This window comes from Mytilus galloprovincialis, chromosome 2, assembly GCF_965363235.1.
Source record: "Mytilus galloprovincialis chromosome 2, xbMytGall1.hap1.1, whole genome shotgun sequence".
In the NCBI taxonomy this organism is placed as follows: Eukaryota; Metazoa; Mollusca; class Bivalvia; order Mytilida; family Mytilidae; genus Mytilus; species Mytilus galloprovincialis.
In genome coordinates this window covers 98,096,715-98,344,311 of record NC_134839.1, presented here as the reverse complement: position 1 = coordinate 98,344,311, position 247,597 = coordinate 98,096,715, and the positions used below count along the sequence as shown (strand labels likewise).

The following is a 247,597-nucleotide window of genomic DNA, read 5'->3' as shown; positions in this document are numbered from 1 at the left end:
CACTATGAAACTAATATATTAAGAGATAAATGTTGGAGAGTGTGCTTAAGGTTTGATTTTCAAAAAGACCGAGGTGAGCAACACAGGCTTTTTAAAGCCTCTAGTTTGTAAACCCCAATTGAAGTGTTAAATGTTTGAACTTCTGAGTTAGAGATGGCAGTATGAAACATTCAAAAATTGTTGATACAACTGGAGTTGTGGAAATTCCTCCATAGTTTTAGGTTACCATTGCATTAAAAGTATTACAGGTATTACACTGCCATACATGTGGAATGTGTTTATCTTTCAAGGGAGAAGTAAAATAGTCTGTTGGAAACTGTGTGACAATGCTAGAGAAATGTTCAGCAGCTAGACCTTATTCAACTGTTGCCTTAAGCCAGAATGAAACTGCTAGATGGCATCCTAGATATTTAAAGTAATGAAGTAGGGTTGTCAGATCAATACTACTTTAATCGAAGATAATTGTAAAGGCCAATTTCGTGTTTAGAATTGTAATAAATTTCGTTTTGCAAATTTATTGATTTTTGATGAAACTAACCTAGGTACATTGGTTACTTTCCCCTACTCATATATATTCCCTGAAAATTGAGAAATGGGTCACGACAATTTTGAGCCCTTTAATTTTGAATAATATAGAAATATCAGAGTCTAACAAATAAGGTATGTTGATTTTTACATTTATTCAATGCATTTTGTGATAATATGAAAGTAAATTTAACTATTTCAATGCCGTTAATGTGAACTTGAGACAATGATAAATATTGCCAATCTGATAATTGTTTATTTTCGGAAATACGAACTTTATTCATTACTTGTGTAAATCCTAGATGTTACAATAACTGTTTACTATATTTTCACACCTATGTTTATATTTTGTGAATGTTTGAACATTGTTTTTGGTACAAAATCTTATGATGATTGCATTTTCTTTGTAGTCTATCTTATCTTACTGTTTACAGGGGCGTAGCTGCCGTTAGGCACTTTAGGCACGTGCCTACACATAATTTTTTCACAAATATTTTTTTTTTTTTTTTTTTTAAATAATAAACAACGTTATCTGTGTAAATGAACGCCAGTGAAGTTGTCAAAACTCGTTGATTATCGAATGTCATCTGTACACTAGTCTCTCGGTCTTAGTGAATAGAATATTGGATAGAATTGAATGTTTTTATGATTTTACCTCATATAGAAACTGTAAACTAGAACTTTGGTTCAGATCATTTCACTTCTATCAACAGAAACTTGAATAAACCTCAACTTAGACACATGAGTTTTTAATTAGTTGTTGTTAGTTTTCAACTAGCTTTCCACTTTGTCTTCACCCGACTTGCCAATGTTGGTCGTTCATTTGGCTGTCCAGGATGTATAAATACGCTGTCACGTCTGGTTAGAACGGGGACATTAAAGCCGATGCCTAGTAGTAGAGAGAATGCCAGTCTTTGAGGAGTTTGTAGCTGGTTTACTGAAAGGCAAAATTTCTGCTCCTATCCAATAATCCCTCATTTTCCAATGCATGGCATTTTCAAATTTCTAGACCTTCGTCCTGGACAGGACCTAGCTCCCTGTTGTATTTATTGTAAATTTTGGGGTTTTTTTTTTATCCTTAACTTGCATAAATATTTGACACTGGTCAGTGGATGTTTAAAAATCAATCAACTAGCTTCTAGTAATTTTGAGTACTCAGATCTGCGTGTAATGACCACAATTGTTCAAATATCTAAGCAGGTAGGGATTTTACAGTAGAGGATAAAAAAAATTATAAAGAAACACGAATTTCTTGAATTTTGATACGATAGTATGAACAGAACAGAACTTTTGCATTAGGCATGGACTATGTGTGTATGTGTTTGTGTGGCTAGGGTGAAGGTTTAAGAATCAAAAGATTGATGTTTTTTGCCAAAAGGATAGTTTTATTTTATAGTAATATCAGTGTTTATGTGCCTATTTTTTTTTTAAATAAATGATTGTCACAAAATGTACTGTTAAATAAGTTAAACGTATATATCAATCAGAACGGAATAAGTATGAAAAGACCAAACAGAGTGTACTGCTTAATTGAAGAGATACGCTGATCAGGAACATATATATTGTTAGGTATACTGTTCCCAGCACTGATCTACGCTGGGCAATGCATATTGTAAATATATTTTTTTTCATATTTCCGATTGTACTGACGCAACGTTAGATATTGCTACTACCACGAAAAATAGCGCTAAATAAATATTTGATAAGGAAATTTTCTTAGAAATGCTGAAATGAAAATTTCAAATTATATATGAAGATAAAGATTGTTTCTTAAATTTTCACATTATGATAGAGAAAGAATAAAAATATTATATTCGTAGGCTTCGGAAGGCACAGATTATCAGAAAAAACGTTCACTTGGCGTTGTCCCATGTAACAAACTCGAAACATTAAACTCGAACAATTCGCGAAATGTTCACGCAACTCTTCGAAATTTTGCAGGAATGTTCTATATATATGACGTGATATATTTCAGTACTGGTTTACATGGCCATCTCATTATAAAATTAGCATAGATACTTTGAAAGGAATATGTATAAATGACTGTCCCAGGGAAAATTTAGTTTGAAAACTTGAAACATTTCAGTTAAAAGAATAAAATTTAGACATATAATTTATTAAATTGTAAGCACGATCGTTTTGTACTAAGTGTAAGCTACAAAAGTTCAAATTTATGAATGAATTGAGCTACATATTCAATTCAAAACAATAGGTTTGCAATGTCTTGCGGTAATGTCCGAGTTAAACTTTCTTGCCTTCACAAAACTTTTACTGCAGTTGCGTTATATAATTCACCAGTCAGATGTTATGGTGAATTATTCATAATTCGTCGAACTTTTCATCATGTTTATTATAATTACCATGATTAAATAACCAGTAAATTTAATATTTTTGTACATTAAATTTTGCAGCTAAAATGCTGAAAACCATTTTCCGTCGGGGGGGGGGGGGGGGGGGGCTTCGCCCCAGAACCCCCTATCAGGGCTCTGCCCTGGACCTACTGGGGTCCTTGAGCGCCCCCAGACCCCCTGCAGTTGACTACAGCCCTACAGACCTGGTGCCTACAGTTGACTGAATACCTAGCTACGCCCCTGGTTTATACTTTGGATCCAGTCACTTCACTGCACGTGCTTCACTGTAACTTGGAATATTTTGGAATAAACTTGAGGTGTGAATTGTGTTTAAATTCATTACGACTGATATTAGTGGGAAATATTCATTGACTTATTTGACGAATATGAGCACGTCACAGAAGGAAGAACCCAGTCTATTAATAGATTTCGATTCGACTTTGAAAAGTGAGGACACAGATAAGGTTGTCAGCAAAATAGATCAAAATATAATTTTGAAAAGTGTGGACACAGAGTTGGGAGAATTTGTACAACCAGAATCAAATATGGATAAGAACTTTGAAACAAATAAAACGGATGAACAGGAAGAACAGAAGACCTCAAAGGCGATAGGCGGAGCTAGGCCAAGAAAGTATACCGATAAAGGTAAAGAATTTAGTGAAGAACAAATAACCAAATCCTATGATGGATTGAAAAGATTAAGTGAAAAAATAATAAGACTGATTTCTGATAACGAAACATTCGAGACAATAAGATTGCGCTATGGAAATTGGATGCAGGAATATGAACAATTTCATATCCAACATAGAATTCATTTTGATAAACTTAATGCCCTTGAGCAGGAAGATTATATGAAAATTCATACTACAAGAGATACTTTTCTAATGAACAGTCAATTCAAGATACAAGAATATCTCAATGCAAATCCAGTGAAAGTGCAGGCAAGTGTTCATGGGAGATCAGTAAGAAGCGCGGGCAGCTCGTCAGTATCTTCAAAACGACTAGAAGTTGAGGAAAAAAGGATTGAGCTTGAGGCTAAAAGACAAGCAATGAAACGTAAGCGAGAACTTGAAATGGCAAAAATGGCATTACAGTTAGATGAAGATGAACTTCAAATGCAAACTGAAATAGCTGTAGCTGATGCAAAAGCTAGGATATACGACAAGTTTGAAAAAGGTGAAATTGACCATGTTGAAACTCCGAAAGTAAAACTTGAAAATGTGGAATTGAAATCAAAACCTTTGCAAAGTACAGTACAGCCAGCTATCGAAACAGCAATTTTAGATCCGATGGCAAAAATATTTCAACCAGTTAAAAAGAAATCAGATATTTTAAAGGAAACAAGTAACTTAGATTTTGTGAATCTACCGTCCGTCAACATGATCAAAAACACTTCTAAACCTCCGAAACAAAATGTTCATGAATCTTATGGACCAACCCATATCGACAATACAACATCTATGCCGATTCAAAGTTTGACGATAAATCCGAACATTTCTGCAGAAACAGCCTTTCAAAGTATGGTGCAGCATTTGAGAAAACCGACACCGGAAATAAGGAAATTTAGTGGAAACCCATTGGAATATAGGAAGTTTTTAAGACAATTTGAATCAAAGGTTGTTTTAAACTGTGAACAAGATGACGAGAAGATGAATTACCTCGAGCAGCTAACATTTGGAGAAGCGCATAAGGTAGTATCTAGTTACAGTCATCTGCCAGGCGATAGAGCATATAAGGCATCAATGCGTCATCTTGAAGAGCGATATGGTGATACAGACGTGATGGCCTCAGCCTTTATTAAAAAAGCATTGGATTGGCCAAATATTAAATCAGGAGATATTCAATCTTTGGACGAATTTGCATTGTTTTTGGTTGAATGTCAGTATGGCACGGAAAGTATGGAAGCCGGAAGCGTTTTAGAGTATTCTGAAAATATCAAACGTCTAATGTCAAAATTGCCCTTCCATATGCATGATCGATGGAGAAATGTTGTTTTTCGTGTAAAGGATTCACATAGAACAGTTAAATTTAATGACTTTGTGAACTTTGTAAAAGCAGAAGCCAAGAAAGCTACAGATCCGACATATGGCAACATCGCCATGAATTATTCAAATTCTAGAAGTACGAATCAACAGCGACAACATGGACAAAAGGTTTCAAATGTATGTGATGTGGCAAAAAATGCACATACTGAGATGCGCTGTTCCTATTGTGAAGGTACACATGCTTTAGACAAATGTAAACGACTTACAGCTCGTCCACGTGAAGACCGAATCGCTTACTTGAAGTCTAAGGGATATTGTTTTGGTTGTCTTAAAAAAGGCCATATGAGTAATAAATGCAATAGGAGACTCAAATGCTCAATCTGTGCGCGACTTCATCCAAGTATACTTCATATTGACAATCAAATTAACAAACAATCATCGTCACAGCAAGAGCCATCTGTTAAAAAGGATGATCCTCAAATATCCACAAATCAGGAAGGCACAGAGCCAGTTGTTAATAGCTCCACTAGTAGTGATAAAGGGGCTGGTGATGTGACTTGTGCTATGGCAATAATCCCTGTGCGAGTTAAATTGAACAATAGATCTCAGAGTGTCGAGACTTGTGCTTTCTTTGACTCAGGCAGTAGCATAACATTTTGTAGCCAGAAATTAATGCGTCAACTTGGAGCTAATGGTAAGAAAACTCAGATAACTATAAATACAATGGGAAACACACAAACTATTAATACATGTGCAATTAATGGCCTTCAAGTGTCTAGTCTGTCAATGGAACACATGGTGGATTTGCCTAAAGTATATACTAAGGACAACCTGCCCGTATCAAAGGAACATATTCCTACTCAACGAGAAATCAAGAAATGGACTCATTTAGAATCAGTGGATATCCCAGAGATTGATGCGGACATAGGAATAATGATAGGTAATAATGTACCTGATGCTTATTCACCGTTTAAAGTATGCACGGGACCGAGCGGCTCCCCACATGCCACAAAAACTAGACTTGGGTGGATATTATGGAATGTTATAAGAGACAGTTCAAGCTTTGAAGTTAATAGAGTTCATATGCAAAATGAAGGATGTGATGAAACACAGTTGAACTTATTAATGCAGAGCATTAACTTAGACTTCCCAGAACGAATGACAGAAGACAAAAGAGAGAATTCTATTGATGATAAAATATTCATGCAGCAAGTTGAGAGCTCTATACATCTAGAAAATCAGCACTACTGCATAGCTCTTCCATTTCGAGACCAGGATGTTGTTTTCCGAATAATTCAGTACAAGGCATGAAAAGGCTAAATGGACTCCGACACAAGTTTGCCAAGAACGATAACTTCAAACAACAATATTGTGATTTCATGTCAAAGATAATTGAGAAAGGTTATGCAGAACCTGTACCTACCGAAGATGTAGATAGAAATGTCAGATGGCAGAGTCTGGTACCTACCGCACCATGGAGTTTACCATGCGAAAAAACAGGACAAAATACGAGTCGTTTTCGATTGTTCTGTCAAATACATGGGCATTTCTTTGAACAGCCAGCTTTTACAGGGTCCAAACCTTGCTAACAATCTTTTAGGCGTACTGATCAGATTCCGACAGGATAAAATAGCAGTCTTAGGTGACATCGAATCAATGTTTTACCAGGTGCAAGTTCCAGTCGAAGACAGAGACTTTTTACGTTTCTTCTGGTGGGAAAACGGAAATGTTGATACTGAACCTAAAAAATACAGGATGACAGTACATTTGTTTGGGGCTACTTCTTCACCGAGTTGTAGTAATTACGCTCTACAAAATACGGCAAAAGAAAACAAGGATAGATTTGATTCTTTAGTGATTGAAACACTGACAAGGAACATGTATGTAGATGATTGTTTGAGTTCTACCGATACAGAAGAAGGTGCTATATCGCTTATTAAGAACGTAACTGAATTGTGCAAAGAGGGCGGATTCAATATGACTAAATGGACAAGTAACAGTCAAAATGTTGTTCAATCCATACCAGAAAAGGATTGCGCAAGGAATGTAGAGGAATGGAATTGTGGAGATGATAGTCTTACTGACCGTGCACTTGGAGTGTATTGGTATATAAAAGATGACAAACTTGGATTTCACATAAACATTAAAGAAAAACCGTCAACCAGACGCGGAATTCTCAGCATAGTCAGCTCAATCTATGACCCTATTGGTATCGTTTCTCCGTTTGTATTGACAGCCAAATCTATACTGCAAGGATTATGTAAGAAAGAAATTGGATGGGATGAAGAAATTCCCAACAGAGAACTTTCGTCATGGAACAAATGGCTCAGTCAGCTTAAGGGATTGGAAAACATTAAAATAGATAGATGCTACAAGCCTCAACACTTCAAGGCTATTGTTTCATGCCAACTACATTGTTTTGCAGACGCAAGTGACAAAGGTTATGGTTGTGTATTTTACATACGGTTAGTCGATGAAGAAGGTAGTATACAGTGTTCCTTTTTGTTAGGAAAATCGAGAGTAGCACCGCTTAAATCGATGACTATTCCGAGAATGGAACTGACAGCTGCTACTAGTGCCGTTAGGCTTGGAAACATGATTATAAGAGAGATAGAATACTCATTTGATGACATTTATTACTATACAGACAGTATGTCAGTACTTCGATATATAGCAAACTCAAAGACACGTTTTCACACTTTTGTAGCCAATCGTTTGGCTGTTATTCATGAAGCAACTAAAGTAAATCAATGGCACTACGTAGGCACAAAAGAGAACCCGGCTGATTTAGCTTCCAGAGGAGCGACTATTGAACAATTTAACAGAAATCCACAATGGCTTCGTGGGCCAGATTTCTTATGGGATAAAGACATTAAATTCCCACAGTGTACAGAGGACAATAGTTTTATCGGCAATGATCCAGAAGTTAAGAAACCAGTGGCTGTTTGCACTGTAGAATCATTTGAAGGAATGGAACGTCTTATTTCTTACTTTTCGAATTGGGAACGCTTAGTCACCATAACAGCACGGTTCGTACTTGCGGCCAACCACTTTAGAAATGCTAGAGACAGTATTGAAATCGAAGGAAGCGGGAAAATGAGTATGAAGATGTCAGATACGCTTACAACAAGTATAGTTGAGTGTGCAGAGAGGTCATTGATTAGTTATGTGCAACATAAACACTTAAGTGAGGATATACAGACTCTTGAAAAGAAGTGTCCTCTCAAGATTTCTTCAAAACTAAGCAAACTGGATCCATTCGTCGACAAAGATGGATTGCTTAGAGTTGGTGGACGATTGGAGCGATCGGATATTTCGTACGAATCAAAACACCCTATCATCTTGCCTAAGGACTCACAGATCTCAAGACTTATTATTGAGAACATTCATCGTTCAATTGGACATTTAGGAAAGAATTCAATCTTAGCCGTTCTTAGACAAAAATACTGGATATTAGGAGCTAATTCTATTATTAAAGGCTTAGTGTCTAGATACGTCAGATGTAAGAAATATCAAGGAACATGCGCAAAACAGAAAATGGCAAATCTTCCGAAAGAAAGACTTCAGGCTGATGATCCGCCTTTCACAAGAATTGGAATAGATTTCTTTGGACCCTTTGAGGTAAAGCAAGGAAGGAGTGTAGTTAAAAGATATGGTGTGATTTTCACATGCCTGACTATTAGGGCAATACACCTCGAATTGGCATATTCATTAGACACTGACTCTTGCATAAATGCTATAAGGAGATTTATTTCGAGAAGAGGAGTGCCAGTCTTTATAAGGACAGACAATGGAACAAACTTTGTTGGTTCAGAAAGGGAACTAGGAGAAGAAATAAAAAGATGGAACTTTAATCAAATACAGGAATTCATGATTCAGAAACGCATTCAGTGGGAGTTTAATCCGCCGTCTGCGTCACACTTTGGAGGAGTATGGGAACGCCTTATTAGATCAGTGCGTAAGGTATTCTATTCAGTCATGCATGAACAGAACATTCGCCTAACTGATGAAGGACTTATGACTCTATTCTGTGAAGTAGAAAGTATTCTTAATGGACGTCCGATCACAGAAGCGTCAGATAGTATTACAGACTTAAATGTATTGACTCCGAATCACTTGATACCTCAACGTCCGGGTGAAAGCTTTCCACCTGGTGTGTTCTCTAAGACCGACAGCTATGTTAGAAGGCGATGGAGACAAATTCAGTATCTCGCTGATCTATTTTGGACTAGATGGCGAAAGGAATACTTACCTCTATTGCAGCGCAGAACAAAATGGACAAAACCGACAAGAAATATGCAAGTAGGAGACATAGTTCTCATTTCCGACAATGCACCGAGAAATTCGTGGAACATTGCTCGAGTGATTGAACTAATCAAAGACAAGGACAATGTTGTTAGAATTGTCAAAGTGAAAACCGCAAATTCTGTGTTAATGAGACCAATTGCGAAACTGTGTCTTCTTGTAGAAGTTGACTAAAAAACCCACAGCTGCCACCAAACTTGTGTTGATATGATAGACATTTGTTGAATATTTATGATATAATTGACCTTTGATTTTTGTTTGAGTAATTACGTTCTAGTAAAGAACCCAATTTAGGGGCTGGTATGTAAAGGCCAATTTCGTGTTTAGAATTGTAATAAATTTCGTTTTGCAAATTTATTGATTTTTGATGAAACTAACCTAGGTACATTGGTTACTTTCCCCTACTCATATATATTCCCTGAAAATTGAGAAATGGGTCACGACAATTTTGAGCCCTTTAATTTTGAATAATATAGAAATATCAGAGTCTAACAAATAAGGTATGTTGATTTTTACATTTATTCAATGCATTTTGTGATAATATGAAAGTAAATTTAACTATTTCAATGCCGTTAATGTGAACTTGAGACAATGATAAATATTGCCAATCTGATAATTGTTTATTTTCGGAAATACGAACTTTATTCATTACTTGTGTAAATCCTAGATGTTACAATAACTGTTTACTATATTTTCACACCTATGTTTATATTTTGTGAATGTTTGAACATTGTTTTGGTACAAAATCTTATGATGATTGCATTTTCTTTGTAGTCAATCTCATCTTACTGTTTATACTTTGGATCCAGTCACTTCACTGTAACTTGGAATATTTTGGAATAAACTTGAGGTGTGAATTGTGTTTAAATTCATTACGACTGATATTAGTGGGAAATAATAATGTCAACGGATGCAAAAGTCTTTATCAATCTAAACAATAAGGGTGCGTGATCTTTACTTTTAAGTTTGGAGAGGTTACAAGATGATAATATTGTAGCGTAACTAGCCTCTTTTACAAATAAAGTAAACTATATATTGTCGGCGAGGGAAGGGCTCAAGGACTCCAGAAGAACTGGAAAAAATGATACAAAATCTTTCAAACCCTTTCTTAATCTAAAGCGCAAGTTTTAATTTATCTATTTTATTATGTTCTGGTCTCGGAGCAAAATATATAGATACAGTGTAAGACTTTTAGTATTTACATGTATGAACAATATCAAAAGACATATGTAGTATGATGAAAAAAATAATGTAATCCACAAAGTCAAGTGTGTGGCTATTGTTAGTTTAAACATATTTATTAATAGTGGATTGGAAATTTTCTCACCGGAACGGTGATCGAACCAGGAACTTATGTTTTTGTATTGTCCGATGCACTAACCTATGTTACTTTTGTATAATGAGGATCAATGGTCTAGTTCCTCGTTGAAGACCCTCCAGCTCCTTTCAAGATGAAGAACAGGCATAAAAGCCCTGTTCATTAATAATTTGTATTTTTTCTATATATTGTTTGCGATTTTGTCCCGTGTACATTTACTCCACATCTCTTTATTTTCTATTTCGGACCTGGACACGGCTCAATGCTAGTTTAGACCTCCAATGTTAAAGGTCATATGTTTTTTTTTAAATTATTTGATGCCGTGGGATTGGGATTTTTAGCTTTAATGTAAACCATGTCAGGTTTTTAACTTGTATTTACAGCAAAGATAGCCAGTTTTGTGTTCTGTAATATACTGTAACAGTTTAATTTTACTTGTCCGGTCGCATCGGAACTTCTCAAAACATCTTCCGAACAATATCTGGACGTTCTTTAGTCTTCGTAGATATATTCCAACTTGAAGTCTTTTTGAGTCTACGACAAGCAGAATATGATATTTTATACCATTAAATATTGAAGCCATAGTCATGAAGATCGATTACTTGATTGATGTTCCGTTAACGTAGCCGCAGAACAAAAACGCGAGAGCTACTTTTGAATATTTCCACAATTTTAAGTAGTTTTCCACTCACAAACACAATAATATTTTCAACATTTATTAAAATATTTTTTTTTTTACACTTTTTAACTTTTATGTTGTTTTATAATATCAATTTGACTTGAATTTGGGATCCCGCTAACATGTTTAACCCCGCCACATTCAAAATGTATGTACCTGTCCCAAGTCAGGAGCCTGTAATTCAGTGGTTGTCGTTTGTTTATGTGTTAACATTTTTGTTTTTCGTTCAATTTTTGTGCATAAATTAGGCCGTTAGTTTTCTTGTTTGAATTGTTTTACATTGTCATTTCGGGGCCTTTTTTATCTGACTATGCGGTATGGGCTTTGCTCATTGTTGAAGGCCGTACGATGACCTATAGTTGATAATTTCTGTGTTATGTTGGTCTCTTGTGGAGAGTTGTCTCATTGACAATCATACCACATCTTCTTTTTTATATTTATATGAGTATATTAAATAAACATGTATATACCAAGCTAAGTCAGTTTGATATCTTGTTTTTCGTCTGACTATACAAAAGGCGAGGAGAGCTACTTTGATAGGTCAGGTTGACTGATAAGCTGTCTATATAAAGTAATGGGACAATGCATGGCATGAAGACATCACCAAATCACCGTATGCAATACTCAAAAAGACATCCAGAGCTTACCATATAGTCATCAACTACCCACCAACAGGCCGTGAGCTTTGGTTGGCTCTTAACTCAAATCCAAGAGCACAGCAAAATGTCAAAATATTCTATTCAAACTGGGTGACCTGGGAGAAAACCATTGAAATTTTCCAAAAACACACACACACCCCTCAACTTTTAATAAGGAGATTTGGTATTAATGCAAATGAGTCAACTATCCAACAAAGTTCAAATGTAGTGGATGTAAGCAATTATATATAGGCAACCATATAATCTTCAACAATGAGAAAAAAACATACGGTATTGTATTCTTAACAGCATAAGAACAAACTATACAAATCAGTGGAAAAGGGCTTAACGTATGGGATCGATACAAAACAGAAGGAAAAAAAAGGTCTAACAAAAACACATACCGAATGTGGCAGGGTATTTTTACCTCGTTTTCAAACAATCAAAGTACTGAAGTACTGAACATCGAATGACTGCAAGTTCTTTTGGATTGTCACAAGCACTTGTCTCAGAAAAAAAATCACATCTCTATACTTGAAAGTGAAGTTAATGTACAGATATATTTTTTTTGAAACTCAGTACACATATTCTATATCATATGATCTTTTTAATTTCAATGCCAAATATAGAGTTCTGACCCTCAATTCCACGGTCCACTAGACATGGAAAATGATAGTGCGAGTGGGGCATTTATGTGGTATGGACACATTCTTATTCAAATCCTTTATTAAAGAAGTCAGTAAATTTACTACAGATAACACTACATTTGTAAATTAGACGAACTAATCTAATCAAAATGTATATCTCTGATTTCGTAATACTTATGTGTATGAGAAAATTAATATATATATTAATTTTAATAAGACTGTTGAACGAACGCGTTCAATCTTAGGATTTTATTCTTGTCAATTTTTCCGACCGAGCAGAGCGAGTCGAAAACAATTAAATAGACGTCTTTCAAGCCAAAGTTAATATGTTTGCTATACACACATATGATTTTATTAAACTTGGTTATCAATTGTTAATCAAAAATACAGTCCTAGATAATAAAAAATCATGAAATATTTGGTCTAGTAATAAAAAAAATCACACAAAAAACAGTAGTTGTCGTTTGTTGATGTCGTTCTTGCTTCTCGTTTTTTAGCTCACCTGGCCCGAAGTGTCAAGTGAGCTTTTCTTATATCTTGGCGTCCGTCGTCCGTCGTCGTAACTTTTACAAAAATCTTCTCATCTGAAACTACTGAGCCAAATTCAACCAAACTTAGCCACCATCATCATTGGGATATCTAGTATAACAAATGTGTCCGGTGACCTTGCCAACTAACCAAGATGGTCGCCACGGATAAAAATAGAACAAAGGAGTAAAATGAAGATTTTGGCTTATATCTCAGAAATCAAAGCATTAAGAGCAAATCTGACATGGGGTAACATTGTTTATTAGGTCATTATCTATCTGTCCTGAAATTTTCAGATGAATCAGACAACCTGTTGTTATGTTGCTGCCCCTGAATTGGTAATTTTAAGAAAATTTTGCAGCTTTTGGTTATTTTCTTGAATATTATTATAGATAGAGATAAACTGTAAACATCAATAATGTACAGCAAAGTAAGACCTACAAATAAGTCAACATGACGAAAATGGTCAATTGACCCCTTAAGGAGTAATTGACCTTTATAGTAAATTTTTAACAATTTTCATAAGTTTGTACATTTTTACAAAATATTTTCCACTGAAACTACTAGGCTAAGTTCATTATAGATAGAGATAATTGTAAGCATCAACAATGTTTTGTAGAGTAAGATCTACGAATACATCACCATCACCAAAAACACATAGACCAAGGTGAGCGACACAGGCTCTTTAGAGCCTCTAGTTATATATAGAGTTTAGACCTTTGGTTTTCCCGTTTGAATGGTTTTACACTGGTCATTTTGGAGGATCCTTATAACTTGCTATTCGGTGTGAGCCAAGGATTCGTGTTGAAGAGGGTTCTTTAACCTATAATAGTTTCCTTCTACACACTGTGACTTGGATGGAGAGTTGTCTCATTGGCACTCATACCATGCACATCTTCTTATATCTATATATTCTTTCGATATGTTTGATTGGGGTCTGGAGCTGGCATTTCAGTTACTGCTAGTAGTTCTTTGTTTTAAAATTTATGAATCATATTCGTTTTGTGTAGTTTCTTTTGTTTACTATTTTGTCATCGGACTCGGATTTCTTTTAAACTGAGTTTCTCTGTGCATATTGTTGTGTGTTTGTTTATTATACATGAACTAGATATAATTGTATAGCGGGAGGGTTGAGATCTAACAAAGCATGTTTAGCCCCGCCGTATGTTTGCGCCTGTCCCAAGACAGTAGACTCTGATCTTTGTTAGTTTTTTTATGTTTTTTTTTTGTCTAAGTTAAGTGTGACGTCCATTTTCACATTACTAGTATATATTTTTATTTAGAGACCAGCTGAAGCCCGCCTCTGGTTGCGGGATTTTCTCGTTGTGTTGAAGACTCATTGGTGGCCTTCAGCTGTGCTCTTTGGTTAGGCTGACTGTTGTTTCATTGACACATTTTTTATTTCCATTCTCAATTTTATTGATTGATCAATTGATTGATTGATTGATTGATTGATTCATTGATTGATTCATTGATTCATTGATCATTTTACTACAAGCAAAAATTTGTATTGTAGTGTTAATTTCACCAATGAAACTCGTTATTAATGTTTGTCTTAATATTAAATTTCTTTGTAAACTCTAAAATTACCGTCTGATTATAATAAGACACGCAAGAATAAAAAAAAATATTTGGCCTTCAATGTCTCAACCTTTTTTAATGTGAGTAACTTCATCGTTCACTTAGATTTCGATTTTGATATTGTTTTTGCAAGTTTCCATAATAGATAATTGTTCTGCATAAAACCCTATGGGAAAGCACATTAACAAAATTTTCCAAACGTTTATTGGAACCTAATGATTTGGCAAGGTGTTGCAACCTGTAATGTAAAAAAGTTACAGCCGATTGCACTGAGTGTGTAGGCAAAGGTAGCATATCCTTGGTTAGCTTGCTTGTATTATTAGGTTAGGTAAACTACCCTCCTTTAAGAGTAGACTAGTTCGACAAATAACCAATCAATCTGTCTGTAGGACTAGGCTCCTTCTACAGGAGGGTGGTATACCTTACCTAGTTACTTCATAGTTCAGCTAACAAACAAGCGATCCAAAGATATTACCTTTGTCTACACACTCAATGTAATCGGCTGTAATGAAAATGCGGAGTTTGTGAGACCAGGCTCAAGCAACCAGTCGGTAGCAGTCAGTTTTCAAATATATAAAAACAAATATTGCATAAGACTCAAACGTACTTAAAATGTTTTTATTAATATATAACCACTATATCATCAGTTTTTAAAATATAATTAAGCAGTCAAAGACACTCTTAAATGAATTTTAAAATTTCATTTCTGGTTTATTTAAGAATTGAATGCTTTTTTTTTTGTTACTTCATTGAGGTGTAAAGCGATGACCGAAATACATTTTGTATGAAAAGCGGAAGCGCTTCATTCTGAAAATGTACGCACGGTCAACGCTTTTACAACCCTATGAAGTTACAAAAAGAAGCATTCAATATTTATAATTACATGTTTTAGCTAGGATCATGAAAACACGATTTTTATCAAGTTTTTATTAAATTCACTTTTGCACCTTATTGTGGGACCTCGTGTCATCATGAATAATGATTTTCGTTGTGTAAAGTAACATGAGATGTGCAGTTAGCCAATCAGAATAACGAATTATAATGAAACATACATCTTATGTTATTATTAGTTATATAAAGCCAAAATCAATCGCTTTCGATATATTACACAGCGTACTGCCCGCTTTACATTTTAATAGTGGAGCGGCGAAAGTTAAAAAAGTCGCTTAGTTAACGAGTTTAAATTACCTAAATACCTCATGGGATTTTAATGGCTTAAAATGTCTATCGATTATTCAACTTCTGAAAAATGTTTGTCGTCAAAATAAAATGTGGTACAAATGACGTTAAAAATAGCCTTAAGGGCATATACAGTTACATGGAAGGTAATGACGTTGCTAACGTAAAATGTTATTTTTGCGACGTCAAACTATGACATATCGGGAAAAGATGCATTTTTCGACTGATTTTTATCATTCAAACTGATTTAATTTGAAAACGAATGCATGGACCAATATTTTTTAAAACAGCAATTTGTTTCATTTTGCAAGGAGATTATGTGACCCAAATTTTATAAAACTGTAAATAGCGCAATTTTTTTAATTTTGATATAAAACATGCAGCAAAAAAATGACGTTTTTTCCTCTATTCTTGAACATTTGATAAATATAGAGTTATTTCGGATAAAAATTGAATACTTTTTAATGATACTTATAAAATACAGAAAATACCGATTATTTAACAAAAAACAATTTGTGTTTATCTTTTAAAACAAAAAAGTTATGTCTTTCTTTCGAAAAAGAAAATACGGACACAAATCTGAATTTTGAGCAAATATACAAAATTTCGACCTCATTTTACTCAAAAAGTAGCACATGAAGGTATATTTTTTATTACATATTTGATTTGATCAGGTAAAAAATAGCCTATATGCAAATTTTCATCAACTTGTAAATACAGGTTCAAAACTGTATCGTATGCCCTTAACTGACGTTACCCAACTTGCATCGTATACCCCACTGCTGATTCGGTACTCATATTTCATATCAAACACGTTCTAAAAAATAATTTGTGAACGAAATTGGTAAATATAGTTATTCTTGAACTTCATACAATTTAAGAGCATTTTTAAAAAGTCCTATATGGAGAGCACAATGCATCTGAAAATGGTTGAAAATAACAGTGAAAAATCATCGTTTTTCACCTAGCATTATTTGCACGTGCAGTATAGTTGTATTTTAAAGGCACAACAATAAAGCCGTCGTATAATACTTCAATCGACTCGATTTACTTTTTGCAGTAAATTCTTTATAAGATAAATATTTGGCTAAATATCGGCTTTTTATTGAGATTTGAAGTCCGAATATTTGTCACAAATTTACCGATATTGTTGTGGTTTCTATTTATAGTCCAACATTCAGCAATTTTTCGAAGGTTGATTGTAGTCGTTTTCAAACATATTTCTTGTTCATTTTGTAATTTCCGAAGCTTTGTGATTAATTTATATTGTTTGGTATTGTTGTGTATTAGATTTTGTTGATTTCAACGGGAAAAGTGAATATCATTGTAGGGTTTGTTTGGTTTTCAGGTGTGTTTGATTTGTTTCTTATTTCATCAAATGGACAATTTATCAGTCTCATTAAAACTAGTCCCTCCGAATGCCAAAAAAAAGGAGAGTGGAAGTTGGTGTTGACAATTGCATTATCTGCAATTCTGTTGATGATGAAAATTTGATAACATCAACGGAATCTGGAAGAAAAAGCCTGATAAATGCTGCAGCAAAGAGACGTGATGATTTGTTCAGTTTTTTTGATGAGTTCTGCAATGAAATATCTAGTAAATTACCCGTATTTAGGTACCATAGATCATGTTTTAAAAGCTACACAAGTAAACATAATTTAAAAGCAGTAGCATGTTCTTCAGCTGAAAAAGAAACACCAGATATAAATTACGATTTCTCTAATTCTTTGGTGCCTGGAAATTATGATCACCCTCTCGATACATCAAAGTGTATTATTTGCCGCAAAATGTCACATAAAAGGGTGAAAACATTACATACCATTTCATCCGCTGAACGGTTAGCCAATCTTAAAGATGCTTATTAGAGCATGAGACGCTGAAATGATTGATCGAATAGAGAAAGAGAATTTGCTCAATAAAGCAGTGTATCATGCAGCATGTCTGACTACATACTTGGCATATAGACCAAAATCAAATGATAAATCAGCGTATGATTTGGCATTTGAAAGAGTGGTTGAAATAATAGACAGAGACCTCATTTGTGACAAAAAGTCTCTTCTATTGTCATCACTCTTGACAATGTACCAGTCTTTTTTACCTAATAAAATAAGTAAGACCTACTGTAATTCCTCCAAGCTTAAGGCTAAACTTGAGAAGCACTACAAGGATGCAATTGTATTTTTTGCTCAACAAGGACAAGGTAAATCTAGTATTGTATTTGCTAGCGACATTTCCATTGGCGACGCTGTTAAGGCAGCTAATAGCATCAAAGCAGAATTAGAATTGCTTGAGATAAAAGCCGACTTGAGTACATGTAGCTCCACCAAAACCAATGAACAAACCGATATGCATGTACTCTATGTAGCCGCCTCAATATTAAGACAAAAAATGGAAAATGTATACATTTCTGGAGATTATTATCCTGCAAATGACGAAGCATCATTGGAAATGTCAGAAGCAATGTTGCCAACTAGTTTGATAAGTTTTATCACTTGGCTTCTTGACAAAAAGTCTTTTGAAACATTTTCTTCAGTATCAATGGATATTTCGCATGATATTCGAAGAAAATGTGCTGCTCTCGCAGAGTGCCTGGTGTCAAATTGTAGTAACATAATTACTCCATTTAGTCTTGGTCTTGCAGTACAGTTATATCATGAGTTTGGATCAAAGTCTTTGATTGAAAATTTAAATGCACATGGTTTCTGTGTCAAGTATGACGAGGTTCGGAGGTTTTTGACTAGTGTATTCAACCTCCTGAGATTAAAACCAAGCCGTTTCAGTAATCTTGTAGCCTTAACACAAGATTAGTTGATAGTGCGGTAGTTGCTGCTAGGGAGTTTGTTGCTGCTTTATACGACTCAAAGTACAAATTTAAGAAATGTCACAACGATTTAAATTTGCTGAGACATCAGTTGGCTATCAATAAAGATAAAAGTCTTATAAAGCTTCCGCCATGTGAATCTGTATTTAAACAACACGTACTGCGTGCAATCTGGCAAAGCAAAGTTTGGGTGTCGGCAAATTTGGCCAACCCAAATAATGGCTCCCCATGTGCTTTTGGTTAGAAAACTGCACAAAATGACAAGTTAGAGCCAGTTTCCTTCGAAGGACAAATGGCATCAGACTTTCTACAAGATCTTATTTGTTCGTGTAAGGGGAAAAAAGCATGCCAGGAAGCATGTGTTTGCAAGGAGCAGGGTCTTCCCTGCACTGATTTATGTTTTTGCCAAAATGTAGGAAATTGTAATAATGTCCAGTCAGTATCCGCTGACATAGCTGATGACACAGATGAAATATCATGAAAATAGTTTTTGTTACAATATTTGATAGTTTTATTTTGGTTTATTATGGGTTTTTTGTCCCACGTTTCAATTTTATGAAATTAAACTCATCATAGATACTAGTACCAAAATTAACGTTCACGTCTTAATGTTTGAATAATTTCTACAAAATGCTTGCTCTCATTGTGTAGTTTACCACTCCAATATCTATATTATATCAAAAGGTATCTTGTATTGAGAAAGTTCATTTAAGGAAAACTCAGTGACATGTCTTATCCTTCAAAACTGAAAGGAAATTTAGCACGGCTGCACATTTTTATTGTTTTATTTATAAACTATGCATTTCGGATACTCTTTTAAACACTTTTTTCCTGAAGTATTTAAGAAATGCTATTTGTCGAGGTGAAATATCAAGGTTATTTTGCTACTGGTTTTTATTAGGCTTTAAAATTTGTATACCACGGACTACCTTCAAAAAAGTTAAATATAACGTTCTTTTGACGTCAAGTCCAAATAAAAAAACAAAGTTGTATGAACTAACACATTGATACATAGTAATACTCATTTAATTTATTGAATAGATTATTAATTTTGAAAAATATCAATGGTATTGTTTCTCGAGATGAAAATAGGATTTTTTAAGTGATGACCTTTGACCTTGATTTTCGGCATAATGGTACCAGCTTTCATATTGACGACACATATTTTCAAAAAGTACACGATTTCAGCTTTCCAACGAGCTATTAAAAGTCCATGAGGTATTTCGGTAATTTAAATTTCTGAAATTGTCTGCTCCGCCGCTCCACTATAAATAGTCAACACTTGGAGTGTTTATAGAATCGTAAATAATTATGATTTTTTTTAATGATGGCAAAATTGCACTATTGGGTGAAATAGCTTTCCTTATTATCGGCATCCTGTCAAATAGTTCATGAAAAGTAATAATAATTCTGCATTAAAAGAAAAGAAAGTTGCACTCGTGCTTTAACTTTTTTTTGCCACACAAAACTGTTTTTACAAAACATTCTACCTCTGAACTAGTGGATTTCGCTTAAATATGACTGGACAAAAGGTTTATTTTTTGTATTCAAAGTATGGTAGGCAAGTAAAATATTTATTAGCTTAAAAAAGATTGATCCGTGCTATAAATTAACTTGTAATTTTGATCAAGTAGGCCCTAGATCTCTAGCTTACGTTCTCACCTAGAGCAGATAAAAGTATTGCCGCAGAATTTTTTTATTAACTGTCTGGTAAGGGTTTTTGTAGGGTATACGACCTCAACTTTAGACCTACTTTAGAAAAAAAAACTAAGCAGAACAACACCCTGGATTTTTCTACTGTAGACCCCAGCTACCCAGCTTCCCTTTGCACCTAGTGAGGGCAATTTTTATTACATTTTCGGTAAGGATGGGGTTCGGTGTTCGACCCCAACTTTGGACCTATCTTTGAAAAAAAATAAGCTAAACAGCAACCTTGATTTTTTTCTCCAGCAGACATCAGCTACCAAGCTCCCCTTTTCACATTGTTCGGACAGAAGTATTTCCGTAGACATTTGTTTATTAACTTTTATGTAATGATGGGGTAGGGTGGGTAACTGAGGTCCACTTGAAAATTTTTTACAGGGACTCCAATGTGGTGTGGTCTATGCAGAACAATTACCGGAAATCTATGGTAGTTTGCAAAATAATAGTCTTTTTTTATAATGTGATATGTAAAATTTTGGTAAATAATGAAAGCATGCTTCTTAATTAATAGACATAGAAATAAAGAGAAACCGTATGATAACCAATAGCAATCTCCCAGAGACAAACTAACGTTCATTAAGGCAACTAGTATGATGGTCTGGATTCGGGGTTCTTAATTTCTGTATTCTTTGTTATTTTAGGCCATATTTCTCTATTCTTTATACTTTTGACAATTATTCTCTTATCATTACATTTTAACACCATTATTCTAGCTATTTTATTTATGTCTTGGTCCATTGTCTCTATTATTTATATTTTTTGTCCACTATCCTCAATTCCATAACCCCCCATCAACGACCTCTAGTTAATGTCACCTTATAGTCTTCACAAATAAGCAAAATTAATACCTTATAGGCTCCTAATGACAAACCAATTTAATATCCCAGTTTGAATTGTGAAATTGCGGAAATTTTGAAAATTTGATCAAGCAAAATACATTATCGTCCTCGTAGTTCGTAAAATACTGGCAGATGGATCTTGGTCATCAATTCAAATAATCTTGGATCGACCTTTCTAAACTAAAAAGTAATAAAGTTCACGCACCCATATTGTTCCGATTGCTAAAGACTTTTGCATCCGTCGATATTATCTTCGATTAAAGTAGTATTGATCTGACAACCGCTGTGCATGTATACTTTAACGACCTTTAAATGAATGACAAATGACAACATTGTCATTTTTTGAATGACAATTAAACTGTGTTGGAAAGATAACATAAATACACTTTCGTTTTTCGTTTTTTGTTTTTGTGAAATCAAAAATGAAAAATGAAAACACTTTCATTTTTCGATTTTAGTTTTTGAGAAATCAAAATTGAAAAATGAAAATACTTTTGTTTTTCGTTTTTTGTTTGTGAAATCAAAAACGAAAAACGAAAACACTTTTGTTTTTCATTTTGGTTTATAAGAAATCAAAAACGAAAAATGAAAACACTTTCGTTTTTCGTTTTGGTTTTTAAGAAATCAAAAACGAAAAATGAAAACACTTTCGTTTTTCATTTTGGTTTTTATGAAATCAAAAACGAAAAATGAAAACACTTTCGTTTTTTGTTTTTTGTTTTTGATATTTCAAAACGAAAAACGAATGGACGCATATATACACGGACCCACCTTCCAGTATCAGCTATTTTGTAGATGCTTAATTTAAATTATTGATTATAATTTTTGTGTTTTAAATAAGTACAATATAAGATATTAAAATCTTAAATGATACATCTACAATTAAAAATACCAAAGAAACAGATGTAAACAAGTCAAACATGACAACTTTCTCACATTTTCGTCCTAAGATAAAGTTCCATTTCTATTTTTTTTTTTATTTCATCCGAATGTCTCCCTGAAAGTAAGGTATGCAAACTAGTTTAACCAAGCAACATTCTGTATGTACCTGTTCCAAGTCAGGAACCTGTTATTCAGTTGTCATCTTTTGTTGCAGTATATCATATTTGTTTTCTGTTCATATTAATCCGTTTGTTACTTTTCTTGATGAAAATGTTTTACATTTGTCATTTTGAGCTTACTACGCTGTACTACTTATTGTTGAAGGGGTGTCTTCCTCGAATGCCAACATTTTATATGTGACCTATTCCTTGAATGCCAACAAAAAAAAATCAATAGATGTTTATATAATAACAATAGGTGTTTTTAGAACTATCTAAATGTTTTAAAAAGTATAAAATAATTAGTGAACTTGATAAAATTGCAACATTTTATTACTTTTTGATAAGAAAAATGGTAGATTTTAAGGTTAAAATTATTATGAATTTTAAAGAAATAAATAAAATTAAAATGTTTTTAAAATTCCTTGCTTTCTATTTAAAAAAAGATAATTTGGGAATGGAAGTGTTTATTTACATAAGACTTATTAGATATATCAAAGAAATTTTAGTTGAATACAGATATTTCTAAAAAAAAAAAAAAAAAAAAAGAATATTAAAGATTTATTCAATTCCATTTCATTTTAAATATTTTATAAGTTAATATAAACTATACGAAGATTTCAATTTAACAATTTAAAAGTCATCAGAATTAATTAATATAAAAGTACATCTGATAACTTCCAAGCTGGAAACGTTACAAGGTTTTAAGAAAATCCATAAAATAGGGTAACAAGAATTCTGATGATTTGTGACCATAACAATCACCTTTACAATGTTATTCTATGAAACCCTACTACAGAAAATTCTAAAAGGTTCCACGGAACTAGATACTAGCTTTTGATCATAAACAAGGTTCTATCCAAGTTTGGCAGAAATCAATGACAATTTGAGAAAGTTATTATAATTTTTAAACATTTTACCACAGAATGAATATTTGTGGAGGCCGCCACCAACTACAACGGAATGTAGGATGGTTATGTATCGCTTTTGCGACAAAATTCGCAGGCTTGACAAAAAGGGAGAAATATTAAAAACAAAAAGAAATATCTGAACAAACTGAACAAAAAAAAAATAGTAATCTAACATGATATACAAAATTTCAAGAAATTCCATCAAGTAATATGGGAGAATATTACAGCACACACAACTATATAAATGTTGAACAAAAACTTTGAAGTCCAAAGAAAATTTGAGCAAACTGGATTTCATGACAATATGCACATGTTAACTTCGTTTCATTTAAAGATAATCCATATTTATTTAAGTACAAATGCAGTAACAGCAACACATGATTTTCAAAAACTTGAAAAACATGAACTTGTTTAAGCTACCTGTATTTACCTATCCGATTACTTAGTATGGTTGTTTTGATAAGCATTCATTTTTGTTGTGATAACTACTTGCACCTATTCCTTGAACGCCAACATAATTTTACAGGTAAATTGTCGGTAGATCAAAGGATGTTGGCATTCAAGGAATAAACCGTTGAAGGCCATATAGTGACCTATAGTTATTAAATTTTGTGTTCTTTGGATTCTTGTGGAGAGTTGTCTTATTGCCAATCATACCACATCTTCTAAATTCTTATTTTTATATATACAAATATAAACGTCAAACATTTTTTTAACATATAGGAATACATATGAGAAAAAAGAAAATTTTTGGTCCCTATATTTAATAAGACAATCTACTGGTCAAAATAAAAAAGAATAATTGCCCACATATATCTAGTTGATAATTGCACACATAATTAGCTAGTGAATAAAATGATAAAAGATATACTTCATAACTGTTCACTACATGCACTATCATGCACTATTAACAACAATTAAAATATAAATGACTTCTTGGTAATATCAAATCTTTTTGGTTTAACGAAAACATTTGTTGTAAGTATAATATCATGAAAATGCTTCACATCAACTTGTTCCATTTGGTACTAGCTTTTGGTGGCATATTTCACTTTTCCAGCTTCATTTATTTCACAAATATGCTGAAAATAGATAGAGAGAAAAAAAACAGTAAAGTGAAAAAGAATGAATACCTGCATATGAAAATAATTGTATAAATTTGTGTAAAACTACTTTATTTAACTGATGTTGGTTATATGGCTAAAAAACAATTAAAACAATTAACATAATAAGAAAAATTATGGAGTACACTATTGAAATTCCTGTTTCTGATGAAAAGTCTACTAAAATTTCTTTCCAAAATGAAAACAAATTGAAATTAAATCATTGCACAATAACTATATAAAGAGTCAAAAATAAAATATTGTTTGTTTCCACTCCCCCGACATACCCGGTAAAATCGCCGCGACTCGAAAAATTTTATTGGCCATTCTTGTCCAAAATTTTTTTTTTGCTATGTTAGTTCTTGGTGATACCTTTCCGATGCTGTAATCAACAAGCATTTTTAATCAAGGCATTTTTGCATTGAAGCGTCTATATGATTAGGCATCAAGGAAAACAAACATAATGCCTTGCCAAACGATTCGTGTTGTGTGCAAGGGGTGATCTTTGAAAATAAAAAATCTGAAGCATCTTTCAACCCACTGAGTGAACCTTGATTGGCTTTGTCTTTTACCTCTGTTCCTGTTTAAAGGATAAAATCTTTGAGTAAAAATGGTCTGAATCGTGCTTTGAAATCAATCTACTTTGTCATTGACTTCGAGCAGGTTGGGCACAAGTCAGAAAATGGATACTTGAATTCCCTGCTTTCTGGTGTAAACAAGACCAGTTTAAATGTGTTTTTATTTTTCCATTTATGGTATGAAATTTACAAAAGGGCACGTTTTACGTTATAAGACCCTTATAACTGCATCAGTTGAATTTGTAAATACTCAAAGTATTCTAGGAACAACAAAACATGAATAAGTGAAGCCTTGTTTTTCTAGAACTCTAAATAAACAGCTGCGCCATGAGCGCATGATACACCCGACGTCTTGTGTGGAAGTTTTATGCAATAATCATCAATAGTTTCTGAGAAAGTTTTAAGCAATAGCCGTTTATTGTTTTTGAGACACCGTGGGACATGTGAAACACCCCCCCCCCCACCTTTTTTTTTTTTTTTTTTACAAAATACTCAATAACTCAAAAATAAAATTTTGAGTCATCACCAAAAAGTATACAGATCTTTAGATTAATATAACAAAGAAGTGTGTGAAGTTTTAAGCAATAATCATAAATCGTTTTTGAGATACGGCACGACATGTAAAAAAAAAACCCTCCCCCTTTTTTACAAAATATTCAATAACTCAAAAATGAAATTTTGAATCATCACCAAAAAGTATACAGATCTTTAGATTAATATAACAAAGAAGTGTGTAAAGTTTTAAGCAATAATCATAAATCGTTTTTGAGATACAGCGCGACATGTAAAAACTAGAGGGTCCAAGGACCCTGTGTCGCTCACCTGATATTTTTATTTACAATTGATGCATGATAAATGCAACTGTTGTACTGTCGTTTAATTTCAGAGATATAATACTAAAAAGTGCGTTTGAAACCTATGTTTTATTTCAGCCATGTGGGCAGGCAAGGTCATCATACACAGTGGTCCCTGGATATCCTAGTGGTGATTTAAACCAAGTTTGTTTAAATTTGACAGTTGTTTCAGGGAAGAATTTTGTAAAATTTATCTAACGAGAAATGCAAAGTAATGAGAAAGTTGTGAAGTTGTTTTGTTGTTGCTCAACCCCCCCCCGCTCCCCCTTTGCCAAAAAAACAAAAAGGTAATAAAAAATTATCATATAAGGGCAATCTATCCTATTAATGATTTCTGCAAAATTCAGTTGATTGTGCAAGGGTTGTATAGCCAGCTGAGGTCGTTAAAAACTCTCTTTTGTTGTTGCAGATAGATCTTGACCTGATAAACAATTTTACCACATGTCAGATTTGCTCTAAATGCTTTGGTTTTTGAGTGATAAACCAAAAACTGCATTTTACCCCTATGTTCTATTTTTAGCCGTGGCGGCCATCTTGGTTGGTTGGCCAGGTCACTGGACACAATTTTTAAACTAGATACCCGAATGATGATTGTGGCCAAGTTTGGTTTAATTTGGCCCATTAGTTTCAGAGGAGAAGATTTTTGTAAAAGATAACTAAGATTTACGAAAAATGGTAAAAAATTGACTATAAAGGGCAATAACTCCTAAAGGGGTCAACAGACCATTTTGGTCATGTTGACTTATTTGTAGATCTTACTTTGCTGAACATTTTTGCTGTTAACAGTTTATCTCTATCTATAATAATATTCAAGATAATAACCAAAAACAGCAAAATTTCCTTAAAATTACCAATTCAGGGACAGCAACCTATCAACGGGTTGTCCGATTCATCTCAAAATTTCAGGGCAGATAGATCTTCACCTGATAAACAATTTTACCACATGTCAGATTTGCTCTAAATGCTTTCGGCCTAGCCACAATCAGATGTTCATTTTGTGTTTCACATGAAGTCAAAATTGAGTGTCACCTCAGGAAAAAACTCTTTTGATATTTTGGTACAGAAATGGTTTAAATTATGAAAAATTGCCATCATTAGGCTAACACTGGAAGCATTTATATAATTACATGCAGATTTTGAAAGAAATATTTTAAATTTTTATTAAATAAATGGTTTTTAAAAACTGTATGATTTTCTTTAATGGTTGCCTTCAAGACATGGTCACCAGTGTTAGATTTTTGGTCGATGACAAAGACAACAAAATATGTTTAGAATTATTGAATGTCAAATATTTTAATTGAAAAAAAAATGAGAAGAACATGTTTAACTCACAGTTATTTCAAACAACAGTAGCTGTCTTTGATCATTAATCTTATCTGATCAAACTATACTTAAACTAATCTATAAATAACAAAACTTCCAAAAAATCCCTTTCTTTTGGTGTATAGAACATTAAAATAACTTGATGCATATTCTTACAATAAACAATCAAACTTAGCAATACAATTGATATGTTTTGTCTACGGACAAGACATTGCATTCATATTTAATGAAATGCATTATTAAAACCTAATTTTGACATAGTTGAAAGTGTTCTCTTGAAAAAAAAAAACATACATTTTATCAGGTTTATCTATCAAATGATGCTTAACTTTGAAGAAAATGGAAACAAATACCTTGTGATAATGTCTACGGACAAGACATTTTATTGAGAATCAATTAAATGCTTTCAAAGATGATTGTTAAAGTTAAGAATAAAAGTTACCAAATAAATTTTAAGCTGTGTTTTTTAAATTTTGGAAAATATAAAAATGTACCCATAATTCTTTACATATCTACATAATTTATTGATTAAGCCAAAATGAAGACACATTCTTTTTACTGAAATCCATATATCTGACTGTTTTAAACAATCAAACTATTATTGAAACTCAATTTTAACATAGTTGGATGTGTTCTCTTCAAAAAATGACATACATTTTATCTATCAAATTAGGCTGAACTCAAGGAAATTGGATACAAATGTATTGTGGTAATGTCTACGGACAAGACAATTCCAGTTAAAAAAAAAATCTGTTAGACTTAATTGTGACTATATTTATCTTGAAAATACTGAGTTTTAATTTGAATAGATAACTTTCATCATCTATAAATAAGATTTAAGTTCCAAAGCAGACAAATAATTGAATTTAATACTTGTTATGTACAAGTGTCTTGTCCGTAGACACTTCCTCATCTACTGGTAATACTGAAATGCGAAAAATAAAGTCAGATAGGGAGAAATACTTTTGCTTCATTTGATTTAGTTAGTCTTTTAAGGTAAGCAGCAACTGGAATAAAGATATTGAAGTAAAGTAAGTTATGCTTTTTATGACTGATAATATGTCACTTTTTAAAATCCACTCCTGTAAATTAATTTTACAAAAAATTAGAACACTTAAATTGCCATTAATTAATTAAAAATAAGATATTTCTAAGTTTAAACAACACATAGGACTAATTAAGACCCATAAAGCCAAGCAATATTGATAAAAAGCCATGTCTACGGACAAGACACGTGTCTACGGACAAGACATTCTGACATATTTTTCAAATTCTTCCTCTATTAATAGATGGTAGAAAAAAATGTAAGTAGTGTTTTCATATCTACAAAAGGACAGGAACTTAGCAATGCAACATTAATGCTGTTATACTTCCAGTTTACTAGGGAATGCATGTCTACGGACAAGACATTTTTTTCACTTTTTTTGTATATCCAACTTTGATGGCATATATCTCCAGCTAGGGTACTGCAATATTGATATATGAGGTAGATTTTGATAATGTATATACTAGAAGAGAAAACAAAACACATAACAGCATAAATTTGATTTATTTTTCTCTTTTATCACTACACTGAGCAAGCTAAAAACAAAAGTACAAAATTGCATAACGAACGCATAGTATTCCACTTTTTATCATAACTTTGTAACCACTGAAGATTTTTTGTTGCAACAAGCAGTAAAAGAAAGATGAATAAATTGTCTATAACAGTGAACCAATAATGTAGTTCAAATGAAATGCACTTATTAACTATCAATTGATAAAAACAGCTTAATTTTAAATGAAACAACATAACGTGAAATTTTGCCCATTTTCAGCGGGTATTTTAGTGTTTTTTTTTTCAAAACGGTAACACCTATACATGATATTTGATATTCATTGTGAAACCCTACATTCTCTTCTTCAGTTCAAAGATGTATTACTTGTGTTAAGTTTATCTTCTTGTCTTTACAAGCCTATAACATAGACCCATTATGAAATGAACATCTGATCTTGGCTAGGCCGTTTGGTTTTTGAGTGATAAGCCAAAAACTGCATTTTACCCCTATGTTCTATTTTTAGCCAAGGCGGCCATCTTGGTTGGTTGGCTGGGTCACCGGACACAATTTTTAAACTAGATACCTGAATGAAGATTGTGGCCAAGTTTGGTTTAATTTGGTCCAGTAGTTTCAGAGGAGAAGATTTTTGTAAAAGATTACTTAGATTTATGAAAAATGGTTAAAAATTGACTATAAAGGGCAATAACTCCTAAAGAGGTAAACTGACCATTTCGGTCTTGTTGACTTATTTGTAAATCTAACTTTGCCGAACATTATTGCTGTTTACAGTTTATCTCTATCTATAATAATATTCAAGATAATAACCAGAAACAGCAACATTTCCTTAAAATTACCAATTCAGGGGCAGCAACCTATCAACGGGTTGTCCGATTCATCTCAAAATTTCAGGGCAGATAGATCTTGACCTGATAAACAATTTTACCCCTGTCAGATTTGCTCTAAATGCTTTGGTTTTTGAGTTATAAGTCAAAAACTGCATTTTACCCCTATGTTCTATTTTTAGCCATGGCGGCCATCTTGGTTGGTTGGGCGGGTCACCGGACACAATTTTTAAACTAGATACCCTAATAATGATTTTGGCCATGTTTGGTTTAATTTGGCCTAGCAGTTTCAGAGGAGAAGATTTTTGTAAAAGTTAACAACGACGGACGCCAAGTGATGAGAAAAGCTCACTTGGCCCATCGGGCCAGGTGAGCTAAAAACCTCTCCCTTATTTACAAAATACTCAATAACTCAAAAATGAAATTTTGAATCATCACCAAAAAGTATACAGATATTAAGATTAATATAACTAAGAAGTGTGTAAAGTTTTAAGCAATAATCAAGAATTGTTTTTGAGATACGGTGCGACATGTGAAAAAAAACACACCCCTGTTTTAGTAACAAAGCCCAGTAACTCAAAAAGTTTAAATCTTATTTTCACCAAAAATTATACAGATCATTTGACCATCATAAGAAACAACTATATTAAGTTTCATGTAATTTGGATAAATCGTTCTCAAGTTACGGTGTGACATGTTTACACCAGACAGACAGAGGGACAGACGGACAAACGGACAGACGGACGTACAGACGGACAGACACCTGACATTTGTATACTAAAATACGTCCTGTCAAAATTTTGCCGGGCGTATAAAAACATACAAATCTTTTGTTTTGGAATTAATTGACCAAGATGCATGATCCAGGTGTAACTGAACATAACTAAATTATGTTCACTTCTATTGAAAATTTTTATTCATTGAATTTTAATTCCCAAGTCTTAACATGCATCAAATTAGACTTGAAATATGCTTGATTTTTAACTAATTGAACACTTGCTTTCATTAAACATTGTTATCACATGAAGAATGTGTGCTTTTGTAGATTTCATACCATAAAATGAATAGGAAAAAAGGAGGTCCCTGTATACCATGGTATACTGTTTTTAACACCAGAAAACTGTGGTGTACACTGAATACAGGGAATACCCCCACTTTTTTTTTCTTATCTTACCTGTTAAATTTTGTAAAAATTAAAAATAGAAAAATTATATATAGAAATAAAATAAAATAATTTGCCTACCTACCTACCCATACCCTGATAACCTCAGTCGGGGAGGGGAAACAAAGATATTTTTAATGTTGGCCCAACTGATGATTTCAATCATGTGAGCTAAAAAAGGTTATTACACATACATTGCTTAGTGACAGAAAAAGTCAGTGAAAAAGGACTAACACAAAGGTTTCTGGTTTGATTCCTGTTCTGGGATGAAAATTTCAGGGACTGAATTTTCAGCTCTCCCTTGACATCATTTGCGAGTATGGTCTTGAGGAAACGATGATAGTCTGTCAGAAGGGGACAATAAATGGCTGACTAATGTTAAGTGAGAGCCACATCTCTTGTACGTAAAAGACACCCTTGTGGATTTTGAAAAAAGAGCAGGTTAATGCCGCTACAGGGCAGCACTCGCACTCGCAAAGTGGAAAGGGATTAATTTAAGTTGCAAAACTTGTTTCCCAATCCACTATAAATAAATATGTTTAAAATAAGGACAAAATACTCACATTAAGATCCCTGAAGTACTCATTGTAATCTAATGCGTAGCCAACTATGAAAATATCTGGTATTTCAAAGCCAGTGTCTGAAAACATAAAAATAGAAGGTTGATTTAGCAATTGAATTTTATCATCTCTTTGATCATGGTAATCTGCATATTTACAATTAGATTAAGAAACCTTTCATTCATATTTACAAATTGATCTCAAAACAAGATTAATCATCAGTTCCTTCATGTTTACATTCTGATCTATGACCAGTATTTACCATACCTACCTTCTGTTTTACAATTGCATTTAAAGACTACACTTGCAACCCTTCTGTTGTTATTTATAATAAGATTTAGAGACATTATTATAAAACGAAATCAATAAACAAAAAAACATAACTTACAGTCAGGCCTGTAGCCAACACTTTTTGGTGTTCTTTTTACCAGTAAGCTAAAATAAAAACAAACAAACCATGAAATATTTTACACAATGAAAATTATATTGACATGAACTCTCACTTCATATTAATGTATGGAAAGAAGCTCCTATCAACTATTTTACGAAAACTGATTTACTTTTGGTAGTCTGTCTGAAATGCATTAATATATGAAAGCCATTTATAAATTAAAGTCTGGAGATGAAGTTTTACCATTCCAAGGATTATAATATAATGTTAAAACAAAAGGGCTATAAAAGATGAAGTATTATACATCCCATGGGAAAGGAAAGATGATACACATGAGTAAGACACAGCACTTGGCTTCAAACCGTACTGTACTGGACATAATTGTGAAGGACAATACATTATGACCACTTCATTCTAATTATGTTAAATAGAATCTTTTACCTGGCAACTTTAATTGTTTTAGGTTCCACAGCTTTTAGAAGAGACAGTAATTTCATCATTGTGTTCCCTGTGTCAATTATATCCTCCACAACTAATACATTCTATAAAGTTAAACAAAATAACATACACAGTTTATACTAAAGAAATCTTAAAATCACTTTTAACAATATTGTCTTGGTCATCGTCCATCTATATTTTTGGGGCATTTCTTATATGTTATGTTTCTCTGCCAAAATCATTTACTGACATTAAATATGTTTAAGCAAAAGTACATCAATCAAAATTGAGAACGAAAATGGGGAATGTGTCAAAGAGACAACAACCCAACCAAAGAGCAAAAAACAACTCTTTTCTAATAAAATTATCATTTATTGGAGAATATTGTTTTAAATACCATTTGTCTGCCTATAAACTGAAGTAATAGCTAAATATATCGTCTAACATCATGATCATAAATAAGTATAAAAATGCATGATAAAGTCTTTCTTGAAATTATAATGTTGTGGAAATCATTGAACCAAGTATGCATGCATATATACTAAAGTAAGTACTCTATGTACGATTTGTAAAAACATTTATTATGAATCCAACAAACAAGGTGTTGATTAGGTGTAGCCTCATTCCAAGTGATACAGTTTTATGCATGTATATGAAAAAGAAATAATAATGATCAATAATGATATCATTCTGCTTTGTTTGTTCTCATTTCTTTCAGTATATTTGTTCCGCCTAACAAAAGTTCCACTGGAAACTTTGTTATAAACAATGTCATAATATCTGTTCCTGTTGGAACAAATATTCTATACCATTTATTCTGTTAGGAACATTTACTGTAATATCTATTCCAGTGGAAATAATATTCCAGAATACTTTTTTCCATTTGAACTTATATTATGAAGGAACTTCTATTCCGTGACACATGTATTACTAGTTATACTTTTTTTTGTATTGCTTAAGTGGTCTCCACTGATTTGACATCATTTACATTTCCGTTGAGATAATCTAAGATATCTACATTGATAATTTCTATCCAACTGAACTTACTTTCCCCTTTAGATTTTCTAAGCTATCTCCACCAATAACTTCTATCTGACCTGAAGATTTATCATCCTAAAAGACAAAGTTCATTTGATAAATTGCTCTATATATTAATATATTTTATTTGTCTCAAGAAAAAAAACTTAGTTGTCCAATAAATAATGACGGAGATAAATATTTTCTCAAAGAAAAGATGTGGATATTATATTTAAAAACTGTTAACACAAAAATGTACTTTGTAATAAGTGCAGAGTGACTTAATCAGAATAAAGATTTAATAACTTGATTAATATAAAAAAGAAGATGTGGTATGATTGCCAATGAGACATCTATCCACAAAAGACCAAAATGACACAGACATTAACAACTCTAGGTCGCTGTACAGCCTTCAACAATGAGCAAAGCCCATACCGCATAGTCAGCTATAAAAGGCCCCGATAAGACAATGTAAAACAATTCAAACGAGAAAACTAACGGCCTTACTTATGTTAAAAAATGAACGAAAAACAAATATGTAACACATAAACAAACGACAACCACTGAATTACAGGCTCCTGACTTGGGACAGGCACATACATAAATAATGTGGCGGGGTTAAACATATTAGCCGGATCTCAACCCTCCCCTAACCTGGGACAGTGGTATAACAGTACAACATAAGAACGAACTATAAAAATCAGTTGAAAAAGGCTTAACTCATCAGATGGACAAAAATACAAGTGGACGTGGCCCGGTACTTATACATCCCGACACAAAAAGACACAATGAACAGATCTGAGAGTACTCGCAGTTATCTGACAGCTAGTTCAAAGCTACTAACAACTAATAAAAAAATCATGCAACTTAGACTAAACTATCAATCCGTACACATCCAACATCCAATGGATTTAGTGTAAAGACATCATAAACAGCCAGAGAAAAACATGACCTTGTGCAATGCCAAGTTACAGGTATAGACATATTGTAGATCCATGAATATGTATATGCATATAACATACTAGTAATATTTAGTTAGCTTTTAATTTACTGCTAACAAAATCAATATTTATACCAATAAAAACAATATTCAATGATCTTATTACAGTGTTGAATAGGTAACCTTTTAGAATAAGTTTATTTAAAGGAGTGAGAAGTTTACATGGATCACTTCTAAATTTCCGGGCACAGTTAACAACATTTCCGTAAAAATGAGGATGTGCTATCCCGTTTGAAATAAGTTTTCTACAGGTACAACCAAACTTCAAAACCAAATCTTTATATCTATGGAAAAACTTAGTAAAGGTTTATAAGTAATTTATGGTAACGATATCTCTGGTTTAATAATTTACCAGTAATACATAGGTTGCGTTCGTTAAAATCAAAAATGTCACAACAGACACGGGCATAGCGAACAAGTTGTGAAATATAAACACCATAAGAAGGTGCCAAAGGAACATCACCATCTAAAAATGGAAAATTAACAATAGGGAACGAAAAGTCGTCTCTTTTGTCGTAAATTTTAGTGTGGAGTTTCCTGTTTAAAACCGATATATCTAAATCCAGGAAAGGACAGTTATTACCGAATAATTTTGATTTATTTAAAGTAAGTTCCTTGGGGTAAATTTCCGCAGTATATTGAGAAAATTCTTGATTATTTAACGAAAAAATATCATCAATACAACGGTAAGTGTTGCTGAATTTATCAATTAAATACAATTTCGACGGGTCTTTACTGAGTTTAGTCATGAACTGTGATTCGTAACAGTAAAAAAACAAGTCTGCTATTAAAGGGGCACAATTAGTGCCCATGGGGATACCTACAACCTGTCGATAAACTTTGTTGCCGAAATGTACATAAATATTATCAAGGAGAAAATTAACAGCTTCAATCATCTCATCACACCTCCAGTAAGTATATCTAGCATATTTATCTTTCTCATTAGAGAAGAAGGTTAAGTTAACTTTATTAGCTAGCAAAATTTTCTACATTAGAAAATGCCAATACCAAGTCAGGAATATGACAGTTGTTTTCCATTAATTTTTATGTGATTGAGCTTTTGATTTTGCCATTTGATATCAAACTTCCCATTTTGAATTTCCTCGGAGTTCGGTTTTTGTGCTAGTTTACTTAATACTGAATCATTGTTCAATGCATGTCCATGATTTAACAACAGAATAATGTAATCTGGGTAAAATGTAAATCAACAGTTGTGCAAAAAAGGTGTCATTTGGTAGATTTGTATAATACTTTTTGATTTTGAAGCCTCTTCATGGGGTTTTAGATTATTGATTACTTGGCTGTTTTATAGTTTTTTGGTTAACAGACTTAACATTTCATGATATTTTTTATTATTGATAATCTAGGACTGGTTTTTTTGATTATTTAATTACCATGTTTAAAAAAATAATTAATGATTTAATGGCCAAAAAATTGTGATTATTTGAAAACTTAGACACTCCCATGAGCGGCCTTATTTTCATATTCATTAGGTCAAAAAGTGGATTTATAGAATACATGTAAATATCTAAATAAGTTCAGAAATTTTTATTAAAAATAGTTATTTCACATATAATCTTATCCCACTAATATTCTTTTAAAATGATGATATGTCATTGCCATTGAAATTTCTTTGTAATTGATAAAACCTTGAAAGGGGTCACCAATTTTGTAGCATATAAATAGTTGAATTTCTGAACACCTTGAAAATATCTTATAGATAGTATGATGTCATGACTGCATTGTAGTTTGAACATTATAATCTTATTCTGTAATGGTTGTAGATGTGAAAGCTATATACTTGAATTATTTATACAACAAAAATGACTTCAATGATCAACTTTACATTTTTACATCAATAAAGTGAAAATCATAGTGCCAGATAACATTTTGTAGGACAGATCTTTGAGAACAGGCATTTCAAACTCAAGTTATTAAAAGTTTGTGCAATATTTACATGCATTCTATGCACATTATTTCTATCTGTAAGACATTAAGATTTTTATTGAAAATTATTCAAATAAATTCGTATTTTACACTCAGCCATAAAATATGAAGATAAATTACAATTTTTTTCTCCAAATTCATGAGATTGTCTATTTATCGTGTTGTAATGTACCTGTTACCTCAAACTGACACAATCACAATATTTAACAATTGTTGATGACACCATCAACGCTAAATTAAAAAATATTATTAAAAAAAAAAACAATTTAGCTTCATTATAGATTTTTAAAAATTGATGAAGTTTATACGCAATCATTGAACCATTAAAAAGTGGTCCAGGTTAAAGGACAAATGCAAGACAGATTCGTCAAAGTCAAGACCATAAGGCATCAGTATTCAATATAAGGATTTCTCAGCCTCTCTACAATAGAAAGCTTTAAGTTTATAGTTCTGAATTGCATTCTTGTGACTGACATTATGCAGTCATGGTCATAGTTGAGACAGAAATATAATAGCATACTTACAACATAACTCTTTAGTCTAATAAAATCTACAGCCAGTGGAACAGATTTGTTACGATGACTATTCAACTGTTTTATCCTGTCAAGAAGATCAGTGAAGAATTTATATCCACCTTTAAGTACACATAGGGCAACAATTGGCTCCTCCTGGAAATCTTGCACTATGTCCAGAGCTACTCTCTCCACTCTAAAAAAAAAAAAGTATTATATAATGTTCAAGAATTTCGATTTATAGTATAATGGTGTGGCAAACTCTGATAATCTTTTTATCTCATCAGTGTTCAAACACATTATTGTGCCTAGTTCCTTGTCAACTTTAATTGAAAACATTATACACAAGGAAAACAAACATATATTTTTAAATCTATTCAAAATCATGCTAAATTTATTTTTCTTAAAAACAAGCTGATTAAAAATTGTGAAAATAAGACTGCCATCCTATTATTTTTATTGTACATTGTACAAAATGACAATAAAGAAGTGTGCATAATTATTTTATATCAATATATAAATGCATGTACAATGTATTCCAAACTGTTTACAAACCTATCGGCTACAAGACCTGCTGGAACTAAAACTCTCTTTAGATCCTCTTCATAATGTTTAGGTATACAGAAGTTATCCAATTTATAGCCAGGATTGTTATCCTCTACCTAAAATTATAGAAATTACTGTTATATCCATCTTTAAATTTCTTATAAATGTTCTCCTCTGAAATATACACAAACAATTTGTTGTTTCCTATTTAAAATTAATTGACACAATTTGAGTAAGAATTAATTCCTATTTGTGGCCATGTCAAAACACTCATGTGCACAAATTTTTTTCAAGTATCATCTATTAACTTCAACTTGTTATTTTATACTATCCACAAGACTTCAGAAAAAAACATTCTGAACAATTTTAATTTCTTTTAGCCTTGCTTGTTTCATCAATAAGATCTAGAAATGATCTCTATCCCACTTAGTTAAGTTACTTAATTATTCACCTCTCCAAATTGGTGGCCAAGGGAAATAACTATGTCATATCAAAATTTAAAAAAGAAGATGTGGTATGATTTCCAATGAGACAACTCTCCACAAGAGACCAATTCAATTGACACAGAAATTAACAACAATCGGTCACTGTACTGCCTTCAACAATGAGCAAAGTTCCATACTTTTTTAAACCTTGATCTATCTCCATCACCCATTGCTGATGGAAATATGCTAATAACTTGTTTATAAGCTCATTTTTTCTTTGTTTATTTTAGCAGTAGTATTTTGTAAATGTCAGCTGGTATCATTTAGGTATTGGAATAAACACCAATAAAATTAGTTGATATTTTTTAATTTTATTTATACGGATTAACTTCAAATTTGGAATACATGAAGAGTTATCATTTAGGTATTGGAATAAACACCAATAAAATTAGTTGATATTTTTTAATTTTATTTATACGGATTAACTTCAAATTTGGAATACATGAAGAGTTATCATTCATGTAATGAACCATAAGGATAATACTAAATTTCTATTTCTATTAACAATTAACTAAATTTGGTCAAATGCAAATGTATTCAATTTCAGGGGTCAAATAATGGATGTTATCATATGATATATCATTAACCCCTATAAAAAAAAATACTGAATTAGTAAAGATACTTGCACTATCAAGGAGATTATACAATAATTGTTATACATTTAATACTGATGGGTTCTATCCGAAATGCACTAATGGCACAGCAGAAATATTTATTATTTTTTGCTGCGTAAAAGATAAAAAGTTTTTGTTTAATCATAATGAAAGACGATAGAAAATAAATATTACTGAACCAGAAAAATCTAGAACATATATATCTTTTAAATACAGCCAATCTAACAAGACCTTAATAAAATTTCCTTTTGTACTAGATTCCTGCATAATAATGACTTAATGTCGTGATTCCCGATAATCAGCGTGGCCGGCAATGATCCAAATATTAACCTTTAGTTATAAAGCACAAATCTGTTATCGGTGACGTAACCGAAAACAAAAACGGTTGAAAAGAAGAGACCGTATTGAGTGTCCTACAGATTCAATAGAGACCAATAGAGAAATGTCGAAGAATACGAAAAACAAATGTATTATATTCTTGCGAAGAAATTCCAACAGGAATGATGTAAATCATTTTATTGATTTCTAAATGCAGGGAATGTTGACCGTTGTCTTTCCTCATGTTTAGAACTGAAAAAGAGAAAGTTGACTGGTCTATTCTCATAGTGTAAATAGAGACTGTGACACAAAAACAGGAGAATCTAACGGTGGCAGAAATGATCCTGAATGTAAATTTGGTTCATATTCTGTGTCCCCTTTGCTTGGACTTTTTTTTTTGTAAACTGATTAATCAGACTAGCCTTCGAGAACTTTGACATTTCCCGTGTATTTAATTTTATGGTGTATTTATTTTTACTTTTTATGGTGTATTTTTTATTTTTTATGCGACAATTCTTTACTTAATATAATGATATTTTTTGCTGGTCAAAGTCATGTGATTCGCTATGGTGGAGTTGACCACTGAGTTCGCCGTAAAAAAGTCACTCAGTTACTTTGAAATTCAAATTACAGTAACACATGGATAGACTGAGGATGACAATCATGACATCTTCAAAGCGACAAAAGATTGAGCAAGAACGTATTGACTTCTATTTCACAATTTCACGAGACAGAAAGTTATACTCTTACTCTATTACATTTTCATGAAAAAAAGTTCCACAGCAATATTATTTACCTACGAAAACATGTGTAACCCCAAACGCCCCAGCCTATTTTAACTAGAAATAACATAGCTGAATGATGATCCCCAGTCAGTATATATTAAGCTCTAGATAGATTTAAAGTCTAAGGAACGAAACATTTGTTTGAGACGTCAGTCTGAGATATATATTTGAAAGAAAAAAATCTGACACTGGTTTTTGCTTTTTACAAACAAAAATTCTGGCCGTATCTGGATTGAAAATAATCTTGTCCACTTTTTTGCTATTAGAAATGAAAATTTCCAAAAGAATTATTTAGCATTTAATAAACATGATGAATAACAAAACGGGCGTATTTTTTGGGGCGGGGTTTGCATGTGTGACTGGAATGTCTGTTTCACCGAACTGATGTATTTAATACTTGTTTTCAAGTCCAAACTGCAACCCACTGCTGGGTGTGGCCTTTATGTCTTCATTTGTCGACCGTCATTCATAAACTCGTTGTCATTTTAGACTCAGTAGTAGCCTTTGGTTAATTTGGAACCCCTCACTTCCCTTAATTTTGTTGGGTGAAACATATCAACCAAACATTTAGATAAAAAAATTGCTTGGTTGTCTTTCTTAAATCGTGTCGGTCGTATTGTATCGTATTATTTGACTATGAAAATTATTAAGATTTTAATCACCCACAAAAACACTTGTTAACAAAATATAGACTCAGCAATCACTGTTTAAGAATAGAAACTGGCATGCAGACATGAACGAATTACTAATGTATGCGGTAAATATGAAATATTACCTCGACATGAGAGGATATGTTTATATTGTAATTCAAATTGTATTAAAAATGAAGTGCACTTTTTTCTGGAATGCCCTCTTTACGATAACCTCAGAAGAGATATGACTGATTATAGAATCATATTCAAAACAGTGTGGCTGTGGCCATTGATTGACGACCTAAATTATTCCATTGACTGGGACAGATTAAAAATACCCTAGTTTATATAATTTAAACAGAAAAAAATCTTTTTTTCATGGATCATGATTAATGAAGATAGCAGGGTTTTTTTAATCTGTTTTATGTGCATACCTCGATAAACGCCTGAAACTTTAGAAAATCAGAAAATTAGTTAACTTAAATACACTAATAGATATCAAAATTATCTCCCCTTGACCACTGATCCTTTCCTCATGCATTTGAATTATTATTTTATGTTTCTCACTCTGTAATGTTTGTTGTAATTAATGTTATGCTCTTAATGGGCCCTTTAATTTGGAAAATAAATATATTGTATTGTATTGTATGTATTGTAAATTTCATTGAATAGCCTGGCGTATATCTGGTTTACAACAAGAAATCTGTGAGGTTATTCTAACTTAAAATACAACAAACGAGAATTTCCCATGTCTATTTTTACTGACAAATCCCACATGTTATATATCAATACATAGCTTTGGGTCCATACTATCATTTTATGATAGACAGTTAATAGGGAGAATCAGCATAAAAAGGGCCATCCTTACACTTTACAGCAACTTTAAAATATACATACCCAAATTTGGAATCGTTTAAAATGTGCATTTTACACTTATTTTATGTTTTTTAGCCTAAAAAAGGTCCCCAATTTTTCAAAAAACTTCGCCCCTTTCTAAAATCCTGGATCCGCCCCTGATGTGTTTAAACCACTGACAAGTTCTTGGTAAGAGGGTTCTTTTCTAGATACATATAACTCATCGTCTGTGCAACCAACTTAGAAGAATAAGTATTGTTTACATTAGAACACAACTTAAAACAAACCCAAAGGATTCTTTTCTTTTCTCGAAACTGCATGAGAAAAGAAACATCAACTGAGATGAAGTACCACCTGCACATGAAATATGAAAAATTAAATTAAGAGGACACATAAGCAAACACATGGAAGTTTCCGAACCATAAGTGATCATAAGTTCCAATCGGTGTTCATCGAATATAATAACAAATAAAATGACGGATATTGAAAATGAAAACTACAACACCAAGACTGATATCAATATCACTGAAAATAGAGTAGAAAAGCTGCTTTTAGAACTCATCCCTAACAAAGCAAGTGGACAGACCAACTCACCACAAGAATAAATGAAGAACTTTGTTACGAAATAACTCCAACAGACACTTTTCTGTTTAATAATTCGATTTTTAAATGCCAAATACCGAATACTGTATACACGCATTTGTCTGTCCAATCTATAAGAAAGGATCATATCAAACTATAGCAGCCATCACACAAGCCATGAACCAGCAAACTGCTGGCTTTCACTAACCTGCATCATCTGCAAACTAATTAAACATATTGTAATATCCGACCTAATGAAACTTCTAGAAATAAATAAAATACAATCCGAATTCCAACATGCCGCCTGAGATCCCGTAGACGTTTTTAATCAATATGACACAGGCAGTTATAATTAAAAACAAGCATTCAGTGGATAAAGTGAATGTTATATCTAGATCTAGAGTACATCAAGGCAGTGTATTTGGTCCTATCCCTTATCCAATTGTCTTCAACAACATCACTGAAAACATACAACCAACAATTCGTATTCCGCTGGTGATTGACCATCTACGACCTATGAGGACCAGTACAAATGAAGAAATCCTACAACATCTGACAATACTTACAAAATGGGAACTGAAATGAAAAATGGAATTTACCATTAGGAAGTGTAACATGATAAGATAAGATAAGATAAGATAAGATAAGAGAATTCATTTAAAGTCGGGTTACATGAAATCAGAGACATTGAATATGTCTCTGATGAAATACTACAAACATAAGCTTCGCAGAGCTTTTTGCCGACATGACTGAATAACAATAACAACACTTACAATATTAAGACATATAGGACATACATACACAATAGACAATTTAGAGGCATCCGTGTACTGTGGACATATTCTTGTCTTTCTATATACATATCTCGTTGCTAGTGTTCCTTTAACAGATCAAAATAATTTGTGTCTGTTTTAATGCAAAATCTTCTAAGGTCTGCTCGTAGTCACATCCAACAAAACCTGAAAATAAGTGTTGTAGTATATAAGGCATGTAAAGGTGCTTGGTTTGAATATATCATGAGGTATAAGGCATGTAAAGGTGCTTGGTTTGAATATATCATGAGGTATAGGGCATGTAAAGGTGCTTGGTTTGAATATATCATGAGGTGTAACTTGGGTTAAAATCTGTAAAACACGATAACATAATCCATTTTTTTCTTATGAGAATAAACTTTGTTTTTTAAGCGACATTAATAATAAAAGAAAGTTTTAAAAAACTATTTAAACCAATAACTTACAGAAAGTTTTGGTTTTTAATTCGAAGTTAAATTTATGTTGCTTTTTGTTGCTGTTAATGCTAATCTAATTAGTTTGCTTTGATTTTCAAGATAATTTATCTGTTTGAACATGCAGTATTATTTTATTTTGCTTAAATTTCATGTGCTTGAACCTCGGCTTTACTGCTTGCTGTCTCATGTCTTATTATATGTATGTTTGTGTTGATATGTATGTTTGTGTTGATATGTATGTTTGTCTTGATATGTATGTTTGTCTTGATATGTAATATGTATGTTTGTCTTGATATGTATGTTTGTCTTGATATGTATGTTTGTCTTGATATGTATGTTTGTGTTGATATGTATGTTTGTCTTGATATGTATGTTTGTGTTGATATGTATGTTTGTCTTGATATGTATGTTTGTGTTGATATGTATGTTTGTGTTGATATGTATGTTTGTCTTGATATGTATGTTTGTGTTGATATGTATGTTTGTGTTGATATGTATGTTTGTCTTGATATGTATGTTTGTCTTGATATGTATGTTTGTCTTGATATGTCATTTTGTTTGTGAGTAATGTATTATAATCTCGATTAAGTAGAGATTGTGTTACTTTAAAATTGAGAATAGAAATGCGGAATATGTCAAAGAGACAACAACCCGACCAAAGAGCAGACAACAGCCAAAGGTCACCAATGGGTCTTCAATGCAGCGAAAAAATCCCGCACCCGGAGGTGGTCATCAGATGGCCCCTAAACAAAACTGTGTACTAGTTCAGTGAAAATGGACGTTACACTAAACTCCAAAAACATATAAATGAACTAAAAATATATAAAAAAACGTACAAGACTAACAAATATAAGAGTTTCCTAACTACGGCGGGGTTAAACATGTTTTGTGAAATCTCAACCCTCTCCCTATACATCTAGTCAATGTAGATAAAGAAACACATAGCAATACGCACAGTAAAACTCACGGTTAAAAAGAAGTCCGAGTCCGATGTCAGAATAGATAAAAAAAAAAAAAAAAAAGGTAAGCAAAATGACAATGATACATAAACTACTAGCAGTCACTGACATGACAGCTCCAGGCCTCAATTAAACTGATTGAAAGATTATGTCTTCGTCATCATATGACAATCAAGTACAGTCCCTCCCGTTAAGGGTTTAGTATCATACCACAAGAAGAACATAACTCGTAGCATGCAAACAACAGCTTTTAAAATAAACGTGTTTACTTCCGATGCAAACTGAACCCTACGAGTGAATCAATATTGATACCAAAATATGCAATCCTTAATGATCTGACAACAGTATAGTAACTATATCATTACCGAATAAGTCTGTTTAAAGGATTAGTTAGCTTTTGAGGTCAAGGATGCCGACATTTTTGTGCTTTGTAAAAAAATATCATAATAAAACATTGGATGCGAAATACCTGAACGTAGTATAAGATGTCTGCATGTTTATTTATATTTATGAATGATGTGTTTGAACCGATGATAAAATGTAGTAAATGTTTTGACTAGTTTGTGATATTGAAAACCCTGGTGTTATAAGTTTTCAGTAATACAGAGATTTCTCTCGTTGAAATCAAATACGTTGTTACATACACGAGCGAATCGAAAAAGTTGAGATATATAAACACTGTAAGATGGTGACCAGTCTCAATGTTGCATCCACAAAAGCAAGATGGATCAGCAATTATATTGACTCTAAACAAGTCATAGTTCAAGAAAGATGACTTGCATCTGAATTGTGTTAGAATCATATTTAGTTTCCTCGGTCCATATAGATAGTGCTAAGGTACATCTTTTTGTTGTGGTATTTAACCTTTTTAATTGGATTTTAAACTTTGATAAAGACTCCCCCAATGTTAGGGACGACATCAAAAGTTCAATGTAGGATAAAAAAAACTTAATTCATATAGTTTTTTCACTGACACCCTACCCCTTCTTAACTTAATTTGGGAAAAATTGATTGACTAATAAGGATATATATATAAAATCGATGTCAATTAAACAAAACTTGCAACAATTTTGACCCCTACCCCCTAACTAATTGAATTAAGTTTTTTTTTTTATCCTTCATTTTTTTTTATGTCGTCCCTTACCAAGTAGAAATTCAAGGACAGTTATAATATCAAAGCAGGTCCAATTGACATAGTTCTTTTGTATGTTGTTTCTAAAAAAAATACCTAAAAGAGTTTGAACATATATATATTCGCATTTCGACTTTTTAGATGCCTATTTAATCAGGTCTGTGATTTTTTCTTTATAAGACTATGAGGCAAAGTGATATGATATAGGGTAGAAAAATCAAAACTTTGAACAGATTCGAAATTACCAATATAAGCATGTAATTTATCAAGTACTTGCAACGAATTATTGGCACTCCAAAAGTAATTAATACCAATATTTTCAAAGGCCTCAATTGACCAATTTATTACCAGGTTTTTAATTGTACCAAGTGTATTAGTAAGTAGAGAATAGATAGTTTAGTAGTGGAACAATGGCTTGAAGACGAAATTACTTCATTGTAAGGAGTTTTGTGCATCTTCGGAAGCCAGTACATAGTTGGAACTTTCATTGTATTTGGTCTGCTAAGGTAGCCAAAAGTTTGTTACAGATGTCATTTTCAGTTTGCAATTATGATGTATCGACAATGAAAACAATTTTGATTTGAAGTGAATCAGTAAATTACCAGAAAACAACCAAAACATATATATCTTTATTTCTCAACAAACCAAGTTACATTGCCGGTATAGAGATACACACAATAAATATTACATAATGTATATGTACAGACAAACAAATGTAACACGAAAGAGAGAAGCACATATCATAAAATACAGTCATGATACATGATTAAACTAAATGATATCAAGTTCATGAGCTACACAGTAGAGACTACATGCATATTGACTAGTCTGATAAACTTGTCCAAGTTGTTAAGATAAAAAGATTTTTACTTTTCATCAGTTCATTAAATTTCAACGAATTTGGTTGATTTGTATATCTTTTTCTCAATAACTGTTTACGACTATCATTATGATTACAGAGCATATACAAATATAATGAAATTCATCTCCGATATCACCAGAGTTACAAATTAAGCATTTTCTATTTTCTCGTGCAACATTTTGCCATCTACCAGTCTCAATAGGAAATTTATGATTTCCTGTTCGCAATCTACATAATGTAGTTATATTTCTATCATCTAAATTTTTAAATAATTATATTCAAATTCATAGTTTTCTGTTAATATTCAGACGATAGTTTAAAGCTTTTGGCGATTCTAGAACGTCAGTATGCCATTTCTTTTTAAATTGACCAACCGTGAAGGTTTTGTCACAGTTTAACAATAGTATATATAGCCATGTATCACTTATTAATATTAGGCGTCAGGCCCACACTAATGATAAAGCAGATCATTCATCAAGAATGGATTTAACATTTGTTAACCGTTAAGTAATATCATTTTTATATTTATACAATGAGTACTTATATATAGAATTGCAGGATGTTTTCTTGTTTTCCAGACAACAATTTTGCCCAGTAATTAATTTTACGGAGTTTGATATCAATTTCCAAAGGATATCTGCCCAATTTCCCATATATTATAAAATTAGGTGTAGAATTTTTAACCTTAAGCAAAAATTTGCAGAATTTCATTTGAACCCTTTTTATATTCGAATTATTGCAACCAGAGACATAAAATAAATTGATTCAATCAAGGCCGTATAAGATTATGTAGATTAATCGTGTTTGATTCAATATAGCCAAACAATATCAATATCTAAGGACGTATATCAGTTGCAATATCAAAATGTTTTTGATTTTGAACCCATCACAGATGCATTCACAGTTAAACATTTGTTTAATTTAACTTCAAGCGGACGGGGTTTATCTTTATATATATATATATATATATATATAAAAAAAAAAAAAAAAAAAAAAAAAATGTAAAAAAAATAAAAGTTCAATAAAAATTGTAAAGTTTGATAAATAAAAGAAAAATTGAAATTAACTTCAAAAGCAACCTCAATTAGGCATGCGACGGAAAGTAATCTTCAAAATGTTGATGGTTTTCTGTACCATAGATAAAATTGGCTATTAGATCTATGTCTGTACCTAAAGAAGAGAAGAAGAAAGGTATTGGGTAAATCTGGATTACTAACAATATTTTTTTTTGTCATCTGCTTGACCAGAATATTTTTAATTGGGATTAGAATATATTTTTTAGGAAAACCAGAAACCGTTCCCTAACAACACGAAAGATTAAAAGTACAGAACTGAAGCGTGGATGGAGTCGGATGCTGTTTTGGTTCTTATAATTTCTCCAAGAGCGCCATCTATTGACCAAAATAAGAATGAGCGCCATTGGATTGAAGAAATATTCCCAGACACGTAATAAAAAGTTTTGAAATGGACGAAGAAGAACGAAACAAAAAGCTTCGAGCTGGAAAGGAAAAGGTTATTTATTTTGAAATGATGTCATTAAACAAAAGACCCGAAAAGCTATGAACTTTGAGTCATGTTGTTATAGTTGTAAAAAAGGGGGAATGAACTTATTTCGGACAACTTGCCCAAAACACCATATGAGCTAGAATGAATTAAAATTAATATAGAGATATTGGAAACATTTCACAGTATAGACTGTTTACAACATTTACCAGGTTTGCCACTTTGAACTGCAGCAGCAGCCATACATATGTCAATACATGATCTTCAATATTACACCAAGTTGATTTTAATGAATGAGTTGCACCAGTTACCACTCACCAGTTGACCTGAGGTCAATATGTGTAAACAAAATCATCAATCAGTCAGTTTTTAATGTGATGTATTATCTTAAGCATTGCTCATAAGCAACATGCCAACAAAGTCAGTGCATCAAAAATAAGTTCACAGTAAAACACTATAGACGAATCCGGGTCCGTTCGTGCCCAACCACATTTGCCCCCTTTCACTTTCGCACCATAAATGTTTGCGCCCAATTTTTATTGGTTTTGTGTTTAATAACTTTGTAATCATGTTTTGGCAAGTGTATCCTATAAGTATATTTGTTGTCATTGTCTTAAATTAAAGTGAGACAACGTTTTTTTTTTGTGTTGAATAAATCTTAATCTTGTTTTGGTTAGTGTAGTGCTATAATTTTTTGTTTCATTGTTTCAGATCAAAGGGGACTAGCTGTTAAAATCTTTTGTGTTTTTCATTTTAAATCTTCAATCTAATCTTCAATGTTTTACTCATACCAAGCTAGATACATGCAATATTTACATCAAATCCATAAAAACAACAATCCTGATTTTCTAATTCAACAGGAATTTTATTTAAAATTGGGTGCTAATGGACCTTGGGTGCGAAAGTGTGAGGTGCGAATGTGTAGGGTGCAAAAGTGTATTGAGCACGAAGGACCTGATACCAAACTCAGTGATAGTGTTGTCTTTTTTCAAAACTACATCTACTGTTTTTTATTGGGAAAAATGCATATTTTTTATTGAAATTGGGAAATTTGTATATTTTATTTTAAACACATCTCTGATTTTTATACGACCGCAAATTTTGAAAAAATTTTCGTCGTATATTGCTATCACGTTGGCGTCGGCGTCGTCGTCGTCGTCTTCGTCGTCCGGCGTCCGAATACTTTTAGTTTTCGCACTCTAACTTTAGTAAAAGTGAATGGAAATCTATGAAATTTTAACACAAGGTTTATGACCACAAAAGGAAGGTTGGTATTGATTTTGGGAGTTTTGGTCCCAACATTTTAGGAATTAGGGGCCAAAAAGGGCCCAAATAAGCATTTTCTTGGTTTTCGCACTATAACTTTAGTTTAAGTTAATAGAAATCTATGAAATTTTGACACAAGGTTTATGACCACAAAAGAACGGTTGGGATTGATTTTGGGAGTTTTGGTCTCAACAGTTTAGGAATTAGGGGCCAAAAAAGGGCCCAAATAAGCATTATTCTTGGTTTTCGCACAATAACATTAGTTTAAGTAAATAGAAATCAATGAAATTTAAACACAATGTTAATGACTACAAAAGGAAGGTTGGTATTGATTTTGGGAGTTTAGGTCCCAACAGTTTAGGAATTAGGGGCCAAAAAGGGACCCAAACAAGCATTTTTCTTGGTTTTCGCACCATAACGTTAGTATAAGTAAATAGAAATCTATGAAATTTAAACACAAGGTTTATGACCATAAAAGAAAGGTTGGGTTTGATTTTGGGAGTTTTGGTCCCAACATAATAAGGGGCCCAAAGGGTCCAAAATTAAACTTCTGTTTGATTTCATCAAAATTGAATAATTGGGGTTCTTTGATATGCTGAATCTAACTGTCATGACTGTGTATGTAGATTCTTAACTTTTGGTCCCGTTTTCAAATTGGTCTACATTAAGGTCCAAAGGGTCCAAAATTAAACTTAGTTTGATTTTGACAAAAAATGAATCAGTTAGGTTCTTTGATATGCTGAATCTAAAAATGTACTTAGATTCTTGATTATTGGCCCAGTTTTCAAGTTGGTCCAAATCGGGGTCCAAAATTAAACTTTGTTTGATTTCATCAAAAATTGAATAAATGGGGTTCTTTGATATACCAAATCTAACTGTGTATGTAGATTCTTCATTTTTGGTCCTGTTTTCAAATTGGTCTACACTAAAGTCCAAAGGGTCCAAAATTAAACTTAGTCTGATTTTAACAAAAATTGAAATCTTGAAGTTCTTTGATATGCTGAATCCAAAAATGTACTTAGATTTTTTATTATGGGCCCAGTTTTCAAGTTGGTCCAAATCAGGATCTAAAATTATTATATTAAGTATTGTGCAATAGCAAGTCTTTTCAATTGCACAGTATTGCGCAATGGCAAGAAATATCTAATTGCACAATATTGTGAAATATCAATTTTTTTTTAATTAGAGTTATCTTTCTTTGTCCAGAATCAACTTAAATCTTTGTTATATACAATATACAATGTATATTCACTTTTTACTACCAACTGATAAATTAAAATAATCTTTACCATTCAGTGATAACAAGCAGTTTTTTTACATCTTAATATTTTATGATGTATTTAAATGAGTAGTTATTGTTGCAAACTCCATTAGAAATTTTAATTGAGATTAGTTTTGGAATAAGGGAAAGGGGGATGTGATTAAAAAAATTGGGTTCAATTTTTCTCATTTGAAATTTCATAAATAAAAAAGAAAATTTCTTCAAACATTTTTTTGAGAGGATTAATATTCAACAGCATAGTGAATTGCTCTAAGAGAAACAAAAATTTTAAGTTCATTAGAACACATTCATTCTGTGTCAGAAACCTATGCTGTGTCAACTATTTAATCACAATCCAAATTTAGAGCTGAATCCAGCTTGAATGTTGTGTCCATACTTGCCCTAACCGTTCAGGGTTCAACCTCTGCGGTCGTATAAAGCTACGCCCTGCGGAGCATCTGGTTTTGCTGGCTTTACTGTCTTTTTTGCACTGTTTCATGTATATTTTGGTTATCAAACATTTTCAATCTGAAAGGTACTTTCAGAGAGGGGAAAGAAACAGAAGCAATGATGGTACTTAATGCATTGAAAACTACATGTGTTACAAACACTATGATGATTCTGGTTAGAAAACCGGATCTCAAAAGTGGTTTCTAATATCAAAATAATAACATGAATACGATATTTACAAAATTTCTGCCAATACCATCACTGTATTGGGAAAATGTAAAACTTTTTGGGAGGAATTTTAAGCCATTTTTTTTAGCAATTGGGAATTTTCTCTAGGGGAAAAGGCTTAATTTCGGCTGTAATTTGAGGCAAACAATATCACTGCAAACTAGACATATTCCGTCAGTCAATATCATGCAACCAGAGTACAACACTTCTGTATAAAAAAACGACCTTCTATCCAAGAATAATCTAAGTCCAACATGACATTTCAAATCAAAACGAATTACACGAAATTTAGATTTTGGCATTTATTTTTTTAAAATTGTCATTAAATGATGATATACATGTATATGCTGGTTTGATATGACAACATCTTATAGTGGCCGTCACGTAAAATTGGCACAATGATTTTTTTCAAAATTTTGTTAAATATCAGCCGCGTTCACTCGAGATGATGTTTTTCGATAAGCGAAATAAAAATCCAGTCCAAATATCAACTACTGTCCTACCTTTTATTGTGTTTGCACTGTATAATCCTGACCTTCGAATTTTTCAAAATTATTTACATTGTAAAACCGCCATCTTGGTTTCTATGAGGATCCCTGATTTACATAACATTCGTTACTCTCCGGTAATAACATTGTCATTGATGATACAATTTCCCATGCTTTTTGCATAAAGATGATGAAAAGCTCTGAGAGACACAAGAAAATAGACAGCACGTGGAACCCCACGTCAACACTTCCAGTATTAACAATGTCGGATTCCACCATACAAAATAATCTTGGATTATGTTAAGGTCAGGATTATACAGTGCAAATACAATAAAAGGTAGGACAGTAGTTGATTTTTGGAATGATATTTGATTCTGCGAAATGAAAAACGTCATCTTGAATGAATGCAGTTGTTAGTTTAAAAATTTTCAACCAAAAACATTGTGCCAATTTTATGTGACGTGACTATAGTTACAATTAAGGAAAACCTTTGATTACATTTCCATCATGAGACCATGGACATAGTGATGCTGTTGATTATGTTTTTATCTTGGACAGTGGAAGCACATTTTAACTTGAAGTTGTACATAGAATTTTTCATTTCCCATTGATCACATTTTGTAGACCACCTGCACTATGTTGCAAAAGATATATCTTCCTGTTACTGTTCAGTGTTGGGCTCACCATGGCCTAAAATGACTAGTCACTGGACTCACCTTCAGTATCATTTGTCATAACCCTGCTTGATGACACATCATCAACAGGATGAAATCTCTTTGCTGATTAACAAAAGAAGAAAAAGTCAGCTACAACATTTTGACATTGGAATGGAAATATACAGGAAAATTCTTGAATGTGAAATTCATTTAAGACATCTTTCAAATTCATGCACTACCTTTCTGATACATTTCTTAAGTCACAAAATTTATGTTACATGATTCACGTCACAGTCATGACAGTAAGAACTGATTGTTAAATGATGTCATATACATGTACACAGATTGACCTCAGGTCAACCATCAACCTTTGAAACTCATTCATAACAAACAACTCACATTTGGAGTATAAGGGGAAGATAAACAAGTGCCAGTTACCATCACACTATAATCAGAGAAAAATGAAACTATTTGGATCCATTAAAGCATCAAATAACTTATCTCTTATGAGATTCTGATAACTGCCAACTTGCATGCTCTTGAATTTTCAACTGTACACACTATTCACCCTTCAGATGTAAATACACTTGTACATGTATGTCATTTCATGACGAAGTTAAGCTTAATACCCAAATGTGTAAATATGTTTATTCTCATGACATGGCGTGTACACCAATTCTTTTTCTTTACATGCAATCACATTAGTGTTTCCTGCAGCTTTTAAAAAGGGCAGGGTAATTGTTAGCTCAGAGGGCACATTAAGCGCGATGGACAACAATTTTAGGGCACTTACTTAACATAAACAGGCAATTTCTATAAAATTGATTCATTTAAAACATACTAGTTTAATACTATAAAAAGGACATATACATCTGTTATCAATCATTAAAACAAATTGTTAAACAAGAAAAAGTGTTTAAAACATATATATATGAAATATTTAAAACATATATATATGAAATATTTAAAACAATAAAAACAATTAAAAACAAAATCAGTTCTTTAAAAACAAGAAAGCACTATGTCATATTGCTTTGGTCATATCAATTGTCATTGACAAATCCTCCTTTTTTTCCCTAAAAACAGGTTGACACATTCCCTGATATCCAGGGTCATTTTTAGTAACCAAAATTTATTAAATTACAAAAAAAAATAACTTTACAAATTAACCCCTTCCCCTCTACACCCTTTTCCAAATTAAATTAATATAGATACAACAAGTTTTACTACTTTCATGGCACTACCATATCAGCTGTTTATTTTAAATGTCTATAAATAGCCAGACATAGTTGTCTGTTACTTAGGTGTTTTCCCAAGTATTTTTCCCGCCTAAAATGATCATGTGACATGTTTGTAATCAAAAGAAAACATTTGATCAAGGAATTCATTTATTTTCTGGATTATTCTGCTTTTAATTTGGATTTTTATTCATTTCATTTAAGGTACAGTCAAGCATTTGTATTTAAAAAATAGCTTGCAAAGAATTTTTACTTTTCAATTTGACAAATGTCTCATGATCGCCGTTCATTGGCTTGTTCAACCATGCAAACAATGTAAATTATGTAAATTAAAAATCTATCATCTGTAAAAAAAAAATATCTAAGCATCACATCGATGTTTTTTCATTAATCTTCTAGGCAAAACGATGTTTCTGGGACTTGGGGGATACAATCAGGACCTGTGATTAGTATCTGTATTCACTATTAAATCTATTGCAGTTTGCTAATCAGCTGATTACGAAATCGATTACAAAATGGCGACCTAGTGAACTTTTGTTTTGAAGGGAAATAACTCGAGCGGTATTCATAAAATATGTCTTTCAGTACCGGTTGTTAATTACGACGATAAAGGCATGGCGTCAGGAATTTCGACAAAATTAGGGCAGGGCGCCAATTTTTTTTCCCAAAAAGGGCAGGGCGTCGAGAAATCGCGGCAGGGCGCCATTACACGCCAAAACCACCTGTAGGAAACACTACACATGCATTCTTGTATGCTATTCAATAATCTGTTGTTTTCTCCAGGGACTCAGGTTTCCGCCACCAATAAAAACTGACTCTCAGGAAATAGCACAATAGTATACATTGTAAATGAAAGTGGCGTTAAACACCAATCAATCAAACTTGTATGCTATTGACTATTGTAATGAAGATTTTCAGTTTAATCAATGATATTTGAAATATTATCATAATCAACAGCAAAAGAAAATAATAATGTCTTGTTTTCAGTTAGCAGCATTTCAGAAAAAGAAGAGTAAAAAGAAACACAGTCATCATCATCATCACCATGGAGATGAAACAGTAGCAGGGGGAGATTCATCCATCAGCTCCATTGATCAGTCAAGTTCTAGTGATGTCCCTTTGTTTGAAGATGTAAGTAGCTGAGAAGATGTGGTTTTCTTCATCTGTATCTGTTTATAAGTACACTGATATAATAGCAAAGATCTGTTAAGGATCATACAATATGTGTACACTATAGATGTAGAAAGATAGAACATGTACAAAATGTAGAAATGGTTTTGTTGTATCAACACAGAGTCTGACATATTTAAAAAAAAATATTAAAACAATTTTTGTTTGTTCTTAAACTCAGGAAAATAAGCAAACAAAACACTGCATTAATGAAAGGAGACATCTAGTGAAAGGAACTTCATATTCAGTATGGAGATGTATATGTATCTATTTTTCATCAATCATTAATAAAAAAATCATTATAATATAAGCATGTCTTCCTTGCATGTATATGTATTTTATTAGAACTGTACATGTAAAAAGCACTGATTCATTCTATTTATGTTGCAAAAAAGATGCTTCAAGATTTTATATTGTCCTAAAGCTTGTGTTATTTCCTGTGTTCCAATTAATTGCTAGTCCACAAGAGTCCTTATTAGTTTTGTTAGTGTCTGACCAGTTATTACTTTTTTCTGCAGTAAATTGTTTTGTATGACAATATAGAATTTTTTTGTAAACCATGAAATATTTTACAATTAATACTGTATTACTAATTCTGGTTAAGCAGTTTTCATAGAGACCTTAAAAAAAATTAAGTGGAATGTATAGCTACTGTATTTTAGGTTTTCAAAAAAACTAAACAAGGATTTAAAAATTTTAATCGTCACAAATTCTTATGTAGATGATGTAGGTGTTATTAATATGCCTCCCAATTAAAGAATTTCTATTTGCATATACATTTAGAATTTAGAAGTTATGCATATTATTGTATCCAAACTAGACCATATGTTACCTACCATCATGCCCATCATAACCTACAGATTATCATTATGTTTTTAGTTGAAGATTGCATGAAATGCAATCAAAACCTTATACTACTAACTTGATATCTAAAGGATATCCAAGGCTGATCACTACCTTTTTGATACACAAAATATAGTGCATTGATCATTCTATACATCCTATCCATGAACATTTTCAGACATTTATCAATGTTATATATATGCTCAGATATTCAAGTAAAAAAATAATGCTACACCTGTCAAGAAAATTACATAACTTTTGCAAGGTGCAGGAATGTAATATCCGTTCTAAAACTATAAATGATGTCATTATTAAAGCCATCTTTAAAAATTGGAGTTATCTCCCATTGTCAAGAATTAAGTTGAATCAACTAAAACCAATGCTGTATACAATGCAATATGTATTAATGTTACTTCCCACTGATAAATTAAAGCAATCTTTACCTTTACAAGCACTTCGATTAAAGATTAAAGATTCAAGATCATAAATATTAATGTATTCATGTATTAAATGATACAAAATCTTTAAAGCATAGTTTATGAAGCCAGAACTATTTTTATTTAATGTGAATATATATATAAACTACAACATAAGTTATAAAAAAAACATATTTTTTTTCTAAATCTTTACTTCTATAATACAAAACAATGAAAATTTGTGTGTTCCTTAGTTTTTGTTTAAGTTTCCTATTTTTGTATTGGATGTGCATGCATCAATATTTAGTTTACTGCATGTTTTATTTCTACAGAGTGACCACAACATGACATCAGAAGATGAAACCATGTGTACACAAGTTAGTATCATCTAAACATTATTACATATCTCTACATTAGTTCGAAGTTCAAAAAAGTGTTTGTTCTGAAAATTATACATTCTGTTTGTTTTTGTTCAAAGGTCGAGGTAGATATCCTGTAAACACAAACACAAATAGAATTTTTTTTCTTCAGGTAAACACTTTTTTGGAGCTGTAATTTGAGTAAAAAATCAAATCTTTATATATTTTGATGGATAATATGAGTTGGGATGTAAAATACCTCTATTGATTTTGAATTCATCTGGTCAAAAGGTCAAGTTCACAGCAGCCTTTAATTAACCAAAATTGGGATTTTTTTTTTGTTTTCCATCATTTGACATAAATTGTCAGCAAACTTTTTAGTCTGTATCAACAAGACTTCGTCCAAATTTGTTTTATAGATCCTGATAAAAAAATATCTGTTTTCCTACTAAGCCAAAATATCACAGCTGATGCACCCATGATTTTTCTGTATTTTTGATTTGTTTATTGCAATTGTCATCTGTGCTTATTTGTAAGCTTTTTGCATTTAGTCCCAAATGTTTCATATGCTGTATATGTTTATATTTTTTGATTGTCCAAAATTATTTCCAGATTAATTACCAAAACACAATTTGCAACATTAGAATAGCCAAGCACTTACTACTGATCTATAACCTGCATGATTCACAGTTTTTATACGATTGTATATATTTGGTCGTATATTGGTATCACGCTGGCGTTGTCGTCGTCGTCCGAATACTTTTATTTTTCGCACTCTAACTTTAGTAAAAGTGAATAGAAATCTATGACATTTTAACACGAGGTTTATGACCACAAAAGGGAGGTTGGGATTGATTTTGGGAGTTTTGGTCCCAACATTTTAGGAATTAGGAGCCAAAAAGGCCCCAAATAAGCATTTTCTTAGTTTTCGCACTCTTAACTGTAGTAAAAGTAAATAGAAATCTATGAAATTTTGACACAAGGTTCATGACCACAAAAAGGAGGTTGGGATTGATTTTGGGAGTTTTGGTCCCAACAATTTAGGAATTAGGGGCCAAAGAAGGGCCCAAATAAGCATTATTCTTGGTTTTCGCACAATAACTTTAGTATAAGTTAATAGAAATCAATGAAATTTAATCACAAGGTTTATGACCACAAAAGGAAGGTAAGGATTGATTTTGGGAGTTGAAGTCCCAACAGTTTAGGAATTGGGGCCCAAAAAGGGCCCAAATAAGCATTATTCTTGGTTTTCGCACCATAACTTTAGTATAAGTAAATAGAAATCTATGAAATTTAAACACAAGGTTTATGACCATAAAAGGAAGGTTGGGTTTGATTTTGGGAGTTTTGGTCCAAACAGTTTAGGAATAAGGGGCCCAAAGGGTCCAAAATTGAACTTTGTTTGATTTCATTAAAAATTGAATAATTGGGGTTCTTTGATATGCCAAATCTAACTGTGTATGTAGATTCTTAATTTTTGGTCCCGTTTTCAAATTGGTCTACATTAAAGTCTAAAGGGTCCAATATTAAACTAAGTTTGATTTTAACAAAAATTGAATTCTTGGGCTTTTTTGATATGCTGAATCTAAACATGTACTTAGATTTTTGATTATGGGCCCAGTTTTCAAGTTGGTTCAAATCAGGATCCAAAATTATTATATAAAGCATTGTGCAATAGCAAGAAATTTTCAATTGCACAGTATTCAGCAATAGCAAGAAATCTTCAATTGCACAGTGTTGTGCAATAGCAAGAAATTTTCAATTGCCACTATTGCACAATAGCAAGAAATCTTCAATTGCACAGTATTGTGCAATAGCAAATATTTTCAATTGCACAGTATTGTGCAATAGCATGAAATATCTAATTGCACAATATTGTTCAATAGCAAGAAATTTTCAATTGGAGTTATCTTTCTTTGTCCAGAATAGTAGTTGAATCAACTTAAATCATTGTTTTATACAATATACAATGTATATTCACTTTTACTACCAATTGATAAATTAAAACAATCTTTACCATTCAGTGATAACAAGCACTTTATTTTACATTTTAATATTTTATGATGTATTTAAATGAGTAGTTATTGTTGCAAACTCCATTAGAAATTTGAATTGAGATCAGTTTTAGAAAAAGGGAAAGGGGTATGTGAAAAAAAAAATGGGGGGGGGGGGGGGGGGGTTTAAATTTTTCTTATTTCAGATTTCATAAATAAAAAGAAAATTTCTTCAAACATTTTTTCAACAGCATAGTGAATTACTCAAAGGCAAAAAAGTTCATTAGACCACATTCATTCTGTGTCAGAAACCTATGCTGTGTCAACTATTTAATCACAATCCAAATTTAGATCTGAATCCAGCTTGAATGTTGTGTCCATACTTGCCCCAACCGTTCAGGGTTCAACCTCTGCAGTCGTATAAAACTGCGCCCTGCGGAGCATCTGGTATAATTTATAGTGACTGACCTTTGTAAATATTTGTGTAGACTATTGATTTTATTTGTGAATGATTTGTATCTGTACTTTTTACGAAGGACCAAAACTGGAGATTGAATACACAATCATACAGTGTCTTATCGAGAATACACAATCATACAGTGTCTTATCGAGAATAAAAAAAGGCACACTGTTCATTGTATCTAGTTTACACAAATATCATATCGTACATGCATTCAAAATTTATGACGACACGCTCGACCTCGGATGAGTCGAACCTCGGATGAGTCGAACCTCGGATGAGTCGAATACTTTGGTCCAGTCCCTTCGACTTCGACACAACGAGGTTCAACTGTCTTGTTATTTTGTGAAAAATAATGAAAGAAAAACAAATATGTAACACAGCAACAAACGACTATCACTGAATTACAGGCTTCTGACTTGGGACTTGCAGCTGCAGTTATAAAACTCATGAATCTTTACATAAACTTTCCAAATGGTCTAACTAGCAACAGCGGAGACATTTCAACAACGAGATTTTAAATGAAGAAATAATTCCCTCATGTCATGGTCAATGCTCATTTTAATATTTTACACTGAGCGTTAGCGATGTGTAAAATATGGTAAAAAATAATGCCTGCTCATGTTTAAATGAGCAAAGAACATGACATGAAGGAATTATTTCGATTCTAATAGGACAAATACAGTATTTTTATAAGTAGAAGCGTACGAAAATAACTTAAAAATTATTGGCTGTTCCTGTTTCCTTCCAGTGGATTATGTACATAAGATTTTCATATTTGATCATTTTAAAAAACTAACAGCAGAGTAAATATATATTGTTTGATATTAAACACTATATAATAAAGTTTATGTAAGCTGCTAAAATGTGTATATGTTATAAGGATAACAATGAAAATAACAAGAATATGAACAGTAAGTTCGTGTGCAAAAATCAAACATATTTGACAACTGCTTAGTTTTCAAAGTGTAATAAGGACATCATATTAAAATTTGTGTCTTTATCTGTAAAGTTAACTATCGGTACACTACTATTTGTTATTACCTAGAATGATGATTTGTTTTGCCAGGATTCCAAGTCCTTGTTTAAGGTACAGACCAAATTAAAGCATGCTACAGAGAGAATAGCTGAATTAGAGGAATGTTTAGAAGGAAAGCAGCTTGCATTAGACAGGGTGATCAGTGAAAACACCAAGTTCAAAGAATCTGACTCTGCACAGAAGGTATTTAGATAACTCACACCAATAGTATTGTATGTTGAAGATTACACTTATATCATGTATATGATAGATAACAAATCTTAAATTGTTCAGCACATCTGTGTATTGCTTAATAATGCTTTTGTTATTGTAAAAGTGTAGTTTTTGAGTGGCAGAGAATAAGTTCATTTATCAGTAAAATATGGCATGTATTCAAAATATTCAAACTTCTCTTCAGATGCTATTTCTTAATCTTGAAGACACTTCTGTTCTAGTTTCATAACATTCCATGAGGGTGTATGAAAAACAATAACCCAGTCTGTATTTCTGAAAACAAATATTTCAAAAATTTTGCTCTTTAAACTATTTTTTAAACTTTTCTTCAGTGAATTTTATGTGACTTGGGACCGAAATTTCTAAATTTCTAAGTAGCTATCAACTATGAGACTCCATATAAAACTAATGTCAAATCCAGAAACAAACCTAAACCACACTATACAGAAATTTTATGAATTTTATCCGATTGATACATAGCTACTTGTTGAAAACTTATTCAACAATAGATATCAACATTGTTCCAGAATTTCAGAACTTGTACCAGACAATCCCAACATGACATACTTTATTACAAATTCATCTGTATTAAATGATATTCGTAAAAAAAAGTGGCATTATACATTTATAATGACAAAGAATGACATGTTTTTACTGATATATATGTTGCATATAGATGAACTCATTGTCATTTTGTTAAAAACTCACTGAGCTGGTGCACTTAATAGTGGGAGAAAAATCATTCCGATGTAATTTTAAATTACATTGGTCCAAGTAATGAACCAGGCACAAGCTCTCATTTAGTAATCTATGGCCGAACCAAATATTTACAGATTGATAAAGTGATGAAAAGTCAACTACCCTATATATAAATTTTTGATATTTTGTACCAATAAATTCAACAGGATATGCCATAAACTATTTTCTCGCTTATCCATTTGAATTAGATATGATGGTTTACAATATAAAAAAGAAGATGTGGTATGATTGCCAGCGAGACAACTGTCCTCAAGAGACCAAAATGACACAGAAAATAACAACTATAGGTCACTGTACGGCCTTCAAAAATGAGCAAAGCCTAAACCACATAGTCAGCTATAAAAGGCCCCGAAGTGACAATGTAAAACAATTCAAACGAGAAAAATAATGGTCTCATTTATATAGAAAAATGAACGAAAACAGATATGTAACACATAAACAAAAGACAACCACTGAATTACAGACTCCTGACTTGGGACAGGCACATACATACATAATGTGGCGGGGTTTAACATGTTAGTGGGATCCCAACCCTCCCCCTAAACTGGGACAGTACAACATAAGAACGAACTATAAAAATCAGTTGAAAAAGGCTTAACTCATCAGAAAAAATACAAGTGAACGTGGCCGGATACTTGTACATCCCAACAACAAAAAGACACTAGGAACAGATCTGAGAATACTCACAGTTATCTGACAGCTAGTTCAAAGCCACTAACAACTAATAAAAAAATCATGCATCTAAGACTAAATTATTAATCAGTACACATCCAACATCCAATGGATTTAGTGTAAAGACGTCTTAAACAGTCAGAGAAAAACATGACCTTGTGCAATGCCAAGATACAGGTTTCGACAGATTGTAGATCCATGAATGTTTTTATGTATATAACATACTAGTTATATTTAGTTTGCTCTTAATTTACTGATAACAAAATCAATATTTATACCAATAAAAACAATATTCAATGATCTTATTACAGTGTTGAATTAGTAACCTTTTAGAATAAGTTTATTTAAAGGTGCGATAAGTTTATAAGGATCATTTCTAAATTTCTGTTCACGGTTAACAACATTTCCGTAAAAATTAGGATGTGCTATCCTGTTTGAAATAAGTTTTCTACAGGTACAACCAAACTTCAAAACCAAATCTTTATTTCTATTGAAAAATTTAGTAAAGGTTTTAAGTAATTTATGGTAACAATATCCCTGGTTTAATAATTTACCAGTAATACATAGAATACATTTGTTAAAATCAAAAACGTCAAAACAGACACGGGCATAGCAAACGAGCTGTTAAATATAACCACCGTAAGGTGGAGCTAAAGGAACATCACCATCTAAAAATGGAAAATTAACAATAGGGAACGAAAAATCATCCCTTTTGTCGTAAATTTTAGTGTGGAGTTTCCTGTTTAAAACTGAAATATCTAAAATTATGAAAGGACAGTTATTACAGTTAAAATTGATTTATTACAAGGCTATAAACAGTTCACCCAGGGAGAGAAGATTCATGAAATTTTACTACTGATTTGGGAGTATAGCAGTGTATTTCCACGAATCACAGATTTTACTCTGAAATGATTGTAACATGTATTTTTTTTCAAGGAATATGTTATGTTCAAAATTATGAAAGACAGTGAGGTCATGATGTTTACATAAACAGTTTAAAGAAAATTAAATATAGAATCCAGTTGTGATGTATTTATCTTTTTAATTCCAGATTGCTGAAATGGAAGTAGCTATGAGTAAGAGGGATGAAATAATAAGACAGTTGACAACACGATTACAGTCTACAGCCAGTTTACAAACTGATGCAGAACAACTAACACATCATGTACAACAACTTCAGGCACAATTAATTAATGTATGTCATGATTTGTGGCTCACTTATAAGTCTTTATCACTATCATATCTTTAGATTATAAAAAAAAAATATGCCAGATGGTAATATATATCTGAAAACTACAAATGAAAAGAGACACTCCCATGCAAAAGGCACAAGGAGCATTTTTCTTCATTTTTTGTGATCAATAGGAACATGTAATTCATCATAGCCCTTTTAAGCAATATAATATATATTGTTGCCCCCTATGTAACATGTTGCTGGGGACATGGAAATACTGGGCGTCTGTCCAACCGATCTCAGGTGTATAATTCTTGCCAAAATTTTATAATATTTATATTTATTATCAACCACATGATTTCCACCACACTAACCTGAGTGACACTATTTCTAAAAACTGATGAATGTACAATATGAAGAGGACTGAAGAGGTTCAATTCGTAATACAATGTAGCCAGAGTCTTATACAATCTTGGTTATGTGAACTGTAAAGGGGCCTTCATGGTTAAGTCTTGGTAGTCACAACTTTTGTTTAAAACGATAAATAAAAAGAACCCCCAAAAAATCATGAACATATTTTTTTTGAAAATCTATGAGGGACCAGTTATAATAGGAACTTCTAAAAAAAATAATACCATTTGACACATGAGTAACTACTGGGAAAGTATAGTTATTTGTTGGATACCAATTTTTCTTGCAAGATAAAAGCATGAAAGCCTATATCATTGATGCAAGATTTCCATTTAGTTGTTGTATTTTCCAAGTTTTAAAACCATAAATCTAAATATAAGAAACCGTGCAGAATCCAGATTTAGTATGCAAATTGGTATCCAAAATAAGATTCTTTTTATGCCCCACCTAGGATAGTAGAGGGGCATTATGTTTTCTGGTCTGTGCGTCCATTCGTTTGTCTGTGTGTCAGTTCGGCTGTGCGTCCTTTCGTCTGCATCCTTTCGTCTGTGAGTCCGTTCTTCCTGTTTCAGGTTAAATTTTTTGGTCAAGGTAGTTTTGGATGAAGTTGAAGTCCAATCAAGTTCAAACTTAGTACACATATTCCCTATGATATGATCTTTCTTATTTTCATGCCAAATTAAACTTTTGACCCGCATTTCACAGTCCACTGAACATAAAAAATGATAGTGCAAGTTTCGGTTAAAGTTTTTGGTCAAAGTAGTTTTTGATGAAGTTGAAGTCCAATCAACTTGAAACTTAGTACACATATTCCCTATGATATGATCTTTCTTATTTTCATGCCAAATTAAACTTTTGACCCGCATTTCACAGTCCACTGAACATAAAAAATGATAGTGCAAGTTTCGGTTAAAGTTTTTGGTCAAAGTAGTTTTTGATGAAGTTGAAGTCCAATCAACTTGAAACTTATTACACATGTTCCCTATGATATGATCCTTCTAAATTTAAATGCCAAATTGGATTTTTACCCAATTTCACGGTCCACTGAACATAAAAAATGATAGTGTGAGTGGGGCATCTGTGTACTGTGGACACGTTCTTGTTATTTATATATTAGTTAAAAATGTCCTTTTAACAATTTCCTCATGAAACTGTTCTTTTCACATTTCAGGCTGGCAAATTAATGGAATCTCAGAACAGCAAACAGTTGATGTCCTCTCAAGCCTTACTGGAAGCCAAACATGAAATTGAAGCTTTGCAAAAATGTATTGAAGCCAAAGATACGCTTGTTAGTCAGCTATCAGACAAAGTTGGTGCCATTTCTGATGAATATGTTAATCTGAAAACTTCATATGAAGCCTCGAGACAAAAAGAAGCAGAAAGTTCTAAAGTTGTGAAAAGTCTGATGTCTGATGCAGAGGATATTCGAAGACAAGGAAGTGTAAATGGTTCAGTCACAGTATCTAATGAATATTCAGATGTCGATGACAGAGTTCAAAAGGTCAGACTTGAACTGGAAGAAACATATGGAAATCAGATAGCCTTGATGAAAGATCAATTGTCAAAACATTATAATGTGGAGGTTGAAAAATTGACTAGGGAATTAAATAATTTTAAGGAGATTTGTGCAAAACTTGAAAGTGATGATAATTCTCTTGAAGAAGAAAAACTGAAATTAACTGAAAGAAATACTTCTAATGATTTATTGATTTCTGAACTTCAATCAAAATTAACTGAAATTCATTCAAAATGTGTTCAAATTCAAAGTGAAAAAGATGAACTTACAAAAGAAAATTTGACTTTAAGTAAACAGATTGATTTATTGAGTTCTCAGTTAGAATCCACACATCATGATCATCCAGTCAGTAATGGAGGTGAACCTGTTCAGGAGGATGATAACTCTGATTCATACAATAAACTCAAAGAATTAAATGAGAAAAACTTAAATTTGACTTCTGAATTAGACACGATTAAAAAAGACTATGCTAATGCACAGAAAAATGTAGAGGAGTTAGAAAAGAAAGTAAAGGGAGGTAATAGACCTGCCAGATTCCAGGTCGACTCCCAAGAGATAGTGATGGAATTAAAACAAGTGACTGAACAGTATGAAGAAGCTTTAGTAAACATTGCAATGATGCAGGGAAGGATTGAAGACTATGATATTAAGTGTGAAATTCTAAATGAAGACTTGAATAAGATAAAAGAACAATTGAAAACATCAGAAGATGCAGTGAAAAATTATGAAAAACAGACAAAAGAATTTGATAAAATAAAGGATAAATTGGGAAAATCAGAGCAGGAAATCAAAAGTTTTGAAGATCGTGTAAAGGAGTATGAATCAAAACATGAAACAGTGTTATCAGAACTAAGTGATATGACAGAACAGTGTACAAATGCTCAAAGACAGTGTGAAGAATACAGAGATAAATTTGTTGAATATGAACAGCAACTTACTGATTATGAAGGGTTAACCACTCAGTACAATGAATTACAACATGAATGTAATGTGTATCAAACACAAAATGATGAACTCAATAATAAAATGAATATTCAGCAAGATGTTGTCATGGAGTTGAAGGCGGAGCTAGAGATATTGTCTAATCAAAACCAAGCATTCCAAGAACAGTCTCCCATACAGACACAGCAAATAGAGGACTTAACCAAAGAAAACAAATGTTTGCTAGAAAGTATTGACTTACATAAAGATGAAGTTACAAAACTAACTAATAGTCTTAATCAGGCTACAGCAGAGGTAGATACTTATAAGGAGAAAACTCAATCACTTGAAAGTTTAGTGGAAACTCTGGAGGTTGAACTAAAATCAAAATGTGACACTGAATTAATTCTTAAACAAAAAGACGATTCAATAAAGAAATTAACCAATGACATTAATGACTTAACATTACAGCTTCACATGCAAGAACCTGTTAAAGAAAGTTTCCAGAGGGAAACAATAACACATGAAGAGGCATCATTGTCTAATCAGGTTGTCTCTCAGAATGAAACAAAAGACATTGAGAATGCCCAGGTTGTTCAGTCAGAAGCACGATCAGCTCTGTCATTTGATAGTTTTGTGCAGGAAGAATTAGAACATCAGTCAGAACTTGCATTACACGTGGTTAGTGATATGGAAGCTGATTCTCTTGATGGTGATACCGTTTCTATTGAAGACTCAAAACAAAGTGATCTTATAGCTGAAATAAGTAAACTTCAGCATGAGAATCATGAACTTAAACTGACTATCCAGAACATAAAAGTTACTTATGAAAATGATTTGGAGCAAGCATTACAGTCATGTCGTTCTGAAATTGTCAATGTATCGGCTGAAAAATCAAACATAGAGACCTCTTATTTAGAACTAGAGGAAAATATTGTTAACATTAATGAAAAAGTTAAGTTAGCTGAATCAGCATTGGCTACTGTGAAGGAAGAAAAGCTTGCACTCCAGAATGATTTAACATTTGTTAACAGTATGTTAGATGAAATGACTCAGAACGAGGGACTGTCTCAAAGTGATTCAAATATATCAATCACAGTGTGTAATAAATTGAAAACACTGCAAGAAAAATTAGAAATTGCTGAATCAAATATTGAAAATCTAAGTTCTCAAAGTGAAAAATTAAAAACTGAAAAATTAGAAAATATAGAAATACATAAGAATATAATTTTACACAAACAGGAGGAAAATGATAATTTATGTAAAGAACTTGAGTGTCTTCAAATTCAGCTAAAAAATATGGAAACTGAAGTTGAAAAAAGTAAACAGCTATTGAAAGAAAATGACAGTTTGAATAAGTCTTTGCAAGAAATGAATGAAAGGGAACAAACTCTACGAATTCAATGTGAACGGTTATCTCAGCAAGTATTCGAACTCTCCGTCATAAATCAGACAGTTAGTGGTGACAAAGAAAACCTTGAGAACAGGTTTGTGGAAGTGTCAGCAATGGAAAATAATGAGATCTCTGACTCAGTAGTGAACAGTCATGTAAATGAAGTAATGTCAAGTAAAAAGTCACATGATTTATTATTAACCAATCAGCAATTACTTCCAATTTCAGAATATGACAATGATGTAAAATGTAAAGTTACAGCAGATGATGAAACTTTGGTGAGAGATGATGGACCTCAGAAAACAACAGATGTTCTAGTCCATGAAGGTGAAATAACACAGCAGAGTGCAGCCAACCAGTCAACCACGGTAAGATCAACCTGCATGCCGACCAACCATGGTCAAGTTATGAATGTTTGTTCGTCTGTTTGTGTTAATTCAGTTATTCAGTTACCGCAAAATTCTGTTCATGATTTAGTTGCTTCTAATTTTAATACTTTCGATTTTCAAATGACTGCCAGTCAAAATGATGATAAATGTTGCAAACAAGCTGAAAATTTGGATCAAAGTGAATATGATGACCCTCAGAATCTTACAAGTGTTAATAAATCATCTGATCAAACATTACACCAATCATGTGAGAACACAAATAATCTATCACAAAATCATGATAGAGATCTAAATAAACATCAAGATACAAATTCCAGTTCTAAAAATGATGACAATTTTCAGGATGCAGATGCAAGCTCAAATGAGTATACAGATCATGCAGATGTTGGTGAAAATGAGAATGAGAATAATGAACAATCAGAACATTTGAGAAATGAGAATACAATACTGAAGGTCAAATTAGAGGACACACAAAATGATATGTCAGCTATACTGCATGATCGTGTTGAATTGGTAGGATCCATGGAAAATTTTTCTGACAAAATAAACTATTTGCGTGACCACAATGAACGATTACAGAAAGAATTGAAACGATCAGTTGAAGACAATAAAGTGTTGCTTTTGAAAGTTGAAGAAAGCAATGAAAGTTCTGAAATAAGATGCAAGTTAGAAGATAAAATTATTGAACTTGTATCAGAAAACCAAAAGTTAAAATCAGAATATGGAGAAAGTAGAAAAGCATTAAAGGATGAACATGAATCTTTGAAATCTGCATTGAACTCTTGGCAAGAGGCATCTAGTTCTAGTCAACAGTTGAAGGCAGAAGTAACAGGTTTGTTTAATGAAATGGAAAGATTATCTGAACAAAAGCAGGACATGGAATCGTCACTACAGGCTATGGAGGAAGCGTTTGTCACCAGTCAGTCATTAAATGAGGAACTGCAAAGGCAAGCACTTGAAAACTGTAAAAATCTCAATGATATGGAAAAGTGGAAAATTCATGCTCAGGATTTGGAAGGACAATTAAGAGAAAGTGAAGAAAAGTTGGAAACTAAAACACGTACATGGAAAATGTATGTGGGAGAAATTGAAAATAAACAGAAAGAAAAGATAAATGATTTAGAATATCAAGTGGAACAGAAAGCAGCCGAGGTTAATGAACTTAGAAATATCAATAGTGAGCTAGAAAGTAAATATCAGGAATTGCATGAAGATAAGGAGCAATTACAAGAGGAATGTAAAGCATGCCAAACTGAAATCAGCCATTTGTATTTGGTTAACACGGAATTGGTTCAGGAACGAGATGTATCATTAATTCAATGGGAACATTTCAGACCGGAACTAAATAAGTTGACTGAGAAATGTACAATGCAGGAAAGTTTTATTTTAGAGTTGAAAAGCGAACAATTGCAATTGATTACCGATATCAAACTGAAACAAGAAAAGTGTGACAGTATAGAAATAATCATGGCCAAAGAAAAAGTAGAGTTGCAAGGAAAGTGCTCTAATTATGAAAATCAACTGATTCAAATGAAAGAATGTTGTTTTAACCTTGAAAAACAAGTTGAAACGATTACTGAAAAGTGTGCAATGTTTGAAAAACAAAAAGAAGAAATGATGGTTCAGCAAAATGATTTAATCAAAGACCGGGAAAGTGTACAATCAGAAAATAAATTATTGAAGGAAAAATGTGACAAATTCTCACAAGAAGTTGAAAATATGAATATCTTATTGAAAAATAAATATCAAGAGTATGAAAGTTCTTTAGGAGAACTTGAAAAGAAAAATATGAAATTAAAAGAAATTTGTGAGAAATCTGATATTGAAGCTGTAAATTTGAACAAGAATCATTCTGAGGTTCTGAAACAAAAAGAAAAGCAAATAGAGAAATTAGAGCAAAAAGTGATAACATGTTCTTTACAAATAAATGAATTACATGTTAGATGTAATCAAACCGATAATGCCTTAAAAGATGTTGAATTCAAATACTCTGACTTGAAACAAATCAAAGAAAAGGCTGAGAATGAGGAATTATCTGGTCTATCTTCACAAAACCATGAACTCAGGACCAAACTGGAATCTCTAGAAAATATAATTAAAGATAAGGATTTAGATTGTGAAAATTTGACTCAGAAGTGTAAAGAATTAGAGAAATCATTTGTTAGTGTACAAACTGAAAACAAAGAATTAGAGAAATCATTTGTTAGTGTACAAACTGAAAACAAAGAATTGTGGCAAAATTGTAAAAATATAGAACTTAAGAAAAAGGCTATAAAAACAAAATATTCTCAGCTAGTTCAAACAAGTAATGAGACTGAAGAAAAACTGCAGAAAACAATATCAAATCTTACTTCAATGAATAATGATTTAAATGAGAAATGTGAGGCACATGAAGAGCATATTCAGAACTTGAATATTGATATTGAAAAGATTGATCAAGTTAAAGCTAATGTACAGCAAACATTAAAAGAGACATCAGAAAGGAATAATAAGGTTGAAAGTTTATTGAAAGAAGTTCAGGATGAAAATAAGGTATTGTCAAAAAAAATTGAAACAAACAAATGTCAATCAGATCAAGTTTGCAGTGAACTGGAAAAGTTAAAACAAGTTCACAAAGACAGTGAAGGCTTAATAGTAAAACTTGAAAGAGAGAATGGAAGTCTAATGCACCAGCTTAGCGAAGAAACTAAACAGTTGGAAAAATTACAACAAAGTCATCAGGATTTCATGGAAGAACTTGAGCAAACACAAAAATCACTATTAAAGCTTCAGGAGGATCATTTTGAGCTGAAAAATAAGAAAGAGATGTTGGAAAAAGAAAATGATCAGATGAAGCAGCAGAGAGAAAGACTGTCGCAGGAGATAAACAATTTGTCTGATGAGTTAGCAAGTGTTGAACAGGAAAGAAACAGCTATTTTGCCGAACAAGAACTTAGAAAACAAAGTGTTAAGAACAGTGAAGAATCACCTGTTACATCAGACATTAAGGAGAAAGGAGATGCTGATGATGTCCATGTACAGGAGATTTATGAAGCTGTTGATGCTCAACTAACAGAAAGACCAGTGCATGATGCAGAGGAAATAAAGGAAAGTAAGAAAAAAGATGATAATAAAAAGAACGAGGAGGAAGACAATGAACTTATTTCTGAGGAAGAGTTAGAGGTCTTAATTCAACAAAGAATTGATCATGAAAAGAAGCAAATTGAATATGATCTGGAGGAAAAATACGAACTTCAATTCCGTAAACGTCAAGTTGAATTGATGCATACATTTGAAAAGAAACAAAAAGATTTGCAGAAGGACTTTGAACAACATGTTAATCACAGGGTTGAATCTTTACGAGCTGAGAAGGATCAATCTTTCGTGAAAGCATTGCAGAAAGTGAAAAAAGATTTTGAGAAAAAACTTAAAAAGGAGAAGGAGAAACAAAGGTTGGCACATTTACAGGAGTTGGCAACAATGGAAGACGAAAGGAAAGGAGGTGGACATATCAGTGGTGTTGTTAAGAATTTACTTCAGGAAAATCAGGTATGTATAATTATTATGTTTTTGTGTCCAAATTTTGATGTACACTTAAAAAAAATATTTGAAAGAAGTTTTAGAAGCAAAATATTGACATTATAGAAAAGTGTATTTTAATTGAAAATGTGCATTTATTAAATATTGTACAAAGTAAATAACATCATATTATGATTATTATATGCGAGGTCAGTTATTCAAGTTAGTAAAAAGACTTCATATCAGTAAACGGGTTCGTTACATCACAATATTTAATGGCACATATGGAAGAGAAGAAAAAATTTCATCAGGAAATAAAAAATAATATGACACAAAAATATCTAAATTTGCTTTTATTCGTCTTAAGTAATTTCTGTAAATAAAAAGAGTTGTGGAATATATGTCAATGAACATGATGAAAAAAACCCACAAAAACGGAGAAAAAACATCTAAAGATAACCATTAATATAATAACTGACGACAAAAATTAAATGTATCATTAATTATTATCTCTCTCCAAAATTAACAAAGATGATTTTCTATTTGTCCATTATATATGGACCATTAAATATACTGTTTTAATGATTTCTTGATAGGAGTTGGCAGAAGCCCGAGATGCTTTGTTACAACAAGTGGAACTTTCCCACCACCAACAAGACAAGTTAGAGGATGAACTTAGGAGTATGATGGAAGAAAACATTGAGGGAGAGGGAGAATTCCTTCAGGAACCTATTAAACTAAACACTGAAAAACCAAGACATTCATATCGTAGTCAGTCACTCCTTCTTGATTGGGAATTCTCTCCCTCATCATCATTTGACCAAGACAAAGATCCACCCGGTCTGAGTGGACAGTTCGAATATGATTGTCAGAACTTACAATGTCTACTGTTAAGAAGGAAATATCAAGAACTCAGGAATACTGTTCAATTATCTGGTTTTCAACCAGAATTAAACATTGCAGAAGATTTTCACTCTGTTGGTCCAGGCTTTAAACCAGAAATAGTGGATTACATCCACAATGAACCTGAAACAGATTTGTCGACACCCACTACAGAACTTGAGGCTTCATTTGTAAAGGAAGCTTTAAGAAAGGCAGCTGAATCTTTCTCAGAAGACAAACAAACTACTAATTCTACTCCCACTGTTGACGCTTTCATTGAAAATGTTGGTGCTAAGGATGATATATTTAAGTCTAGAGAATCTGTTGCAACAACGGAGGAATTCTTGCCTCTAAGGGTTAGATCACTTAGTTTGAATCTACCCCAAGAGACTGATTTAATGGATTGTGATGAAATAAGTGAAGTAGATAAAAAACATCCTTCTTTTATTAGGCATGTAAGACATCGGTCATTGGATAGATTTATTGGGCAAAACATAGAAACTGAAGGAAAATTTGTTGCAGAATTTTTCCATGATCAAACACCCTTGTCACAGCTTAACAAATCACAAGATAGAATATCACAATCATCAGATGGGAAATTAAAAGTAAATAGCATAAGCAAAAGAAACTCATGGAATTCATCTAGAAGTAGTCAAACAAGCTTGTCTCAGAGTGATCTTCAACTCAGTATAGACCATGTGACTGAATCTAAATCGGAAAAATCAGAACATAATTCACAAGGGGAATTCTTTGTCGAATATATTAGTGGCGATTTAGAAACCTTAGATCAAAACACTCTTAATGAAATTGCTGTTATCCAATCTAATTCTCCTCATTTAGGGGAGGTAACTCCACATTTCGATTTTGCATTAGAACTTACAAAGGATGAGAAATTGGATAACGATAAATTATTGAAGAAACTGGATAGTTTGAAAAACATTTATTGTAAAGAAAAACAAGATCTTATGAGCAAGTGTGAAAATCTGACAATTCAGCTCGAAAATGAGTCTCTTTCAAGGAGACAACTTGAACAGGAACTCATTAATATTAGTGAAGATTTTGGGGAAACTTTTATGAAACCAGAAACTGAGGTTTCAATTGTTAGTCAAAGGGAAAATAATGCAAAGCAACCACCTAAGAAAGCTTTGACAGACAATAATACACTGCTAAAAGAAAATATTCCCAAATCTTGTCATTTTGAATCAATGATTAAAAGTCTGGAGTGTGAGTTACAGGAGAAAGAAGACAGCCTCAAGCAACAAAATATAGAAATTGGCATGGGTGAAGCTTTACAAGAGCAAAGACTGAATGAAATGAATGTGCTTTATAAATCGGAATTAAGAAAATTAGAAGTAGAAAATAGTTCTTTATTGGAACAAAAATATCAACTTGAAAATCAAAACTGTGAACTAAACCGAAAATCAGAATCTAAAGAATCAAGGGGAGATAACTGTAAAAGTTTTATTTCTGTAGAATTACAGACTGATGAATTAGAACTAAATAACGAAAAGAATTTACTGGAAAAACAACAGCTTATAGATCAGTTGGAAACACATAACTCAAAAATAGAATCAGACTTAAAAGTATTGTTTGTAAAAGAAAAGGAAAAGGAAATTACCATAAAAGAATTGACAGAAAAATGTCAAAATCTTGAAATGAAAACACAGGAAAAAGTTCAATTAGTGGAACAGCTAGATCAACAGTGTGCTTCCTACAAGTTGAAGTTACAAACAACTGGACAAGATTCCACTGAAATGAAACCGTTTGAATCTTTCATTGAGCTCCAAGAGAAATGCAAAAATTTAGAACTAGAACTTGAAAGTGCAAAACAGAATGAAACTTTTGCTTGTATTTATGAGGAAAAGTGCAACCAATTGGAATCTAATCTAGAAAACCAACAAGATTTTGAACAAGATCTGATAGAAATGACTGAAAAATTTGAAAGGTTAGAAAAAGAATATAAAGAACAGAATATGAACCATTTACAGGAACTGAATTCTTGTACTTCTGTTATTGAAAAACTGAGGCAAAAATGTGAGAATATAGACGGTTTATTGGCAAACGAGAAAAAAGTATCACAGGAAACATATGAAAAGTGCGAGCACTATCTTAGAGAGCTAACATTGAAGCAATCTTTATTGAAAGACCTTGAAGAAAAGTCAAGAAAAAATGATATACAGCTTGAGGAATTGAGTATTAAATGTGCTAACCTCACAGATAGTCTACAAATTCAAAAACACAAGAATAATCGTCTGAAAAAAGAAAATGAGGAAAACAGTAAAAAATATGAAGCAGAAATAAGTCACAAGGAAAGAGCTTTAGATGAAATTAATGATACATGTTCAAAATTTGAAATAGCAGAATATGAAAATGAACATGTTATTCAAGAACTGACAACTCAATGCCAAAAATACCAGTCAGAAATTCAAGCTTTGAGAGCAAAGGAACTGCTGAAAATAAAGAAAACATTGTCTTGCTCTGTTGATGAAATTGAGAGTACTGACTATCAGGAATTCATAGTAGATAGTAGTTCATGCATATTTGATGATGAAGAAGAAAAGATTCCTGGTGAAAATAAAGAAAACGAGAGTGAGTTTGATAATAAAATAGAGGAGGACATTCTTGTACAGAAAACAGCTAGTTATGTTGAGACTGGCATTCATGATGATAAGTCAGGTGTATATCAGAGGGTTACTGAATTGGAAACTTTGTTAAAAGACAAGGATGCTTTAATAAGAAAGTATGAGACTGAATTAGATCAAAGGAATGATGAATTAGATAGAATGGATGATCTTCGTCAGTATCAGGAACATTTGGAGATGTCAGTCAGAGAAAAAGATTCCTATATTAAACAATTAGAGGAACATTTCTTACAGCAGAGGACACCCGTCTCCGTTAGATCGCCTGTCAAACCTGGCAAATTTGGAAATGTTGGTCAATCAAGAAAGGATGAGCCTGCAGCAATAACTTGTAGTACACCCACTTTGAACTTGCCTGAAAATATTCATTCCTCAGAAATGGAATTACAAGATAATTTATCTGATCAGTCGACAATAAGTGGGGATAACTCTTTTACAAAACAGAAGTCACATGACAGTCTACTTTCAGACAAAACAGATAATGATGGGAATTTTGTTACACATTCCAAATTTAATGATAGTTTTATCTCAGACAGTAAAAATGACAATACTCAGACCACATCAGCTTTAAGTGAATCAGGCAGTAGAAAGTCTGAGGAAGGTAGCATCTCACAAATGGATATGAAACATTTTGCTATTGTGGAAGAAATATCCAAACTAAGACAGGATCTAAGAGAAACCAAATCTGTATATACTCAGGAAAATGCACTGTTGAGAGAAGCTCTTGATAAAGAAAAATGGAATAGAGATTCTAAACTAGAGTCACAAGATGTGGAACATCATTTCTCATCTGAAGTTGGAAAACTTCAGCAGAAAGTTTCTTTATTAAAGGAAACCAATGAAATATTAAGAAATGAAAATGATAAATGGTTAAAGAAAGTTCAAGAACAAGAAACAATAGTTCTCCAACTCAGAGAACAGCTTGGTTGTGATGTTAATAAAGATGAAAACAAACTTGATCAGTCATTTAATCAGCAGCTTAAACTTTTACAGCAACAGAGAAATGAATTGGTAGAAAGACTGAGTGAAAGTGAAAATAAGATAGGAAATCTGTCTCAAAGTCTTATTGAAAAATCTACTTCGGAAGAAAACTTACGCTCTGAAAAAGCTAAGCTACAGACAAAACTGTATGAGATGGAAGAAGTTGAAAAAGAATTGACGGAAAAGAAAATTGAATTAGAAAAACAGAAGGCAACACAAAGTCGGTTAGAGGAAGTTATCTATCATAGAGATCTGATTGAAAGGGAGTTGATGAAGCAAAAAAGATTGTTAGAAGTAGAGCTGGCTGAAATTGAATGCAAGTTGCATGAAAAAGAGGAGTTATTAGAGATACAGAAAAATCAGTTGTTGGAAGAAATCAAACAGAATTACAGTTCTGACCGAATCTCTGACACGTCAAAACATTTATCTTCCTCTTTTGAAAGCTCTGATTTCTCATTTGAAGGAGCTAGATCAAAAGCTTCAAGCAGACCTCCTCACCTACATACGTCTTCACATTCAGGTTCAAAATCGAAGACAACAACACCTCGGTCACGGTATAGACAGCAGGGAAATGTCAACAGATTAGAAATAATGCTTAGTGATGTGGAAAAAGAACATGCCGAAGCAATCAGTTATTTGAAAGAAAAATTGCATCCTTCAGAACAAATGTTAGAGAGTCATCAGGGCTATAAGCCAAAAAAGCTTTGATCCAAATTTATCATCTTGTTTGCCTTATATTCAGAATATCAATGAATTTAAATTTTGCTTTTGTTTGCTTTACCAAACAGCCAAAATACTAGAAATTTTTTTTTTTTTGTAAAATTGTGAGCTGTATCTTGTTATACTTTTGTACAATTTATGAAACTTTCAAAATTATAAAACTTTGATCTTCTTGGAAGAAATAAAATTAGAAAAATTACAGTAATTGCCTATTAGATCTATGCTTGTATAATTATCCAATGTACACAATTTTGTTTTTTGGCTGTTTAAACTTAGGTTGAGATATTTATTCTATTATGCTATGACCATGCATGTAATTTTACCTCCCTATGGTGTCAGTATTAAGGCAGTTTCATTCAAATCATACACAAAGATAAAAAATAAAGCAATATTTTAATTATAAATACAATTTCCAAGACAAATATCATAGAATTATTGACAACATTTTATATTTATTATTGATTTTTTTATTGTATTTTTTTGACTGAAATTGCCATGCTCCGTTTGTTATTACCATGAACAAAATGTACTCATTATTAAACAGTTTTTAGAAGAATCAAATTTAATACATGTATATTGTTAAGTTGACCAATAAGAATCATGTTTTGTATGTTTAGTTTCTGTTTTTTTTTTTATATTCACACATATTCTGAAGCATCTAAATTTTGGGAGCACAAAAACTTGAATATTTGTTATAATATTTCTTTGAAAACATTGGCTTTATGCAATGTTGCATGTAGCATTTCACAGTTTACATAGCACTATGATAATTTTATGGTTTCATTGATTTTGAAGATATTTAAAAGAAAATATAAAATTCATTCTGTGGCAAAGGTTGTCATGCAAATATTCCACTGAAAGAATAAAATTGTTTGGGGAGTTCAAAGATCTCAATTAGTAGATGTTACAGCTACTGGTGACTTCTCAATAAGTCTTATTGTCATGTACAAGAAATACACAGATTTTTTTGGGTATGATGTTTGTCAGCATTTTAAAGTTTCACGTTGGAAGATATAGATATATATTTCCATAGAAGACAGGATTTCTTTATTTTATACTGTTGAGATTGTCCTTTTTTTGATTAATTTCCTTTGACTAATCCTGATGAAATTTTAATATGTAATTCTAAATTTTGTCATTATTGTTTTTTTCAAAACTTAAAGTGTAAAAGATTTTTTTTTGAAGTGTCTGATAAAATGTAATCTTCAGTTTGCTTTAGACCAAATTACTGACTTTGTTCCTCGACAACAAATCCCTATTAAAGTTAAGGATTTTGTCTTCTGCAATTTTGTAGTTACCTTGATGACTAGCTAGTTCAGGTATTCAATTGGATGCCTTAAAGTTGATCATTTTTATTAGGTTTGGATTTTCAAATAATTTAGACCTCAAGCATCACTGAACAGTCATTAATTGTCAAAATGAAGTCCAATTTTACATGTTAAAAAAAATTTCATTACAGGGTTAAGGAATTAAGTTATCAAACATTTGACTTTTCCCATGATATTTTGACCAATTGTAAGAATTTTGCATGATGTGGTGTTTGATGAAGGAAAGTAGGGACCTGTGTTTCCTCGACTGTCTGAAATTTAAATATATAATGATATGAATGGTTAGTGTTTGAGTTGATATTTTAATTGGTTAGTGTTTAAGTTTGGGATATTTAGTTAGTTTCTGAATGGAATCAAAGACATTTTCATAATGTCTGAGTTGCGGATATCTTATATTTAAACTGTTTATAATATCTGTGTGCCATATTAATGCCTCTCATCTGTTCTCAGGTTGCTTGATCTGTTTTTGGTTTGTAGTTACTTCTGTCAAACATTGATTGATGAAATATTTAAAATATTACCACCATGCTGTTCAAATCTTTGACATTTATTTGATATTACTGGTGACTAAGCTTCCATTAACAGAATACCTGTTTTGTTTTCCACTGATTGAATGATGTCAATTTTGTCTGGGAAAATCAGATGCATGCTATAAGGAAGTAGCCAAAAAGGTGTAACATAACACTACAGGGAGATAACTCTTTAAAATCAGCTTAACGTTTTAATAATGTTCTACTGTTAAGGAAATATGAAGCTTCTCAATTATTGAAATAAGTTTTTGTCAAACTGCTTTATTTCCAATGATATTTTTTTGATAAAATGTGTGGTTCAAGTTTTTTTTAAATCTTCATATTTTTATACGACCGCAAAATTTGAAAAATTTTTCGTCCTATATTGCTATCACGTTGGAGTCGTCGTCTGCGTCGTCGTCGTCGTCGTCGTCGGCGTCGTCGTCGTCCGAATACTTTTAGTTTTCGCACTCTAACTTTAGTAAAAGTGAATAGAAATCTATGAAATTTTAACACAAGGTTTATGACCACAAAAGGAAGGTTGGGATTGATTTTGGGAGTTTTAGTCCCAACATTTTAGGAATTAGGGGCCAAAAAGGGCCCAAATAAGCATTTTCTTGGTTTTCGCACTATAACTTTAGTTTAAGTAAATAGAAATCTATGAAATTTTGACATAAGGTTTATGACCACAAAAGAAAGGTTGGGATTGATTTTGGGAGTTTTGGTTCCAACAGTTTAGGAATTAGGGGCCAAAAAAGGGCCCAAATAAGCATTATTCTTGGTTTTCGCACAATAACTTTAGTTTAAGTAAATAGAAATCAATGAAATTCAAACACAATGTTTATGACCACAAAAGGAAGGTTGGTATTGATTTTGGGAGTTAAGGTCCCAACAGTTTAGGAATTAGGGGCCAAAAAGGGACCCAAATAAGCATTTTTTTTGGTTTTCGCACCATAACTTTAGTATAAGTAAATAGAAATCTATGAAATTTAAACACAAGGTTTATGACCATAAAAGGAAGGTTGGTATTGATTTTGGGAGTTTTGGTCCCAACAGTTTAGGAATAAAGGGCCCGTTTTAAAATTGGTTTACATTAACGTCCAAAGGGTCCAAAATTAAACTAAGTTTGATTTTAACAAAAATTGAATTATTGGGCCTCTGTGATATGCTGAATCTAAACATGTACTTAGATTTTTGATTATGGGCCCAGTTTTCAAGTTGGTCCAAATCAGGATCCAAAATTATTATATTAAGTATTGTGCAATAGCAAGAAATTTTCAATTGCACAGTATTCAGCAATAGCAAGAAATCTTCAATTGCACAGTATTGTGCAATAGCAAGAAATCTTCAATTGCACAGTATTGTGCAAGAGCAAATATTTTCAATTGCACAGTATTCCACAATAGCAAGAAATATCTAATTGCACAATATTGTGCAATAGCAAGAAATTCCAATTGGATTTCAATTGGAGTTATCTTTCTTTGTCCAGAATAGTAGTTGAATCAACTTAAATCATTGTTTTATACAATATAAAATGTATATTCACTTTTACTACCAACTGATAGATTAAAACAATCTTTACCATTCAGTGATAACAAGCACTTTTTTTACATTTTAATATTTTATGATGTATTTAAATGAGTAGTTATTGTTGCAAACTTCATTAGAAATTTGAATTGAGATCAGTTTTGAAATAAGGGAAAGGGGGATGTGAAAAAAAAATTGGAGGGTCAATTTTTTTCATTTCAGATTTCATAAATAAAAAGAAAATTTCTTCAAACATTTTTTTGAGAGGATTAATATTCAACAGCATAGTGAATTGCTCAAAGGCAAACATTTTTTTTTAAGTTCATTAGACCACATTCATTCTGTGTCAGAAACCTATGCTGTGTCAACTATTTAATCACAATCCAAATTTAGAGCTGAATCCAGCTTGAATGTTGTGTCCATACTTGCCCCAACCGTTCAGGGTTCAACCTCTGCGGTCGTATAAAGCTGCGCCCTGCGGAGCATCTGGTTGTCAAATGGTCAAAGATAATATTTTGTCAAAATTTTATTAAAATAAAACGAGACAAAATTAATTTTTGTCAAAATGTTTGGTACCACCTTTAATTAGGATGAGTTATTATCTGTCCCTGGTAGTGTTAGATATGCCCTCACGGCCCTTCATCTTAATACATAAGTGTATATATACATTCTGAAAAAGCTATTCCTACAAACAAACAAAAACTTGTACAAAATATAAAACCAAGAAATCCATAAGAATTATAGTATAATAGAGGTCTCAATAAAGTTTTTATGATCAGGGTAGAAATTATAAACGTGAACATTATATAGTCAAGGGTTAGTGGTAACAATTTGACTGTCATCTGTTAACTAATATGAAAGTCATTATGAAGGTATAAAGTTGATTATAAGAGGGATTAAGTATTTGGATAGGCTTTTTAGTATTTTATTAACATATTATATAAATGGCTTTGTTTATATACATTACTAGTCTAGGATTTTGATGTATTTTAATTGATGCAATTCTACAAAATATGCAGAGCAGTTGTTATGTTTTATGATAATGTGATATATATTTATTTTTTTTAATTAAAACTTTTTAAACAACTATATGTCTTACATAATTTTGCATTAAATCCATCATCATTTATCATTTTCATTATTAGACATTTTCAGACATCTTTACATTTAGGTCAGCATTTTTATACCTAACAGAAAACACAATGCATTTATATGTATCAAAAATACAAATGATATTGCTTTATTCAGATTTTACACTGCTATCTTGTGATTTGATAATGATCAGATCAATCTAACTTGCAGAAACCTTTTGATAGTGATGACTATATTTATCCACCTTCAGATATGCATTTCCTCAAGATTATGTTATAACAAAAACAAAATAGAAAAGTGTCTGAGAAGGCTAGGTCATACAGGCTTGATCTTTTACATTTTCTTCTGATTTTGCTATAAATAAGTATGAAAAGAAAAAAAAAGCAGTTATAAATATCAAGATCATAGGGTGAAATAATGATTTTTTAAGCCATTTCATTATCATAAAACTTTACAATTCTAATTGAGGGTTAGTAAAAGCTGCATCAGAAAGTTGTTCCTTTTCTAGTTTCTGTTTTCCTGAGAATTCTTTGGGTTTAATGTGATACAATGTACAGATATGCGAATGGATAGAATGTTCCAGTTTCCTAAAGTTTATATGTAGTTATTTTCAAGGTATATTTAAGATTGACACATGTTCATCTTACTTTGACCTTATTTTCATTGTTCAACAATCATTAAGAATTTTTCTAAGATAGAGAAAGCACAGTTTGCCATTCATTTGACAGCTCTTTCCTTGTTTTATGGTAATGTTTGATCATCAGTTGAAATAAGATATATATGTTCTCAATACAATATTTAAAAGGTGTAAATATCAATATGAAATGATGTAGGTTATATGTCAATGAGGCAGCAACCCAATGACAAATATACTATAAATATTATTATAAAGCTCAAGCTATCAAGGGATGAAAGACCTGTATACTTCATACCATATACAAAGAGAGGTTATGTTAGAGTTTCTGTCTACCATATGACCATTGTTCTTTGTCCTTAACCTCACCATTAGTTTTCTTGTCATATGAATTTCTCACTTATTATGACTAATGGGATAATTATATTTAGTATATGGGATCCTTACAATGAAATGTTTTTGTGGTCAAGTATATATCTTGGATTCTATCAACAGTAGTTTAACTATATTTGGTGTATGAAATGATTGTAAGGTGTTAATGTCCGGCTGACAGGTTTCATCTGTCCTTGACCTCATTTTCAATGGTTTATTGGTCAATGTTTTCATGGATAAGTCCTTTTCTCCTATTCTCCTACTAATAGGTTAACTATATTTGGTGTGCATGCCTGTATGCAAGGTTCATCTGACCTTGTCCTCATTTTCATGGTTCAAAAGTCAGCTTACGTTTTCCTGATTCTACATGTATAATCAAGGAGTTAACTATAAAATGAAGTAAAGAGAATGATTTTTTGAATGTCTGTCTATCCTCATTTTCACAGTTTATCAGTGAGTAAAGAAAAAGTCATTTTTTGTCTTGTCTGCAACGAAAGTCACATAATGCGAAAAGAAAAAGTCATTTTTTGTCTTGTCTGCAACGAAAGTCACATAATGCGAAAAGAAAAAGTTATTTTTTGTCTTGTCTGCAACGAAAGTCACATAATGCGAAACAAAGGGATTACAATTCAGCTACAGCAGCCGCAAAGTTCGTGTTAATTATTTGTATTAATTTTATAGGTTATAATATTTGTATTTTGTCCTTGACCATAATTTTCATGGTTCAGCTACTGGTGAAATATGTATTTCTCTCTCATAAGCATAGGATAACTATATTTGGTTTCTTAGTTCCTTGCAATGTCTACATGTCTGTCATTTGATCTTTAAATGATTTCAGAGGTCATTTGAACATGTTGCTTATTAGCTCAGTTTCTATTCCTATTAGTAGCACCTAGCTATACTATTTCACAGAAATTAGCATCTTATTGGTTCTTTGATTCACCCTTGGATAAAGATTGCATCAGTATGTCTGATGGATATATGTACTTTAGCAATATATTACACACAAATTTTCAAAATCAATTATGCAAGCCAGACATTTTTACATGTCCACTCTCGTAATTGTTACAGGGTTCAGTCTGACATTAAATCATAATTCTTTCTTTAAACTACCTAAGAAAAATAATAATTACATGTCCTAGTAAAATCAACTTAACTAGTAAAGGACAAGCAGATTAATATTTGAAAGCATTTTGTGTATTACAAATTAATATTTTCTGGATCAATGGTTAAAGCACCTTTATAATGGTTATTTAACAAGTTTACTTATTTTGATTATAAGTGAGTTTAAACACATGAATAAGTAAAGTAAATAAACAAAGTTATAGTCCATTTCAAACAAATAAAATTTAAAGTACTTGCAGAAAAGTATTCATAACTGAGCAGTATTTGGTAAAAGAATGTATGGAACTTTGTATGAACATTATATTTAGAATGCTGAATAAAAAATTTTGGCAAAATGAAATTTAAATTTTGTGACGTTTATAATTTTAGAGATTCAAGCATGAAAAAATATATAAAATATTATAAAGTTTGTAAATGCCACATGTATAATGTTTTAGATCACCTGCCCACATTAAACCAAACTTGGCCTAAATCATCCTTAGGGTATCTAGTTTGAAAAATATATATGATGACCCCTCCAAACAACCAAGATGGCCACCATGGCTAAAAATAGAAAATGGGGGAGGGGCTGAAAAAATGCAGTGAAGTTTAGCTTTTATCCCTGAATGGAAAGCATTCAAAACAAATCTGACATGGTGTTAAAACATTCATGAGGTCATTACGGGTCAAGATCTATCTGCCCTGAAATGCTTTCTATAATGCACCAGACAACCAGTTATGTGATTGCTACCCCTGAATTGCATGTTAAAGTATTGGTTTATTATTTGAAACCCAATATTTGCATTATACTATAAAAATTACACTTACAGTAGAGACATATCTTTGTGTCAATATTTTAATGCCCGCCATAATGGAGGGGCATTAAATTTTACTCTTGTCCGTTTCTTCATACGTACCTATATATCTATATATGTATGTACATCCCGTGCGTCCCAAAGTTGGTTTCCATTGTCTAACTTTAGTTTGCCTCAACCAAATGTTATGAAACTTATACATAATGCTTTTCATCACAAAAACACATATCAATTTTAGTTTTGGTGGCATCAATTTAACTGAGAGTTATGCCCCTTTTCAAATGGAAAAATTGTTGAATTTTTGGTTTCCATTTCTTTACTTTAGTTTGCCTCAACCAAATATTATAAAACTGATATTTATTGTTTATTACCATATAATACAGATTAAGTTTGAATTTTGGTGGTGTGACTTCAACGGTTCTAGAGTTATGCCCTTTTACAAATTACTGAAGTTTTCGTTTCTGTTCTATTAACTTTAATTTGCCTCAACCAAATGTTATGAAACTCATACACAATGTTGATTACCACATAATACAGATGAAGATTGAATTTTGGTGCTGTTACTTTAACTGTTTTAGAGTTATGCCCTTTTACAAATGGAAAAATTGCTGAATTTTTTGTTTCCGTTCTCTAAATATAGTTTTGCTTCAACTTATGTTATGAATACTTATTACCATAAAACTCAAATCATGTGCAGGTTTGGGTTACATCACTCTGATTGTTCTAGAGTTTTGCCCCTTATAACTTTATATGATATACAAGTGGGGGCATCACCTCACATTGTCCCATGGACACATTCCCCATTTATTTTGTTATACAATGTAATGTGTATCCTTTGTTGTTTAAATGATGAATATACCCAAAAACCTCTTCTTCTAATCTTCTTTTATTAAGTGCCAGGCAATTAATAAAAATTTGAAAATGTGGCAGAAAAAAAACACAGACCAAACCACTGTACTTCAAAGTTACCCTCATCCTGAGTAAGAAATGGTAGGTCTTTCATTTCTGCAGGTCTGGTTATTAGAGAAATATCCATAAAAATTTTGGTAAGAAAGATAGGAATAACAGAGTTATCTCCCCTTAACTATGAATTTTTAGTGCATTTCAACCAAGTAATATCTTGAATTACCAGAAAGGTGAAAGGAAGTGAATGTTATATTAATGCACCATTATACATTCTAAACTGAAAATTGATGTAAAGCTGAGTGGGTTTTTGTTTGTCATGTTTTTCATTTTTAGTTTGAACTGCAATTTCTTGTGCGCAGTATATGTAATATTTAGCATTATACATAAATTTCCTATAACTAGAAAATCCCAATGCTGTCTTTGAAATTATGAGAAATACTATTAGATATTGTATGTAAATAAAAGATGTCATTAACTGGCTTATTTAGCGTCTGGTTTTGTGGTAACCAATTATTGGGTAATATTAGGAATAAAAATGTTAAAAGATTATATACAATTACCATGTAGGTTAGTTGTATACTATTTAAATGGTACCCTTTAAGGTTGAGTTGGTGTAATTGATTATAAATAATCTTTTAGAATTAATTAAATTCCGGCAATGCTAAACTAGAAAGATTTGAAATCAGATTATGATTTATACAACAGTCAAACCAGGGGCGTAGCTAGGTATTCAGTCAACTGTAGGCACCAATCGGCAGGGGGTGCAGGTCCAGGACTCTGGTAGGGGGTTCAGGGGGCCAAAGCCCCCGACGGAAAACGGTTTTCAGCGTTTTACTGCAAAATTTTATGTACAAAAATATTAAATTAAATTTACTAATTATTTAATCATGATAATTATAATATACATGATGAAAAGTTCGAAGAGTTATGAATAATGTACCATAACATCTGACTGGTGAATTAAATAACGCAGTACAATCCGTAACATAAAAAAAAAATTACAATTATATGCATTGCCCAGCGTAGATCAGAGTATTCCTTTAATTAAGCATTACACCCTGTTTGGTATTATCATATCTATTCCGTTCTGATTGATATATACGTTTAAATTAATTAATAGTACAGCATTGACGATTCTTCATTTAAAAAAAAATAGGCACGTAAACACTGATACTATTATATAATAGAACTATCCTTTTGGCTAGACATCAACCATCAATCTTTTGAATCTTAAACCTTCACCCTAGCCACACAAACACATATACAGACAAAGTTGATGCCTAACAAAATTCAAGAAATTCGTATGTCTTTATATCCTCTACTGTAAATAAAAATTCCTACCTGCTTAGGAATTTTGAATAATTGTGACCATTACACGCAGATTTGAGAGAACTCAAAATTACTGGAAGCCAGTTGATTGATTGATTTTTTTACATCCAGTGTCAAATATTTATGCAAGTTCAGGACCGTTGAAAAAATTTACAATAAAAACAACTTGGAGCTAGGTCCTGTAATAGATGTTGTTCAGGACGAAGGTCTGGAAATTTAAAAATGCCATGCATTGGAATAGGAGCAGAAATTTTGCCTTTCAGTAGACCAACTACTAACTTCTCAAAAAGTTACATTCTCTCTACAACTATACATGTGACTGCGTATTTATACACCATGCACAGCCAAACCAGAGACATATATGTCTCTATATGTCTCTGGCTAAACTGACGACCAACATTGTTAAGTCGGGTGAAGACAAAGTGGAAAGCTAGTTGAAAACTTACAACAACTAATTAAAAAACGCATTTCTCTAAGTTGAGGTTCATTCAAGTTTTTGCTGATAGAAGTGAAATGATCTGAACCAAAGTATAGTTTATAGTTTCTATAATATAAGGTAAAATCGTAAAAACATTCACTTCTATCCAATATTCCATTCACTAAGGACGAGAGACTAGTGTACACATGACATTCGATAATTAGAGAGTTTTGACAACTTCCCCGGCTTTCATCTACAGATAACGTTGTTTGTTATTTTTTTTCAATAAAAAAAATATTTGTGAAAAAATTATGTGTAGGCACGTGCCTAAAGTGCCTAACGGCAGCTACGCCCCTGCAAACCTTAAAATATTGGTGGACTTATATATTAATATTCATTTTTCCTTAAAGTAGATAATTTGTGCAGAAGTTCTTGTAGATTTTTATTTTTAGAATTTCCATATCAGGCTGATTAAAAAATTTCAATTATAGATAAAGTCTGTCAACCAACAGATCATTAATCTTCTGTTTTCGCGGTGACCTTCATTTCTTTAGTCAATATGTTCACATTGAGGAGTATTGAATTTGTTGTCTGTGTTTTTGTATATTGTGGAGTTTGGCTCTAAAAAAAGAAAAAAAGATTTCCACCAATATAATTTCATTGAAACGAAATAAAAGTACTTTTGCTTATCTTTGTCAAAAAAAAGTATTTATCCCAAAAAAGTTGACTATATGAAATATAAAAGACTTTCACTTTTGTTTCATCATCTTACCATTTCAGCTTTAAAACTTTAGAAATTTAGAGACATCTATTTAATTATTTAACCCTTGTAGATGTTTCACTGAAAGACCTTTGAAAATATATGATGTATAAGATATTAAAAAAGATACAAGATTTGACATAACTAATACTTTTGATATACCAATTCCTAAATGAACCACTGGAAATCATTCAGAATTCTTAAAATATAGATCAATGAAGATGATTTTCCTGTACTAATTGTCTGATTCAGCATGACAAGTTTACCTGTTCACTTACCTGTAAACTATTGATTTCACTGTAAACAAACTAATGAGAAATAAACTATAGACATTTATGGAGGGAATCAGTTCCTGTCAACACATGCTTGCCATGTATCAAAAATCATTGCTTCTTTATACTTTTTTATTCCTGTCCCTTTAAACTCAGGTCCTTTTAGAGATGTATTGTCTTGAAAAGGATTTTGTAAAATTTCTGGCCTTTTAATTTTGCTTTTTCGCTTGATTGACATATTTTGTATAACGATAGAGTTAACAATGTGACAATACCATATAATTGGTTTTGGTGTTTACATATATAAATATGATATAGGTATTCCTTTTACCATGTGTATTGTCCCATAGAGTTAAATAGTGTCAGATGTCAGAGAGACCAGAGATTCCAAAAATGGTCTTCACAATTACTGCTGTATAACTTCACAATTGAAATTTTTCGGATTATTTTTCGCTAATTAAATATTTGATTAGGAATAGACATTTGTGAGAGTCAATAATGGACAGGTGCATATAGGAAGGAAAATGAAATAAGTGGATAAAAATAGGAATGGTAATATTCTGTCCTGGAAAATGGAGAATAATGGAGAGGAAAATGTTTACCCTGGTAACCATGGTGATCTTAGGGAACAGGTAAGACCAGAAAGAACACCTGAATTATTAATCTTATTAGCAGTTAATCAGCAAATACAATGCAAATAGTATATTCTGTGTACTGTGAATTATATATTGGTCAATAAGTGTTTAAAAGGATTGCCCTACTGTTAATGTGAAAGTACAAAATTGTGTAAGGGGGATTCCAGAGTTTTACTTTTATGTCTGTTAGGGTATATACCAGCAAGGAGTAGAATAGAGGTGTTGATATGCTCTGCTCTTGAAGCAAAACAAAAATCAATCTACAAAATATAGTTCAAGTTTTGTTGACAGACTTTATATATAATTGCATTTTTATCATTTAATAAATGCATACATGTAGGTGTATGTTTTATGATAAGGACCATATATCTTAAATCTACTTGTGGGTTAATATTAAAACAAACAATATAGTTGTAGAAGTGAAGTGTGTCCCTTCCTCTTCTGTGAATAGAATATAGGAGGTAGATATGGAATGTAGACAAAATGATGGAAACAAGATAATCTAAACATAGTGTTTGTTTAATTTTATGAATTTTGAATTTAGATATCTACCTAGTATTGAAAGGAGTTTGTGCTTATGATTGAATGTTATCTTTTATAGTTCTTGTAAAATATTTTATGTGATTTAAGGTGTACCCAATGTGTTATGAGTAAGCAGTTTTTTGGACATGTGTAGCTTTCTTTAAAAATATTTTTCTCAAACTTGCTGTAATACAATGTCAATGGTTCGAGTCTATCATTGAAGCATTTTACTTGAGGTCTATATACAGTTTAGAACTTAATATTGAAAACAGTTTTACCTGTCTTAAAGATCAAAGTTATACTAGGTATAATTTTGCAAATTGTTCCTTTTTGCAATACGGTGTATTAGCAAAAGTATTATATATGTCATCAAAATTTCCTACTATACAGCAAAGGCAGAAATACATTCAAAGCACTTGCCTTACAGTTAAATATTTATAGTTGTTTTGGAATAATTGAAATTTAACTAGAAATTAATAACCCTGGTTATGCTGTTTGAAACATTAAGAATGAGTAAAGTGCGTTCAAAACCTAAATAATACTAGTAAGTTTAAATAGATAAATTCTTGATATTGAGTTAATGCCAAAAGAGGGATGGGATTAATATTTAATTCTAGTGGTCTTACTTATACCTTATGTTTCAATTTATCTAAATCAGGTTTCATTCAAGATGAAATATGTAAAAACCTCATTGAGAAAATTGTGAATAAGCTGTCAAAATCATCTTTACCAATTAAAACCAAATCACATATTTGATGTTTGAAACAATAATAATTGTGGTCTAATTTATAGTTGATGTCCTTTGTTCTTTGAATTGGTTAGTAAGAAAATATGTAAATCCCCATGTAGATTAAACATGTTTTGTGAGATCTCAACCCTCCACCTATACCTCTAGCCAATGCAGAATAAAGAAACACATAGCAATATGTACAGTAAAACTCAGTTAAAGAGAAGTCTGAGTCCTATGTTAGAATAGGAAACAAAAGAAACTAAGCAAAATGACTGATATATGAATTAACAAAGGACTACTAGCAGTGGCTGACATGCCAGCTTTAGACCTCAATTAAACTGATTGAAAGATTATATCTTCATCATATGAAAATCAAGTACAACCTCTTGGGTTAGGGGTTAGGTATCTTACCATTATAAAAAGAATTAATTTTAGATGAAATTCATGACAGAAAAAGCTATGCAAATTGATGCTGTGCTATATGTTTCTATTCAATTGAACATAAACTTTCTATTTTACTTGTGTCAACAAGTTCAATATGTATTTCAAAATATTTTATGCAAATAATTATGCAAAATTGTATATTTGAGCTTTAATATTAAGAGGCCAAAGTTTATTAAATTTATGAAGGCATGCTTGATTTAAATGCTTTTACAAAAAAACTTTCATTATTTGAAATTTTGAACAATAAACAGATTTTAATTTATCTTTGTATATTTTTTCAAAGTGTTATTTGTAAACCATCAATAGTAAAAGTTTTATTCTAAACATTCAGTGGAAATAAGATGAGCCGCTTTAGATAGCATTTAAGCAAATATTCTTTTATATTATTTAATCTTAAGGAATTCATAAATAAGACTACTCAATTGCTGGATGCTTGATATCCAGTGATATGTTTTACTAATATGCAGGACAAAGTAGGAAAAAGGAAGAAGTTAAAAGGAATGTGTTCAGTATTTTTGTGATTTTACTTTTTAATGCTGGCCACTGAGAGCCTTATGAGTTGCATATATAAAAAAAAATAATGTCAATATTGTTAATTTTGCCCTTATTAAAATTTGCAAATGAAAAGTATTGAGCACATGCAAAACCTTACAAATATTGAAGATGGATGAAAAGAAAAGTACTATGTTTAAAAGTAAAAAGACCATGGGAAATGGACCAAACTGTAATGTATGTTTTTAGGGATACAAACTTTAAAGCTATTAGAGCAACACATGAATTGCTAGTTGTTTTTATATAATAAAATTTAAACGGTTAAAAGGTGCAGAAATATTTATTGTTTAGATATTGCATGCTTTTTTTTATCCTTAACAAATTGAAACAGTATTATCAGTCAAATTTAAATATTTGTATACTATCACATAATTGTAGGAGAACATATATCAGCTTAAATCAAATATGTACAAACCTACAAAGTTGTGGAATTTTAACTTGGAAGGTGTGTACATAGTATTTATAGTATTACCGTTGATTATTGAATTAAATCTAGGTGTAAAATCTACCCAAATTCTGCTATATTGGAAAATGGCCCACTCTAGTAGTCATTGATTAATATTGAAATGGTCAATTAATCCTTGTTTGTGATCTTGTCAACCTAATTAGAAAAAGACCTAGGCATTAAACCCTGACTGAATTACTTGGATGAAGCATCAAAGGATCTCTGGAACGGTTCAACATTTGTTCAATCCTAAAAAGATTATCTTGTTTACTTGTATAAAACATTATAAGAATAACTAGAGGCTCTAAAGAGCCTGTGTCATTCATCTTGGTCTATGTGCATATTAAACAAAGGACACGGATGGATTCATGACAAAATTGTGTTTTGGTGATGGTGATGTGTTTGTAGATATTACTTTACTGAACACTCTTGCTGTTAACAATATATCTATCTGTAATGCACTTTTCCCAGTAGTTAGAGAGAAAAACATTTTGGTAAAAATTTACCAAAATTTATGAAAATTGTTAAAATTGACTATAAAGGGCAATAACTCCTTTAGAGGTCAATTGACCATTTTGCTCATGTTGTCTTATTTGTAGATCTTACTTTGCTGAACATAATTGCTGTTTTAAGTTTATCTCTATCTATAATAATATTCAAGATAATAACCAAAAACGGCAAAATTTCTCCTTAAAATTACCAATTCAGGGGCGGCAACCCAATAACCGTTTGTCTTATTCATCTGAAAATGTCAGGGCAGATAGATTTTGACTTGATTAAGGATATTAACCATGTCAGATTTGCTCTAAATGCTTTGGTTTCAGAGTTATAAGCCAAAATCTACATTTTACCCCTATGTTCTATTTTTAGTCATGGCGGCCATCTTGGTTGGCTGGTCGGGTCATCGGACACATTTTTTGAACTAGATACCCCAATGATGATTATGACCAAGTTTGGTTAAATTTGGCCCAGTAGTTTTAGAGGAGAAGATTTTTGTGAAAGTTAACAGACGACGAAGGACGACGACGGACGCCAAGTGATGAGAAAAGCTCACTTGGCCCTTCGGGCCAGGTGAGCTAAAAAATGGAGTAATTTTGAAACATATTTTTAAGGTTTTACTGTGTGCTTTGTTGTGAGTTTGTTTTTTCTACATCTGCTTGAGGTATAGGGGAGGGTTGAAACATGTTTAACAAAGCAACATTTTTATGCCTGTCCAAATTCATTAAGCCTCTGGCCTTTGTTAGTCTTGTATGATTTTTAATTTTATTTCATTTATATATTTTGAAGTTTACTATGATGTCCATGTGGGATTTTCTCGCTGAATTGAAGATCCATTGGTGGCCTTCCCCTGTTTTCTGCTTTTTGGTCAGGTTGTTGTCTCTTTGACACATTCCCTATTTCCATTCTCAATTTTATATGTCATTTGGATAACAAACCAAGAAATGATGAAACAACAGTAAAATGATCTTGATGATTTAATAATGAGTGTATCTGTACATCCAACCATCTCCTCACCTTTATATGTTCTCCTCAATGTTAAGGTATTGTGAATACTACTAAATATGTCATGAAACCAGTTAACTGTAAATTAGGATTTATAACTTGATAAACTTAACAACAAATTAAAATAAGATTTAAAGCTCTTTGCTCAATATTAGATTGAATGTTATCATACTGCTTATATTCTAAATATGGTTAAAATGAATGTACTGTCTATGTGAGTATGTAAATGAATGAAGGAACTTTTTACCAATAGTGTGACAGGTTGTGTGTATAAATTTAATTAACACTTGATTTTTTATGAGTTGTTTGATGTGTAGATAAATCTGACAATTAGACCAGGTCTTCATTAAATATTAACCCCTATTACACCTTGGTGTATTGAAAACTCAGGCAAATATGGTCACTTCTTGATTCATTAAACCATAGATTCCTTTTACAGTCAGTTTTCTTTTGTTTATTATTTCTCTTTTCTTAGTTCTTTGTTGCTGGTTCTTTTTGGATGCTTAGCTAAATTTTTTAGTTTCACCTCATTTTTCTGCAAATGCATATTGTTTTTTGGATATACTGAATTTTAAGCATAGAAAACATACAGTTCTTGCTTCATAATATTAAATCGACAAAAATGTGTACTTATTTTGAAATGGAGAGTCAGACACTGGAAAATACTTACCTTGAATGTGGAATTAATGTTAAAGAATAAGCAATGTGTTTAGGAATATCTTCCACATAATGTGCGTTTCCCTTTAATTGATGAGGATATTTAATGTCAAACTGAGAAGCATCATACCAGTATGTTCAGGATAGATTCTATGCAGTTAGTAGGTGTTGAGAATCAGGATGGATTAGTCCTGAGTTGGCTCCCCGATGGGCTTCAACTTCAGAGTATAAATACTAAGGTACAAACTAATGTTATAAATAAGACAGTTAGAATGTGCAGGTTATATTAAGTTGTAATAGTTGATTTTGCTATTAGAGGAATTTGAGCAGATACTTGATAATTTCTATGAAATTCCTCCACATTTTATTTATTATGAAATTTACCCACATTTTGTATTACTTATAATGGAATAAATGGAATTTACCCACCTTTATTTTTACATGTCATTTGGATAAATTATGTTAAGACTTTAAACCTGTATATTGTTGAAGACAGTATGCCTCTATAGATGTACTTATTTTTTGGTATTTGATTTATCTTTCAAATTGTTTCATAGTTTTTCTTGTCTGGTGTCTTTTAAAGTTGACTATAGTATAGTGCTTTTCTCATTGCTGAGGGGTGTACATACAAACAAGAAAATTTCTATAGCATTTGTATTAAAAAAACGTTTTTTTTGTACCTTGGTTGTTCAGTAATGGTTCTGTGATATATTTGTTATTGCTAAAAAGGGGGAGTGTGGGAATTGTTTTGAAATATTGATTTCCATGTTTCAAGCTACACTACTGATAAATATGTATTATGTACGGTTCAGTTTCCATTTAATAAATGCAGGCTAGCAAATAAATTTAGATTGCTTTTATTTTGACACTCTTTTTCCACCACATTAATACTTGCTTTTACTTGCATTTATCGAAGTTTAAAAGATTATAAGGCTTTTATTTTTCATAACTTGGTTGAATGATCTTCATGGATTGAATTAACTTTTATAGTAATTAAAGAGTAAATTTACTAGCATTGAATTTCTAACAATTTTGGTTTCATATCGGTACCAAGATCATTACGTTTTAAAATGCCTTTAAAGCACGCATTCATTATACCTGTTGATCACTTTAAGTAGTGTCATTGGATAGAGTTATTGATAGTTGCTGATTAATTTGTTAATTACAAAATATTGAACGACTCATGTTAAAGTCCTTACAATTTATTAAGTACAATGTATCATAAAACATTGAAGATGACATTTAGAAGACATACAGCTCCATTTTCTAAACTCATTGGTTCATGGTAAAATGAAGGAAGTATAATAATTAATTTTTTGTTTAAGGTATATGATAGCTGCCTTTTCTGCATGTAAAAACAAGATAGATTGTTGTCTGTCTAATTTCCTGTGGAAATTAATTCCTGCCTTTTGAGGACAAGGTTCTTATTTGAATTGAAAAAAAAATATATATATAAAAAACTATGTGGAAAACACACAGTCAGCTAATTGGTTTGCTTCAATTAACAAAGCCTTTTTAGCTCACCTGGCCTAAAAGGCCATGTGAGCTTTTCTCATCACTTGGCGTCCGTCGTCGTCGTTGTCGTCTGTCGTCTTTAACAATTTTTCAAACATCTTCTCCTCTGAAACTACTGAATAGATTTGAATGAAACTTAAAATGATTGTTCCTTAGATTATCCTGCACAAAGTGTGTGCTTCGATTTTTGATCCGTCAAAAAACATGGCCGCCATTACTTAAAATAGAACATAGGGGTCAAATGCAGTTTTTGGCTTATATCTCAAAAACGAAAGCATTTAGAGCAAATCTGACGTGGGGTAAAAATGTTCATTAGGTCAAGATCTATCAGCCCTGAAATTTTCAGATGAATCAAACAAACCATTGTTGGGTTGCTGCCACTTAATTGGTAATTTTAAGGAAATTTTGCAGTTTTTGGTCATTATCTTGAATATTATTATAGATAAAGATAAACTGTAAACAGCAAAAATGATCAGCAAAGTAAGATCTACAAATAAGTTAATATGACCAAAATTGTCAATTGACCCCTTAAGGGGTTATTGTCCTTTAATGACAATTTTTCACAATTTGTTCATCATATTTGCTAACTTTAAAAAATCTTCTCCTCTAAAACTACTAAACCAAATTCAACCAAACTTCAACTGAATGATCAGTAGGGTGTATAAAATAAAGTTTGTGCTTTATTTTTTATTTCGTCAAAAAACATGGCCGTCATGGCTAAAAATAGAACACAGGGTAAAATGCAGTTTTTGGCTTATATCTCAAAAACTCCAACATTTAGAGCAAATAAGACAAGAAGTTAAAGTATTTATTAGGTCAAGGTCTACCTGTCCTGAAATTTTCAGCCGAATTGGGTAACTGGTTTTTCAGGTATAATGCCCCTGAATTGATGATTTTAAAGAAATTTTGCAGTTTTTGGTTATTATCTTGAATATTATTATAGATACAGATAAACTGTTAATAGCAAAAATGTTAAGCAAAGTAAGATCTACAAATAAGTCAATTTGACCAAAATTGTCAATTGACCCCTTAAGGAGTTATTGCCCTTTAAAGACTTTTTTCACAATTTGTTCATCATGTTGACTTACTTTAAAAAATCTTCTCCTTTGAAACTGCTGTATCAATTTCAGCCAAACTTAGGCTAAATGAGTTTCAGAGTATCTAGTATAAATTTTATATTTCATTTCCTTGTATGTCAGAAACATAGCTCCTATGGCTAAAATAGAACATAGGAGAAAATGATTTTTTTTTTGCTTTTGAAGAAAATAGGACGATTCAAAGAACATTTAAATAAATTGAAAAGCCAAAATAATCATTGATGAGAGATTTAACCAAAAAAATTAAGGTGAGCGATTCAGGCTCTTGAGAGCCCCTTGTTTCAACAACAGGTCATGCTAATTGCTGCAACATGTCTTATATAATTAGTCCATTCTATATAGCATGTATAACATGTCATGTATAACATGTAACCTGGAAAATCCCTAAAAGGCAACACAAAAACAAGACTTGTCAGATTTGGTACAGTAACATTGTTCCATGATTGAATTTTTACTCAGTAAAGTAAATTGACCAAGGATGAAAATCTTATTAATAAGGCAACCAATCAGAATACTTAGGGGGGCATTATGTTAATTTGGTCTGTGCGTCTTTTCTCCGTTCGTTGGTTTGTCCATCTTTTCGTTCGTCTGTCTGTCCCGCTTCAGATTAAAGTTTTTGGTCAAGGTAGTTTTTGATAAAGTTGAAGTCCAATTAACTTGAAACTTAGTACACGTATATATGCATGTTATATGCATGTTCCCTAAGATATGATCTTCCTAATTTTAATGCCAAATTAGAGTTTTTACCCCAATTTCACGGTCTACTAAACATAGAAAGAGAATGTGTGAGTGGGGCATCTGTGTACTATGGACACATTCTTGTTTTTTGTACTTCTGAATCTGAATATGAAAGACTGGTTGCATACAAAGCTATTTCTAAGTGTTGAGCATCGCTTGCTATTTTATCAACTCTCAAATGTGGACAAAGTTGCCTCATTGGCAATCTTGCCACATCATCTTATTCGTATGAAAAAAATATAAACAAAATTAATACAAATTATAAAAAGTTGAAGCTTCAATACTTTTGAGTTATCTACACTAGTCAAATACAAAATGCATTATAAACGATATATTTTTTTTTTACTTATTTACATCTTGAGTGCCAAAATTTTTCTTTTTCTTTACATTTAGAAAAAACCCTGATCAGTTGCTGGAATGATTAAACTTTCATAAGACTTAGTTACTAGTATTGATTAATACCAACAATCATATCTTCCCATAAGTGAGTAACATCAACAAGATTGGGCATGGCTTATGTGTAACATGTAATAACATTTTGAGTTATTGCCCTTTTTATATGATTTTTACTACACAGTTCAGTCACATCTATACTCCTTAAAATACCAGCTCCAATATATCAGCAGGCATGACGTAAAGACAATGAATAAAAAATTCAACTTTATGTAACAGTTTATCTAATATAGGATAATTAGGTTGATTAAAAATTACACCATTATAGGCCCTTTATTTTCCATATGATACTATACCAATAGTAGTTTCCAGTTGTAGTAAGAAACCATAACAGGTTCAAACAGAAAGCAGGGAAAACTCAGCTCCTTATGATCAGCATAACAATACAAATCCTAACAAAAAACAAGGCTAAACATAAGACAAAGATACTTTAATTTAGACAAGGGCCTGCGATGTCACAGGTGTATTCTAGTAAAAAAAATTAAAAATTCAAATTTCTGATTTGCCCATAAGTTTTTGGTGGAATGGTTTAAAGAAATTCTGTTCAGAAACAACTACGTAATTTTTTGGTGAAAAATGTGGTTAAATAAAAAATGTATTGGAAAATAACGTGAGTCAACTAGTCTTGTCAGAATATAGCCATTATGATAGAATATGAATCAGATGGATTTAATTATTTAATAAAGTGGGTATTGAAATGGGTGAAAATGACGTAAAATGGTATATTGTCCTGTGATGTGCCATATATAAAAGGTGTATCATTAGACTAGTCATTAAAATACCTTTTATCTTGGTATTGGTATATAATTACTCAATTATCATCATATTATCATAAATATTGATAATTTCATTTCACCTAATTTTAGAACTTTATAGAATGTTGATGACAAATTTTATCACTATAGTGTAAAGTACTGTCAGTGTATGCTATGTTTTTGTTAAATTGTTCTTCTTATATGAATTGTTTTTGATCTTTTCCCAAAACTTGTTTATAATTTGGATATAATCCCCTTGAAGACCATCTATGTACATTTTTACTTAATTTAGAATAATATTTCTATTCGTTTAAAGGGATTGTAAACTTGGTTAGGTTATTTATTTTTGCCACAGTCCATGAGGAATTAACATATAGGCAGCAGTAATTACATTCACACAAAACTAAATACTTGACTTTCAGGGTTGAGACCGTATTTATTCTACTGGACTATTTGTCTATGTTTCGACATGTTTTTTCTGGATATAACCCCTTTCTCTCTTTAATATAAAAGCTTGCAGCTTTCTGCTTTTTCACCATTTTTGAAATCAAAATTATAAGGAGAGGGAATAGGCACATTGGATGATGTAATTTTAATCATGGATACATACAGCTACCTTTTAATTGAAAATTTCAATGACCCCATAGTTTAAAGATTGTTTTTTACAAGTGATGTTTACATGCCATAAAATTGTTTGAATAAACTTTGAGGGTTGTTGAAATAGTGGTTAATGAAGTTTTAAATATGTTTGGAAAGCAACAAGAACGGACAATGGTAGTCCCTAAAATGATTTTGACTTGGTCATAAGATTATGAGCAAATATCAGAACAAAACACTTAAGTTTCTTCAATAAACACATTCAAAAACATTTAACTCATTTCTGGATACAAATAGTATCTATGTTAAATATTTAGTATTCTTTGTAAGTCAATCTTGAACTTTCAAACGAGAGTTCATTGGGATAAAGCAAGTTTTGATGTGACATAGACCAATTATTAATCAAATCCATGCTAGTTGTATGGTTTGATATAAATGACACAGATAAAATATAAATATGATTACCATACACTTTGTTTGGAATTCTCCTTTTGAAGATATGATATAGCAATTATATTTGACCTTAAAATATTACAAAAAAATCATGATAGTAAAATTTGTAAAAGTGTTTCATAATCCTAAATGTCAAATAACCAATTTATGTAATCTAACATTTCATAACTGTAAATATCATTACAAAGTGAGAAATTTTGTCGATATCTCACTTTTGCTGGGTTTGACCAAAAATGGTGATTGTATTACATTTTTGTCGAGCCTTCGACTTTAGTCGAAAAAGCGAGACTAAGTGATCCTACATTCCGTCGTCGTCGTCGTCGTCGGCGGCGTCCACAAATATTCACTCTGTGGTTAAAGTTTTTGAAATTTTAATAACTTTCTTAAACTATACTGGATTTCTACCAAACTTTGACAGAAGCTTGTTTATGATCATAAGAAAGTATCCAGAAGTAAATTTTGAAAAAATAAAATTCCATTTTTTCCGTATTTTACTTATAAATGGACTTAGTTTTTCTGCGAGGAAACATTACATTCACTCTGTGGTTAAAGTTTTTAAAATTTTAATAACTTTCATAAACTATCCATGATTTGTACCAAACTTGGACAGAAGCTTGTTTATGATCATAAGATAGTATCAAGAAGAAAATTTTGTAAAAATAAATTTCTACTTTTCCGTATTTTACTTATAAATGGACTTAGTTTTTTTGCCAGAAACAAAACATTCACTCTGTGGTTTAAGTTTTTTAAATTTTTATAATGTTCTTAAACTATCCTGGATTTCTACCAAACTTGGACAAAAGTTTCTGATCATAAGATATTATTCAGAAGTAAATTTTGTAAAAAAAATTCCACTTTTCTGTATTTTACTTATAAATGGACTTAGTTTTTCTTCCAGTTAACATTACATACAGTCTGCAGTTAAAGTTTATAAAACATTTATTAGATTCATAAACTATCCTGGATTTTTACCAAACTGCGAAGCTTCTTTCAATCAAAAGACAGTATCGAGAGGGAAATTTTTATTGATGTTTTTCCTCATTTTTGTTGAGTCTGCGATTAACAGCAAAAGTAGGCGAGACACTGGGTTCCGCGGAACCCTTACGAATTTTTGTACTAAAAATATTAGAAAACATCAGCATTATTGTAAATGACATTTGATTTAAAATACCTTTTTTGGAAATTGGTGTTGTGTTCATATAATATTATAACTAGCAGATATCTCATTTTGGCAGTTTTTGGCAGTTTTTGGCAGTTTTGCTTACATGTGTGCTATTAAAGTTTGAGAACCTAATGCAAATTTCAAATATACAAGATATTTTCAAACATACATTTCACAGACTAACTTCTTACAAATTTTTAAAGGTTGATTGAAACATTAAGGGATTATTTCAAAATATCTTCTTTGCCAGAATTTCTTTTCAAATTTGTAACCATGAATTTAAAACAAAAACTGAGGTTTATTGGGTACTAAGTTATGATATTGTTTACCCCTGAAATGAAAAAGAAGTTGATCCTATATGTTTCAGATACTAATGAATAAAAGAATTTTCATTCCTGCTTAATAATACAAAGTGTTTTGAAAAAGTAGCTAGTGTTATTTTCAATGTAAGAATTGCATATTTTACAGTCTTTGAGTTAAGTTATTGTATATCTTGAGGTTGGAGAAATAATTATGTCTAAATGCTGATGGCCAGGCCATAGAGATCTTTATGACATGAAAGCAATTTTACAGGCCTGTGGTTATGTGTGAAGTTGTGCATCATGAGCATTAGTAACACCTTTTAAAATTTAAGCACCTCAAATTCTTATGTATTTTTACAGTGAAAAAGATGTCTGGGTCAAGTATCAGCCCAACTCAACAGAATAAACTATCTTGTCTTAATCAATCCATTTTTTCTCTTCACAGCTTGAAAAATTGAAGACACAGTATGAATCTCAACTTAACAGTTTCAGACAAGAACTGGATAGTGAGAGACAAGCTAGAACAGAGAAAATGGAATGCAGTCAGGTAAGAAACATACAGATTCATATTTTCTGATGTCACAGACAGACAGTTTAAGTTAATACCAACAATGACACTACTAGAGTTATAGGCTTGTGACCGACACATAAAGAATGTTGTGGGTTAAATATGTTTGTGTATGCTTATTTCTCCCCTTCCATAGAATAGAGCTCACAGTTGTTGAAAGCTTTGTGAAAGCACACTCAAAGAATAAATGATGTTAACCAAGAGAAAGATGTAGAGAGATTTACAAACAGGTTAAGTGAGAAGAAGACAATTGAGAAAAGCATCACCTTGTGCAATACCAAAATAAAAGCATCGAAAGGAAATAAAATCAATTTCTACTGCTATAATCCTAATTTCTACTGCTATTATTCTTTTCAAACAGTCAAAATGTGTTGACGATGATTGATGTGTTACACAGTTTATCATGTATACAGCCTCTAGCCATGCCCCACCTCTACTGTTAAATCATTTTGAAATTTACATGTCTGCAAGACAGTCGCTAACATCAAGTCAGTTCTCCATTTTTGGGATACGATTGCTTTTAAGCAATCTGTAGACTTTTACCGTTGACTCAGGGCTCATTCCCTCACGTCAACCGTTTTATTCTAAACATTCAGCAACATCTCAGATTCTTATGATTGTCTTGCTTTAAAAGGTAAAAACAAGCAAAATGATTGAACATAAACAACTTTCCTGTAATGTTCTTCTCATAATCTTCATGTTTGATTTTTCCCTTGACTTATATGCATGTTTTTAACAACACGGAAAATCAGAATTAAGCAGTATTTATATTTAGTGTTTTTATAAATTTAGAAACACGTCAGAGGGAATTCCCCAGTTTTGATAAATGCGAGAGTTCTTTGAATTCCGATAATTCTATTTCTGTCATATAAGAACTGAAGTGGAGTTTTCTATATTTTACCGTTATGAAACTGATACTGTACTCTCATAAAGAAATTGAGACTCATTCATCATATCATAAATTAAATAAACGTTCTTGTTCCAAATCTCAAGTCGCGTTTGTTTATGTATTAATGCGCATGCGTATAGTTTTCTTGATTTCAAGGGGTATCAGATTGAGTGGTTGTTCTGGATTCCCCGCTTATTAATTAATTTGAAACTCATTGGATTCTTTCTATGTCTGCCTGCTATTGAGGGTTTAATATTGTTGTTGCATAATTTAAAATCATATGCATCATTTAAATTAAAATCAATGAAGTTTTACCTATATCACCCCTTTAGCCGAAATGGAGTCATCCATATTATCGTTTCGAGTTGTCTCCCTTTCAGAAGTATTTCCCGTCAAGAAAAAATTAACTCGTTAGATGTCGATAAACGTCGTATTAAGAACGATCTCAATTTAAACAGAGGAGTGTGTACGGAAGGATTCATGCCCACTGACCCAAAGGAAATTAATAATTAAAGAGTTAGAAATGGGGTTCCTCCTAGAATTAACGGTGATAAGATACGAAGTGAATAGTCCGAGATTACTGATCATTACTGGGTACAAGTCAAATCGGCACGCATAGATACCTGGTTAAATTGGCATCTAGTCAAATCGGCACCTATTTAAAAGTCAATTCGACATCCAATAATATTTGATATAATATATGGGACTGGGAAATGGAGTTCCTCCTAGAATTAACGGTGATAAGATACGAAGTGAATAGTCCCGAGATTACTGGGTACAAGTCAAATCGGCACCCATAGAAAAAGTCAAATCGGCACCTGGTTAAATCGGCATCTAGTCAAATCGGCACCTATTTAAAATTCAATTCGGCATCTAATAATACTTGATGTAATATATGGGACTGGGACTATTTAAGTTTGTAATTTAAGTATACTAGCATAAAAGTCCCCCACGGTCCCAGCTTGTCTGGCAAATCAGCCGTCGGACATCAGGCCTCACGGTCATAAAACTTTCGAGCAAGATTTTTGTACTCAGACTCCAAAATCAACCAATCAAATTGCTGGATTTCATATTTCCAGCATGATTTTTGTGCTCCAAGCACTGAGCAAAGTTTTATGCCTTCAAGGCCATAGTCCAAATAATTATGACGTCTTGGAAGGCTATTATAATTTTTTTCTTTGAAGCTTACTTCGACGTCGAAGTAAGGCATCAAAAAAAATAAATATAATAGCCTTTCAAGACGTCATAATTATTTGGACTATCAAGGCCAGGGCTGCCAAAAATGCGTGAGACTCACGCATGTTCATGCTTTTTAGCAGCAGTATCCTTGGATCAATTTTTTCCTCTTTGATCTTTTCTATTTTGGACAAATCTCACGAATTTGCTTAATGAAAAGTTGGCAGAACTGCTATACATGTGTCAATGAAAACTATATGGCAATCGTATCCCTCAGAGCATTCTGCTCTTTGATTCTCATACAGATTTTAAGTTCTTTTCTTATTAATGAGAATTATATATATATTGTTACATGTATTGCTTATTGTTGATATTCTATTTTAAAAGCAGCTGCACATTTTCACTGGACTGATTTAAACAACACACATTATGAAACATAACAGTTTTGCTTCTCCATAGTAAGAGGTGTTTTCTATGGTGAACTTTTAAAAGCAGTTTTAATCATATTTAAAAAAAAAAATGACAACAAAAAATTTATAAAAAAAGATATTTTAAGATTGCTATATAAAGACAATAATAGGGTAAAGACTTGACTCAATAACTATATAAGGATTCAGTATGAAATGAAAAAAGCTCAGCAAAGCCTTGCATATTCCCTGTTTCTTAGCCTTAACCTTATACTGTTATTGTATCTAGTGTATACACTCTAATTGTATATATAAGGTGTTATGTACTTAACAGGTGTAAATTTAAAAAAAAAAAGGTGTATTATAAGGTGTTGAAACTGAATTTCACCCAATGCTAAAAAACATATCTGAAAGAGTTGCAAATAAGCATAATGACTGTGTTCTATATTTTATCATTTTATATATTTCCTTCAATAAAGCCCTTAAGCTTAAATAAACTATTTTCTTACAAAATTGTTATTTTAACAGAGCAATGAAGATAGAATGGAGAAGCTTGACACAGCAGAGAAAGAAAAATTGGATGAAATTATTTCTGGCTTGAATACCCAGCATGCATCAGAAATAGAACTATTACAGCAGAGATATCTTGTATGTTATTGTATTCCACTAGATATTGGATTTATAATTTCTTATTTTGTGAAATTGTTGGATATATATATCTACAATCCCAGAAATCATGTCAATATAAGTTTGAAGGGTAAACTAAATTGTGGTTTTAATATTGTTCACAATGTATCACACAAATACATTGATATTTGTAACTTTTTATGCCCCACCTACGATAGTAGAGGGGCGTTATGTTTTCTGGTCTGTGCCTCCGTCCGTCCGTCTGTGCCTCCGTTCGTCCGTCCGCTTTAGGTTAAAGTTTTTGGTCAAGGTAGTTTTTGAAGAAGTTGAAGTCCAATCAACTTGAAACTTAGTACACTTGTTCCCCATGATATGATCTTTCTAATTTTAATGCCAAATTATAGTTTTGACCCCAATTTCATGGTCCACTGAACATAGAAAATTATAGTGCGAAGTTCAGGTTAAAGTTTTTGGTCAAGGTAGTTTTTGATGAAGTTAAAGTTACATCAACTTGAAACTTAGTACACATGTTCCCTATGCTATGATCTTTCTAATTTTAATTCCAAATTAAAGTTTTGACCCCAATTTCACGGTCCACTGAACATAGAAAAATGATAGTGGGAGTGGGGCATTCGTGTACTATGGACACATTCTTGTTCTAGACTAACATATTCCAAGTTCCAACCAAGATTACTGATTATTTTACTAGAGGATAAATTGTACTGAGTCTGTTTTGAGATTTAATTTTGTTTTATTTGAGGTTTGCATTAGGGGAAGTACACTGAATGGGTGGACACTAAAGCATTTACCCTCCATTTGACCAATAACTTGAAAGCCATTCAGCCATTGTTTTTCATTATTTAATTCAAATCATTGTTTGTAGGAAGATGTAGACTTGAAGGTGAAGGCCATGAGAATCACTTTAGAACAGATCTACTCTGGTCAGTTAGACCTAGTGAAAACAGAACTAGAGAAGACACATGTCCAATCTCTGAAGGAACTAAATGACCAGCTGACACAGGAACATGAGGAAGACATACAGAAGATAGAGAGATTGTGGGAGAAACGGTTGGAGGATGTGGAAGAGCAGCATGAAGACGATATGAATAAATCTCTTCTTGAGGACTCACTTAGTAAGATGTTCTTTGATTATCTGTGTGTATGTGCAGTGATGTGATGTGTATTTGATGTGATGTGATGTGTACATAGTTAGAACTCATATCACAGCACTATTTGACTTTTTGAATCATTTATAGTTTCAGTATTTATTTAGTCACTTTACTCTAAAACAAAAAAAATAACAGAGTGTTGTCTAATTGATTTATAATTATTCAGACACAAGTATCATCTCCTGTTTGGGAAAGAGAAAATCAAAGCCAGGGTTCTTATATCCCTTATGGTATAACTTGGAGTCAAATCTATACTATTAAATTAGAAGACCTCATTTATGTGTCGCTTCTCTCCCTTCCACAATATATTAATCATCATGCCTCTGTGTCCTAAAGGTACCATGCATAGTTGCATTTGTCATCCTTGCTTATGATTGCTAAGTTTGGGTTATTTTGGGAGGGAAAAAAAAATAAAGGCATCAGGATATGGTTTATGTCATCGGACAGACTTTTAAGTTATAGACAAGACTTCCGTTTAGGACTGTGTTAAAGTTACACATAAAAAGACTAAAAGTACTTGGGGACAGGACAATTATTTTTGCATTTCACTATATACTAACTTTGATCATAAATATAATATAAATAAAGTGTATTTGCTATTTTCTATCGATACAAAGATTTCCATCTACAGTGGTCATTGATATATTATAGAACTTATATACCATTGACCAGCTGGGATAAAATACTTGGAATTCATAGTAAATAGCATATACACTTTATTTATATTATATGTATGTTCATAGTACATGTATACAGGAAAACAGAAAACAAAAAATAAATGACTTTGGAAAAATGGGGAGGGCTAAAAAATATTGTCCTGCCACCAAGTACCTATGACTTTTGATAACATTTCTGAAATGCTCCTGGCATAAAATCTTTTACAAAAATTCATAAACATGCTCTAAATGCCCGCGATTTCACGGGTGTGTTCTAGTAATATTGAAAGAAACAAGTTTTATTTCTTACTACTGATTATAACAAAATAGATGTAGTGCATGTTTTTATGCTTGACTAATTATTTTTGCTTGATTGAACCAGTTGTGCAGACTGTTGAATTTGAGGTTCCGCATGGTGAGTTAATATGCAACATGCTTCACATATTATATACAGTGCTACACTTATTATAAAGCTTCCCTAATGCAGTTATTATTTTCAGCTCCAATCTTCATTCCTGTAAAAAATTATCCAAGCAAATGAGGGAAATTTTAATCTGAATTTATAGCTTTATAGTTTTGGAAACCTACATTTATTTTAAATGGATTTATGTTCTGTTTTGTTTTTGGTTGGAAGGGTGGATTTTTTAGTGGATATATTTTCAGCAGTAGGAACAATTGTTATTTTAAGCTAGCTGTTGTTGCTTTGGTAAAGTCAAAGTTATATTAAAGTGAGGCTTTGTCATTACTTTGCATCTGTCAGTTATAAAGTCTGAAACTTTATAATCCATTTATTTACAATATTTCTTGAAATAGTAAATAAAAGAGAAAATGTGCAAAGATAATAAAAAAGGGCAATGTTTAGGCCAACCAATGAGCCTAACATTTCAAATGCCTAACAACTACTATTGTTTTCTCTATATATTTAAGAGATGTAAAGAATTCCAATTAAAAATTGAGGATACTACAAATCAACAGTAAATTTTTCATCTAACTTTTGTATATGAGTGAATACAGCCTCTTAAAATTCTGTGGTTAGGTTTACTGTAACTTGGAAGTTGGAATACTATGATAATATGATTCTTTATCTTTGAGAAAACAATCTTATTATTAGGTATATACATTATAAATATGTAGAGGCATGACTTTAAATAGGTTGTATTGCAAACATGGATGGAAAGATGTCTCATTAGCACTGATACCACATCTTCTTATATCTATAGATATTTTCTCAAAAAACATGTAGGAATCAATTTGTAAATGTATGATTTTTCAAAAGATAGGAGAAAATATAGAACTGTTAATTAAAAGTAAAATCATTCCATGCAAGATAATCAGCTTAGTCAATTGAAATATATGAAAAAGCAATCTTCCCACATATTGATAAATAACCCCAATATACTGGTATAACATTGTTTATAACATTATGTATTCAATGGATAACATCATATGTTATATACTTATAGATTTAAGAGTAGTTCCATCTCAAATGTACATGTATAATAACTAAAAATTTCATATTATTGTTTTTAAAAATGTTTAATAATTAAGCTAGCAGATTAACTTTATATGATTAAGAAATAATGTGTTGTCTGCTTTGAGCATAATTCTACTCTTTAAACTACTTCAAACTTAAAGCTGCATCTTGTTAACTATGCATACAGCTTTTGCTACAGGGAATTATAAATCTCTGGAGTATTAGAAAAGGATAAACATATTTATCAGCTTTAACAAGAGGAAGAACACTAGGGATCACTTGGTGGTTAGAGCATTGTAGTAGAACACTTTCTCATAGCTGTTCTGTCATGACTGATGATATTTGAAAAAGACCAGAAGAAAAATCTGACGTTGAATTTAAATTCTTTAATAATTTGATATTCAAGCTGAAAACATTTCCATAAATTTCTTTTAAATGCAATCTATATTCAATGTATAACTAGTTTTGGAGAAGAATAAGAATAAAAAAAAATTTTTATCTAAAAATTTATAGAAAAAAAACCATATGTTAAGTAAATAGTAACCACCATCCAGTTGAATCAAAACAGGTTTCTGGATGGTCCGTAACGATTTATCTTTGGCAAAACAACTTTTATTCATGAAGTACAGATCAGATTTGATTTTCTAAATGAAAACTGCTGTTGTTATTGAATTGTGAACTTTGAAAATTTTAAATTGAGTCATACTTTTTTCTAGGCGATAATCTGCTGTTTTTAAAAAAAAAGACAAGAATATTTAATAGTAAATATCAAATTTACATCTTTAGTTATTGTAAATCCATCTTTTAAAAAAAAAAATATATATATGTTGTAATTTTAGGTATACTTTCAGCAAAGCCTTTCTTAATTTACAATAATTATACTTACCATTAGATACGTATACTGCGTAGAAATTGTAGAATACCTGTAGTGAGCAAAAACTTGTTTTGGTCAGAGCTATTATAAAGATGTTTCATTCAGAAGGTATTGCATGACTGTATACCTATAAACTGTCAACAAAGTACAACTTAGCACCTTCACACTGTTAAATTGTTAACATAAAAAAGTGCCAATATTTTAATGTTTTCATTGGTGTATGACATCAAACTGACAACGTCAGAAATTAACAATAAATGATCACGATTTGTTTGTCTGTTTCAAGGTGCCAAGGATTCAACATCTGTACAAATACAGAAAGCAATCAAGAAAATGGCTGACGAACATGAAAAACTATTACAGGTATGGTGAAAATTATATTTAGAAAAGAAATATCTGTTCAGTTGCATCGCATAAATTATAAAAAAAAAGATCAATCAAGTAAGATATGAGGGAATTTGTTAACCATATATGGATTCTTCATGTATATAACATCCACTTCCACTTGAATGCTGTTTTTCTTATTTACACTTATGCTTATTTTGATAAACTTTAGATTTAATATATGAAATGAAAATCAGAACTTTTTATCTATTCAGTAAATGGATTTTTGTTGTCAAAATTATAAACAGATACTAAAGTAGCTCTCTCCACAATTTTCTAGTGTACTTAAGGGATAGTCTACCCCTTAAGTACACTCATGTCCAAAAAACAACACTAAATAAACATACCTGCTGATAGAGGGGGGTATGAATTCTCAAGTGTTTTATGAAAAGTGTTTTCTGATATGTGATAAAACATTGGAATTTGGAGTATAATTTCATGGAGCAACTAGATATCTTCCTTTTATCAACATGAAAATTTACTTTATTACTAAAATTCCTAGTTTAAAGAAGAAATTTTGCATGATTTTTTTTTCTTTTTCAATGTGGATTATTATGACACTGAACTCCTTAGTCAAAACAACAAATTGTAAATTGTGTTCTTTGAGCTAGAGACATATATTTAACTGATGTTTTATTAAAAATTGCAGAAAATATCTGATGGACTTTCAAAATCTCCCAAGATAAGAACTCCACGGAAGAACAAGCAATCCCAGGGACAACAGACAGACGATGATACAGACACAGAGAGTATACGGTCCATGCCTGTTACTGAGGAAGAGTACCAACAATTAGAAGAGAAAGAAAAAATTGTTGAGACAGCTGAAGGCAAGTCATTTTAACATTTTATTTATGACCAAACTCATCTTTAGTGATGATCATAATAAGTTGAATTTAAAAAGTCATACATAGTAATATATTGTCTAGATGGATTATTTGAGCAACATTTAGGTCAATGAAAAAACAGTTGACAATAAAAACTTCATTTAAAGAATATTTGAAAGTCAGCGGAAGAACAGTTGACAATAAAAACTTCATTTAAGGAATATTTGTAAGGTCATAAGTTGTCAACCCTGATGTTTGCTCAAACAAATCTTTTATGTAGTAAGAACAAAAATCTTATTGTGAAAAAAAAAGATGGAAAGAATTAAATGTAGGTATAGTTGTATGTTGAGTTTAGGAGATAAAATGAAAGCTTTGTATACAGATTTTATATTGCTGAGATTGTATATTCAGGAAACTGGCATCTATGTACAAATTTCATTGATAAACATTGATCAGACTATAAAAATAAATATACAAGTTTAAAGTATTTAAATTATGATCAATAAATCTCAGCAGTAGGTACAGGATATAAGTAATAGTTGCCAATCAGGCGTGACCATGTTTTAAAAATTCATTCTCTCTTTCCTTATATAAAGTAAAAGTTTTAAATGAGCTTTTTGATGGGAATTCATATGTAAAATAAAATACATGTGAAATTCCTTTGAAGCTGATCATAAAATGTGCTGAGTTTCCTTTTATATATACCAGTTTTAAACTTTTTCATTTGTGTTTTGTTTCGTCTTTGGATAAACAGTATTTTAGAAAAAAATAAGTTTTTCTTAAGAGGATGTACAAATATAGTTTTAACAAACGAGGAATATTTACATTTAAGATGCAATATTTTTGAAATATTATAATTTTAATAATAATTTTTCTTATCAGCCAAACTTGATCTATAACTTAAACAAATTGAGTTACAAACGGAGATAATACATGTTTAGGTTAAAGATTTGGGGTTTTAACACAGTTCCAAAAATATTTTCTTTTCCATTATAATTCAGAATACACATAATTTACTAATATATGGTTTAGTAATTTTTATGAATGGAATAATTTTTTGCTAAATGATAGAGAATGGCGAATGAATTGATAATGTGTTTTAGATTTTATATATTTACATGTTAAGGATGTAGCGAGTATTTGGAAACAGTTTTTACAGATATTTCGAGAGTGCTCTAATGGAAAGGATTTTAGTTAATTGTGGATTTTAAATCGTGTAAATGGATGTGTTATAAGCTATGAAACACAAGGTAATTTAGAACATAGTTTGAAATAAGGGAATGAAATGTGAATGTAAGGTACTTGCTGTTTTAATTAGATAGACCTACCTTTTATTACATAGAATAATGATAGAACACTGAATTGTATTGTTTTAAGACCGTTTTATTTGTGTTTCAGATGTGCGACAGACCTTGGAAAGCCAGCGTGAGGAGTTGGACCTGCTTCGTGCCTCTTTACTACAGGAATATGAACAACTGCTTACTGCCCGAACAGATCGTATGTCTGATGAATCTCAGGAAGTAGAAAGATTACAAGAAGAAATGGAACAGTTACAGAAACTTTACAACAAGCAAAAGGCCAAATTCCAGTCTGGTGGTCCACAGATAACAGGTATTAAATAATTGACATATATATTTGTTTCGTCTTACAGAAGTTCCACTGGAAACTTTGTTATAAATAATGTCATAATATCTGTTCCTGTTGAACCAAACATTCTATATCATTTATTCAGTTAGGAGCATATACTGCAATGGAAATGATATTACAGAAAATTTCTTCCACTTGGAACTTATATTATGAAGAAACTTGTATTCCGTGGCACATCAAGTTGAACAAAAGTTCATTCAATTTACATTTTACTTAATCCATGAACAGAAAAAAGAAGTACTTTAGAAAAAAAAGGATCAAATATTTAAATGATACATGGTTGATACCACTAAGATGGATTTTGACTTGAATTTAAAGGAACTTCAATAAAAATTCATTTTCATGTGGGTCGATGGATTCATTAAACTCTTGTTTGCTTAGTATTCAGTATCAAAATTGTTAAAAATATTAGTTGGAAACAAATGCCAATTTTTTTTATTATATCACTAGGCTAATTTGGAATTTATAATTTTTTCAGAAATTAGATTTATTTTAAAAAAAAAATCCAATAATTTAAATGTCAAGACAAATAAGTACAAATTTGTCTGGTGATATATATGAAGTAGTATGCAGGTATTTTCCCACCTAAATGTATTTGTATGGCAAATATGAACTGTAATGAAAACAGGGACACCTCTGTTTCCTGCACTGGACTACCAAGGGTTGATGTATTCCAGGTGGTTCAGAATAAAAGATGTTTTTCATTTAAAAAAAACATGTTGATGCTTAGATTTTCATATTGTTCATTTTTTGGTCTAAGGTGATAGATGACTCATTAGTAATCACCAAACTTTTCCAAAATAATACAATTTGACAAAAGGTCACAAGTAACTGCTACCAATATAATTAAATCAAAAGAATGCATACAAAAATCATTAAATAGATGAGGTTTTAAATGGCAGATATTATGTTAACTTGACATTAAATTTAAACAAAATCCATTTAAACAAAATCTTAATGGATTTTGAACATAATATTCTGAAAGAAAAATAAGGATATTTAACAGTAGAAAAAGAAGACATAAATAAGCGCTTACCTACCACTCTATGCATCATTTAATAATATCAAATTGATATATATTTAAAATATTAAATGAGCTTTGCATTTTTCAATTCATGTGTTTTCTTCAGTAAAATGGTGTTAACATATTATCATACAGAAATGCAACTTTCATGCCATCATAATTTGAATTGAAAGTCATTTAAGATTTTTCATGCATACCAGCTTAATGGGGTAAATACTTCTGAATGGAAATGAAAATTTAAGATTAAATAAAAAGGGAAAAGTACATGACAGCACCTTCTTAAAGTAAGTTATTTAATGGAGAGCATTTATCATTAGGGTTACATACTAAAGGTGCAAGATAAATAGTTTTTACCACATGTCCATCCTTCTCTTTATTTTTTATTCATCAGAAAAATTGTATTGTTGTCAATTTGTATTTTAAATTTAATTGTTTTAGATATAGAGGATCTAAGTTTTTACTTTTCTGCTTTTCTACTTCATATTGATTTGTATGTGATTGTACATATAAGTAGTTTTGTCTATTATCATCTATTTCTTAAAAAGGACCATGCTGACTTTAATACGAAACCTTGCAACATCAATTACCACTCATTGATTTGATGCAGTATACTTAAAAAGAGCAATAAGAAAGACGTACAGTGCATGCCTGTATCTAAGCATGTAGCTGAATTATTTTCTTCAAAAATGTCTGGAGAAATGTTTTTGAAACTTAAAGATACATATGAGAAGATAGCAATATAATTTAAAGGTTAAAAAAAAATGGAAATAATCATAGCAGCCATCATCAGGTTGTAATTAAATTTGTGCAAATTAAAATTGTCTACTGAGATTCAATGAAAATGTATGTAATAAATCTTGACAATTGTTGAAATATTGGTTGAATTTTTAACCAGAAAACTTCTCAAAACTAAATCTGGATGGGAAAATTGACGCCAGTTAAATTGCAGGGTTGATAATTCCTTGCTAGTTAATGTTATCAATATTAAATGTTGAGAGTAGCTAAACCGAACAGCAGGGTGAATATACATTTCTCTAATTCTTCATCAATTTATCCCTTTCTGTCCCCATTGTATAAAAAAAAATATTAATCAACATGTGATTTGTTTGATCTCAGTTTTTCATCGGTTAAAATCTGATTATGACGTCGAATTTTCTTCCTTCCTCTGAATTTCCTTTTGTGACGGCATGAAAAAAGGCAACCATGCCTTATGACGTCACATAGAAAGAACATTCACAAAGAAGGAATAAGTTTGCCTGCATTTTGTTTAAAAATCGTTAGAGAAACAGATTCCACCACCAAATCTCATGTAATACGATATTTATCCACTTTGACAGTTAAATTTTTAATATTAAAAATGCTCCACGAGCCGCGCTGTCTCAAGTGAATAAATATTGCATCACACTTGATGCAGTGGTAGAATCTATATATATAATTATATTTCCAATTTATTTACAGATCTTTCCAGTCTCAAGACACAATATGAAAATAAGATCAGTTCTCTTGAAAAATTCCACCAGGAAGAAATTCTACAATACAAAGAGGAAATAGAAAAACTGAATGCAAACCAACAGGATGTTTCGTCTCCAAAGAGGGATTCTGAGAGTGAAGCAGTGACATCTAGTGGTGTTCCAGATGAGCATGAGACAGAAAGAGATTACTTGAAATCAGCATATAACTTGACTGTTATTTCTGATGATTCACTTCAATTTGAAGATGAAACTAATGATAAAACCTTACAGGAACTTAAAACATTGTTGGCTAAAAAAGAAGATGAAATATCAGACCTCCAACTCAAGATTTCTCAAGAAAACATTGAAAATCAAGAAATGCAATTTAAATTAACTGAAAATTCAGATAAAATTCAGGAACTTGAAAATAAATTACGGGTAACCCAAAGTGAACTGGATGATGTAAATTCATTAATGAGTGATAAAGATTGTAAAATAGAATCATTAATGAAGCAAAAACAAGCTCTTGGTGAAAAGTGTTTACGTGAATTGGAGGAGTGTGAAAACAAACATGCCAAAATTGTTACTGAAATAAGTGAAAAGTTCGAAAAAGTATTTACAGATCTGAAATCATCTCAAGCTGAAGTTTCCAAGTTAAAAGCTGAACTTGAAGCTTCTCAAGAACAGGAGAGAATGTTGGAAGAGCAATATGATGAATTACAACAACAACAAAAAGCAGCCATGAAAAATTTACAGGAACGATCAGAACATGACAATGAAGAAGTTATCAGTGAAATAAAACTTACTCATGAGAAAGAAATGGAAACATTGAGAGAAAAACATAAAGATGATCTTGATTCTTTATCTGAAAAACAGAAAGAGGATCTTGAAACACTAAAACAGGAACTTGAAAATGTCCATCAAGAACAAATTGAAGAGTTACAACATCAACAAAGAGAGAAGAATGAATCTTTATGTCAAGATCTAGAACATGAGAGTCAAGTTGAACTTTCAACTGTTCAAGCAGAATTCAAAGTTCAAATGGAGGTTGAATTGAAACGACAAGCTGCAGACATAACTTCAGGCCATGAAAAAGAAATTAAAAAAATAAAAGAGGATTATGAACAGAAAATAGACGATATGAAAAACCAAATACAATCTGAAATGACAAAACAAGACCCAGAAAAATCAAATGACACAAAAACTAAGGACCAAGTTCTTGAGGAAGTTATACAAGAAGTCATTGAAGATAAGATTGAAAAAGCGTTTTCTCCTATAGAAGAAAAAGGTGTTGTTATTGAAGATGAGGAATCTTTAGTGAGTCGAGATAGTGATACACAGTCTCAGGAAACAGTCATAGAGGTGTCTAAATCAGAGGAGGATACTGTCAAGGAGAGGGCTTTAGGCGGAACAGATAAAACTGAGGCTGATGGGGACAGTTTGGAGGAGGACAAAGACACTAAAGACAATACATTATCTGAGTCATTGTTACAGACTGACCAATCACAAGACTTTGACATGATTGATTCATCTCAAGATTTTGATCAAACAGCATCGTCACGTGACTTCACACAAACTGCTTCAACGTTCAGTGCTTCGTCTAGCGATTCTAGTGAGAAGGGATTACTTACTGCTGGAAAAACTCACGATAATACTGTGGCTGTTCTCATGCAAGAAATTGAAAGAGCTAAGGAGGAAACTGTTAAACAACTTCAGGAGGAATATCATACAGAAATAAATCAGCTCAATGAAAAATTGAAAGAGGCAGCTGAGAAAAATTCTAAATTGGAGGAAAATTTCAAAGATGAAAAGGATAAAATTATTGAGGATTATGACATGAAAATCAAAGCTTTGGAAGAAAACAATACAGCTTTTAAGGAAGAAATCGAAAAACAAAATAGACTAAAACGAGAATTAATCAAAGAACATGAGGATAATGTGTCCAAACTTAACAAGGAATATGACGAAAAAATGGAATTACTGAAACAGGAGTTAGAAGAATCATTTGACAGTGAGAAAGAGGAACTGAAAAAACAACATGAATTGGACTTAAATGAAGCAGAGGAAAAATATGAGACTCTTATTGATCGTAAGTTTCATTTGTTTATGCATTATTTGTATAAATTGGTTATCCTTTCCAATGTTGTCAAACCAAGTAAACACCAATCCAGGAAAACAAATAGACTTATCTCCCTTTGCACATTGTGAACAAAAATAAAAAAAGCTTTTTTTTATATTTTATTGTGAAGCAACACTTATTCAATTCTATTAGAAAAATAAACACATCTCTTTTTTGACTAAAAGTAAACCATACAATGAGGTACACAAACAGAACTGTAATGGCTTACAAGTTTTATAACTGATAAATTTGAAAACAGTGTGTATGACTATCATATGTAAAAACTAGGAAAGTTAAAAGATAACTGAACAGCTGTTCTATGTGAATACTGAAATAGCTAACAGAGGGTATAACTATAATATGTTAAACTAAAATGGCTAAAATCACAAAAATACTGAACTCTGAGGAAAATTCAAAACGAAAAGTCTGTAATCAAATGGCAAATCAAATGATAAAACACATCAAACGAATGGACAACAACTGTCATATTCCTGACTTGGTACAGGCATTTTCAAATGTAGAAAATGGTGCATTGAACCTGGTTTTTAGACAGCGTATGACTATTGTATACAATGCTATATGTTTACAGGTATAAAAAGTGGTGAGGCTCCTGAAGTGGCTGATATTATACATGAACGGTATGATACAGAGTTAGAAATGGCTAAAACACTGATGCAACAGGAATTTGATGAAACCATAGAATCTGAACAGGTAAACTAATAAGATCATTGTTTAAACTATAAAGAGTAATTATCAGGGAAATGTTTCCTTTTCATATGGTTTAAATATTTGGAAAGAGCATTTTATGAAATTAAAACAGCACAATGATGTTTACTGTTTTTCTGTTACATATTCCACTAACATAGATGTGAAAAAGTGGTCTGCATGGGTATTTTAGTCGCCTTACACTTGAAAATTTTCAGTCTATACATTACTTTAATAGGAAAAAGTGTGATCAACTTGTTTCAAAGTTTCTAAATCTAGAAGAGAAATACCACAAAAGTAGTTGTTAGTAAGAGTAAATATTTTCTAAAACCAACAGTTAAGCCTTTCTATGCACTTGTTGGGAACTATAATTTACCATTGTTGTCATGAAGCCTTTCTATGCACTTGTTGGGAACTATAATTTACCATTGTTGTCATGAAGCCTTTCTATGCACTTGTTGGGAACTATAATTTACCATTGTTGTCATGAAGCCTTTCTATGCACTTGTTGGGAACTATAATTTACCATTGTTGTCATGAAGCCTTTCTATGCACTTGTTGGGAACTATAATTTACCATTGTTTTCATGAAGGTGACACTATACATGCACACCTTTAGCAAGCATTGAGCTTCAACTAGAGTTTTACATGTATGATAACTTTATATATATTCCTAAATATATTTTTTCTTATAAATATGGTAATTTCATTAAAGGCCAGATTTATGGAACAGCATCAAGAATTAATGGATAAGTTAATAGGTGATAGGCAGGCAGAGGCAGAAGAACTCAGAATCCAACATGAAAAAGATATATCAGAATGTAGAAAGACTATTATTGATGAATATGATGCCAGAATTTCTGAGCTGGAGCAAAATCAAGAATTAGAAATCTCAAAATTGAAGGAAGAATTGACCAAGATTGTGTCTGAACCAGAGGATGTACCAGCTATTAAATCAGAAGAACCAACCCAGGTGACAGAGCAAGAACTTGAGACAGATGAAGACACCAGGGAACCAGATTTACCATCCGACCCTGAAGTAGCCCGTCGTAGGTCTAGTGAAGAGAAGGATAACTCTATAGAGGACTTAAGAGACACCCATACCTCAATTATAGCCAGGATAGAGGCAGAATATGAGGAGAAACTTAAACGCATTAAAGAAGGTAAACTATTTACATAGGCCTTATAAATATTACCATACTGTAGATTCACTATTCGCTGGATACCAAATTTTATGTATTTCGTGGTTACAGGTGAACCACAAATTCAATTATTCTACCAATAACAAATTTTACCTATGGTTGTATATAGATTTGAGCAAAAACACAAATTTAAATATATCAGAAAATACAATTTTTAGTGAATCCTCGAAATTTGTACCCACGAACAATATATGAATGTACAGTAGTATGAAAAATGACTTGACAATCTGTTTTATTTAGTGTTAATTTTATGCTTGAGAGGTAAAACTGAACTGTTGGTCATGTTGTAGAATCAATTTGTTGTTGGAATTGTACACATTCTGTCATGAAATCAGATTTATTCAATGTTATCTGATTTTGATTTAACCATATTTTGTTTGAAAACATGGCATACAAAGTATGATTGCTGTGTTTAATAAAGGAATTCAGAAACCATGTCTTTTTCCCTCTTATTGATATTACCTTTAAAGTTTAAATCAAGCAAATTAGCATCCATTTAAAATGGTAATGACTAAATTATTTAGGAATCTTTAAATTACAGTTACCAAATTAGTACAAAATAATTTTTAATGGCAGCAAAGATTTCTTATTTTTATGATTAATTGATACAAGGAATAGGTACCATCATGACCTATGCTGGTGATACACAACACTTTAAACACATTTATATGTATGTGAAAATTTCATTTAATTATAGAAATAGCGAGTACCCACTCTACTCATTCTGATGATTTAGATGGTGGTAGTGTAGATACTGTAACATCAAGGAAGAGTGCTGAACAACATAAACAGGAGTTACTGGCCTTAGAACAACAAATGTCAGATAAACATCAAAAGGAAATACAAAATCTACAGACTCAGCACCAGGCTAGAATAGAAGACATGGAAGACAAATACAAGGTATTATCTCCCTTTAATTGGGATTTGATATTAGAATATCTACATAATATTCAACTTCATTCTTGTATACAAGTATTAACCTTTATTCACTTTTTTGGAATATTTACTTTTTTATCTTTGGAAATGTGTAAAGTTATTTGTTTCCACATCTAAGACACCTGACTGCTTCAGATTAAAAAGATTAGATTAATATTGTATCCTAGATATTGAATACAATGACATACACTGATGAATTCTGTTCATATGTTGACAGAGTACTTCAACTAATGTACCAGATATTGTACTTAAATTCTGGTCAATCATAATCTCTTATTCCAATGATGCCTTACAGGTGGGTTTTTTTAATACCTAGTTTGAATATATTTTACAGAATAAACGATTACAAACCTTTAGCCATCTGAAAGTTATAAAATTCACCTTGTCACACTTGAAAGTTCGTCAAATTTAACAGATAATTATAATTACAAATCTTTACTTCTTGCAGAAAGAGATTGGAAACTTAAAGAAAATTTTGGAGTTTTTACAACACTCCTCAAGTTCAGAAGATACCATTCAAGGGCAGCTAGCATCTCCTGCTCAAACTGTTCCTATGGTAAATATATAAAAGCATTTTTAAACGTCTAGGTCATTGTCAAATGATATTTTTGTAATTTACTTGTACCTCAAAGTTTAAGATACTGTTGAATTATCTTTTGACTTTCACAGTCAGATCTTAGAAACTAATATACATAATCTTTACTAATGCTGACTAGGTGCTAATTGGCAGAGGTCTCTTAATTAGCCTATTCAATACAATATAGACATTTAGAGAGGTGCTTTCACTGATACGGGGCATCATACCATATATATGGTCTTTTCTCCATGTCATCATTCTTTACAACTTGTTTCTGTGCTGACTGTTCAAACTCTCTCTGGAATCCTAAAGTTTTGTTTAATTATTGATTTGTTTAGTCATGATATGTTATGTAATAGAGTAAGTAAAGGTATGTTTTTCAAACACATGTTACAAGGCCAGTAACTGTAAAGATGACTCAGAATATTTCAATTTTATAGATACCTACACACATGCATGAACAAGTTTTAGAGTGTACATCTAAATTGTAAAACTTCATACTGTTTAAACAATAAGCAAAGGTTGAAAATGGCAAGACATATTGTCACTATAAACAAGGAGAAAAGCTGGATATATCTAGGGTTTGCATACAGATGCTTTAAGTTAAAAAAAATGTCTGTAGTGTTGTCCTTGACCTCATTTTTATCTCGTCAAAGAAAATAGTCACAGAATGCAAAAAAAAGGGAAGCTTAACATAAGAGATTTATGTTTCAGAGGGTAGCCAACTCGGATGCTTCATACCTTATATAATTGTAAACAGATCTTTGCCTTATGTTACGAAAACTCCATCTTTCATATGCATTATGTTGTTCTGTAACTGCTGAAAAAAATTATAGTTTTTTGTCAGGTGAATTCTACCCTAATATGCTATTTATCTTACCTCCTATACATTTCTAGGAATATGATTTTTTAAAAGCAACGGTGTGTATATTTCATATTGGGTTAGTAGACGGGGCTTATTTCTATACATGGTTAATAGTTGTAGTGTAAAGTCTCTTTATAAAAACAACACGACGTTGTGGAATAATCTTAAAGATTTCATCAGATGAAGAAATTGATGATGCACAATTGAAATAAATTCATAAAACACATTTAAAGTTAATAATTTGTTGTTATTGGCAATTTTTATACGACCACAAAAATTTTAATTTTTCGTCGTATATTGCTATCATGTTGGCGTCGTCGTCTGCGTCGTCGTCGTCGTCCGAATACTTTTAGTTTTCGCACTCTAACTTTAGTAAAAGTGAATAGAAATCTATGAAATTTTAACACAAGGTTTATGACCACAAAAGGAAGGTTGGGATTGATTTTGGGAGTTTTGATCCCAATATTTTAGGAATTAGGGGCCAAAAAGGGCCAAAATAAGCATTTTCTTGGTTTTCGCACAATAACTTAAGTTTAAGTAAATAGAAATCTATGAAATTTTGACACAAGGTTTATGACCACAAAAGGAAGGTTGGAATTGATTTTGGGAGTTTTGGTTCTAACAGTTTAGGAATTAGGGGCCAAAAAAGGGCCCAAATAAGCATTATTCTTGGTTTTCGCACAATAACTTTAGTTTAAGTAAATAGAAATCAATGAAATTTAAACACAAGGTTTATGACCACAAAAGGAAGGTTGGTATTGATTTTAGGAGTTGAGGTCTGAACAGTTTAGGAATTAGGGGCCAAAAAGGGGCCCAAGTAAACATTATTCTTGGTTTTCGCACCATAACTTTAGTTTAAGTAAATAGAAATCTATGAAATTTAAACACAAGGTTTATGACCACTAAAGGGAGGTTGGGTTTGATTTTGGGAGTTTTGGTCCCAAGAGTTTAGGAATAAGGGGCCCAAAGGGTCCAAAATTGAACTTAGTTTGATTTCATCAAAAATTGAATAATTATAATTACATTGCCAAACCCAAATCAAGAACTTGTGAAAAAGATTAACGAGCTTATTTTTACATTTATTTGGAATTCACCTGTTCATAGAGTCAAGAAAGATCTGTTACAAAAGGATTACAGTGAAGGTGGATTGAAAATGATCAATCTTAATTCCTTCATCATAGCACTCAAATCCACATGGGTTAGAAAACTTTTTCAATCTAACAATAAATGGAAAAATATTTTATTTTCCATAATAAATCAAGAAAAATTATTTAAGTTTGGAAATGGTTATCTGTCAAACATTAAAGTAAAGATGAAAAATAAATTTTGGCAGGATGTATTCCATTCATGGGACAGTATTGTTGATAAAGAAGAAAAGAATATGTGGGAATATTTTTTGTCAAGTCCACTGTGGATGAATAATTGTATAAAAATAGAAAATAAACCTGTATTTTATAAAAACTGGTTTAATAAAGGTATATTTTTCATTAATGACATTGTATCAGATGCTGGAAAATTTTTCAGTTTAGAACATTTAGTAGAAACATTTAAAGTTGATAGAAATGTTATGAAATATAACAGCATAATTTCTGCTGTAAAGAATGCAAGAAAAGGATATGTTTTTGATAATTATAAACTAGTCACACCTTTTATTCCTTCATTTGCCAAGATTTTTTTTAAAAGCTCAAGGGGAACTAAAGACATGTATTCACTGTTAATTAAAAATAATATAGTTTCAACAGGCCAGAAAAAATGGGATCAAATTGTGAAGGTAGATGAAGAGGAATGGAAATTAATTTTCAAGTTACCTTTTAAAGTAACAAAAAATACCAAACTGCAGTGGTTACAATACAGAATAAATCAACATATTTTAGGTACAAATAAATTTTTGAATAAAATTAAGGTCACTGACAACCCAAATTGTACTTTTTGCCAAGAAGAAGTAGAAACTATTGTACATTTATTTTGGAATTGTGAGATTGTTCAAACATTCATTGATGAAATTGACTCATGGTTATTGTCAAATGGTATAAGCGTTCCATTTACCTTAAAATATTTTCTATTTGGGGATACTACAAAATCATTTAAGGGGAATGCTGCAAATTTGATTTATATGCAGATAAAACAATATATTTTCAACTGCAAATATTTTAAGAAATCTCTATCAATGCAGGCAGTGCAAAGTAAAATAAAATCTTTATACAACACTGAAAAATTAATTGCTGTTAAAAATAAAAGAGTAGAAATTTTTGACAAAAGTTGGAATGCTTTTGCCATTCTTTTTGATGAATGATCAGATATTTTGTTTTACATTGTATATATGTACATAAATTAGTAGAAAAAGAATTGTCATATGATATATTGTTTCTAACATGTGAAAGAACTACATTATTCATCTCTGCAAATAACTGAAAACAAACAAAAAACTTATAATTTCCTTGAAATTGAATATTTATCTTTCAATTATTTATTTACTTATTTATTTATTTTTTTTTTTTTATTTTTTTTTTTTTTTTTTTTTTTTTTTTTTTTTTTTTTTTTTTTTCTTCATAATTTTGAAAATAATCTACAGACATACCTAAAAATATATAGCTTATATATATTTATTTTTATTACTTCAACTACTCACATTATATATTTTTTTCATAACCTGTGCATTTGTTATATTAGATAATTATGGTTGATTATCTTAATGGTAAACTTCATTTTTTGATATTACTGATATGGTATATAATATTTTCAAATATGGAAAATTGTATGTATAATACTAACAAAAACTAACAGTTGTATATATATGTTATTTACTAATGTTAACGAGGCCGGGATAAGGTACCGGTACTTGATGTTTGAAAACTAACAAATGTACAGATTTCAATAAAATATGATAAATTAAAAAAATAAAAAAAAAAAAAAATTGAATAATTGGGGTTCTTTGATATGCCGAATCTAACTGTGTATGTAGATTCTTAATTTTTGGTCCCGTTTTCAAATTGGTCTACATTAAGGTCCAAAGGGTCCAAAATTAAACTTAGTTTGATTTTGACAAAAATTGAATCCTTGGGGTTCTTTGATATGCTGAATCTAAAAATGTACTTAGATTTTTGATTATTGGCCCAGTTTTCAAGTTGGTCCAAATCAGGTCCAAATTAAACTTTGTTTGATTTCATCAAAAATTGAATAATTGGGGTACTTTGATATGCCAAATCTTACTGTGTATGTAGATTCTTAATTTTTAGTCCCGTTTTCAAATTGGTCTACATTAAAGTCCAAAGGGTCCAAAATTAAACTAAGTTTATTTTAACAAAAATTGAATTCTTGAGCGTTTTTGAAATGCTGAATCTAAACATGTACTTAGATGTTTGATTATGGGCCCAGTTTTCAAGTTGGTTCAAATCAGGATCCAAAATTATTATATTAAGTATTGTGCAATAGCAAGAAATTTTCAATTGCACAGTATTCAGCAATAGCAAGAAATCTTCAATTGCACAGTATTGTGCAATAGCAAGAAATTTTCAATTGCACAGTATTGTGCAATAGCAAGACATCTTCAATTGCACAGTATTGTGCAATAGCAAATATTTTCAATTGCACAGTATTGCGCAATAGCAAGAAATATCTAATTGCACATTATTGTGCAATAGCAAGAAATTTTCAATTGATTGGAGTTATCTTTCTTTGTCCAGAATAGTAGTTGAATCAGCTTAAATCATTGTTTTATACAATATACAATGTATATTCACTTTTACTACCAACTGATAAATTAAAACAATCTTTACCATTCAGTGATAACAAGCACCTTTTGTTACATTTTAATATTTTATGATGTATTTAAATGAGTAGTTATTGTTGCAAACTCCATTAGAAATTTGAATTGAGATCAGTTTTGGAAAAAGGGAAAGGGGGATGTGAAAAAAAGGGGGGGGGGGGGTGCTTAAATTTTTCTCATTTCAGATTTCATAAATAAAAAGAAAATTTCTTCAAAAATTTTTTTGAGAGGATTAATATTCAACAGCATAGTGAATTGCTCAAAGGAAAAAAAAGTATTCTAAGTTCATTAGACCACATTCATTCTGTGTCAGAAACCTATGCTGTGTCAACTATTTAATCACAATCCAAATTTAGAGCTGAATCCAGCTTGAATGTTGTGTCCATACTTGCCCCAACCGTTCAGGGTTCAACCTCTGCGGTCGTATAAAGCTGCGCCCTGCGGAGCATCTGGTTATTGTATAGATCCATTGAAGTATATTCTTAATACTAACGGTATTTAAGACTTGATCACTTTGATAGGCCACTAGTCTAAATACCACAGGTTGAGGTAGTTGGTAAGATAAATTTGTTACATAGTGTGCAAGTGACCTATTGTGATATATATGAGGTCACTAAATTCCATATAGGGATGCGAGCTTCGCTCTCACAACATATGGAATTTACTGATCTATCAACAAGGGGTCAACGTGTGTCAGACAGGGTTCAGCAGATCTGACCTTATTACATGGATCAGTTTCTTGGTCAATTCAGTATCTCCGTTACAATAAGCAGAAGGTCAATTATATTTAGTTTGTGAAAAATTTGTACATTGCACATGTACTTCTAGCAGTTTTCATCTGACCTTGACCCAATTCCAAGGTTCATTGGTCAATGTCAAGTTTTTGTGTTTTGGTCCATTTCTCAAATAAGTCTAGAAAAAAGTCAGCTTTAGTTGGTATATTTGCATTGGCTCTCATATTAAATGTACCTATGTTCTTTAGATCCTCTAGTTTAATTTCCATTCTTATGTATATATTTGCCATGTGATTAGGACTTTCAGATTTGATTTTCCTCTGAGCAGTATTTTTTTTTATTATACTTTGTTTTTGCATCTTGCTTACCATCAAGATACTGGTGTTCTATTTAAGCATTCAGAATTGTCTTTCAAAAGGGATCTGATAAATTTATATATTTGACATTGACTTTGAAATTTGACTCCTATTAAAGAAAAATCCTTGTCTAATTTCTGTCTGGTTCATAACTTTTTTTTTTAATTTACAATGTCTACAAAACATTGGCTGAACGTAAACAGATGCATCATGGACTGTGTGTGTGTCATATACCAAAGTCAGGTCATTTTGACCTTGACTTTGACCTTTGACTCCTATGATAGTAAAACATTAACTTATTTTAGTTCAGTGAAAAACTTTTGTAAAGTAGCACTTAAATTGACAAAACTTAATATGCATTGTCTCAATACTGAATTTCACAGCAGCAACTAAACTGCATGTACTATCCTTCTTTATGGACAGCTCTAGTGTGCTAAATGTATTTCCGTCATAAGATAAGAATGCATGTACAGTAGACATATATAAAAATGCTTTATAAGTACATTTATGTTTTTTGTCAAATTGATGTGAATGTTTTTGCTTTGTGAATCATCAGTTACAATATAATTTATAAATGTTGTAATATTTTTTCAAAAACTGATAAATTAGATTTGTATTCAACAATTTTCTGGTGTATAGAAACATGTTAGTAACAGCTGACTGTGTATTGATTACACTATAACATAAATTATTGAATACCTATCTATTTAGAAAAGTACTTAAAACAACCTGCTGTCTTTTGTTAAACATTTTCTGGTCTTTTTCCTGAAGTTTTTTATATAAAAGGCTATTTTTCACTGCATTTTATTGGTAATAGGGAAAATTTAATATATGAATAGTTAGGACTGATGGCTTGGATTGGGAGTTTCTTCTGTACCTAGAACAAATTAAACATGCTTTTTTTTCACTTATACTTTAAAACCACAAATTTTAGAAACATATTTTTCAAAAGGACATAATTATTTTAATAATTAAAAGCAAAGGGGTTTAACTATGATAAATTATACAATGAACAGTTTGTTTTATAACCTGTGATATAATTATACAATGTGAATGTTGTATTCACAGAACATTAAAGAAAAGCACTTAGAAAAAATATTATTCATAGTTTTGTTGCAAGATTGATCTGTTAAAGTCATGTAACAAGTTTTATTGAACCAGTACATGCATACATGTATATACTAAACCAGTACATGCATACATGTATATACTAAACTTAGTCCTTTATGCATGTTTTATACATCTATTACACACATAGAATGTATTATGGACAAGTAATATTTCATTCAGTGTTTTAATAATGTAGATAAAAAAATTAGTGTGACTGAGGCATTGTGTCCTTTGAAAGCAGATTTTTGTTCTAGTTGTAGTTCTATAATGATGTAATGATCAAAACTGCTTGTTTGGAAAGTTTTTGAATATGTTGATGATTTTTAATTAAGCTTATAGTAAAACATATTTTTTAAATAGTTCTATTGGTTTAAACATTTGGTTAAATTTTGTCCACTTCTGTCTATTATAAATTTTAGATTACCGGTAAATCTATGTTTTTACTTATGAATCATCATATTAAAAGTCTATTGATCTGAAGTAACATCTGTTTAATGTGACTGTGGCAGGATGAACACATCTTACTTATATGGTAAGATTCTTAATTGTACTGACAATGAATTTTAATGAAATTTACAGATATCTTCATTGGAGGTAAAAGGAACTTATTTTCCATGCAAAAACTCAATAAAGCAAATTTGTTTATTGAGTTTATAAGAGATCAACAACATGCATTATACAAACCTTTTTCATTCTGGACAGCTTTAGATTTTTAGTCTACTTTTGCTGTTGCATTTGTACAGAGAAAAACTTGTACATTCTGCTTATCTGCCTCATCAGTAGTGATTATAGAATCCAAGATCTATTTTCTGGTGAGAGCTGTTTAATAAATTAAAAAAAAAACACTTTTTCTATTACAGTTGGAAAGTTTAGAAGAGGAGATAGTAGCAGAAGACAGTGGACGTTATGTTCCATCTAGGAGCACCCCTCGAGATGACATGGAATCTTCTATAGAGAGAGTAGAAGTCACCCAGGTGGTCAGACGACCTCAACAGATCAGTCCAAGGGATAAAAAGGTAAACGTTATACAATGTACTAAGTAACATTGCACATGAGTTATAGGGAAAATAAAACAATCAATGCTTGGTTTGGGTTTCATTGATATCTCAATTCAAAATTGGTTATTTCTTAAAATAAAAATATAAAAACAGAAGTATTTCTAGTGAAAGAAACAATAAGAATCCTACATTTAAAGTATAACTAAGAGCTATCTTGATCTTGCTTTTGTGAGTATGTAATGCTTCCTTAGAAATTTTCCAGTAACTTATCAAGATTATGAAAGCAATAAAACCTTTGATATTTTGGTTACTTAATTGTATTATTGTCTTATGTGTAATCACCTACACTCCCTTGTGTACAATAATTAGATTGACATAACAGGTAAACTGAAATAAAGAAAATGCTTTAGAATCAGGTCATTTTTATGCCCCACCTACGATAGTAGAGGGGCATTATGTTCTCTGGTCTGTGGGTCCGTTCGTTCATTTATTCGTCCATCTGTTCGTTCGTTCATCCATCCTTTTGTTCGTCTGTTCGTCCGTCCTTTCGTCCCGCTTCAGGTAAAAGTTTTTGGTCAAGGTAGTTTTTGATGAAGTTGAAGTTCAATCCACTTGAAACTTAGTACACATGTTCCCTATGATATGATCTTTCTAATTTTAATGCCAAATTAGAGTTTTTACCTAAATTTTACAGTCCACTGAACATAGAAAATGATAGTGTGAATGGGGCATCCGTGTACTTGGGACAGATTCTTGTTAGAAATTTATCAATTAGTCTGTTTTTCTAACTGAGTAGTTATCAATTTCCCCACTTTTATCACTTCTTAACAAGTAAAAAAGAAACATAGTGCATCGCATATATCATTCTAACCTTATCCATGAACATTTTTTGAAATTTTTCAATGTAATGTATACTCAGATAATCAAGTTACAAAGTAACCTGTATGTGTGTCATCATACTTGTAAAGAAATTTACTTAAATTGTGCAAGGTGCATGAATCTATAATCTTTTCTGAAAATATCAATGCTATTTATGTCATAGTGATAAATAAAGTTTGAGTTATCTTCCTTTGTCCATTATTCTACAATTATGTGCTTTAAAATACAATGCTAGGTTTACTTTTCAGTTCCCGCTGCTAAACGAATGCAATCTTTACCCCACTATTATTGAATGTGCTACGTAGCTTGATCTTCCCCTGATTTACACTATTGTAAATGTTATATATCAATTATAGTGGTAAACACACTGTAAATTATAAGTTATAATTATATATGGAGTAGTGTTCATAAAAAAAACATCAGAAAATAAGAATTTCTAATAAATTAAGATTTAAATTGTCAGTAGCTTATTTGTATGATCACTTTTAACTTTTCAATAAAAAGGGGAAAACATGTTGTGTTACTTTAGCAAATATGGTCTGAAATCAGATATGTAATTTTTGGGATTTTGAATTACATCAATTATTTTTGCAGGAAATCCTTGATGAAACTGATGATGAACCTTTGATCCAGTTTGACAAATCTAAGGGAGATAATCAAGAAGAAGATATGGGTTCTGAGATATCTGAGGAACCTATCCTTCCTGATTCAGCTCCACCTAGACAACTCTCAGCATCTACTTTTGACTTTGATGCTGGACTGGACTTTAAACCTGATTTTGTGGAGGAGGATGAAGACTATGACAGATCTAGTAGTTTACAGGACAGAGAGGATTCTGGGAGTGGAAGATCTACTCCCGATGAATTGATGCAAACAAGGGCGCTGGCTGATACCCTAGCCAATCTAAAACCTGTTTCTACGTATGAATCAGGTGAACTTCCTGTTTCTGCTGAGGTTGTCAAACAAAAGGATAGCAAAATCAAAGATGTAAGTTTTATATTTAGTCAAGGATCTACTTATCAATTGCTAATGAAAAACAAATGGTGTGTCAGTTTTTTAAAATATTGGTGTATATTGTAAAAAATAGTTTTGTATTTATTTATTATCTGCAGCATACTAAATGAATAGCGATTACTTAAGAAATTAGTCATTAGTGTTTGTAAGTTTGACACAGTTCAAATCTACCAAAATATAAAGTTCAGTAGTCTTTGCAAATTTGATGTTACAAATTATATCTACTATCCCTTAGTATTTTCAGCTCTTGAATTAACATTTAAAATCAAATTTCTTATTTTCATTGTGTTTGTTTTACAGCTAGAAGATGAGATTAAGAAGCTGACACAAAGATTACAAGACCAGATTGAGGAAGAAAGACTGATTCTAATGAGGAGAGAGAAAGAATCACAAGAAGATCAAAATCTAGAACTAATGTTAAAATCTGATTTGGAGAGAGTTAACAATGATAGGTAAGATACTCTAAGTAAATAGTGATGTCTTGCAGATGTTGTGTTTCATTCTTGATCATTGATGACTGGCTTTTGACATCTAAACTTGAATTTAGATATTTCTTATAAAATTGTAGTAGGCCAGACTTTTTGTAATGCTTGAAGATAAGGAGATGATTTTTGGCTCATTAGGGCATAATGATGACTTACAGATCAAGTAGATGTTTTAGTTTGGTGGATTGACTTTCAATTCTTCCTTTTCATGAAAACTGATTTTTCCCAGATTATTTTGGTTACGGCTCCACTCCTGCTGAAATAATTGCATTAATTAATAGTTTACACCTTACTTTTACAGAGAATCTGTACAGAAAACAAATGAACAACTGTTACAGCTATTGTCAGACTCTGTCAAGACTTATCTCAATGTAGAAGATAGTATTAACAAAAAACTGGTTAAGATGGTTACAGAAGGAGATAAATCAACAGGCAGTAAAGGGAGATCACCCCCTAGAGATCAGCAGAGGTCACCTCCATTAGGTGCTGAAGGTAACAAGATTATATTTGATATTTTTGTACAGAACTATCTGAATAATAAAACAGTTTTTTTTCCTAGCCTCAAGATAACAGTTCATACATTGTTTTAACATTTCATGTTGGAAAACATTACACATTACCGTCAACAGAAAATAAATTTAAAGTTTCATTCTTTGGATCTACTTCATAGATTTCCATTCTTGGGGTCTACTTCATAGATTTCCATTAATGGGGTTTACTTCATAGATTTCCATTATTGGGGTCTACTTCATAGATTTTCATTCTTGGGGTCTACTTCATAGATTTTCATTCTTGAAGTCTACTTTATAGATTAACATCCTTGGGGTCTACTTCATAGATTTTCATTCTTGGGGTCTACTTCATAGATTAACATCCTTGGGGTCTACTTCATAGATTTTCATTCCTGGGGTCTACTTCATAGATTTACGTTCTTGGGGTCTATTTCATAGATGTTCATTCTTGGGGTCTACTTCATAGATTTTCATTCTTGGGGTCTACTTCATAGATTAACATCCTTGGGGTCTACTTCATAGATTTACGTTCTTGGGGTCTACTTCATAGATTTTCATTCTTGGGGTCTACTTCATAGATTAACATCCTTGGTGTCTACTTCATAGATTTTCATTCTTGGGGTTTATTTCATAGATTGTCATGCTTGGGGTCTACTTCATAGATTTCCATTATTGGGGTCTACTTCATAGATTAACATCCTTGGGGTCTACTTCATAGATTAACATTCTTGGGGTCTACTTCATAGATTTACGTTCTTGGGGTCTACTTCATAGATTTACGTTCTTGGGGTCTACTTTATAGATTTCCATTCATGCTGTCTATTTCATAGATTAACATTCTTGGGGTCTACTTCATAGATTTTCATTCTTGGGGTCTACTTCATAGATTAACATCCTTGGTGTCTACTTCATAGATTTTCATTCTTGGGGTTTATTTCATAGATTGTCATGCTTGGGGTCTACTTCATAGATTTCATGTGTTTAAAATTTAATATTGATTCCTTATGATGATGTCAATCTAGGCTCATGTACTTCACTAATTTCATTTGCTTTGAAAAGTAATTCTTATGCCCCACCTACAATAGCAGAGGGGCATCATGTTTTCTGATCTGTGCATTGGTTCGTTCGTTCGTTCGTTCGTTCATCTGTTAGTCCATTTGTCCGTCTGTCTGTCCTGTTTCAGGTTAAAGTTTTTGGTCAAGGTAGTTTTTGATGAAGTTGTTGAAGTCCAAGCAACTGCAAACTTAGTAAACATGTTCCTTATGATATGATCTTTCTAATTTTAATGCCAAATTAGATTTTATACCCCAATTTCATGGTCCATTGAACATAGCAAAATGATAGTGCGAGTGGGGCATATGTGTACTGTGGACACATTCTTGTTCATACTGACTTAATTTGTATACTTTTCGACAGGAGGAGCAGATGGTGATGGAGACAGTTTACAAGAAACCAGTATATTGTCAAATGTTACAGATGAGGGTCTAGATTTATCACAAAGAATTAGTGAAAGTATTTTCCAGGGTCCCGAGCTAGATAAAGAAGGGGAAGAACTCCTTCGAGGTTTGTGTTATCTCTTATTGTCATTCAATCAAAAATAGATTAAGTTAATAATCAATTTCCTTCAATTTTAGGATGTAGAATTATAAATCCTGGTATACATGTTTGAATGTTGTGAAATTGGGACAAGTATCCAGAAATTTTCATTAAATCCTTTATTAATTATTAACACTTGAAAAAAGCCAGGTAATTACAGTTCCGATGAGTCTCTAGTTGTCTAAGTGTTGCACAGTAGAGTAAAGGCATGAAGATTTAATTTCTCGATAAATGGGAGAAATTTTATGATTGTCAGTTTTGGAATCTCGTTGAATCTTCTTCCAGAAAATTAATCATTTGAATTTGACAAACCTAAATAATGGCAAAAAAACTTGCTATACTTGGAAAAGTTTTAACTTGTGATATTTAAAAATAACTAGTATGGTACCAACTTTGATCTCAAATAAATCAGCTTGGTTGATTGAATACTATTAATCTTTGGCTAATGGTGATCTTACATGGGGATATAGCCATGTACAGAATGAGGGTGATCTCTTTGATTTGTGATGATTTATTCTGCCTTTATTTACAGACTATTGGACAATGAAATCTTATTTAAGAGGTTTGTGTTGGTCTATATTGCAACTAAATTTTCTTTGCAACACATTGTGTGAAAACTGTACACAACTGATTATTCACAGGAATATACTTTTTTCATCATCATTATAAAACACCCGTATTCAGATCAGAAATCCAAAAAGGAATCAGAATTCTGAGGAGCAATAACATGAAAAATACAAATGGTAGGTAGGTAAGAATTCTATCTGATTCCCTCAAGAGAATAATCCTTCCTGGGAATCGATCAAAATTGACTTACCCAACATTTGTATTTTTCATGTATTACTCCTTAAGATTTGGATCTCTCCAAGGATTTCAGATTGGGATACCTGTTGTGAATAAGTTAATGGCATCATTTAATAAGCTCATGTAGTCACTTTCTTTTTTGGATATCAGCCACATTCAGCTTCATTTATTTTTTCACAAAATTCATTTTCACTGAAATACATGTACTTTTCTTTAATATTTTTGACATAAAACATTTTTCAACACTATTAATGCATCATTGGAGTTGTTAAGAATAACATTCTTTGCAAAAAACACAATCAGAACTGCAGAAATAATTTTGTGGCTTACACAGACATTTGATATTGTGATTGGACCAGCAATGCAGACATGCTGTTTTAATAAAGTAACTATGAAAGGACATGTTGCAAACAGCTCACCATGTAAATTTTTCAAATCAAATCATTATTTGGTACACGATGGCTTGATAAAATCTTGTATTCTGAAATGTTGACCTTTCTTTGTCAATCTAAAGATGCTTACCACATTAGAAATGTTTAATATCTGACCCAAAGGGGAAAAAATGAGTTCTATTCAGGATCATTAAATAAAAAAGGAGGGTAGGAGACATATTATATAATGTGGCTATTTGATATTAGAGGGGAATTCGTTTTTTTTAGCTAGTTTAAGCTATAATCTTAGTCTATCATTTTCAAGTTGATTCAAAATGATGACAGGAATTATTTTTATTAGGTCTCTTATAAAACTTGTAAATGTTTGAATCTGTAAAAGACAAAACAAAAAACAGAAGTTATTAGATTGGTTGTTCGACAGTATAAAGTACTTGAATATATCACAAAACAATTCTTACCATTTTCAATTAATAGATAGTTAACATGGTTAAAGGTAGTGGACATAATACACATAAGATTTAAACTAAAAAGATGGCATTTGAAGTTAATGTACAAAGTGTCCAATTGAAGTGATTTTAAGTGATTTAATGATGTAATTAATCAGATATAGACTACAAATGATTTTTTTTGTAAAGAAATATTTATAAATTTGGTATGTGGTCATTTAAATGACATTTTCGTTGACAAATACACATAAAATCTATGAGATTAAGTAAGGATTATCTGTGGATGATATCTAGATAATCTAGTAGACGTAATCTTAAAAATTTAAGATGGTTTTGCTTATTCTTGTTCCCTCTTTAACATCAAGACATATTAAGTTTGTCATGTTTTGGATTTAGACAGGTCAAAAGTGGGGTGAGTTTCTTGGAGAAATTTTACAATTATAAAAAAAATAGACGGGTTTAAAGATTTATAATTATATAAAGGTCTCTAATAGATACTTATGTGACTGACATAATATTTATTAATTAATTGTTGGTTGTATAACCTACTTTTCTTTAGGACCATACATGTACAGTAGCATTTAAAATAAAAAGTTAGCAAGTCACATAAGAGACAAAAGCAATGTTGTTGAATTATAAAAGTGAATTAATTCTGACAATAATACTTTGAAACATTATATTTCCTAATAGGAGCTATTTTTAAATATTTTTTATTTTGACCTATAGCCATAAAAAGCATAATAATTACTTTAATGAGAATCGTATCAGCCAGAAATGTAATCAACTTCAATTTCCTAGGATTGTTTAACACATGCATCACTATATATTGATTTAATCTAAAAATAGAAACTTATTAAGGTCCAAGGTTTCCAACTTCCCTTGTACTATATGATACTTCAGTTTCTTCAAAAAAGGAAATAAGTTGACGATACATGTGTTTTATGGTTGAATGAATGGATCGTATTCTAAAGGCTTAGATGAGATAATTAATGGGAAAAATCAATACACATAATTTGAAGGACAATAAGTTTACAAAAGTTATTTTCTTATTAGTATTTAAAAATAATTAACATTCTTTACATATGTGAACAAATATTGCTCATTGTATGTCATTTTAAAATGCTGATACATTTACTATGTACAATTGAAATATAAAGGATTTAGGAAATAAGTAAATATATAAAAGGTGAGTTAAAAGAATTTTTGTTAACAATTGTTAATAATGTGATTGCTAATAATATTTGAAAATAAATAAAGCATTTTCTCTGTAACATAATTTATTGTAAAGTTTTTTCAAATACACATCTTGTTTGTATTCTCTACACATAGTGTTCATACATGTACATGTATTTACATAATATATAGGAAGGGAAGTGTGGTTAATCATTCAAAATGTGAAATTTATAGGAAGTAATGTACTTATGAATGTATATAGGAGACATGTCCTTTTCTGACAGAACTTTACATTGATAGGCAAAATAGTTACAAACTTTGACCAATTCTACTATCTGATTGATGATAAAGACTTTACTTATTATGAAATGTAGTAAATTAATAAAAAAAAATTGAAATTCATTTTTAACATTTTTAGAGTGTCTAAACATTGATTATAGCTTCTTGGATTTTTTTTCCTTCGAGAAAATAAAAAAAAAACCTTTGACAATCTAAAGTATAGTTAGATAGTTTTCAGTTGTAAAGAAAACAACTACATTTAAAAGGATATCGAAGTACTTTGTCAGATTAAGAATAAGATAGAAAAGGTTTTACTAATTGTCAAAAAAATCCATAAAATTTATATTGACTGAAACTGTTGTCATTAAATTGGTATTGGTTAGCTGTATAATTGTTTTTTTTGAAGGATGGGGAAACTGAAAACTGTTTAACCTCATTACTACACTATTTAAGTTGTCTTTTAACCGAAGGTCCTAGAGGCTATGTAGGAGTTCCTAATTTGATGTATCATCAACCAATTTTATTTCATATGAAAGGAATATTTAATTTAAGATTATGGGATAGTCACACCAAAGTATAGTAACATGATGAAAATAATAACATACAAAAGGAAATGGAGTAAATTAGAAGGTGTCATATAACAAAAATATTTAAAACTATTACAATATTCTATGTCATTCATATTTCCCCAGATCTTTCATTCTAATTACAAACTGAACAAAAAAATAAATGAACATTAAATCAGGAACTAACATGTAAAATATTAAGTAGTGAAGTAAAAAATTATGTCAGATGGTTATTTTATTTCTATAGATGCCAGTCATCGACTACAGAACTCTGTATCTAGACTCCTCGAGATGATAGAAGAAACAACAAACCAGCTGCTAGAGGCTCGTAACACACAACATCAACTGGTTGATCATGTAAATATCAAAGAAGAGGACTCCAATCAGATGAACAACCAGGTTCAGGATCTCCAAGAGCAACTCCGACAGGAGATTAAAGCCAAAGAATATCTCGCTGTTGAACTTCATAAGGCAGAAGGTTTGGACTTTATCATTCTTTTCAATGAACTTTCAACTTTTATGGTGATGTTGAATGAAAATTAGAAAGGATTTGATTTAAGTCTTCTTTTTTTCTATCATGTAAAAGTTGGAAATTAAGAATATTTGGTTATTTTTACATGTACTTATTTTGAAGAAAAAGGCAAAGACATACAGGTAAAAATAAAGTAAGATGATATTTGTCCACTGGGTAGTTTGTGTTTTAAATTGTCTGTATATCTAAGTGACTACAACCATCAAAATGATACAGACCAAATGCCTCTATTTAGTTGAGCTAAACTTATAAAACAGGTTTTTAGAAAACTTTTCAATGGAGGCAAATTTCTTTTTAACCAATTTCTCATTCTGAATCACTTGATATACAACACCACTGATTTTAGATTCAGTTTAATCTATTTGTTCAGGTCTAATTGAGGGATACAGTTCTGAGAGAGAAACTTTGAACCAACAGATTGCAGATCTAGAGGAGAAAAAGGAAGCTCTGGTTCTGGAACTTGAGACAACTAAAAACAAGCTCCAGGACTTAGAAAGTATACATCATGAAGCTGTGTCCCTTCGAGCAGAACTTCAGAGACAGCAGTCCCTTATCCAGGGCAATGTAGGAGAGGAGGCCCAAGGTTTTTACAGATATAAAAATTATTTACTCCCCATTGGAGTTGCTGTTGGTTGTTGCCTGTTGCAATATTGGATGAATTAAAAACAGTTGTTGCCATGCATGTTTTCATTGGCATCTTGTTAACTTTTGAGTATTTTATCCGTTATTTTTGTACAATATTTACTATTTTTAAAACTATTCACACAGGCCTTTTCCTGTCATGCAGTTGTTGGTATCTTTGTTAGTTGTTGATCATTTTATTTTAATCAAAGGGTTTTGATTTATTTTCGTAACAATAGGGATATTTGTTTTTATTATCATATTTTGGGATATTAATAAAATGTTGGTTGAATTTGATTTTGGTTTGTTTGCCTCTTATATGAATCAAATCCATATTAATAATTCTTTAATATATATTTAAGTGAAGGGGCTTTCCAAACCATTGGCCTCACTGATACAATAATTTATACAATGTTTATCCAGTGAAAGCACCTAGTATATAATTCAATCTTATAAATCTCATGTTTAGCAGTGGAATTTAAAAAATTCACATTTATATAATATTGCTGTATCTGTATCACTTTATTCATCTTTTTTAAAATCACATACTATGGCTTTGTGATGTCATATGTATTGACCTGTCCTAAATAACTTTAAACAATACTTATCACAAACTACAAAATGTTTGCTCGAACATTGAATAGTTTGACTCTTCCAGTCTTCAAGCCTTCTTCCATTAAGCTTTTAAAAATTAAAAAAAAAAAAAACAACAGTTTTTCAAATGCTGAAATCACAGTAGTACAATGTATTAAAAAGACTATCAACTATCCTAAAACAGATTTTGCAAAATAATATGACACTATCTGAGGTCATAAAAAACTGTCAAAATAATTCAAGTTGTGACTCCCAGTGGAAAATTTACTGTAGCAATAGCAGAAAACCTGATAATTGGTAAGCATCTGTTTTTCATATTGTTAAGATTGTTTTTTTACAGCAGTTAATATTTAAAATCAAAGTAAACTTTGTAAATACAGCATTTTTAGCTCTAAAATTCCTTTTATTACCCAACATTCTGATCTTTATAATTTGATCCTGTAAAATTGATAAATGAAAATTTATATAAGTTTCAATATTTTGGTAGTTTGTTGAACAAATTTTTGTTTTTCATATGCAACAACTTTTAAATTACTTTAAAAATATTGCTATTAACATATCTGAAAAGAGATGGTAAAGGTTTGATTCGTTTTTTATTTCTTTTTAATTTGCATGTTATATTATATCATTGCTAAATAAGTTTTAAGTTATTTTAGCTGTCATTCGAATGGTTGGTATTGTAAAATAAAGGATTGTGGAACTGCATCGACAGAAAAAGGCTGTGTACAAAAATTCATTCAAGGTAGCTAAGATTTGAGGGAAATCTGCCTGCGGTAGTTGGTATTTCTGTAGTTGGTTTTCAGATGTCAGATTTTATTCTAAGAATACCATTATAATATTTTTGATAAATTTTCTAAAGAATATATTTTTATGACCACAGAACTAAATATGAACTATTGAAAAAAAAGAATAAACTGAAGAGGGATGATAACAGCTTTTACATTGATGCTAGCAAGACAATTCTTTGTTTGGCTTGCTTGCTTTGTGTGTATCAATGTTTGCTCAAGCATGACAATTAAGATAGGTGGGGCTTCAGCTTGTATACATCATACTTAAATTTTATTGGACGTTACGTTTGAGGTTAAGAACACTTAATTTTATAACATCACATGACAAATATTCTCACATGTTTCCTCACCTGTTAAAATACAATAATTGGTCAATGAAAGAAAATATAAACTTTTTTCTTCTATGAGGATGAGAAACTGGCCTTCCACAGTTTTGCGCCGAGTACAAAAAAAGTTTATATTTTTATGACATTGACCTAATATTGTTTTTTATAACATATCAATCTATTAGTTCGGTTGTATCCGTGTCTGCCCTTTCATTATGTAACTCAAGAAAAATTCCAATAAATGGGTACAATTGTATCGAAAAGAGAAAATCGAGTGCACCTTTTTTATGTTAGGGTGTGTTGTAGATGAATATTTTGTTTTGAAAACGTACAAAGGAAGAGTATTTGATACATCATCTCGCTTCAGATTCTATCATTTTTATATAGCAAAGCTACAGGTTGACTTTATAACATAAAAAAATCACATTTAATTTACTAAAAGATGAAATATAGGGGTCAAGTGAAATACCTATCCAATGAATCACAAAATCAGAGTAGGTGTGTTCGAATAGCTATTTTACTAAAAGTACTTGGCGACAGTCTTTAAGTTGGATGATGAAAATGCATATCTTCGAAAAAAATAATAATTTTGGCTTCCATTTCTACGATTGTGAAAATGAACTGCCGTAATGGGGAGATAATTTTGACGAAGTAGAATCCTGTGTATATTGTATATTTACTGGTTAAAAAACATGTGAGAATATTTGTCATGTGATGTTTTAAAATTAACTTCAAACATAACGTCCAATAAAATTTAAGTATGATGTATACAAGCTGAAACCCCGCCTATCTTAATTGCCATGCTTGAGCAAACATTGATACAAACAAAGCAAGCAAGCCAAACAAAGATTTGTCTTGCTAGCATTAATGTAAAAGCTGTAATTGTTGACTAGATCATATTAAATTTAGAAATTAAAGTATTGAAGTTGATGTTATTTTTTGAATCAGAAAAATTTTACTTTTAATTTTCTTTTATGTTCTGACAGCATATTTTATTTAACAGAGATGAAATGAATCATGTTCATTAAGATCAAAGTGTTTCTTAAATTGTAAGTAGTTTGTATGAAACACATTTAAAAAATATACCTTTGGCAGCATAAAACAGGTTTTATCTGACATTTGAGGACCCATTATAGAGTTTTGGTTCTCCCTATAAAAAGGTTTTGTTATTATGCATGATAAAGGGTAAAAGGGTACCAGTTATTCATCCAGTTGCATGACCAGGTTTTTCAGCTTCCAGCAAAGCTACTATTTTATTATTGCGTTATTTTTGCTTTAACTTGATTGGTAGTCATATTTAGTGATAAATATTAAAGGAGAAAATACCAACAGCAGAAACTTTTGTCTTCAAAAAGTGATTTTGTAGTACCAGATAGAATTTATTGATTAATTACTTATTCTGAACCAGATTTGTTTTCAAATTAAAAAAAAATTAAATAATTTGTAATGTAAAAATGTATCATGTTAAAATGAACTAGGAAAAAAAAAAAACTAAATTTGACTACCCTTTTTAATGGCTTTTTTTTAGAAGAAATAAAATATTTCATTATTTAGAAGAAAAAAAAAATTATTTAAATGTTAAACACTAGAAAAGAATGAATTACTCTATAAAGATATCTTTCGGCCCATGTTTAAATATTGTCACTCCGTAAAAAGGTTTAGACGTTGTTTAAATCCACATTTTTTTCTCTGAAAGTAGCCATTATGAAACATGTTAATTATAAGTTATAATTTAAAATGTTTATAGTACTAGTAGAAAATATATGGCTACCTGCTTATGAATGGATACAATGAGAGCACTATTTTCTTTGTATCTAAATTTTTAAAAGTAAAGAAAAGAATTGTAATTCAGTAGTTAATGATGTATTCAAAAACTATATCTGAATATTTCATTACTGTAATTTCAGAAATTATTGTGATTTATAAAGAAAGGACAATAATGCGAGATTAATTATTGCAATTTTAAGAAAATCTGCATACAGATATATGTATCAGATATCAGAATAAAAGTTATAGTTATTGCCATACTAACCCAGTCGCATTTTTTGCATTAATAAAAACCTCACAATAATTTCTGAATTGCTTCTTGTGAACTGGCCTCAAGAAGATTCTACCAAATGCTGCTTTATCAGATATGGTGTCAATATCATATAAAAGAGAATCAAACCAAATGAGTTAGCAATGAAAAAAATACAAAAAATAGACTTTTCCCATAAAATTCTAAATTGACTCATGAACAGTATTTTACAAAGCTTCTGAAACTGTGGATGAGTTTCTTATTTTCTTCTTTAGTTGGTAAAAAAACCCTGTGAATGATTCAATTCCGTAGTATGTGAACAAAGATCAAAGAATAAATGCTCTTGTAACATTACAACATGCATGTCCAAGCATGCTTTTGTGCATGCTGTATTTACCCAGCTGTAACTTTTTGTTATTATATTATTGTGTGCATGTTTTGCATGTATAATTTACTAATCCTGCATGGTTTTGGGAATGTGTGTTCATATTGCTTGAAGAAAAACTAATACCTCCTCTTAATACAATTTGCTTTCTTAATTCTGATTGGATAAAAAGTAGGAACATCTTTTAACATATATTTTAATTATTGCTTTTTTGAAAGAATTGCATTTTGCTGTATGATATTTCTTCTAGTTAATGCTTAGAGATAACTTCCTGATTAAACTACATGCATTTTCACAATATAAAGCTTAAAGCATTTTAATAAGCATGTCTTTTTAATTTCAATATTTTAAAAAACAATCAAAATTACGAAGTATATCTTTCTTCATTGAATCTGTTGTTTGCATGGCTAATGCTGTATTGTTTATACACAGTTACCTTGACAACCACAGAGGCAGTGCCACCTAATAAAGAAGGTTCGTCCTCGTTGCAATTATAGATAAGCATGACCAGTCTATTAGAATCTGGTTTCCTGCCAACTATTTTATACATGTTAGATAAATTGTGTGTATTTAGTAGAAGTTTTGGTCTTTTTATTTCAAAGAAATATGCATGATGGTTAAATTAATCATTCTGGATGGGAATTAAAGCAATACTTCCATTACAACATGTATTATACTCTAATTCAAAAAAATCTTAAAATGATTTTGGAAAAAGGCTTATTTTGGGTTTTTACTTCATGGTTATTTTTAAACTATAGTAATATACATACCTAATTATTATCTTTTGTCAGCTGTTTTGTCAGTGTCACTTCACTAGTAATGTGTGTGAGTTAAAACCCTATGTAGTGTGTTGTGAACTTTTGAACTTTCTGATATCAGCTGATAAATTGATGTAGAATAAAAATACAAAAATGAAATCTTCAATTGACATTTGAATTATTATATACAAATTTGTCAGCTGATTCTGTTTTGCATGGTGTGTGAATAATCAACTACTGAACACCAAAACATATGACACACAAACAGACACACATACATATATATATATTTGTCATTCAGCACATTTTTGTCTCTGACACATTCCCCATTTCCATTCTCAATTTTATAATATAAATTTTAAATTAAAAAAAATGATGTACTACACATTTATTGGCTTTAAATTGGCTTGGATTGATAGTGTCAGTTAAATTATAAAAAATATTTGAAAGGCTGTCATACCAAATATCATAAATTGAAAGTCTTCTTACGGGTTTGCTTACAATAATATCCTAAAAGAGACTAAAGATTTGATGAGTTGAAGAAATATTACAAATGGTATGGTGGACATCAATGTATGGGTGATAGGAAAATGAAAATTAGATTTCAAAACTTTGTAATTTTTAAAAAATGAACAATTTAGGTTGGGATTGTTGATTAGCTGTCATTTTATTGAATTTAGTAGATTTTAGAAATTTAACATACTATTGTAGTTCTGCATTAAATAAAGCAACAAATTTTATCACAAATCACAAATGTCTTTGTGTATTTGCATGTTTGCTGTGAAATCTACTAAACATGTCTATTACTGTGTGTACATCTCTTCTCATTTTATTCCCTTGCTAAAAAGACACATTTTATTCTGTTTGCAGAATGGTATTTGTAGTTAATTTATTGGCTTTGTGTAAATGATCTGTTGCACACATTTATGATATATATAGTATTTCCTAATGCTGTTTACCAGTTTACAAATATGGAAAACATTTTTAGCACTAAATAGTTTTTCTGGTTTAAAATTTTGAACAAAACATGACTTTTTCTGTATCAATTTTAATAGCTATGTTGCTGGAGCTGAATCGTTTGAATGATGATAAAAGAGATTTACAGCAACAAGTGAGAGAACTTCAAGATAAATATGAGGGACGAGTTCGTGATTTACAGAATGCCGGAGAAGAGACAGAGAGACACTACTTACAGATTCTAGAGGATAAGAAAGCAGAAATTGTTGAAATGCAGCTTAAAGTGGACGCTGTTGAAAAGCAACTCAAATATAATAAACAGTTCCTTGAGGTAGTTATATAAGTTTACTCTTGGTTTCAGTTGGTACATCTTGAATACATCATATACATTATACTTTCTCCTGATTTACCATTAATTAAAGCAAAGCTTGTACAGAAAACATAAAGTATAGCTTTTGCTTTAGGATTGTATAACAATAGCAGTATTTTTTTTTTCATTACTGTACTGCGGAAATCTCATTTCAAATTAAAAAAAAGATGAAGATAATTATGAATTGCATCATTGATATTTGTTTGTCATGGAATTTTGATATGCATGAACAATACATACTAATTAATTATGGTGAAAGTTTTAACAAACATATTGATGATATATTTACAGTAAAATCTGCTTTCATTCACATACTTTAAACATTGCTTTATTTTGAAACAAAAGCTCTTATATTAAATATTAAAGAACCACACTTGAATGAAGATGATTTAACTGTATTGAGATGTGTCAGGTTATGAAAAAAGTTTCAGCATTAGTTCTAGAAGTTCTTATCAAGCTTACAGAAAATGTATGATAAACACAAAATTATCTTTAATAACATTTATTGTATCATTAGTAAAAGTGATTTTTCCATTGAACTGTAAGCAATCAATAATCAATCATTAGTTATTTTTAAAAGAAATATAAAAATAAATTGCCTTTCTTCATAACCTGATATTGTCAGTGGGTGATATAACTATAAGAATGTTTTTCTCTCATATGTATGTGTTGCATGAAGCCTCACTTTGCACTGTGTATTGTGTTTTTTCAGTCGACTTCCACAAATTCTGTAAGATACACATGACATAGCCATTTGTTTTCTATATTATATTTTACACTTACTTTTTTTCTCTGAAGTTCCGTTACATTTGGTTGTTATCTGCAGATTGTTAAACAAAAATAGATTCTGGTAACTTGAATGTATTTTTTGAACATGAATAATGCTTAGATATGGAGCATTCTGAAAAGCTTTTAAAGGCCATGAATTAGGCAATGTACATTGCCAACATTTAGAAAAAGAAAAAAGTCTTCAATATTTGCAGATGACAATTTTTTTTGCCTGTTCTTTACTTTTTTTACGCATGAAATCTTCATATTTTAAATTTATTAAGCATGTCCAAAATTCATCATGGGTTTGGAATGGTAGTTCAAAATGAGATTTATTGGGCTTTATAAACTGGTCGCCAACTACTGTATATACTTGAATCTACAAGAAATATTACTTTATTGTCTGGATATTTTAAATAATAAATTATTGTCATGTCGTTGAATGTAAGCCATGAAAAAAATTCACACTGTAATGGAGGAATCAATTCCAATTAAAACAACATTCCGGGCTGAAAGAAATATCAGCTTTTTACTGTCATATTTATTATTATCAAAGTAGAAACCTTAATAATAGAACTGTTCACAGGAATTTTCAGGTATTACTTTGTAATCAATGATATATCAAAGAATATATATATAAATATAAATGCATGAAACTATATATAGTATTACAAATATAAGTTACAAAGTGACTATATTATTACTATGGCATTCCTGTAGAAAGAAGAATTTAGTCCATTTACCAACGCTTTGTTAGGTTTTATGAAATTGCACTTCCCAGAAAGATGGTTAGGTTTCTTCTGTTGCTATACACACTGTAACCATTTAAGTACGAAAATCTTGGATACAAAGAGAACAGATTTCATTATATTTATAAGTTGAATCTCTTTGTTCTGAAAGTCTATATTCTAATGAAGTAATACATATTAAATAATACTAACGATTTAATCATTCACTCCAACTTTCCAGATTCAGTTACACAAGCAACATCTATTGCTAATAAAACTAAATGTTATTTCAAATATACACAAGTTTTATAAGCTAAAATATATATACATATATGTTTGATGCTTCCTAACAGTAAATTAACATTATTCATATATTTTTATTTAACACTATATATGCAAAGTGCAGTTAATTGAAGAAATCGGTGCAAAATTTTGTAAAATTAAAATTGATTGTATAAAAAAAAAAACCAAAGTATAGGTAACCTGTTGTCAAATGACATTTTATAACTTATATATACTAAACTATTGAAAATGTCATATAATGTAGATATAAAACAGTTGGCTTTACTCAGGTCAAGAAACTTTGTTACAGCAGCTGTCGGTATTGAACTATGAATTGATATTGATAACAAATGTACAAAAGTGTCTTGTATATATAATACACTGAATAAATGTGACAAAAAAAGAAAATCTGTTTAAATACAAAACAAAATTACCTAGATGATACAACTATCCCTTTTCCCAGCAGGCATAATATATGTGGAATGCCTTCATGAAAGTTGTATCATTATAATTATTACCACTTTAGGAACAAACTATTGAGAGAGAACAAGAACAGGAAGAGTTCACGAGGGAGATTAATAAATGGAAACAAGAGTCTCAAAACAAAGACAAGTTAAATAAAACTGAGGGCAGACTTCAGAAAGAGGTTAGTTAGTATATAATATTAGATATGACAGGAAAGTTGATCAACAGTATTAATGGTTGGAAGGTTGAAATGTTGCAGAAAAAATGTACACTATATGTTTCCAGGGTCAGAATCTATAATGAGACAGTAAACCAGTAATAAATGCCCTCTATATATGATCCGTCTTCAAAAATTCTATATTCAATAATGGAAAAAAAATATATCTAATGATTTATATAAATTTTTGTAGACTATGCACATTGCAGTATTTCGTAACTTATGTTGCTATACATGATGTACACACAGGTAGAATTTACAGTGAAAAAAAAAAAAAAGATTGATCATCAATTTTTTTCTCAATATAAAAACAGCCTTTCCTACTGAAATGATAATATGAGATTCCTTATTTGTTTTATAATAAACATCATAAGATAAGAAATGAAGGGCAATTTTCCAATTATCCACAGGTTGATGATCTAACTGAGGAACTTGAGGATAGGATGAACAGTCATAGTGAGATAGTATTACAAACAGAAAAACTCCAGAGAGATTTACGGGAGAAAAAACTTACAACTGAAGAATTAAACATTCTTGTTCGACAGCTAGAGCTAGAAATTGAAGATAAAAACATCAAAGAAAATCAACTCAAACAGGTAAGATACCAAGATAAGTGATGTTCATTTATGATGAATATATTTGTTTGTTCTTTAATCTTGAATAAGCCCATATTCTTCCGACTATTAGTTCTGGCTACCACTATATAGAAAAAAATGCTGAAAGTTGTGTTTAACATCAGCATTGATTCAAGCAATAAAAAGCATTTGAATTCAAAAACATTTTTTTCTCTATATACATGATGTAGGTGAATAATTTTGTTTTTATGAAGCATATCACAATGTTAATGTAATATTATAAATAATTTGAATCAGCTCAACACATGTTATATTGTTGTCAAGACAAAATATTAGATGTTCTGTTGTTTTTAGGAAATATCAGTTTTAGTTAAATTATAGATATGAAATACATGCACTGTGCATACTATGGATTCACTATTATTTGTTCGGTACCAATGTTCATGGATTTTGTTAGTACAGGTGAACCACGAAATTAAATGTTCAACGAAAAATAATTTTCTATAGGCTTGAACGCAAACTTAGGTAAAACCATGAAATAAAATATCAACGAACATTTAAGTGTTCCTTAATCCATTGATTCCTATTTAGAATATTAAAAGTCTCAAAACTGGGATTTGTTTTTATATTACAATTCAGATAGATCTATAGGTTTTACTTAAACCTTGTAATGTTATTCTGCAGAATTTAAAAATCTCAATATCTCTACGGATATAATAGAAGATGATGGACAATACACATGTATTCTGGAACATATTTACAATCTTTTGTTAACATGTGTTTTGCAGAAAATAGTTACCCTAGAGGAGGAGTTACAGAAACGAGATGAGTTGGAGGAGGATTCAGGTACAGAGTCACCTCCCCCTGGTGAGGAAGTGGACACTGATGTAGATGGTACCAGACAGCCTAGAGGTCACAGAAGGCGAAGATTCTTACCGTCACATCAGGTCTCAGTTAAACAAGAAGAGGTACTTTTAAAATTGTAAATGTTACAGTGCTCAGTTATATTGTATTTTTTATGCCCCACCTACGATAGTAGAGGGGCATTATGTTTTCTGGTCTGTGCCTCAGTTCGTCCGTGCGTCCGTTCGTCCGTCTGTGCGTCCGTTCGCTTCAGGTTAAAGTTTTTGGTCAAGGTAGTTTTTGAAGAAATTGAAGTCTAATCAACTTGAAACTTAGTACACATGTTCCCTATGATATGATCTTTCTAATTTTAATTCCAAATTAAAGTTTTGACCCCAATTTCACGGTCCACTGAACATAGAAAATGATAGTGCGAGTGGGGCATCCGTGTACTTGGGACACATTCTTGTTTGGGAGAAGAAATAAAATGAATTTTCTATTGAAATGTAATACTGATAAATAAAAACATGTTTATAATACATGGACACAAGTTTTATATGAAAGAATCCAAATGCATGAGATATGGAAAATGTATTTTTTTATGAAAGATGTACACAAATATATACATCGTTTTCCTCTGGTGGAAAGTTGTCTCATTGGCAATCATACCATTTCACATTTTTTTTATAAATATAATAGTTTTTTTCTAAATCCTGAAAAGGTTGTAGATTTAATGATTTCTTAATTGAAGTTTATTCTTAGCAGAACACCAACATTTTTAGAAGGATCTTCCAAAAGATAAGTCACAATGTCATATTCTTAAGATGTCTGTCTGATGCATTCAAACACACCTGATTAAAAGGATCATTTAAAACCGTCATAAACAATAGTTATTAAAGCAGTGATTCCATCTTATTTTGATATCTATTACTGTGGATTCAGTTATTATTGTGGGTATCAATTTTTGTGACTTGAGGAAAACATGCATTTTTGTGGACATTTGATTTCGTGATTTTGCAAAAGTCTTCGTAAAACTTTATATAAAATTTGTTATTCATTGAACATTTGAATTTTGTGGTTCACCTGTACCCATGAAATCCCAGAAAATTAGTATCCAACGAATAATAATGAATCCACAGTATTAATATACTGTATACTCTGTAGCTGTTTTATTTCAATGGTGAGTCTTAAGTTTTTTCATCATTCCTCTACACTACATGGGATAATCTTTCATTCATAGGAACTTATTCATGAAAAAGAAGCATTACAGAACCAAGTAGAGGATTATATAAAACAGGTGTCTGCGTTGGAAATTCAGATGGATGAAATGAGACATAGGGGAGACTATGGAGGGGATACACAGAACTCTACCTTACAAAGACAATTGGAGAGAGAGAAAGAACTCCTGGAAGAGAAAGAATTAAAGGTGATTGAGATACAATGAACACTGCAGAAATTATATAATTTAATAATGTTTTCTGTTAGGTTTGATTAACTAGCAATCAGAACCAGTGGATTTATATATATTAAACAATGTTGTTTTCCTATATGTCTCTAATTTATGTCTAATCTTATGTACTTGTATGTAATGTCATGAAAGCTCTTTATAGGGCCCTTTAATTGGAAATAAAATATTCTTATATTTTATACTGTTCAAATGAATAATTGACCTCATGGAATCAGTTAAAAAAAGAAAAAGGGGAGCTGCTAAATTTATAATCACTCTTGAAGACTACACAATTATCCAGGTATTTTAGTTGAATATTGTCTATGATGAATATTTTATGTTCATCTTTCTCTGTGGAATAAATATCACATATTAATGCATAAAGAGTAATAAACCTTCTTTCAACTATACATTAATTTTTTCTTTAATGATGTTTTACATGCAGTCTAATATTATAAGATCACATCTCAAATTGTCTTCATTTAAGGTGTCAGAACTTCAAGTGCAGATAGAAGATTTGGAAGACCAATTAAATAATAAAGAGCAACACATACAACAACTGACATCCCAAGGTTGGAAGGTACCAGTAGAGGAAGTAACCAGTCAATATGATGACAGAGTCAGCCAACTGGAAAGAGAAAATGAAACTTTAATGGTCAGTATTACAATCAAACACATAATTACATCACTGCTTAATGAAATGAGGGGTATATAATGATTGAGGTGTCCTTCCATCTGTCTTTTTGGACTAATTTCATATTAACTAAAAATGAATTTCAATGAATACCCATACCAAAATATGAACGTTTCAATTTATATATATTATATATAAGGTTAACATTCTTCATTCCAACTACACCTAAATCAATGAGTGAATGAAATCAAATTTCCTGGATTTTGAAATGCATAATTCCATTGTCACTTCATATTTTACTTTTTAAACAAAATGATATCTGGTAATTCCCATATAAAACATGCATTATGATTATCACATCCTCCCACTGCAACTCCCCCAAAAATAAGGTGTCTAGTTTAAATATTTTGAAAACCATGAAGTTAAAAAGTTTTTGTTTGAATTTAGTAGGGAGATAAATCAGTCAGAGCTCTAGTGTCTGTAAATTTTAAGTTATGAAAGCCTTGGCAATATACTGAAAATAGATATACAATTTAAAAGTTCTGTTGATTTAAAATTTTGTCTCATGGGCTTATTTGTGAAGTTTTTAAAAACATGAAATTTTTTGTCAGAGTTATTTTATTTAAATGATTTTGTTTCATTGTTGCAGGAAAAAGTAAACTCATTACAGAGTCAGTTTCCTACAGAATTATCTCCCTTCACACAAACTCTTATGAACGAGAAAAACCAAGAAATTGACCATCTTAATGATCAAGTTCATCAATTACAAGAGGAATTAAATAAACTTACTTCTGGAGAGGAAATAGTCAATTTGGTAAATATACTTTATTAGGGCCCCGCCTTTAGGCGGGTCGCCCTATAGTGATCAGTCTGTCCGTCCGTCCGTAACACTTTAACTTTGTGTCCGCTCCATATCTAGAGAACCATTATGATTTCATACTTTATACTTTACATGTTTATTAACCACCACCAGAGGGCGTGTCATGATGTATATACAACTTTCTAGGTCAAAGGTCAAGGTAAAAAAACTTTGGTTTCAGTTGACAACCCTGTGTCCTGTGGTGAAGATCGTGTCCGCTCTATATCTTGAGAACCGTTATGATTTCAAAGTTTATACTTGACATGTATATGAACCAACACCAGAGGGTGTGTCATAATTTATGAACGACTGCCTAGGGCAAAGTTCAAGGTCAAAAACTTTGGTTTCAGTTGACAACCCCATGTCCTATGGTAAAGATTGTGTCCGCTCTATATCTTGAGAACCGTTATCATTTTAAAGTTTATACCTGAAATGTATATAAACCAATATTAGAGGGTATGTCATAATTTATGTACAACTTCCTAGGTCAAAGGTCAAGGTCAAAAACTTTGGTTTCAGTTGACAACCCCATGTCCTATGGTAAAGATCGTGTCCGCTCTATATCTTGAGAAACGTTATCATTTCAAAGTTTATACTTGACATGTATATAAACCAACACCAAAGGGTGTGTCATGATTTAGTGCAACTTCCTAGGTCAAAGGTCAAGGTCAAAAACTTTGGTTTCAGTTGACAACCCCATGTCCTATGGTAAAGATCGTGTCCGCTCTATATCTTGAGAACCGTTATCATTTCAAAGTTTATACTTGACATGTTTATAAACCAACACCAAAGGGTGTGTCATAATTTATTTACAACTTCCTAGGTCAAAGGTCAAGGTCAAAAACTTTGATTTCAGTTGACAAACCCATGTCCTATGGTAAAGATACAATTTTTTAATGCACATTATTCACAACAGGGCCCACAGAGATGGCTCCCATCTCAATGATATCTAGTTGAACATTTGATGTTAGAATTAACCATAAATAGCGAATTATATTTCAACAGTTTAATCATATTAGTTACATTTATCCCATTAAAATAATCCCAATGAAAAACTATGACTTCCCAGTTAAATAAATACCAATAATTTCACCAGTTAAATATATCCAAATAATTTCACACCTCTGACATCATACAACAATGTTGATGCATTGCATTGAAATGAATTGGGAACTGTAGAAAAAACATAGTTTCAAAATATTCAACTTGTAACAGAAAAACTCTGATTTTAACTCTTGTATGTCCATTCATAAAAAAAAAAGAAAATAACAAAAAATACTGAGCTTCAAGGAAAATGTAGAAAAGGAAAGTCTCAAAATCAAAAGATCAAACACATCAAACAAAGGGACAACAATGATCCCTGACTTGGTACAGGCATTTCCTTATGTAGAAATCGTGAATTGAACCTGGTTTTATAGCTAGAATAAACCTCTCACTTGTATGAAATAATGTGTTGTTTGGTCACTTGTTAAAGTATTTTTTTATTATTCTTCAATTAGTTATTCTTTAGATAATTTATTTTTAGTATTGATTTTGCAGATATAAGACCTCCAAATTGATTTCAATTCATTACTTTTATTCACATTTAGAATCATCAAATTGTTTTTATTTTCAGCGTGATGAAGTAGAAAGATTACAAGGGGAACTTGATAGAAAGAACTTTGATTTTATCAGAGCTTCTCACACCTCAGATGGTTCTTTTACTGACTCAGAAATGCCAGGAGTTAGTGCTTCATTTGCAGAAAAGGTCTGTATATTTTAGCTTGAATAAATGTGTGCACTGTTTTGTGGTATTATCAATTATGTAAAACTCTTAATGACATACAAGAAAATGTAAAATTAAAAATATTGGCGGTCCTTTATTATCTAAAACAGGATAATATTAAGAAGTGGTAGATATATCTGATAATTAAGAATGGGATTTACATGCAAAGAGTTGGCAAATATACAGTTTATAATAACCGATGAGCTTTAGAAAACTTTTTCGACAGACTAGGTGTGGTGTATAAGGCTAGCTAGACTCTTTAGTAGCAAACTTTTTCTATTTTCCAGACAAGTCTTCAGCAGGAGATAGATGATTCTGTAGCCAATCAAATTGATCAGATTGGTAATCTGCAACAGGAAGTTGAACAGCTGAAGGGTAGTCTTACACAGAGGGAGGAACAAATAACAGCTCTAAAGACAGAGCTAGAAGTCAAAGTAGAACCTCCACCAAAGGTATGTGTATTGAAAATGTCCTTTTGTCCTTAGATGCCAGGCAGGAAAATGTAAACTGGAACATAATGAAATGTATATGAATGTCAGGGGAAATTTCTGTTTTGTACAGTTCATACCTACTTTTGTTCTAAACTTCAAGCATCATGGCATGCCTTCAGCTGTTGTCTGCTCTATGGTTGGGTTGTTGTCTCTTTGACACATTCCCCCTTTCTATTCTCAATTTTACATTATTATTATATATTTCATTTTGATTTTTATAGCATCAGGAAGTATAATAAATGGATAAATATATTCATTTTCTTACAGACTGAGGATGCTGTATTGCTGAATGATGTTTTGCAAGAGAAAGAAGCCTACATTGACCAGTTAAATATACAAGTAGAGGGATTAAATAATGAAGTGGAAAGCTTGCATGATTTCCAGGTATGTTAAATATACAAGTAGAGGGATTAAATAATGAAGTGGAAAGCTTGCATGACTTCCAGGTATGTTAAATATACAAGTAGAGGGATTAAATAATGAAGTGGAAAGCTTGCATGACTTCCAGGTATGTTAAATATACAAGTAGAGGGATTAAATAATGAAGTGGAAAGCTTGCATGACTTCCAGGTATGTTAAATATACAAGTAGAGGGATTAAATAATGAAGTGGAAAGCTTGCATGACTTCCAGGTATGTTAAATATACAAGTAGAGGGATTAAATAATGAAGTGGAAAGCTTGCGTGATTTCCAGGTATGGTATTTACATTTCTAATTTCCAATAATTTAATGTTACAGTTCAATTTGAAATGCAGAATTTTCTATTACAGCAGAATTAAAAATAAAAAATAAAAAAGGAACTCTAAAACCAAATTATTGTAAAATTAGATCACTTTTCAAAATATATACTGTTGGATGATCTTGAAATATTATTTTTGGAAGAAGGGATTAGGGTATATTAAATTTCCGTCTTTTCTTAAACTTCTTAAAGTTGAATGCTTAAAGGAGGAAAAGTCAATACTACTTTGACAGTCTTCAGAAACTTTCCCTGGAAATAGAATCTACAACCTCCTGCATTCGTCTTAAATATGTATAATTTGAATATGACATGCTTTTTTTTTACAGATTAAGTTTCAGGAAGATTATGACATGGTTCAAGCTATGTTAGAAGAAAAAGTCAAGGAAATAGAAGACAAGGAAAGAGAAATAGATCTGTTAACTCACGAACTGACACAAAAACCTACTGATGATGAATCAGTGGTATGTAACTGTAGATAGGCAGAGCTCTTTACAGATAGAATAATTATTGAAACCTTCATATATTAGACAATTATCTGTGATTAAGTAATGATTTGTGGAAATGTAACATGTGTGTCCTCATACACATACATGTGAACAAGTACAGCAGTAAAACAATGGTAAATAAATGGCATACATCAAATTATCAATACCACAGGAATGGTAGAAAAAGTGAAGCATGCACACACCACCTTCCTAACTGCAGCCTCAGTACTGCTATACTACTCATAGACTCAGAAAATAACCATCAATACTAAAAATCAATTTACTAAATTGTCATATTGTTAACAAATTCTAATTATAAAATCATTCTGATTCAGGTAAAGTTGGAACTAGACTTAGCCAGAATGAGGAGGGATTTAGCAGAAAAAGATAATATTATAGAGGAGAAAGCTGAAGAGATGTATATGTTAAATGAAAAGGTAGAACAACAGGTAAATTTTGCTTCTTTTTGCTACTTTTATTTATCAGAGATATTTCTTGATAAACAAAATTTCATTGACTTTGTTTATAGCTAGCTCTTATCTTCAGCCATCATAAGGGGAGATCTTGTCAAAAGTTTTTTCACTGTCTTTTTTTTTTTTTGAAACACATTTTATAAATAATGTATTTAGTAATTAATTTCAATTGTCAAAATAGACCGTTTAGTCATTTGATCTACTTTTTGTGTGGATTGTGCATACCTATTATAATATTAATTTGTATTCAGGAAAATAAATTTGGATTCTTGAAAGCTTTATTTGAGTTTTGTTAATTTCACACTCATATTATCTTTCCTTATTTATATTTAACTTCTTAATTTAATCTTACATCACAAATAATCTTGAACATGATGGACAGTTTTAATTATTTGTTGTGTTGTTACATAAAAAGTAAAATCACAAAAATAATGAACTGAGATAAAAATCTAATCGGAAAGTCCATAATCACATGGCAAAATCAAATAACAAAACACATCAAAAACGAATGGACAAGAACTGTCATATTCCTGACTTTGTAAAGGCATTTTCAAATGTAGAAAATGGTGGATTAAACCTGGTTTTATAGCACTAACCCTCTCACATAACACAGTTGGTAATAATAATTATTATTTGTTTGACAGGAAGCTACTTTAGAAGAAATGAAAGAACTACAGAATAGAATTGTAGAATTGGAAAATGAAAACCAGAAACTTCAAGCTTTAGGATCTGAGGAACAAGAGACTAAGAAGTTATTAGAAGAAAAGGAAGCTGAAATGGAACAAATTAAGGAAGAATCTGTTCAGAAAGAAACCAAAATGGCTAAAATGCAAGACGAATTAGATGCAGTTAGTGAACATCTGAAAATAGCAGAAAATCTGCAGAGAAAATTAGAAGAAGCTGGTATGCTTGGACCAAATATTCTTCTACGAGATAGAGATGAAGAAATTCAAAAATTAAAGAAAGACATTGCAGAATTGAAAGAGAAACTAGATTCATATGCTGAAAGTGATGACCAAATGTTAAAGAACAAGAAAGAAATCACTAAATTGAAAGAAGAACTTGCTGCACTAAGAGTACAGGTCCGTGACGATCGTACAGAGGAATTGAGAATCTCACATGAACAAATTGGTGCTCTCAGACAGAAACTGAAATCAGCTGACAATCAAGAGGGGGTCAATATTCTGACCGAGGAAATAAACAAACTCAGAAAAAGTATGAGACCTGAAGATGTTGCTAAAGTAATGAATGAAAAAGATGAGAAGATTGAAGCCTTGAAATGTCAGTCTGCTTTATTACAACACCAGTTACATATGGCGTATACCCAAGAGGACATGGATGTTAAGGAAGACGCCATTCAAGCACTTCAGATGGAGTTAGCTGTACTACAACATAGTTCTGAACAGGAAGTTAAGACCAGACAGCTGGAGGCTGAATCTATACCAAGTTTAAACACACAGAGACAGCCAGGAGTGGGAGTAGAAAGTCAACAGTTGATGTTTGCTGTGAATACACAAGCGCCAATGAGAATTGTAGAGGAAGAAGGAATTACAGCTGAAGTTGTTTCTGGTGTACAGGGTGTTCCAGAAACAGCTAGACAACTAGAAGCCAGAGATTTAGAGATTACTAGATTGAGAGACGAATTATCTTATTTTAAGGAGAGTTATGACTCTGGTTCTCATATTGAGGAACATGATGTGGTGTTACTAGAGAAGGAAGAGAAGATATCTGACCTCGCAGCAAAGATTGAAATCAGAGATGATCAGTTACGTACTAAAGATGAGGTGATAGAACAATTAAAGGCCGACATGGATAATGTTCAGCACCATTTGGCTTCTGTCAAAGCAGAGGAAGAAAACATCCTTCATGCTAAATCGGAAGAAGTTAAATCCCTACAAAGTCAGCTCGTCAGCTTTGAAAGTAAAATAGATGAATATGCAAATATAAAAGATAAACTAGACCAATATGAATCTGATTTAAATGAGAAAGAAAACCAGATCCAAGACCTTGAGGAGGATTGTTCCAGACTTCGAGAAAAATTGAAACAGCAAGAATATAAACTTCAAACTGCTGCTTCATTGGAGAATATTGAGACTGAGTTGAGGGAGAAAGACAATTTGATACAAGATTTAGAAGAAGAATGTTCAATGCTGAGAAATAAATTGAAAGACCAAGAAAGTAAGATGCAAGTAGAGTTACAGAAAGCAGGATCTTTTGATGCAGGAGATGATGTCTTTGCTCAGTTACAAGAAAAGCAAGAGAAATTAGAGCAAACATCCCGGGAACTGTCATCCACATTTTCCAAATTGAAGAACACGGAAGATAAACTTGAACAAATGACTGATGTGAAACAAAGGCTAAAGGAAGCTGTAGAACTTAGTGAACAGCAATTGCACATTGTAGAACAGAAAGACCAGGAATACACCAAACTTAAGTTAGACATACAGGAAATGCTTACTGACAAGGACAGAACTATTAAAGAACTGAGACAGGAACTTCAACAAGTAACACTGGCAAAGGATCAGGAATTACAATCCATAGCTCAGGAATTGGAGAATGACAAGAGGGAAAAAGTTAGAGTGATCGAGAATCTGCAGCACCAAGTTAGACAACTCCAGACAGGTCCTGATGGTGGTGGGGGAGATGCTGTCTCTGCTGTTACAAAACTTCAAGTTCAGTTACAGGTAAGATCTAGCAATAGGATAGACAATTCAGACATAATCTAGCAGCAGGGTTCAAGTGCAGTTTCAAGTGATGTTATTAGGGTAACTCCACTAATATGCTTAGGGGTGTCTTAGTTCAATTAAATTTTGACCATGATCGTCAGCTTACTTTCAAGTTTTACTAGATATAGATAATTGTGCTAAGTAACATTTTCAAGGTTTATAAAAGTTGGAGTGGGAATGATTATTGTACTTATGTACAGGGTGTGCAAATTGAACTAAGTTTTTATGCCCCACCCATGATAGTAGAGGGGCATTATGTTTTCTGGTCTGTGCCTCCGTTCGTCCGTCCGGTTAAAGTTTTTGGTCGAGGTAGTTTTTGATGAAGCTGAAGTCCAATCAACTTGAACCTTAATACATATGTTCCCCATGATATGATCTTTCTAATTTTAATGCCAAATTATAGTTTTGACCCCAATTTCATGGTCCACTGAACATAGAAAATGATAGTGCAAAGTTCAGGTTAAAGTTTTTGGTCAAGGTAGTTTTCGATGAAGTTAAAGTTACATCAACTTGAAACTTAGTACACATGTTCCCTATGATATGATCTTTCTAATTTTAATTCCAAATTAGAGTTTTGACCCCAATTTCACGGTCCACTGAACATAGAAAATGAGTGGGAGTGGGGCATCCGTGTACTATGGACACATTCTTGTTTATAATGAATTTTAGTGTCCAGTTTTCTTCTTTGGACACAACACACCTTCTAGGAGTTGCCAATAATAATGCCAGTTCATGGCTGACCTTAAAGGGGTTTAAAGATGTAGAGTAGAAATATAGAAATTGATTAGCTGATTATGCAAAATTTAACTTTTCATTTGGATAACAGTAATTTCTATTTATTTTTACAATAACAATTATGGAGACAATTAAGATGCTACTGTAAATTCAGAAATTATTGCATGTATTTATTAATAAATAAATTTGGTGTTTTTACTGTCTTCTGATTGGTTAAAATTATTAGTTTTATTTTCAATGTTGTTAATTTTGATGGCGACACGCCAACTCTGATGTTGTGTATTCATACACCAACATGTGTGTATGTTGTTATTGTTAATATAAATAATACAAAAAGTTCTTTGAGCCTTATTTTTGATAGAAATTTATTTATAATGAATGGCAATAATTTATTTTGACTTTATTGAACCATAAAACTAATTTTTGACTCTTCACATTCTACAAAGCAGATTATTCAATGTGAAGAGTCAAAAATTAGTTTTATGGTTCAATAAATTCAAAATAGATAATAGCCATTCATTAATTGCAATTTTGTCATTTTTTACGATATTGAGAAAAATCCTATTAAATTTATATAAAAAAAATCAAAATGCGAGTTTAAATTATTGCGATTATAACCCTGTTGCATTTCTGGCAATAATAAAAACATCGCAATAATTTCTGAATTTACAGTAGTTTGAATAGACATACTTCATCTAATTTTGTAACTTTGTTTCAGGAGAATAACCATACTTTATCTATTTTGGTAATTTTGTTTCAGGAGAATGAAAGTATCATGATGGAGATGCATGGTGAGCTTGAATCTGTTAAGGCTAATCTTCAGGACAAATCACAGCAGCTAGAGGTCAAGATGATAGAATTGGAACAAGCTAGAGGTCATATATCACATGACCAAGATGAGATTGAGGCTGCTACCCAGGGTCAGTTGGATAATCTGAGACAAGAGTTACACATTGCCAAAACAGCTTTGGATGAAATGCAAAGAGAAGGAGGATGGAGAAGTAGAGAAACTAGCATAGAGGTAGGTACAATGTCATTATTGATAAAGATCTAAAAAGACATAAATAAACCATTTACCGTACCATAATACTGTAAATTCAAAAAATATTGCCATGTTATTAATGCCCAAAATGTGACAGTATCAGGTTCAAAATGATAAGCTTGCATTCATAATTTCTGTAAGGATTTCCTTTCAAAAACATATTGCAATTGCATTAATTCGATTTCACATTCAAAACTAACAGTTGATATCACCATAACAGTGCAAAAAAAATAATGTTACTTTATGCATGCTAAAAGCAATGAAATTAGGTGATTATATTCAAAAGGTTACAGAATATTTAGTACCAACAAAGAGAAATTGTTCTGCGAGATGATTTTTGGGTGGAAAATGTTCCTATATATTTGAAAACTGTGATGATAATGCTTAATTTGTCTGGATTTTTGTCTATTATTAAGTTATGTAAAACTTTATTTACAGAGAGATCCATACAGATCAGAACATATAGAATCTGATGATGAATTAGAAGGCATGGATAGACTAGAACTGATGAAGGAAATCCAAGAACTCAGGAAAGATCTTAAGACAGCATTATCTGAACTTGACTTGTTTCGTACTACAGTATCCATGTCTGCAAAAGATTATGTCAGAGTAAGTTAATACAAATATATTTTAACTGCTTCTATAAATGTTTATGTTCAGTTTCTCTGTTTGTTTAATGTAAAACCCCATAGTTGTCCTTGAACCCAGTCTAGAACTGTAAATATCTTTGTTCCCCCTGCAGTAGCAGAAAGGGCATTAAGTTTTACCCTTGTTCGTCTGTCTGTTTGTATGTATGTCCCTAAAAAAATGGTTTCCCTTCTCTAAATTAAGTTTGCCTCAACCAAATGTAATGAAACTTATCCACAATGCTCATAACCATAAACACAGTCTGCTGCAGTCCTTTTCTTTTAATTTGATAAACATATTAATGATGTGAGCTTTGGGATGATAGATATCCTTAATTTGTACATATGTTTATCAATGTAGAAAGTTATGGAGTTAAGAGAGGAGCTATCTCAGCAACACCATAAACATATCCAAACCATGCAGGACAGAACTCGTCAGGACTCAGAGACTAATCTTGCACAGTTACGTATCAAGTATGAAGATGAGATTGAATATCTAAAACAACTTCATAAAACAGAGTTGGAGAAGAAAACAGGAGAAGTAAAGAGGGAGATGGAGAGAGAACATGATCAGGAGATAGACAGACTGATGGCTAAACATCAACAGGAAGTAGAAATAGCCAGACTACAGGAACCAGGTTAATGATTTATTCTAATATGACGTGCTTCTTAAGCTTTGTAAAGAAACCATACTTTATTATCCAACAAAATTAGTTTGCACATGCGTATATTGACTACGGCAGAAAAATGAATTTCGTCAAATTGATATGCATTTAATGTATTTCCTTAAATTAAACCACTTTCAAACACTAAAATGATACACATTTTGTTACTTATACTTTTACAATGACAACAATGTGTTACAATTCGTAATTGACATATTTGACCTAGATACCGCATCGTTCATGTTGGCTGTTCTAACTTCAAAACCCCTCCCTCTGAAAAACACGTTTCATCTCTCCTTTTAAAAAGGCAAGTCATTGTATAGAATAATTTCATTGAAACATAATTATGTTCCGATGATAAAATATAAAATCAAGTATAGGTTATTATTACTGTTGTACTGAAATGACAAAATTGTTTCATGGGCTATATTTCTGATAAAATGGATTGACCCTAGCAGGGAATCGAACCCCATTCTCCTATAAAAAAAAATAGGCGTAATTACCAATATACCACCAAGGTTTCCAATCCATTTTACAAATGCAACAAGATTGTCACCCAGTATTAATTTTAATCATCATGTTAATACAGCATTTGAAATCGTCAGATGCACAAAGGCGTGCCCTTTGATCAACTTTACAAGGTGTAGCCACCGCAAGTATAAATGGATCTCTGTCAAAGGGCCCCTCCTTCCAAGTCTCAAATGTCAGCACAACTTTATCAAGGAATCCTCTATCAAATATAAACATATTTACCAATGCTACACTATTAACCGGCGAAATATTTACGATTAATTTAGTAAAATAAAGACCTACCCGATTCTCCTTGTGCGTCCACCGCCATTGACAACTGACTTGAAAATGTGCGTGTCAGAAATTGACCTCAAAGGAAAAGACTTGTAATATAAATTTTCTGTTATATTGTGACTCAAATATTGTTTTAGTTAGGCTGATAAATTAATTTGTTAATTTCTGTTTCAATTTTGAATTTTAGAAATCTACAACTTTGCGAAATTAAACTGGTTTGAACTAGTTGGATAAAAATCGACAGCGAGGTTGATGGAAGAGCCTACACGAAGATCGTACACTTATACACAGCGAACATAGAAATTACCGTAATTGTCCTAATCAGAATCGAAATAATTGATGCCAGCTATACTTTATTTTAGTTTTAACATGGGTAGGCATTATATTCGTGTTATTTTAGCCCTCGCTATCGCTCTGGCAAAAATAATCACGAATATAATGCCTACCCATGTTAAAACTACAATAAAGTATAGCTGGCATCAATTATTTCTTAAACCAATAGGACATCAAACATTTAACTTAAAAAAAAAATTGCCAATAGTGATGAAAGTGAGGTTTAAAATCAATCAATCAGTCAAACAATTGACTCAATCATTTATTTTCTTACCTTATCCCATTTTCATATCTGAAGCCCTCTGGGAAAGTTATAAATATGTAGTGAACAGTTTTCAGAATTGGTCATCAGTGAACAATACTCAGAACATACACATGTTTAAAAAGAAATGATGGTCATCTTGAAAAATGGTTGGGAATATTTTAAACAATAGTTACAGAATAAATAAATCTTATTTTCAAAGTATTGGAGTTAGGCATAGATGTTTCTTTACGGAAATAAAGGTACATATCCAAGACATGTATTTAAAGGAGTTCACTTTTTACCTCATTCCTTGTAAGCATAAACAGATTCTATGTAAGGATTTAAAACTAAGGAAATGTTTATCTTTGAGGACAGATGATTTATCAGTGGTTATATATAATCATTTTAGTTATAAAGGAATGATAATTTGTTACCGGACACATCTTGTAAAGTTAAACACGGTTTTCAGAACTGCCATTTAATATATGTAGGGATCAAAGTAAATATACAGTGAAATGGGGAAAGTTATAATATTTCATTGCAACAGTTTATTCAAGTATTTATTTTTTCATGTTTAAATTCAACTGATGGTTATCTGTATTTCAGTTTTGAGTGACACAATGACAATGGAAGCTGGCCGTCGTCTTCAGTCTGAAATCTCCCTGTCAGAAAAGCTTGACACTCGTTTGCTGCAATCATTACAGAGACAACCAGAGGGCGCCAGTGGTACAGACAACACAGATGTTAGTACGGGTGTATCCAGCACTGAAATGACAACTGATGAAAATGTGTCATCTAAATTACAGGTGATTTAATTAGAACCAACTTTATTCGCTAGTGCTTTATCTTACACCTGGTTACTGAAGTTTATAAGTTACACTTGGTATCCACTACTCCACTCTTCCACTAAAATTAGGAAAAGGATTTCAATCAAACTCTAACAGCTTCATAAGCCATGACATAATAGTGTCATCAATCAATTGAAAAAGTTTAGGAGAATCCTTAGTGTACCTATTGGCATGGTTTAAATACAAATATATATATATATATATCTGTCTGTATCTCTCAACCACTTGATTTCTTGAATAACTATAAGACTTAACACAGCAAAATATGCAATTTGAGAAAAGTATACATATACTGATATAAATTTATAAGGCCCATAAACAGATTTTAACATATATTGTCACCAGTTTTGTTTTCAGTTAAATATATTAAAACTTTGATAAATTGTATATAAAAGCACTTAAAAAGAGTTGGGATACATTTAGAGATTATTTGATTATTGTTAGATAGATATGGGAATTTGTTCATCTCTTACTGTTAACATTATGTAATGTGTTGTGCATGCTTGTAATAAACCATTCTGTCGGATCCACTTACGGTTCTAATTTGTGTATTCAAAAAATATTGTCAGAATATAATGAGATGAAATTTATGAAAAAAGTGTATGTAATGATATTTCAGATGTTAATGAATCGCCTGCACAGGGAAGGTGTACAGATGTTAAGTATATCAGAGTTACAGTTCCTGAATCGTCACATGTCACCGACTCAGATTGATAAAGAAGTTGATGTAGAATCATTGAAAACATCTTGGGAGAGTGAGAAACAAAGTCTACTGTCAGCTATACAATCACTCAAAGATCTCCTGGCGCAAACACATAAACTGAGAGGACTTGAGAAGGTATAATTAGTTGCATTCTAACAATATTTGTATAACATGCTGTGGATTCATTATTAGTCTTGGAGTATTTATTTATTTTCATCGATTTTAGAGGTGAAGGTTTTAATATTCAACAAAATTCTAAATTTCTGAATGCTTGTTTAAGAATTTGTCAAAACCACGAAATAAAAAATCATCTCTTACAAAATTTTTCTTTAAAGTCCAAAAGCAGCTTATAGTGGGGGCATCTGTGTACTTTGGACACAATCTTGTTTAACATTTATCAGGACTTTGGAACTGAGTTATTATGCAATTTACAACCTTCAAGTAGTGCTTTATATTGATTGGTCTTAAATATTGCAACTCTGCCATTTGAGACCTTTTTTAAAAGAAGACAAATAGATTCATAAACTTGAAAGTTTGATTATGTTGTCTTACTGTAAGATGTCTTGAATTTAGCAGATTACTTTATACATTAAAACCCATGTTGCTCCCTTGAAAATAAAATTATTTTTTGATAATTTATAGTGTGTTATTTTTCCTTAAATAGCATAGACATTACCAAGATCCTTTAGATAGAGATTATCATTACTTTGTGTTATTTTTCCTTAAATAGCATAGATATTACCAAGATCCTTTAGATAGAGATTATCATTACTTTGTGAGTCATTAAATGTGCTTTGTTTCGTTAGATTCACTAGAACCACCATACCTTAAAACTTGTCATACACCTATGTTTTGTACTGCACCGATGTGTAAATGTCTGGTGTACACTATTGCTTTAAAACCAGATAATTTTGTTAAGATTTCCTTTTATGTTGTAATATGTTTGTTGAATATGTAAATTGCTTTAATCCGCTTTATGTGAATTTTTTTTTATATAAGGGCTATTCCAGAAAAAAATGTATTGGGGGGTTGGAAGGCAGTTTTTGTCAGCACCCGCCACCCAGACAATTGTAATTTAGGATTATAGTGCATTATAGTGTGAAAAGTTGCTCTGATACCCATCACCCATGTATTATTAATATAATGTGCCTTCCAACACCCCCCATACATTTTTGTCTGGAATAGCCCTAAAGATATGTAGTCCACTCTAGCATATTTTGCCATGAAGTAAATAAACTTAAAAGGTAAATTTACGAAAATTACTTATAACTTATTCTATATTTACTGCATATCATACTATAATGTTAAAATATAAAAAAATAATATAAAAATGAGAATAAGAATTTTTTAAAGAAAAAATAGTTACATTTAATAGCTCGTTATCAGATAGCAGGTGATTTAAAAAAGAAATTTGTGGTCTTGAATTTGACACAATTTTTTATGTATCAATGTAAAGTTGATTTTTTTTTTACTTTTTACCTCCAAATAAATGTTTATGATGTTGAATGTTGATTTTAGGGTCCTGATGTATCTGATTGGAGAGGTGAACTTCTACAAGCCATAAGTTACGTATTTGCCAAAGAAAGGGACACATTATTGGCTGAATTAAGGTCACATGTTTTGTCTCATCCAACCGCAGACCTTTCTGAGATACAGAATTTGGAACAGAAAATCAGAAACCAGGTAATTAAGATAAAGATATGTAAATGTTGATGGGTTAGTGCTTAATATCCTGTGGCAAATAGTACATGCAAATTTGGACAAGAATGTGTCAATGTGATATGAATAAATTAGACCAACACATCAAATCAATTTGTAATGCCTAGTTAGTAAGAAAACAGTCTATAGGAATACACTTCATCCTACTTGCACACATGGTTCTGACTCTTATACTGACCTGTCTTTGCTCCTACACCCAGTTTTATATCATTCTCCTGTCCTGAGAAAGGGAAATAATCTATAAGTAAGATCAAAGGAAATTTTGTAAAATAGCAATAATCATAATTAGTGATACAAAATATAACAGACAAAAACACACGAATGTGAAAAAAATTATAGATCCTAAACACATATTTACAATCAGTTCTGTTAAATAAAACAAAAGATAATTAATTTTTAAAGGAAGAACACCAGAAATCCTCCCTCGGACAGATTTTCAACGCTGATCGTCAGTCAATGTTAGCTGAAATCAGAGATCTAAGAGCTCATACCAACATCTCTATGATGAAACATCAGGAAGAACGAGAGAAGATGTCAGAACAGCTCAGTACTATAGAAGATCAAACCACAAAGAAAGACAGACAAGCTAAAAGACAAGGTTTCTTATTTAATAGTTTGAAGAGTTATATTTTATATGATTTTAAATCTATATGAAGTGTAAAATACAGAAGTTGAAGATGCTTTTTATATTTAACAAAGAAAATCTGTATCAGATTCTTCAATTGTTTCGAAGGTAAGGCGTTACTACAGCAAAACTCATGTATACCAGTAATGTTTTACTATTTATTAACTCTTTGTTAATTGTACAAGCATCTGTCTCTGAAAAGGTAAGGCTTTGAAACAAAAAGAGTAAAAAATTTTGTATTAAAGTTATTCGCTGGAAGCAGGACTTTCGGAATTACCTTTAATGATTTGAAATTTCTTCAAGTCAAATCTAATCTCAAAGTTTACTCATAACAAGCAAAAGAATGGTAAAAATTTATTTATCATTATAATGATTTTTTTTTTATTGAATTGCAGCACAACTGTTGGAATATAAGTTACAGCAAGAAAAAATACTACAAGATGATGTCAGATCTCGTTATGATATGGAATGTGAAAGAAATAGTGAGTTATCTACCCTGTTGTCCAGAGAGAAGAATCATAATCTTGATCTTCAAACAGAAACTTCCAATCTACAGAATCAGATCTCCAAACTGAAAGATGCACTTGAGAGAGAACAGAGTAGATTTGTTTCAGTATCGTAAGTATTCTGAGATGTCACATGATGTGCTTTTATCATTTGAATATCTGTATCTTAACATCAAACTGCAATGTATGCACTTTTTGTCAAATTTAGGTAGGTAATTGTTTTAGAATTCTTTTTATTCTTTAAATCATCATTTTTCTTGAAAAAGATTTATATATAGAATATTGATTGTACATATCAAACTTATATTTTTGTACTTTCATGATTTTTAAGAAAAAAAAAATGATATAAGTGAAGAAATTTATATTTAAGTAGATGAAAAATCTATTTATGAACATTGTTTTTTTTAACCTGAAGAAATATGTACAAACTGTTTTAAGAAGATATTTGTTGCAGTTTGATGCATTTAGTGGTTGAAGTTTGTGAGCTTTGGTTTTATTATTTTGGAATATATTCATGATATAAAGGATTTCATTTCCTAGCACAGGATTGCTGATGTTATTATGAAAAATTTATATGACTCATTTATTTTGCATTCGTTTCCAAGCAGAGATAAAGATTTGTATATGATAATTGTATCGATGGTAATTTTACTTTCTACAGGGAAATGTGGGATTCTTTGGTGTAAGTTACTGTGTGTATGCTTTGTGTTAGTCTAGTATCTTTGTGTCATATGCCTATTCATTTGTCAATTTTCACATCTATCAGCTGGTTTCTCCAAATGAATGATATTTAATATTCAATCGATATAGCTAAAAATTACAAAATTATATGGAGTAAAAAAAAAATAAATGCATGGATGTGAAAATAACATAGTCACTGTAGTAAATTAACACTGCATAGAAATTGTGTTGTTTTATTAATAATTAATACTTACTAATGTAACTGTAAAAAATATTACACGCCTCATCTTCTTTTATATAAGACTGTACACTATATGATAATAGTAATTATCGTCCTTCCCTACGCCTATATCACCCTGCTCTGTCACTCCGTAATTCTTGTATCAAAGTTTCAAAACGAGACCAGGCATTGCTAGCGACGTCACAATGTGAGAGGAGAAGTTATCGGCGACGTCACAATGTGAGAGGAGACGTTATCAAGCTTGCTTTCGTCAAGCGTAAAACTGGAAGAGGGAAAAGACCAGTAATAGAAGGATAAACAGATAATGGGATTTTCTTCATATAGATATCGTAAAATATCAGCCGCCTGACACAATGTGAAACTTTTTAACTCGTTCACAGCACTCACTTGTCAAAAAGGTTCACACTGTGGCTTGCGGCTGATATTTTACGATATCAGTGTGTAGAAAACCTGATAATCTATACTTTGAGTGCTTCATCCCCTTACCTGATTTCTGAAATAGCACTGGTATGAATCAGATACAATTGTTTTGGTATATCTTTCACCACAGACTTGTATTGATAATTCTTAAATTTAACACAAATCTCCCCTATTTCTAAGTTATTATGTAGACATTTTGGTTTATAGTGCCGAAAATGACTAAATACATATGTGAAATTAAATGTGTAACCTTTTTTATTTTTTTAAACTTCTTTCATATATTGGCTTTATTGACTTTGTTTAACAATGTGATATTTTTCCTTTTCTAGGGTTAAAATGAAAATCTGCCAAATTTAATTTCTTGCAAAGTTTTCTTTAAATAATTTTTTCTATTACCTTTATAACAATAGTGTAGCCAATGTAAAATAAAATTTTATCACTATTCCAAGCTTTAAATGCACTAAACACATTTATATAAATGTATAATACACATCTTATGTACTTTTCATATGTTTTTGTGTATTGCATTGTCCTCATCTTCATTATGCACTTTATTTTAATGAATATATATACTGAAAGAACAGAAGAGCATCATAATATTTTATTTGACAACTGAGAAAATAACATTTTCATTTATTTTTTGAACAATATGTTTTGTTAGGGAACCTCCACAATTAAATATATATAGTTGGATGACCTCCACAATTAAATATGTTTAGTTAGGGGACCTCCACAATTAAATATGTTTAGTTAGGTGATCTCGACAATTAAATATGTTTAGTAAGGTGATCTCCCAATTAAATATGTTTAGTTAGGTGACCTCAACAATTAAATATGTTTAGTTAGGGGACCTCCACAATTAAATATATTTAGTTAGGTGATCTCAACAATTAAATGTGTTTAGTTGGGTGGCCTCAACAATTAAATATGTTTATTTGGGTGACCTCAACAATTAAATATGTTTTGTTAGGTGACCTCAACAATTAAATATGTTTATTTGGGTGACCTCAACAATTAAATATGTTTAGTTGGGTGACCTCAACAATTAAATATGTTTAGTTAGGTGACCTCAACAATTAAATGTTTCGTTGGGTGACCTCAAGAATTAAATATGTTTAGTAAGGGAACCTCCACAATAAAATATGTTTAGTTGGTGACCTCCACAATTAGATATATTTAGTTAGGTGACCTCAACAATTAAATATAGGAAATATAATGGAAAACAATTAAATTACAAAGAAGATGTGCTTGACTGAAGAATCCGATTTCTAATAAGCAGTACTTTGTATTTATTACTATTTGGGTGTAAAATTAAACCACAAATAGAATTAGTCAAAGAAAATTTTCAAAAAGCTGGAATGCACCATGTTTATAAATTAAAAAAAGCCAAGTTGTCACATGTCTGTATTTCTATGCACCTAAACAAATGAATTCACTGTTATTGAACAAAAACTTCTGTTAAACCTGTGTAAGTGTTACTTTTTTTAAAGCCATCTTAATCTTACTATTTTACAGTGGTGCTTTAGATGAGGAGAAAGGAAAGAGTCATTATTTGAGTGAATTATTAGATGCAGAGAGATTCAAGTTCAATAATCTACAAGTACAATTGGAGGATTATAGAGTTAACTCAGAGACGACACAACCAGAAACTGTTGTAGAGGTAATTAGAACATACATATTTTCACTTTATGTTTTATTGTCTGTTTTGTATTCTTGATTGGTGGGTTGTTGATCCATGAAGCAGCTGTCAACAATTTCTGTGCTTATGAATCAATTGCACAGAGATTTAATTTTTTTTTTGCTTTTTTAGTGTTGACAAAATGGAGGTTCGTTTGATGTTGAATATATGGACATATGATCTGTGATAGATTGAAAAAAAAATTGCACATGATGGGGCAGGTCAAACCAGCCTGAAATCACCATACATTAGAATACATTAATTTCATTTGTACTAGCTGCCCTCTTTGTTTCAATGATGGTTATCTTTAAAGTGCAGAAAGCATATGCTGTGAATTCTGACAGCTTATTTATTGCTTTTAAAATTTTAGGCCTTGAAAAAAGAAGTAATGATGGAAAGAGACAGACGTGTTCATGCTGAGAATACATATGAGTTAGACCAGACCACAATTAGTGCACTGAAACAGGAACTAGACAAAGAACAGAAAAACTTCCATAACATGGTCACAGACTATGAGAACAAATTACAGCAACTTGCTACTACTATAGACATGGAGAAAGCTAGATGTGTTGATTTAGAAAGGTAATTGGCTCTTACTATATTCACATAGCAAATCACTTGGTCTAAACAGGAAGTGTTTTAGATATATAATAATTAATTATTAAAATTGCTATAAAAAAGTGAAGAGTTATATATAGATTTCACCACTGCATTGAGTGTGATACAATATTTATCCACTCTAGACAGTTAAATTTTCAAATTTAAAACACGAGGCTGGCCGAGCGTTTTAAATATTTAAAATTTAACTGTCGAAAGTGGATAAATATTGTATTACACAAGATTTGGTGGTGGAATCTGTTTCTCTAATGATTTTCAAACAATACGCAGGCAAACTTATTGCTTCTTTGCGACTGATCTGCAAAAAGATGTGTTCTTTCTACGTGACGTCATCAGGCATGGTCGCCTTTTTTCATGCCGTCACAATAGGAAATTCAGAGGAAAACAAGAATATTCAGCGTCATAATCCGATTTTAACCAATGAAGAACTGAGATCAAACGAACCACACGTTGATTAAATTTTTTTATACAATGGGTGCAGAAAAGGATAAATTGACAAAGAATTAGAGAAATGAATATATAGCATTATTAGGCCCCTTGAAGTGTAGTGATGAAACTTGGCATGATTATTTCCACTATTGGAAGGTTTGTTGCATACAAAGAAAGAAAACCCACTTTAAAAGTCATGGCAAAAAACATAACAACCACTGTGCAAATGAACAAAAAATCATTCAGATCTCTAACTTAAAAAAACTCTTGAAGGTCGGAGATTAAACTTTGCATGATTATTTGTCACTACAAGATTGTGTGTCTTGAACATTTAAGAAAACCCTAGGTTGATGATCTTAGTTAAACTTTTTTTTCAATTGCAGAGAACTTGAAAGAGAGAAGTACATGAATCAGAAATTGAAACATAATCTTGAGAATGAACGAGATTCTTTACAGGAAAGTTCTGACAGAGAAAAAGGCATATTTGATGAGTTACAAATGGAATTAGAAACAGAAAAGGCCAAAGTATTAGACTTACAAAGATCATTGGATAGAGAGAAGAAAAGAAATAATGATTTGTTTAAATCTATAGATGAGGAGAAATCATCATTAAGAGAAGAACTTGATAATGAAAGACAAGCATGTAGACAGCTTAAAAATGAATTGGATCAAGCACAGGTAATTATTAAAGGTCTCAACTTAGAATCTTGCAGAAATTTCATTCAGGAAATTAGGAATTACAAAATTGATTTAGACATAAGGAGATGACTTTAAAGATCTCACTAGGAAGAAGTTTTTCTATTCCAATAAAAGTTCAGATAACATTTAGTTATTTTTTTTCTTTTTGAGTTACTGTCTTCCCTTCTTAAGAATTGATTGTTATGAAAAATAAATGTAATTTTTAGAGATGTGTACCAAAGATACCAGGCTATAAAAACAGTATCTATACACTGTCTTAAAATCTATAAAGAAAGTATGTTACTAAGCAAAGGAAGCTTTATTTTTGTGTTTTAAGGTAGGGTTTAATCCAATTTATCATGACAATTAACTAATATATTTATATTTCTTTTTCAAATATTCATACACATGTTTTGACTTTAATATCTTGACTTTCAAAAATTATTTCATTTTTTCAGCTGCAGAAACTGGACATTACTCGTCACTATGAACATGAAAGAGACCAGTTAAATAGGGTCAAAGTTGAGAGGGACCAGACACGTAATGACATGAAAATAATGAAGGAAAGAGAAAATGAAAGAGAAAGACTGAGAGATACTGAAAAAATAGCAGATAAACGATCAGCTAGGCAGTTAGAAAGAGAAAGAGATGATTTTAAAATGAAACTGGTATGAAAAATATCATTATTTCAAAATAATATTTTTGGTTGATTATTTATGGTGAACATGTTAAATGAAGAACCAAACAAAATTGTTCCATTATACTTTCTGATATGTAAATGTATTTACAGGAAACAGATTAAATCTTTTTACACCAAATTAGACTTTTCATGCTTCTCCTCCTGTAAAGGAAATTTAAGAGATAGACATTTCATAACAATAATTGTAATTTGCAAAAAAGTGAAGTACTGTTGATTCATAAATAATTGTTTGATACCAATTTTGGTGGTTTTCGTGGAAGCAGGTGAACAAAAAATAAAAATTTTCAACAAAGTACAAATTTACCATCAGGTTGTATGCCAATGTATGCAGAATATGGCAAAACCACAAAATCACATATCCACGATAAGGCAAGTTTTCCAGAATCCACAAAAAATTGGTACCCACAAAAATTAATGATCCACAGTGTTCTAAATTTGTACAATCCTTGTAGGATAGTACTCTCTAAATGATGAATTTATTCAACCAATAAACATTTACTGCTAATAAGATTTGATATTAACATGTTCGCATTAATTATAATTTATCGTTATATTTAAGCATGAAGCTGATCTAGAAATGCAAAGATTGAAGCAGAAAATTCTAAACTTAGAAGAACAAGTAACCATAAGCAAAGAAAAAGAGATGGATATAATGAGAGATTATGAACAGGAAAAACTACGCACACTACATAATCAGTCTTTTGAAAGGGTATGCTTACTAGAAATTTATATGCTGTCAGAAGAAATTAAATTTGATAAGATTTGTTCTTGGAAAATACACTTTTTGATTTTGTTATAATTAGTATAAACATTCCACAATAGTGTTGGCAATGACATCAGACCACAGTGTTTTCTTTTTAGTTTAATTTTGATTTCTAATCCCATAATCATCTAAACTAAAAGAAGAAGTGAAATTGAATAATAGAATTAGAAAGATATACATAACTAGGTCTGGTAAACTGCTGGTATCTCATCTGTGTCACCAATAAAAGAATACACTTAAATACCTGGAAGATTAGGTCTAAAGGTACATTACCAACTTACCCCTTACCTGATATCAGGGGCATTGAAAGTAATATCTTTTTAACCATATTCTCATGTATTCTCAAAAGATTGAGTTCCTCACTATATATTTTTATCTATAGGACATGTCTGTGAGAACAGAAGGATCTCCTGAGAGTGATGTAGAATCTACAGAACAGAGAGAGAACTGGAAAGTGTACAAGGCACAGATTGAGAGTCTCTGTCAGAGTCTACAATACCAAATGTTACAGTTTCAAGATAAGATAGGACAACTTGTAAAGTAAGTGTTTGTTTTATAAGAACAATTTCTGGCACCAAAAAAAAATCATTTTATAAGATTAAAAATATGTTTTTCCATAGTGTATGCACCCATTGTGGCTTGTGGTAAAAATGTAACTTAAAAATCTTAATTTTAGTAAGTCTTTTAAATAAATTGTGTTTGCACATTGTTGACTTATAACTTTTGTGTAATCTAGAGAATTGCACAGGAAAATGATGGTTATTCTATATCAAACAAGGTTTAGGAAGTATAAAATGAAAGTATTTATTATTTTGTAGGTCCGATGAGGAGGCAAGTGCTATACAGAACTCAGTCAAAGATTTAATGAATGAGCTACGACATGTACAGATACCACTCACATTTGAATCTGGGGTATGTACTTCAGACATGCAATATACACATACTTGATTTATGGCACATGAAAACAGATCTTACTTATTCTTTGGTAGTCTGTAAAATTTACTCACAACTTGTCTTAACTTGGAGTGATACAGAGCTAGATATTTTGGAAGAGCATTTGTCTTGCTGTTGATGACTGTAAAAAAATGACCTCCTGATATTTTATTCATTTAATGATAAAGGTCCAGATAACAAAAGAAAAGAAACAATGATGAATACAGAATCAGAAATTTCAATAGAAATGTAAAAAGTAATTGTATTTTATGTTATATTCAGGCTGACAGAAACCTCATGTCCAGACCAGATCTGAATGCTGTAAATGGCCGTATATTACATCATAATAATGAGCTAACAAACTTTGTCTCCAGACTAACTGAGGAGAAAATAGAGCTACGCAAGACTCTTGGTCGCCTAGAGGAGGATATATGGAGATACCGACAGAGAGAAAATGCTGTACAGGTTAGAGATAGTTTTAACATCATATTGACTAATTATTTCATTTTTCTGTAATCCATGTAGCTGAGATAGATAATAGTTATCAATATGTTGCTTGTTTCTAATTTGTGAACTATCTTAAATCAGTGACTGGTTGTCTGATAACCTTTCATCAACTATCTTAAATCAATGACTGGTTGTCTGATAACCTTTCATCAAATTGTATTTCCTTTATTTCATTTATTTGAGGTTTCCTTGAGCAAAATATGGAAATTTAGAATTTTTTCATCAATGTAAATCTTATATAAACAATTCAATGGATAAAGACTGCAATTATAACCTTTCAAGTATAAAATTTAGAAATAAAATGATTAGTAACATTAGATATTATTTTACTTATAATGTGCCCTGTTTGACAACTTTACTGTAACAGTTTGAAATATCTTTAAACATTTTCAAAATTATTTCTTTTGTCGGATTCAAATTAGTTGAAAAACTATAAAGTGTCAATACTGTAATGTGTGATGAATGTGATATTTAATATTTCAGAATGGGGACCAAACCAATTCACATTTTACTGACAAACATTTAGAAGACAAAGCAGAATGGGCTAAAGAGAGACTTTCTCTACAACTTTCACTCAATGATGCTGAGAGACAAATAGAACAGCAACAACATGATCTAAAAATAGAAAGAGATAGAAGATCTACATTGCCATCATCTGGTGTTCTATCAGATCATGACAAAGATAAAGTAAGTTATAACAAGAAAAATTCAGTTATTATAGTCTGCTCCTTGCAATATTCATAGTGTTAATTGTAAAAAAAAATAACATACCACTTGTGAAAACAAAAATTAGAAGCACTTACAAATATGTACTTGCACAGTTTGTTGAAATTGATTTATAGCCTGTTTTTACAAATGTTGAATGTTACATTCAAACAAAAGGATCGAAATTTTACAAACGATATGTTGGTTGTTTTTGCAGATGCAGCGATTGTATGGTAAATATTTGAGGACAGAGAGCTACAGAAAGGCACTGATTTACCAGAAAAAGTACTTGTTGTTATTGTTGGGTGGCTTCCAGGATTGTGAACAAACTACTTTAGCATTAATAGCCAGAATGGGGGCCTTCCCCTCACCTCAGGACATGCAGCCCCGTACATCTCACAGTCGATTGTACACCATATTTAGAAGTGCTGCCAGAGTTGTTGTGGCTGTTAGCAGGTTAGTGTTTGTACTAATGTCTATGTTTTAATTTTCCAGTTATTATATTTTACAGATATATTTGAGTGTATTAGTAAATATGATAACAATTGTATATAAGTAATAGGAGTATGTGGGACATACTTTAATGAAACAACTATCAAATGTTGAACCACAAAGATTTTGAGGCAAATATAATGTTTTTATTTCCTAAGTTTTTTTTAAATACTTAGAATAAAAGAATTATGAACATTTTGTATTTTAGAATGAAGTTTCTGGTAAACAAATGGAAAAGAGCAACACGAGTTGGTTCTCCTGTAGTATCTGGTACAGTGGATACCCAGCAAGGTGAGAGAAAGGTTTTATCCTGTACTATACCACTGTTTACTGTGGTATGTGGTGATTGGTGTATCCTTTTGTCCATCCATTTGTTTGTTAATCTGTTTGCATGTAGGAAACTTTTCCTCACCTAAACGTGAGGTTACATTCTTTGAAAGTTGAGTTGGAAACAATGCACATTATCGCTATTTGTCCGCCATTGCTGGAAATCACACAGGTTTCTGTAAAATTTTGACGTCATAATACAAAATATCTGACGGCACAATGGAAAAGTGATCGTTGTATGACATCAATAGTTCGAGCCGGTGTGATTCTGTGGTCAGTCAGGATTAGCGATAAGGTGTATTGAAGGAATGAAATTTGACAAGGATATATTTCTCCATATTTCATGAATACTGCTAAGGTTAGCTTTCATTATTTATGTTCACTTTGTAAGAAGTTAAATTGTTAAGTCATTATTCAAAAGTTTCTTTTAGTTGAAAAAAAATCTCCCAGCACCGACCTACGCCGTCCTTTGTTGTACATTGGCTGGAACAATATAGGTGCAATAGTAACTACAACAGTCTATTGTAATAAGGTTGATTTTGTAATCAGTCTATATGTCTGATGTAACATTAATATTTTTAATTGTATTTAAATTTTTACTATTGATGTAAAATTTGATATGGTACGCAGAACATGTTTACCTTTCGGTGTCTAGCTAAATACCCTAGATATTGTAGGGATATAAAGACAATAGATAAAATAAGTCATAACAGGATATGTGTGGTATATGATGTATATATTATAAAACATATTGCTATGTTTATTTGTAAATTGCAGAAGTAATAAGTACGTAGAACGTTAGTAATAATGAACTTCTTGAAATATAAATAAATAATCTTTAAAATCAAATGTCAGTGTAAAACCTTAGCTGAAATGTAATAGTTACCAAGCCTTATCTTTTTTGTCTTGAAGTAAAAGGGGACTCTTAGGCATACTGTTTCTGGCAAAGGCTTTAGCAATGTATTAGTTTGTGATTAGGTCAGTACTAGTGGTAGGTCAATGAAATTTGGTATGCAGATTAATAGTATCGCCACATCTCATTTCCATGGAGATTAATTAAGTTTAATGTCATAGCTTATTTTTTAAAAATAACAGCTATTGAAAATAATTTTCTGGGTTGACATTTGTATCTGTAACATTCACTGATGACAATGATTATATAATTTTGTGCCTTATTTGCATACCGCAATGAAGGAACACAAGCAATGCTTTGAATGAGCCATCAGTTTTTACATTATTTATATATATACAAATCTTTATTTAATTTTTCAAGCTTTCTTAGACTCTTTTTGGATTAAATGACATTGTGCACCAAATGTTTTATTTTTTATATGAACGCAAATAATGACTTTTGTGGGGGTTTGTATAATGCTATGATGTCATCTGAAAACACATTATGTTTCCGTACAATAACTTTAGTTAAAGTGAATGGATCTCTGAAATTTTATAAAAAGGTTCAATACCACAAAAGTAAGGTTGGGATTGAATTTGGGGGTTATGGTACCAACAGTTTAGGAATTAGGGGTCAAAAACAAGTATTCTTATAGTTTCCAGACAATAACTTGTGTGTGAGTGTATGGTTCTCTCTAAAATTGTACCACAAGATTCCATATAACAAAGGGAAGGCTAGGATTGCGTTTGAGGGTATTTGGCCCAAACTTGCAGGAAAAAGGGGCAAAGAAAAAACAAGCATTTTTCTAGTTTCAAGACAATAACTTGTGTTTTAGTGTATGGATCTCTCTAAAAGATCGGGGTGATTTTTTTTTCCAAATTTTTAATTTTTGTTAAAAAGTTTCAAGAAGAAATCTTCAATTTGCACCGTATTTCACAATAGCATAGTATTGCTCAATAAATTTTTAAGATCTTTTACCACATTTATTTTGTGTCAGAAACCTATTTTATGTCAAAAGTTTGATCACAATCCAAATTCAGCCAGTATCTAGCTGTGTCCAAACTTGTCTGAACTGTTCAGGGTTCTACCTCTGCAGTTGTATCAGGCTGCACTCAGCTAAGCATTTTATTTATCTATGGTTTCTATTAAGGTATCACAATACAAAGATTTTTTCACTCCCAATCAGACAACTTTAAACTTCTATTGTATTTTTCTATTGAGTCAATTTTTGTGGGAAAATAAATACTTTATTATATCTATAAAAATTAACATATTTTGTCTACATGTTTAATTGCAGGTTACATGCCAACCAATAGGAGTTATTCTCCTCATGCCAGATCTTCCTCTTCACCACATACCAGCATTAATGGTCTATATCATATGTCACCGTATCTGTCTTCAACATCTCAAAGATTCCGTACTACATCCTCGCCACATCCAACTTCCCTAGGGCAGATGTATGGGTCACCAAATGTAGGTCACGACCATAACTCTTATCCATCGTCACCACATGCAGTTAATGGTCGTACATCACCATACACCAATGGTACATTACCAGGTCTGAATGGTGACGTGTCAAAAGATTATAGATCATCACCATCTTTACAAACCTCAGGTGCTAGAAGGTATGTACATCCATTTCTTTATATGACCTTTTATAATTATTGACAAACTCTTATTTTCTTTATATAAATGCCAATGCAAAGGAATTGTCTTAGAATCACCCTCAAGAGATACTGGTTCACTAGACACTTTGTAAACAAAAACACCATTCCTAAGTCTGGTCTTTTGAGAATTTCTGTTCACTTGTTGAATACCTTATTTGAATGGAATATTTGGATTTCTAGGAGTGTTTAATGGAGGATTTCATTGTTAGTAAATTACAATTGCTATTTAACTGGTGATATCCACAAATAAAATGAAAACAAAATTATAAGGAAAATCCAAGAAAGCTTTTTTAGTTAATAAAATTGACTTATACTCATAAAGGACTATCATTACAATGATGATATTCTCCAAATCCTTTTCTACTGATATAAAAATATAATTGTAGAAAAATCCTGTCGACACCATTATCATCACCAACTGTCAGTAGAGACAGAGAGAGTCCCCAGTCACAGCGGAGGGTGAGAATAGTGGATGACCAGCCGTCATTACAAGACAGTTATATAGAGAGATTAGAAAGTCTACAAAAGAAGCTTGGCAGCATAGATAGTGGTTAGTATATATGTCAAATGAAGAAAGCATATTTTGATGATAAAAGTATGTTAAAACTCAATAAGTCTAAGAGAAAAACAACCCAATTTAGTCAAGTTGTGTGTGATTGATCTTTTCATCCAAATTTTCTATGTCTTACTGTGACTTGATTATATACATTCCTTTTTCACAGATTTTTGATTGATTATAAACCTGGTAGATTACATGTTGATTGGTTATTCAGATACACTGAAAAAGAGTTTCTAATTCATACACATTTTTATATAAACCAAATTAAAAAAGCCATCTTGTTAAATATAAAAAAATTAACATATAAAGGATAAAATGTTGGTCTTATGACCTTTATCATCGAAATGGAATTATAAATGACATTTTTTATATTTGTTTTTAATGAAATCTTTATATGTATAATTATCTATGTATATCATGTTGCCAAGGTGAGGAAGGAGATATATCGTCAACAGAAAATCATGTAAGGAATTACAGAAATCATTTGGTTTTAAATTAAAAATATGCTTCAACCATTGAACCATTTTCAGAGAGGATTTTCAACAGACCTTTATAATTTTATAACAGAAACACTGTAGTGAAATTATTTAGGTTGATAAAGTATATATGAATCGGAAATATGTTGATTCCTGTTCAGTAAATGGTTTGATGTATTTACCATAGGTTATTAGAGGTTTATAAGAGGGTAGAGTATTTACCATAGGTAATTAGAGGTTTAATAAGAAGGTTAAATTATTACAAACCTATCCCTCCAGATTTTACCATTGCAGATTCCATACTGTATTTTATTTTTATTTTCTCCGTAGAGCTACTAGGATATTGGTATTTGTTATTTTTTATATTTTAGTTTGGAATTTGGTGCAGGGAACTAGAGAATGGTCAGCATCTTCTTTCCTCCCACAAACTGTCACATGATTTAAATGATTTATACCACATGTGTGGCAATTTGAATTTGTGGAATTCATATTGAATACTGTACTCCAATACTTTAAAACAAAAAAGCAATTTAAAGCATTTATTAAACTATCAAAAAGATTATCAGTGTAAATTTCGATTATAACTATAATGTTTTATTATATATTCGCAAAAAAAATTCTGTTTGACTACATGACACTGGAAACTTGAATAAATTTAAATTGGAGGATACTGAGGGGGGATATCAGTAATAAATCTGGAAAAATAATATTTGTTTTAACAACTTGGTGTACAGTATTCATTTTCACATCAAGGATGATTTATATAGGACTGTTCACCATTTGAAAAGTGCATTTTTCACTCGCAGTGTTATTGACGAGAGTTGTGTGAGCTGAAATGTACAAATGATTTTTTTTTAGAAAATTAGAATACTTCCATATTGATAGAAAAGGCACAATATTGATACATTTTTTTTATTGATAAACCATGTCCCAAAGTACAAAATTAATAAATTGTTAATACATGACATTTAGAATTATAGTGGATATTGATTAATTAATGTGATACATTTGAAAAACTATGTGTTTTACCTAATTTTTCAACAACAAAACATACATTCATCATTGTGTATACTTGGGCGCCTGACTAAATTGAAGATCAAATTTATGCATTTGCAAAAATTAAAAAAAAAAAAAAAAAATTGCTACAGAAATATAAATGAATGTGAGATTTCACATGAATAAAACATCACAATAATTTCTGAATATACAGATCTTTGGCTTCTTGTTTGATTGCACATTTGCTTTAGCAAGAACATCTATCATCGTTTGTTCTGGAAAGAAATAAAAACCAAGAAACAACTACATGTTATTAGTTTTTTCTTTATAATTAATATAACTATCTATATATTGATTATTAAAGCAATATCTTGCAACCTTTTCACAGATTTTGAGAAGTAAATGCTATAAGATGAAAATATTTTCAAATACAAAATGTAAAATAGCTTAAATTATATTTTTATTATGATTTTTCTTGTTTTCCAGAATCTCCCAGAAGAAAATCTCCGTGGCGGTAGCCCCACACTTTCCAGTATCAGTTCAGAGTCTTCTGAATATTGTCCGCTGTGATCTACATAACTGTGATATATACTGGTGCTGCATACATAATTTATGTTGTCCTCTTCTAAAGGGGGTCATCTCAGAATATACAATGAAGATTTTAAATGTGACTGTATATGGACCTCTATTATGTAGTAATTTTATTTGACTTAATTACTTGTTCTGAAAATAGATCAGCAAGTATATGTGTTGGAATGTTTAACCATGTCTATGTGCATATTTATTAGTTTATTTTTGTGGACAGTTAACTGTCTCAAACTGAGGGTCCAAAATCAAATGATCTGTTACAGTTTATAATGTAACTCATAGTAAATTCAAGTTAATTTATGTTTTTGGTGAAAATATGTGGTGCCAAAGTATTGTATTCTTGCCACAGTAAAAGAAAAAAAAAAAATATTTTATACAATTTATGTATGAATATGACATTTTCAAATGTGAAATACATGATAAAACATACTTACTCATTGAAGAATATTTATTTTGTCAAAACATTTAAGAATAAATGAAGGACCTTTAATAACCAGGAATTTGATGTTGTAAATTTGGGACCAATACTGTCTTTATATTCAAGGAATTCCATTGATTTAGATGACAATCCCTTTGTGTTTTTATGTATTGATTATTTGTTTAAGTATTAGTTCAACACCAAATAGCCAAATTTTAAATAAATGAAACATGACATTGCATTTTAAATGTTAGCTTATGTAAATACCCAATACAAAGCAATAGATATATATCAGCAATTACCCTGTTTTTATATTGTCAAAAAATGTACAAAATATATATATTTAATGCAATAGTTTTTGCCATGTAATTAAGCATTAGTGCTTCATTCAGTTAGATACATTATAAACTATTTAACCTCCGGTACTAGTCAAAAATTATAATCAACAATATTTATATCAAAACAAATTTGTCAACAGTTCATTATAAGGTTGTGTGTGCTCATGTTTATATGCTTGACTATTGGAGGGTGTTTGTTGGAAGATTATCAAAGCTGTAATGTGTTTTAATAAGGGCAATGATCTTATATCTTTCTTATTGTGTATTTCAAAGAAAAGAGTATTCTTAGTAAGGTTTGATTTCTATTTTTGAATTGTAAAAAGCAATTAAATGGATACCTCAAAGATTACATAAGATATTAAATTAGCTTATATATCAGTGGTATGAATTATTTTTGTTGTTGAAATTCTTAGGATGGATTGACAATGTTTATAATCATGGTTATGGTTGACACTTAGGTATGGATTGTGAAGTTGTTTTTAAAGTTGTTTGTATGTTACCAATAGTTAATTTGTTAATGAATTCTTTATAAGAACATTGTTTAATGTAGACTCATACTTTCATTCAAATCAAAATTTACATCTGCTATATTTTATGTATGCTCCTTTTTTTTTACTTTAGGAATAAATATTCATTCATAGATTTTCATTGATAAGACACAAAATTATTACATTGAAATCTTTGTTTTTGGTAAAATAATGAATTTGCATCATGGAAGTTGTAACTTCATATTATCTAATTATTTACCAGAAAAAGCCTGGAAGTACAAGTTAACATTAAGAAAACTAACTCCTTTAATAATCATAGATAATATATTTAGGTAGTATCTGCCAAAGTTTTCATTGTCAACTTATTTATGGATGATTGTATTTCTAATGGTTCATTGTACATGTTACCATTTTTTATGGGCACACATTACTCATATTAAATTATTTTATAAATTTAAACACTTGTCTGTTTTATGAAATAAAATTTCCCCCCTCATCTGACAAGAGGCCAGTTTAAAACCATATTGAATGCTATATTACACCCAAACAATTCCAAGAACCTCATTCTGGATGTTCATTTAGGAATTTGAAAGAATTAATCCATTTAATTTATTCACAACTTGATAAGTCTAGGGATGATCTAGAGCTTAAAATATTGTATATGGACACAAACTTGTTGTAGACAAAAAAAAAATCACAAAAATAATGAACGCCGAGAAAAATTCAAAACGGAAAGTCCCTAATCAAATGGCAAAATCAAATGATAAAACACATCAAACGAATGGACAACAACTGTCATATTCCTGACTTGGTACAGTAACTTTCAAATGTAGAAAATGGTGGATTGAATCTGGTTTTATAGCACTAAACCTCTCAGTTTTATGACAGTTGCATCAAATTCCATTATATTTACAAAGATGCGTGAAGAAAACAGACATAACGGGCAAAATTGGCAAAATAGGGGTACAGCAGTCATCACCGTGTCACAATCTCAATTAGAACAAAAACAAACAAATATTTAACAAAGAAGCACAAAAAGCATCTATCAAATTCAACAACATTATATTGAGCTTTATTTGCTTCTTTTGATTTTATTCATCTGATTGTCCTTACAGAACTCTGTTATTGATTTGAGGTTGTATTGTGGGTTTACATGCAGCTCCAATCTTATGCTTTTTGACTTTTGATTTGTGGTTTACTGACAACAAATTGTTATTCACCTTCGATATTGACTTTTTCCACTTCTGTCATTCAGGATTTAATGTTGGTTGGAAAAAAGCACTTTATGTTTTCTGTGTAATAACTTGTTTAGGTCTGTCCAGCCCTGCTCGCTTTAAAATCAGTGAACAATACCTGCCAACGATGATAATTACTGAAAGACAAATGAACAGAACTTGACCTTCGTTTTGTAACAACATTTCAAATTTGAAAAGCCTTGGTTGAACAGTTATCAAGTTTTTACACTGACAAAAAGAGTAAAGCATCAATATCTAACTTGACCTTTATTTTGTGAATTGTAACAATACAACAATACAATATATGTTATATTTTAAAACACTTGTCACATTCACATGTGAAACAAGAGGTAAATACATACAAAATACAATCACATACAATCATAACAATGTATTAACTTTTCAAAAGAATCAGTTGGTCAGTTTTCAAGTAATTGCTAAGAAACGACATACAAATGCCATTTATTAACCCATTTCAATAATGGGAGGCGATCTAAGAATATTGTTTCTGAGGATAACTGATTTGGCCCATAGATTACCAAGGTCACTCAAAATATGGCTACATATGAAATATCTTTTGAAAATATAACAGGATATAAAAATATCACTTATCATCTATCTGAGACAAAACAACAAGAAAAACAAAAGATATTTGAATGCATTAGCAAAGCTAGATTTTTTAATTGGGTTGACTTAGGACAAAAAGAAAGAGCTAAATATTTGTAAAGAAAAGAAAAAAAGTCATACTATTTTTAATCATTCAATATGCTCTACTTGCATCATGATAGTTAACGATTTCATGAACACTTAATATCAGCCGCTAAGTAGATAAACTTCAGTTATTTATGAATATATAGACAATAATAGTGCATTGACTTGACATATCAACTATATAAGGATGAGGCTTAGAAACAGGGAAATGCGAGGCTCTGCCGAGCTTTTTACACGTTTCGGGCCGAATCCTTATATCGTTGATATGTCAAGTCAATGCACTTTTATTGTCTTTATACTGCAATCTAGAAAAAACATTTCCAATTGTTGTATTATTTATTTGGTTTAAATACTGGGGAAAAAAACCCTTTAAAAAGGCCTCAAGTGGAGAAATATACAACACTATGAAATGTACATTACTTGTTGCAGCCCGCAATTGATTGTGAACGAATTCGTTTTATTATGGACTATAATTTCAACAATAAGCATAAAACATAATGATTTATAGGTTTCAAACTAAAAATATTAACAAGTGAAATATATTTTTCCAAAATTAGAAAAGAAATAAGTTTGAGTCGTTGTATACATTGGAAACAAGAACAGGTTGAAAAGTTCGTATGAATGATTAGATATAGTTTATTTAAATATTCATGAGGAAAAGTGATATCGGGTCAGTGACTGTATATGACATAGAAATATACAGTCAACGCATTTTGACTGCTCAAATAGAACGAGTGCAGTATAAATAGAAAATAGACTGAACTTTGAACAAAATTGTAGTTTTCTATTGCAGTTGCAAAGAAGAATTATAAATAATGTTGTGGGCATGAATATCTACAACAACACCAGTTTTAATACTTCAGTATGAAGGTAAACTAGCTTACTATTTATGTATATCTGTGTGTCACAATTTCCCCAGCAACTGCGATTCATAATCATATATGGCACACAAGAAAGACAGATGAAGTTTTATTTTTCAAACTCTACCTATTCACATGGATCTGAATTTACCATATTTCATACATGCTGTACCTGGTGTTCTTATCATACAAAAATTAATGTCTTGCCTATTTCAATTAACAGATGCATATAACAGTTTGCTTAACTTAACGTTTATGTGAAACTGCATCTTAAAGGACTGGAGTCTGGTGTTAATCAGATGATCCGTTAGAGTAAATACAATCTTAAGTAATCCCCCCTTGCAAAAGTATATACACTTTGACTTTTTTTTACCTGAACACAAGGTTTCTCCAATCCAAACCAAAAGACAAATTGAAAGAATTGTTCCATGCTTTGTTTCATAAAATAGAATGGCCACTGTAGATATACAAGTATCGTATCTTAGAGAGGAATACATCTTTCTTTGTAAAAATCACTGATTCAAACACAAATTTTCTGAGACTGACATTAGGATGCTTGACTTTTTGATGACAATATATTTTTTACGTTTTGAGGACGTGTTTTCAACAACAAAATTGCATTCCAATGGGTGCAAACTGCGCTCCTCTTTTTGCCGACTTTCATATGAAGCTGACTACATATAGATGCTTGTTTGAAGAACAAAAGAAGCTAGCAGTTTCGTTGAACTTCTTTTTCCATGTCTTTTCACTGGATAGTTAAAAATCGATATAAAGTACGATGTTAAAGACCATCGAGAACAAAACTTTCATAAAAGTTTTGCAAAATACAGCTACGGTCCTGGGGTAGAAAATCGTCAGTATCTTAAAATATTCAAAGTTTTGTAAACAGTTGAATTGTAATTATGACCATATCAATGAAAATGCACGTCAACACCAATGCTGACTAATGGGCTGGTGATACCATCGGGGGTAAACATTCATCAGCATTAAAATCGACCTAGTTGGGAGAACCAGGCTAAACATTTTCAACGCTAGATGCGCGTTTTGTTAAAAAAAAAAAAAAAACTCTCATTAGTGACACTCAAATCATATAATGAAAAAACACCAAATTAAATTTGAAGTTGAAAATCATTTAGGACCAAAATTTACGTAATACCATGACTTTCTAAGGGGTGAAGGTTTAATCGTTTCTTCTAAAAATAAATGTGCTGGCGACATCACGAGTTGGTTGACCGTTATGGAATATCTATTTCACAGATGACAACTGTTCCAATTGTAGTAACCGCAGTCTCTTCTTTTTCTCGAAAATGACATACCTAGTCATACTAACACTGGGTTGTTTCTCACATGAGCAACACTTCGAGTTATATTTTTTGACTGGGTTCTTGGCGCTTAATCTTTGTGTTTTGCCTTTGTCATTTGTTTATGAAATTTGTCTGTTGCTTGTTTTGTGTTTTAAATTTTGCCATGGCGCTGTCTGTTTGTTTTCGACTTATAAACTCGAATGTCCTTTTTGGTATCATTCGCCTCTTTTTCTTTTAAAAGAGTCAGGCAGCTGTGATCACCTATTTATTTTTCTCTCAAAGATATCTACAAAGGTTAATCTAACAATGACTAAACACCATGCATTTCGTTAAGTTGTAAACAATGAAGGTTTAAGAAGGACATGCCTGAAAGTATACAATATTTGACAATTAATACAGAGTAATACGATATTTTATATAACTTTATCGAGTCTGAATATTTTTATCATACTCAATTCCCAATATTTCAGAAAATTGCACTAGAATAAACAATGTCTGGATAAATAATGACTTCTGTTGTGGAAATCGTGAATGTGTTGACTGACCAATATACAATAGCTATTCCCATGTTGTTTCCATTTATCATAGTGTTATATATTCCTTTTACGGTTATTATAAGTTTATTTCTAATGCTGAGTTTATTCTATCTATTCCGGTTTTTGCATTTTTGTTTCCTTTGACAATTTTTACTGTAAAACAGAGGGACGAAAGATACCAGAGGGAGAATCAAACTCATAGATCGAAAATAAACTGACAACGCCATGACCAACAAAGAAAAACAGACGAATAATAGTACCCACGACACAACATAGAAAACTAAAGGCTAAGCAACACGAAGTATTCATTCGTCCCACCTTTTTTTTAATTATTTTTATGGCTATTATTTTGTATTCTTGTTTTGCCTTTTGCATTATGTGCTTTGTCTTCATAGTGTCTACATTTCATTTTGGTTTTTTATTGACATAGTTGTTAGTTTGTATAGGGATTAAGGTTATAACACTATGTTGACGGCTGTACCCCATTTTTACCTACTTATTATGTCTGTTTGTTTTGCAGACACATTTTAGTCAATATAATGGAATGTTTTGTGACTGTCGTTCAAGTAAGAGGTTTAGCTAGCTATAAACCCAGGTTGAATCCACCATTTTCTACATAAGGAAATATCTGTACCAATTCAGGAATATAACCGTTGGTTTCCATTCGTTTGATGTGTTAGATGTTTTGATGTTGCCATTTGTTAAGGGACTTTCCTTTTTGAATTTCCTTTATTTTGGGATTTTTGATAATTTACTTTCTAGTTCAGTATATTTGGTATCGTTAATGTTATTTTATAAATGTCTTGTACACAAATGAGGCTTTTAGTTTTCTCGTTTGAATCGTTCTATATTTCTCATTTTTGACCATTCATAGCCGACTATTTGTTATCGTTTTTGCTCATTGCCGATGACCTATAGTTGTTAACTTCTATTCTATGTCGTTGTAGGATCTGGTGGAGGGTTATCTCATTGGCAACCATACCACATCTTGTTATTTTAATATACAATTGGTTCCTCAGTTTCCAGAATGTAACAAGGGATTCATGGGAACGAACAGTATTGTTGATTATCTATTTCTTTCAGTTAAATAACAAATTCTCATTCATAGTTTATGATTCGCACCTACCTGCATAGCCATAGCAAACTGTATAATCAGTTATGGTTGACTACTTTTAGTTATATTTATGCTCTTCAACTTCGTACTTTATTTTGCTTTTTAAACTTTTTGGATTCGAGAGTCATTGATGAGTCTTTTGAAGACGAAACGCGCGTCGCCGCAAATACAAATTTAATTCTGGTATCTATAATGAGTTTAATCAGTTTTCTCTACGACAACCTTAAAAGAGTATTATCTATTTCATGCATGAACGGATGTATACATAAGCTAGTACTCTTAAAATATTACCCGCAAATTATAACTAACACGTGATATTTCATGCAGTGTTGATTTCTGTTACGTCACTTTTCGTTATAATTTGGAGTTCGTTTAGTTATGGATAATACTTTTTATTTCTCTGTTAACAATTTCATAATATAATTGTGGCCAATTTGCTTTTGTTGCACTTCTGTGTTCTGTTGTTCCGTTGTTTCCTCTTATAGTTGATGTGTTTCCATCGGTTTTAGTTTGTTACCCGGTTTTGTTTTGTCTCAATCGTTTTATGACTTTTGAGCAGCGGTATACTACTGCTGCCTTTTTGTTGCAGTGTAAAAACAGCATATGTTCAAGGTTAGAAAAAAAATAATTTTGTATTCAACAGTAAATACAATAGAATAGTTGAATAGCACGGTAATCCTCGCCCTTCCCATACAAAAAAAGTTGATATTTTTTTCTGACAGTAACTAAATATTACACATTTCTCATGATCCATCGAAAAAGCAATGGTATAACGTGTCTGACTGAAAGGAGGTGTGGTATGATACGCGATTAGATAAAAGAAGATGTAGTATGAGTGCAAATGAGACAACTCTCAATCCAAGTCAAAGGTCAAGGTAGTTTTCTAAATATTTCTCCCTGTCAAATGTTTGTAATCATCATGTATCTATGTATCAACAGTATTATTTACTTGATCGACCATAGATGAAATAAAGATATCAGTCTCTGTGCACTAACATGACCGCACAAAAAAAAAAACGGAGTCTCCGGGCTTCACAACGGCGGGGAAATAAACTGTAAAACGAAAACATGAATATATTAATTTCATTATGGCACAAACAATAATGAATGTTTTAACACAGCCTATCATGAGTGGCCGTCAGACAATTGATGTTATTACGGGATGTCATTTGCGTTAAAAAAAATACATTTTGGAATTATCTGAAATTTCCCGGAAGACTGCTTCTAAACAAAGATGATTCTATAGTGCATTTAATCACCATTTGATCCATGACAACACGACGCTACATATTATGTGTGTATATATATGTCCATAATTGCTAACAATGTAAAGTTTCTCGCTACATTGAAGACCTGTTGGTGACCCTCTGCTGTTGTTTTTTATTTGGGCGGGTTGTTGTCTCTTTGACACATTCCCCATTTCCATTCTCAATTTTATTTTGTGTTTTCTAAAACTCTGTAATTCAAATGTTCGTTTTTGCCATGGTATTGCAACTTTTTTTTTCTACTCCTATCATAAGTCTAATGATGTTTTAATGTACCCTTTATATCTACCAACTTTTCTTTAGATTATTCTTTAAAATCAAAACGTTACTTTCCACAGTAAACATATATTAAAAGACAAAACATACTCCTTTACCAAATCAAATATTTAAGCATCACAGCAGTGAAAACTATATCATCAACATTTTCTAATGTGAACAGTTAGATCATAAAAATACTGAATTCCGAGAAAAAATCAAAACTGAAAGTCAAACTGCAAAATCAATAGCTCAAACACATTAAACAAACGAATAACAACTGTCATATTCCTGACTTGGTACAGACATTTTCTTATGTAGAACCAGGTTTAATCCTAGCTAAACCTCTTCTTGTATGAAAGTCGCACCAAATTTTAACCTATCATGTCGTTGTCAATATAATGGATTTTGATGCGACTGCATCACAAGTGAGATGTTTAGCTAGCCATAACACCAGGTTTATAGTCCTTGTTTGGAATGTCTAACTTAAACACCTCGAAATTCCCACATATACCCTACATCATTCACGAAAGAGGTGAAAATCAATTGTGGATTCTTAAAATTTCTGGATTTGCTCCAAAATCTCAAGTCACAATCTTTTCAATTTCGCAAAAACATTAAATTTGTGCTTTATTTTTTGGTGGATTTCTATTCCAACAAACATTCGATATTCCAATTAGTACTTGTAGTGCATCTTTACTGACTTGTTTATGTAGTAATTTGAGGCAAACTGCAAACAAAAAATACAAAAAAAAACCATGCCAAGTTATTTGATTTCACTTTTAGATTTATCTATAATATCGTGTCACTCAAAAAATCCCATATCTGAAGAGCTTGTATCTTGTATAACCTTGTAAACTAGAGATTAAGGACCCTACGGAAACAAAGTTGTTTGCTTTCTATCTTCTTTTTTACCTCGATATTGACAAACGAAGAATTGAAACTGGTTCCAGTTTCTTAGAAGAAAAATAACTTCTGCCTCATCGTATGGCTTTTAAAGATCTCAATTGGTACGATACGCTCGGGCATTTTCACATTGTACGGACTTTATTAGCAGGGTTGTGCTCCTTTCTCAGAAACTGATCCAATATGAGGATCTATGGCTGAAATCGACACTTCATACGTATAAAGGTCACCAGCACGAATAAGTTGACCGATCTGACATGTCTGTGTGTCAACTAACTAGAGACAATTTTTTGCAGTGTTAGATCATTAGACAAAAGAGGTTTTTTTCGTCTAATATGTAATGTAACCTATCTTTTTCCATTCCCGATTGTGACATTTTGTCTTAGTGTAAACTCGTATAACAGTGATGGCATTTATACAGGGAGCCATTTACACTGTCGATGCAACTGGTATCATGCGCTTCTCTCAGTTTATGTTCGTTATCTTAATTTGTCTTCTCAATCTATTAACGAACTGAACATCGATTTCTGTTGCCTTTATGTAGCCAACTTTGTGGTGATGTACGTACGGCCTTCATCAATGAGAAACCCCGTTTTTGTATATAGATTTATATTAAACACCGGCATGGTAATTGTCGAAAATTCTAAAGAAAAACAACGGTCTACTTTATTACTAAATTGATTAACGAAATACGCATATGGCAGACAGCAGCAGGCGACATCCGCTGATTAACAAGACTATTGACTTTGAACATTCTACTTTAATGTATAAAAATTTCATTTGAACAATCTGTGAACACAAATAGGAAAGTACTCGACTAATATAAACCCAAACCACAAATAAGACAACAAAAAACAGGATCATAAGTCTTCATTACTGTATGACAATACATATTTGGTAATGATTAACAAATGTTAGTGTCATTATTATATTATAGTTCGTTTCTTATATAGAAACTTCGTTATAGATGTGTTTTATATCTTAATGTTGTGTTTTTGTTGTGTCGTAGTTCTCTTATATTTCCCTCAGTTTTAGTTTGTAAACCGGATTTGTTTTTCTCTATCGATTTATGAATTTCGAACAGCGGTATAATACTGTTGCCTTTTTTTAGTATAGATATAGGCATTTTTTTTAAAAGTTGTAACCCTTCAATGAACCGTTTATTCAAACATTCAATAAGTTTACACGAATCTTCAAAAACTATGATATTGTAACCCTATTTCAAAAAAAGTTTCTTTAGACAGCTAAATATCTAAACCAAATCTTTGTTGGTTAACGCATCGTTGTAAATATGACAAAATTTGATGCGACTGTCATACAAGTAAGAGGTCTAGCGCTACATTGGAAAATGCCTGTACAAGTCGGGAATATGACAGTTGTTGTCCATTCGTTTGATGTGTTTTATCATTTGATTACGGACTTTTCGTTTTGCTTTTTCCTCGGAGTTCAGTATTTTTGTTATTTTACTTTTTGTATCAATAAGTAGTTTGTTGCTACGAAATCAAATCATACTATTTTACAATGTACATAGACTGGTCATATTCTATAACAATCCATTCCATATAAAACATTGTTGTTCATATTCGTTTTCTGATCATTGAAATTTTAAATGTCTCCACAGACACGAACAAAGAGAACTAGTCGGGAAAGATATACACAGAAAGAAGGCACATTCGGAACATAACCTTCCAAATTGGGAAAACAATACGGAACGAAAACAAGTGTCTGTTGTGGTTAGATTGATATTAAACGTATTTGAAGTAACTTTCCATGTCTAAATTTCATTCGAAAGATTAGAGCATTCTTGATTATTTAAAGGAAAAACATTAACACTGTAACGGTGAGTGTTATATTAAAATCGCTATTAATATTTCTTTTAAATCGAATTTAGATGAATGTTTGCTGAGTGTGACCATAAACTGTAATTCTTGGTTATATAAGTTCATGTAGAAGCAAGACTGCTATTAATGAGACACTAAACTATAACCTACAGCCAATCTATCAATTGACAAAATGTTTATAGATGATCATAGATGTTATCAAGGAGGACATTAAAGTCTTTAATCACCCCATCCCATTTCATCTAGCATATCTACCTTGTTTGTCTAACAGCAAAAGGTTCTACTTGAGTAGTATATAATAAATTTGTAATCCCATTTTTCAAATTACCATTTGATTCCATAATAAAACGTTTGCTTATTTAATTTTGTTCAATGTTACCATACAAAGTTGTGTTAGCGTAAAAGGGATTTATACACAAGTGTATAAAGTGTTCAAGTTTTTGTTAATTTTAACACGATAAAAAGGAAATAAATAAACATTCATAATTGTGTCTTGGCGTTTAGTATAAAATTGTACGAATAACCATTCTAATAGATTTCGACGTTGTGCGCAATGTAACAAACGACCAACACATGTATAAATTAATCCTTGTTCAAAATTCGACTCTGAAAAAATACAATTTAAGAGAATACGCATGTTCTATAATATTCCATTCCATCTCAAATATTGTGCAAAACATGGATATGATAATTTTATACTCAAAATTACACTTCATTATAAAAATAAAAAAGATGTGGTATGATAGCAACTGACACAACTATCTACTACAGTTCAAAAGACGCAAATTTAGGACACCATCGGGCCTCTAACAATTAGAAAAACCAAAAAACGGATAGTCATTGAACTTTCCATTTCTAAGTAGCAACATTCCAGCAGCACCTGCATACGGTGTATATATCTCCCAATTGATACGATATTCCCGTGCTTGCATTTCCTATCATGATTTTCTTGATAGAGGGTTGTTGCTCACAAGGAAGCTATTAAATCAAGAGTTCCAAATGGTGAAGTTGAAATCATCCCTTCGTAAATTTTACAGACGCCATCACGAGTTGGTTGACCGTTATGGAATAACCGTTTCTCAAATGATATCGGATATGTTCCTTTCGTCGTAACTACAACCCCCTTCCCTTTCATGAATGTGCCCTACCGAATTAGACTATTTACCGGGTTTGTTATAACATAAGCAACACGACGGGTGCCACGTGTGGAACAGGATCTGCTTACCCTTCCGGAGCACCTGAGATCACCCCTAGTTTTTGGTGGGGTTCGTGTTGTTTATTCTTTAGTTTTCTATATTGTGTCATGTGTACTATTGTTTGTCTGTTTGTCCTTTTCATTTTTAGCCATGGCGTTGTCAGTTTATTCTCGATTTATGAGTTTGACTGTCCCTCTGGTATCTTTCGTCCCTCTTTTATAAGGGCCCCCGATATGAAAAACAATCAAAACGAGAAAACTAACGGGCTAATTTATGACAAATCAAATATAACAGACAATAAACAACGACAACTTCTATCTTACAGGCTGGTGACTATGTACAGTCATTTAAAATATGTTTATCATGTTTGTTTGCGTTAAAACCTCCCTTAACCTGAGATAGTTGTGTACGAACACAACATGAGAACAAACGGTAAAATATTTAATTTCTAATTTGGAACTCCAATATTATATCCTAGGTTATTTTTGCAATTTAATATTCAAGTATTCGCTCATTTATGATAACACTTCTGTACATTGATAATATAAACAATTTAAATAACAACTTTTCTATGGGATCAAAGGTATCTTGAGAATTACAGAAATTATGTTACATTTGGGAGTTTATTACATTAATATATAGATTAATTATTTACATATTGTATTAAAATTCGTCAATAGTTTATGATGTTTGATGCATATGATTTGATATGATTGATTTAATTTGACTTTCAAATTGAGGTATATTACCAATAACATTTATTCAGTTAGAATATTGATAAATTAGTCGCCTAGTTAACTGAAGAATTTAAAAATAACATTTTTAAAGCGAGTTATTTGATGATTATGCATACAACTTGGTTCTATTAAAAGTATATTGAAATTTACACCCCCCTAAAAAAAAAGAGGAACCCTTTGAATTATCATTGATATTGTCATAATCAAAGATTAACTAGTTACAAAACTTTTTAAATACTAAGGCATTTTTACCTCAGGAATAGATTACCTTAGCTGTATTTGGCAAAACTTTTAGGAATTTTGGTCCTCAATGCTCTTCAACTTCATACTTTGATCTTTTTTATTTTTTTTTTGGATTTGAGAGTCGCTGATCAGTCTCTTGTAGACGAAACACGCGTCTGGCGTAAATACAGAATTTAATCCTGGTATCTATGGTGAGTTTATTTACAACCAATGGTTCGATGCCACTGCTAGTGGAGTTTTAATTCCTCGAGGGTATCACCAGCCCAGTAGTCAGCACTTCTGTGCTGACATGAATTCCCATTGATAAGGTCTTATTATAAATTAACTGTTTATAAAATTTTTGAATTTTTGAAATACTAAGGCGTTTCTACCTCAGGAATAGACTACTTTGGCTGTATTTGGCAAAACTTTTAGGAATTTTGGTCCTCAATGCTCTTCAACTTCATACTTTATTTGGTCTTTTTAACTCTTTTGGATTCGAGCCTCAATAAAGAGTGTTTTGTAGACGAAACGCGCGTCTGGCTTAAATACAAAATATAATCCTGGTATCTATGATGAATTTATTTACTGGGTCGATGCCACTGCTAGTGGACTTTTAATTCCCCGAGAGTATCACCAGCCCAGAAGTCAGCACTTCTGTGCTGACATGAATTATCATTAATATGGTCTTATTATAAATGAACTGTTTACAAAACTTTTGAATTTTAAAAATTCCAAGGTCTTTCTACCTCAGGAATAGACTACCTTAGATGTATTTGGCAACACTTTAAGGAATTTGGTCCTCAATGCTCTTCAACTTCGAACTTTATTTGGCCTTTTTTAATTATTTTTGAATTTGAGCGTCACTGATAGTCTTTTGTAGACGAAACACACGTCTAGCGTAAATTCAGAATTTAATTCTGGTATCCATGATGAGTTTATTTGATTTAATCGACTAACCATTAGAAATAGACCCCATTTTTTTTATAACAGTTTGAAATCAACTTGGTAAACTCGTTTTGCTTAGAAGTACATTATATGTATATTAAAATAGTTCTTTGACAAGTACATTTCAAATTATAGGCTTAATATTCGAACATTAATGATTATTTTTGGTTATTTTTTTAAGTGAAGTTCTTTTACATTTACTTCATCGACGGTCGAGCCGGTCAGGAAAAACCAACACAAACGAGTTAGTATACACATTTGTTTAGGGGCCAGCTGAAGGATGCCTCCGGGTGCGGGAGTTTCTCGCTTCATTGAAGAACCATTGGTGGCCTTCGGCTGTTATCTGCTCTATGGTCGGGTTGTTGTCGCTTTGAAACATTCCCCATTTCCATTTTCAATTTAAGGTCAGTCAAACTACATTTAAAAAGCAGTCAAATGACCACATTTCAAGTATAGCGGGAAATGTCGTAGGATTAACATGACTATTCAAATAGCTTTGAATTGTATAAATGAATATTCTAGTAAAATGCTAATGTGAAAATATGTATCAAATAATTACTATGATAAGTCCTACGGTTTAACCCTGAACTATTGAACCCTTTAATTCGTCAGCATTTCAACTAATGATCATGTCGTGATTGATCTGAATCATAATTTTATAAAAACACTTCCATAAAAACATCGCTTGATAAATATTTCAGATATTAATACTTAGATGATGTATTCTCTGTAAACAATCATGATTTTCATAAAATCAAATATTTAATATTTCCAACATTAATAGTGACGGATGGCCTTTTTCGACCCTGATATTTTAATTTCTCGAGGTTATTTTCTAACAAATTTTATGCAGATGCCGTTGGGTATTCATCACATCTGAATATATCGATATTCCCTACCCCGTTAGAAACTCAATTTTTTATACAAATTATGATTGGAAACACCTGTTATAAGTGACCGTTATAACCAATGCACACTGTTTGCCTTCATTACAAAGATTGCCAATCACAGACTTTTCAAAAGAGCTGTTGACCTTTGAAAAACTGAGAAACGATCTTTTCTTTGCAAAACAGAATGTCGCTTTAATGCAGGGAATATCATTCATCGTAAATCAGTTTAATCTTAAATATTTCCATACTTTGAAAATGATTAGCAACAGATCAGCCTGTTCCAATTAACTCAAACCTGTACCCTACCTTTTGAGACAAGGAATATGTGTTTCAAGAAACCAACATTGACACATGTGAAAGTTCCCTTTTATTGTTTATTGTTTATATAAGAAGATCTGCTTTTACTTGATTTCTATTACTGTTGTTTTGTGAATAGTTGTCTTATGTGCAGTCATTCAACATTATCTTATTTTATGTGCACAAAGGAGCGTCTCAAGAACAACGAAAAGTGGCACGAATGGCCAAGCACGATGCACTATGTAGATGGTGTCCATTCAGTAAATACTATTCAAAGTTTGGTGACTATGTTGATTGCATTTATCCCATTTGAAAAAGGGATTCCATATAAAGAATGATGTCTGCTTCAATTTTCGACATCTTGGCATCTTTGAAATTGACATGAGGGTCGCTTGGGAACAAATATTTTGACAAATGAGACAATTTTAATTATTCCATTGTGACCGACCCTTTTCTGAAGAGCTAGTATACACCGCGTCTTGATATAGAACGTATATCTCTCAGTTGAAACCACATGCCTGTCATTTTTATCGTAATTTTCTTGACATAAGGCTGATGCTTACAAGTAGACTATTGGATCGTTGTTTTTCAAATTGTTAGGTTAAACAATCTTCTCGAAAGGTTTTATGACTATAAGCATATTTAGATGATCCTTACATAATATCTGTATCACATAAATGTTCCACGTGTCGTATCCGCAATTCTTTCCTCTTATCCTTAATAATATTTTCTATGAACCGGACTAATTATCGAGTTTTTACTTACAATTAGTTTGAATGAATCAAACTGTTTACTAGCTCAAAGTACCTGAGTTTACCCCAATGTTCTTTTCATTCTTGTTGTCAATCTTAAGTTTTCGGTGTAGAATGTTCTGATTAACTGTTTGGCTTTTTATTATTCTTTTCCTTTATAATTATGTAATGTCGGCTCCATAAACTCTTACATTGTAGCGTTCATTTCTCAGTGTGTTTGATATGGTCGCATCTGTTATGAATTGTAGCATTTCAAACCCAATGTTTTGGAAAAATACTCTAATGACAAGGAAATACTAAATTCAACAGTATTAATTTTGCATTGATTCGTCTGTTTTATTAATCCTTCAATTTAATTCCTGACTAGTATAAATGTTTTTCAAAACTGTCTTTTTTTCGGTAAATACACTGACAAGATGTAAGCGTCTTGTATTTGTTTAGAAAATATTACATTTCGCTAATTTGTAATTTGAAGTAAGACTTTAATATATCCTGAGTTTTTCAGCATTTTATGTTTTTTTGCAAAATATCCATATCATCGTGTCATTTTGTATTTCTTATGACTTTGATTCTTTGAATACAGTTACCGATGTTTAAGTGTAATACAGTCTGATTTCCATCAGCGAGTCTATTGTGTTGAGCTCGCTTTCAGTTTCTGCATTTGTTGATTCGTTATTAATAAACTCATCATATATACTAGGATTGAAATTTTATATTTATTATCACATTGTTTGTGGTTATGTTTGTACTTGTTTCATTCGTTTGTTATCTTCTTTTCTATTGGTCTTAGAGTACAGTGCTGTTTCTATACTAACTTTTAATGTGTGTTCTTTTATGAACTCTGCAAAGTATTCGTGTGCATGTTTCAAAATAGAGCAGTGGTTGCCATACATTATATCTTAATACTTTTTGTTGGTCGTAATTTGATATTAATGTCTGATCATTGATAATACCTGTTTTTTTTTAAAGCTATGTCTCATTCTATTTATAAAAATAAAGACTGTCGTACGACAACAATTTCAATACATGATTTGTAAAATAATGCTTATACTACAGCGGAACTAAGCCATGACAGTAAGGTCATAGGATATGCACAAATCAAGATCAAAGTATGCTATGAAATCAAATATCATCGTTTTTAATCAAGTAAAACATAATCTCAGCGCTTAATCATCCTAACAAATAGTTCGTGACCTGGTAGACGAGAGTAAAAGAACACATCAAATAAAGGCAACAGTAGTATACCGCTGTTCAAAACTCATAAATCTATGGACAAAAAACAAAATCGGGGTAACAAACTAAAACTGCGGGAACCGCATTAAATATTAGAGGATAACAACGACACAACATTAAAATGTAACACACACAGCAACAGACTAAGCATTAGACAACATCCGATGAGAATAACCAATATAACATCAAAACCAAATACATGAATTTGGGATAGAAAAGTACCGTGACACGTCTTATAGTAATGTGAATTCACACTCAAAAATAGGAGAAAACAAACGACACAACGGAAACACAACGTAAAAATGTTACACACACAGAAACGAACTATGATATAACAATGGCCATTTTCCTGACTTGGTACAGGACATTTTTAAAGAAAAAAATGGTGGGTTGAACCTGGTTTTGTGGCATGCCAAACCTCGCACTTAGATGGCATTGTTAAATATAACATTAAAATGACAACATAATAATACAGGACTACAATACAAATAAATAGCAGAACGTATTAGGCATAGAAACACATGAATAATAGATAACAAAAGGCATCAGGTTTAAAATTCATTACGTCAAAAACGCGCCTCGTCCAAACAAGACTTACCAGTGACGCCCAGGTATAAAAGTTCGAAAGTCAAAAAAAAGGGGACAAAGTTGTACAGCTCTGAGGATCAAAAGTTGAAAAAGGTTGTGCCAAATACGGCTAGGGTTTTTTGCTTGTGATAAGAACATCCTTATTATATAGAACAATTTATGCTGTTGTAAACAGTAAATTTTATCAAATGATATAAAAGATTTACATGATCAAACTGACGTTAACTAATTACAGAAAACAAAACCATAATACATAATGCATTGAAGACAAACACAGAAAATAGACACACCCGACTCAGTGACAAGCCAGGCCTGAACGCAAAAAGTCATAACCATGACGTCACATACAAAGTGTTGAAAAGGTACAATATTACGTCATGCAGACATTTGAATTTCTGAAACAGCACAAATATGACGTCATATTTGAAAAATTATTTCTAAAAAATAAGATATAAATAGGATTGAATCAAGATTATAATAGAACTAAATACTGATATTACATTTAAACACAATGCACATTGCAATACTAATCAATAGCAATTAACTATGTTATATATGTCCGTTTTTTTTTTTTAATCTAACTTCAAACATAAAATTCGTACAGATTACGTTGAACAAAATCAAAACTAATAAATGAAGGCGGTGATAAATTTTCTTTACCATAACACATGAATTTAATAGAAAAGACGTCAACCAATTTGACAAAATCCGATGAAAATTATAAATATAACATCAAACTAAATACATGAATTTGGGATAGATAAGTACCGTAACACGTCTTATAGTAATGCGAATTCACACTCAGCAAAACAGTCACAATCGGGAATAAGTCACGTTCGGTAATTAAAAGATTAGACGACGTAATGACAAACCACAATCTACCATGTGGTAAAAATGTCCTTAGCTAGTTTGGTCAAAGACACATCATATGGATCAACTAATTCGTGATGGTGTCCATAAAATTTACGGAGTGTCAATTTTAATCTGTCCTCCTCATAACTTTGTTGAAGCAGTTTCTGTATAAGGAGCACACTTGTGTATATGAAGTCCGTATAGTGTGGACTATTTGTCCATTTTTATAAACAAATCAATGATGCATAGTTATACAGCAAAAATGACTTTCTTTGACTAAAATCAAGAAAATGTGATAAAAATGAATGAAGAAATGTTACGCAAATTCAAAGCACATGCACTTTTGTAGAAATGACATTCCAAATAATTTTACAAAACTTTGCTTGCGTTTTGTTTTGTTATAAACGAGTTAAGTATGGCTTTTATCTTTCAGAAGGATAGAATGTTCAAGAAATTAAACTTTTCAGTAAATGTCTGAAATTTCGACCCCATTTATGCCTAAAAGTAATGCATGACGGTATAAGTACTTTGAAGAGCACCGAGGACCCAAAATTCCCAAAAGTGTATAGCATACAGGACATTGATGTTTTTTTTTAACAAACATTTCCAGATTTTTGTTTCCATTTCAATATAAAACTATTTGTTTTGAACAAATTTTAAAACTTATATTTAATTAAAGTACCCATGCCCTCTGAATAAGATGAATGGTTGGAGCCATTTATAATAAATAATAACTTTAATACCTTGTTTCCGTACAAGTGCGGATGAGTCTTTTTAAAATGTAAAAACAAAGTAAAGAGAAATGAATGTATCATAGCTGGAGAATTCTGTTTCATATAACATTGTACTTAAAGACTTAAAGTGACAGACAATTGATCAATATACATGGAATCAATTATTTAGTGACTTTTTTGCAAACCAATTAATTTAATGGTAACCTAATTTATATTTTGTCATCCTGGATCATTATTATTTTATGTGATAAAATTTTCCCAATTTTGTTAGTCTTGAGTATGCTGATCTATAAAAGCTCTCATCCTACATAATTTACTGGTTAGATCAATCAAAAGTCCAGGCTCTGCTTTCAAAGGGATCACGTTTCTTTTTCCTATCCTGCAAATTAATCTGATTTGTCAGAACATCATCACGTGATTTATTATTCATGTAGATTCTTCATGATAGAATTCTTAAATTCGAATTGGATTTAGGTATCGGTCTAATCGGATTTAAACGTTCATTAATTGAATATGATTTTCTTCCAGAAGCTTGTTTCGTTTACTTCGATATGTGTGATCTTACTGTCAGGTGAGTAGTTTATACAAAATAATCTTGAAAGACCAAGTCAATGTAAAAAGTTGATAGAACTGGATAAAAGTTATCAACAATTATAATGAGTTGCATTTGTTAATATAAAATTGAAAACTCTCCAAATTAAAATAATCAGACAGAAAAAGTTAATTTTATCTTAAGAAACATTTTTGTAGTTCATTCAGTTTAGTATTGTAAGGGCCTGAAACGTGTTTTCATATTATTTAAAATTTCTATTTGCATCCTGGATAGAATATACCATTTGATCACTTTCCAAAATTTTGATGAAATAATGGTTGAAATGTGATGGTATCAAATTTACCAGAATATGTATTTTCATTTGAGTTTGGTTTAAATTTTAAAATATAAAAAATATATCATTATGCGTTTAAAGTTATGTTTGAAAAAGACAATGCCTCATTTCATAAAATTTAATCTATTTTGAACTATTCAAGAACCATATCTCCCAAAACTGAAGTTTTAAAAAATGAATACTAGTTATTTAAATAAACTCATCTTAACCATGATTGACATTTTGTATTTGCACCAGAAGCGCATTTCGTCTACATAAGACTCATCGGTGACACTCGAATAAAAATAATTAAAAATGTCAAATAAAGAACGAAGTTGACTAGCATTGAGGACCAAAAAATCCTTAATTTTTTGCCAAATACAGCTCAGGTAATCTATACCTGGAGTAGAAAAGCCTTAGTATTTCAAGAACATTAGTTATGACCATATCAATGATAATCTTAGGTGCAACTTTATTTGTCCCGGTTGTCATGTGATGCAAACCTTTTAAAACCTGACGGACTAGCAATGCTGTTTCATATTCGACTTTTTAATAAAAAAAATCCAGCTCTCTGTTTTATAACATTGATAAACATCCCTTTCATTTCTATAATAATGAAAGACTTGATCGATGATTTTCAGTCATTTGTATAGTTAAAAAAACTTAGCTGTGTAGTTGCTTGGTGTATTAATCTATCTAGTAACTAAATTGTATTAGCTACCAATTATAATCAAATAAAATATTTTATCGGACCCATCTTCTTTGATTTGTACAAACTGAAGTACGATTTTTGCAATCATACCACATCTCCATATTTTCATATCGTCGAAGATTTTTTGGCAGAATAAATCTATTTCTTTTTTTTTGGGGGGGGGGGGGGGACTGTTTATTCAAATGATTTAGAACCAAATATTTACCTTAAGTTCATATTTATGTCGATAATATATTACTATTGTGACCGTGACAGATGACAGTAACATAATACAGTGTACCTTTAGTAATATAGTATTATTCTCCATTGATTGGTAGCTATTTGATTTATAATATTAGAGTTTAACGATATCAACTAGAAATGATAAAATTTCACAACATTTTACTTTACTTATCGGCTTTCTGCCTTTACCTTTGATATGCTGACCTGATATTAAGATAGTCTTGATCTTTCAAAGGGAAATTTTCAAGCAATGTTGGTGAAGAGTTTGCATATGTTTGAAAAAAAGAAAACTAAAAACCAAAGAAGTAAAAGACTATTTATTGCTACTGTGGCCTTTATATATATAACACCAAGTGAACTAAAAATAAATAGGGGTCTTGCGGAAACGAAACTTTTCTCAACATTTCAGGCTGACACTGTGGTTTAGACTTTTATAACTATTAACGTGTTTTAATTGTTTTTTTAAAAAAGAAAAAATATCTATTAGAGAAAACTATCAAATTCTACTTACTGCCTAATGTGTCACTTATGTTAAAGATTCACAAAAACTGTTACTTTCATACTCTAGAGAATTACAAAAATACCATATATTTACAAATATATATATTTTTTTCTTGAACATCTGGAAAATTTGGGGATTTTGTTTTAGTTTCTTACAACCTACCGTTTCGAATAATTCTGAATGACTTCTGTTCTAGCATGAACTATAATTTCTTCTTTATGAGTACTCTATGTAAATAGTTATTGACATACACTCCCAAGACTATGTCGTGTAATAGTTAAATGCACATGCCATGTCTTTCTTATTGATAAATTGAAACAAACTGATCCCCTGAGCATCTACAATGCTCTTAACCTTACGATATGTATAACTTTGTCTGTCAATATCATAAACGAAGTGTCTTAACTATCACGCCGACTTCGGCGTGTTGTTTATCTTGTAATGACATCTATATAGAAATGTATATCTTGCCAGTTCTAGTGATTTAATTCATCAACTAAGAAATTGATTAGTTGCCGACTAATCGGTTTGATTGTTCATTTCGCTTGTGGCATCGGGGTTGTTTTTATTTCTTATCTCATGTGTATATGGCCTTTACTGTCAGTTAACGGAACATTTTCTTTAAAAATCAAATTAAATTGAAAGGCGACGGATATAACAGATGATGTCCGATTTATACCCCCTTAACTCATTAAAAAATATCGTAACTCTATAATTTTACCAAAATAAGTTTCACACAAACTTGTAAATATCAATAATGACATAAAATAATATATATTGTTTCTGCATATGATAGTGTAACACTGTTGTACATGATTATCTACATTCCTTGGTTTAAAAAAAATCAAATTAAAATGGGAACACGCTATCAAATTCAACTTCCTCCTATCTTTATAATTCATTGCATGTCATTTCAATAGACTGGATGCAACAAGAAAAAGATATTCTGTCTCAAACCCTTTTTATAAAAAAATCATAATGATAATTCTTAAAAAGTGCACAAAAATCCCTGTATTTAATTAATGGAAAATGCTATAAATGTTAAAAAATGAAAATGAACAAGCTGATTTTAACAAAATTTTTTTTTTTGGGGATCAATTCTAAGGCATACATATTATTCAAGAACATCATTAACTTTGCAGTTAATATATAGAATAGGCCAGACAAAGACATCTGACGATAATTTGTCAATAAGGTAACGACACAAACAACAATAAATTGCTTCCATAATCTCAAGTGTCAGCATCCATACTGACATATTACATTTATATTGAAAAATCTTATTGCATTCTTCAACTGTTTGGATCACTATGTTTCGAATAAAAATGTCCATATAGATTGACCATCCAGTTAGTAATCTAGAGGTTAATTTTAACCATGTGTTTCAATCTAAATTTGCGGAGAAAAAAATATGTGTGAACGTAACCAGAATAAAATTTGAAATTTGATGATATAATTACTTTCTTCCAATATAATACTTTCAATAGAAATAGGGAGACGATAAACTCAACCCTTTTTCGCTGTTTTATAGAAGCGTTGGCGTAGAGTCTCATATAATCATTTCAATCGTGGAACAATGCTTAAACACAGAATAAACTTTTAGTCTACATATTCATAATACCTAAGTATATGCATAGATTACATCTTTGGTATATGCTAGTAGTTATTTTAAGTTTAACAAGCTATGTTATCTTAATACCAGCGACGTACGCCGGGCGTGGTAAAAAACACGTACGTTGCCAATACGCTAGTAATTTTGGACGCATTCAACCTGTCAATCATATCTGTATAGTGTACACAACGAGCTTTAAGTATGTTTAGGGCGTACGAGAAGCGTACATAAGCGTTTATTGGGCGTTCAAGTAACGTATGTTGGCGTATTTTTGGCGTTTGTCTTATGTAGTTGAAATGCACGCTACGAAGGTAAAACGTCCTTTGAACGTATTTGAGACTCGTCCCTGCTGTATCTGGAATTCGTGCTTTCGGCTTGTCTAGGACGTGTAACTATGGTGGGTTTGTTTAAAACATGCTCCTCATACGTCCAAAAAAAAGTTCAACGATCTTGAGGTGTTAACAGCGTGTCTCAAGTTTACCTGTAGCATTTTCAAAGTGCTTGTAGCGTATAGATTACGTACGTGTTGTGAACAGGTACTAGTATACACTTGAAAAACGCTAGAGCAAGGTGAAAATGTTTATGCTGTTTAAAAATTTCCTGGAATTATAACGTTCACGAAGCGTATACCTTTGCATTTCGACGTACTTCAAACTTATGCAACGCGCATTTAACGATTTTTCTCTGTACGTCTGATGCATGTCGGTCTTTACACCAGTATTTGCCGCCGGGATAGTATAAATGCATTGTTGAACACTTCCTCATTTAAGCACTTCTTCGTTTTCTGTCATGCTCTTGCGTCGCAAATGTTTACTTACAAATGATTCTATACAAATTGGAATTAAGAATGAGCAAGAATCTTCCTAGTACACATTGAACATCGGATATCTACTAGGTATCCGATTTTCAATGTGTACTAGGAGGAGGCTACTAATAGAAATTATAATTCATATTTATACTAATTAAAAAGCATTACAAATAATGCCAATATCTACTATCAAACGGTGGGATATATAAAGGCAACAGTAGTATACCGCTGGGATATTGTTTTCTCACATGATTTGTTTTACGTTTCGTCATGTCAAGGCCTTTACAAGCGTGCTACGCGATATGTTTATTGCTCATTGTTGAAGGCTGTACCTACAGTTTTAAGTATCTACGTCATTTGGTCTCTGATGGATAGTTTACTTACTGGGAATCATGCCATACCTCGTAATTATTTATTTAACTTGTAGATAGTGTAATGTAATGTGAACAACCTACTGAATTCGAATTTGTACTGTTACATATATAAGGTGTCGCTATGACGTGGTGTTACACAATATAAAACAAAATCTTAAAACCTTTTTTTCTCTTTCACTCCAAATCCCAACTTTCCACTGACATTGCATTAGCAGATGTTGACTCCTTAACTATCCTTCAGAAATTGTAATTGATTTAACATCCTGCTGATTTGGAATATCGAAGATTTTTTTACAGCGGTTAATGAAGAATATTTTGTCATTTTTTCCCTTTGAAGCATGCGTAATTTGATTAACTTAACTTTGCAGATCCGATCATTTAATATTAAAACCAATTAAACAGACATCGTTAAAATTCTCACCAATGACACATAATTACTCTGCAAATATGAAAATAATATGTTTCTTCATCTTAGTTTTGATTATTAATTGTTCAGTATCACATGGGACACGGTGTAAATGAAGCATTTTCTTAGGCAGTGTGGGTTTTCATTGAAACTGTAGAATTGGTTCTTTACATTCATCAACCTTCGCGCATTTCAATTGGAACAACATGCATAGGATCTTATTATTTGTCCATTAGACTTTGAAACTGAGCCGCATGGAATCGAATTAGAATTTTTGTTTTTAGTTTAAGTTATCAAATCATCACCAGAAGAACGACAATTGATCATCGAATTAAATTAAGTTTGATGTATTCGCGATCTGGGGCTGTAAATACTGTAAAAGTTTAGAGTACGCATGTCATAAGTGTCATTTAATATAATTTTAAAAGGTTTAGTGAGCATGCAGTTTCCGACACTTTGTTCGTTTCGTAGATGGTGTTTTTAGAAAACCCTACAATTTGTACTACGATTGATAAAAATCGGATTTGCCATACCACATTTTATAATTTTTTAAAGAAAACAATCCGTTATTTTGATTGTGTCAGGGTCGCATTATTCATTTAGTAAAAACTACTGTTCAAATAAAGAATTTAGAAAATCTTTCGAGCCCTTATATTGCGTATATTTAAAGAAACTCTATTGAATAGTCCTAACATTATTATGATAATGAATGACTGATTAAAATCTGTCCCAACCTTAACAACTTCACTACTGTAAATGCTTAAAGGTCTCAAGAAGTTAAATTACATGCATAACATTTGAACGTCGTTTAACTGGTTACTATACATTTATTAATGAGACTTGAACGTCGGTAAACTGTTGTCTTTATTTATCTATGATACTTGAACGTCGATAAACTGTTGACTTTATTTATCTATGAGACTTGCACGTCGGTAAACTGTTGCCTTTATTTATATATGAGACTTAAACGTCGGTAAACTGTTCCCTATATTGTTCAATGAGACTTGAACGTCGTTAAACTGATGCCTATATTTATTTATGAGACTTTAACGTCAGTTAACTGATGCCTATATCTTTTTTTGAGACATTAACGTCGGTAAACTGTTTCCTTTTTTTATATTTGAGACTTTAACGTCGGTATACTGTTGCCTTTGTTTATGTATGAAACTTGAATGTCGGTGGCGATACTTATATATCAAGCTTATTGTATGCAGCTTAATTCTTAATCTATTTGCAACATATCAAAATACATCCAGGAAACCATATCTGGAAACCTGTAAAAAAAATACACAGTGGTTCAGGCGAACCCGAATAGTTAAGCCATGTTTATGCCTTCAAATGAACTAAAACTTCCAATTGCAAATTATTTACAAAGAATCAGCTCCATGTGTCATTTAAAGACTGAAAACGAGACAAAAATATGTCACAATCTTGAATTTGTAAAAGGGTTATAATTTTCATCTAATACTGAACTGGAGCTTCATCTACAATTTTTCATTAAACAACTAAATTAAAAAAATTACTATACGATCTTATTAGATTGGTGAAAACTATCATATTGTATTTATGTTGGTATGGAGAACTATCGATATATAAAAATACAGTACTAATTACTATGATGCATAATGAATATATGAAACAGAAACGGGGATGGTCCTTAACCCAAATACTTTTTAATCAATATTGCAATTATTGGGAAAACCTTAAGTAATGTTTTTTTTTTTTCATTTTAAAAACAATTGCATAGATGAACAGCACAGCTTCACATAAGAATTATTTTTAAAATGAAAAATTCGTCTTGTCTATAGTTAATAAAATAGATCTCCAACTTTATAAACAAAACATTCACAAATTGGAAATAATTAAATATAACATTTGAATTGTTTCATGAATACATGAATAATTATGTTTTCATTGAAATAGAAGCTTTAAAAATGTATCAAAAGTTTGGCTTAATAAGCATTTAAAATTTTCCGTCATGGTGTAGGCCTCAAAATGTTTTATAATTTTCAATTAATACGCATAATAAATTTTCGTTATCAATTGTTGGCTTAAAAAATGTTTAAAATATTCGATCGCTATGAATAATAAATTTCCGTTATCAAACGTAAACTTTAAAAATGCTGTATGATGTTGGAATGCTATGCATAATAAATACGTTTAATTCATCTTTACGCATTGACCATCTTTTTGAAACCAAATACTGCTGAAAATGTAATCATTTTACTTTAAATGACTATCACTATTTCAGTTTTACAGATGATACAGTGCAATCCCATTTACCCTGACCAAGATTGGTCTGATGGAGGTGATGGAATGTCAGATAACATGCTCAATGTTATGCCCAAGCGTTCTTTTTGTCCAAGATCATTCACCTGGAACCCTAGCCTCAGACGATGCCTGCCATCATTAGCAGTAAGTAGTACAACGATTAGTTTTGTTCCTGGTTATCTAGAAACATGTACATTGAAATCAGTATCGATTATATTTCTACCACTAGATTGGTGGCGATTAAGCATGTTACTGTATATAGACTTTCACCCCCGAGGTTAGCCTATCTACTAACTAGCCATTGCTTTAGTCCTAGTGAGAGTGAAGTGATAACAATAAAAAAAACGTGCTGCTGTTGTATCTTAAGTTTATTGTATTTCGTTTCTGTAGGTTTAAAAAAATTATAAGATTGTTCAATGAACATCAAATGAAACGGACTACAACTACACTATAATATACAAAGCTGTAATAAATAAAAACAATATAATAAAATTAAATGGAGAAGTTTGCATCATGGTTGACGAAAGACAATTGTATGTTAAATAGGGTTTCATTGGAAATTATAAAAAAATAACACGTGTTTTGGATATGTCCAATAATTATTAAAAGCTTTACAAGATATAAGCTAAGATCGGAAATCATCGGCAACCGAATACGAAATGTAATTTTTTTTGTAATTATTTTATTTTTCAAGATGAAACATGTAAAAATACATTAAACAGTATTAGACACAAAGTATAAAAAGTTAATTGACACTTGTAAGATCCATTAAATCATAATGGTATAATAAGATATAAATATTACAATTGATTTTGTTAATTAAATGCTGCTTCTAACAATTGCCACTTCTGATTTTTATTTTTTTGTGTAGGGGTTAAGAAACATACAGAGTATTTTTCTATTTTAATCCAATACTTTAAATATTCTATCCCACCATATTTTGTCGGCAATATGCTCTTACATCTACATTTGCATATATAGTATTTAAGTAACAACAAGATATTATTAACTGTTTTACTGTTGACAAAATCCTCAGACACACTTAAAATAACCTCTTTTGCACTTAAAGGCAAGAAGATGTCATAATTTCTAATCCAATCTATAATGGAAATAGTTATCAAAAGTACCAGAATTATAATTTTATACGCCAGACGCGCGTTTCGTCTACGAAAACCAGAAGTTTTGTGTTACATTACATTCCCAAAAAATGTGAAAAATATTTTCTCTAACTTCTGAACAAAATGTACATAGTTCACTTTCTTTTAATTTACATTTATATAAAAAGGAATTACATGGTAAAATCCTATGAACAATCTTAAATTGAAAATTTTGTAAAAACCAATTTCTGGTTATAATGAAGGGCATGGAATAAATAGCATTCCAATCTTCAATCTGTATATTTAAGTCTATTTCCCATTTGTTACGGGAAGATAGTGATAATACTTTATTATCCTCCAGAAATAAATTATAGAAAAATTTACAAGATTTTGGCTCTTTTTTAACTTTATCTACAAATTTATTTTCAATATTATCAAATTTAGATCTACCTTCTATCCTACTTTTCCATCTATTTTGAATAGCACTTAAAATACCATAAAACTCTACAAAATAAGTATTGATATTATACTTTTTCTCAAATTCTTCATATGAGAAAAATGTATTATTATCTCACACCAGATCATTGATAAAAAAGATACAATTTTCAATATATTTACCCTTCAAAATCATCTTGCCATCCATTTTAATGTTTGGATTTAGCCATATGGACTGGGCCAGAATATCGGTATTGTTTTTAACTTTCAACTTATTTTTCAATTTTGAAAAATTTACCAGGATATCATGCCAAAAGGGATTGACTTTTTTTTGCTAAATAAAGCAATCCTTCCTTACTTAAATGTAAAATTTTGTCTCCCCCCCACCTCACACCAGATCATTGATAAAAAAGATACAATTTTCAATATATTTACCCTTCAAAATCATCTTGCCATCCATTTTAATGTTTGGATTTAGCCATATGGACTGGGCCAGAATATCGGTATTGTTTTTAACTTTCAACTTATTTTTCAATTTTGAAAAATTTACCAGGATATCATGCCAAAAGGGATTGACTTTTTTTTGCTAAATAAAGCAATCCTTCCTTACTTAAATGTAAAATTTTGTCTCCCCCCACCCAATTTTTGTATATAACTAAGCAGCAAAACTTTCAAAGGAGAGTAATTTTGGGGGTCTAGTAATTTATACAGCCAAGACATTTTACACTATAAAATGAAAAATTGAAAAAATATCTTGGGGGTTAGGAAGGACAGTCAGAAATTGAACCAAAATGGGAAGTGCTAAAGTTTTAATCCAGCAACCCTCCCAATAAATGTTAGTTCTCTATAAGCCCAAGTATTAAGAAGTGACTTGATACTGTTTATATTGGCTGTAAAATTACATAGAGTCTTATCCCTTTTAGCAGGCTCAAACCATATACCTAAACCATAAGCACATAATCGCCACAAGACACATAATCGCCACAAGACACATTTTGTAGCTCTTGTTATTATTCCTTTTACATTTTTTCCCTCAATATTTTTAATTCTAGTTCGATTCCTTCCCTTTCTTGGTATACTGATGGCAAGTTATTCTGTAAAAGTTTTTCATCTAATAATGATATCTTATCTAGTAATTCTTTTTCTTTTTTATTTCCTTCTATTTTCTGGAAAGACGAAAATGAGATAAGAAATGTAATTAACAGCCAATGTTTTCGATCAACAATCACCTAATATTTTTTTTATGGATTCGATAGAAATAAAAATAAAAAACTTAGCTTAGAATAAATGCATTGCAATAGCTTTCGTAACACTACAATGATCAGAAGCATGCTTAATATGTCTTTAACATAACGTCGATCAGATTTGTTTTCGTTGGTGAGTAGGTGATATTAGAAATACCGATTACTTGCAACTCAGAAAAAAAAACAAGGCTTACTATACAGTTCGTGTTTCACTCATTGTAAAAAGGATATAGTGTTCTGTTGGAACAGCATACGACTATAAGGGGCACTTTAATATTATCATAAACATGACATAAACTTAGTTACCATTGAAATATTCAATTTTCATTTTGTTCTTGTAGCATTTAAGAAGTAGACTGGGCAGACGAAGCAGATACTGAAGATCTTAATGTATACACACTTACAAGCAGTTAAATCTTTATGCCTTAACAAACAAATTTGTTGAAAATAAAAAAAATGTTGTTATCTTCTGAAATCATTTTCCATGAAATTGATACTATGTTAAAACAAACATACACTCTACTTTACATAAATTGAACAGCAAAATTAGCAATGTTAGAATAAAATTTATTTGAAATATAATTTGTCAATGATTATGTATCTGTTACACGATGTCGTAGATTTGTATGATAAATATATGTAATAAACAAGATTACAAATACCATTCTTTCTAGATAAAATAGAAATGCAAGTATATGACTCACAAGTTTCTGCAAAAGGAAATGCCTGTACTAAAGCAGGAATATGTGTGTTGGAGCTTTTGATTTTGCCATTTAATAAGAAATTTTCCGTTTTCCTTGGTGTTCGGTAATTTTGTTATTTTACTTTTCAAGACACATAATCGCCACAAGCACATAATCGCCACAAGACACATAATCGCCACAAGCACATCATCAGACAAAAAAAAAATCAACAATGGAGCAGAGCTGTTATTGCTTAACTTCCTCCCTTAGTCACAATTAGGCATTCAATAGTGTTTAAATTGTGCATTGTTGAATGATTCTGAAAAAAAGTAGATTCATGTTTTTGTCTGTCTTTATTTTGTACCCACTGATGTCCCTAATCAAACTGAGCTTTCCAAACTGCAAAAAAATGTAGAATACATGTGTTCATAATAACGGATAATCCTAAATAGCAATAATTTCAATTTGTTTCATTCAATGTACATTGTTGCTACCATTACTGGAAGAAAGATACATTAGTTAGAGTGAACCCCTGCTAGTTTTTAGCACAAAGGTTGTTATAATGCATGGCAGTCTTTTACGTCGTTAAAGCACGATGGTTAAAGCATCAACCTTGTAGTAGTCGGTGCAGCGAGGATTTACTACGTACTAAAATTTTGGTTATTTTTAACTGTCTAACTTTATAATATTAAATCATTAAATCTCTGCAAACATTATGTCTGTGTCATCTGATTTGTCAATTCATTATCAATGAGTTTTACAGTTTGTTCTTATGTTGTACTGGCACACTACTGGCTGAGGTAAATGAATGGTGGAAAACATATGGAATAGTAGAGAAAAAGCTGATTTCCCACACACGCACGACAAACAGATTTTTTTTTTAATACCTTAAGGCATAATAAATTGATAGTCTTTGAGAAAAACTACATCTCGAAAATCTAATATGAAATCTGAATCTATACATTTAGAAAGTTTAATCAAAAATATTTTCTTTTTTCACTAAATTTTCAAAAACAAACTCGTCACAATTTTGAAGTATAATAATAAAAGCGTGCAGCAGCACTGATCATCGACAATCTTTAGCGTTAATTAACGTCACATATATGTATAATTTCATAGTCAGTGTGCATAGTATAATTGACATTGAAATTTAAGCATTTGCTAAATATCACAATAGTTAGACGGGTTATTTATGCACATGTACCCTAAAAGTCCGATATCATACAAAATTTCAGGTATTTCTTTTTAATCATTGTCATCGTCTCATTTTCTAGTATTCGTAAAAGCAAACGGTTTTGAAATTCGTCCGATTGATAATGGTAAAGTAAAGTAAAATTAATTGAAGACGATGCATTGAATTGCTCTTTTTGGTTGATCGGGATCTCATGCAGTTTGGACTTCGTACATTAGTAAGAACTAACACTAATGAGAGAGGGACGAAAGATATCAGTAGGACAGTCAATGAGACCTGTAGGTCAATTGTTGTGGACTTAAATTTTTATGTATTATTCGTCATTTTTCGGAATCATTCACATACTGTACGTCTTAATAGACAGTTATATGGTAAAACTGTTTTCGTCTTCTTAAGACATATACCGTTCTATATTTTAAACTGGAGGTTAAAAACACAACCAAACACCCATCACCTTACCGATACACTGTTAACTATAGCTAAAGTATTAAATGACAATCAACTATTTAATTTGCGATCTTGAAGTTTATGGAAAGTCTTACTCCTAACAAAATTGAAGATGAAAAAAAAACGAACTTTGTCCATTGGGTTCATATAAGTCGAAAAATATCCTTATGTTTCATACAAAACAAGTCAAGATTGTTTTTGATTATTGAAACTAAGCAATCAGAACCCAAATGAAATTATCATATTATTGATTTTGTGAGTCCGAGACCCTTTATTCATTCGTGTAATTATTTGTTAACCCATCGCTCAAGATTTTTCAATTGAACAGACAAGCCTGTCATAAAACAACATTTTAAACAATGTGATGCCAAATTCTAATTGTTAATAAGAATGTGTTCATATAATTATCATCCTTATCATTCTTCATTATACGTCTACCCGTCAGTATAGTGTATATGAATTTGCTTTTTAACATATTTTTATACATCTGAAATGAAGCAGGTAACGAGATTTAATATGCACTACATGATATCTTATTTTGATGAAATACACTTTCGGATTTCATAGTTGTTGATCTCATTTGTAAATGTAAAATGTTATCAAACCATCTCAAATATTTTTCGTAGTAAACCTGTTTTTATAGATAGCTAAATCTTCCACTGGCATTACAGTTGCTTATACATTTTTCTCCAAATATTCTGTGCCAAGTCAGGAAAATGGCCATTGTTATATTATAGTTCGTTTCTGTGAGTGTTACATTTTAATGTGGTGTTTCTGTTGCGTCGTTGTTCTCCTTTTATATTTTATGCGTTTCCCTCAGTTTAAGTTTGTAACTCCGATTTGTTTTTTCTCTATCGATTTATGAGTTTCGAACAGCGGTATACTACTGTTACCTTCACATATAGTAATTTTGACAAAATTGAGTTAGCAACCCTAACTGGCGTATAGGGAAATCTGGCAATAATTTGGATCCAGAAGTTAAAACCGAGTAAACATACAACAAACAGACATACAATACAACTAACTTAAAAATTCAAACAAACATATATATTTTCTTACAAGGACATCAACAAAAATAAATGGTGTTGTAAATTGAACAAAGACGACAAGAACAAAGTGTTAATAGTAAATTGACAAAGGAGCCTATTATTATTTATAGTTTATGGTACATACCCAGAAAGTAAAGGTTTTCTCGACACAGAACAAATTGCATAAAATATAAATACAAGAGTAAATAAATGGAAACAACGATGTAAAATCGTCTTGAGCCCGAATCGGAATTTATGGTCCGTCTGCATTGTGAACGCCTTGAGTAAATCCGATAGCAGGTTTTTTTAAATATACTTCATAAGAATACAATCGAATGAAATATAATAAGACGAAGACAAAGTTAGAGAAAACTGTTAAATAAATTAAAAGGTACACATTTTTTACACCTAGAATCTATAACTAAAGTCCATTTGTATCGTTTGTGAAGTAGACCGTGATTATTTTTCTATTAAGTCATGTTATTTTTCGATGAAATTGAGAAAAAAATGCCACAAAAGTACTAATCAATAAGCTGATAATTCCCATGGGAACTGTTCATTTATTCTTAACTCTTTGGTTAAAGAAAAAGGAAAACGTAAATTCCGGTTTATGATCGAGAACACTAATCTTTTATACCCGTGTAATATACATTATTGTAATGTGGTTAAATTCTGGCTTTTGGTCGTGAAATTTGGTCTGAAATATCCCTGTAATATACATGATTGTAATATGGTTCAAATCTGGCTTTTGGTAGAGAAATTTGGTCTGAAATACCCGTGAAATATACATGATTGTAATGTGGTTCAATTCTGGCTTTTGGTCGAGAAATTTGGTCTGAAATACCCGTGTAATATACATGTCTGTATGCAATGTTTGGTCTTAAATACCAATGTAATATATGTATTATGTTGCTAGAATTTAAGTGAAGCCATCAAGTTTTAAAATAAGTTTATTACCTGCATGATTTCACATGAAACATGAAATATTACGGAATACTGGTCTAAAAGCTATGACTAGCATGACATAAGTATATATCAGCTGTCCTGAGTGTTTGAAATAGTTTATTTGGCTTGAAATGGTGTAAGTAATATAAATCGACAGTTTCTTTGGAACGAGAAATGTTTCGATGGTGACAAAATACGTGACAAAAACCAATCCCGAATGAAGCCATTGTTCCTGCATCTCAACGACGATAACCGTCTTCTAATTGTGTGATAAAACGTTGAATTTAATGTTATTATAGTCTTGGTCATTCCTGCTGCAAAACTTGGGCGGATATTGATATGTTGGTACACTGTCAAGTACTATGACGACCAATAATGTCCTGCTTTATTCCGTCAATGCATCACAAGTTATGCACCAGGATTGAAGAAGACTACTACAACAACAAATTCAACAACTGAACCAAGCAACGAGAGGACAGTAAGCATCGGTTATTCGTCTGCACGCTTGTATTACTCGGTATTAAACATTGTTTTAGGTACAAAGTGTATTTTGAAAACTAAGTTTTAATGTAAAACATGTGCTTATAGACATTCTTTCAAAAGAAAATCCTTTAATTTTATCGAAATCTTCAGAAACGTACTGCTATTAGATTTTTGTCTTCCAGTACTGTAATTCGTCGACAGCTTTTCCGTTTCAAATACCTTACCATTACATTTCCTTGGAAAATTGGAAACATGGAAGAATGATAGTATTTACAGATTCTGAAAGAAAAATGATAATATACCAAATTATTTAACAACTATAAAATGAAAGTTAGAACAACAAATGTTATCAAGGTCACGATCGATAAACTTCGGCCAAAAAATAATCCAAAAATCAATAAGCAGCCAAAGTTTACGGTCAACAATAAATTGTTTGCGTCAATTAACTGTTATTGGTTAGTAATTATTGTAAAAATAAGTGCACATATGACTTATTTTAGTACGATTATTTCATTAAAATTGTAAGCCCCTAAGAATACCTCTTATGACTTTAAGCATTTATATTACAGATGGGGTCAATATAACTCCTACGATCATAATCTATAAAGAAGGGAAAATACATAATTTGACTGTAACAGAAAAATCTTTCCTTGAACAATCACTTCTTATCAAAAACATTTCTTCATCAAAAGTTTAAGAATATGAGGAATTTTGATAATAGAATTCAGCATCACATTTTCCCCTTTCAAATTATCATATAAAACCGGCACGGCAATATGACGCATGGATGCATTTTTTTTCAATTCCAAAGGATTGCAACTACGTAATCATAATATAAAAGTTCTCATAAAATTGGTAAATCAACGAAAAAAGTTCAGACTTTCAATAAATATTTCGATGCAAAATATATTCATGGATTTTTGGATCTGATTAAATAAAGGGAATGTTACTTTGACGGAAAATGTTCAGTTTTTAACAAAACATGCACATCATTTAAACGAGACCCTGTCTGTTTGAAGTGAATGTATCAAAGTTAATTCCAACGTCATTATCCAATGTAAACCAATAAAATACAAGTTGAAACGTTGTGCTAACGCCACAAATAAGACATTTACAAAAATATAGGAACAAACTGTCTTTAAAGTCTTACGATACTCATTTTGTGTTTACAAATTGACGAAAAACTATTTATTTTTGTATCTTCATCTTTTTCATAGCTTTCTTCTCTTTTTCTTTTTCCGCAACTGTTGGTGCAACTCTAGCGGTGTTCCTGTTATCCTCTTTAGTCTTTCCATTACTCTTGGCAGGCACGTATTCATTTGATTCCTGCACTGCAGCAATTTCCCCTGGGAAGTCTTCTTCATTCCCGTCCCCCTGTCTTCCTTGTCGTTTATCTGTATCAAGTTCGTGAACTCGATGATTTGCATCGCCACTTTTTCTGACGAGCCAGTAAGTAATGATATCAGTTTTTCCCTAGAAAAAGTATTTTTTTTTTATTAAATGAATTAACAAATGGAGCGGAAAAAAAATTATGTATTATATGATTTCATTCATTTATTGATGAATTCAATTTTTTTTCATGTACCAAGATAATGAATAATTATACTGTAATTCACACTTAAATCACATTCTCCGATTAAACACATAGGAGGAATAACCAACACATATATTACTTTCAATCTGTCTAAAGGAGTAGGTCCAGTAAGACCCCTTTTTGACCCCAAAATATAGCAGTTTTACAAAATTGTTCAAATGTAAACTTATAGTTATATATTGGAAAATGGAATGCTTCTGCTACATAAATATGGGCTGTTTTTGACAATGACACATATATCGGGTACTAGCATCATAAAGTCATGTTAAATTACTGAAATATTCACAATTTTAGCATTTTACTTAAAATTTAGACGGTTTCCTTCTTTAATGAAAGTGGCCGCATTTGTGTTCATTATTAATATTGAAATGTAAGTTGTATTTGATAATAATATATAACATATATAAAAGTTGAGGATGAACACGGATGCGGCCACTTTCATTTTTGTCCAAAACCATCTAAAAAGTGACATTTTTTGGCATAGTTGATAGATTTTTCATATTTAAGCTAGAATCGGAGTGTTTTTAATAAGTTTATCGGTTAAAATCTTTCACATTAATTAATTGAATCAACTGAAATAGACAATGAAGTGTTAAAAAGTGTCCAATATCTTTCGTCAGATCAACCTGAATTTGAGGCCAAAATCGGACCTTACCGGACCTACTCCTTTATGCCCGCGTCACACTGTCCCGATTTTTACGCCGATGGCAACACGATTATGGAAATTTTCAAAATCGAGACTGATCGTATACAGATCGGGCTATTCGTAGTGCCATCTTTAACAATCGTAGAACCATCGGCCACTTTTTCTAGCCTTCGGGGACAACTTCGGGAAGGGCTCTAATTTTTTTAACATGTTAAAAATCCCCGAAGGTGCGTCCGATGTTGAGGGTTCGTATTGAGTTCGTATCACCATCCTCACCATCGTAATGACACCGGGAATGCATCTTTGAACATCGTATTGCATTCGTGTTTCCATCGTTTCCATCGGGCAGTTTTGACATTACGATGTCTACACGAATGAATCACGAAGCTACCCGAAGGTCTTACGATGGCAACACGACTTCGTGAAGACCTCGTAATCCCGTCGTGTTGCCATCAAATAAAAGTACGAAGGCGACAAGATGGAACTACGACGGCAATAAATCCAGTTAAATGTAAGTTAATTTTCGCGCTAAAATACATCTAAAGTGCCATGCGCGATATACACTTGTCAGTCTAATACGATAGTTAAGAAAGACGTTCACAAAACATGGAGCTCATATCAAATGATTCTATGAGAACAAGAAAGGCGACAGCGTTGTTTCTATTAATTCAAATGGAACAAGAAGAGTAGCTATTACAGGCTCAGGATTTACTTTTACAAGTAAAATATTATTGTCAATTTTTCATATCAAGTAACATAATGAAAATCATAAACGCGCCTCGTACACCAACACTGCAGATACACGTATTTAGGGAAACCAACTCTTTTCTTCATTATTCTGATTTTTTATGTATCGTCTGAGTTGTTGTCACACGAATGTTTACTCCATAACCATTTTATTTTCTATATGTCATATTTTGCCGCATTTGTTGCTTTCCCCACATCCTTCCTTTTGTCCATATTATAATGATATTCTCCTGGAAAGAGCTCTTTTTGAATAAAAGGGATCAACGAACCCATTACCTTACCTTTAAGATAGACCAGTAAACATGGGCATAATGATGGGTGATTATTCAGACTAGTTCACACATTTTACAGTTCAAACAAGGTAATGCCGAGCTTGGCATTCCCTCGTATGTAACATATTTTGGACAAATATGGACACTATATTTGTATATGACACATGCAGAAAAGGGTAAATTGAATATGCATATTTGATACATAAACTATTTTTTTAGAAATCAACCAAAACATTCAGTAACTGGAAATACCTTTAATATTGTCTTTAGAACCAGCAGGTAAAAAAATGAGCAACCAATTTGCTACAATGTATTATGCTATTTCAAAGAAAAAAAGTCCATCTGCATGACCTTGACCTTTGACCTTGAACGTGAAAAATGTCAGATCATTACAAGGAGGAACAATATACCAAATGTGGTAAAAATCTTTTATAATTTAAATGCATCGTAAGCTGTACACGACGTCTTTTAGACATCGTATGGCCATCGCGCCATCATCGTAATCCATCGTGTAGCCTTCGTAATCCATCGTGTAGCCTTCGTGATCCATCGTGTAGGCTTCGGCTGAGATATGAAGCTTAAATACCCGTCTTCGGTTAACCTTTGTATGTCCATCTTTTCATATCGTATATAATTGCGGCACCATCGTATAGACTTCGTTATTCATCGTACTTGCTTCGGTCACTTTTTGGTATTTTAATGAGATCGGGACCAACTTCGTACGAACTCACAATTTTCGCATTCGGGTGTCCATCGTATATAAAAATCGGGACAGTGTGACGCGGGCATAAGAATACGTTTAAACATAATGTCTTTTGGTTTCAGTCTTAATGACATATATTTCCGTTTTAGTTATCAATATGGTAAAAATATCCCAATAAATATTGAAATACATTTTTAAGACCTAAGCGAGATAAATGAGATATATAAAAATACATAGAAGCAATGAAAACACAATTGTTTTTTTGTATCGAGTGTTTGAAAAACATGATATACGCCAGTACCTTCTGCATTTATTTGCAAACAATAAATAACCGGGTCTTCAAGGTTTCAATTTCTTTATATTCACAATTTCGCAATATTATCTAAACGTTTGATTTGTCTAGGGTTTATACCACTATTCCTCATCTTAAAGTGAAAGATCAACCTCAGCGACTCATTGAACAGTTTCTTCAAAAATTGAAAACGTAAATACAATTGTTTTCCTTCTATTAGATAAGGAAAACATGACTTTTTTGAAGACCAATAATGCTTCCAACTACAAATACACTAAAGATGATATTGTCAAAACGCTGGATTTTTTTAACGAAAAAATATGTGTTGAGATTGGTGGATTGATCTTTCAGCAGACAGTTATTTATTTCACTTTCAGATATGATCGTCTGCCACTCAATAACCCATTTTTAATTATTGTTTGCATCTCATATATCCCGTATATCTTTTTCTTATCCTTGTTATTCACACAGATGGACGATTTCAAACTATTTTCTATGACAAAAGTGATGATGTTTTTTTTCCAATTGTCAACTTCCCATTTCTGAGCAGGAACTTACCCTTTGTTTTATCATTTGCCATTTACATATCAGTTAATATGTTAATGCATGTTCACTATATACGGACTTCTTTAACAAGGTTATGTTTCTTTCACAAAAACTTATCTATCAGAAATAAAAGGAAGAACGACTAAAATCAAACATATTTTACGATACCGTCCCGATTTGGTTGCCCTAACCGATGTGTTGGTGTCCCAATTCATCAACGACATGTATTCACTGTCATAGATCTTTAGATACTTAAATACTTTTATATCCGTCTGTTATTTAATTTTATCAATTATTTTATCAATTATGTTTTGTTTCCGATTTTAACTGAGTCTGAATTCGCATGACGATTGAAAAGTGAATGAGAAAGTTCACCCTGACACCCGTCTCGTTTCATTTGAAGACTTTATTTATTACTTGATCATGATGTGTGCCTTTTTATTAGAATAACCACATTTGAACATCGATAAACTAATGTCGTCTTAAATTATTTGATATTCAAATAGTAAATTTTATGGACAATGTTTTAAATTTAGATGATTGAAATTATGGTTATGAAGCTGTATTAAGGACACATAACAATGTACAACAAATAATTCACCAGGAATTACTTTTAATGATTTATATATTTACCTGCTGAGTAAGAATGTACAACAAATAATTCACCAGAAACTACTTAATGAGTTATCTACTTACCTGCTGAGTAACTTCTCCTTTAACTACTTAATGATTTATCTACTTACCTGCTGAGTAACTTCTCCTTCAACTACTTAATGATTTATATATTTACCTGCTGAGTAACTTCTCCTTTAACTACTAAATGATTTATATATTTACCTGCTGAGTAACTTCTCCTTTAACTACTTAATGATTTATATATTTACCTGCTGAGTAACTTCTCCTTTAACTACTTAATGATTTATATATTTACCTGCTGAGTAACTTCTCCTTTAACTACTTAATGATTTATCTACTTACCTGCTGAGTAACTTCTCCTTTCTTTTCAATTTTGAATTCTCTGTATTTACTGAGAATCGTGTTTGTTGTGTTGCTGATATGTATCTTGTTAGCTACGAGAAAAAAAATCGAGATAGAAACAAATAAAACAATATTATTTTTCTAAAAACAATGATTTATACTAAAATTTTGTAAACCTATGCGTATATTTTTATAATGATTTTTAAATTGTTTGGTAAAAGCATAATTCGGTGTTTCAATCGCTGTGATAGTAATCTAATATGAGCAAGTAAATGCTGTTGAACGTAATTGTATGTCATGCACATATTTATAAATATCATGATATCTGTCAACATTGCAGACAGAAAAGGACACATATCATGCAACATATGATATAAGCAGGGAAAGAAATAGTATGCTATTGTGTGTTTTTTTGCTATGCATGTACTGACTTTGTGTCATAAATTGATAGTCCATGTTCTTCATATCAAGTCACAGATGTGCCTACTTCATAACTTAGTTTATTCTTTTGTTTTTTTAATGTTTATTTCAACCTTCATTTTGTACTAAGGAGGTAAGAGATGTGATATGATTGCCAATGAGAAACTAAATACGAGACACCACAGAACGATAATGTAAACAAATATATGTCAATGTGTGGCCTTCAGTAATGATAAAAACCAACACCGTGTTGTAAGATTCAAAGGCCTTTAAACTGTATGAATCGAATCTATGAAAGGAGGAAACGGTCTTATCTATGTTAAAATGAATACACGAAAAACTAATATGGCAGACAGCCACCGACGACCACTACTGAATTACAGCCGTCTGACTTTGGGCACGCATATGAAGAGAATGGGAAAGTTTTACTCTTGTTTGTTAGCGGTCAACTTACCCTTTATCATGCGAAAGTGGTGTTACAGCAAACATAAAAATTCAAAGTACACACAAGTTGAAATTTTCATTCAGAAAAAGGTAATATATCCAAAAGATGTTTATCATGACGATGGATTGTCGTTTAACGTCTATAAGAAAATATTACGTTCCTACATAATCAGAACGAGAAGGTATTAATTTGCAAGCGCTCTAGGCAATCACGCTACGAATAGACACTTATGAGAAGGACAATATGACATGTGAAGCAGGGACTTCCAATCTTCCAGTGCAAATGAGATCATCCCCGATTTTATGTAGGGTTCGCGTATTTTAATGTTTTTTTTTTGTTTTTTTTTTAAATGCCATTTATCTTTGAGTTGTTTTTCGTTTGTTTTTTTTGTTTTTGCAATGACATGGTCAGATAGTTTCTACTTATGAGTTTGAAAATCCCTTTGGTATCTATTGTCCCTCTTTCTATTAATAAATACATAAAAATCTATGAATCATACTAATTCAAAGTTATAGTTTGTTAAACTGCAATGCTGTATAACTAATATCAATTTCAATTACCCTTCCGGAGCACCTGAGATCACCCCTAGTTTTTTGGTGGGGTTTGTGTTGTTTATTCTTTAGTTTTCTATGTTGTGTCGTGTGTGCTGTTGTTTGTTTGTCTTTTTCATTTTTAGCCATGGCGTTGTCAGTTTGTTTTAGATTTATGAGTTTGACTGTCCCTTTGGTATCTTTCGTCCCTCTTTCAATGGATTGATGATTAGCTGTTTCAGATTTTACTAATTTTGGGTAATATTCTCAAAAGTGAACACAAAACTTAAAACGTCACAATCAATAGAAATCTAAACAATGGCACCGTGACGCTAAGTTCTTAAACGGTCAATTGTAAAAACAAAAATAAAGCACTACAATGCATGTGAGATTTGGTAGAACAAATAGGAATAATTACGTGTGCTATTGGCTTTGATTCTTGTTGCCAAATTGATAGTTTCCCCAAATAAACAGTATTTGGGGACTTTGAATCCTATAATTCCAGCCATACATGGACCTGAAAAGATAAAATATAATTTGTAGGAATGGATCTGTAAAAAATACCTTATGGAGACTGTACTGAATATGAAATCACATCAGTGTCAAAATAAATGAATTAAAAAAAAAATGTTATTTTGCTACTTAACATGAACCACAAGTAGTTTAATATTTTGATAAACATAATTAAAAAGCCTACAATTTTATAACCCGAATAATTCAGTCGTTATATTCCGCTGATCTACGAAGGCTACATTAACGTCTGAACGTCTTCCTTGATCAAGACCGTCAACCGGAAAATTCACACCGCTTTGCAATATGGAAATTTTGATATAAATTGGCAGCTAAAGAAGGAGGAATTCCGGATGTTAATTGATAATAAATGATGTAAACTGATGTTAATTGATGTTAATTAATTATTATCGGATTTGTGTTAATTGAACACACGTGTTTGGTAAGACAATTTCAAGAGAGTTGCGCAGACTCATATCCTGATCGCCGCTGATTGGCTCTCTCTCACAGAGAGCAGGCGACGCGGCCAATGATCATAAGGAGTTCAAGCCCTCGTGTGGGAGAAAGTCGGACACGGAAAGGGCTTGAATTATTCGAGTTAACAATTTTATTGTTGTTAAATATTTTAGTTCTATTCTTAAGTAACATCTGTTTATGATATATACTTGACTTGGAGTTTAATTACCTTTTTTCAAATATTTAGCATAAAAATGACTTTGTGAGGATATATATACAAGCTCCCCAAAAAATCTCCAAAGATAACTGACTTATATAAATATCGAAATATTATATTTACGAAGTTGAAAACATGGACACCAATATTATTTAAAAGTTGTTATAACTTTTTGATGGCTAACCAAATATAAAAAAAGTAAACGGATGACAACTGTCATATTCCTGACTTCGCTCAGGCATTTTCTTATGTAGAATATTGTAAATTTATTCTGATTTTATAGCTAGCTAAACCTCTCACTTGGATGACAATCGCATAAAATTCCATTATAATGACAACGACGTGTGAACAAATTGAGCGCAAAACTTAGTCTAGACAATTTTGAAGTAAGTACAAAAGATAATTATGATGGACGGAGCATGACTTACTATATCAATTGAAGGGGAATGATAAGCAAAATAACTTGTCATGCACTTATATCATTTATAATGATTTAAATCAGCTTTAAACTAATAATTTGGTCATACATTCACAAACGCCAGCCAATTGTAAGCGTGTGTATCTAATCTATGGAAAAGACCGAACAAAAAACGTAGACAAAGTTTCCTGAAAATCTACACTATCGGATTTATATGAGATATCTAATCTATTCAGAGCAATGTTTATTGTTAATTTAAGTCCACATATCTCACTGAAAGATAAAGGGAACATTTTTCCGATGTTTGTTTTTCTGAATGGGTTCACGTCAGGAGATTGTTGAAACTGGAATTAAGACATTGAAGAGGCTGAAAATACACTTGCAAACATTGTTTCTATGCTCTTACATATATCAATGACATCACAGTCAGTCGGATTTCGAAACAATGTTAATCCAACATAAAAAAAAATGTACAGGTTTTTATGAAATGTTCCATTGCAATGATTTTTTATTGAGAATATAAGTCCTTTTAAAAAAAAAAAACATTTGCCGAACCCCAACAAAAATGAAATTGACAATCATGATGAGGCATTTATAATGTTGTCACAATATTTGGAAATGCTTTAGCTATAATGTTCTTGATTTTAAGGTTGTGTAAAAATAACCGTCGTGTGTAATAAACTGAAAGATGAAATTTGCCTGACTTCGTAGTTTACAGTATGTGAATAATAATTCTAAGTGTTAATTAGGATATATCAGTTTGAAGTAATCTAAGCATTGTAACTATGGAAACATAACGAATACCGCGTATACAATACTGGAATGTCTGATAAGTTAATCTAATAAAATGAAACTTTTTAACCAAGCATGCAGATGGTCATTTTGATGACGTCAAAGTTACCTGAAATTTAATATGTACGGTCCTTGGGTTTTTAAATGTTGTTGAACTATGCCTTCAACAATAGGAGTGAAACACAATAATTACCTGAGCACCAAATGGATTGAAATGCATTTCAAGGCAAATTTCTACCTTTTTGTGATTTGTTGGAGCCTTAGAGCGCCAAAGTTCATGCTGATACATGTACTGACAATATTCAAATAAGAGTGTTATTCACGAAACTGTTATCGATCAATTACCAAGCAGGAATATATATCCCCATTCATTACGTACCTTTTATTTTTCGGAGTATCAACCAACACTGCGTATAGAATTTTGTGAGATAATTCGTTCATTTGACCCAAATGACCCATATATATGATGAACACGTATAACTTATATTCAAGCAATTTTTGGCATGCAAACATAGATCATGCCAACAGTTTTGCATAGATAAGAAACCAGAAACAAACTGAAATTTAATTACTAGAAGAAAGCGAAAGTACGTCGTTGAACATGAAGGTTTAAAGAGAACATAATTTGCAATTGAGCTTCAAGGGGTACTCGAGGAATAAAAAGAACATATTTGTGAAGAAACACGTGAAGGAAAACTAATGATGTATGATAAATTTGCTTGAAAATGGATCTGTTGCTATTTGAAGAGAGCATACATGCATACCTAAAAAAATCTGGATCGTCAATTTCAATGTTTTCTAAAGATATATTTCTAATTGTCCTGCGAGTGTATATAACTTAATTGCAAGAATCAAATCTCCAAAGTTACAGAACGCATCTTTCGTCAGGACCACATCAGTAGCCATATTTTGACATGAATATCAATTATATGGTCATTTTTATAAATTTCCTGTTGACAAAACTTTGAATTTTTAGAAAAAATAAGGATTTTCTTACGCCCAGGAGTAGATTACCTTATCCGTATTTGGCACAACTTTTTAGAAATTTGGGTCCTCAATGTTCTTCAACTTTGTATTTGTTTGGCTTTTTAACTGTTTTGATCTGAGCGTCACTGATGAGTCTTATGTATACGAAACGCGCGTCTGGCGTATTAAATTATAATCCTGGTACCTTTGATAACTATTTACACCACTGGGTCGATGCCACTGCTGGTGGACGTTTCGTCCCCGAGGGTATCACCAGCCCAGTAGTCAGCACTTCGGTGTTCACATGAATATCAATTATATGGTCATTTTCATAAATTTCCTGTTTACAAAACTTTGAATTTTTCGGAAAACTAAGGATTTTCTTACGCCCAGGAGTAGATTACCTTAGCCGTATTTGGCACAACTTTTTGGAAATTTGAGTCCTCAATGCTCTTCAACTTTGTATTTGTTTGGCTTTTTAACTGTTTCGATCTGAGCGTCACTGATGAGTCTTATGTAGACGAAACGCGCGTCTGGCGTATTAAATTATAATCCTGGTACCTTTGATAACTGTTATTTATTATGTCTGTTTTCTTCACGCATCGTTGTAAATATACCGGAATTTGGTGAGACTGTCGTACAAATGAGATGTTTAGTGTTATAAAACCAGGTTCATTCCACTATTTTCTACATTTGAAAATGCCTGTACCAAGTCAGGTATATGACAGTTGTTGTCCATTCGTTTTTGATGTGTTTTGTCATTTGATTTTGTCCTGTGATTCGGGACTTTCCGATTGAATTTTCCTCGGAGTTCAGTATTTTTGTGATTTTACTTTTTTCATTCACTTTCAGAACAAATTCTTATTCCATGGAACTTAATGACAAAAATTCTATTATATGTATTACTGAAAGCGTTGCTTTAAACTTCATTTTCTTTTTTAAATTTATGTATTTTTGAAATATATAGATAGACTTCGTCCTCATTACATCCAGTTTATCGTTGGTTGAAATATGCTGTTGATGTAACAAACTATTTGGAAAACATAGAAGATTGATATTTTTGCGGTTTTAGAAGGCTAGCGATAAAAAGGAACAGTTGACAGGGAGACAACTCCCTCTCGTATAGGTGTTAGTGTATACAAGTTCTGTAACTGTTATCACTGTTTTATAAATATTGATATATTGTGGTGAAACCCATACCAGAAGCAAAAGTCATCCATGGAAAGATATATCGTGGGGGAAACCCATACCAGAAGCAAAGGTCATCAATGGAAAGATATATCGTGGGGAAACCCATACCAGTAGCAAAGGTCATCCATGGAAAGATCTAAGTAGATTAAATCTTGAGGCCGCGTGTATTATGGCGTTGTCAGTTTATTTTCGATTTATGAGTTTGACTGTCACTTTGGTATCTTTCGTTCCTCTTTTATAGTGGAATAGAGATTTGAATATTTCCATTGGTTTTATTCTTTTTTTCACGTCAATTCCAAAATTATAGAACTCGATTTGATTACCAAATTTGATGGTACAAACTTTAGAGTGAGTTGTTTTAAAATAATTTCATAAACTTTTATGGAAATGGGAAAATAAGTTACTCGGAGAATGGATGTTGCAAAATTGTATATTACATGTACTGTATTGCAAACATAAGTGTTAGATGGATGTCAAATAAGAAAACAGGGATGTAAGCCTATCATTAGCGTATGATGCACTATGGTTTTCAGAAAGAAAACAGTGTATACTTTCAAAACTTTTGATAACAGCAAATAGTATCATGAATACAATTTTGATCCTGTAATAGTATTGTGACAATTTAAATATGTGTGGGTACAAAAGTTACCTGTGTGTATTCCAATCCTCAGTTTTATAGTTCTATGTCCATTACAGAATTTCATCTCCGTCACTGTATTAAGCATTTTCAAGGAGAAATTTGCTATTTCAGTTGCATGACGATCTGAACTTCTATGTGGCAACCCTGAAAATAAAAAAAGTTTGTTTGAAAAAAGTATTATGATTGTTTTATTGTTCATAGTCATGTCTCAGTAGTGAATTATTGTAGATACTTTTGAGGTTCAAGGTCTCGTCAAGAATTGTTTTGTATGATCGTGCTTTCATACTTAATATGTTATGCTATGACAATAAAGAAAAAAGCTGCAAATAAAAATAAAAAGTTATGAAAAAAAGTATTTCGAATTGTTAAGATATATTTTTTTCTTGTGTTAAAACTTGTTTAGAGTCAATAAATTTCTTTATCTTTTTATCTTTAGTAGCTGTAATATTGAAGATGTAAACCATTCATTTTTTCGACTGCCAATGAAAAAAACATTCAAGATCAAAGGATGTTTGACATATAATATTTGCAGCCATTAAACATATCATTATTACCAGTTTTACAGCAAGCATTATTTGTTCATCGTTATCATTTGACTAGAATCAGATTGATTTTGAGTATTTGATAATACTGAACTGTAATGTAGCTATCTGGAAAGAAGTTCATTTGATCCGTTTGTGAGCATCTGTTTTACTTCAGAATAAAATATCACATAATCAATATATATTATGCAGTAGGAGTTTTTTAAAAGGTAGAATCAGCTTTCCCTATTTTGCAATGTCGGTGTATATTTTTGAATAGAAGGGAACATATATATATATACGTCTGACTCAGTGACAACTCTACAACAGATTTGTATATATATCTATTGATTCTGAGTTCCGTGTATTTGAATAACTGGTAGAATTTCGAGACACTATTCTTTTTAAAAATTGAATAACATCTGCAAGCATTTCAAATGGCTCTATATTTGAAACGACTGGGACAGACTAGTTTAACCAACAAGTCATCTAGACTTTAAAAGCAATTTGTTATTATGCTGTACATAATTTATAACCTTAATCCTTAATTAACGCAAGGTTCATTGAGTTTGTATTAAAATGTTTCAAATGTCTGTCACGGTTTCTCGGAATTAATAATATAAGTCATACCTGATGCAACCATGAAGCTGTCGTTAATCGTTTCTACTTTGAACGCGTCGAATTCTTCCAAAATGTTGTCAACAGTGTTATGTAAGGATCCAAGTAATATAATTAATTCTTTGGGTGTGAGTTCGACCGTAATATGACCAAAACCATACACATCAGCAAAACACACTGTCACTGACTTAAAGTATTCAGCCTCCACTTTCTTCTGTTTTTTCAAGCGATTAGCAATTTGCCTTGGTACCATTTGGTATAGCAATCCATCCTTCCGAGCCTTTTCACTAGCTAACTCATTAGTCTTATCAACAAGTGTCAATGCATAAATCTGAATACTACTCGTCAGACTTTCTGTTGCCAAAATTACCAATGGACACATCAAGATAACCACAACAAGTAAAATGGCGTATACGGCTAGGTCAATGGTCAAATCTTCAATAGCTACATCTAGGATTTTGATTACTTTCTGAGCCATCTGTGTTTGGATGTCGAGAAGGGTATCCATATAAATGGTCATATTGTCAAACCAGTATCTTGATTTGGCAATATCAATTGTTGAAGTATTTTCAACGTTTTGAATTTCAGTTCTGAAACTTTCGATGATGGATGTGATGTTGGTACCGTTGTTTTGTTCTCGCAGTCCGACGTTGTATATTTGTCTGACAAATTCAGAGTACATTCCTGCAGTTTTCATATGCGCACGAAAACTGTGAAGCCTTTTATTGTACGTTTCAAAGTACGAATGAGACTCGAAACCTCCGCTTGAATAGAACATGGTACCTAACGCTCGCTCTACACCTACGTTTTCCTTAGCACTTGCCAGCTTCTGATAAGCTACAAGTATCTTCCATACTAAAGAAAATTTGGATTCTGTGATCGTATTGTATAACCAATAAATCGTTGTGTCGATAATTCGCGAATAAAAATCAATTTCGTCTTGAATCGAAAATTGGTCGCGACTTAGAATTTGTCGATGTGCTGCCAGGTAATCTCTGAAATTAGCCTTTGATAAAAACATAGCACCGTTAGCTTTATCCAGATCACCGGGCCAGTATGACAATCGATCAATTGTTCGGTCAGTGTTAATGTATTCTGCTAAAAGAAAAGTTCTAGTTTCTGGTCCAAGTTCACTAAGGTATAATACACTCATGTCACGTTCTACTTGGAGTCGATGTACCAATTGTCCCACGTCAATACTATAGTACACTGAGGATCGTTGCTACGAAAAGTAAGACTTATATTATTATTGCTGCAAATAAGTCGTGAACTCGTAAATCGTATGTTAATTATTGAGAAAAAGAGAATATTAGAACGATATAGGGGTTTCAGTGTACAAATATCTAAATCTAAACTGGAAAGTTTAAACATTATTTATTATGAATGTCAAAGGAAGATAACACGTTCTTACAATAGTGTTTATACAGGAGGAGCAAGAGCTCCATTTACAAAATGTGATTTGAAGCGATTTGTTTTTACAACTCTCATAGTAATACATTGACAAATCTGTTGACAAAATAATAACCCTGCAAACAATGAATACTGAAACTAGTCATTAGTTTGTACGTTCTCAGCAAGGAGGGATATAAATTTATAAAGAAAGGTTCAATGATTTCGTAAAAAGAAATAATGAAAACAAATATTCCTATGTAAAAACAGAGGTATCATAAATGCTAGAATTACCATTAAAAAAACTAAAAATTGCTATGCGAATTTGTTATATTTAACGTATCAACCTGAGTTATGTGTTTTAAATCTTTTCGAAATTCAAATAAAGTTGATTAATATATATATTCTGGGACTATGTCCCAGATATATAATATTGTATGTAGATAATATAATTAAAAAAGTGTCATCACAGGAACAATAAGTAGTATTTATTCTCAGTATATATTCCAAGTCCAACAAGAAAAAGGGGACATTTAAACCAAGTCAATTGATACTTACAAAAGACCAACACTGGTGTACAAATTAAAACGGATATTATTCAGACATGTTATGCCATTACATCGAAACAGGGGTTTACTTTAGAAATTGTATTATACTAGGGACGATGAAAAACATTCTTAATATTTATTATTTCTAACTTTATATTTCTATATAAATATTATTGTTTTTGGTAAATCGATATTAAGCAGAAAACATAACAATGTTGACATATCAGAGTAACTTCCTTCTAATGGAACATGTTCTATAAATGATGAAAACAAGACATACTTGCATATGCGTTTCCATATAAAAATGAAACCATGTGGTTGATTATCAATGTGACAACTAAGTACTTCAAATAAAGTTGAGGCCAACAATTATAGGTAACTTCAACAATGAGAAAACCCAATACCGCATAGCTGGCTATAAAAGGTCCCGACATGAAACATATGAAGCAATTCAATGGAGAAAACTAACGGCCTAATTAGAAAAAAAAAAACAATTAACGAAAAACAAATGTTACAGATATGAACCGACGACTACCACTGATCGAATGACTATTGACTTGGGACAGGCACATAACGAATGTGTCTTGGTTAAACATGTTTGTGAGCGCTTGACCCTCTCAAAAACTTGGACAGTGGTGTAACCGCACAACTTGAGAGCAAGCTATAAAAAAATTGTTGAAAAAGGCTTAACTCATCAGATCGATTCAAAGCAGAAAAAAAACATCTAGCAAAAAAAAAAAGATCGGACGTGGCATGGTGTTTATACATCCCTATAAAAATAAACCACAAAGTGGATACTAGAGATTCTATGTATATTTCAAAAAACTAAACGTATGAGATAATTTTAAAAAATAATATATTATAAATATATTTTTTTGGTCTCGAAAAAACTTTTGATCCGAATGATTATAACATTCAATTTGAATTTGTCACCATCATTGGTTGAAATGTAGCCTTTGAATTCTATTTTCTCGCCTCACTCACTGTTTGATAGTTGGAATAAAACATACCTTGTCATTTTCTGCTCTACTGTTCAGTATATCTGCTAACGTATATACAGTATAACCCCATAAACCTATGATAGGTATAACAGTGAGACATAACATTTTAAACAGTTGTAATTTTTTGCCTGTTTTTGACAAGGGCTCATCTCTACAAATACCTTCAAATAATAAAAATAGTTTAATAAAAATAGTTCATGCAATTATGTGAAAATATTGTAATCGATGTCTTTCAAATTAACATACTTAATCTAAACATTCATACGACGATTACTTGAATTTATAACTGAATAAGAAAGATGTTTGAGAAATAAAACCACTCAGAAAGTATATTACGCTGATCATCGATATTAGATAAAAATAGTATTTTCGTTAATTTTTTTTTTTTTGGTTTTCTCGTTTGAATTGTTTTACATGGTCATTTCGGGCCTTTTATAGCTGTTGTTAATGTACGTGACATTTTTGGTCCCTTGTGGAGAGTTGTCTCATTGGCAATCATACCACATCTCCATTTTATATATATATATATATATATATATATATATATATATATATATATATATATATATATATATATATATATATATATATATATATATATATCCAAAAACAAGCTATATCAAAGTGTTCAAAATGTATTGAGTTAAGGCATTTCAATTGACATTTTATAATGTGTCTTTGAAGTTTTCTATGTTGTGATGGTACACTAAGAGTGAAGGTTGGTACCTATCTAAACGTTTAAACCCGCTGCAGTTGTTTGCACCTATCCTAAGTCATCAGGAATCTAATGTTCAGTAGTTGTCGTTTGTTGATGTGGTTAATAAGTGTATCTCGTTTCTCGTTTTTTTTAGAGACTAGACTGTTGGTTTTCCGGTTTGAATAGTTTTACACTAGTCATTTTGGGGCCCTTTATAGGTTGATTTTCGGTGTGGGCAGATGCTCCGTGTTCAACACCGTACTTTGACATTTAATAGTTAACTTTTTAAAATTGTGACTTGGATGGAGAGTTTTATCATTGGCACTCAAACAACATCCTCTTATATCTATATACATTATTTTTGTTTATTCATTACCTCTGCCAAATAATGGTGGCTGTACAACATCTAGAATTTCCGTTTCCGAATGATCACTGACCACTGATCCGCCACAGTTGACTTGACCATGCTCCTCCTCCAAAACTTTCTCTTCTGACATTATTTTGGAATATATTATAGATTCTCCCTAAACATAATGACTATGTTTAATTAAAAATAAAAATACAGAGAAATGTTTCGCACTACATGTTTACTGAAAATATAGAATATTTAGTTGTCAGTATATAATTATTCAAATAGTATTTCGACTAAAAGTTACCTTTTGAATTCAGTAATGAATTTCCTAATATTTCTAAATTTGTAAATGTATCCCGAATCCAATATTCTAAATTTTTATCCAGTAGCTATTTTCCTGACGTACAAGGTATGCTCTGCGCAGATACACAATGGTCGTTTATTCACATTTAATTCTATCAGAACTTCCGTAAGACAGCAAAGTGTTAATTATAATTATTGCCTATATAGCAACCCTCCTGGACGTGAAACACAACGCAATGTTTCTTCCGATAAGTTTTTTTTCTGGTTTTTTTTATCATTAACAAACATAAAAGCGTTGCGATAAAGTCGAGGGAGACATTTTCAATTTCATTGAAATGTAATCTGTTTGACTGAAAATATTATCATAAGTTCACGGAAATTCGTTACCAGAAACTTAAGCTTTAAAAATTGTGTTCATGGTTACACTAAAACTACACTTAAATTCCAAAATAGACATAAAACGAAGTCATATGTTAATAGGGTTGCATGTTTATATGTCTTGATCGATTACTGAAACTATAGCAACGTGAATTTTGTAATAAATATAAAAATTAAATTAAATTCATAAGCAAAACTAAAACATAATGGATAGGTGCGTTGATATCATGACTCAATGGACGACTTTTCACACTGAGGAAAGTTATTCGTCCTGTGATAGGCAAACAATAATCAATCACCTTATCTTTCAAGCTGAAAAAAAATTTTTTTTTTTCAATGTTCGGTTTTACATGTATCATTGTGTGAGATGTCCAAAATTGTTCTTATTTTTAACCAGATGTGTTAGATATTTTTTTTAACATCTAGTTTGTCTCGCTCAAACTAAGCCAGAGTTGCATTTTGATTTCATGCTTCGGGTGTTTCGTGGATGTTGATTTACAGTTCATCAAGTAATCTAAACCCTTTACTGATAGTTACATTGGTGAAATGTTTTTACCTTAAGGGGATACAGAACTAAGGAATGTGCTGTACATTTATATTTTTTTCAACAGGTCAAAGTAGGTAAATATTTGTCCAAATTTTATGGAATTTAACAAGCCAAATCTACTTTAACCAAAGTGTTTAGTACCCCCTTAAGAGAGTGTACTGTACAAAGGGGTCTAATTAGGGGGGAAGGTCTGATCCCGGATCCCGCTTATTGTTTTCTCAGATTCCCGTATCCCGTTTACACTATGTACGTAAGCAATTCTCATTTTTTTCTAATTTCCCGCGTCCCGTTAGACTTCATTTTCCATTTTCACGGCACAATAATTTGACTTTCACGTGTCACGCTTACAAAAAAAATCAGCAATCCCGCGTGACGCTTAGACCCCAAAGAGACCCACTACAAACTAAACTACTGGAAACTCTACTTAAATGTGTAATGTAACACGTAAGTTATTTGACCGTTTTAGTAAATGAAAAACAACTCTGTTGAAACAAAGTGTAAAAACACAAACACAGAGAAGATATCAAGCTGAAGTGATGCAGGTGCTCCTTAATACGAATTAAAAGAAGAAATCAATAATCCTGGAAGTAATGTTCCGCTGTAAAGATGTTGCACTCTCACTCCAGACGGATGACTACGTGCATTATTGTTTTCTTTCTCTAAAGTGTTAATGACTACGTGCATAATTATTGTATCACTTGAAATAATAATTAAGGTATTTGACTTTTGACTAAACATTGACACTAGGATAATTTTAGATCTAAACTTTACCACTCGCAAAATATCATCTTTTTTTCGTTTACGCATAAATAGCATTGGTAAAAATTGATATTCACTTCTATAAGGAGTTTTTATCATTTCTTTTTAAAGTTTTCATGACAATTGACAAACACGCAAAAATTGGTATTCTTTACAAATTAAGGACAATAATTACTATAAAGTGAACTTTCATCTTTGATAAACGATCGTTCAATCAAACCGTGAAGAGTGAAATTTCCCATATCAGCTGATACATATATCGATATTCGAAGGGTTGAATTTCATATTAGGATTTCGTTGATGTTGTAAAGCTGCATACATGGAAGCAAGCGAATGAAAAACAAAGATCTTTATTGTAGAATAGAAGTCACTCTCCGTAAGTTTTACAGACGCAATCATAGTTTAGTTAACCGTATCAAAAATTACTACTTCCTATATGTATCGGTGTCTTTCACCTTTCGTCGATTATGAATTCAAAGAAAGTGACTTGTTGGAATTTTTATTTATCACAAAGAACGTGACATGTACTTAAAGTATAACACAAAATGGCTTCTTTTCTTGAGTTCACTCACGGTTTTTGGGTTCGTTCGTGTTGTTTAATCTTCAGTTTTTCTTGTAGGGTTATATGTACATTTTTTTTTGGTTTTTAAAAGATGAGTTATATGTGCTGCCTTTATATTTTTGTTACTGTTAGCATCACCGCTGTGAATTCGTCATAACTGTCACACGTGTTTGAATTTATTGATACGCAACTGGCTAGCACAATAATTTATCAAACAGTTCAAAATTGAAATTGAAATTGAAATAATTAGTCATCGTATTTATCTTTAATTATAATTTGTAAGTAACTCTATTGTGATCATTGCTAAATAAAACTTCATCTGCTGCATAGTTAAATTGGAGAATTCACTGTGTATGGGAAATGAGGAATTATGAGAATCACTGAACCAGTTCAATCGAAAAAATAAATAATTTTGAGTCACATTGAACATATTGAGCGTTGTTACCATTTTATCAGATTAGCGATATGACCACTGGAAACATGCAGTATACTAAAATACACATGTAATATTAGGGAAAATATCTTAAAACAACCCTCAGTCATCTGTAACCGAATGTGTCTATAGGTTTCCTGATGTATACACAACGCTGTCACTTAGATGCAGATGTCAAACTAATGCATGTGCCAGCGGAAGACAAGTTTTACATTCGTACGGGGGAAAGCTTTTTTGGGACCGTTTAGTGACACAAAAATGTGCCGTGTTACACTGAATTATATCTAAAGTATTCGATTTACAGGTACAGAACGTTACTGGTCTACTAAAAGAGTGGCAAGCTTAACTTTTGTTTCCAGAGCAATTGCTATATGAAAGAACACGCACAAACAATACATGTATACTCTCATTCAACACACAACGCATCTAATTCATGTCAGTTTCGGGTGTTTTTCTTACACATATGGGCTGTCCCTATCCCATATTGACATCGATATTGATATGTGTACACATGTAAGCCATTTAATTATATACAGGTTTGTTTTAAGTATCTTTTATAAATTCTGTTAATTCGATTCACAATTATTTTAGAAAACTTTGACTTCTACAGGTCTTGTTTTTTCTGTGTTGTCGGCCATAAAATAAACTGTGACATGTTTAAACAATTCTATAAATTCGTGTTTTTAATTTGAGATAACGAATTTTACAATATTTTTTGAGGTCCTAAATGGACCTGTCAAACATTTATTGTCGTTGAAAATGTCATTTAAACTTATGAACCTTTTAAAACTGTTTATTGTCGAAAATGACCATTTAAAGGGTATATAATTTCTCATATTAAAGTTTGATAATAATATTTCAATCTGATATTGAACTGAGGATGTTGCCCTTAATCTTATTAAACAACCAAATTGATAGCCAAATAAGGGGGAAGTCACAAATAAGATTAATCACAAGTATATTCCTAATTTTATTGGTGCTGATTCTTTTGTTTAAAATGGGACAACGGCTTTTCGAGAATAATCAGTACTTTATATATGAGGATACAGCAGAACAATGAAGGGTCTCACTATCACAGAACACTGAGAAAATGCATATAAATTTCGTTAAATTGCTACAGCTTTTTACAAAATAATTTTGTCCTGCGGGTTAAGGTTTAGAAATTGGACTCTAGGAGATTTTTTTTCTTTTTCAAGTTCTAGATGTTTTAAAACACGGATCGTAGGGTGACCTATAGCTGTAAACTTCTGTGTCAGTTGGTCTCTGTGGAGAGTTGTCTCATTGTCAACTAAACCACATCTTTCTATTTGTATATAGAGTGTCAATTTTTAATTGTTTGAATTTGAACCAATAAGAAATAAATTTAAAACATCTCAACATCTTCCTTCCACTTTTCCATGCGAGAAAACATTAAAAAAATTGTAGTATTCGTCTTTTCTAAAAACTTTTTCCCAATGATCAGGCTCTACCTACAGAAAACTTATTTCAAACGAAAAAGCACATACTAAATTGTACTGTGATGTTGTTAACCGAGTCCGAAATGCAGATACGACCTGTGTAAACTTATCAATCTTTTAACTAAAATTATTATAAAAGGTTACCAATTCAATCATATATATTAGACCGTTGGTTTTCCCGTTTGAATGGTTTTGCACTAGTAATTTTGGGACCCTTTATAGCTTGTTGTTCGGTGTGAGCCAATGCTCCGTGTTGAAGGCCTTACATTGACCTATAATGGTTTACTTTTTTTAAATTGTTATTTGGATGGAGAGTTGTCTCATTGGCACTCACACCACATCTTCCTATATCTATTAATATAAACATATGTACTTTCACAGTACTACAATCTGTCGATATTTATAGTTTGACATTGCACAAGATTATGTTTTTCTCTGACTGTTAATGACGTCTTTACACTAAATACATTGGATATTGGATGTGTACTGATCGATATGTAAGTCTTAGATACATATTTTTTTTTTTCATTAGTTGTTATTGGCTTTGAACTAACCGTCAGTAACTGCGAGTACTCTCATATCTGTGCTTAGTGTTTTTTGTTTTGTTTTTGGGATGTAAAAGTACCCGTTCACGTACACTTTGTGTTAGATAAACTTCTGTTTGTATCCATCTGATGCGTTAAGCCTTTTCCAACTGATTTTTATAGTTTGTTCTTGTTTGTACTTTTACACCACTTTCCCAGGTTAGGAAGGGTTGAGCGCTCACAAACATATTTAACTCCCCCAAATTCTGTAATTGCCTGTCTCAAGTCAGGAGCCTTTAGTTCAGTGGTTGTCGTTGTTTCTTGTCTGTCATATTTGTTTTTCGTAAAAAGATTTGCTATTAATGAGACTTTCCTTAACTGAATAGTTTCAAATTTTCATGTCGGAACCTTTTATTGCCGTATGGGTTTTTCTCATTGTTGAAGGCCGTACTGTTGCCTTTTATTGCTTAAATCCACTTCATTTGAACTTTGGTGGATAGTTGTATCATTGACAATCATAACATATATCCTTTAATAACACTTGTTGTTATCCTTCAGAATGTTGTAAACCGTAATGGCTATGCATGTTGTGTTGCTTGTCTTATTAATGTATACCCTACATTTCCTTTATCAATCAAAATACCTTTGTAGAAAGAATTTCTCTAAAAAGGGTATATATGTTACAGTGAATTTGTATAATCAGGGATTATGTAGAATCCCTAAAATTTTCAGGGATTATGTATACTCACTGGTTAGTTTAGGGATTATATATAATCACTAAAACTTTCAGGGATTATGTATAATCACTAGAAAAAATGTCAGGGATTATACAGAATAACTGAAATGATACTAAAATACATAACATATTGAAATATCTTAAAAGTTAACCTTAATATATCATAATAATAGCCTTGATATTGTAAAACGTTAGGCATAATTTATTAATATGAAAGATACAAAAATATTGAAATGTTATACTATCAGATTATCATATACTTGTATAAAATATTACTAAAATTTTACAGTTCAATAACATTTAAAAATATTAAAAGGCTATGAAAGGATTACAAGGTTTATTGACCAGATTACTGAGAATTTCCTCAGCGGGCTGATAAAGGAACCTTTATTGACTGCTTCCGGAATGTTATCACATGCCTTTCCGTTAATTTCCGTGACGTTTATCACATGCAACTTCGTGCATTTCCGGAAATTTGTTCGAAAACGACAACACAGTGCGGAAAACTGCAAGTGATTTAATTAAGACTTTTCACAAAATGGTTGAGGAGCAAATTTCAAACAAGAACATGATAATTGTTGTGACAAGATAAATACAATGCTTGTAATATCAATAAAAACAATTAAAGTTAAGAAATTTGTATTTGGTTGTCTGTAAATTATTATCTAAAAATTCATAGAAAGACAAAATTTTAATTAATAGTTCTTGTCTGTATTTCTTCTGCTTAAGTATATGATAAACAGATCATTACATGTCATTTTTCATATCAGACCCTTTATCGGCCCTCGTTCATGATATCAGCCCTCGAGCCTGCGGCTCTTGGGCTGATATCATGACCTAGGGCCAATAAAGGGTCTGATATGAAAAATGCCATGTAATAATCTATACTTATTACATGGCATTTTTCATATCGCATGTATTATCAGCCCTAGGTTCAATATCAGCCCAAGAGCCGCATGGCTCGAGGGCTGATATTGACCGAGGGCTGATAATACATGCGATATGAAAAATGACATGTTATGATCTTTTTATCATATACTTCAACAGTAGAGAAAAATAACAGATTCATATATTGATCCTTTTACGTGGTTCCCGAAAAGAAGTTGAAAGAGTAAAAAGTTGACGGACGTCGGAGCCAAAATTTGATACATTCAATATGAAATCTTTCTATCATATATGCCTCAACAGAGAAAAAAAAACCACATTTTAATATGAACGAATCGACAAAAAATAATTCAACAATATACATAGTGAACATTGTTTGGAAAAGTCAACTTTTTTAAAGTAACTTTCTAAATTATGTTTCAGAAAAACTTAAAAAATGCATTTATTTAATATATATATTTTTATTTTTTTTTAATTACGGAAAGGCATGTGATAACAATCTAAGCATGTGATAAACTTTTCATATCAGCCCGCTACGCACCAATTCGAAAAATATGGAAAAATACTTTAATTTAATGCTATTATCATACGGTAAAAATCATATGTTATTTAGTCTAAGTATATGATAAACAAAATAATTAAATGATAAGCACAATATAATTAAATGATAAGCAAAATAGATATAAAATAATTGATGTTTTGTTTTTAATACTGACTTTATCAGTAATAATATCAAGCGCGCCCTTTTTGATATTGACTGTATTAGTATTAATAATATCAAGCGAGCCCACACGGGCGGGTTGATGAAGTCAGTATGAAAATATTAAATTGCATAATGATTATTCTTTTTATCGTATTGTTTTAGCAATTGTTTTTAGGTTGAGAATATGAAATGAAATGAAATTGTCATTAAAACTATTTTCATGCATACAGTCGTTTTGATAAATGTTAATGTTATGTATAATATTTTCATATTAAACATTTTATTTACAAACTAAATTTGGATGGCATCGACTATTACACATTTGCCCTGATTTTCTACAGGCATATCTATCAAATTCACATCTGTTTTTACCACAATATCAACATTTAAAAAAAACCTTGTCCTCCACATCAAATCAGATTTAACGGCACGTCTCAGAGAAATAGAGTTTTCAGCACAAACATCTGAAGGTACAAATTGTACCAATGAAGGGGAATCAGCAACCTCAAACTGATTTCTTGTATCAAAGATCTGAGCAGGATTCCATGCTATATAGCAAGGCGATATCCTTCTTCATTCTTTTCATGAATATTGACCATTAGTTTTTTGGGATCTCCCTTTCCTGGAACCAAGGATTTGTATAGTACGACTATACAAATCCTTGCTGGAACCACTAGTGTAATTGGTTTGAGATATCATCTTGGAAGCTTTAAATTATTGATAATCCCTGAAATCATATTAGGGAATTTGTAGAATAATAATTAAAATTATCAGTGATTATATAAAATCACTGGTCATTTTAAGGGAATCTATATAATCACTAATGATTTTAGTGATTCTACATAATCCCTGATTATACAAATTCACTGTAACATATACACAATTTGGATTCAGTGTTAAAAAATACAAACATTTTTTTTGGTGATACGAATGATTGGAAAGAAATAAGAAAATTAGTCATGGAACTTATAGGTTATTTGAACTCTCTGTAGAAACATAAATATTTTAAACCTCTCGTCCTTAATAAGCATGAAGTATTTGAATCTTTTAGAATAATCAACATAAAGTGTTAGAAGGTCTTTTACTCGTGACGGTTGTAAAAATATGTAATTCGGTGACTGTAAAACAACGTGCTGAACCCGAGATGCAAAAACTTCCGAATATACTACTCTCTTCTGGAGAATGTCTCATTGGCAATCATACCACATCTACTTTTTTTGATATTTATATAAGCAGTGTTGAGTTCATTACATTAACATAAATATTCCTTATGAATAAAATCAAAAAGTCTAAAGAAAAAAGTATGACAGGCCATTTTTCTATCAAATAACCTCTAGGTGTTCGATTCACAAGATACGACAAGACGGCAAGAATTTTAATAGGTAAATCCAATCATTCGGATTGAACAAAAACAACACAGAAACATTACAATTTAACAAAAACCAAATTAAATAAATAATGAAATATACATAAATATTACAAATGACAAATAGTTTTCATGTGTGAAAACATGCCTCCTCTCAAAAATAGAAATATTAATATAAAGTTAGACAAGGGATGAAGAAGTGATAGCTGCCTATAAATAAAATAAGCTAAAACGGCGGAAATTCATAATTAATATACATATAATATCAACCATTTGTTTTTGTCATTATGCATTTCAATAATATCAATAACAATAATGTTCAACATGTAACATTTTTCACAAATTTATTTTCATTACTTCGTAACTCTTTGTGTTGGATCAAAAAACTGTTTCAGAAACAGTTCGACTGTAAAGTAATTTATGTTTGGACACATGGTTGCAAAATGGAATTCATGTCTTCACTACAGTATAACATTTTAGACTCTTATTTTGTTAACGCTGTTTACTTTACCGACCATACCGAAATTTTCTTATTCATATTTCGGCGAACATTTCGTAACTTTCGAATCTAAATTTAGTAATAAATCGTTTTTACAACTCTACTCATGTTCCTGTTTCCTTTAGGTTTTGGTTCTTCTCCATGAATTTAATTATCTATCATAATAAAAACTAATCATAACTTTTCGGAAATGTCATTTAATTTTCATTATTTTACTGATACAATAGAAATCAGCTTTGAGAAGAAAGTGCCTTGATTTTCCCCATATATAAGACATATATAAGTATATACAATCATAGATAGGTATATTTTAACGTTTAGAGAAAATCACACTCGTTATGTCTGGTTATCGTCATAAACACCATATTCAATAGTCTTTTCCGGTTTAGACAATGGAAGCAATCCTCTAGATAACATGAGAACCTGTAGGCATACGAAGTACATTCCCAACACAGATTTACTTTTCACAGCTTGTATCATTGCAGGCATATCTAAACATCTTATTGCTTATTTTTATAAACTAACCACCTCTAGAATAACCCAATATAACCTTCTAAGTTTTACTATGGTCTCTTTTATATTAGCATTCATGGAATTTTTCAAATCTTGCCTTCTTAGATTTTGGCAGTGCAGTTTCAAACTTCTTGCTTTTAAAGCATAACTGACAACAACCCTCATGTTTTGCGTCTGTCATCAATATTGGTGTAGAGAAGCATACACTTATATAGACTATTCAGTCGGAAACCCGGTTGAAATAGAACAAAAGAATCGAAGCTCTTTGTTAGAGAAGGCGATAAATGCTTACTGTAATGTTTACCATAGTGACAAAAATTTTAAAAGTTAATTGAAACAATAAAAATTACAATTTTCTTCTCAATTATGAAGTGTTTAATTTTAAAAACACAATTTGCGTAAGTATTCAATTTTTTAGTACAAAGTTAAGCAGAACAATTAGATTCCAAGTCGACGACATGGGTATCTTTCAAGTTGGATGTAGAAAATGCATAACCTCCGATTTTTATTTTAATTTACCACGGACGGAAAACATATCAATCTATCATAGTTCAGTAATTTTCGTGTCTGCCCTTCCATTATGTGACTCAAGAAAAATTCCAAACAAGAATGTGTCCAAAGTACACGGATAACCCCACTCGCACTATCCTTTTCCATGTTCCATGGACCGTGAAATTGGGTAATTATCTAATTTGGCATTCAAATTAGAAAGATCATATCATAAGCAACAAGTGTACTAAGTTTCAAGTTGATTGGTCTTCAGCTTCATCAAAAACTACCTTGACCAAAAACTTTAACCTGAAACTCCCACTTTCATTTTCTATGTTCAGTGGACTGTGAAATTGGGGTCAAAAGTCTAATTTGGCTTAAAAATTAGAAAGATCATCTCATAAACAACAAGTGTACTAAGTTTCAAGTTGATTGGACTTCACTTTCATCAATAACTACCTTGACCAAAAACTTTAACCTGGACGGACGAACGGAACCACAGACGGACGGACGGACGAACGGAGCCACAGACCAGAAAACATAATGCCCCTCTACTATCGTAGGTGGGGCATAAAAATGGGTAACAATTGTATCGAAAAGAGAAAATCGAGTGCACCTTTTTATGTTAGGGCGTGTTTGGGTTGAATATTTTGTCTTGATATCGTACAAAGCAAGAATATTTCATTCATCGTCTCGCTTCAGATTCTATCATTTTTATATATCAAAGCTACAGGTTGACTTTATAACATAAAAAAAATCACAGTACTAAAAGATGAAATATATGGGTCAAGTGAAATACCTATCTCTAATGAATCACAAAAACAGAGTAGGTGTGTTCGAATAGCTATTTTTTTTACTGAAAGTACTTGACGACAGTCTTTCATGTTAGATGATGAAAATGCATATCTTCGAAAAATTATAATTTTTTTGTGTGTGAAAACTAGGGTTAACAGTCTTCAACCAATAAAAAAAACTAGTCTGCCCTTCCACGAAATATTTAATTAGATTTTTTTTTAAATGTTTATGGATTTTCGAAAATTCTACTTGACAACCGATCAGACAATAGTTTTCAGTTGAATCAATGTAGACAAGATCATTAACTGATGCTCATTAGCTAGTTGATACATTTGTCTTTTAAAATGCAACTAACTTATAAGAATCGTAATGGTGCAATGTGAATAAATTTATCGGTTTCCGAGAGCAAACTTGGCAGCGCGTCATCCATACAATGGCTTCCATTTCTACGATTGTGAAAATGAACTGGCGTAATGGGGAGATTATTTTGACGTAGTAGAATCCTGACTGTATTATCTTCTAGACATTTATAAACATTATACACTTCATTCCAACTTTTTCCAGTATTTGTCTTCATATATTTAACTTGGTTTGTATGCTTGACAACAATGGCTTCTATCTTTTGTGTTTCAGAACGTACACATTATAACATGTACACAGTGTTCATAGTTTTTAGTAGACTTATTGTCAAGAGTCTAAACATTGCTTTCAATAAATTGGTCTGGAGGTTTCTGAAAAAAAAATCATTGGCGTATTAGTGGTATATATAAAACAATTATACATTTAATACAAAATACCAAATACCAAAGGAGTTTATTCATTCAATAACATATGATTCTGTACATGATCTCTAGTTGACCCATGGTATTTGTTTCATTCGTTTGGTATAGTCTAATTTGCTAATTGATTAAAATCTTAGAATTGAAAATGGTTAATGTAAATAATTGTTCTGCGAGTTATTGTTCAGTTTTATGCTTTGATTACGCGAATTACGTGTAGACTCATAGTTTTCCTTGCAGGATACATCTTTCCAGAGACTCGGATATTCGGAGAAAATTATTCGAATGCTACAGTCAAAGGCTTTAGTGTGATAGTGAAACGATCTACTGAACGGATGGTGTAAATCAGATGTGGATGCTGAAAATCATATTTCCAATCTAATTCTGTTTCTTTCCTATGGGAATAGTGTAAAAACATTTAACATCTTTATCTTTTATTCTAGTATTCCCCTCTACAAATTTAAGATACAATTTGAAATATCTTATTTCAGGATTAGACAAATCATGCTTTGTAAAAAAAAAAGATTAAAACATGCCAAATTTCCTCATTTTTATATCAACACTTCCAAAAGTGAATTTTATAAAATGAGGAAAAACAAATATTGTTATTGTTTATTTTATTATTTTTTTGAATTTATCAAACAAGCGAAATTTTAAACATAGTTCATGTGTATATATTTTCTTACCTCGTCTGGTTTTGTGTCAGTTACAAGTTTTAACAACGGATTCATCATTTGTTTTAACAACAGGACTGCAAATCGACAATCTTGATCGAGACGCGTTATTATTTGATAACTAAAAGTACATTGAACTTCTTGCTGTATCTGAACGACTCATTTTTCGCTGTCTATGAACTATAAGCTGATTTTTAAAAAGTAGAATGACCTTAATATAAACAAACAAAAACAATTACAAAGTATAAGTTTATAAACTTCTGGAAACTTGTTGCAGTTCTTTAAAATTCCTGTCATTTATAATTTAACTCAAACCTTATATAGATTATACTAATTGCAAAAGCCATTTTATTCTGCTTGATTATATTATTTTCATTTTTTGCCATTTTATAGTATATTGTATTCTTCGTCATGAGGGCTATAGGTTTTGATTCGTCAACATAAAAAAAAATGATGCATGATCATTACTATGATCTCTAGAGGTTGCCTTTTTAATTTCTAATTGGCACTATTTACCTGAAAATATCGCTCAAAATGATTTTTTGCAAGTGAACAAATATTCCATGGGATTTATATACTTCATATATCATTAAGTTTTGTTGCAATGGTCATGCTCTTACTTAATCGACTGTCGTTACATGGATGTATAACAAATAAAGATAAAAAGTCTTCACACGAACATTTATTCAATAATTAATTTTATATCACAGTACCATATCATCTTTCGTTTGTTTTCCTATGCATTGTTGTGATTGTCACGCGGTTGGGGTTATCATAAATAACAAATTTATTAGGAAGTAAAATCTTATTTTTGGAATTCTTATCAATTACTGTCAGCCTATCAAAAGAACGGATTCTTATTAAAGATACATGTTTAGTCTGTTCAGTCGTTGTCATTGTTTGATGTGGTTCATGAGTGTTTTTCGTTTATTATATAAGATAAGATAAGATAAGATAAGATAAGATAAGTTTTATTTTCCAAATTAGGTCCCCAGGGGGGCATATACACATAACATATATAATTGATACAACATACAGTAGTTTACATAACATTGTAAAATAAACTATTGAAATAGTCATACAGGTATTATTTGTTAAATTAAAAAGTATTTGAGAGTTGCTACTCCAGAGATGTGGCAAACCCCATTTATTTATTTACTTTTTTTTTTTTTTTTTTCTCACTTGATTTTATAATATTTTGCTGAAAATGTATAAATATAAAATATAAAATAAATGATTGTTTAGCTGCAACAGACACCAAGGGACGATGCTCTAGGATTGTGATCTTAAAAGCTCTAACAATCCTCCTCGTATCTGATGCAGAAAAACAAACACAAATGAAAAAAGTTTATGTATAGTCACAGCAAATAACATATACTGCAGTAAACAGGTATTGAGAATAGTGTAGGTTTCCCTACTGCAACAGACACCAAGGGGCGGTACTCAAGGAGCTGTAGTATTTACACAGTCCTCCTCGTGTCTGAAGCAGACAAGAAAGCCACATAATTAACAATTTTTCGAAATAAATTTACATGCAGCAGTGAGAATATACTTATCTTCTGCGTTCATAAGCCATATCAGTTTATCTCTTGCGTTAAGAGTTAAAAAGTTGGGGCAACTTTTAGTTATCTCTTGAAATAGATGATTGCGGTCATCATTAAATTTAACACATTGGAATAAAAAATGATATTCATCCTCCACATCTCCGGAGTTACAACGAGTACAAGTTCTGTCATTTAGGAGAGTACCCTGATACCTTCCGGACTCAATTCTTAAGTGGTGTGATGAAATTCTGAGCTTTGTTAAGCTTCGTCTCTGTTCAAAATTCTCAATAATGGAAAGATATTTTTCTCTTCCAAAAACTGATTTAAATGTAACATAAGTTCTAAGTTTACCATCTGAATGCTTTACCAATTCAGTGTTCCACAAGTCTATAAAATATGATTTTAATATTTTTTTCATATTAGTTTTGAAGCGATTAATTTTTGGTAATGGTGAAGATAGATGATTGATGTCTGGGATCATTTCAAGAATTGACTTCATAGAGCCATACCAAGATGTTTTTTTTGAATGAGAAAGATTCTGTGATGTTACATAAGCATCTTTAAGAAGAGAAAATTGGGAATCAAGATTTTTTCCAAGCGATACCAGTAATTCAACATGGATTTAATCACATCATAATATAGTGGGAATCGTCCTAGCTCGGATAAAATTCCAAAATTCATGGATTTTTTATGAACACCTAAAACCAGTTTACAAAATTTTATATGTAGTCGCTCACATTTTAAACATTTTCAAATATTTATATATATTAGACCGCTTGTTTTTCCTGTTTGAATTGTTTTACTGAATTGTTTTACACTAGTTATTTTGTGTCCTTTTATAGCTTGCTGATCGGCGTGAGCCAAGCACCCGTGTTGAGGGCCGTACTTTTACAAATTGTGATTTGGATGGAAAATTGTCTAACTGGCACTCATACCACAGCTTCTCATTTCTATGTATTGTGAGTGTTGAACTATGTTAAATGGACTTACCTCACCATTAAAGAAACAAAACAGGAGCGAAACAAGAAATCCCTGTAACACACAAAAAATCAATGTTTAGTATTATCTTTTGAATCTATTCATACATCTCCAAACGGTCATATAGTACAGGCGCTTGTAAGTTTTATGCTTTTATCTTATTTTTTTGTGTTGCTTCTTAAACCAGTAAATTTATTTAATCATTACGAGTCTGTGTCATAAGCCTGCGTCATAAGGTAACTCATGGTTTTTACATAGGTAAGAGTTTGAATACACATATGTACATGTAGATATAGGAAGATATGGTGTGAGTGCCAATGAGACAACTCTCCATCAAAATAACAATTTATAAAAGTAAACCATTATAGGTAAATGTACGGCCTTCAACACGGAACCTTGGCTCACACCTAACAACAAGCTATAAAGGGCCCCAAATTTACTAGTGTAAAACCATTCAAACGATTCTTTTCAATTCTTTCAGTTATCAAAATCTGAATTTGAAAGCAGATTATTAAAGTAAAGGACACAATATGTTAAACTAGTGTTTTTAGTAAGTCGAATTATTTTTGAATTGTAAGATGAATGGACATATTGCATAATGTCAAGGATATTTTAACACATAGCAAAATACCATGGATAACTGAACACATTGCAAAATACCATGGATAACTGAACACATTGCAAAATATCGGGAACAGCTGAACACATGGTGGTTATCGGAGACATTATGATATATCCGCAACAACTGGATACATTGTAAATATCAGTGACAACTAGACACATTATGAGATATGCTACATATTTGTTCTTCGGTCATTTTTTTTTGTACATAGATATGCCGTTAGTTTTTTTCGTTGGAAGTGTTTTACTTTTGTCATATTGCGGTAAAAGCTTTGCTCATTGTTATTGGCCACAATAATTTATCAAACAGTTTAAATTGAAATTGAAATAATTAGTCAAAGTATTTATCTTTAATTATAATTTGTAAGTAACTAAATAAAACTTCATCTGCTGCATAGTTAGATTGGAGAATTCACTGTGTATGGGAAATGAGGAATTATGAGAATCACTGAACCAGTTCAATCGAAAACATAGATAATTTTGAGTCACGTTGAACATATTGAATGTTGTTACCATTTCATCAGATTAGCAATATGACCACTGGAAACATGCAGTAAACTAAAATACACTTGTAATTTTAGGGAAAATATCTTAAAACAACCCTCAATCATCTATAACCAAATGTGTCTATAGGTTTCCTGTTGCATACACAACGCTGTCACTCAGATGCAGATGTCAAACTAATACATATGCCAGCGGAAGACAAGTTTTACATTCGTGCGGGGGGAAAGCTTTTTTGGGACCGTTTAGTGACACAAAAATGTGCCGTGTTACTTAATTATATCTATTTAGTATTCGATTTTACAGGTACGGAGCGTTACTGGTCTACTGAAAGAGTGGCAAGCTTAACTTTGTTTCCACAGCAATTGCTATATGAAACAACACGCACAAACAATACATGTACACTCTCATTCAACACACAAGCGTCTAATTCATGTCAGTTTCGGGTGTTTTTCTTACACATATGGGCTGTCCCTTTCCCATTATGACATCGATATTGATAAGTGTACACATGTAAGCCATTTTTTATACAGGTTTTGCATATTTTGGCGTTAATATTGATTCACTTATAGGGTCTTTGCATCGGAACTAAACACATTTATTATTAATAAAATTGAGAATGGAAATGAGGAATGTGCCAAAGAAACAACAACCCGACCATAGAGAAAACAGCAGAAGGTCACCAACAGGTCTTCAATGCAACGAGAAATTCTCGCACCCGGAGGCGTCCTTCAGCTGGCAGTTGTTGGCATGACACGGGTTATGTTCTTTTCATATTTGTTATGATGGTATGATACTAAACCCCTCAGGGGAGGATTGTGCCTGATATTCATAAGATGAAGACATAATTTTTCCATCAGTTTAATTGAGGTCCGGAGCTGGCATGTCAGTTAACTGCTAGTAGTCTGATGTTATTTATATATTATTGTCATTTTGTTTATTTTCTTTGGTTACATCTTCTGACATCAGACTCTGACTTCTCTTGAACTGAATTTAAATGTGCGTATTGTTATGCGTTTACTTTTCTGCATTGGCTAGAGGTATTGGGGAGGGTTGAGATCTCTCAAACATGTTTAACCCTTCCGCATTTTTGCGCCTGTCCCAAGTCAGGAGCCTCTGGCCTTTGTTAGTCTTGTATTATTTTAACTTTAGTTTCTTGTGTACAATTTGGAGTTTAGTATGGGGTTCATTATCACTGAACCAGTATGTATTAAAACTTGTCGAAAATGACCATTTAAAGGGTATATAATTTCTCATATAAAAGTTTGATAATTAAATATATTTCAATCTGATATTGAACTGAGGATGTTGCCCTTACTCTTATTAAACAACCAGATTGATAGTCAAATAAGGGGGAAGTCACAAATAAGATAAATCAAAAGTATATGCCTAATTTTGTTAATGATGCTGATTCTTTTGTTTCAAATGGGACAACGGCTTTTCGAAAATAATCAGCACTTTATATATGAGGATACATCAGCACAATGAAGGGTCTCCCTATCACAGAACACTGAGAAAATGCATAATTTTGTTAAATTGCTACAGCTTTTAACAAAATAGTTTTGTCCTGCGGATTAAGGTTTAGAAATCTAAAAAGCGGATCACTTTTTGTTACGCATACCGTAACATGTGAAGGTCGTAGAGTGACCTATAGTTGTAAACTCCTGTGTCAGTTGGTCTCTGGTGGAGAGTTGTCTCATTGTCAACTAAACCACATCTTTCTATTTGTATATAGAGTGTCAGTTTTTAATTGCTTGAATTTGAACCAATTTTAACAAATTTAAAACATCTCAACATCTTCCGTCCAC

General features: G+C 31.5%; 3 protein-coding genes and 1 long non-coding RNA gene across 13 annotated transcripts; 2 read left to right on the top strand and 2 right to left on the bottom strand.

Moving 5' to 3' along the window:
• The first annotated feature begins 3,098 nt into the window (after positions 1 to 3,098).
• On the top strand, positions 3,099 to 11,641 carry LOC143065045 (uncharacterized). The gene is made up of 2 exons (XR_012975387.1): positions 3,099 to 9,666; positions 9,941 to 11,641. It is a non-coding gene; the product is annotated as an uncharacterized LOC143065045 (long non-coding RNA).
• A 12,157-nt stretch (positions 11,642 to 23,798) lies between these two features.
• LOC143065047 (hypoxanthine-guanine phosphoribosyltransferase-like) lies at positions 23,799 to 38,320 on the bottom strand. The gene is made up of 8 exons (XM_076238351.1): positions 38,193 to 38,320; positions 36,872 to 36,978; positions 36,329 to 36,512; positions 32,888 to 32,953; positions 31,844 to 31,944; positions 31,400 to 31,446; positions 31,015 to 31,091; positions 23,799 to 24,133 (listed from the first exon to the last, which is right to left on the bottom strand). The coding sequence occupies exons 1-8, from the start codon at positions 38,226 to 38,228 to the stop codon at positions 24,080 to 24,082; spliced, it is 672 nt and encodes a 223-aa protein (XP_076094466.1). The 5' UTR covers positions 38,229 to 38,320; the 3' UTR covers positions 23,799 to 24,079.
• An 8,352-nt stretch (positions 38,321 to 46,672) lies between these two features.
• On the top strand, positions 46,673 to 178,910 carry LOC143065044 (uncharacterized). 10 transcript variants are annotated; one of them, XM_076238348.1, is made up of 65 exons: positions 46,674 to 46,826; positions 53,392 to 53,535; positions 55,166 to 55,210; positions 58,716 to 58,868; positions 61,381 to 61,524; positions 63,086 to 66,112; positions 98,925 to 99,026; positions 102,048 to 102,167; positions 103,030 to 103,279; positions 104,354 to 104,386; positions 106,606 to 106,682; positions 107,353 to 107,530; positions 108,926 to 109,138; positions 111,657 to 113,738; positions 114,358 to 114,479; positions 115,188 to 115,635; positions 116,372 to 116,574; positions 117,059 to 117,166; positions 124,879 to 125,034; positions 126,490 to 126,882; positions 127,210 to 127,361; positions 127,696 to 127,886; positions 129,323 to 129,469; positions 130,035 to 130,064; positions 133,410 to 133,640; positions 134,065 to 134,277; positions 138,858 to 138,899; positions 140,239 to 140,471; positions 141,223 to 141,240; positions 142,815 to 142,934; positions 143,381 to 143,566; positions 144,334 to 144,513; positions 145,629 to 145,814; positions 146,323 to 146,490; positions 147,119 to 147,283; positions 148,944 to 149,075; positions 149,381 to 149,545; positions 149,852 to 149,968; positions 150,650 to 150,784; positions 151,144 to 151,257; positions 151,926 to 153,965; positions 155,503 to 155,763; positions 156,223 to 156,393; positions 156,772 to 157,048; positions 159,063 to 159,262; positions 159,924 to 160,142; positions 161,526 to 161,690; positions 162,129 to 162,324; positions 162,747 to 162,969; positions 163,519 to 163,539; positions 165,715 to 165,859; positions 166,248 to 166,459; positions 167,308 to 167,602; positions 168,061 to 168,270; positions 168,862 to 169,011; positions 169,448 to 169,605; positions 169,884 to 169,977; positions 170,281 to 170,463; positions 170,989 to 171,192; positions 171,428 to 171,666; positions 171,911 to 171,993; positions 174,219 to 174,546; positions 174,975 to 175,138; positions 175,954 to 175,969; positions 177,106 to 178,910. In XM_076238348.1, coding segments are annotated over exons 1-65 (17,226 nt in total). In that variant the 5' UTR covers positions 46,674 to 46,778; the 3' UTR covers positions 177,107 to 178,910. The 10 variants fall into 10 exon arrangements, with proteins under 10 accessions (XP_076094456.1, XP_076094463.1, XP_076094454.1 ...); XM_076238339.1 differs by lacking the exon at positions 175,954 to 175,969 and adding an exon at positions 175,576 to 175,610; XM_076238341.1 differs by lacking the exons at positions 163,519 to 163,539; positions 175,954 to 175,969 and adding an exon at positions 175,576 to 175,610 and having other exon boundaries at positions 46,673 to 46,826.
• A 32,848-nt stretch (positions 178,911 to 211,758) lies between these two features.
• LOC143065043 (uncharacterized) lies at positions 211,759 to 230,161 on the bottom strand. The gene is made up of 8 exons (XM_076238338.1): positions 230,048 to 230,161; positions 229,768 to 229,915; positions 228,704 to 228,855; positions 225,769 to 226,978; positions 224,627 to 224,761; positions 219,846 to 219,944; positions 218,033 to 218,124; positions 211,759 to 213,727 (listed from the first exon to the last, which is right to left on the bottom strand). The coding sequence occupies exons 2-8, from the start codon at positions 229,886 to 229,888 to the stop codon at positions 213,443 to 213,445; spliced, it is 2,094 nt and encodes a 697-aa protein (XP_076094453.1). The 5' UTR covers positions 229,889 to 229,915; positions 230,048 to 230,161; the 3' UTR covers positions 211,759 to 213,442.
• Between the last annotated feature and the right edge of the window lie 17,436 nt (positions 230,162 to 247,597).

Excerpts from the sequence above, each read along its gene's own strand:
- LOC143065043 (XM_076238338.1), bottom strand. The coding sequence starts at position 229,888 with ATGTCAGAAGAGAAAGTTTTGGAGGAGGAGCATGGTCAAGTCAACTGT. Across the intron at positions 228,856-229,767 it reads GCCACCATTATTTGGCAGAG|GTATTTGTAGAGATGAGCCC; the intron begins GTAATGAATAAA and ends TATTATTTGAAG. Across the intron at positions 218,125-219,845 it reads AATCAAAGCCAATAGCACAC|CTAACAAGATACATATCAGC; the intron begins GTAATTATTCCT and ends TTTTTCTCGTAG.
- LOC143065044 (XM_076238339.1), top strand. The coding sequence starts at position 46,779 with ATGGACGAAGAAGAACGAAACAAAAAGCTTCGAGCTGGAAAGGAAAAG. Across the intron at positions 117,167-124,878 it reads CTGCTCAAACTGTTCCTATG|TTGGAAAGTTTAGAAGAGGA; the intron begins GTAAATATATAA and ends TTTCTATTACAG. Across the intron at positions 127,887-129,322 it reads ACCTCCATTAGGTGCTGAAG|GAGGAGCAGATGGTGATGGA; the intron begins GTAACAAGATTA and ends ACTTTTCGACAG.
- LOC143065047 (XM_076238351.1), bottom strand. The coding sequence starts at position 38,228 with ATGCAGGAATCTAGTACAAAAGGAAATTTTATTAAG. Across the intron at positions 36,979-38,192 it reads CAAAAGGAAATTTTATTAAG|GTAGAGGATAACAATCCTGG; the intron begins GTCTTGTTAGAT and ends CTATAATTTTAG. Across the intron at positions 31,447-31,843 it reads AAAACAATTAAAGTTGCCAG|CTTACTGGTAAAAAGAACAC; the intron begins GTAAAAGATTCT and ends TTTTTATTTTAG.